At 47.0% G+C, this 251,582-nt stretch overlaps 2 protein-coding genes across 8 annotated transcripts; both read left to right on the top strand.

Annotated features, from left to right (window-relative positions):
• The first annotated feature begins 34,073 nt into the window (after nt 1-34,073).
• On the top strand, nt 34,074-159,549 carry SRGAP3 (SLIT-ROBO Rho GTPase activating protein 3). 4 transcript variants are annotated; one of them, XM_074836111.1, is made up of 22 exons: nt 34,081-34,301; nt 96,249-96,441; nt 100,653-100,815; nt 111,742-111,804; nt 117,470-117,655; nt 119,091-119,219; nt 130,114-130,335; nt 130,837-130,938; nt 131,194-131,391; nt 132,771-132,855; nt 135,257-135,284; nt 140,590-140,620; nt 141,293-141,353; nt 141,753-141,830; nt 142,918-143,052; nt 146,440-146,545; nt 146,828-147,055; nt 148,526-148,605; nt 151,263-151,443; nt 152,028-152,177; nt 152,546-152,873; nt 155,305-159,549. In XM_074836111.1, exons 1-22 carry the CDS (start codon nt 34,235-34,237, stop codon nt 155,719-155,721), a joined length of 3,231 nt encoding a protein of 1,076 aa, XP_074692212.1. In that variant the 5' UTR covers nt 34,081-34,234; the 3' UTR covers nt 155,722-159,549. The 4 variants fall into 4 exon arrangements, 3 of the variants coding, with proteins under 3 accessions (XP_074692212.1, XP_074692211.1, XP_074692213.1); XM_074836110.1 differs by lacking the exon at nt 140,590-140,620 and adding an exon at nt 138,502-138,604; XM_074836112.1 differs by lacking the exons at nt 140,590-140,620; nt 152,546-152,873 and adding an exon at nt 138,502-138,604 and having other exon boundaries at nt 155,305-155,478.
• A 30,491-nt stretch (nt 159,550-190,040) lies between these two features.
• Nucleotides 190,041-251,258, top strand: RAD18 (RAD18 E3 ubiquitin protein ligase). Of its 4 annotated transcripts, XM_074836191.1 has the most exons (14): nt 190,041-190,195; nt 190,301-190,382; nt 193,912-193,973; nt 195,418-195,488; nt 203,929-204,284; nt 206,408-206,507; nt 209,251-209,435; nt 213,337-213,413; nt 214,117-214,177; nt 221,207-221,341; nt 224,537-224,693; nt 237,265-237,327; nt 242,393-242,512; nt 250,724-251,258. In XM_074836191.1, the coding sequence occupies exons 1-14, from the start codon at nt 190,136-190,138 to the stop codon at nt 250,824-250,826; spliced, it is 1,632 nt and encodes a 543-aa protein (XP_074692292.1). In that variant the 5' UTR covers nt 190,041-190,135; the 3' UTR covers nt 250,827-251,258. The 4 variants fall into 4 exon arrangements, with proteins under 4 accessions (XP_074692292.1, XP_074692294.1, XP_074692295.1 ...); XM_074836193.1 differs by lacking the exon at nt 242,393-242,512; XM_074836194.1 differs by lacking the exons at nt 242,393-242,512; nt 250,724-251,258 and adding an exon at nt 241,257-241,553.
• The last annotated feature ends 324 nt before the right edge of the window (nt 251,259-251,582 follow it).

The raw sequence follows: 251,582 nt of genomic DNA, 5'->3' as shown, positions 1-251,582 counted from the left end.
CTGAAGAAGAACATTGCTGTCCATTTGTCTGGAAGGTTTTGAAGGCTGGGTGAGTTGGGTCTGTCCGTTTGGAAGGCATGCTTCAGATGGCAGGCTGTACCCCGGAGGGCACGGTGGTTTTCTTCACTCCTGCTCTTCAGGGTTAATCAATAGAATTGTGGAAACAGCGATCGTCCAACTTAAAAAAGTGTCCTAATGTTATCCTGGAGTAAATTATTTGTCTCATAATATTGGCACATAACTGAAGAACATTCACAATAAACCTAACTTACTAAACCCAATAACTTATCCTATAATTAGGACTATAGGATGAATATAAAAAAAGAACAATCTGGATTTTATGTCGTCATGTACCTCAGAATAGGCACATGACTGTGCACAGCAGCTGGACGGTTGGTTTGGCACTGACTTGCTGTGTGACTTTGGAAGAGTAACATAAGCATAATTTGCCAATTTGTTTTAAAAAAGCATGGTTCAGATCTCTGTATGATGAATTGGGGTTTTCTTTTAATTTTTATTACTAGCTTTCCACATGAGAAAATTCTGCGTTTCTGGCTTTTTTGGGTGTTTGAGTTTTTTTGAAGGTGACCTGCTAGACAACTGGATGGATTCTTTCAGTTCATACCTAGTAAGGCAACTTGAGTGACAAATCTTTCAGAAGTGTATGATTTTCCAAAAATGTTGTTTGACTACAGATAGTGAAGCAACCAACCAAACAAAAAGCCCAAGAGCCTCAAGCAACTCAGCCAAGTACTTTCCTTTCTCAGAAGTTTGGCTGCCACTTTCAGACTGCTTCTGTACCACCACTCCCCTATTTTGCAGGGATCAGAGTTTTCTCCGGAAAGTCTCTGGAGTCCTTTGGTGAACAGTTGTGAATTTCATAAGTAAAAATCAAGCAAATGAATCCCTGGTTGGCTCTAGGACAATGTGAGAAGGATGCGCTGTGTCGGGGACAAGATGCGAGTCAGATTTCAGCACAAAACGTGGGGCTGGAGGAGTTTTTAGCACGGAGTGTGACGGGTGGAGATGACTCTGTGTTTGCAAACCGCTGTCAGGCAGCTTGGGAGAGCGGCTTCCCCTATGTGCTGGTGGTGAGGGGCTGCCACGGCTCAGCTCACCCTTGGAGCAGCTCGAAACTGCAGTGCCAGCCTTCCAGCCCGCTCGCGGAGCGGGAGCGGCGGGCAGCGCGGTGGTGCGGGCTGTGGAGGCCTCGCAGCCTCCCTTCCTGTCGTGCCAGGCTGGCAGAGCACCGGGCCGGGAGGCAGGGCTGTAGGCCGTTCAGCAGCAGCACTCTTTGTGGAGTTACTTCACTTTTCTTGAGATTTACTATTTCCATCTGTGGGAGAGAATATTGTATAGTGTTTGGGAATCTCCAGCTGAAGTATAAAGTAACATTATTTTGAAACCCAGAGATCAGAAGAGGAGGGACTTGGCAACTCAATGGTTACTGGATGGGGGAGAATTTGTCAGTACTTACTGTAGGTGAGCCCTCAGCCTGAGTCAGAGGAGGTGTGAACTGAGGCTAGCAGGTGATAAGCCAAGGCAAACAGTTAACAACTTAGAGTGAGAAATTGTATCACAACCCCTTACTGCTGGAGGTATTCTGTTAACAAGGGGACCTCCTGCCTTTCCTGTCCCTCGTAGATTTTGCACATGAACAAATAAGCTGCAATTAGCAACTTCTGTAGGGGCAGCAGGAGTGGTGGCAGAGCTGCCTGCTCCGGAAAGTCAGATAAGTGATAAGACGATACAAGAATGAGAAGCTCACACTACAAAACAAAAGATGTGCTTAAAATATCAGACTGATGAAGCCGTTCAGTGCTGGGTCACGTACACCTCTGCCCAGAGAAACCAAGGTTTGTCCTCTGTACGGTTTGTTAATGAAAACTCTGCTGATGGAGCCTCATCTAGCAAGAAAATGCGCACGTAGAACTTCACACCACGGAGAGTTTCATGAAAGCAGTGAAAGGTGTCCAGAGATCTTGCTTACCTTGGATCAGAGGAACTGAAATTAACTTACTGCTAAGCCTGGAGTGCTGGCTGGGAAAAACAGGCATCCGTGGCTCCAGACATACTGTCCCTAACTTTGGTAGCAGAAGAACTAATATCTTCACGATTTTATTTGGGGTGTTTTGTGGAGACTTTATGAGTTAAACCTCAGGGCCAGCGGAGCTGAATACCTGAAACATCCTTGAATGGAAAGAAGCATTTCAAGCATCCTAGAAATGATTCTTTGGCAGAATGACTGAGGAGGAACCACAGTACCAAGGCCGATGAGACAGCGAGGAAGGAGAACATAAATGGATTAGGAGTACTGACATGGGGTAGGATCAGGGCTCCCCAAACAGTCAGCACTCTTGTCATTCTGGGAATTACCAGATAACTGCTGGTGAATTCTGCATCCTGCAGAAGCCGCATGCTAAGCAGCAGTGCTGGCGCTAGCACCACGCTGTGGCCTTTATTTGGTGCTATAGTGGAACCTGTGTAGATCTCACCCGGGTTCAGTACAAGTCTGTTTTGCGTGGGCTTTTGCCTCCAGCTCGGTGCTGCATGAGACCTTTTTTGTTTCTGGCAAGTCACAAATATATAACATTTTCCAGCTGTCTCTGTCCTTGTACTAGTGTGCCACACTGCAGGACAGGGCAGGATTATCTCTTGATTGTGGTGACAAAACATTTTAGATCCAAGTCTGTGAACAGGAGAAACACAGTTCCACACATTTTCTTGTGGAGATGAAGAAAAGCACACATTTATGTAAGAATGACTGGCTTTCTATATTCTGCTTATTTAACCATAGCTTCTTTTAAAATAGTAAGTGAATTAATTTCTGGGATAACCTCACTGGCTTCACTAGATACATTTGAGGCTCATCTCAAGGTAATCCTGGGTTCACCGTGATAATCAAAATCAGAAGAAACTCAAGAAATAGTAGTCTTTTAGTCTATTTCCATCTCTTCCTACATCCATAAAGCATCCTCCCTCTGATGAGCTATCTGAGATTCCCATATCACAGATCATATCAGCTTACTGCTAATGAAAGTTAGTGCCCTGCAGCCCACCAAGGAAGCCCTGTATTTGGGTCTTGCACATGGACAGGAAATTACTGCACTGTCTGCATGACTGTGAAGAGAAACGCCAACAAAATTGTATTCATATGATGCTGAATGTTACTAAAAATGGCTTCCCAAGGTATTCCAGACCTGTGCAGATTTTTATAGATCATGCTCCATTTGGCAGTTAGAGGGTAAAAAGGAGGGGTGGTTGGACAGCTGTAGTCACAGGTAGCTGAAGCCTGAAGCCTTATTTGAGTATGGATGAGCAGGATCCCATTATTGTTAAGTTTTCCTTTGATTTTGGAGGAATATATATTTTAGAAAATTAAATCCTTTGAAGAGCGCACTCAGGAAAAGAGTTGCTTGTTATTTCAGCTAATACAGAGCTGGATTGTATTTTTGCCTCTGGGAAATGGATTGGGCTGGTCTTTTGTTCAGAGAACAGGGCAGTGGTAACTCCCAGCTCCAGCCACCCAGTCTCCAATTCTTGAGGAACCATTTTCCTTCTCTGAGAATGTGTGCAAGTCAGTCTTTAGGCATCCCAATCCACTTGTCAGGTGCCTCCAGCAACTGAAAAGTCTTGTCTACTCTTGTAGGTACCTAAAAGCCGTGGATACCTAAATTTCTGTTAGCAGACATGAACATAACTGCTGAATTCCTGAAGCTGTTCATCAGCTTGTACCCAAAGCCTGGGAGGATTGTCAGACAAGACCTTCTCTTTCTCCAACTGGCCCATGGAAACTGATCCAGAGATATCAACCTCTTGCTTAAATCAAAGCGTGTCTCCCCTCCACCCCAACCCCTCCCAAAAGAAAGATGCTGAGACCTTTTAGCTTTATGGGCTGTCTTTCATCTTGTCAGTCAGGGGAGGAAGCAGGTCCATCAGAGCTCCTCTTCTGCATGACCTGGAGAAGAAGGCTTCTTCCAGGGTGTCCTGGCAGTTTGTTTCAGCCTGGGAGGGTTCAGTTTCTGCTGTTGCAGTTAGCTCTCCAGGCCTCAGCACTTACTGGACCATCAACTGTTCTGGGAGCTGAGGTGCTTCCCTGAGACAAAATGGACCTGCATTCCAGCTCCACCTCCAAACCTGGCAGGGCAAGTGGTGTAATCCAGCCTGTGGGGCGGGGGAAAAGCCATTTTTCTGAACAAAAAGATGATTTGTCTTACATGCCGCAGGCCAGGCAGGGAATTTTGAGTGAAAACTCAGAAGTGTCTAACTGCTCTGGGGCTTGAGCCATACCCCTCCTCTCTGTGTCTCCTGCCTAGCCTAGGTTTAGATGGCTTTCTGGATCCCTTGTTGACTATTTAACCATTCCCTTCTGTTGTGGCAGTGTGAAGAATCTGGCTGCACGCCCCTGTCTGAGCTGTGGATCCCCCTAGCAGCAGAGCATGCACACCTACACCATCCTGTCGTAAAGCAAGCTACCCAAAGCCCAAATTCCAGTGATTTTCAAAGAGTGGTGAGCTCCAGTGTGATCACGCACTGTAAATGGAGTCTAGCCTCTTACGTCATTTAGACATAGCTGAAAATATTACCCTCTCTGTCACAGTGCTCCACCTCTGAAACATCTCAAATAGCATTCCTCTACCTCAAGAGTTATGAGAAATTCAGGGAAACTATGAGGCATGCAAAAAGCTGTGGTAAATAAATAAATGCCCAATGAGAAAGAGCAAAAAGGTGTTTGAACTACACCAGCAACTTCTATGTGTTCGAACCCTGAGTAGCCCAGAGATGCCAGACACCCTGATAAAACCCGGCAAAGGGGCCGGTGGCCACCATGGCTGGCATTTGGGGCAAAGCAGCTGTGGGTCCCTCCTGGAAACCTGTGTGATTTCCACATGTCCTCCCTTTCTGTGCAGTCTGAAGCTAAAAGTGAATCACCGGCACTTTGCTGGACAGCACTTGGAGCGTTTAAGTGAGCTCGTGCTCTTGTAGAGCCTTATATTAAACACTGGTGCGACCTGCAGGAGAGGTGTGCCCTGGGGGGGACACTGCAGGGCCACCCCTGGGCCCCCACACTGGGCCAGCACCTCAGGAGGTGCTGGAGTCGGGAGGGACACCTACCCCTGGGATCTGCGCTGGAGCGGGGCGGTGGCACTGGCCTGTGCTGGTGAGCTGGCTCAGCGGTGACATTAACCTGACATCCCTCAGATGGTAACTGCTCCACTCATTCATCACTAAAGATCCGATGATTAACAGGTGAAGAGCCCACCAAGATGAATTCAGCTTTGACAGGAGGAAGGATACTTCCCACTTCCTTAGGGAGAATTAGACTAGCTGGTAAAAGGACTGGATTTAATTGGATCAGGCTTGGGTTTTGGGGCAATGGAAAGCAAAACAATACCAGTTAGGGAAGAAATTTCAGAAATGAAATGGGGTTCAAATATAATTTAGTAGATTTCTTTTCCTAAAAGTTAATGCCAAACATTGCATTCTGCTTCCTGGCAGTTTTTCCTTTCTTTCCACTGCAGGCAGCCTGCATGCTCTCTCACCATAAACCTGTGACCTGAGGAAGGATCTGAGCTGCTATGGCTGTTGGTTTATGGGCTCAGTCCTCAACAAGTACAAGAATTTAGAAGAACTTGGAGAAGGTGAATTTCATTTCCAGCACTACCAAATCCATCTCTGAGGTCTTGTGACCATTGGCCTCAGAGAGATAATTTTCAGAAATACAGAGTAGATCGTCTGTGGTTTCAAATTTCTTCTCCTGGAGCCATATGTGGTGTCTCAGAGGGCTGCCTCCTGCCTCCAGAGGGTGGTTTTTTAAAATATATTTATGTTTTAACAGCTTGAGGCTATTAAACAGGTAGTGTGAGCCGGACTTTTCATTGTTTCAAAGCAACACCTCCACTGGTCCTTGACTGACGTCAGAAGCTGGCACAGCATGTTCCTCATCAAACTGCCTAATTGGGGCTCTTGCTAGCTGCCTGGAAAGTAGGTTTTGGCTTAGTCAGCCTCATCCTGGAAGGACAATTCAAGGTGTGGCTGTAAGAGAATAGATGCCTCCAGTTTGATTTCTGACAGGATAGACCCCTTAGCTGGTTATTTTTATTGGGATCCTTAGTGACACAGAATGAGAACTGTGTGGGATCTTTTAGACAAAACCCGAGTTCCTTCACTACTGAGATGAGATGTTGATATATTCTACAGCTGTCTGGGTTTGGCATACTATGTTAAAAACAACGTAAAATTCTTTGAACTTTGGTTTTAAGGAACCACTTCTGTGACTTCTGGTCAGGTCTGTTACATGAAGCTCCACTCAATAACTCCTGCATCCAACCTCTATCTTCCGTTTGCCTATAGCATAGCTTTGAAAAAATGACCTTTATGTAAAACCATCAACTGGAAGAGAATCCTTCATGTGCAAGTTAAACTGCTCCCGTGATTAATTATTCTTACTGCTTTTTGACAAGGACCCAGTATTTTATAGGTCCGTTAAATACAGTGCACGCCTGATGTTACTTTCCAAGGCTTTGGAGCAGAGTGTGTTCTTGTATCTTGCTGGGCAGAGGCCAAGTTCTCTCCTTGAGGAGTGATTTTATATAGAAAGGAGAATGTTCCAGCCAGAAAAGCCACCCCCTGGATTAAGACTGCAGAATTCCTGATACTGGATCAGGTTATTGGCCCTGATAAGTCAGATCTTTTCTACAGAGGAACATCTGATACAGCAGAATGTTTGTTCTCATTCCCCGTATGAATATATTGCCAGGCCCCGACACGTGGCAGAGAGATTTCTTTCTTCCAGCTCCTGTAGCTGATCAGATTACAAGTTTAAACCTGAGGAAAAACACCATTATTGCTTCACATCCACAAATGTTTCTAGTCCTTGGGAACACTGCTAGGCCTGGTTTGGAGAAGGACATTCTGGATGTCACTGGACTGCAGTTCCTTGTCTTGCATGTGACCTGGCAGTGCTTTCTGTCCCTTCTCCATCTGGGGGGAGCCGTGCTGTTCATTCAGGCATTGCTGCCAGTAATTTTCATGTAGCTTCTTACTGGGAACAAGAAAGTTCTCTGCAACAACAGCAAGAGTAATAACCACGGTGAGACTGGGAGTGTGGAGGGGAAGTGTCAGTATGGAAGGGGACATTCTGCCCAGCGAGAAAGTCTGACACAGAAATCATAGTAATTAGGGTATGAGAGAGCAGAAGTAACAAATTGGCGGCAGAGGACTGCTGGCCCTCATGGAGGGCAAGGAACAAACTCTTCCTTTGAGTGATGTTTCATGTTGTTGTATGCCAAGAGGCGCCAGCACCGCCACACCGGTTTCGTGGAGGTGTGTGCAGGTTGCACCTGTAACACCGAGGGAATCAGAGAATTCTGGTCTTACGAGTGACCGCAGAGACTCACTGCCTGCTGATTCACTTAACTCCCCTTGTGTTCGTAAACGTGAGTGATTCATTAGACCAGAACTTAGGTTCGAGTAATGGATAGTAAAGAATGGCAGGTTTGGAAGATGAAATGGACGATGATAATACCTTCATTGCTGAACAGAAGAGGGGAGAGTAGCACAAAGCCCACAGCCATGCTCTGCTGGGACGAAGCTGAATTGTCCTGGTCTTCTTTTTGAAATAAGGTCTGTTTTTCTGCACAGGAAGACTGTGAAAGAAATCAGAAGCTAAACTTTACTTGCAGCTTCTTGCACAATAAGTTAGTAGCTAAATTAAAACCTGTCTTTATTGCTATGACGTTGATTTATTGATATATAAACCAAAACCATTATCTCCTCTTTCTTCCATTTCTTCATAGCTAAAATGTCTCCAGAAGGAGCAACCAAAGTCTCTGGGGTGTTCTAGGTCCCTTGTTAGAAACTGCCTGGCTGGTCTCTGCATGTTGATGGATCAGAGTTGATCCCAGGTGCTGGCCAAGGCTTGAGTGTTTCGAGACCTGCTGAAGATCATACAACATATCACAACAAGGCTCGGATTCCTCTGGAGTAATAGCAAACTTGCTGGCATCTGGTTTTGTATTTAAGTAGATGCATTGGGAAGTGAAATCAAAAGTTCGTTCTTCCAGTATAAAAATGTTCTGAACAGTATGAGCTTTTTAGTGAGAAATGCACATGAGGGTGTCAGGCTCTTTCCTGCTGTAACCTCTTTAAGAGAGTGCAGCTTTCAGGGGACTTTGGGCCATAGCAGCTTTACTGCTTCCTCTTCAAATATCACTCTTGCTGCGTGCTTGTTAGTACTGGTTCTTCCTCCCTCTTCGGTACTTCACTGCTACCTGGAAGGTTGCCATGGATTTACCACCAAGGTGTGGGTCAAGCACTGGGATTTGTTCAGATAACCTTTTAACCTACAAGCATCTACTTGGTAACTGACTGCCAAATTTACTTTGAGATAACTTCCTGAAGAGAAGATTCTTATGCACACATGAATGAAAAAGAAGGCAAAGATGAAGTAGTTTACAATTCAAAATTTTTCATGAGATTGTAACCTCAGATGGTGCTGGTGAGGCCTGAATGAAGCACAGGTAGATGGCCTGTGGTGTCAGCTGCAGACCAGCCAGCCAGGTCTAATCAGATCCAGAGCTTTGTGCTGTCTCAGTGGTCTGTGTGGGGAGGAGAAGGGGCTGCACAGTTCGGGAGCTCTCGCTCTGCCAGCCGGGGATACAACTTCAGGGTACTGAACCCCCTTTGACATCCAGAAAACGGGGATTTGTCAGAGTGCCTGCTGAGCTAGCACAGGCTTTAAAGACTGGAAAACTAGTAATCTCTGAACCAATTTCTAACAGCTCTGGAAGCAAAACCACCATGTGTTTCTAAGATTTTCTGTCTTTGTACCTGGCTCACTTTCCTTGGGGAAGGGAAGGGGGGAAGGAGTGGGATACATGCACATGTGTGTTTCTTGTGATAGGACACCCTGGGGTGGGATCTTTGAGTAAACAGGGTCATCCACACCCCACCTTTCGAAACCCAAGGCAGCTCTGCACACTGTTCAGTCCATCTTTTGTTGAAACTGCCTTCACTGGAGAGCAGCTGTGATGGCTTCCCTGCCTGTGACCGTGCTGAATGAAAGTCCCTCTGCATAAACTGCCACAAAACATACCCAGGCTTCACTGTTGTCAGTAGAGATCGTGGAATTACTGCAGGGGATCTGCCGTGCCACTGCCAAGACTTGCCTACATTTGTAATATGTTCTCCATTAATGACAGAAGTTTGTCTCCTTAAGAATTTTTAGTGGAAACAGCAAAACATCATCAGGTGGCTGCTAAGAGAAGCAGCTCCTCATTTCCTTGGGCTGTCACATCCTTCCATCATCAATCAGAACTTCCCCATACAACCAGCACACGTGGCTGGGAAAAAGCCAACGTTTGAGCTTGATGTGTTCCCGTAAATGGTGTTATGCAGCTGCAGCACTGTCCACAGCACTCAGAAGTTACTAAACACTCTGTGTACATGTGCTGATTCTTTCAGCATTCGTGGCCGTCTCCTGCTGGCACTGGGTTTGTGTACTGCTGGCCTTGCCGTGACGTCCTGGGTTTCTGCGCACGAGTGTGTGCAGGGTGGCAGCATGTCTCGGTGCGGAAGTGGAGGTGGAGGTGTTGGTACGAGGAGCACGTCCATGGGGCCGTGCTCGGAGCCTCAGCCCAGAGTGCTGGACTCGGTGGCTCAGTCCATGCTGACCATGGGCATGGGCATGTTCCACTTCTGTTTGACTGGACAGACCCGTTCCCCCCACAGCGCGGCCGGGGGGCTCTCAGCACACTGCCTCTGCTTCCACCAAAACACGATCTGGCCATTACCCGCTTGCCCACGTTCATTTTCATGTGTGGGAGTGTGTGTGTATAATAGAAAGTTGCTTTCTGCTGAGAGGCCTGAATCAGAAGGACTTTTCGGATCCTTCCTGTGGCTGGGGGTTTTTCATGTCTGTTTCGGCTTCAGTCAGCATTTCAGACTGAGCAGGCTGCATTCACGTGTTTTAAATAACGCAGCGTGATCAAGAAGACCACACACAAGAGAATGGCTGCAGGAAGAGGCTGTTGCCACCGGCCGATGGATAATTTAAAGGAAGCAAATCTTCTGCTTTCTCTCTGCCACTTTAAGAAAGTTGTTTAATTGAAAGGGAATTGTAATAATGAGAATCTAAAAGGGCTATCTGCTTGTCCCAGTTACCGCTGTTCAAATCGCAGCCTCCGGCTGCTCTAATGAATGCACCATCGCAGGCTATGGACATTGCTGAAGCCAAAGTCTGTTTGAAGGCAAAATATTATCAGTTGGTCTAATCACAGCTGTAGTGGGAGGAGAGGGGAATAAAGTCCATGGCAACTTTTTGTTTTGAATTTTACCCCCTGCCTCTTCTGCCCGCTAATAAAAGAAATTCTGCAAAACCTATTAAATCTTTAGAGCTCCATCTTTCCTCCAACTCCACCGCTAGCTCTTCTGCAGCCCCCTGCAGCTCTGGCACAGCTGTGGCATTTGGCTGTTTGAAGCTGCGGTTGCCGCAGGCGCCAAGGTGCTGTGCCAGCCGTGCTTGGGTGCAGGAGATGAGTGAGGAGCCCCATGACCCTCCTGAAGGTCCAGTCCCAGTACCTGGCCACCCCCCACCTTTGCCTACTCGGGGGAAAGAGCGGCACCGAAAGTTCTTCTGAATGACAAAGGACCTATTTGGCTCCCCAGGGCCCTGCTGGCGCAGCAAAGGCAGTGGAGCCGGCCTGCCAGGCTCTCTCAGAGGAGACTTAGGTATTTGTAGAAGAGAAATGAGCAGGTTTGGAAAAACCCCACCCAAACCCCAGTTCCCTGGACATGACAGTAAAGGTCCTTTCACTGACAGCAGCGGTTTGTCTCAGTGGGGGGTCGGGTGTGCCGGTTAGTCTTTCCCCACCCCGACTGGAACAGCCGTGCTGACCTCGCTCTGGTGCAGGCCAAGCCTGGAAGATTCCTCCTCACCAAAACACTCCGGCCCTACATGACATTTCAGAATCGTAAGTCACTGTAAACGTTTTCAGTGACCAGAACCAGACAATTTTCTAGCAGGCCAGGAAACCTCACGCTTTTTACTAATTAGGTTGATTTCAGCTGTGAAGCATGAAATTCAGTCTCTTTTTTAGTGTCCACTTTTATTTTTCTTTCTGCTCTTTTTATTCCAATAAATTATTTTGAGTTTTGCTGAGTTTTTTCTCTTCTAATGTTCTTTGACAATACTTTCCTCAGTCTGATTACATATTAAGGAGTTAGGGAGCACATTTTTTATTGACTGTTGAAATTTGCAACTGCTTTTTATTTATTTATTTCTTATTTATTTGTTGGTTTTGTTGCTGCCAGCATCATGAGCTTTCATTCTGCCCAACTTTGTCTCTGGAATGTTTTTTTTAAAATATATTTTTATACCTTAATATATACCTTTAATACCTTATATACCTTAATATATACCTTTTATACCTTTAATATACCTTCTTCTTTTGCTGCTGAGGCTAAACAGTCCCATTTTTCTCTATTCTTCTAATGTCTCCTTGTCTTTTTCTGAGTCCCTCTACCCTTACAACACTTCCAAGAAATAAGCTGCCCAGAGGGCGTGTGTTGCACCAGGTTTGTGTTCCTTCCCTGTGCCCCACGGGCACGATCTGAACTCCACAATACCTTATTTTGGCCTGAATTCTGCTCCTGGCTCTCCCATCCCAGGGTGATTCTGCTGCTCCGCGATCCTAGAGCGGGTGTCTGGCATTACGTGACAAGAAATGTGAGTGCTAATCGTGCAGCAGAGCGGCTTGTGTGGCAGAGGTGCGTAACCCCGGGACGAGGGCTCTGGCCTTGTCTGTCACACAGTAGACGTGTGAGAATTGCGTGGCAGGGGCTGGGTTGTGCTGTACGGGCACCAGCTCAAGGCTCCGTGACAAGGGTGGGGATGCACCTGTGAGGTCTCTCCGTCCGTCCAGCCCAGCGTAGTCCTCATTGTCCTCCATCCAGGCTGTGTGGCATCCCACAGTCACCCCCTCCTGCGTTGCTAGCTCTGTTCAGTATTTTCATTCATGGTTGGGATGATAGAGACAAGATTTTATTGGTTTTTCAGACGACGCTGAACTTGGGGGAACTCCAGGAGTGTTGGAGGAGAGGATCAGGATTTGACATGAGACCAGGGTGATGAGCGCGAGGGCTCTTCTCGGTGCAGTGGTGAGCCGGCGCTGCTGGGGAGGCTCTGCGGGAAGGAACCTGGGGATGGCAGCGGGTCACGAGCTGGGTGTGAGGGAAAATGGGCAATCCTGTTTTGGGGAGATGAAGAGGAGGGTGCGACCAGCAAGCAGACGATGCAGGCTGCCTGCTCGTACCGGCTCTAATGGGGCCTCGGCTCTTTCTAGATTTGCATGTTGCACTTCCCAAAAATGGAGAGTATTCAAAAGGTGAAAGGAGCATGGTCTAAAAAGCATGACTTCTAAGAGAATTTGACCAAACTGGAACTGTCTTTTCTTAAAAAAAAGAGGGGAGAAGGAAAGGGAGGAGGTGTGTGCAAAGATAACACAATTTAAAAATACTGTAAGGCTAAGAGCAAAAGAACAATCATTTGCCTTTGGGCATAGCACAAAGGTCAAAACATTATTTCCTTTAAAGTGCAGCTATAAATACTGAGATTAAGTGCCAGAAGTTAGTTCCCACTCTTCAGCCATGCTGAGGCTAAAGGTGCACGGGGCAGAGGAGACTTTCCTGACAGGCAGGTACCTAAACTCCTCTGCTGACACAGGACCTGTGGAGCAGGAGTTCCTACTAGTCCCATTCCTCTTTCTTAATCCAGAATTCTTAATTCTTAGTCGTAATTCAGAAGGGGGGGGATAATCTTGTTGTGGCCCTGCAATGGGCATCATTATGTTTTCTGTTACACTTGACGTGTCTGATTAGTTACTGAGTCCAAAAGGATGCTGATGCTACATGAATGTACAACTTCTGTGAGACACTGTGGATACTGATGAACATCTTCATAGTTTGCGTTTGTGTTTTACTAATACCTTCCATGTGAAGCTTTGTTTTCCCAACAGCTAATTTATTAGTGACTAAATTGAGACCTGCCAACTATCACTTAGGGGCCTGAATAGAGTAAAAAAGAATTATAAAGCCTCTCCCAGAAAAGCTATCTTATAAAGTCTTTTAAATTATTCTCTAGGATGGAATCTTACAGGTTCTATAAAGTATTGCAATATCAAAAGAGATCTATTAATTTACCTGCTGTTGAACTCTCTGTGACCCTGCTATGGGGATGCAAGGATGTGTAAGACTCTGAGCTGTTGTTCTAACGTCTGTCGTGTTAAACCATACGTTCAAAAGGTGTATTAGATGCGCAGTAATCCTGCCATCTCTGATATTTGGAGCTGAGAAAAATGGTTTCATCTTCTTTTCTATGGAACCAGGCTGTTGTATTCAGCGTGGTGGCATGTATGTGCTTTGACCTCTTTCTTTCTCTGAAGTCATTGTAATAAGCACCTGTCAGTAAAACTGTCCACACAAAAAAGCTGTTGTTTCAGACCTTCGCTTGTGGCTTGTCAATTGTTTCCAACTCATCGTTAGTCATTTCTGTGGTAGAAAAAGCAGAATTATTTTAGTGCATTTCAAATAGACTGCACTGATGTTTGAGGTGGTGTATGGATTGGGCATTAACAGCGGTGTGCGTGGCGCAGCGAGGCTCCACTGACTTTACTGGGAAATTACAACTTCTTAAACAGCAGAAGCTTGGCAAAAATTTGAGTGACCTTCGTGACAATGACTCTGCTGAGAATTATCTTGGCCTGCATATAACCTGTATGGGCACTGCAGCTGAACTCGACTGTGAACAGTTGGGCTTAATTGTAGTCTGAGTTCTTCAAATATGTCCTACATAAAAGATCTAAATTATGTTACCAAATGGAAATCCTTCTGTTAAGAATATTTGAAAGAAAATTGGCACACACTTACACACTTAAAAGACCTTTTGGGGAGCCTGGGGTTTGGGGTTTTATTTTTAAAAATCTGTTAAACTGATCTACTAGTAAAAATTCATTTCTATTTTAAACATAACTGCTTTTAAGTGGGAAGCCTGCGCTGTCTTTTAACATGTGAAACAAAGTTTGATCACCTACTTGAATTCTATTTTGCACAAAAATGTGCCTTTGCAATCATATCTCTGTGCTTTTGATTTCGTAGAGTAGACGAGCTGCTCAGAAGTGCCTGTAACCGGAGTTCGTGTTGACAGGAAGCTGGGCTTGCTCTGAGTCACTCTGAAAGGGGGTTTCCATGAATGAAATGACTGAATCTTATTTATTCTTTGTGAGCCTGTGTGACACACATAAAGAAACTAGATACAACGTTTTCAGTGCGAGAACTCTCCAGATTCATCTGTGTCTTTTAATGGGATATGGCCAGTACTTAATTTGCTCCAGTGAACTGTGTTCATTTGCTGGCAGAGTTATTTTCACCTCTTGGAGCACTAGCGTGTGCAAATCAGAAATCTCAAGTAGAAAAGCATGTTTCAAGAGAAAATATCATCTGGACAGTGAGAGGTCTGAACGCTGCAGATGTGGACATAACCAAGGTGAGAACAGCGTGCGATGGAAGGACTTGCATGGAAGTTGCATCACATTGGCATTAACTTGGTGTTCCTTTGTGCTTTGAGATTGCTGGATGCAAAAATCCACATCTTTACAAATAATTTTTCAGGGTATTTGTACATAAAGAAAGTGAAAGCAATATCATGATTCAGGTGATGCTTCCACCTGTGCTTCACTCCATTCTTAAAAAGAAATTATTATGTGGAGAGAATACTCGACTCCTGCACATGGAAAAACAATTGGAAGAGAGTAAGAAGTGGAAAACTGTCTGTGTGCTTCCACCTTGCTGGGCAACGTGGGGCGGAAGAAGAAAGGCTTGTGGGGTTCTGAGGATTCAAAATGGTGATACTACAAGAAATTGTGGTTCTGCATCTAGGTGTGATAAAAAGAGGAGCTGCTAAGAGATTTAGCTGGCGTTGTGGCTGCTGCCAGACTTCTGAACAATTCTGAAAACATTCTTGAAAAAAAGTGCAGTACCTTCACCCCCATTGTAAAGATAGAGAGTGGGGGAAATGACCATTTTAAACTGAAAGAAAAAAAAAAAAAGTTGTGATATCTTTCTCACTTTTTTTTAAAACCCACCACCTACACGTGAATGATTTTGGAGCCTGCCTGCGTTTGTTCTGAGTTTGAACATGTCTGCTGCAGTGGGATTCCTGTTCCCATTGTCTACAGCGGCACAAGGACTTTGCAACTGTGCTCTCTGCTTGCGTTTTAGATTAACAGCTTTGAATTACTGCTACGTGAATTCTGGCTTAAACCAATTAAAAAACCTGAAGAAAGTGTCCAGACCTTGGTTGTCTCCCCTTGAGCACTTGACAGAAAATGAGCAGACAGGGCATCCGAGAGCTGGACACCCTGGACAGTTGCTGCTTAACCTCCTCGGGGCAGCCGGGGTGGGGGGACACAGCCCCCACTGCAGCGCGGGCTCTGGATCTGCCTGCCAGATGGGAGCTGCCCGTGAGGCCCAGCTGGAAAGCTTTTGGAGCAGTTGAGGAAAATCTGTGACTGACTTTCCCCTCCCATTCCCTCTCCGCCGTGTTTATTCTACGTGCTGGCAGTTGCTGCTTCAAGCTGTGGCTTGAGTCGTTGCACGTGCCTTGCCCCGGGACCCTCCTCTCCCTCCCCGCGGGCTGAGCGACCTTTCCATCAGTCTTGTCTGTGTGTAATACTGGCATCGGGAAGGTGCCTGCCTGCAGTGCGGTGCCTGCTCTTCTGGGAGTGTGCGGGGGGCACCGTGATGAGAAACAGCAATGTGTAAACCCAGCGTTTTCTGCTGTCTGTTCTCCTGCCAAACTCAGCAGTTCCTTTGGTCCTTGGTCCCTGCACAGTTCACACCATGGCTGGTAGAGAGTCATACATGCTGCGTGTTACTGTGGGGGGACAGACCTTCCTCTTCCAGGAGAAGAAGTAATCCCAAATAACACGTATGCTTATGCTGCGCCTTCATCTGTAATCACTTTACAAAGGTGATGTAAGTAAGAAAGATGAAAACTCAGGTTTGATAATTAAGGTTCCATTCCCAACCTCCAGTCACCGTCAGGGTCTCATGAAGCACCACCAATCTGGATGAATTCTTCATACATTCACGTGCTCTTTTAGGCCGGAAACAAACCCCTTGCATGTTCTGGTGTGCATATGAACTTTCCGATATTATTGTGCTGTGATGAATGTTCTCTTTAAGCAGATACCTGACTGATTACTTCACAGATTCTGCATTTTTAAGAGGCTGAGGGGAGATGCCTTCTGAGTTAGATATCGTTGAACTCAACCTGTGAAATCAGCTGTGGGGAATCCAGGCTTCATTTGAGCCCCAGTTATCTGGCATCAAATTATGAAGGTATTTTAAAGTGAAAATGGGAAAGTTTCGCAACTCTACAGGGAGCAGGGTCTAAAACGAACTCCAGGTTTAAATTTTCTCACTGTTTTTCTGCAATTTAGTGATTTGTTTGTTCTATAACCATGACTACGTAGCTGTTAGAAGCAGACTTTTTTCATCAAATGTGGCTCATATGAAATACTTGCAGTCCTCACAGTAATTCCTGGCTCATTAGTCTCCCGGGCTGCGGACACCAATCCTCTGGCAAGGCCGCCTCGCTTTCTAATGCTGCCCCGCCAGTGCCGCGCCCTGTGCTGGAGGGAATCTCTTCAGTGCAGGACAGTGATTTGTCGTAGCTACAAAACAATGAAGAGAATCAAGACGCGTTATTTTGGAACGCTGAAACACGACGGATCATCCAGCTCGTTTCACAGGGCCAGAGGATGACCCCTCTGGAGTAGTGAATCCAATTTACTGCTGATACAGGTCATTCCCCCAAATTCCCATCTGTGGGTATAAAAAAAAACTTCCACAGAGTTACACCTGTTACTCATGTGTGTTCATTGCTTTTGCCACTTGTGTGTGGTGTGGTTTTTATTTAATGTACATGTGATACAGTTTCCAGGGACCAGTTTCCCTGCATTTTGGGGAAGGCTGCAGTGAAAAATGACCTGCAGTGTTATGCTACAGTATGTCAGATGTGGCTCCCAAATGGGAATGAAAAGTGGTGTTTAATCAGCTGTGCATTATTCTGTGGGGTAAATCAGTGGAAGTGAACTTTAGGAAGGTGCCAGTGGCTTTCCTTGCCTGTTGAAGTGCTTTCACATTGTGGGAGAGAATGGAGGGGTCAGTCACTATTTCTGCCGACCTGGTTCTTCTTTTTTAACCTGGATACTCCATGAACTGGAGCTGTTTTGGATGAGAAGTGACAGTCAAGGGCACAGGCAGCAACAACTCTCCCCCCATGTTCAAACCTGAACCGCACTCATAGCAAGCCTTTTGTGGATTAGTGATATTTAAGTTCGTGCAGAATGTGTTAGAGCCAAAATCTTGTTGTGTTGATGCAGAGTTTTTGTAGCATTTTTAAAACCTGTGCTGTTGAAGGGCTGCAGTGTTTCGCGTGCTGTTCTTCTGTGGCCTGGCTCAAGTTTGCTGGTTATGAAACGAGTGACAGTGCTGGGTGATTTTCTCAGGAAATCGGTCTCCCTCTGCTCTGGCCCGCTCTCTGCGCATGCAGCATATTCTCTATGAGGCTGCAGCAGGCTCTGGTGCGGGTGTCAGCTCCATTTCCTCCTCTTAGGTGTGTGCCAAGGGCTGGATGCCAGAAGCTGGCAGTGAAACAGCTCTGGGAAGAACCTCGCTCAGGAGACGAAAGGGGACATGGGAAGGATGCCAGGGCTTGCAGAAACAAGACACAGCAACTGTCAGGCTGGTGGCGGAGAAAGGACCGCATCTCCCGGCACTGTTTTCCTTTGTCCAGTAGAAGGGAAAGGAGCTGTTAATGCTGGAGACAACTTTTAGTCTTCTTCTGTAAATATTTCTGGGCTATCTGCATATCTGCCTGGGGAAAAAACTATCCCAAATCCCAGACAAAACCTCTATGCAAACACCCTGTTCCACAGATACTTCAGAGCGAAAAGAGAATGAGCAGCTATTAGATGAGAGGGGCGGTGGTGCTGTTTGGTGACTGGGGAAGGGGGCTGCTGCCGTGGTCACGAGGGTGCTGCAAGATCCCGCGCAGCTTGGGCTGTGTGCCCGGGAGCAGGAGGAGGCGGGAAACGCGTTTGTAAGGAAAGCAGGGGGGACTGAACAGGTCCTTCAGCCTGTGACATGAGAAGAGCTTTGTAAGTGGCTCTTTTTGGGTTATGGGAGAGGGAGGGAGGGAGGGAGGGAGGGAGGGAGGGAGGGAGTGTGAGAGAGGATGGTAAAAGTAATATCCCGAGTGCAGGTAAATCAGCATCTTGTGACAAGAATGAAGTGTGGGCTTGTATGTACGACTTGGTTGACATTTAATGTGTCATACAGAAAGTCAGACTGCAAGCATTAAAAAATCACGAGTTAGTTCTTGAAACCCATGATGCTTTCTTTAGAAAAATGAAATTACAATTAAAACAACAGCAGCTGAGGATATCGCTCGTCTTTGATATTTGAGCCTTTACTATGCTCTTGGATTATATTTTCCAGGATTTTTCTCTGCAGCTTTGAGGCAGGGAAACTTAACTAAAAACTGAAATGAAAGATCAATTTGTTATCACCGACCGCCAAGGCCTGCCTCAGCCTTGGTCCCGGGGCCACTGCTGGCCAGTCACCGTGTCTTGCTGCATCTCCTGGGCGGTGCAAGGTGCAACCCGCTCCTGGCCTGGCCGGTGCACCAAGCGGCTCTGCGTTAGGCCGCCGTGGGAGGCAGACCAGCATGGTCTTGAGCTCAGTGTGGATGAGCAGGCGTACATCCCTCAGCGAGTGCATGCCAAGTGCCATTGGCCCTGGGCAGCCTGAAGCGGGTGGTGTGGACCGAGGAGCAGCGGGTCTGGGACCAGTTTTGGGCTCTGCTGGCAACGTGCTGTGTGAGCTCTAGCGAGTTTTGTGTCTTTGTTTCCTCTCACCTCATCCTATCTGTTCTGAGTTTCATTTTGTCAGGACAGGAATATCAGGATTATCTCTTTCTCAAGAGCTAAGTGCCTCTCTGAAGTATTCTAAATTAAAAAAAAAAAAAGGAAGAGCTCTTCTCTCTTCACCCTAGCCTTTATTTTAAATTAAAATTCCCCCAAAACATTGCCTCTCATACAAATGAAAATACTGGCCTTGAATCCCTGTGAGCAAGCAGGCTGTAGTGTTGTTTGTGTTACTGTTGAGGTTGCCAGTTAGATCTGACAGCAACATTTTGCACTGATTCTGGGCACATGGACAGCTGGCAGAGCGCTGCTGGGTTCCTGTTTTACACGTGTGTTTTACTCCACTCCTCAAGTTTTGGAGCTGTTGCATCCAGAGCACATCCCTGCAATGCCAGGGCTTAGGCACAACTGCCCCACAACGCGGGGTTGGGTCCTCACCCAGGAGAGATGTGTTCTTACGGTGAGAGCCAGCTGGGCATCGCACCTCTGCAGCGCTGTGAGGTTCCAGGACAATAGTGCACAGATCCCTCTGAAGCCTGAGGCAGGTACTCAAGGTCGCTGCCGTGTTTTCTAGTAGTGAGATGAGTAAAAAAGCCCATCTGGCTGTTTGAGAAGCTGTGTCTCCACTTTGCCTTTGGAGATTGCTAACTCGAGTTTTTGCTCCTGATTTTCAGAGGTCATGCCTTGATTTCTGGGCTGTGTTTCTGGAGAGCCCTCAGTAAATGGAAGTTTTCCTTTTCAGAATAGTACAGTCCTGAGAGGTCTTCTGTGCCTTGGGAACACTGCCACTGGGGAACACTGCCGCTGGCCTACGGACCCCATTACTTCCCGTTTCAGAGAGTCTGTAACTTGGGTGAATTAAAAAATGGCAGCCCAGTTTTGGCAGGTTTAGTCCTCGGCTGGAGCAGTGCGGTGAGCCGGGCCACTGCGCTGCTGGAGGTGTCTGCTGAGGAAGAGGATGGTGAGGAGGGGTGAGGAGGCAGCAGGGCAGTGGCAGGGTGACGGCACGAGGCCACGCTGATGGTCTGCTGGCTCCACACGAGGCCTTGCTCGGGTGCATCTCTCGTTGAGGGGCAGCACATTTGCTTCGCCAGGGGAGTAGTTACGGATGGCCCCGTGCTCCTGCACCCCTTGATGGCGCAGGCCTGGCTCAGCTCTAGGACTGCCTCGCTGAGCAGTGTTTCGCTTGTTTGGGAGGGTGGTCTTTTTCCTTAAGACTGGAAAACACAGATATTAAAAGCTCACAGGAATTTACAATAAATTTTCTAGTATTGTTTAGCCAGTCTTTTATTATACCATGTACTTTTTATGTCTTGTGACAAAATATCTTTTGTCCTCTTTTCCTCCTCGAGGTGTTTGAATCCAAGTACATTTAAGCATCTATGAACCTGTATACATATAAAAAATAGCTAATGGATATGCCACTGTCACCATAAACCAGATTTTTCTTACTGCAGTGATTAGAGGGAGGGTAGGAAAAGGAAATATATCATAATGATTGGCACATGAGAAACTAGTGTCAAATCAGCGCCAACACAAATTAATGCAGCTTTCTCTGTGGGAAGTGGCCGTGGCCGTGCTTAGAACATGCCAGGGCATTCCTGATCTCGTCCAAGAGGAGGGATTCACATGCACCTCACCCCACGGGAGGCACCAGCCCTGCGGTGGGCACGGAGGGCGCTGCTCAGCTCTGACGGGCAAACCTACAGTGCTTCCAGAGGAACAGCCCGCTGGTGACAAACACGCCGTTTCTCTGCCCGCCTTCGTGTTCCACAGAGCTGCAGAAGCAGCGCAGTCAGTCAACACATGGCGAGTTTAAAAAAAGGGGAAGGAGAAACCAAACATCAGGGTGTAACTGAACAACAGCAGGGCTGCTATTTTTGTCAGGTCTCTTGGAGCCTTCCTGACACAGTCCCACGCAGTCGCTGCAGCTCTAGCGAACACAGCGCTTCATCTTTGCATAGCGTAGCTCTCCACGAGGAGAACCTGCTCCAATACAATTGATTTTACTGCTATTGTTGAAAATCCCTGCTCTCCTGGGTCCCCCTGTTGTGAAAGCTTCCCCAGCTTATAAATAGCGTCTCTATTATGTGACACTTGTCTTTACTCTGACGCTCTGGCAGCCACGGCTGGGCAGCCTCTCATCACACAGTAAATCTGCTTTTAACTTTGTCGGAACAAAAGCGTAATGTAGTGTGCAAAACAGAAAGAGGGAGACAAAAGTGATAAAAATCAAATTAGATTCACTATGCACACAAATTTTCAAACCCAAAGCACAGCGATGCTGGGAATTCAGGGAAGAAGCCGGAGCTTGACAAACAAGGCATCAAAGCAGGTTGCTATCCTCGCCTCCCTTCTGGAGTCGCGTTGCGTTCTGCGGGCAGGGCTCAGGCAGGCTCGCCCACAGGTAGTCACTGTGCTGGGTTGCAGGACTACTGCCTTTCCTCACCGGCTGGCCGGCCCCAGCCCCGTGGCAGCACGAGGGCTCCGTGAGGCCCCTCTCCATGCTGAGCCCAAGCTGCAGCCTGTGCTGAGGTGCCAGGACCTGCAGCAGGCTGGAGGGAGGATTGCTGCCCTCGCAGGCGAGGCGATGGACCCAGAGACCCTCGGCAGAGGGGGGACGCACAGGGCTGGGGCACGGGGACACCTCTTGCCGTGGGCGTTTGCCCAGGCCCTTCTGCAGACCCAGGAAGGGCGCTCGGCCAGTTCCAGGCATGCTGGAATGGTGTATAGGAGCAAAGTTCTTATGTGGCTTCAGCTGTTCCAGGAGAGTTTGATCGACGGGAAGGAGCCTTTCCTCCCAATGGGGAGGCACATCTCTATCAGCACAACTCTGTTGGGTTCAGGTGTCCCTTCTTTTCTGTTGTTCCCTCCAGCACGCAGGGGTGGAGTGAGCTGGCAGTGTCTTCACATGGTAAAAAAAGAGAACATGGGTAATTATTACTGTGATTATACAGTGAGATCCCAGAATTAACCCCATTGTGATGGATGGCTTAATGTGGATAAGAAAAAGATGGAGAGGAGAGGGGAGGAGAGGAGAGGAGAGGAGAGGAGAGGAGAGGAGAGGAGAGGAGAGGAGAGGAGAGGAGAGGAGAGGAGAGGAGAGGAGAGGAGAGGAGAGGAGAGGAGAGGAGAGGGGAGGGGAGGGGAGGGGAGGGGAGGGGAGGGGAGGGGAGGGGAGGGGAGGGAAGATGAGAGCAAGAAAGAAGAAGAAATGGGAGGCAGAGGTAAAACAGAAAGTACCTGGTTGCCTGCTCCAAGGCTGTGGGCAGACCTGGGAGATGACGTGCGGATGGGGCTGAGGTGGGGAAGAGGTGAGAGCCCCTGTTATGTGAACCTTGTGTGAGTGGGCCAGGGCAAGTGTGTTTACCCAACCCATCATGGTGTGTAGGTGGACAGTTACACTGAAATTTCTCATTTTGATCTCTTTGCTGCACTTCTCTTTCTCATGGTTTCCCCTTTATCAATGCTTTTCACTGTCCTAAGCAGCACTGAAGATGTAATAAGAACATGGTCTCCTCTGTTTTAAGAGATGAAATTATGGTAATAATAATTAAACAGGTGAGTCAGATCCTCTGTGATCATTCTTTCTCAAAACAAAAAAAAGCACGGACCACTCTGCTTCCCCTGCCTGTGCAGGTTTGGAGAGCTGTACGGCTGAGCTGTGGAGGAGAGGAAGGGCTTCCTCCTCAGGCGTGTGTTACTGAGAGGGGGTGCTTAAAAAAAAACCCAAAACTTTCCACTCTGCTTCAGGAAATGACACTGTCGTGCTGGAATTTACAATGAAGTTGTGAATGTGGCTGGAGCCCAGGGCTTCTCCACGAGAAGGCCCCTTGGCCAGCTGTATTCAGCTCTAATGAGAGGGCTCAGTTCTCCCTGAAAGGCGCGTTTTCCATTTGGCCCCTTTTCCTTCATCAATCGCTGTCACTTTAGACAGGAGGCCCGGCACGCTGCTTCCCTTGGGCCTGCGTGCCGCCCCAGGGCTGCGCTCCGCAGAGGACAGGCTGGCCTACTAAAATGCATCACTGAGCCCCCCGAACAATAGCGCTTTGTGTGAGCGGCACAGTGCAGTCTCAGTTTCCCAGGCTTTTCCTTTTCTCTGCTCCTCTCCTGGGCTGGAAGCCCCCGGCGGTGCGGGAGCGGGCAGAGGCTGCTGCCACACAAAGAGGTGAGGGTTGAGGGGGCTGCCAGGCAGTGCGGTGTCCCCTCCTCCCTAGCGCCTGGGCCCAGCTGCGGGTCCCTGCAGGTCACTCAAGTACAAAGACCTGAGTAATTTCAGCCAGAAATGTAACCCAGGGTGCAAACAGGGCTCTAACAACAGCTGGGCACAGGCAGCCCGGGGTCGTTTCGGTGAGGGCAGCGTGCAGTGGCGTGCCATGACCTGCTGCAGCGTGCCAGGTGCCCGGCTGCTCGCTGCGAGAGGCCTCCTGGTACTGGGACTCACTATTCTGCAGCGCTGTCCCAGACAGATGAAGATGCTGGAGTGAAGAGCAGCAGGGTGGAGTTTAAAAAAAAAACCCATAAAAATAGGCTGAATCTCCACAGCAAGTTGATGGTGCTCGTTAGCACAGACAGGACAGCAGCAATACCTGGCCCACACACAAGCTTTGCATCAACACACGAGACTACCCCCAGAGGAAAGCGGGAATGCCAGCTCCAGTCAGACCAGGAAACGGGGATGCGCAGGGCCTCAGTGTCCCAGATCAGACCCCATTTCTGTCCCGGTGGGCCCTGTGCCCACCCTCATGCTCCTGCTGCCTCGTGCCCCTCACTGCTGCCAAACGATGGGGGCTGTTGGGCACACCGGGCCCTGGTGAGGCACAGGCTGCCGAGCGGGGAGGCTTATCAATTCTTAGTTCTGTGTGTTGTTGGCAAATGAAATCAAGTGCCATGTGAGGATGTGCCGTGCTGTGACTCTGTTTTGTTGCAGGGACATTTGGGGAGTGCCACGCCCAGGCCGGGAGGGTGCTGGTCCCGTGGCAAAGGGGCTGCTTCAGAGGGGCACGCAGGGACATGCGCCCCATCCCTGGGCAAAGCTCTGGCGTGGCTGCACTCCAACTGTGACTGAAGCAGCTCCAGGCTTTGACCATCCTGCATGTGTGAGATCTGGATCCCAGAGTGCCTAAAAACACGATCAGGGGGTTTCATAGAGCAGATGGAGAAACGGAGATCGTGTGTGACCAAATTAATTGCGAACGATAAATAGCAGGTGACCCAGATGTCAGAAAGCAAGTCAGCGCCCGACAGCCACTGACAGGCTGGAGCGTTTCGGTGGCGTCAGCTGGACCCGAGGCACGTGGGACCCCAGCCCCAGAGCTGCTGCGGCCGATGCCCCAAGCCCTGTCCTCAGGCGCTCCTGTGCTGTCTGCGTTGGCTGGAAAGAAAGTGGTAGGAAAAGCTGCTTCTTATTTATAGGGTGCGTGGTCACAAGCAGTCCCGATCTGCAAGGCGCAGAGCCACTGGTGATGTAAAGGGATCGAGGAACGGTGACATCTCCCATCTGATAAAAATGGGCTCAATCCTACAAAAGAAAATTGCTGTGGTACAACCTACAGAGAGGAGCTGAAAACACAGGTCTTTGTGCACCGGGCTTACTATCTGCAGGATCCAGCGTTCGGCTGCAGTCACTGATACTGCTGGGTGCGACTGATTGTTCATAAACAGTAATTCAGGGATGATAAAAAGATGTTGTTAAAAGAGCAGCAAGCTCCTCCTCTAGTGCAAGTTCTTTTTTTGGTCTGTTGCTACAGCAACTCTCTACTAAGAACAAAGATGACAGCAAGATATTAAATTTTTCAGCAACTCAATTGACTCTTGATTTGCCTTCTTTTTTTGCCTTCAGTAACTGAATCCTACTCCACTAATTGTGTTAGTTCTCAGATAGAAATCATGCCTTCCTGCGACAAGAATTCCTGTGTTTTTTTTCTCCTTCCCCTTAGAAACCAATTAAATCAAATTAACTTATTTAAATCAGTGGGTGATTATAGACACTAGATTTCTTGGCTTTCTTTTGCATGTGGACATCATGTATTTTAAGCCACAACTCACATTCTGTACCAAAATCCTCAAAGCCTTAATATTCTTTAAGAAGAAACAAACAGTTCTTGGCAAGTTCAGTTTTGACAAAGTTCAATTTATGCCAATGGCGCAGATCAGAAATGTATAATCTAAATTACTGTAACAGAGGTCGTCTGAATTCATGAATGTTAAGATTGTTTTTCAAACACTACTGCATTTCAGTTCTTTTCCCCGACCCTGCGGTGTTTCTTTCTTATCGGGCAGACGATGAGGCGGCCGCGGGGTCTGTACCTCTGGGGGTTCACTTCTGCACATACAAGGACACCCCGCTGCAGGGGGACGGTTTGGCAAAGGACCCGCATGGCTGTTGGCGGGACCCACATCTCCAGAGCCCCAGCACTGGGCTGGCGGAGGTCAGGGGCTCCTGCGTGGAGACCGTTAGAGCTGAGCCTTCGGAGCGGCTGTTCTGCGGTGCTGTGTTGGACTGTGCCCACGTGTGCCACGTGTGCCGGGCGCTGCTCCGGGCAGGGCTAATTCTGCTCATCCTGGCGGGAGGTGGCTGCGAGTGGGGGAAAGGCCGGTGAAGTCTGTCTTGTTGACACAAAACGTGGGCTGCTACTAAAGCTGTGATGGACTCCTGGGAGCAGGTAACCAGGGGAGAACAGCAGCATCCCAGATGGGCAAAGCGCGGGTCACATCACATCCAAATTACAATTCCAGCTGCAAGGAGCTGAACAGGTCAGTAGCGAAGCCCTGATGTCCTTGGGGAGCCCGGCTGGAGAGGGCTTGGGAGGGGCTGGACAGCGGCAGGCACAGGGGGAAAGGGAAATGGGGAGGAACATCAGTGTGCAGGGAAAGGGGGGGGACTGTCCCCTGTGGAGTATGACATATTTAGCTTTAATTATAACTAGCAGTATAGCTCAGGCAGCTCCAGCTTCAGCATGGTGTGTACCGGAGGGACTGGCCCAAGCAGAAGGCTGGGCCACCACAGTTTTAGCACAAGATTAAACTAAGGAAGTAGAGCAACGGCGTGAACCAGAAACAAGGTTCCTGCTGCTTTTTCCCTGAAAGCTGTTGTGCAAGAGCACTTATCAATGGACTTAAGTAGTCCAGGGCAAAGGACTCCAACCTGTCCTGTGGATGGGACTTAAAGAGCTACCTGGATTGCCGATGCATACCCTGGGTATTAACATGCACATGGCAACGTTGTGCAGGGGATGTCCTTCCTGAAGAGCCTGGGACAACAGACCCCCCCAACCTGTCGCAGGGGCAGCTGTGGATATCCCAAGAGGAAGGATGTGGGTCAGTTTGGAGGCTCCAGCTCTGAAGACGGGTGTCTCCAAGCCCCTTCCACCACGGCTCGGGCCCCTGCACCCATCGGAACGGGCGCTGGGTGCCCCTTCCCTGCAGCAGCGGCTGCACAGGCACCAGCAGAACTTGCAGATCGCAGCAGAGAAACGAAAGCACAGCTTTGACTGCACGGTCTTGGTAATCTCCCCGAGGAAATCAGAGGTAGCAGATCTCTAGCAGGAAACTGTCAGCAAGAGACCTTTCACAACCGCTTGAGCAATGTGCAGTGCAACTTTGGCCTTGCGCAGTTACACCAAATTCTGAGTAGATCGTGACTCAAATGCCTTTTACAGGAGAATTATAGCTACTGGGAAGAATTGCTGTTGCCAAGTTGTTTATCATAATACCTCGCACTTCCAGTTACCAGCAAATATTCCCATTTCTTACAGTGACTTGAATTATTGACCAGCGTAACGCTAAATTCTACCATTACTACAAAGGCTTAAAAATGGTAACAGTAAAAAAGACAGGTATCCAGGTGGGCTCATATTTTTAGAGTGCTCTTCTTCTTCTCTGAATATTAATGTCTTCAGAGATACTACACTCATATTTTTTGAAGTTATCCTTCTACTTACAACTGAGATGTTGGAAACCCAAATAAAAATAAAAAGCAAACTTCTAGGATGCTTTACCTGAAAAGGAACATGCTTGCTCTCCAAATTACATCCTCCTACGCGAACTGTTTGTCAGGCAAAGAAGCCCTCTTTGCTAAGAGTTCTGAGTAAAAATAGGCTTGTTACCTGTGGACATTAGTGAAGGTAAACTGCAAATAACCTGGAGAATAGATGGTGGAAGTTGCTTACAGTAAATTTGCTGCACCCAGTCTTGTCTGGTGCTGTCCACAGCAGATCACTGTTCCAAAAGATTCCCAACACTGCTGCGTTGGCTCAGGGCTGTTGTTGCAGGACACAGGGCGAGCTCCAGCACAGATGAGCCCCTGGCCCTGCCACCAGCTTCAGCACCACAGCTCGTGCTGAGCGTCACTTCCAGGACTGCTAAGGAGGGAGTCCAGGTCAGCTCACCTTGTCCTTGTAGATCTGCACTGGAAAACCCACGTAGTGTAAGAAAGCCCGTAGATGGAAGTGACAGCAACTGCTTCTGGTTTCCTTTTGTTCCCCTCACAGTTGCAGCTTTTCTTTGTTCATGACCCCATGGACACCGCTCTCTCCCGTGCTGTTCGAGGTGTGCTCTGTCCCTCCAGGATTGCAGTGAAGCAGTTACAGGTTTGGGGCATTTCGGTGCATACTGTGGGGCTGCTGGGAAGGGCCATCTCCAGTCTCCTGGTGGGAGAGGGGAAGGGGAGGAATCTGCAGGATATGTCCGGGAGTCAGAGCTGTAGTTGGTGATGCAGAGTGCAGTAGGCAGGCTATCAAGATTCGTATGAAGCACGGGCAGAAAGGGGCTGCTGTTTCCTGGGTCTGCTCCCTAGTTTGTTCTTCCAGCTCTGTATCTGGCTAAGGAACCATAACAGTACCATCCTAGAGAAACGCAACACATTTTTCATCTGAGTATCTCAAATGGCTCTGGAATGTCTCAAGCCTTGCAGCCTCCCAGAGTTTTCATACGGAAAATCTAAGGCATATGGAAATCAGGATTTGTCTCTGGATGCAGTTATTTTGGGTGTGAAGGCAGGATCCATCGGTATAGGTATGTCAGTGCCGAGTTACAACGGCACTTCACTACGCACAGACAAAAAAGGGCACAGAGGGAGAACTAGTTCTCTTGTTAATATGACAAGATAACAGCACTTAGCTGGCAGGAAGGAGGATACAAAGTTCAAAAAAACAAAGGTGATGTAGCGCAGCACAAACATGTCTCCAACCCGTTTATTCTTACAGTGGGAAACATGTACGTGGAAGTCTTTCCAGCGGTCCAGCTATACTGATGCCCTGCGACATCCGCAGAGCAGACACACCATCAGGGCTGGATTCATGTTCCCTAGTTCATATTTTGTAGATTTCATTCCACAGCTGATCCCCCTGAAGCTGAGTGCTCTCTGTATGAGCAGTCTCCCTGAGGCTGGCTGCTCTCGGCCATTTGCTGCAGGTGACACAAGCCTGAGGAAGAGCCCACATCTCCTGGCGACTCCTGAGCCCAGCCCGGAGCAGTTGCTGTCATCAAGCAGGGGGCTGCGGCAGCTTCCCAGGTCGGTTGCCCAGGGTCCTGCGACAACCTAAGGTAAAGGTTGTCCCCCTTCCCCAACCCCTCACACCAAGGTATGGTAGAAACCTGCCTCTCGAAGATCTCAGGAAGGTAGAAAGATCAAGGAAGAGCTGGAGTCACGCAGCGTGAGCTGCCGTACTCTGGGATGGGTCACGGCGGCAGTGCCGCAGCTGTTCACACTTCACGCGCATGAAGTTGTGGAAGGTTTTAGCCCACAGCTCCATGTGGGTATCAGCTGGGGCTCAGCACGCCCACCCAGCCTGGCTCCAGCCTGCCCTTCCGAAGCCTCCCTGATGTGGGAGCTGGTACCGCCACAGGGGCTGCCCGACTTTTGGTAATACTGTGCCAGTACCTCTGGAAATGGTACCTGCATGTCCTTCTAGGGCAGCCGTGGATATGTTAAGCATATTGTGAAACACAGGCTGAAGCTGGAAACAAATAGTGCAAGGCAGCTTCTGCCTAAAGAATTTTCCTTAATTTAGGAATTGCTTTAAGCAAACATTACCTCTGCTTCCTGAGCACACACAAGGCTACTGCCCTGGAAATAACATGCATTAGCCTTACTGGAGTGACCACGTTGCCATAGTTACTGTTGGTTTCTCTATACCTCAAGCTTGAAGTATTTATTATGATTAAAGCCCATCCCATCCCATTCTTCATTTAAAAATTCTGTGTTGGAAGTGTCACAAAGTGAATTACAATGTAATCCTTCCTTTTAAAAAGCTGTTTTAAGTAGAAATTCCACAAATGATCTTAGACATTGATATTTATTAAAGATCATTAATTTGTGATTTGATTATTTTTCCTCAGATATCACTGCTTGTTTATTCTTAGTGATATCTGAATAGCAGAAAATCCTGATGCTATTATATAATTTCACGATTGCTTTTTTTTTTTCTTTTACCACTGTATTGCAGACCAAGATGTTTTACAGCCTCAGATATTCAACTTTTACCTCAGAGGCAGCCAATCTGGCAGGAAAATCAAAATCTGTCCTACGACACAGCTTGTTATTAGAAAATTTTGGTATTTGCTCTATACTTGTGAATGTTACAAGGAGAAGTAACTGCTGCTGGGATTAATCTGTTACAAAATGGCCTGTGCTTCTCTTTTTCTGTTTTTGTTGTTTTTTTTGTGCAGAGAGCAAGCTCTGAACTCTAAGGCCCCAACCATACTGGCCTTTGCTGCAGAGGCACACAGCATCTTTATCCCAGTGTGGTTTGTTACAAGCACGTAATTATTATGCAAGTGAGCTTCCCTTGCTCTGGGACATACATTGTGTAGGACAGATCCTGTCACGTCCCAAGGGCACCTTCTCCAGAGACCCAACACTCCTGGAGGTTCATTCTCTGACACCCCTCAGCTTTCCTTGGCTCCACTCCCCAGCCCCGCTCCCAGCACAGCCCCGGGCAGTCTTTTTGCCACAAGGCTGACCCCAAGCTTAGGCTGGGACTCATGCAGGGCGTCCAGCCCCTTCCCGATTCCCTGGCAGGGAACGCAACCGCATTTGTTGCTTGCAGACAGCTGGGTTTGTGCTTGCCCGTGGCTAGTGCCAGCGGCAGCCCTCTGCCCCAATGTGTGTGAGGCTGCGGGCGAGGGGTTTCCAGTGGCATCACAGTCAGACCCCCCAAGGCCGACAGCTGTGGGACTGTCACTTGGCTTCCAGAATGTTTGTTATTATTCTTCTTTCGCACTAGAGTGGTTCTGCCAAGAGCTGCGTTTTTATGTGGAGCAAGATTTACTACCGAACTCATGCTTTTGGAGCAGCGGGTAAACATTTAGTGTGAATAGTGAGCATTAGTGGTGAGGATTGTGTGGGTCCTCTGTAGCGGACTGAGGTTTATCTCCTGACCCTTTTGTTTGATAGGTGATTTATTATGGCCAGTAAAATGCCTGAGACACTCCCATTTTCTCCTTTCTTCAATTACAATGTCCTACTATTTTCTTGTTTTCATGCCTGCACCCAGACACCCTGGGATCAGCTCCTCGCCTGGCTCAACCCGTTCCTCTCTTACGGCCTGTTACATGTCTGATTTTCTGGACAGAATCCCTCTCAATGAAAAATCTCGCCATGTTCCCATCAGTACAAATTTGTGTTATTTTTCTATTTTCCATTATCACAGCTGCTAGGAGCTTAATAGATCTCTGATCTTTTTTTCCATTTCCCCATGTCAGCTGTTACATTGCTCACCACCAAAAACTCCTCACCCAACCTAAGTAGAATTTTGGAGATAAGTTTGTCTTCCAGCCACCTCCCTGCACACAGCATTTTGACTCGTTCTTGTCTGCCTTTTGCATCGTCCATTCTACTACACAATAGCGTGCCGTACTGCTGGCCGGCTCATTTGTCCCATCCCACCATTCTCAGCACTGTGAAACTCCTCAGACCGATCTAAATTGTATTTCAAAGATATTTTGACACAAAACGTTAAGGGTATTGGTGAGTGGTGCAAACAAAACTGGAGCGAGGGGCAGGGCCGGTGTGTTCCCTGCACTGCTGAGGGTTTACAGCTGGTGGACAGACACGGAGTGGGCACAGCATCCTGGTTTCCCCATCCCAAACTAACAGCTTCCCCTCCCTCACCTCTTTTCTTTATCTCAGTTCAGCAATTGATGTTTTTCCTTCCAGTGAAGGACAACTGAGGAGTTGACACTCCTCCGCTTATGTTTCCCTAATCCCGCCCCACCTTCCTGGCTGAGGACAGGGAAGCACCTGGGTCCCTCCTGCATCCTTTCAGCCCACCCCAGGATTCCTCACAGCCTCTTTCTTTCTCCACTTGTTTCCTCCTGCCCCTTTCGTGCTGGCTGCACCCAACCCTCCCCCCATTCCTACCCCTTCTCCCCACTTGGCTTCCTTGGTTCCTCTGTGCCCGGCTCAGGGATCGGGGGCTCACCAGCGGCACCACTGCCTCACCAGGGTGTGCCGGGGCTGCCCTGCGCCCCGCTCCCGCCCGGCAGAGACGCTCAGTCAGGGACTCCAGTGGCTCTGTGGGTCTGCACACTGGCACAAAGTGAATCCCAGAGAGCAGCTCCACCGAGTCGCTTGCTCGTGTCCCTGTCGCTTTGCGCCTTGATGGCTGCCGTCCCCACTTGCTCACCTCCTGGGGAGGTTTGCTCCTCCGAACCCCAGGCTGTTGGAGCAGAGCATCACCCCGCTTCATCCACACAGCAAACTGCTCCTAGAGACCCTCACCAGCTCGCGGGCTGCTTCTGCCCCGCCACTAAAGGCTGACTATGACCCATGCTCATAGCCGCTGTTCCAGTGCCCCCTCCTCCCCTGCGGTCCCTGTGCCCTCCCTGTGCCCAGCAGGAGTGTAAAGCAGGTTGCTGTCCTCCCTCTGCGAAAGGCTGGGAGCTCCTCAGCCCTCACGGCAGCCGGGAGCAATGGCTGCTCAGCCCCACAACCCCGAGCCTTGGCGTTCCGCAAAGGCCGCTGCTTCCCCCAGCCGCGCTTTCTTTGTCTCCCTCCCCTCCGGGTCTTTTTATGGCTGCTGGAAATGCAGAATGCTCTTCTGTGTTGCCTGCTAGGGCTAGGTAAATTATTTGTTTAATAGGCTTGGTTTATTTTTTGTAAGCTGGCAGAATAACTGTGAATCATCAAATCTCCCTGAATTCACTCCACACAAGATGCCAACAAAAGGATTCATTATGCAGAGCAGTAACCGGAGTGTAGCTGGGGTTGGACAGAGAAACCATACAGTGGGGCTGGCTCCCAAGGGCTGGATACGCAGGCGCTGCCGGCGCAAGGCCTAGTGTGTGCCGCTCTGAAAACTCATTCCCGACAACACTCTCTGTGTTTTATCATGACGCTGGGTGTCCCAACTACTCTTTCTTACTTGATCAGCAATGTCCTGAAAAAGAGCCTTCAATAGTATTGCTGCTTCTGTGAGAATGAACATTTTTTCCTTTTTTTCCCCAACTGTTAACAAAAAATGACAAATGTATTCAAGTGCAGCCCCTTTCTCAAAACAACTTCCGGGTGAAATTGGAGAACTCAGTGGGATCAGACCCTTAGTTTGCAAAGGGGATTCCTCTCCCGTCCACCCACTCCCTGGTCCCTCGTACGTCACACCCTGATCTTGCATGGGGCTCCGCAGTGAATGCGTGTGCTGCAGTCATGTGCAAGGCTCTATTTCTGCAGAAATGGTGCCCACAAAGAGGAGATTTTCCAACTTTTACATCCCTAATTTAGCTGTCTCGGCTGCAAGCTTTCAGCTCCCAGCCCGGAGGGAGGGGAGGCTGCTCCCACGGGTGCTGGGGACCCCTGAGCGAGCCAGTGCCTGCCCAGAGCGGGTGTTGCTGCCTGGCTCCCCCGGCCACGCAGCATCGTCCCTGCTCCCCTGCCCAGCCTCGCACATCATGTATTTCCAAACATGATTTGCCTAAAATACATGTATTTCAGTGATTGCCCAAGGAGCCAGGGCCAGGGTTAACGTAACGATGAATTAAGAGAAGGGAGAATGAACCTCTACCTCCACGAACCAGCCTGCAGATGCACCACAGGGCGATGCTCTGTCAGGATTACCCAAAGCAGGACTTTCTCTCCTCAAAATGGCCTTTTACGTGTGCACTGGGCCAGCTCCTGGGGCTGGAAAAGAAAAAGCACACTTGTTTGTTTCTCTGAACAACAGGGTTTGCCGTGTTTTGGGACCTGGAGCTTTCCCGATGCGGTTTTAAAAGACAGCGCCAGTCAGAAGATAGCGTGGCTTGTGCTGAACAGCCCTTGAATTAAATGTACACCATCAACCTCCCCCGTGCCGCTGCGCTCGTGCCCGTTTCGTGCTGGTAAATCCCTCGTGGCCGAGGTTTTGGCCTGTGGGCATGGATCCGGTGTGCCTTTGTGGAGGCGAGGGGCGGCTGCGTGGGGCGGCGAGGACAGGGGTGCCTTGGAGGTGGGGTACGCTGTGGCCCTGGAGGCACGGCCCAGCACCCCTCTGCTTCCCTGCGGGGCACGTCACCCGGGTGCCTCAGCCGCCAACTGTTTTATTGTTAATCTTGTAATAGCTGACACTTTTGCTTCAGAGGAACAACTTCTCTAATACGGAAAGCTTATCCGTGCTAAGCCAGCGCGGGCCTTCGGCCCTCGCAGCTGTGACGGCGCGCTTCCCGGGAGGCTGGAGCACCCGGTAACGGTGACGGACCCCAGGCGCGGTGCGCGGCTGACGGGGTGGAGCGTTCGGGGGGTGCAGTCACCGCGCCGGGAGAGCGCGCAGGGCCGCAGAGCACCCCGGCGGGGCCGAGGCAGCGGCCCGGGGGCGGCGGGGACCCCCCGCCCTCCCCGCGCTCCCTCAGCGGGGCCGCCCTCGCCCCACGGGCGTCCCCGGGGTCGCCCCCCCCAGCCCGCAAGGGCCGGACCCCGCCGGGGGCGTGGGGCGGTGGGAGGAGACAGGGCGCGAGGCCGCCCGCCCCGCCCCGCCCCTCGCGGCGGCCCCGCCCCGCCCCGCGCGCAACCTGAGCGCGGGAGCGGCGCCAGGGCCCCGCCTCGGCTGGGCTCGGCTTTGCTGGGCTGGGCTCAGCGCGGTGCGGTTGGGCTGGGCTCGGCGCGGCGCGGCGGGTCCCGCCGAGGTCCGGGCGGTGCGCGGCGCCGCCAATGAAGGCAGGCGCGGGCGGCGGCGGGGCCGCGAGCGGCTGAGGCGGCGGCGGCTGAGGCGGCGCGGTGCGGAGGGGCGCGGAGCGGAGCGGGTGTCCCGGCGGAGCCCGCGCCCTCCCGCAAGATGTCATCGCAGGGCAAGTTCAAGAAGGACAAAGAGATCATCGCTGACTACGAGGCGCAAGTCAAAGGTGCGGAGCGGGGCCGCTGCATTGCGGGGCAGGGCGGCGGGGCCCGCCTTTGTGTGCGGGGCGGGCCGGGCCGGGCCGGGCCTGGCTGCGGGGTTCGGCGTCGCCCTTTCCCGCGCCTCCTCCGCGGGCCGTGGCCGGGGCGGGCGGCGGCTCCGCGGAGGTACCGGCCGCGGGTGCCGGGGACGGGTGGGGGGAGCCCGGCGTCCGGGGCGGCTGCGGTCGTTAAATCATTAAACCCCGAACCCGGCCCGTTAAAGGTGACCGGCGCCCACCTGGGCGGCGTCCCCGCTCCGAGCAGCCGCCGGCCGGGGGGACGGCCCGCCCGCGCCCGAGGAGAGGAGCTGAGGCGGGGTAGGAACGGCTGTTGAAAGGAGAAACGTGGGTTTTCTCGGTGTTTTTGTGCAGCCCCGATGAAGGCCTCCCTGGCGGGGAGGCACATTGATCTTGCAGGTCTTATGTAAGGAACTTTGCCGTGCGGCAGGCCCAGCGATCTCGGTCGTTATTATGCAAGTGCCAGTATTGCAGGGTGAAGACCTTTGAAGCAGACCGCTTGATTTCTAAATATTGCAGAAGAGTATAATTAAAGGTTATGTCTGTTGAGACCACTAAGCATCAAATGCCAGGCTCCAAATTAATTTTTATTGCAGCTAGTCTTATTATAGAAAAGTTGGTACCCTCTGAAACATCACAGATGTCTGCAGTCTAGTGAAAGACTGACTGTGTTAGAGTAGCTGTAGTCAGAAAAAAATTAGTCTGTTAGCCACCTCTCCATTACAAAAATAGGATTTTTAGTATCGGTAGCAAACTGTATTAACTGATGTTTTTGAATAACTTCAGTTTGTAAATCTACTCCTTATTGTAACAATTTCTAATTGTGTTAGTTGATGACAATTCCTTTTCCCACTTTCAGCTGGAGGATACTTAATGCATACTTAATGCCTTTTCATTAAGTTGCCTCCTTCGAGACCCCCTACTATTATATAAAATTGTCTCCAGTCTTCCTTTGGCTGTTTGTTTTATATAGGTATGCGTTCACCATTCTGTTGTGTTTAAGACAGTTAATGAAAAATATAAAATAGCTTTTCTGCAGCTTAACCCCTGAATGTGCAAACTAAACAGCTTTCCTATTTTCTCTAGAGGTCACTTAGCGTGTCGTCTCCTGAGCTCAGCTGGGTGATGTCTTATCTGCACGTACCCTGCTTTGGAGAGTGGCTGCTTAAGTGCTGCAGTGCAATGCCAGATGGAGGGATTTTGGGGAAGGGGCTGTCTGTTGATTCGGTGCCATTGTTTACTTTCTTGCATTTCAGTCTTTTGTAGTTGGCTTTGAAGAGTGATGTAACAGTCACAACATGCTCTGCTCAGTGCCAATTACCTTTCTGCTTGTGTGTAATTTGGGCAAATTGATGTTATTGCACCCTGCAGTTAAGCAGATGAAATATTCTTTTAGCCTGTGGTATTGTTCTGTTTTACGGGAGGGGATTTGCATTTATTGGTAGAGCCTGTCCCATGTTTCCACGTTGCTCTTGAAGATGTGCTGGGCTGGGTGGTTCCTGCTTCTGGGATGCTGGGGGCTGCAGAGGGGTAGCTGGAAGCAGGACTGGGTCTGATCTGTTCCAAAAGCTTCACTGCAGACATCTCCAGTACTTTTCCTTGTTGTTGTTTGTAACTGGAATGCTCACTTGCCATGATCATTCTTGGCCCGACTTCTGTAGCCTCATGGTTTCCATATGTGAGGCAGTTAATGCTGGGGTTGTATATAAGGGTATTTTATTGCACCACAGCGATCACGTTTTGGGCTGCTTTTCTGGGCAGCTGTAATGCAGACAGTTTGCTGATGGCCTGGTAATAATTTCCTTGATACTATTCTGTGCCTAATTATACCTCCAGAAATGTCAATTTTCTGATTTAGGTTATTTGGTCCGTATTTTCATCTGAATAAAGGTTAATTCGGATGTGGTCAGGGCTTAACTGTGCCTGAAGCTGGGGTGAGGCAGGAAGAGTCAGACAACAGGGTCTGCGTGTGCTGCCTGCCTGCTGCCTTTGAGGTGGTGGCAGCTCTGTCCCTGAGATGCATCGCGTCTGTCACAGGCCCAGCGTGGTCTCAGGGTGACCTCGGTGAGGTGAAGGGGCTCCGGTGCTCACGGCTGGTCCTGGCAGCCACCACTCTCGCTGTCACCTCCCTGCAGGGCCCAGGGCGGCTCGGACCTTCCTGCCTTGCTACACTGTCAGAGGAGGATAACGTCCGACTCCAGAGGAATCGGTGCAGAGGTCTGTTGTAGCCTGTGATTCGTCGTTAAATAGGGGCAGGGGAAGAAAATGTAACTGGGCAGAAAGGTTTAGTAAGAAGTCAGTGGTTGTTGTGTGTTGGTAGGGACCTGAGGGGGGCCAGGTGCCGAGGATGCTCTGCGGAGGGAACGGGGCTTTTTCTTTGATTAGTTGCGTACCACACGTGCAAACACCACAGATCTGTGTGTCGTCGGTGTCAGCAAAACCTGACATGGGGGAGGGTTTGTCATCATCTGAACCTGCTCCTGAGGCTGTGATGGTGACCATAAACACCCACCTCTGCCTCTGCTCCCCTTCTGCGAGGCCTCCTCTCGCTTGGCTCAACCTAGGGGTTTCATGTAGGCTGCCTCGTTATCCCAGATACCCTGCTTGTTTCCTTCTGGATCTGGTCGTTATTCAATTTGTATCTGAATCCCTGCTACCCTGTTGAAGACAGGTATGCAGGTCTCCAGAGAAAGACTAAAATGGAGAAGTAATAGTGAGAAAGAAAGAAAAGGGGGAGCGGTGGTGAGGAAGACTAATGGAAAGAAAATGTTGGTGCAGAAGAGCTGAGATATGAGGATGATAAAAGATGAAAACTTGAGGAAGTGATGTCCTGTTATGGAGCATGGGGCTGAAATCTGAATGCATACAGTGGTGGTCCCCGTGGTATGGTCAAGAAAATAGCAGGGAGAAAGGTGGAAAACTCTGCACGTGAACTCCAGGGAATGCATTGGCATGGGTGCCAGTGAAAGTAACTCACAGCAGAGGTGTGTTTAAAATGCATTTAAAGGTGGATGGCAGAGGGGATGGGGAATGCTCAGGGTGTTGGCCAGCGCAGAGGCTCTCGCAAGGCAGTAACCATCTAGCAGTGCCTGAAGTGCATAAAAAACCTAGAGGTGCCCCAGTATTGCTAGAGGAGCCTGACAGGCAACTGGGGATAACAGGATGGAAAAAAAAAAAAAAAAGAGATGTTGCTTAGACTGATCTTTTAGGAAAGTTCTGCTGAAAGCCTTCTTGCTCGGGCTGTTGGGAGGTGGAGTAAAGGCCCAGAACTGTTCAGGGACAGTCTGTCAGTAACTGCAGTGTGGGAGTTGAGCCCTGCCCTGACATCCCACGCGCCGGGGTGCTGCGGCCCCAGTTAAAAAAATCAATGAGTCCACGCTTTGTGTGGGGAGCAGGACTGGTGTAAGCAGAGCTTAACTGGTGAATAATCTTCCTGCACAGGGGTGATTTATCAGCCATAACGAGTGTGTATCTCCTTTCCCTCCCTGGAGAATTGTGTCTGCTGTTCTCATGGTGGGAAGGAGTTGTCCTGAAAATGCTTTGAGAAGATAGAGGCTGTGTGCGGGGCGTGTGCCTGTGTGTGCCGCACAGGCTCCGGCTGGGGGGCTGGGGGGGCTGGTGGGCAGGGTGACAGGGCGCTGGCAGTGACGCGGAGTGCCCGAGGCTCTGGGTCAGTGCCGCTCCATTTTGAGGAGTGGAAGTGCTGAATCGTTGGTGCCCATGGGTGCTGCAGGCTGGCTGTCCTCACAGCAATCTGCAGTGTTTGCCATCTGCCCGTGCGTGGGGCCTGCTCTCCGTGAGCTCTCCTGGACATGCGCCTGCCCATGGCCTGGTGTCTCCTGTCGGCTGTCGTGCTGTTGGTCTGTCCATCCTGCTGCTGCTGACCCGCATCCTCAAGCTGTTGGGAGAGGAGAGGGCTGTCCCCTGGACTGGCAGCAGATGCTTTCTTGATGGTACCAGAAAGAAAATATTAAGGATACTTTTTAGGAGGCAGTTTCTTATTTGCCTTTCTTAGATTTGCAGAGAGGAATGGTTGGCTTAAAAATAAATGCCAGTAAAGATATGGCTGTGTGTTTACAACTGCCACATTAAAGCTACTTGCGGAATACAGAGCACAGTAGATCCTTAGATGCATAATTTAAAGAGAGTGTTTTCAGACGTACAATTTTAATTGGTCTGTCTGGCCAGAAAGATAAATAAATGACTTTTCCTCATTACTGTCGAATGCATGATTTGTTGCTTTAATGCAGCAAAACTAAACAGTTTTAATTATGTAGATGCAACTGTCTATGGCACAGCTTTGTAAATCTTGCAGAAAATTGGGCATTGTGTTGATTGGCTGTTTAATTTCAGATTGTTTCCTGAAGCTGTTCTTTAACCCTGGCAAAATTCAGGTCATTGTACAATGGATTTGGCTATTGTTGGCAGGAAGACTGCTGTGAGTCACTAGCAGCATCTTCTGCTGTGTGGCTGGCAGGTGAAAAGCATCCCTGGTGATCCGAAAGATGGTCGTCTTTAAATGGTGCAGCTGGCTGCACAGTGACAAGGGGATGATTTCTTGCACTTTTAGGACTCTTAGTTGCTGTGTAAATTGATAAAAGAACTAGAGTTTTGATGGATTTAGCATATAAAGACATTAAAAAGGCTTGCAAACCTGGGGCCAAAGAAAACTAATGTGTGTTCTTCCATTTTCCTAGGAGAACTGTAGCTTAGGTTAATTTACCATTGCTTGTTAGCTTTGTTTTACTTTTCTGTTGCAGTAGCTGCATCCCTTCTTTTATGTCTGTTCTCGTTTCCTACCTATTGCTCTCTTTCCACTTTGCTCAGAAAATTTGGGGAAAATTCCCATACCAAATTATGTTCTGGGATTATGGCTTGCTCAGGAGGTAAGCTTGGCTCCCAATTGAAGGAGGCATTGAGGCTTGAAACGTGACAGCCCATTTAATAAAATGCTTCTGTGCAAAAGATGAGAAAGTTCCACCCCTTTGGGTGGGCTGGTAGGAAACTGCTAAATATTAATCACAGAAACAGATACAAAATTTCCACTGGCTTAATTATCTTGCCTCACAAAATGAGGGGCCGTGTGACCCGAGGGCCAGCTGGCATGCCTTGGCACAGCTCCGTCAGCTTCGGGGGAGTTGTCTGCAGCAGATAGCAGATCCTGATGAATCAGATCTAGTTTCTACTGTGAGGCTTCAGAATAACCGCTCAGCACTGCTCCTTGTTCGGTTGATTCCCATACAGATTTATTTGTTGTTATCTTTTGCTTACCCTCTGTTTCCTCAGTGGGGTCTGACAGCGTGGCCTTGACAGATGGGTTTTACACGAGACCTCCGTGAGTGGGACTGGGAGGGCCGTGTGAAGGGAATAGTGGAGAAGTATGTATGTGATTCATAATAAAGATTAATTGGCAGTCTCTAATGGAAACAAATTGAATCTATTGGAGATGTTTCCTGCAACGCTAAGGTCCGGAGCACTTTGATGGAGGCTGGGATGGTTCAACCGAGTCAGCAGGTTCCTGCATGCGGCCAGCCAGCCATCAGCAGCTCTACAGAGTTGCTGGTGGGATGGACCTTCCTAAAATGCCTCAGATCTGAGCCCCTCTGCAGTCAGACAGAGGGGAGAAGGAGTTGCCAGCTCGCTGAAATGCTCTGCAGCATGTGTACATGTGTGCTTGGGCACCTTGCTCTGGGTCAGATGCAGCCGGTACGTGGCCCAACGTTCTCGCCGCCAGCTCTGCAGGTTTGGCACTGGGCGGTTGGCCTCATGGCAGACAGTGGAAGCAGAGTGTGCCAAGGCACTGGGGCTGCTATTTCTTGTCAAGACGTCGCTAAACCCAAAGATTCCCTAGGTGCATGGCTCTGTTTCAATGGGGAGCTGGGTGGAAAGCCTGTGTGCTGGCCTTCTAGCAGAATGTGGGGTGATATTTTGAGAAAAAGACAGGTGACATCACTGGAGTGTTTGTTTTTTTTTCCTGGTTAGACACAGCTCTTTGGCCCCAGCTGAAGCTGTTTAAGCAAACACAGCAGAGTGGAGGTGCCTCTGGCAGGATAAGCAGGAAAGCATTGCTTTACTTCTAAAGATGGAGAAGCCAGCAAAGAGAGTGATCAGGGGACAAGCCAGGAACCTTTTTCAGGACTTGCTTCTGCTGAGTCTAGGTCGCTGGCTTCTGCTGCCAGCCTGGGCCTTGTCTCCCAGCACCTCATGGTGTACCTACGTGACATGATGGTGGATGCGGGAGGCTGTGCTGCTCCTGCTGCGTGGTGAGTGAGTGGGGAGCTGAAGCTCTGGGTTAAAGCTCATTGGTGTGGCCAGACCCCCGGAATGGGGCAGAAGGTGCATTTAGCAGCCATGGTTCCTAAACCCTTGGATTCATGTGGAAGCATCCATGTAAAATGGAAGCCAACGGCTGTTCTTGCAGCCAACAGCACGAGGCAGAGCCCGCACTTCCCACAGGGAGGCTGAAGGCGCGGCCATCAGGCTTTGGTTCAGAATTTTTTTCATTAGGGTGACTTTCTTCTAATGCATGAAAAAAATGAAATCCAGCCGTGTTTGGAAGCACGTGGTGGCGAAGAGGCCTCCTTTGGGCTTTGCTCTGCTTTGGACGCCCACTTTGTGTCCCTGAAGCCCTGCCCTGGAATGGGGCCTCGCCTGGGGACCAGGAATGAGCGTGCCTGTGGGTGCACGTGGCCGCAGCGCACTGCCCTGAGTGGGTCCGTCCGTCCTCAGCAGCTCCTCGGCCTTGTGTGCGTGAGGAGCAGGAGGGGGGTCTCCAGCCTCTCCTTACCTCTGTGCCTGGGGGGTGTCCTGTGGTCAGAAGTGCCGGACAGTGAGTCCAGCCCAGAGGTGGTGGCTTGTCCTTGGGAATGGGTCTGGTGGCGTGCAGGAGCTGGTATCCTGCAGTGCTCGGATGCCTCTGCGGAGAGCTGATTTCAATAGAAAAGAAGGGTTTCTTGATCCTTGTGAACCTGGCTATTTTTTTTTTCTGGTGGCTGGCAGGTACCTGGGTGCAGCAGGGGCTGTTTGTCAATCTACCCTTCTTCCTGATAATGGTAAAAACCTCTTACAACACTTATTCATGGCCTGTAGCTAGTCCTGGTTCCAGGTGAAGAGTTTTAAGGGCCATAAGAGTGCAGCACCAAATGCGCTTCAGGTGCTTAACAGATATTTATAAGCCTCTGCAAGGTGTGATATTTTAAGTTCTGTGTGCACAGTTTCAGCACCTGTCAGGAGCAGGATTTACTCTCCCCTTCTGCTGGCCTGCTGAAGGTGGGGGGAAACCCTCCCCCTGGAGCTCTTAAATTTTCGCATGCCTCGCTTTGGCTTTGTTTCAGTAGCTGTTTGTCAAGCTACCACCCACGGCTGCAACAGCAATCACCTGCTGAAATGTATTTACTGACTTCAGAGGTATTTATGCTCCCGAGAGGTGGCCAGTGACCGAGTGGTTCAAGCAGGCAGTGCCCAACATCAGGCTTGGGGCTGGAGAGGGGTGCAGCGGCCTGCACAGTCACGTCCCTTGTGCTGATCTCCAGCAAATCGGGCATGAAGTAATCTCCCCTTTCTTACAGCCTGGGTGGCTGTTTAATCCCAGGAGGATTTTGCTGAGCTGCCAGAGAATCTTTCTCTTTGAAAAAGATTAATATTTCTTACTAACAGCTATGGTGTTGTGTGTGCCCCACCTCTGTGTATTTTATTGGTGTGTATCATAGCAGCAAGGGAGGACATAGAAACGAGTAAACAGCGTGAGCCCACGCAGTGACAGTGCTAATAATGGTTTGTACCTGTCACTGATGACCTCCTTAGGGCTTCCAGTCCTCACCAAGCACCCTGCTTTGTGTCTGCAGTTGTTGGATGCACTTCAAACTGTTCACATCTCCAAGAGCCTGATTTGTAAACTTTTCTCTGAAAAACTGACCTGAGATGACTTATTTTGGTGTCCCTTTGCTCACCTCTGGAAGGCAGCTGCAGTGGTTTGGGAAGACGCAGGTACTGAACAGTGTATTGCAACGCACAATTTTAGGAAAGGGAGTATTGAAATAAAATTACTGAAGGAGTCTACGTTGTTGTAGTATGACTCCCTGGGCTGGGACGGAGTTGGTGTGATGGGGGTGATGTGTTCTTCACTGTGCTGTGGGATTGTTTAATGGCTGTGAGCGGTCAGCAGCTTGGTTTTAGAGTTCATGTGAAAAATGGCACCATCAACAGCAGAGCAGCCCTTGCCTGCCAGGCTGGGGAATATACAGCCTTGTTCTTTATCCCAGTGTTGTCGTTACTCATCAGTGAGGAGGCAGCTGTTAGGATCCCATCCATGCGGGGAGGGAGAGGTTTTAAATCATCCTCTTTGTTTTAAATCATTCCCTTTGTGTTAAAACATCCTCTTTATTTTAAATCTCCCCTTTGTTTTGAAAACAAAGATATGTAAAAAGGTGTGGTGTTACAATTCCATGCTTCTGTCCTACCCCCTTTGAGAAGGTGGGTCCCCAGATTTAGCTCTGTGGGCGCAGCCTCGTCAGACCAGAGCAACAGCAGCGCCTCTTGGCTGGTGCTTGTGTGTGTTCGGATGTGGCTGTGGTGTCTGTCTGTCTGTACTGGCGTGAGTTCCCCAGTTTGGGAACTCCTGGCCTGGGAGCAATTTGTGGAACCAGAGAACTGGAAACAAGAGAAATCAATGGCTGTGAAATTCTCTTGCTTACACATCTTGTGCTTTGAGCTGCCTTAAAACAATGTGCCTCCCTGAATGACAAAACTGTTCCTGTTCACTTTACTGATGTCCTTTCCTGACTGCTGAAGCCACACTGACATTCAGGGGAGGTTCTCCAGGAAGGCGTTTGGTGCTGCAGGCTGTTAGTCTGGGCGCTGGAGAGTTTGGGAAAACTGCGCAGCCTCTCTGTGCCCTACGGCACCACAAGGGAATTTGCATTAGTGTCTGTCACTCTCCTTTCCTTTGGAGCTGAAGAATAGCTTTGAAGAGAGGAAAAAAAAAAGGTTTTACTTTCCTTTTTCACCTAGGCCTTTGTGAGGAACAGGCATGTATGTGGCAAGGGATTGCAGTTGCTCTAGTGCATCTTGCTTCTCAAAGTAGCTCTATAAAATATTGCTTCTTCTTGTAGCAGTGGCAGGTATGCAGGAAAGCTCAGTAATTTTCTGTTGGAACAACTGCAGAGTTAAACTGTCTACAGTTTCTTGCTTGTGTCTATATCAGAGAGATGAGAGGGGAGAGGAGGTCGTTCCTTAGTTGAGCATCCCTGATATTTTAGCTCTGTCCCTCCTGGCCTCTGAGCCTCAGTGGCCTGTCTGTAAAACAAATAGAGAAGAGGCAATGCAGCTGTTTGGGTGGCTGCGAATCCTGCTGCTGCTGGGAACGCTCCAGGCTGCAGCTCTAGGGCAAGGATTTAATCCATATGGCTCTTACTTTGGTTATTATCTAGATAGCAGAGCTAACTGTAGTGATTAGGTGAGACTCAATGTTGTTTTACTGTCTTGTATTGTAAGAGTAAATAGTTTAAAAAGAAAACAGGATACAAAACCATGTAAATGACCAGAGATCAGGGGACCAAGGTCTGGCTTTCATGATTCCCACTAAGGGAAAAGGGAGGCTGGTTTTCTGCTGCCTTTCTCAGTCTGTTGGACCAGCTTCACCTCTGAGATCTAGCTTTGTGGAACAGTACCATGCATTGGAGGACCACAGCAGAAGTCCCCGTCATGGACTTTGTGAAACTGCAGCTTCCCCTTCACCATGGAAGAGCCCCAAAGATTGGTTTTCTTTCAGATGTTGTAGCACTGATTAGCTTTGTTTGAAGAGTTATTTGTGGTCTTGAGGCTCTTCTGTGGCGTGGTTAGAGCCCAGGCTGATGTTCTGCTACTTGGAACAGCTCATTTAGAGAAGATGACAGCAAGAACAGATTTCTTAGCTCAAGATCACCAGTTAGATAATTTTAGGTTGCTGGCCTTGTGTGTGTCTATGTAAGCTTACAGTGGGTCAGCCCCTGAGATCCGAGGGAACTCATAGCAACGAGTTACTTTATATATTGATGGTGTTGTTTAAAGCTTCCGGCTCAGACAAGATCCTACTGCAGTAGGTAGGACTTGCTGTCCAGCGTTAGTGACCTAATGGCTTTAAATGAACTGTTTTTTGGGAAGAAGTCTGCATTTGAATTTTTCTCCACCCCTCTTTTCTTTTTTACTTCATGGAAATTTAATTCTGTGGTGAGGCTATAATTTAATCATTGAGATTACAGAAGAACTCTTACAGAAGAGTAAGAACTAGAGATCAAACTGGTGGTGTGGCTGTCTAAAGCTTTTGTGTTGGCAAAGGCTCTAGAGAAAATTCAAGATTTTTGTCTGTGTGAAAAAAGGTTAATTGATATTTGGGAAGAGCCTAAAAGATGTTTAATTCAAGACAGCTTGTTACTGTTTGAAATTTTAAAGATACAAACTTTTATCTGATATAGAGAGAAAAAAATCCAGCTATCACTTTACAGTATTGGCAGTGTAGCAGGATTAAAGCTGCACGAGAGCTTGAAGGTTGGAGTTGTGTTGCTAGACAGTGATGATCAGGAGGTGAAGCCTTGCGCAGAGTTCTGTTTGGGAATGTAGCCCTGTGGCGGGAATGCAGTGAAACAGTGGGCTGTAGCTCAGGCCAAGATGGAGACGGTGCTGCTGACCTTTTAGTAAACCACTTTGTGTCCTTAATGGGAAGTGATACACTAAACCTGTGTGAGAGTGTCGAAAGCCACTGTGTTCAGCTGGTCAGTTAGGAAGAAATACTGTCTGCAAGATTATCCTGCCAAGAACAGAGAGTAGGTTTAGCTTTTTCTTAAACTCCCCATCTTCTGTTGTTTGCCCTCAAGTGCTGATTAGTTACCCCAGATTTATGCTGGTGTGGCAGCAGGCGACCCACGGTTGTTGTGGAGTTGTGTTTCTGGACCTTGTAAGCTGGGTGGGACTGTGTGTTCAGTGGGGGCTCTGGAAGGGTGCTGGGGGCCACTTGTCAGCAGTGGCCTCCGCTGCGAGGAGATAAGTGTTAGTTCATGAAGAAGTATTGGGTCTTCTAAGAAAATGTTATAGTAGGCAGCTGGTTTCACCTCGCTGTTATTTGGGAGGATGTGCTAGCCCCTCTGGAGAGACAGCGTGCCCTGAATGACCATGAAGGGGTGGGAAGGTCCTGCTCTGGCCAAAAGATAGAGACTCGGCCACTGTCAAACATAGTGCTGTGGGTTTGAAGCGAGTCGTCTTGAATGAGTGGGACATCCCCCGTTGACTTTGGTGTGTGGTGCTTCATGCCCTTGAGATCATGTGCTGCAGTCCCTGCCTGCGTGAGGGATTGTGCAACGTACATTGAAGGTTAGAGAGAGTTGGGGTGAATCCTCCACCTTGCTTTCTTACTGCAGTGACTGAAGCCTGTCTGCACCCATCCCTCCAAACAGGCAGTGGTGGGAAGTCTGGCAAAGGCTGTGCCCTTGGTGTGTCTCTTCCTGCAGGTGAAAGACCTCATTGGTTGTCACACTGAGTACTGCAGCAGTAATGCGGTGTACAAGAGGGTGCTAATTGCTTACTCAGAAGTTACTTGCATGTTGCTGCTCAGTAGGGTTGCACTCTACCAAGTACAGGCTGGAGTATCGTGATGTGTTCTTATTTTGCAGTGTTGCCTAATGATTATTTCTTTCTGGAGCTGGGCATGTTTTCAAAAGGGCTGAGTACTTTTACAGTCAATATTATGTACAGTTAAGCATGCTGAGGTCAGCACAATTGAATATCATGCTTCAGGGTGGAATGTGATTGCTAGAGAGATCAGAAAACAGTTTCTATCCACATGTAGAGCATTACACAATTGGCTGGATACATTACAGTTTCCCCTGCAGCATCAAAGCAACACTCCAAGAGAGGCTCATGGATTAAGTAACATTGGCATTTCTGTAAATACCTGTGTAATAGTTTCAAAATGTTAAATAAGAGTATTGATGATTTTATTTTCCCAGTGCTTCCAAGAGGCAGGCAGGAGCGTTCTGCCTGTTTGGCTGACGGGGTGATGCATAGGCATGGAGACTTGGGCTCCTAGTTAAGAGGAGGAGCAGAAGTTGGGTCCTTGAACTCTGAATCTTACACGAGGGCCAGAAACTGCGTGTGCACCGGCCGTTTGCTTCGGTCAGATGTGTCTTCTGTGCTGCCGCAGCAGCTGGGTAGAGTGTGCGCCGTGTGATTCTCCTTTAACCATCTGTTGGAAGCTTGGAGGTTTTGTGAGGTCTAAAAACCCGGCTGATCTGCTGATCTGTGGCGATAAGTGACACCGAGGTCCCTCGCTGCCTCTTGCCTGTTTTCTCGACTCAACCGCCACTTCCTGTTTTCAAGTGAGATTGTTGGCTCCTTGGGGCAGGATGAAGTGTTCCTCTGTCTCTGGTGCAGAAATAGAGGGATCTTCACCACCATGGCACAAGTAACGTGTAACTTCCCGTCTTGGAGATGTACTGCAGCTCCAGGAGAGAGCAAGCTGCAATCTGAGATTACACCCATTGTGGTGTAATCATTCAGGTGTTGCACAGAAGTACTGATAATGGGACAGAGAGCCTCGTTCTGCAGTGGAAACCAGTTTCTGTCACACCTTGGGGGAACCGAACTGTGTGCTGAAGCTGGGGCTGGGTATGTGCGTCAGCCAGAGAGAGATGGAGAGGGACGGATTCATAGTACATGTCATTGTGCAGCAAACGGCTTGTAAGTGTGCTGTGAAGGGGTGAGGTCTGTGCATGTCCGGTGTGGCACCCAGAGGAAACTAAGCCTGAGAGCCCAGTTGGAGCTCTTTGAAATGACTCTAACAATCATATACAGAAACTCTGCAAGATTAACCTTTTATTTTGCCAGATTTTCCTTTAACCATTCTACATTTAGTTTTCCACTAAATACACTAAATGTTTTGTAGGGACTTTTGTATTGCTCTGTTCTTTTTTACCACTAAAGTGAATGGGACTTCGACTGTTGTAACAAATGAAACGAAATCAGGATCTCCACTGTAATTGTATTTTTCGGATAGTTCAGGAAGAACCCAAGGAGATGTGGCAAAACCTGAACAAAAATAAATAGCAGTGTTGAAACAGTTTTAACTTGAACTGTATCAAGTGAATTGAGAAGCAGGCTGTCAGCAGCAGGTTCTTCCAAAGCATTTTTTGTTTCTTTTAACATCCTTGCTTGATGGTGTTCTGAGTGATTCATGTTTTTAAAAGCAGTTTTTCCTGCGCAGTGCTTCTATGCTCTTGACCTACTCTTGCTAAAATCCCTAAAGAAACAATAAGCAAACAATACTGTAAGTGAAAATGTCATATTATAAACCCCTGCAAGTGAAACCATAACAAAAAGAGTACTCATGTAGTCATTGTTCTTGTGGGATGGCAGTTTGAGATACACTGTTGGAATAACAATAATCTGTTTCATGTAAGAGGTCAGCTCAAAACTAAGGGTGAGTGGGAAGAAAAGATAAGAGAAATGCACAGTGTTTGCCTCTCCTCCTAGTCATACAGCATGTTCTTGTACATCTCATGGACTGTGCTGCTGGTGTAGTTGGTTACTGCTTTACAAATGCTTTTCGAATGTGGTGAGAAGACATCCGTGTCAGATGGGAGAGGAACGTCTAGCAGATGGCATACCCCTCCTGAGGCACCGGGTGGAAGGAGATAATTTTGCAGGTCACAAAACCAGAGAGTAACTTCTTCAGAATTAAACTTTCATTGAGGATTTAAAAAAAATTCAGGAACCTTTCTTGGAAACCACTTTACACAGATAGATAGATATGAGTGTTTGTTTGCCGTTTTCCATTTTCAGACCCAAATGTGCTCCCAATCACCTCGGAAGATGTCAAGCCAGGCTTCTGACAGCTCGTGGCAAATGTCCTTTTTGACTCTAGAACCAATGTAAGGTGTCCAGCTAGCTGTGCATCGTAGTGCATCCAAACACATCGCACCTCTGCGTGCCATGGTACTGCAGAAATGAGGGGAGCAGTGGACGTGCTTGGGGTGTCTCCTTGATGGTGGAGAACACAACAGGGACCCAGCTCTGCACTCCCGGCTCCTGTGCCAGGTTTGGGAGCAGACTGGCACTGTGACTTTGAGTGGTGAGGCTTCTTCACACCAAAGCTTCTTCACCTGGACAATGGGGTTAGTGATGTCTCTCTTGCACTGGGTGACACCCAAGAGATTTCCTAAGGAGGGACAGTGTTTTGGGGGTTTAAAGCAGTGTATTAAAGATGAGGCACACCAGCAGAACTGGTTCTTTGGTTTGAACATGGTGACACAGGACCCTTGTTTATCAGCTGTAGCATGTTCTTGTTGTGGAGGTAATCCAGCTGCTCTGGCAGTTTGCACAGAACTGTGGTGATAAGCTCCATGAGGGAGCAGTGGTTGGTCATGGGAATAGTCACAGGCCTTCTCCATAGGGGAGTTCCACGGCTGCATCAGAGCCAGGTGCGAACCCCGGCTGCCCTGTTGGTTCCCAGTGTGTGTAGTCTTATCAGCCTGCCAAGAATTGATGTGGAGGCTGGTCACATTGTCCCTGGTGAGTGTTTGGTGCAGTGTCCTTGTCCATGGTGTACCTCACAATGACAATAAAAAAGACCACCAAAATAACTACTGAGCCTGCAGAAATTCATGGTGGCAATATGACTTTGAAAAAAAGAAAAAAAATCTTCAGTGACCTCTTCCTTAGCTTTTTCAGGGGTCTTTACCAGACTGCACATGTCCAGAGCTCGCTGGAAAGAGCTCCTTGTCCCCAATAGCATCTTCATGTGAAGACTCTCAAGTTTCCCAGTAGCTGAAGTGTTCCTCATAAGCCTGCCATCCCGATGACTTGCCAAGATGGAAGGACAGCTGATCTTTGCAGGTTCTGAATTACCAAGGTGTTTGCTGTGGCTCCACTTGCAGCTGGAATGGGCCCGAGACATGGAGGAGGTGGCAGAGGCTCTGTTTTCTTCTGGAATCACGCTGGCAGTGCTGCTGGGTTTTCCTGTTCTAGCTGGCATCACTAGGCCCATCTCAGGATGAAACTGTTTGTGTATCATTGGTAGCACTTTCATCGCTCTCCTCTGCTTTTGTCCCTCTCGTAAAACCCATTCAGTGTTGCACACTGTGGGAGCTCTGTGCTCTTTAATTGTTGTTTGTCATTGTGGGAATTGCTTGTTCTAAAACCAATTACAACCTGACAAAACTGATCTGCCTTATTTACAAATACATCCATCTGGTTGTGGACTGCCTGATACCACTGCCAGAATAACATGAGGCCTTTATTGCTGCTGCTGAGTTATTGAAGGGTTCCCGTGCTGGCATCATCTGGGGCTGAGTGATGGCTTACTGCACGTATGTTCTTTGTAGGACAAAGGGAATTAATGTTTAAAGTAACAAATCCTATGTAAACTGAATAGAATTAGTGCTGTTTCTCGGCATCAGCTGGCATGGAACCTCATGGCATGTTTGGAGTGTGCAAGGTGATGGAGGGTGCTCACGTGGTGGCTGCAGTGCCAGGACTGCTGGCCAGCCGGGGAGGAGCCTGGTTGATTCCTAATCTTCCAGAAACTTGTTCGATAATTGAGGTAGGACTAGATTTGTCCTTGAAAGCTGCTGTCTCCTGGTAGGTTTTGTGTAGAAAATAGGCAAGAGAAGTAGGCAGGCGTCTGGGGTGTGAGACTCCTATTTCTGTGTGTGTTTCCAGAACTCAATTTTGAAAAGGCTCAGAAAAGGAGAAAAATGGATGACTGGTGTCAGGACATTGGATCTTAAAAGCCATCACAACTGGTAGCCAAAACTGTTTCAGACTATTTTCATTTTTCTATGAATGTTCAGTTGTAGCTTAAAAAAGATCCAAGACATTATGAATCAGTACTGATTTCACCCTCAGGCCAGCAGTTCAAAGCTGAATATAGTGAATTTTAGAAGCACTCACTGAAAGCCTCTATTCTGTGTTTACTATGTGAGTTATCCACAAAGGGTAGAAAATGGAGACATACGTATGTAAACAAATTTAGCATGAGGGAAACAGGGAAGAGTTGCCCCCTAAATTAAGTAATTCAAATTAGTCTGACTCGGTTTTGACATAATGGGAGGTGAGTGAATTAGTCATTGTGAATAATATATATGATAAATTCAGACCTATTTTTGTTTGCAGCTTATCTAGGAATGAGCTTTAACTTTTATATTTATAAATAATCACTCAGTTTTTGCTGGCTGGCTGAATAACTGAAAATTCATAAATCAGTATGAACTGGAAGTACAGAATACTGCAATCTGCATATGAAAACCTGTGTTTACATGAATCTAAGTGGGTTTTTTTTTTGATTCCCTGTCACCATAGTAACTGAACATTTTCTATAATGGTGAACTAGTCTTGCAATGTGAGTGTGAGATAGGGACACTTTCATTTTACATCCGGGGGCTGAGATGGTGGACCAGATTCTTGGGGTGCCTGGTACCTGCTGGTCCCTTGACATGAGCTGTGAAAATTGGGTGTGTGGAGTCAAAGTGGGTATTTGGTAGTGCTGTGGTGAGTTGAACCCAAATCCTCCTCATCAAGGGTGGATGCCTGGGTCTGTCAGTGCCAGGAAATAATCTCCAGCTGTTTGGCCAATTAAAGGTCTGTTTGAGAAAATACATTCCTGCCATAATTTTTGTGGCAGAAATGCACTGTAATGTGGTCCGGGCAGTGGCTCAGCAGTTGCAGCCCCACGGTGCTGCTGACTTCTCTCCTGGCTTGGTGGTCCTGGCATGGTGCTCCTGGTCCCCTCCATGCTCCCCAGCTTTGCTTTTAAGTAGTGTGAAGTTGCTCCATGGGCTCTCGGTGGCTGTATATCCAAAATGATGGGAGACCTGCCCCAAGCTGTGAGCATCATGGTACTGGCCAGCAGCAGCCTGTGGCTCGAAGTGACCGGGTTGGCGGTTTTGGTGACAGATGTTCCCCAAATGGATCAAAGCCACTCATGCCCACGGCAGCTGCAGGAGCAGGATGGGAATGGCTGCTGTGCCCGCTCTTGTGCTGCGTTGCCTGTTTTAGCTCAGATCTTTAGTATCACATCAGCATGGGCTTTTGGTGTTGGGCTTTTTGAAATTGGTAACAGCTATTGTGCTGAAACTAGTGTTTATGTTATAACCCATGGTTTCCCTGTCATTCTTGAGCAGTGCCTGTTTCCTGTTGCTGGCAGGACTGTTAAGAGATTTTTAATACAAAATTTTCTGAAATTAGAGACAAATAACAGCCCTTTGATTTTCCCCCCCCCCCTTTTTTTTTTTTCACTCTGTTTAACAGGCTGTAGTTTATTGCTAAAAATTGCAGATACAATGCTCCATGGGGAAAAATATTTTTTTGACAAAATGATTAATGTAAATACACATAGTTTACAGTTCAGTGTGACAGTTTGCTGGTAATCTGTTGGCAGGGGTATGTTCTGCAGTCCCCCAGCCTCTCTTTTAGCCCTTTATAAATATCAGTCAAATAAGGATGTACCACTGAGTACAGTGGACAGCTGAAAGCAGGAGAAGGAAAGACAGAGAGAAAGCAGAATAGCGATACGAAAAGAGAACTTGCATCATCTCTTGTAACATGAGCTTTCAGTATGCATCAGGGCTAAGCTCTTATGGTCACTGCAGCTGTAAAATAATGCTGTATTTTCTCTTCCTTCTCTCTTAGGAGAATCAGTGTGCCGAACGCGGCTGTGTCCTGCAGGCAGGGTGCATAACGCTGTAAGGTGGTTATGCAGATCTTGGCTAATGTCCTGTTTCTCAGTAGCTGATCAGCCTGCGTTGGCTTCAGCTGGATCCCTGTGGCCCTGTGGCCCTGCCACTGAGTGTGTCTGCTTGGGGGTCTTCTGTTAAAGAAGCCAGAAATGTGGAGATTCTCAAAAGGAGACAGATTTTACATTGTTATTAGCATGGGGGATTGATTTTTGTTCACTAGTGTTAAAAACAAATAGAAAATCATACTTCCATGATGATGATCTTTTCCTTAAAACATAATTATAGCTTTGTGTTATACAGCTGTTCTTTATCCAGCAGTTAATAAAATATCCTAGCTGGAGGCAACTTACTGGACATAATTTATATGTAAAGGGGTCTTCTGACATTTTTTGGTGGGAGGGGGGGAAAGAAAATAATCCATTAACACAGTAAAATTATTAGGATAAACCCCATGTATTTTAAAAAAGTTCATTTGCTTATAATTATTAATGAAATCTGTGGCTAAATTTACTTCAGTATTTGCACGTTGCTTAGTCTGGACAATAAAACAGGACTGGACAACTTCCCTACCCTGTTTACTTCAGTTTCAATGTTGGTTTGAGTCAAAGGCTCCTAAATTAAAGGAAGATTTTTTTCACTGAATTCAAGAGTTTGGAATTAATCCCTAATAAGATATAGTCACTTAACAGATAGACTGACATTATTGCCGGGAAATACTAATATGTAGCCTTCCACCTTTTCACTGAAGTGATAGTATTTTTATTTATAATTTACATTTTAAAAACTTTCAATAAAAGTATAAATCTCAATTGTGATCTTAAAATTCCCAGTGTTGTTAGAAAAATAAGATTGTTTCAAAGTGCCTCAGATGTCTTCTTTCATGCACTCTGCCTCTCCTGGTTGATCTGTCCCTGCCTGCTGCCTTCCTCAGCTTCAGCATATTTTACTTAATTAGTTCCCTGAAGGCCATTATGTGTGATTTTTCCCAAACAGGGAACGAGCACAAGGCCATCAAAATGATAAAGGCCTTGAGAGCTCTGGCTGCTGCTTTGTATGCTCAGATGAATGAGACACCCCCCTGCCCCTCCTTCTGAGAGGCAGCATGCAGCTCTTGGGAGAAGTTTCTTGTTTATTTCACTAAAATATTATCAGCTGTACCCTTTTGTACTAATAACTTATTTTCCTGTGTTTGTAAGGGGAGGTTTGTGGCCTGCCAGAGCCCCAGGCAAGCTGAGTGCTCACTGCCGGCGCGTGCCCTCAGCGGGGCAGGCCGACCCAGGGAGCCCTGGCCTCCTTGGCAGGTCTGGCCACCCTGTGCTGGGGAGGATGGAGAGGTCTCGACTGCCCCTGGCTCTGTGGAAGAGGCTGCTTAGCCAAAAAGACTTCAACCCATTTCCCTTTAAACTAATATTTTATCTATTGGCTTATTAAACCATGTATTATTTTCCCCAAAAAAGCTGTCTCTGTATCTTTAGATCTTGCCGGCAGCATAGACATCTTCGGCAGATGCTCATCTAATCTGTTGATAAAAATCTGCAGTGATGGGAGATCCAGCATCCTCCTTGGTTAGTCTGTTAACAGTTTCTGATTAGACCACTTTTTTTTCCCCAGTATGTAAACGAAATATTATCTTGTGAAAAGAAGCTGACTTGTTCATGTGTTTCCCTTGGTGCTTATAAAGACCAGTTGATCAGCCACCCTTGCACAACAACGCCTCGTGTGGGGGAAGACTGTTACCATGTCTTCCTCCAGTTCTGTCTTTCTCAGGCTGAGCAAAACCTCCCTCTTGAAAGGAAGCCATGACACGGAGCTGTGTTTCCACTATACTTTACTTCTACCAGTTAAGTGCACAATGGATCAGACCTCAACCTGTTTTAACTCTCCTGCAAATCAGATTGACATCTGTACTGCCATGTGCTAAACCCAGTAGACATCCTTTGTAAAACCCAATAGTTACATGGGCTAAAGTGTTATTACTTTACTTAGCAAAGAATTTAGAAAGTAGCATAAATCTCCTTTTATATCCATTATTGCTCTGTGAATGAGAGAGGGAAATGTGAGTTGCTTTTTCTGGACCTGATGAGTAGGTTTCAGTGTGATGGATGATGGGTGACGCTTTCACAACCCATCATTCATGGAGGTGCACAAATGGAAAAGCAGCGGTGCCTTGGCTCATCAGCATACACGTTTATCATATTGTTTAAGGCAGCCTCATTAGCTGCATCGGCTGTTGTGCTCTGTGCGCTGGGGTGACTTGGTAATAAGTGATGTGTGGCCTGGACTCAGCAATGGGAAATGACATTATAAAGAAAAACTGTCAGCTCTTAGACTAAGCCTGAACTTGAATAGAAGGGGCAGCACAGGGAAGCACCAAGACTTTAAAGAGAAAATAGCTTCAGAGCAATCATAAAACTTTTCTTGGAGTCCAATTGTATCCTAGGTGAAAAAAGCAATCATTGCAGCAATCCTCCACCTGAAATACTTGACTGATGCTTTCAAGGAAGTTGCTGTGTGTTCTCAAGTGAGAGGGGTTGATAGACCAGATGCTTGTGCTGCCATTCAGAGGGGCCTCGAAAGGCTGGAGAGAAGGGCAACGGGAGTCTTGTGAAGTTCAGCAAAGGGAAGCACCAAGTCCTGCATGTGGGGAGAAACACTCCCAGGCGCCAGTGCAGGCAGGGGACCGACCAGCTGGCAAACAGCTCTGCAGAGAAGGACCTGGGAGGACAAGAGGTTGAACATGAGCCAGCAATGCACCCTTGCAACAGAGGCCAATGGCATCCTGACTGCATTAAGGTCTTGTCCAGCAGGTCGAGGGAGGTGATCATGAGCCTTCCCCTCTGCTCAGCCCTGATGAGATGCATCTGGAGGGCTGTGTCCATGCTGGGCTCCCCAGGACAGGAGACACATGGACACACCAGAGCAGGTACAACATGGAGCCATGAAGATGACCAAGGGACCGCAGCATCTGTCACATGAGGAGAGACTGGTGAAGAAAAGGCTTGGGGGATCTTATCCATGTACATAAATACCTGATGGGAGGGAGTGAAGATGACCAAGCCAGACTCACCAGTGGCATCCAATAAAAGAGCAAGAGGCAGTGGGCAGAAGTTGAAATACAAATTCTGATTAAACATACTGTAAAATGTGGCATTTTTTTGTGTGGGTTTTTTTTTGTGTGTTTAAATGATGATCTAACACTAGAGTGGGCTGCCCAGAGGGGTTGTGAAATCTCCATCCTTGGAGCTGCACAGCACCTGTCTGGTCACAGACTTGGGCAGCCTGCTCGAGCTGCCCTGGCCCCCAGTAGTGGGGCTGGGCTGGAGAAGGGTCTCCAGAAGTCCCTGCCAGCCTCAGCTGTTTGGTGCTTCTGGAGGTCCATGAGGTACTCCCAACAAGGACTTGTCAGTCTAAATGGTTACTTGATTTCCTCCTTCTGAAGATTCACAGTCGATTTCCCCCTGATCCCGTGGCTCCTCCGTCACTGTACTGCCTCCCCGACACCGAGCCCTGACAGCCCCTTCCCCATCTCGGTGCTGAGCCACAACTGGCTCTGCCAGAGCGGGTAAGAGCAGATGCCTTGGGTCATCTGCGCCCTTCTATTTGGACATTCTGCAATTTGTACAACAGCTTCAGCTCCCTCTGGGCAGCCCACCTGGGCATTTGATCATAGTTTGAAAACAACTGCCCACGAAGTTTCCTCGGAGAAGGAGCTGCGGTGTCCTGCTGGCTGCTCTGGTGCTCCCCCTAAGCAATGTACTAGCTTGGGCAGATACCGGCATCTTCTGGCGTGCTTCACTGCTCTAGGTGAGACAGGTCAAAATTATGCTAATAAGTAGCTGTGAAGTGCTTCAATCCACTAAGAATACCTTCTAACCTGATAAAACCAGAAACATTAAATATCTGAGTAAACATGCTTTAAGCTACAAAATTGGTTAAATATGCGTGTAGGACTATATAGGTGGATCTCCCCATGCAGCGGAAAGCTGTATTTATGCCCACCCCTGATCATCAGTTGTTCTTTCCTAAAGAAAATAACTACAGATTACAAATGTAAAACATACTGAAATTGATTTCCTGCTTGCAGGTTTAAAGTGTGATTTTGAAATGGTGAGTGCAAATCCGTCTGCTCAGATCCAGACTCTTAACTTGCACACTTGCAGTTTTGTAGCAGAGTGTGTTTTCAGGAGGTGATTTTGGAGCCCAACAGGTGAGTGGAAGCTCCAGACAGCTTCTGAGACCTCGATTTTAGAGAAGGGAAGTGCTGGCTCTTAGGTCTTAGGTGTGGGGAAAGCGTTTGGGGAGGGGGGAGTGCTTATATACATACCTGGGTCAGAGAGACAGAACAGGGAGTGCTATCTAAGAGTGTTTCAGCATCCAGTAATTTAGTAATTACTGTCTGATTACTATCCTGCTTCTTGCTAATTTGACTGCATCATGCTTATATACATAGGCAGTGCAGATATGAAGGTTGCGTGTGTGGCTTTGAATTTTTCTGTCTTCTTTTCAAAAGATGGGGAAATAGCCCTTTTTAGATTCATTATACTGTTACAGGTTAAACTTCCTAAAAAGTGCATTAATAAAATAATGGTGGGCTGGACTCCAACTGGATTTAAAATGTTTCATATAATTCACTAATGTCTTTCCCATCATGATGCCAGAATGTTTGTCGTGACTTTGAGGAGGTAGCAAAAGCAATTTGGGGAGAATTCGGAACTGTTATTTATTTTAAGCTGTATCTAACGTCTTACTTGTAGAGCTTCCTACCATTCCTAAGAAGGCACTTAAATGTTTCTTCTTGTTCTTGTGTGCCATTTAATCCAATTAGTGTGCTGGAGGTCCCCCTAAATAGCGCTGTGTGAAGTTATTCAGTTTAATAAAGTTTAATGGAAATTATAAATGTTAAATGCTTGCTTGGGGCAATGTGCGGCACTGACTGTGCTGTGCGGTGATGGAACGGTGTGCTGCAGCCTGCAGTGTCACATTTTGTGGCAGTGCCCGTGCTGATTCAAGCAGTTCCTGCTCCTGGCCACTTGCCCTGGCCCTGCAGGGACCTGGTGCTCACTGGTACTGAGCTCTGCATGGCCATCAGAGGAGCAGGACACTGAGAGTTAATGACAAATATCTGTATGAGTACGACCTTCTGTTTTCTTCCGCTTGTTGGCAATATCTTCTTTTTCTTGGTAGTATCTTTGTCTTCCTCTTCTTGGTAATATCTTCTTCCTCTTTTGTCCTCCCCTGTGAGGACAGGCTGAGAGAGTTGGGGGTGTTCAGCCTGGAGAAGAGAAGGCTCTGGGGAGACCTTAGAGCAGCCTCCCAGTACTTAAAGGGGCTACAGGAAAGGGGGGAGGGACTCTTTATCAGGGGGTGTAGGGGTAGGATGAGGGGTAATGGTTTTAAACTGGCAGAGGGGGATTTAGATTAGATATAAGGAAGAAGTTCTTCCCTGTGAGGGTGGTGAGACACTGGCACAGGTTGCCCAGAGAAGCTGTGGCTGCCCCCTCCCTGGAAGGGTTCAAGGCCAGGTTGGACGGGGCTTTGAGCAACCTGGGCTAGTGGAAGGTGTCCCTGCCTGTGGCAGGGGGTTGGGACTGGATGGGCTTTAAAGGTCCCTTCCAACCCAAATCATTCCATGATTTTTTTGTAGGATCATGGATCTTTAATAATATAGATTCCTATAGGATTTTGCTAAGAGAAAACCTTCTTTGGTAAAATCATGCTTTAGACAAAAAGCAGGAGCTATGCTTCTGTCACTCTTTGCCATACTGAGTAACTCCTCGCTCTTGCAGTAAGGACACAGCTACCCTCCCTGTTCCTTTGTCTGTGGTCAGGAGGTACCCTTTTACTGGAGTGGGCATCATGGGCAAGAACTGTCAGTGCTGGTAAAACTTAGTGTTTTGTCCTATTTTGCATTTATTAGCATGCACTAATTATTCATAGGAATAATTAACCTTTACCAGTTCACATTAAATTAGATCAGTTTTGAAAAGCAAGCAAGAGGAGCAGGGAATGATAATACGTCAAAGTGAATAAAGGTATGGCACAAAAGAAATGTGGTGCATTTTAATGGAAGAGATCATATCAAGTCACTGTCAGCTTTTTCCTTCAAATGGCAGTTATTTGAACTCAATTTGATTGTTGGTGCTAAAGGCAATCTGTTAAATGTGCTCCCCACCTCAAAAGTCCGTTCATGTTCTACATCTCACTTCTGTATGTCTTTGACAAGGAAAACCATCATCAAAGTATGAAAATGGACAAAAAGATGTGCTAGGCCATTCTGGCATTAGTAAGTTGCTTGCCTGTCCCTAAACAGGTAGGCTTGAAGTCTCAAGTGCTTTAATTATCGGGGAGCACATGAAGCTTAGGAATACAACAAATTCTTGGCTGCCTTTGGCCACAGGGATGGGCACTGAAGTCTCCCTCATTGCCACGGTGTGTTTCTTCTTCTGTAGGGGTGGAGGTTTTGCCAGTACAGTCAGATCTGGGTGTCTGTTTAGAGGGTCACATGTCTGCAGTGCTGTTAAATGTTACTGCCTCTAGATCATTGTTGGTCATTCCTGACTTTGAACTGGGCAGTGAAGATGAAAAACCTAGTATCACACGAAACACATGGCCTAAAAATACTTCCTAAGGTTTTTTGCTCTGGGATACAGTGAGCAGATGCTGCTCTGAAAGCCAAATGTGATGTGATGAAATGAGTGTCTTGGTAGACAGAGACACTGAGTGAGTAATCCTTAGAGAAGGACAAGAAAAGGCAAGATGAAGTTTAGCTTAGAGGACAGAATGAGCAGTGGAGTGTAGATGGAGGTTTCCGTGGTCATGCGCATGTTGGAAGAGAAGAGTAATGACCTTATATTGGTTTACTGCTCTCTATGCTTCAGAAGTTAGAATCTTGTTTTCTCAATTCAGTGAGAGAAATCTCTTCTGTTTTTCCAGTGAGCTTGAAACTGCTCCTATGCGTGATTGCTGCTGGTGTTTGATCAGCTGGTGCTGCTCGGCAGAAACAGTCCAGTAGCTTCCAGTGATACTGGTCAATATTGACTGTTCGTAGCCAGCACAAATCATCTTTTATTGTGAGCATCTGAGAAAAGAAACAGTTCTTGCACAAAAAACAAGTACCAGTGAGTTGTATCATATATAGTTCCTGGATTATTTTGCTGACTGACAAAATTTTAGTACCTAAGAAGAAATCTCCATTCAGGAGCATTTGTCAGGGTATTGGTTACACACTTCACGTGCAGGAAAGGGTGAGTGTCAGTTTGATTAGACTCAGATAACGTGGTGTGTCGGTAGAGACAGAGTTGGGATGCTGCTCAGGCTGGTTTTGTGTATTCTGCTACAAGTCATTAATACGCTGCAGCACATTCCACATTAATTACTGACGGCTAAATAAGTGAGTCCCCTACGTTTATTTGTTCACTGCTTCATCTTTGTGCTGTCAAATTCAAATAAGGATGCGCTCTGTGTGCTCTATCTGTGTTCCACCACAGAGGCTTGTGTTAAAGGAAAAACACAGTTATAGTCTGATTGTAGTATTGATGGCAGGATGTAATCATAAAATTCGGAATTCATATGAGAAACAGTCACAGAATGTTGCCACCTTCATTTGCTTAAAATTTTATATTTAAAAAAGCCTGTCTACAGCATAAGGATATAAGGAAAATACAGTTTTCTACCAAAAGTGCTTCAATATTTAATTTGATTTATAAATGATTCGGTAAGCATAGATGTGCAATAGCAAAGGATGAATTGAAATAAAAAGATTGTGAATGTTTTCGTTTACTTTGGGATCCAAACCCATGAGATTTGCTGTCTGGGGCCTCAGGAATTGCTCTGACTGTGCTGCGTTTCCCCCTTTCCAGCAGCAGGTGCAATTCCAGGGGGGATTTCCCTCCGTAAAGTGCTATCTGACATTGATGGTGAGCTGTTCACACTGGCAGGTTTTCTCTGGCACTGCCAATTGGGAGCTATAACTCTCTTTAAAATAAATCTTGCATCAGGCAAGGGAGGGCTTACCATCGTTGCTTTGTGTCTTTGGGTTTGGACCACCCTTCTCCCGCAGCAGTTGGAGTAAGCTGGGGCTCTTCAGGCTCCCACCCTCTCACGCCTAAAGCAGGAGGGAAGCGGTGTGCTCGCTGCAGCCAGGACCCATCTGGGAGGTGCTGCTGCTCAGGCTGTCTGCTGGCCGGCGGAGCCACGGGCAGGACCCTCCTCGCTCTCCCAGGCTGCCCTGAGCCTGGCTTTTGAGCCCTTCGCCAGACAGAAATCACTGTATTACCTTTAATCTCATTCAGGAGGCACTGGGTGATGAATGAGACGTGAACAAAACCCAGTCCTCCGAGGTGCCCACTCTGCTGGTGCTGGACAGACCACTGAAGAGGCTGCTGGTAGCAGGGGCAGGAGGATGGACGGTCCCTTCAGGAGATGGTGGAGCGCAGCTTGGGGGGATGGGGGGCATATGACACAGAGCTGGGGCTGGAGGAGGGGGAACTCAAAACGATGAAAAGTCATTTTTAATGCTTTGCTGTTGCTGTCAGGTGCGGGTGTTGGATCCTGAGATGTCTCTTTGCTTGATGGAGACTGATGGCCCACGGTGCAGCGTGCCCGTCTTGGGCTGACGGTGGCTGGCAGCACCGAGGGGTTGCTCCGGCCTTGCTCTCCCTGGTGCTGGGAAGGGATCGCTGCCTTGCCGAGGGTGCTGTATCACTCGTGTTTCTGACTCTCTTGACAGTTGGTTTATAGTATGCTGCTCAGCTGGGAGAAACCTCAGATTAACAAAAATGGATACAAAGTAATTGGGTTTATAAGGACAGGTGGCTGCTGCTGGTATGGAGGAAAACTCCCAGATCATAATTTTGACGTTTGATCCTGATCCTGAAGTCTGTGGTGCCTTTATAGTAACGCGGTATTACCTTACAGCCTTGGGGTGGTGGTTTGAAATAAAGGTTTTTTTCTTTAGTATCCTTAGGATCCCATGACACTTGGAGATAAGAATATGCAGGGCTGAATTCTAAAGCCAGTACTGATTAGGGATTTATTATTTTTGATTTAGCATTACCGTGTCAATGGCAGTTGTAGGATGAGTTGTGGTTGGACTGATGGATCTTGCACCCTGAGACTTTCAGATGCCTGCTCTTCCCTGATGCTGGTCTGACAGGTACCCAAAAGCTCAGAGGCATGCCCTTCCTGCTCCTGTGTGGTGTCTTGTCCATCTTGTGTCTCAGTAATACTGAAAATACCCGTGATCTGTCAGTGGTGACTGGGGTGGGAAGAGTTCTGCCCAAGGGGGTGGGGAAGCTGCGGGGGAATGCTGACCCACACAGAACCCTGAAAGCAGAGGGCTGGGTAAGTGGGGTTTTGTCATGTGTTTATTAAAAGATGGTTCAAACCACAAAAATAGTGCAGTGGAGAAGGGAGAATGTGCTCCCTGTGTTGGGAGCTCTGGGTTTATGCCGAGACGGAGAAGAGACTGTTTAGGGACAGGGAGGAAGCATGTGTCCTGTGTGTGCTGAAATACAGTGCTGCAGGTGGGGAGTCTGATCTGAATCCCAAACCCACTGGTGCCGTGTGAGAGGCTGCTCTGGGGCTGACTCCTGCCCCTGTGCACAATGAGGAGACAGACCCACATACACCTTCCATGCTGCCTTTTGTCCTCCTCCCAGACACCTGGTTTGCTTGTTTTGCTCGAGAGACAATTGGAGGAGGCATTTTATACAATAATTACACGTTGAGTGGGGAGATGATGACATTTAGGCTTTAGTTTAGGTCTTAGCTGTTGAGTGAAGAGATGGTGCTAAACAAATTTCAGAATCACGTAAATTTGGGCAAGTTGATGTATGGGAGAGAATCACATATGGAGCAAAGCAAGGAAAGGATGGCCTTACAAGGAGCCTGGAGGATACCCATTTCTCGAGAGTTAATCCAGGCGAGTGGTGATTGGTATCTGAAGGGCAGAGGTTAAAGGTGCTACTGAATGAGCTGATGCACTTGCCGTGAGAACTGGGACAACGTCCTTTGTAATGCTGTTCACCAGAATAAATGATGACGACGTGATGCACAAAGGGAGCTCGGCTCCAGGAAAGAGGAGAGATGCAAGCTGGGACGCGATGGCGGGCAGCTGCTTGCTGGCCAGGGAGGAGCACTCACAAAGAAGCTCTGGTGCTGAATTCTGCTGTTTTAAGATGAGTAAAATTGTGGCTGATGCCCTCAAAACAAAGAGACCGGTTAGAGCAGAAAAGATAACATGTTTGGAATGCTACCAACGTACAATATATTCTTCTACATGTATAGGCTCAGGGAATTATGCTTAAAATAGCTGAGCCTACAGGCTACTTGGACAAGGCAAATATTAGTAACATTAAGTTGTCGTCTTGCTAAGCTTGACTTGCTGTTGTTATCAAGGTCATTTCATTGCGTGCTTTGATAATCATGAGGTACTTGTCTAACAACTTTGTACTTCAAAAAAATTTTTTACTTTAGAATGAAAACATTTTGCCAGATTTCTGTCAAGCTGTCAGTGGGGTTTCATACATGCAGGAACAATGAATAAACACTTTCAAAGTCATTTTACTACTTTTTTGCTCTTAGGCTGACAAATCAGGAGAATAAGCTTTTTTCCCATCACATAGATCAGGCAGAGGAAGAGAATAATTTTCAGAGGGACTACAAATGTGCTGCGCTGTTAAAGGAGGCGAGAGCCTCTGATCAGTCACTGCTGGGAGTGGACAGGGGAGGGTCAGTTCCCTGTGTTTTTAGAAGGCTGTTCCAGAGTCAAACCCAATCCTAAAAATGCGCTAGAGATTGTCCGAGGATTTTGACCCCTAGAGATGATCCTGGGACCAAGGGAAGCTCAAGATACCTGCCCAGAGAAGCTCAGTATTTCAAAAGGGGGTTCTGGGAGAGCTTGGAAAAAAATTTTCCATGTGGAATACAGACTCATACAATAATGCATTAAAAGATGATGATGCATGTAAGGCAGTGCTGCTACCTAAAACCTGTATGTTTTAACTAAGTATTAATACATTAATTCCTAGCAATTTCTTAATAGGTGCTAGCCTGTTAGGCAGAGGCCTTCTCAAAGGTTTGGGGACTGTGCTCCAGAAAAGGAGGTTGGGTGTTTCAGTATGAAGAAGGCTTGACTGTTGAAGAAACATCATTTCTGAACAGATACTTTTTTGTTATCATGATTACATGGAAAGTATAAATATAGATATAGGTTAAAAAAAATAGTGTTTGTCAATCAGTTCTAATTGGCCAACCTGTGGAAAATCCCTCATCTCTTTGTAACACGTTTCCAGTTCTTACTGCTTTCTTTAGTCTCTTTCCAATTAGCCTAAGTTAGTGTTGGAGATACCAGTGTAGCGTGAATAAGCAGCCTAAGACCAAATGAAAAGATATACAGGGGAGAGGATTGAAAAGAAGCAGTCTGTTAGCTCAAAATAGACAACAGCAGCTCGGTGCTTTCTGCATCTCTGCCTATAAATGCCCCCTGCGTCAAACCAGGCATGTGCGGAGTTGGCAGCCCTATGTGATCTCTCATCTCTTGCCAAACTGTACTATTTCTAACAGGTTTAGCCAGGTTCTGTTCCTTTGAAGTTCTGAAGGGGGTAGGACGAAAGAAAGCGCACCACAAGGAAACACCTGATACCCCCCACCCATCTGCACAGAAAGAGGCCAAGGGTGTCTCTTCTGTATCAGTTTTGGAAGGGTGAAGTGTCAGAATTACATGTTTGAGTGATAAATATGATATTGTCAAAAGCAAATTTAGTTAAAGCAGCTTCTAAATAAGCAAGGAACGATAGTGAATTGTCAGAGAGAGGGGATATAAATCTGTAGCTGATGCAGCAGCTGCAGCTGGGATGGCAGTTAGGGGAGAAGTGAGCCGGGAGGCTCTGGGGTGTACTGAGAGATCCGCAGGATATTTTGAGAAGCTGTCAGATAGAAGAGAGCCAGAACTAGTAATTACAAGGTGCTCTCAAGATGCATCGTACAGAGTTAAATGGTTGATTTCGTTTAAGTCCTCTGTTGGATTAATGAAAAAACTGAAATGGTGACTCAGACTTGTACTTCAGTTCTGCAGGTGGTGGAAGGGAGCTCACTCAGATTCCCGTGCCCTTCCCATGCACTACTGCAATGATGCTGTTGCTTTGCATCTGTATTTCCAGCACTCTGGAGGCAGAGTTCACAGCAGCAATTAAGCCCTTAATTTAACAGAGTCTTGAAAGAGAAAATCTACAGTGACTAGCTATGTGTGCTGTTTTTGAGAGGTGCAGAGTTTTGGGCCTGACTGCCTTCAGGAGGATGCACTCGGCTGCACCCGCACTCACCCAGAGCCAGAGGGCTGATGCCTAACGAGCAGGGCAGCAGAGGTCCAGCCGCTGTGGGATTGAAGAGGTGCCTAGGGCTGATCCCTGCTGCAAGTCTAACCTGAGTAAATAAAATGGGATGTGGAATCTTTTAACTATTCCTGGCAAACAGATGAGAGTGAATGGGAGAGATGTCAGAGAAGACCCCGCTGGGTTCCAGCGAATGTTGTCCGCTCTGCAGGATGCGTGCCAGGGCAGCAGCGCTGGCAGCAGAGGAGCTGGGCATGGGGAAATGGAGGAGAGGGCAGGAGGGAACGCCAGACAGGGACAGGGAGGAGAGAGCAGAGAGGGCTGAACTCCAGTCTCAGCTGAAAGGGGAGGGATGGATGGGTTAAAGGCTTCATTCCTCAATGTTGCCGTGCACAGTGAGCACTGACAAGGATGCTGGTGTCAATAAAGGTGGCAGGATCGAGAATTACCTGCTGCAAGGTTCTCGTGGAGAGCTGCATTTCAGCACTCACTCGTGGGCCCTGGCGTGTCAGCTCTGTGGTGTGCTGTAACTGGGGCAGTGGTGATGGGAAACGTGCGCATGGAGAGCAAGCAGAAACCTTAAAAAATAGGAATTCTTAAGTAGGGGAGAGGATTGGGAGGTTCACGAAGGCAATCTTCCCAGTAAAACACAGAGCAAAACAAGGAAGCATACAGAACATGAGATAAATTGGAATATTTTTGGCTAATCCTTAAGGCTTGGAATTTGTGTTTGCAGCTAGAAGGAGCGGGGGAGAAAGAAAGGGAGCTGTCTGATCTCCTGGAAAAATGAATTGGGGGAAGCTGGAGGCCAGGGATGAGGCATGGTAGTGCTGGGATGTGTCCTGCAGTGGCGTTCTCAGAGGCTGGACCCTGTCCTCAGGGACAGCTCGGATTTCTGCTGTAGCAGGCTGGGGAGGCGTAGGAATGCTGAAATGCGTTGGGGTTTTCTGTTTGTTTGTTTTTTGGAAGCATTGCGTGGTCTTAAACAGTAATGCATAGTGTCCAGACGGCAATAGCCTTCCTAATAGTTGCCAGGATTAGGGCAGTAGTGGTTTTAATGTCAGTTGTTCTTCCAGGGAGATCTGTGCTGGGGGAAGTCAGTGATGTAAAGAGTGCCGCTAATGCAGAGGCAGATAGCATTTTTCTCCCTTGTGTACTGAATGGTTTAATTTCTAAGAACTTGTCTGGAGGAAACATTTGCTTTTCTGTTACCCCTGCTTTGCTGTAGGGCTTTTCTTTATGGTGAAAGCATCTGCGCTGTTTATTCTTTTGTTGTTGTTTTTTCACCAGGTTAAATAGTTAAGAGTTGAAAGTAAGAACAGTTGTCCTTCTCCATGGGTAGGCAGAGAGATAATTCACCCAGGCAGTGACCCAGGGCAGGGTGAGCACCGCTGGCCTTGCAGGTAACGCACAACAGTCCTGCCCTGCCATGCCACTGCCCCTTTGCTGTGGAGGTGGCCCAAGTTTGACATGAATATTTGTCAGCTTTTTCCATTTGTGTGAGATGGTGTGTATGCCCACCTGCGTGCCAGTTTACGCGTGCACCGTGTGTATTTGCCATGACCGTGCAGCAACTGGAATAGGGAAGTGTGGACCTGATTTATGTATGGAGTCGCTTGGTACTCACCGAAGGCCCTCTGTGTGGATACAACTGTGCATGCTTTTTATGTGGCAGATAATTTGGAAATAAAGGGCTTACAGGCTTCATGTGTGAGTTTCCCCTACCTTGATGTGGTGGTGAGTCTCTGGTCCATGGGAGCATCACAGAGTTTAATGAGTGTGAAACATTTTGATCCTCCTGCGGAGTGGCAGATGGAGGAATTGGTGGTGGGATTGTGTTTGAAAGCAGAGGCAGAGCAGTGCTGGCTGGCGGAGGTTTTGGAGCAGCGTGCCTTAGTGCTAAATGGTGGGGATGCCTTGAAGGTGTCACAGTCACAGCTGAGGATTCAGAAAGATTAAAGGGAAAGTAATGTTTTGATGTGCTCTTGCTATTGAAGATTATTTGGTGACAAAGTCATGAAATGTGTTATGAGATGTTTATTTACAGAGAGATTTGTTTACATAATTGCTTCCTTTCGCCCCTTGGAGTGGACATCTGCAGTCATATCTTTTTTTAAACGAATGGTAGAAACCAGGGCTGACAGTTTAATTCATCCCCCATTTCCCCCACTACCAGGGGCTTGTGCCCACCAGCATGCTCCCTGTGTTTTCCCCACTCTGGCTCCAGTGATGCAGTGATGTGGTTTCTCACACTTCCTTTTAGTCTTCATTTTCAGTGCTCCAGGTAAAAATCTGTTGCTTTATTTGGAACCATCCCTGCGTGTCCCCCGCTTGCACCCAGAGCGCCGCTGCTGCGGGGTGGGCTCTGGGGCTGCCCCTGGCCGCGGGACCAAGCCCGGGCCCAGCGGCCACAGGGAATGGGCTCTGCCACCACGGCTTCTGCCAGCTAGGCAGGAGGAGAACGGTGGGCAGCTGCCTGGGTGCTCCGGCACCCTCCAGGCACACGCAGGCTCTGACACAAATAGCAAGTTCTGCTGATGTGCAGAAATCTGTGAATTTTGACCTCGGTTTGGTGTTCCTCCCTTTGCTCCACGTTGTGTTGTTGGGTCCCTGACATCCCTCTGAATCTCTAAATTGTGGGATTGCATCTTCGGAGCGTGGGGTGTCCGCACGGGGTGGCGGTGGCACAATGAGGGTTGCTAGTGGCCGATTTCACGCCTTCTGTCTCCTCTGTGTTTTGCTAAAGTCTGAATTTCAGGTGGGCGGGCAATTCATTAGTCTCTGCCACATCTATGCAGATTGCAGTCTAAGCTTATTTTAGAAGAGCAAAAATCAGGAGCAATTAGCAATCTGCTTCAGGAGGAACCTATTAAAAAAGCAGACACCAGCTCTGTCGCGTGCAAAGGACTGGACTCTTGGTTAACTTCAGGCAGCATATCCCCACGGCAGCCTGTGGGGCAGTGGATGTACATCAGTCTGACATTTACCTGCAAGTGTCTCTGCTGGCAGCCAGCAGTTGAAATAAAGCAGTTGCAAATAATTAATATGGGAGTTCCTGGACTTGCTTTTTTTTCCTGATGTATTTTAGATGTAAGGTGCAGTCTCGCAGTCTCACAGTCTCAGATAAAAGAAGGGAAATGTGACAGCAGGGCTATATGGAAGAGGCAGATGTGTCCACAGCCTGAGGTTCAAACAAGGCTATGAAACCCCCCGAAGGGCACAGGCTGCTGGAGGACGTCCCGTGGTGCCGTGTTGCCGTGTTGCCCAAGCTGCCAGTGGAAAGCCGAGGTGGGGATGCTGGGTCAGGCAGTGGCATGTGCCAGCTGACACTATGCAGGAGTTCAGAACAAAGGTTGGATCTGCTTCTAGGTAGGTAGCAGTTCAAATAAATAAAAAAATAAAAATAATTGCTTTACTCTGCTAGGATGACATGTTACTTTTTTTTTTTTTTTAAACTAAGTCATTATCTGATTGGTACTTCAGTCAACCTGAAAGCCCCATATTTTTACCTTGTTATGACCAGGTATGAATGCAAAGAATTGGAGAATTCTGCACATCTGAATGTGAGCAGAAAAGGAAGGTATTTTCTTTATTAAACAGTGCCTTAACAGAAGGAATGCTTACCTCCAGATCTTGCCTTTCTTGCATGGATGATAAAAGGCAAGCATGGCAGGAGAGTTCTCCAGAGAGACATGGCAGAAATTCTGGCTATGTGCATACCAAGGGAATAAAGTAAAATACTTGAGGGATTATTTTCTAGAAGTGACGGACACCTGCAGAGACAGCTGATTTGAGCCGGAGCTGTAGCTGTGGGGAGCACTTTCTGTTCAGATGGTACTTCAGGAGAAAGCCACATACATTGGTGCCCATCAGTTGCCTTTGCCTGCTGACTCGCTGCCTCTCGTGAGCTGCCGGAGTACCATTGTAGCGCCAGTGCCTTTTCTGATGTTGTGGGTGGAAATTTAACACCCTTGTACTACAACAGGCTATTTTTGTGTTTCATTTGTATTGTTTATCTATAACCATCTGGTTCTGCGTGCACTAATAATAAAGCCTGGAATGGTGGGGAAAATGGTGAGAGGAGACAATGTGCTTTACACTGATTTTCCCTCCTTTAGAAGGGAGTAATGTGATCACTTCATACCAGAGGATGTGATGACTCTCACAGAAATGAAGCAAGCGAAGGCGATTATCTCAACTTTGTGGGTGGCAGCTGCACAATCCAGTGATCCCAACACGATGCATATTATTAGCCTCAAGTTGAGCTGTCTGCAGCCTGAAACACGCTCCAGGTCTGTAGCAGATAATGAATTATGATGAAGTTGTGAATTATTTGGCTGGATCCTGTCTGGTAGGGAAGGCCCTTTGGACACGGTCTCCCCACAGCTGTTGGCTTCTCTGTTGTGTGTTCTTCACCTTCTGAATATCCATGCGGTCCTTCTGCTGTGCAGTGGTAAGGTACAGCAGGTCTTTTTTCACCCTAAAATGGAATTCAATTAAAAATAGACCTGTGTATGAGAATGGGCACCCAACCCAGCCCAATTTTGAGAGTAAAACAGTCTCATTGAATATTAAACTCCTGCAGAGTGCAGCACTGCAGTCTGTGCTGACTGTCCATCCTGGAGGAAGTTTTCCCCTTTGTTTAAAGGGTCTGCTGGTTTGGATCAAGAAAACCCATCAGTCATTTTTTTTAACTGCATCTCTGTGATAAGGACCGTGCTCGGAGGCCTGCGGGCCGTATCTGGTGTGCGAGGTGTCCTTTGGCTGCCCCTGACATCAGCGGCTGCCCAGAGCTGCAGCTGGGGACATGAGGGGTCTCTGTTCTTGCGTGGCAGTCGAGGGCTGGCCCCCACTCAGGCAGCACTGCTGTCCCCGCTGCCCGTGTGATGTCTGTACCCCTGGGATGAGCATTGGTTAGGGCCCCAATCAAAACCGTATTTCATTTGGTTTTACAAAGCCTAAAGCAGGTCTCTCCCCTCCCTCTCTCTCCCGTGCCGGAGCTGCATATGCTGGCGCAGTCTGAGGCTGGGTTCGCAGACATCGGGGAGGGCTGTGCTGGTTCTCGCCTCTCAGAGGCACCGAAAGGTGAAATTCCTTCTTATCTTTATGGTTTCTCTCTGCAGTTTCCAAGCTGGCTGGATCCAAGGACAATGTACTTTCAGTGGTCATGGCATAGTTCTCCCTTGCTATTTCAATATTATGCTTTTTCTGGGAATGGAGGAGGAGTGAAGAGGAGCGTCAGCCTTGGGCTGACGTTTGGCTGGTTTCTTCTGAGGCTTCGGAGGAAGCAGCACCGTTGACCCCTGGCAGCAGCTGAGGCTTTCCCATCCTGTGCTGATGAAGGCAGCAGGCACAGCACCCTGTGCTTGTCTTCAGCCCCTCTCTTCTGAGCTGGAATTGTGAAGGCACAGTGGGGATCATTAACTGGGAGGACATGGAAGAGCAGTGTTTCTAGGTGATCAGGACATGCTTCAAGTGAAGCACAGTCAGCCCCTGGAAATGCACAGGATGTTTTTGTCTGGAGGCATAATTTTCTTAAACGTGTCCCTTGGTACCATCCCATCCCAGGCTTTCCCTCTGTGCTCAGCCGTTATACTTCCAGGTGATTTGGTTTAACCCTTCTCCTGAAAGATACACCCATTACCTTCCTGTCTAAGGAGTCTGTGCTACAAAGCTGCTGATTCAGGCATTTCAGTGGGAGGTTTCACTTTAATTGAGATTCAAAGTGACTGCTCTTACCACTACTTTTCTTCCAGACTTACAGCACAGTGCCATAGCTGGAGAGCCTCGGGGTGATCTGGGGAGCTGCTGAGGAGGGGCTGGTCCCATCCTTGGCATTGCTCCTGCTGGTCTCTCCTCCTTGGTGCACAGAGGCGGAGTCCCCACCGGGCTCAGGACATGAACTCAGCTGATCCCACGCGTGGCCTTCAGCCCTTCACGGGTCATGGGATGTTGAAACTCTGAATGGGGAAACACTTTGGTGCCCTGAGGAAAAGTTGTTGCAGTCCTTGGGATCTGGATGAGCTGTGAGTTAATGCACGAGGTATCTATGCTTGCCACAGACTTGAAAACAACTGGGGTCTTGTGCAATTTGATTGGTATTTACAGGCAGCGTGTATATGGGGTGTTCGTAGGTAGTCTCATTCATTCTTTCACTTATAATGGGAAGTGTTGGGCAGCCTTAAGTATGTGTGGTGCTCCACCCACTGAGAATGAGGGATTGTATGGAGAGGCAAGTATATAAGATCTATAAGTTACCTTCCAAAGAATTCCTCATACCAGGAATCTGGAGTGCTCTGGTGGTTGGTTACACAGTCTGACAGTTAACCTTCTCCTGGGCAGTCCTTCTCAGGCTTCTCTACACTTCAGGGCTGCTTAAACCTCCCCTCTAACATGGTTTGCATGTTGACTTTCCCTGCGTTTTATCTTCCTCTTCTGTAGTGCTCTGTACTGGGCTCAGCCTCTGCAATGGGACCCTCGGATCCACCCAGAGCAGTAGGACTGGAGCACCGCTTTGTTACGCTGCGGCACGCTCTCCTCCTCATGCACAGCTTTGAGGCTATTGCCTGTGATTGTTTTTCTTTAAAAGTAATAAGCCTCTGCCCTAGAGAGTAAAGGCAGCTGATGCCCTGCCAAACTGCCTGGCCCCTGAACAAATGGTGCGTGGGCTGCTCGGTAGCCTGGGGATGCCTTCGGAGGAGCTGGTGTGTGCTCCGGCAGCCTTGCCTGTGCCCCTCCTGTGCCTGCAGCAGCTGACTCCACTGACCCTCCGGGGTGTAAATTTATTCTGCAGTCCGAGGAGCTGTGCTGGTCTATGAGCTGAGGATCCCAGCAGCAGAGACCAGCTCGCTGGCTGCAGTGGGTGTTAGCTGGGACGCACTCACCTGGAGCACATCCAATCTTGGCCTTGAACTCAGGAAACCTCACGAGCCTTTCTTAGCTAGGGTTGTCCTCAGCTAGGGTTGTCCTCTTCCTGACTCGATCGTGCTCTGGCGGGGGCAGCAGGAGAGGTGAGGCAGGCAGGCATCAGAGCTTGATAGGGGTGGAGGTCTCCCTCCACGGCCTAGGAAGGGATGTGACACCCAACGCGGTGGCACCGAGGTGGTGGCACTGGGGAGTGCTGGGCACGTCCGTGCTGGGTGCAGACTTTAGGGAATCTGTTGCCCGTGATATTTTTAGGAACATTAAATCAAGCAAATACAAGAAATTGGGCAACTGTTGTTGTCAGACATGCCGATTTCTACACACTCCCAAATTTGAGTCTACTGTTTTGCAATTCGTTTTTATTTGCCATTTTTTGTGTCCTTCTCAGATTGTAAGAGTGAAGTTCAAGCTCGTTTCCACTGCAGAATGGCATGGTGAGGGACAGAGCAGTGGCAGAGAAGTCCGAGGAAAGACTTTTTTTAACCTATCCATAAAATTAGTGTGGCTATCCTTCCCTCCTTCTCAGAGATTTTGAGGCTTATATGATTACAATTTATAGGATGCTTTGAGATATTAAATGAAAAGTTCTTTAAGGAATTATTATATATTTTTAATGCATGTAGAGGTGTAAAGCATTAGCCTGGAAGAGAATTGCTTCAGTGGATCCATGAATGCACAGATTTTTTCAGGCCAGAAGGTGCTGCTGAATAATCTGGTCTGATTTCTGTGTATAATATTTTATCCTGTCACTGCTGTATAAGAAGTTCGGTAGCTCCTGCGGATACCCAAGGCTAACTCTAGTAACTGACTGTAAAGCTCCGCTCTCTTAATGATCTGTGAAATCTTTCCATGTCTGGATTAAGGAATGTGAGGTGCTGGAGTGAACCATTTAATGATCTTCTCCTTTATTCCGTTTCAATGACTCAGGGCGTGATTCACATTCTTGTACAGCTCTCTTTCTTTCTCTGAGTTTGAATGCATTCTCCTTTGCATCTCAATAGCCCCAAAACACAGAGCTCCGGGTTACGTCATTTAGGGGCATTCAGTGTAGAAAAGACTTTCTCCATCCGATCCCACAGAGACAAAGCCCGCTCTGAATGCGCTGGGGTTTTCATGCTGGAGAGGGGCAGATAAAGCCTCTGGAGCTGATGGAGCCTGGGGCGGGAGGGCGGCCGGAATATCTGTTTTCTCTGGAGGAAAAACACACCATCTGTTTTAGTGAAACTTCCTTTTGTTCTTCTTAAATCTTGACCAAACACAACAACAGATCTGCTTGGCTCTTTTTAATGCTTTAACCGGTTCTTACTGATTTCTTGCATCTTCCTTGTATTCCTAACAGAAAATAGAGGAGGAACGAACCCAGGGAAGCCAGCTGTTTCTCTTTCCCGCCTGCTTAGGCAGCAGCTGGGGACAGGGCTCACTTGGGCAAGCCCCTGGCTGGTGGCACACAAGGTGAAGGCGGAGGCCAGATCCCCCCAGAGACCCGGGCAGCAGAGAATTGCCAGGAGCGTCTGGATGCTGGAGGCTTGGAACGGACCTCTTTGAAGTTTGGCTTGTTTAAAACCAACACAAACCAAAAAACACCAAACCCCAGACCACACCAAAGTCTTGTGTTGCTGAGTATTTCCTTGGGCTCACTCCACCTCAGTCCTATAAATTATCCCTCCCAGTGTATCAGTGTAATCAATACAGGGCTGTGTAGCCCAAACAACAGGGTATATCGGGCAGTAAATGAAATTTACTTCCTCGGTGTGGTTCATGGTCAGACAAAAGTGGAGACAGATGTGGCCAGTTCAGCCTGTGTGTAACTTTGCTGTAATTCCCAGAGGATGCTTGGGCTGCTGGTACGTGAATGCACACTGTGCGTTGTCAGGTTTTTATGCAGAACATCCCTTGGTGGCAGAGAATGCTCATTCTCCTTCATGCAGGAAGAACAGTTCCTTTTGCTGTGGTTTATGTGGATTTCTCCTTAGAGCTGGGTGCCCAACCCTCACAAAATCTAGAAAGAGGAGGACTAAAGGGAAGAAAATATGGAGAAATCAAGCAATTAGAGGGATCGGTTAATTAAATAAAGGAAAGAGTATAAAAGTCAAGTAGAGGTGCCAAGACAGTGACGTGCAGAAAACAGACTCTACAACTCCAATAGAGTTATAAAGCAGGTATGTTTACTAGGTGTGATTGGAATGGGTCATTAGCGATCTCTAGAGGACAGCAGTAGGGGGTTTGCTTACTGTTCTGGCTTTGTTCAAAATTTAACTAATTCATTGTGGTAGGCCGTATTCTTGTCAGTTGCACTTCGTCTTTATTTTGTTGTCTGTGCTTACAGGGTACCTATGGCGCAGCTCTGCTGACCTTAAGAGGTGTGCTGGGGGGTGCCCGGTGCTGTCCTGTACTGGTGTAAGGCCCTGTGGTTCATGGTCAGGTTGGTGCGGGCTTCTCTCCATGTCCCTGATCGCCAGGCACAGGACAGCCAGCCCTAACTGGGCACGGACACCTGTGCCCACGAGCAGGTTTGCAGAGACTTCAGAATGATCTAGGATTGGAGTCTGCTGCTGCCTTGGGGTGAGTGGCTGCTCTTCCTCGTGAGGGAAGTCCTATTGTGTGTGGGCTTTGACTTGAGGCTTCATTTTGAGAGCAGCTGACTCGGCTTCCTCTTACGAGACTCTCACTGAACAATTTCTTCTATGCAATTGCACCATTTTAACCTTCCTTTTTGCAGTAACTGCCCATTGCAAAAACCGGTGATATCGGAGTTTTGTGATGAGCATGACCTTCCTTTAGGCTGCCAGAGACTGCTGCTTCTCCAAAGAGTTTCCCTATTTTGTGTTCAGATAGGAATTTGGGGTTGAAAATGGAAGAAGCAGGGCAAGAGAGTTTTTTGCTTATGTCCATGTTATACCATTTTGAGTATCTCTTTTTGGGCGTTGTGGCCTGTGATGCTGTTGGAGCCTGTGATGGTTACATGTCAAGGGGTGGGAGCACAAGTGTGGATGCAACTGATGGGAAGAAGTCAGGGACAGTTTAAATCACTGGTGATGTGCAAAGATTGTTATGAATAGTGAGGGCAGATAATACTTTTTGTTTTTACGTGAACTTGGTCATCGTCTGCTCTCAGAAGACTCTCCACAAGAAAGAATTATCTGTTAAGAGTGGGTCTGTATGTTCATGGAGAGATTATAAAGTACATCCTAAGTATCCATGCTTGCCTAATTTTTTTTAGCTTTGCAACAGCAGACCTGCTTCTTAAATACTGCTTATCCCTAAATTCAGGGGACATTGTATGTATGTTCTTGCTCCTGCTTTCTTTAAAAGAAAAAAAACCCAACACAAAAATCTGAAAGTCCTGTTCTGAGCTCCCACCTCATCTCTTAGATTTGGTGTCAGGGGTTGAGGGCCTTGTGTCCATTTTTACATATGGCAATGAATTTCGTGCAAACTGTGGCCATGTTTTTTGATGAAAAGAGCCTGAGTTTTCATTTAATTGCTTTCTGACTTCCATGCAGATACCTCCATTTGAGATATGGCTTTTTGAGGTTTACTGACAGTGATATTATACCGAGCTTTATGTGGCCCTTTTAAAGTTGTTAATGTGGAATGGAGACTCTTTAGAAATCAAAGACATAGCGGAATAGAATGAAAACTATATTTTTATCTTTTTAAAAAGATGGAAAAATACCGTACTGAGTGGAGAGACCAGTCAAATTTAGCAATCTGACAAACATTTCATATCCCATTTATTTTTCCAACGGGCTGCAGCCTGTCTGGGTGTGTGCATCCAATTCTGGTCTTCCAAGGAGGGGTCCCAGTCTGGCTGGAGATCTGGGAGGTGCCATGCCTGGTGGCCTTGCCTTAGGGAGTGTTTTCATCTTGTTTTACTCTGAATGCCAGGGTAGAACAGAGCAGGACGCAGTGAAAGCTTTCATGTTTACTCTTCCTCTGGCATGCCTGGCCCTGCTGGTTTTCCCATTTACCTACTGGTTTTTCATTTTATGCTTTCTTAAAAGATCCTATGAAAGACTCCATGAAGAGAAGATGTATTCTTTTTAATTGTAGAGGGAAAACTGCAACTATAAATAACTTTAAGAAAAAGAATGATGCTAGATTTTCAGATTAATGATGCCAACTTTTGTTTCAGTTTTAATCAGAGATGTCTACATACTGTTAGCATAGAAGAAACAGCAGTTTGATAGCAGCTTTTTGTACAGACAGGAGCGGCCGAAGGGAAAGTCAACAGCAAATGCACTGTGGTTACATTTTCTGTGCCCATTCCCCCATTACAGTGCTTCTGGCGATGCCAATGGGGTTTTTGTGATCCATTGTCCACGCTCCAGCATTGCTTCTTTAGCTCGCTCACTCATTTATTGCAGCTTTCCAGGCTGTTGTGTCTGGCCCTGCTGCCCAGTCGCAGGCAGTGCTCTCGCCAGGAGGACGTGGAGGGTGTGTGACCGCGGTGCTCCCACTGTGTGTCTTGGGGAGTTATTCTCTGTCTCCTCTTTTGTATAGAGCTTGGAGATGGAAGACACCGCAGTGTTTGGCAGGCATGGGGCTCTAACTCGACCAAGAGCTGCGCTGCTCCTTCCCTATGCACTCCAGGGTGGTAGCGATAAAGGCTAACTTTGTTCAGTGTGCAGTGTCTGGCTAATGTATCTGCTGACATGGCAAAAACCACATGTGACCAAATAGCTTTTGCAGTTTTCTCCTCCTGGAGTCTTTCAGCACTTACCTCCACTATGGAGAAAGGCAGAAAAAGGCTGGAAGTCTGTCAGCACAGCCTGTGTTTTTTGGGTGCCGTTCCAAGGAGACTGGATACCTTGGCATGTGGGGTGCACTTTGGGCTGATTTCCTGATGTGCATCCTTGGTTGAGGGACCCACACAGCTTGGGGCCTCTGCAAGGCTCAGTTTATTCCCCGACCTGCCCTTGGCAGGCAGCCGCCGGAGAGATGGGGGCTGAGGCACTGTGAGTGCAGCCGTGTCTGGTGATAACCTGCTTTGCTGCTGCTCTCCGAGGAACCCTAATCCTGCTTCTGGCTGGTCTCCTTGCAAAGCTGGAGAAAACATAAAAATATGCATTTCTGCTGCCTAAATTTAGCCCCCAGAGCTTGTTTGGTCCCAGCGGCAACTTGTGGTAAACCACAGCTTGAAAGTGAGGGTCAGCCACATCTCCAACATCTCCCTGACAAGGACCTGGGTAAATACCTGCTGCGTGGACTCTGGCTGTGCACACACTTCTCTTCCTGGAGAGAGGAAGGGAAGAGAGCCAGTTTGGGTTAATTTGTTTAGTTTCTGTGGTACAGAGTGAAATAAAACAGACCCTGTGCTGAGTGCCAGGCAGCGCCGGGAGTTACCCCAGTCTGGGTCTGAGAAAGCTAGCTCAGATACCACGGCTAAATAGCCTGAAAAGTGCAAAGCTCTGCTGAAATTCCACTCTGTGGAAACAGGTTCTCCTCTGTTGCTGCAGATATTTTTTTTGGCTGGAGCAGGCTCCCCAGACCTGGTCCCCCCTGCGAACCGGGGCTGGCCGGGTGCCTCCTGGCCACGCAGCCCCTGAGCTGGCCAGGGCATCGTTTCCAGCAGAGCTGCCATCCGCACAGAGCCCCTGGGTTTGTTCCAGCTCTTGCATGCCAGGGCTGATTTCACTTCTCACTTGGTTCCTCCTTGCCTTTGCTTGTTTCCGTTTAACCAGTCGCGTCTCCACTAACTTATGTTCTGTACTGCTCAGAGGTGGCTGTAAAAAGGTGTATTTTAGGGGACTAGTTAAATGTGTTCTTGCTGCAGTTCCTTAGGGCTGGATTCTGCCTTCAGCAGCACTGGAGCGATCCTGGTGGTGGTTTAAGGTGGACTGTATCACATTTTTCCTGACTCTTAATGGTAGACCCTAGCTAGTTGCAGTGGTGAGTAAGGGACTCAGGGTATTGCATTACTTACTTATATTGTGATTTTTACCATAATTTCTATTTTTAATGCTTTCTGCCAAAACTAGTATTGACAGCGGCTGTCGAGTTTGTTACCTGGGTCCCATGTTTTCCTTGCTTCAACTGTGTATCTATGGCTGCTTCATCCACCGCCATCGCTGCTGTCCCCAGCACTGCTGTGAATCTCGTATATCTGAGACAGACAGACAGTGGAGGTCTGTCAGCCTCTGGAGGAGGGAGCTCTGGGGCAGCGGGCCCTTCACAGGGGCAGCCTGAACCATGTGCCCCACAGTGTGCTCCTGCGGGCCATCACCTACGGCCATTCTGCAGTGTTGCAAGCACTGTCCTTTCTCATTACAGTGGATGCCCTTCCTGGACAGATCTGCCAATCCACTGCCTATGCTTACACTGTAAATCTGGTCCATGTGCTCTGTCAGATGTTCTGCCTCCTTCTGCACATCCCAGGAAGAAGGGACACTCGCACACTCACTGGCACTCTCTTGTTCCTGCTTGCTATGTTGCAGTCTGGTTTTGAGACGTACTTTCTGTGCCAGAGTTTTGTTGCAAAATCCTGAGTCATTTCTGGCTAACTGATATGGCAATTTTTGTTAAGGAAGAAGGAAAATTATTCTCCAAACAGAATTATTTACTCTGAAAAGCCAAAATGTTCTACTTGGATAATTCAGTGTCCTGACCTGTTTTTTTAAGTTATTATGTGGTTGGCTTTCCTATACTGTTCACAAAACCTTTGGCCAAAACTTGTTAGAGACGGAAATTGAAGAGGAGACCTTATGGTGAAGGTAAAACTCATGTTACCATGCAGAATTCAACTGCTCAGTTGCTGAAAATTGCTCTTTGAAGACTGGATCTGCAGGTGGACCAGGAAGCAGAAGTTCTGTCCATCAGCCCTGGTCTGTAGGCGAGACTAAGCAAGGTGGGACCTATGTCTAAAGCTGGGCTCTGTGCTGAAGTCAATGTCTGTCCCCGCTTACACTCCTGTGGCTCTGACAGAGATCTGCTTGGAGGAGACGTGCTGCAAGACGACCGATCATTGCCTGCCAGCTCTGTTCTTGAGCGACCAGCAAAAACTGCAGGATCCTGCGTGTGTGTCAGAACAACTCTAACTCCCAGACGGTTCCAGTGGGAAGTTCAGATTCAGATGTGTGGATTTGGCCATCTTTTCCGTCAGTCCTTCCTGTGTCATCATCTTGCCTCTGGCGGAAGTGTCCGTAGTTACCCTGATGGGACTGGGATGTTTCTTCAGTTATTGGAAGACTAAATGACTAAATTCTGCTTTTTTTCCCTCTCCTCTCTAATAATGCTGAACATCTTGCCAAATTCTTTAGAAAACAGTGTAGTCATCAGCGCATTGAATTCATTAGGGGTTGATGTTTAGACAGTGTGTGAGAGCAACCGACGCCCCATGGAAAAATTTGCAGTACATGCACTTGAGGACCAGTTTTGCTTATGGATTTATCTGGGTGTTTTCTGTCCACACTTGAATTTGTTTGTCTTACTAGGAAAAGAGATTTTGAGTCTGGAGTTCAGCTTTTAAAGTTATTTTTTACCAAATAATTTCCCTTTGCTAATTTTTATAGGCAATATCAAAAGAGCTTTTTGTCTATGATAAAGCATAGCAGCCAGGTAGCATGAGCCATCCTGCTCCTGGCACGTCTCCTGTTTCCCAGCCTGCTTCGATGGCATGGCAGCCTTTCCTCCTCGAGTGAGGCTTTCTCCTGGGAGTGGGTTTGCCTTTTCCTTGGTCCCAGAAAGGACAGACCACGTTCTCCCCTGACAACACCCTGCTCCACACCAAGGGCCTCAGGGGAGGTGGCCGCTCTGCTGCGGTCGGTGTTCCCAAGGCTGGGGAAGCTGCAGCCAAGGGCAGAAGTGCCCGTGGGTGTCTGGTCTGGGTGCTCCCACCGCCGGTTCTCCTGGACGTTAGACTTACGCTTCCCATCTGGTGCGTGCGTGTGGTTTGAAGGCCTGTTTCTGTTTTTAAATGTAGCATAATTGCAACATACCATTATATTTGTCAGACAGTCTTTATCCGTGGAAAGTTTTGGTCCTGAAGCTCTAAAGTTAAGAATAAACACTGGTTTGTGTTGGTTTTTCTCCCTTTCCTGTCCATGGAGGGCATTGTTGTCGAGCTTGGCAATGATGTCTGCAAATGGAAGAAAACTGGGTGCTTTGCTTCACCCAAACACTTACTCTTCCTTGCTGCTGGGTAGTGCCTCTTCATGAGCCAGGCTGGCTACTTACAGATGTGCTTCCAGAGTTAGGCTGTAAGGGGAATGCGCTGTCAGTAACTTCTGTAGGTTTAGAATACAGAAGTTTGTGATGAATGCCATCACCTTGCCAGCTGAAGTGGCCGCCATCCTGTGCGTGGGTCAGGAGGAGAGAAAACGGGAGTGCATTAAGAGCAACATGTGAGATCTGCTGCCACAGTGGCCTTTGGTGGGAGAGCTTTGGCTCCTTGTTCTTAAGTGCTTGCCCAGCTTATTTTTAATTATTTCAAGACTTCATTGTCACCACCTCAGTTCTGATCTTTGTTTCAGGCATAGAGAAACTGCCCTCATCTTCCTTTGCTCTCTATGTAAAACGAGGGGCTGCTCAGTGGCTCGTGTGAGGAGGATCTCTCCAGGTAAAGGTGGGCTGAGCATCTCCAGGGTGTTTCAGACAGACCTAAAAAGAAGCAACAGTCTTGCTGCTGCTACTGGTAGAGTGCTGTCATGATGGAGAGGAGAGGCTGATGGAAATAATTGTGTTGGTTTTGAATGCTTCTTTCATCCTATGAGCTGGAGTGTGAGAGAGACTGGGCAGACCACCTCCAGGGACTCAGGGGGGTCTAGTGATAGTGTCTGGTGCACACTCAGGAAAACAGTTCAACCTTGGCCCTGCTGCGGCTCAGTCCCAGCATGTTGTTTTGAGCGAAACCTTGTTTTTTCAGGAGTCTTTGTACTTCCAAAGAGATAATGTTCTGGGTAGATGAACTGGGCCAGTTTTGCCATCAGTTGTTACTCTGTCTGGTGAGAGGGCTTGCGGCCGGCAGGATTGTGGGCGAGATCCTGGTTGAAGCTGTCCTGTTGCAGCAGTCAGGGCAGGCCATGTGGGACCCCCCATGCTCTGTCCAGCCGAGCTGGGATCACGGTGTGGCCGCCGGGAGTGGGGCTCAGCCTGGTGCTGTGCACGGGGTGAGGAGGTGAGGGATGGGCAGTGTGGCAGGGAGCCCCTCCCCAGCCTGGCTGCCTCGTGGATGCTTTGTGATGTTCCCCAGGCTTATTTACAGCACCTTTTGGCCACGGGGAGTGGACGTTACCTACATCTTAAGCCAAACTCGGTGCTCTTGTATGCTTGGTGTCTGCTTAAACCAGGGCTAACTTGATTTGAGAGGTTTCTTGGGGAAAAGGTTGACGCCATGACGTTTTCAGTGTATAGGTCAGAGAAAAGTTATCACTGCATCTGTGTCATGGTTTTTTTTCCCCTTTTGTTCCTGGCACCACTGACTAATTTAAAAGCCACTGATGATTTTGATTATAGGTCCTGCACAGCAGCAAATACCTGGGTGGGAAACCTTGTGCATGTGCAGTCCCCTACAGTGGGAGCCTGTGCTGTCTTAGCAGTTGCATTTTGTCTTTAATGATTTTGTAGCAGTAGGCTTGTTTGTCATCTAGGAAGATGTTTTATGACCTAGAAAGATACGTGAATTCTGGCATCTCGTTTCTAGTGGAATGGAATTCCCCTCTCTGAAGTTCTGATGAACAGTAAAACGGAAATAGCTGTGTTAGCTGTAACCAGAGTATCGGAAGTTCATAACCTACTTCTCATCAGGCTTGTTCTACTCCTAAATCCGCTTTTCTCATGAAGAATGCCTTACTAACTTATTTTCTTAAAGTATAAAAGCAAAAAAATTATTCACTTGGGTTGTTTTTGAAATTTTATGACTTTTTCATTTGCATTTTGAATAGCAATATGGAAAGGAAAAAAAAAAGAGACCAGTGTTTTCCTGAGCCTGGCCTAACCTGTTGCCCTTGCTACAGTGGTGTCCTGGGAAATGCTGGATGCTGTAGGGTGACTGTCTGTGCTTCGTTTGAAAAGAAGAAAGGGATAAGGGGGAAGAGTTTCTCTTGTATTTGATGTGGAGCTGGGCGAGGCTGCAGCATTGCCTTCAGAGCAGAGCAGCCACGTGGGTGCTGTGAGCCGGGAGGGCCCCCTTTGGAATGAGGCTTTGCTCTAAGCTTCGGGATCAGGTGTTCTGACCCCCTGGGGTTCACGCACACCTCCAGGTAAGGTTTCTTCTCTCTTGGGTCCCACTGATGTGCTGTGTTATGGCCTTGAGTAGCTGTATGTTGTGTTGTATGGCTTGAATCCTCCTTGCAGGGGGGTTGTATGTTGCGCTGGTGGAGGAGAGGAGGTGGGACAACTTCTGCTCTGGCATCCACCGCCCCATCTCTTCTCTTACCTCATGGTTGCTTTCTAGCAGGAGCCCCAGCACAGACCCTGTGGCCTGGAGAGGAGGAGTGAGGTGACCACAAGCAATGCCTGGTGCTTCAATCCAGCTCTTGATGTTTCTCCAGACCACTGTGCTGGTATTGGCTCTGGTCAATCCAGGTTCTTGCTCTGGTTTCTGCAGGCTGCTAGGCAGGGCTGCAGGAAGAAGAGACTGACTTGTCTGGCAGCTTTTTTCCGCTGGTGACATTTCATGTTAGGGTGCAACTGCTTGGGAGAGCTGGAGCAGTGTCAGAGCAGTGGACCCTTTGGCTCACGTTGCTTTGCAGAAAGCTGCTGCCTGTTGTCCCTGTGCAAAGGCATTGGCTGCCCCGGCAGGGAAAGTGTGAGCACCTCGCTGGACCCTGCTGATCAGGCCTTACTCGGGGTGGCCTCAGGCTTGTTTGTACTAGGACACAGGAGCTGGCAGGTTTCATGGAAAGGGCAACACTTGCTGCCCTTGGCTCAGCTTCGTGTGCTTGCCCGAATTCCCATGGGGTCAGGAGGCCCCTGGTCTGCTGGGATTGCAGCAGGACACTGTTTCGGGAGTGCAGGGCAGTAGATGGGGTTTATGCTCAATGCAGACAGCTAGACAGCCATTATAAACCCATTTTTACCCACACTCCACTGGGCCCTCTCAAAGGGGATGCATGCAGAGATAATTCTCATAGCCATTGATGTGAGGGGCTGACCACAGTATTAAAATGTTAATGGAAAAAACCTAATGAAGGACAGTAAAACACTAAAGAGTGCCCCCTGGTACGCACCCGTTCGCCCTACAGTCTGTGTTACCTGTCTTGGCCAGGGCTGCTGCGCCCAGGAAACAGGGCCAGCAGAAAACAGCCCAACCAAGTTATTTACCTGTTCATTTTTCTGTGGGTGAGTTGGGTTTCAGGGGAGTCTTGGTCAAAACAAAATTTGTAGGTAACTGGAGAGAGCAGGTAGGAGAAAAATAAACTGCGAGCAGTCGTTAGTGTGTTCCAGTTGTGTTGCTGCCAAAGTCAGCAGGGGAGGGCAGTGACCTCCTGCCTGGCTGCTGTGTTGCTGGGAGGAGAAGCTGCCGGGGTGTCACCTTCCCCTCCCCAGGCGGTGCTGGCACGGCCGCTCCTGTGACAGAGCGTGTTGAGGTATTATAACACGGCCCCGACGGCTTTGGGCACCCACCCTCCAGTATAACCATGCCCCGCTCTCGAGGGTACCAGCACAGCCTGTTCCCTTCTGTCGTGTTGGTTTGGTTGGGGTTAGTTTGATGGGAAGGATGCCTTGTTTAAAACTCCTTATGCAAATATCCCTATAGAAATGGAATTTTTCTTTGTGGCTTGGCTGCTTTTTCCTGCAGGTGTGGTAGAGAGCCCGCTGGTCTTGCAGAAAACCCCAGAACCTGGCCGTGCCCCCTCCAAGGACCAACTGGCGAGTGAGCAGGGGCTGGGGCAGGATCCAGAAACCGGCTTGGTTAGCAACAAAACCAAGGTGGTGTTTTCCTGACCCCGGCTGCTCTGAGCTGCCAGTCAGGGCTTCCAAACCCCGTGACCCCACATCTCCTCCCCCCAGACACTGCCCCCAGGCCCTCCCCCCCCCCCCCCCCCCCCCCCCCCCCCCGTGCCCTGCCCCAGGCTCCCTCCAGGTCAGGGACTGTCCTGGGGGAAGAAGTCACTCAGGTCAAGATCTAATTTCTTCCGCTTTCACTTCCTTTTTCAGTAGTTACAAATAAGAGGTTGCCTTACAGCCTAGCAAGTAACGGTGTAAGGGCTCAGCGTGGTAGAAGGCAAAACCAGGGCCGTTCAGTGGAAGTGCCTCTGGTCTGGTGCTGCGGCCGGGAGCAGGCTGGCTCCTGATGCACTCCCTTAGGCTGAGCATTATAAAAAAAATTTCGTGAAGTAGAAAAATGCCAATGCCACATGGCTTGTTTTCAGATTTGAGAGAAGTGTTTTCTTCTCTCTGTTTTTTTTTTTTTTAAAATCCAAAACTTCTAGTTTCAGATAAAAGGCTTGTCTCATTCTTTGTCTTACTAAGAGCCCAATCTCTTGGCTTTTTCTAGACAGGGTTGTTAATAATGACATGTAAGGGAAGGAGGGACGCTTGTCTGCTTGCTTTGGGCTGTTTGCTTTCACACTCGTTCGCCGCCACTGAGGGCACGGTGCCAGGGAGTGGGTGCATCCCGTGAGCATGTCGTGTCGCCTGGGCTCTCGGGGCGCTGGCCTGCCTGTCGTCCTACGCTCGTAACTGTCCGTGGGGCCGAGCATTGCGCCGTGGGGGTGCTGGCCGCTGCCTGGCCGGGGGCACATGGGTTTGGTTGGTGTAACAACCCCTTGGCATTTTAATAATTAATTCAGGCGAGTGTGGCACTAGATGGGGGTGAGGGTGGGTGTGTGTGAGGGCTCCCCCAAGGGAAACGGTGCACTCTCTTGGAAAACAGGATGATAAAGCACTGAAAATATACAAGAGGTAATTCTGTGGTGAAGAGGGCTGGGCTTTTAGTGAAGACAGCACATGGGTCGTCTGAAGAGGAAAATAAAATAAATTGGGAGTCAGATGGCCTTCTTATTGTATTCCATGTTTGTAGAACTGGATTCTCCTCTGAGTCCAACTTGCCATTCTATATTTGCAATAAACTATTGGGTCTAATCCCAGTTGTGAGGAAAATAATGGCTTTTGTTGCCAAACATATTTTCTCACTTGTCACAAATCAGTGGGGTGAAACATATGTTAGAGGAGTGGTTGTCCTAGGCTGCCCGCTTGGAAGATCAGCCAGCGATGCTGTTCTCGTGGACAGATAATCCAGCATCCTCAGCACAGCCAGGGCTGGTGGGTGGGCTGCACCCCAAGCCCCAGTCCGGAGGCTGGCAGCAGCAGGGCTTGCTCCTGCCCTGTGGAGCATGGTCCTGCCCGGTGAGGAGGAGGAGGTCTCTGAAAGCTTTCATCCCAGGCTGTTGCTAGAGAAACCTCGGCTTTTGTCTGTCCCTGTCTGAGCAGCTGGAGCCTGGCACTGGCCCGGCAGGGGGCTGGGGAGGGGGTGGCATGCCAGGACTGATGTCCCCCTGAGGAGGGAGGGCTTGCTTGTGGGGACCCTGCCACAGGCTGCAGCTGGTGGGGCCGGGGGCTCTGCCGGCTGGAGCATCACTGCTTCCCTCCTTGGCTCCCGTGGTCTCTTGCATTTCAATTTGGGCTACACACCTTCCTGAGTCTTAACTACCCAGGTTTTCCCACCACCTGTTTTTCACCTGGTTTTGCCCATGTAGAATTGGGTTTATTTAATAAGCCCATCCTAAACTTGTCACGCGTTGCCCATATGTGAACTTTGCAACAGGTCCAGGTGCTGGTCCTGGCTTCTGCACGTGATCTCACCTCTTCTGGCAACAGGCTCTGCCGGGACCCAGCTGAGTTTCCGCTACTGGAGTAAGCGTGTGGGTGGTTCTAAAGCCGCGGTGTTGGGCTGCGAGTGTCACGTTGAAGGTACAGCAGCAAAAACTGCCACTGTTCATCTCGTGGTGTTTTGACCTAAGATGGGACAAGTAAGAGTAAACGTAGCTGTGAACCATCATACCTTCTGCTGCTTAGCTTGTGGTTGCTTCAATGAAACTTACTTTGATTTTTGTTTAAGATGTTTTACTGTTTATGAAGACAGTAATTTCTAGAGTAGCAGTATGCTACGAATCACTTCTGGTGTTGGTTTCCACTGTGGTTGATGCCAGTTAAGGAGCTTGGCCCTTATCAGCATTTGAGGTAAGAAGTATTGGAGCCAGGGGTTACTGTGAGAGGGGGAGGCTTGCAAAATAACCGCTGGAGAACACAATTATCTCTCTTGCTCCATTTACTGCCAAAGGATGAACTCCCAGCTCCACTGAAGCTGTTGGGAGTTTTGCCAGTCTCAGCTGAGGCTGGGATTTCAACATGGTGTTTGTAAATGCCTGAAATTCAGATTCTGCTGCCCAGGAGAATGTGTGAACTGTATGAAGACATGAGGAGTAAGTGAATAATAATTAATAATAATGAATACCACTGGTAAAAGTTGTGTTGAGCCAGTGGCATTCATCTAGAGTTTAATTGTTATATTTAAAAAATGAGACCGTATGGAAAATATCCTTCAGCAAGCTGAGGGTGGGACAGGCTCTGTCTTCATCTTGACCTCTTGACATAAGCATGTTACTTCTGAGTGCTCAAATTGGCCACGGTTTGTCCCAAATAATTTTGTTCTTCGTAAAACACTGCATCATCTGTGTTGTCAGAGGTATGCTATTTGGATATGTGTAATCGTTCTCGGGCTCAGTGCATGGCTGCCAGCATTGTCCTCACTGGAGAATGGATGAGGTGGACAGCCTAGGAGAGGAAAAGCTGAGACTTACCCGAGATGTCAGCATCAGCTCAAACAGCACTTTTCTGAAGTCTTGAGAAGGTTTGGGAAGTTGTCTTCACTTTACTCTTTCACTGGCACTCCAGTGAGTATCAGTTTCCAGCCCAAATGCAGAGGTCCCTCAAGGCACGAGAGCTGGTCTTGCCATGGTGGCGATCATGTGAACCCCAGCATTTTTGAAGGTCCCTGTTCCCAGAAGTTCCGCAGAAGTGGCCTGGAGCGTCAGCTTGTCTCGGGCCGCCATGGAAGATGATGGTGATGTGCTGCGTGCTGTAAGCCTGGGGTGCTCATCATCCTGCTGTGGCCCCTGTGCGCGATGGGGAAGGGGGCTCAGCCGCAGCTGGTGGGCACACGGGGCTGGGCTCGGTGTTGCCATCTCCCACTGGCACAGGTTGCTGCAGGTGTCCAGGGCCAGTGATGATCAGACCGTGGTGGAGACAAGTCTTATATTAAGAAAGCAGCCAAAAAATACCTTTCCCTGGAGATCTTTCTGTCACTTTGCTCAACAGACTTCTCTGTTGATATCGAGCACTGCCTTCATGCGCTGACACTGCAGAGGCTGATGCCCGGCAGAAAACACTGTCTGAGCAACTGTAAACCTTGCATTGGAGGAGGAACAGCACCCGCATGGCAAGGATTGCTTCCTCTGTGCGGCTCTTTGCAGTTTGCTGCAGAAGCATGCTGTTTTGCTGCAAACCATACACAGAACTTCAGCCAGACTCAGCATCGTAGTGGCCATAATGTCCAAACGTGCTGCCTCTGAGCCCCTGCCCAGCCGTAGGCTCATATGGGTGGCAAGGACTGGCTACCCGGTCATCCCACCCACCCTTGCTCACAAGCAGCACCATGTTACCGTGTTCACGGCATTACTGACTGCTACTGCCAGAGTAGCTACACCTTCTCCCATGCCTCCAGTTGGCTGATCCAAAAGCTTACTGATTTTACCAATTTCTCACCTAATTTCCTTCATGGCGAGTTTACATCTATTTATCTTACGCTAATACACTTTCATCAGTTTTAAATTGCTCCTTTCTTGGGTCTGCTTCCCCAGAGGCAGCAATTATATATGCACTAGGCTGTTGTTTTCCTGAGCTGGCTTTTGAATAGCTCTGTCAAGTTTTTGGGTAGGTTTTTTGGGGAGTTTTTTGGCATTTTTTTGATGTTGCTATTCATTTACAAACTTGCCAAAGGCTGAATATGAAACATTTTTCTCATCTCTATGCTGTCTGTAACACTCGCGTGCCGCTTGGCTGTTGGTGGTGGGAGGCTGTTTGCAGTGGCTTTATCCCCGCTCAGGCACATCAGCCTGTGCACGGCGCTCTGTCGCAGGGCTGGCTGTGGTGGTCACGCACGTGTTCCTTCTGTGTACCCCCTCAGAAGCCTTTCTCCGGCTTTCAGAGGGGAGTGAGCGTTATTGGGGGTCTTTGACTCACCAGGGACTTCTGCTGTATTTGAGATCTCATTAGTCCGGTTTGACAGTGGGGCCCATTGCTGGGGCTCTGCAGAGCCACACTCCCCTGCGTTGGGCTATGTCGGATGTGGTCGTGGTGGCCGTGGTGGTGGCTGTGGTGGTGGTGATCGTTCTCCCACCTGCCATCCCGGGGAGGCTGCTGGGTCCCAGGGCTGCAGCACGTCTCCTCGGGAAATCTGATTGCTGCTGACATCTCCTGTGGTTACGTGCGTGGTGTAAGAATGATGAGTGGTGTCGGCTACGATAGAGGCTAATTGATTTGAAAATATTTACCAAAACCAAATCCCCAGATCTTCTGATTGCAGATGTTCCCTCTCTCGGCTGGATTAGCAGTCCCGCAGCCTGTCTTGAGCATTGCTGCTCTCCTTGGTTTGCCAAGGAATTTTGTTTTCTCCAACATCACTGCCGCTGTGTTTCAGAAGAGCTGAGGAAATCATGTTTCTTGCATTTTCTACCTCTGATCCTGCATTTTAAATAACAGGACTGCTCACAGTGGAAACTCCTTTCTTCTGAACAGAACGAAACAAACTGGGAGGAAAAAAGCAGCAAATCTTGAAAGCCAGCTGTCCTGCAGAGTTCAAGGGGACTCGGAGTTTTTTAGCACCCTTGTTTGTCGAATGGCTCACTCTGTTCTCCTTTGGCACTGTTGGTGATTTCATATATTGCAAAATAAATTATGGAACCGTTTCAGACAAACTATTGTTGGAAACGTGACCAGCTACACAATTTTATTTGATGTTTTGCTTTCTGCTTTTTGGCAGATGCTTTCAGCTCCTCCTAAAGCAGTTTGGTAGGTTTTTGTTTATTGATTTCTACTAAAAGTTCCTATAAATTCCAAGTTCAGAAACAGAAATTGCGAGGTGGCGGTTTTTCTCCTGCAGACCTGCAGCATTTCTGTTCACATCCTGATGGTGCTGGGCAGAAAAGCCAGAGTTGTAGAGTTTTCCTAGGGAGGTTTGCTCTCCATGGCAAGGAGCTTGTTTTTAATCTAGCAAGGAAAGCTCTGAACACAGGATATTAAAAAAATCATGTACTACTTGAACCAAGAAAGAGTCTGAGCCCAGTTCGGGTCATTTCTTTGAGACATTTAGCTTTCTTTCACAGAATAACTTGTTAGTGATGCTTGCTGAGGCATCCTATTTCCTTTTTGTTTGACAGATTATTTTTATTCAGTGTAAATAAGGACCTGCCGCCATTATGTAAATTACAGGAGCTACCAATCTGCTACTGTGTGACAGTGTCTCCTGTACACGTTTCTTCAACTGCGAGTAGAAGCACTTCTCCTATTGCTGCAACTTCTTAGTAACCGTTATGCAAACATGTGCAACTGGGGAGGTTGGGCTGACTGAAAATGGTGTCTCGTTAGGTTATAATGGCTCCTTCCAAAGCTTTGGGGAAGAGGAGTGCAACTGAGAGCGTTGGCAGTCCAAACCTGGGCCTGCCATTTCCATTAACAGCCAAAGCAACCACTCCATCCTTTTGGAGATGCTGCGCTGCTCCGTCAGCCTCTGATGACTGACTCTTGGATCACTTGGGATCAGACGCTGAGCCAAGGGTTTCTCATTTCCAGTTGTTTGAGAGACAAAGAGGCTGTTTGGCCAGGTAACAGTGGTGCAGAGGCAGGGCCATGTCCAGCTTCCCTGGGACTGCGGGCAGACACAGGATCGCTCCTGGCCATGGCCCATGGGGGGCTGTCAGTGTCCTGGCTTGGGGCACCAGCGGTGTAGGCAGTCCTGCCTGAAACCTTTAGCTGAGAGGACGCCTGCTGCCGGAGACCAGGAATAAAGGGGTTAATCCTTGAGTGGTAGTGGACTTTTTAACAGTTTAGCTCTTTCTGTGTAGACTTTACCATAGCCCAAGAAAACATGAACTCTTCTGTTCCCAGCTGCCTGTGCTTTGGGCTTGTCTAACTCCAGTCGTTTCTAACAGCCAGTTCTCGGCGAGGCAGGTCAGTCGAGTGCCTGGAGATGACTCCCCTCTCTCCAATTACAGAAGCACAGTTAGTGATCTCTTCCCGTGAGTGTCCTCTGCTTTCTAGCTCTTGTCTTCCAGAGTGTAAGCTTTTGGGGTCAGGCACTGAAGAGATACTTGTCTAACATGGAAAACATAATTGGCACTCGATTGAAGGTTATAATTAAAGGCCTGTTAATCCTCCCATGATGGACAGGACTGATGCAGCTCATGCAGATGCTGCTGGCTAGAAAATTGGTTGCAAACAGTGCTGGTAAGGACAGTGCAGGTTTTGGTCTGGATTGTCAGCTGGTGCCTATCAAGGTGTCACCCTGGACATTAGTAGAGACCTGTTGGGTTTGGGTTGAGCTGGGGGTCCACTCTCTCTGTCTCTGGTGTGTGAGCAGAGGGGGAGGCTGGATGGTATCAGGATCAAACAGCAAATGGTGGCTGCTCCGTCGGTGGGGCTGGTCTCCAGCTCCACGGTGCAGGCAGGAGAAAATGGATGTCCTCCAAGTGTTCCTGCCTGTTCCCTAGGCAGCAGGCATGAAGGGTAGAAAAAGGCTTTTCTGCCTGCCTGTATTTTTTCATGATTATCTGAAAAGGCTACTTAAGAGCAAGTTCATTTTAATTGAAAGGAGGGTGCCTCTTAAATGCAGCAGCAAAGTAATGATGGAAGCAGGGGAGCGACAATGCTGGCGCTGTCGGGGGCTGTGTTTGTGAGTGGCTGACTCAGAGACCTCCGGAGCACCGAAGAATGTCGTTTTCGCTGTTATTGCTTCTGTCTTTGCATTAATGATGCTGGCAGCCCTTAATTTTGTTTTTTACCACAAACCTTTTCCGTTTAACATGCAGCAACAGCTCCTGGGGTCAGTGGCCATCTCCATTTGTTTGTGTGACTGCTCGTAGCTGAGTAGCTTCAGGGCCAGGCCTAGCGGGCTCTCCATGTCTGGCGAGGCTGCCCTTGGCCTCCGCGCCCTTAGACGGTACTGGCTGGCTGAACTTCTGCAAGGGAGCTTGAAAGTGTCAGAGCAACGCCTTACAGGAGTGGGAAAAACAAAGAAATTCTGTTGACAAAGGTCAAAATGCACCTTGCTGATGCCTGGGTACCCAAGAGCGTCCTCGCTCGCCAGTGGGACTGACGTGCCACTGCTGAGTCCTCCCCGGTACCGGGGCTCCGGGGCGAGCCAGCGCCCAAGGGATGATGGCAGGGAGGGAGCTGGGTCCTGCCGGGCTGGCTGGGGCTGGTGCTGGGCTCGCAAGTGCCTGGCCAGTGGTCCAGAGGCGGTGACCCTTGCTGAGCTCGCATGGTGGTGGCTGGCTGCGGGTCCCACGGGCACATACTGCAAATTCCCGTTTCTCGGAGCAGGGGGTGGTGAAAGCTGCAGGAGTTTCGGTGAGTCTCTACGTTTGCTGCTGCTGTCTGAACTGCCTTGAATGATCCCTGCAAGAGTCGGGGAGAAATCTTTGTGCCAGATATAAAGATCAGACGAGCAGCGGTTGCTCAGATCTGGAAAAAAATAGGAAGAGGTAAGAAATTGAAAAGATTGGAGAAGCATTATTGATATTCCTTGTATTTCTGTGCATTGTCAGGGTTATTAAGAGCTGTTCTGGAGACCACCTCGGGTTGTAATCCACTATGAAAAGAGAACTAGAGATCAAATCTGTGTTTTTAAATAAAAATCTCTATCAAACTTGTGCAGGAAGGCAGAGCTCTGTAAAGCAAGTCCTGTGTTGGCACCAGCAGGAGTGGGAACGTAAGATCCATATGGGATGTAATGAAATTTCCACTGACCTTGCGTGGGAAGGAAACTCTTGTCGACAGGGGAACGTGAAGGTTTTAAAAATGTTTTGTAATGAAACTGGTACCTTTGTATCCTGTAGGAACGCAGCAGTGGGTTTCTAAGAGGCTTAATTCAAAGGCGGTTACTCTTTGCCACCCTCAGCTCCAGTGAATGTCGTCGTTAACCCCAGACGTTGTGTAATGGGGAGACTGCTTGCCTGCAAAAGGGGGTGCGCGTGAGGCAGCGCTGTGAGGCAGCAGGCGTGCCGTACCCCGGGAAGCCGCTCTGCTGAGCTCGGGGAGTGACAGCACCAGCCTGCTGTCGCCCATCCCGGCTCTGCTCGGGCGGGAAGCCGGGGAGCTGTCGGGAGCCATGGCTGCGTAGGTGGTCGTCTGCTGCTGATCCCAGAAGGCATCGCAGCCCTTGCATGGCACAGAGCCCCTGAAGAGCTGTCTTCCTGATGAAATCAGAGCCGCAGTGCTGCGTACACGTGATCTTTCTGTAAAGCCTAGGCTATTTTTCAGCAAATGGTGGAGTCCCAGCTACCAAGGACTGGACCAGCTTTCAGGTGTGATGAAGCTTTCTGGAAGTTCACTCAGCTTCTCCAGGCATTCCCGCACATCTCTATAGCAAAACCAGGCTAAATATTGCTGTGTGGCATTAAAGCATACTTCCTCTCTCCCCAGAGAAGGTGTTGTTGCAAGGGGAGCAAATCTATTTTCTGTGTACGAGTGCAGATGTGAAGAGGGAGGGGATGGAGGAGCAGCATTGTTTGCGAGGTGTGCAGCTCTGTTTTGGCACAGTGCTGGATACTGTAGGAATAGGATACGGCTTATTTTGATGCAAGAGTAAAGACCAAGACACTCTGACATCAGTCATTTTGAGACCTCATTTGCAATGAGAACTCAATTTCTTTTTCTCCATTCTTTTAGCAGCCATATATATTTTTTTAAAAAGGGTATTTCTAGCATTGCTTATCTAGTGGAATTGTCTTTCATTTCAGGGTGCTCTGCAGCTCAGCTGTGAATGAGGGCTGATGTTTGTGTGCAGCAGATGCCCAGTCACAGGGGAGCCCTGACCGTGCAGCACTGCCTGGGTACAGGCAGCAGCTGTGCTGAGCATCCCTGTCACTCTTTCTCCTCTGCCTGGGGCCTTGGCCCTTCTGGCTCCCGTGTCCAGCGTCCTCGTGTCCGCAGATGGGATGAATGTGAGTCAGAAATGAGTTGGAGCGCATTGGCTACACAGGGACACTCACAGGCAGACATCAGGAGTGGCGTTGCTAGTGGCCAAGTGCAGTGTGCTGAATCCCTTGCCAAGACAGTGCATGAACCTCAGATGCATTTTATGAATAACTGTGCTATCCTCTCATAAAGTGTCAAGAACACAAAGGAAGTACTGTAAAAGCAGTGCCCATGGAGGATCCCACATAAGGTGACTGATTAACTTCGGAGCTTTCAGCGTTCGTTACTTCCAAGGAGCTTTTGGTTTTTAGGTGACCTTCACGCAGCCTGCAGCCTCCAGTCCCATTACTGCCATCGTTAAATTACCCAGTAATGAGATTGCTGCAGGTGTCCTTGTTCCTGCAGCTCTGAGTTCACCTGTCAGGCTGCGAGTAGCTCCGTCTCGCACGATAGTTGTTATACAAAGAAACGTTGAAAAATAACAGATTGCCAGATTCTTATAATGACAGTTTTAATCTCCTCCACTTGGGATCCTCACAAATTTAAAGAGCTTGAAATTGTCCATAAATCTTTTGTGATTTCAGTCAGTGCTTTGCGTCATCATTACTTCATAATTAATTAATTCAGCATCCAGTATGAAGTAATGATTATCTGGATAGGACCTTGCTGTAGCTATGAAGTTGTGGGACAGCCTGATGCTGGCAGTGGACTGGTAGGGCTAGCCTGCCTTATGTGCATATATATATATACACATATGCATACTGAAGATTGTTTCACACATTGAAATGACACCACTGTATTGTCTTGGTTTAGGTCATTTTGCTTCCCAGTTATGATGCAGTGATTTCAAGCGCGCATGCTCAGGCAGTACAGGTATTTTTAGTTTGCTGAGGCTCTTGAGGGTAAGTTACCATCTGTCGTCTTACCATGTTGAAGTTGCAGAAGGAACCAAGGGTGAGGTCTAGCCCTCTTGTCAAAGGGCTTTACTAGTTTTAGGACTTCCTCCTTAGCACAGGCTGAGTCCTCCCATCACATAGGCAGCGACAGTTCAACGTGCTGCAGCCTTGCACCAGAAGGTGCCCAGGGGCCGGCAGTGCCCACGGGCTCCCACTAGCATCGCTGGTGGAGTCCCTGGGAGCTGCTTCCTCTGCCGGGCCAGCGTCCTGTGGCATGGCAAGATCCCCGAGCTGCATGGAGAAGCGTTTGAACTAAACAAGCACCCACAAATACCTGTCATCTTCCTCCTGTCATGTCCGTGGGCCGCTTGGCTGATAATCAAGCCTGAGACGTGCTGGGGAAAGAGAACTTGGGGCTGCCCAGTTCAGCGAGCCCTGATGCCCGCCATAAGCATGAGTTGTGTTTCTCCTGTGTGAGTGTACATGGTGGTGTGCACGTTTGTCATCTTGTTTGGTGGTGCACTGAGTTTGGGAGCTAACTGTTAGTGCGTTGTAAGCTCACAAGGTGATGGAGGGAAAGCTGTGAGCTGTAGCCTGGATGCTGCCTGTGCTGGGATGTGATGCTCATTGAAATGGTAAGCTTTGGTGCCACCAAAATCATGTTCTTTCCCCTCTTGCTCTCGAGTCCTCTGTTGCCCCCCCCCCGCCATCACCTCCCAAAAAGGGCCAGAAGTTTGGGTGTTTATAAATCAGCTAAACTTGATGTTTCAAGAGCTTCCTGTAGCTGAGATCAGGTGTGGGTCTGGTCCGTCACGTTAAAAAAGAGATGTCTCACTGAGCAGCGAGGCACGGTGCGAGTGTGCGGGTGCACTTGGGGAGCAGCCGGCCGGCCCCAGGCTTCGATGGCCAAGCACAGGATTTACCCTCTGGGTTGCACAGATCCGCAAGACCATGTAAGGAGGCTGTAGGATACTTGGACAAAGAGCAGGTGGAGGTGGGGCCTCACCCTCTTGTTTGCTGGGCTGCAGGGCTCGATGGGGTCCAGGCGCTAATTGGGAAAGGAAGAAATAATGTTAGTGCAGGAAAGAGGGAGTTGAGTTGTTGGCGGTGCTGTTACCGCTACCGTTAGGCCAGCAGTGAGCTGGTACATCTGTGGGAGCCAGGGAGGGGACGAGGTGGGACGGAGACTCTCCGAGGCATCTCTGTGTGCTGCCCTGCCCTGTTCTGGCCCTGTTGAGCCCCGAGGGTGCACACACAGGCAAAGGGGGCTGGCATGGGGCTGAGCTCCTCCGATGGCTTTTGCTAGGGACACTTCACGTTGGGGTCCATCAGCTACGGGTGACCAAAGTGAGAAAAATATACTTAATCACAAACCTTAGGAAAAGATAAAGAATACGTTGTTTGTTACAGATTGCTTATAAAAATGTTTATAGCACTAAAGAGGCTATTTCTGTGGATGGACTGAAATGGCTGCAGGTGCCTTGTCTGTTGAGCAGAGTGCATTTCTGTGCACCATTCTCACCGCTGGGGAGAAAGCCAGGTTCCTCAAGGTGAGCACGTGCAGTAACACGCTGTTGCTGGAGCTGGCCTGCTCAGCTGGGGTGTCCGACTGCCTTCTGTGGTGGGGAGGGCCGGGGGGCTGCTCTCCTCTCTGCCCCTGGGGTCTGGGAACAGGCAGTCGTTGCATGGACCCGTTTCATCATCCAACCTTGGTGATTCTGGCTTGTCTGATCTTCCGCTGCGCAGCTGTCCCCTCTGGAAGCCTGCTCAGCCTGATTGTTCTCACTCTGAATATATTTTTTTTCTACTGTCTAGTCTCATTTTTCCCTCCTGTTTCCAGCTCTGCACGCCGCCTCCCCGCAGGGCTCCCCTTCCCACTGGGCAGAGCCCAGCTGCAGCTCCTGCGAGAGAGCTGCTCCCTGTGCAGGCTTCCAAGAGCTGCTAAAAACCTTCCCTGCAGTTGGGAAGCCGTTTGGAAGGTGTATGTCCATCCCACCCCATGCCACGGGCTCTGCACTGCTCCTCTTGCAGAGAGGGTGAAGGGTCTGGCTGCAATTTGTGAGCAGTGTTTCCTTCTCTGGTGCTTGCCTGTCTTCCCAGGATGAGCCCTGTGTTGGGGATTTGCAGCTGAGAAGGGGGAACTGGAAAAAGCACAATTGGTCTTTTACTGTGGGAGAGAAGTAGCCTCAAAATGAGTGTGCCCAGGCTTCCCTGCCCTCTCCCACTGCCCCACAGGTGCTGCAGAGCCTCTTCGGCGAGGGCTGCCGGGCTTGTGGGGTTCTGGCACAGTGTCTGAAGGTCCGTATGAGGAAGCAGAAAAACCTGGGACAGATAAAGTCTGTGTTATATGAACTGGAGTTTGGAGGGTCTGAAAGACTTTTTAAGCCTTTGAGCCAAAGACGAGTGTGATTTGCCTGTTAACCTGGCAGAGCTGGGGGGATGGATGCGGGTGAGAGGAGTGTGCGTGTACAGTGCCAGCCTCCTTCGGGTCACTGTCAGACGTTCTGTAGGCATTCAAAAGATCGTTTATCAAGAAATAATGCATTAGTTTATATGCAAAGAGTGCAGGATTTCAGGTAGTACTAGATAAATTGAAGTATCATTTTCTAGTTTCCAAAAAGGCAATTGACAAGCTCTGAGGGTTGGTCTCTGTATACTTACACAGCTGTTTATTTTGACAAAGAATAAGGTTTTAATGTGAGACCGGTGAATGAAATTCTTCAGCTCTCCCTTGAAAAAAAAATCTGTTGGCTTTAGCAAGCCTTGAATTAAACCTGAGGCTTGTGAGGGAGCCTGCTCTAGCAGAGCCTATGCGATTTGCTCTGATTCAAGGAACGACAGCCCCTGGCCAGTGGTTGTTGCTGACGTTGTGTTTTCTTCTTCTCCTCTCTTGTGTGCATGCAGAAATCCGAACTCAGCTGGTCGAGCAGTTCAAATGCCTGGAGCAGCAGTCGGAGTCGCGCCTGCAGCTGCTGCAGGACCTGCAGGAGTTCTTCCGCAGGAAGGCTGAGATCGAGCTGGAGTACTCCAGGAGCCTGGAGAAACTGGCTGAACGATTCTCCTCCAAGATACGCAGCTCCAGAGAGCACCAGTTCAAGTAAGGAGGCGTTCTCAGGGGCAAAATGATGGGGCTGAGACTGCCTCAAACACTAGATATTTGTAGCTGCACAGTCCAAAAGTGGAGTAAACTAAATAGCATCAGTAGTGACCTTGTCTGTCTTATCACAGTGCAGGGTCCACAAAAAGGCAAAAAGTTTTTTTTTCAGGACTTTCACTAAAGTGGTACTGACCCGTGCTGCCTGAATTACACTTACTATGCACTTCTTTGAGCAGTACAATAAAAATATGGATCAGAGACTCAGAAGGAGTCAAGCCCCTTGTTTTTTTTTTAAGAGGCTTGAATTCAGCCACTGGTTTGATTGTGCGAATAAGGGTAGGCCCTTTCTGTAAACCCTGGTTTCGTATGTGGTCCAGTCCTTAGATGTCAGAGTGCTTCACGCTGCACACAGATCTGCTTACAGGCTCAGGCTTGGAAGCAGTTTCTGGAAATGTGATTTATTGCAGTTTTTTAAAATGAAGTATGTATGTTTTCTGTGTACACACTTGTACAGTGTTGAAGCTAGGCAAATCCATAGTGGAAATATTTTGAAACAAAGCTTTGAAATAGGAGGTATGAACTGGATGCTGGAATTGTGTGAAACTCAAACTGATGGTGGAAATTGTAAAATCCGTGAATGTGTGAATATGTGCAAGTTTTCAAAAGCAGACTCTTTTCAGTTTCACCACACTCCCAAGCTTGGCTAAAACAAAAAGGATCTGAAAAACTTAAAAAAAAAAAAAAAAACCCCAACAAAAAACCCCAAAACAAACTAGAGGCAGAATTTAAATCTGGAGGTAACTGTTTTGTGGTGAGGATATGCAGCTTGTGCTGTTACGCTGGCTCGCTGGTGGCCATGACTTCAAGGCTCCTGGGACCACCACGGTCCCGTTGCTGCTGGAGCAGCGGGTCCCTGCTCTCCAGGTGTACCCAAGCGTGCCCACTCAGAGCTGCGGGGCTGGGCTCTGTGAGACGGTGCTCAGTGTTGGCACGTGTGTGTTGGTAGCTATCAGGGTTTTCCTCTTCCCACAATGGGCTCTTCCTGGCATTTCTTGGGGTGCAGGTCTTGCTGGGCAGCAGCAAGACAGATGCTCGTCCTGGCTGCTTCCTGTGCAGTGTGGCAGCTGAAGGTCCCCACCTTTGCCTCCCCTGGCCGTAGCATTTGTCTCTGTCTCTTCTTCTGACAGCGACGTCCATGAAATAGTCTTTCAACTGGGATTATGCCCTTTGCTCAAGATGAAACTAGTGTCATTCATTTCAGTGCCCAAAGATGACAGCCACTGTTTAGCTCCTTTCCCAGAAAATTGAGGGTTTTGCCTGTCTGCTGCATTTAGCCTTCCTAGCCCCTGGCTCATTATAGTATTTTTCTTTCTCTAACCTCTTGTGATTTTTGTTTTTTCCTGTTTCAGCTGCAAGAGCAGTGATTTCTGCTGTTACATTACTAAATCCTATTTATTCCATATTACTAAATCCCATTTAATCTGTTTTACTTGGTCTCTCTAGTGAGCAAGGCTTTACTGTTGTCTTATGCAAAATTCTGCTGAAGACAAATTGCCATTCAGATGCTGCCTGGTCTTTTTGCATCTGGCTGTTGCTCATCAGTTGTGCGGTGCTGGGCTGGCGCTGCCGTATCCTGCGTTGGGGATGTCTGTCCAGGGGAAGGAATTGGCTGGTGTGGGCTCGGGAAGGTGCTCTTGTTCCCAGATGGGGAGCCCACGAGGGCTCGGGGGGGGGTGTGTGTGCCTCTCCCATCAGCTGAGAGCAGCGTTATGGCACTGCCATCGCTTACTGTGCTTTCGCTATTGGAAGGATGCTGTTGTGTGGTGTCTATGGGTAACAATGATTCTCCACCTTTATAAAACACCTGGGCACAAGTGCCTGGTGGTTTGCGATGGTGTTGGCAGTGTTAACAGGGTCTGCTTGGTTTCAGAGCGCGCTTCTGCTGAGTCCTCCCTGTCTTGTTCCCTGTTGAGAGACTCCCTTAATATATTTTTCTTCCAGACTGCTTTGTACCTGCTCTTCATCATGTTCATCTGCACTGCTTCCCCAGCTTCCTCATGAATGTCATTATTCTGATGAGGCTTTTGACAGTGAAGAAATAGGGTATCTCCAGCTCTTTGTCCCTGGGTAGCCATGTGCAGCAGGCTGTGGCCCAGCCCTTAAGAGCAGTGATTGCCGTGGTGCTGCTGCTGGGCTGTTGGTGGTGATCCCGGGCCGATGGACTCATTCACGCTTTTATAAGCAGTTGTGTTGTCTGTACGTGCACGCAGAGATGTTCTGGAGTCACTGTGCCTTCCTCTCCACACGTTGGGTGGTGAGGTGGGCTGCACCAGCCCCGCTACCACAGGTGAGAACAACTTGGGTGAGGAGGAGTACATGTGCGAAGGCTTCGGCTGCACAGTGTTGCGGTAGCAAGCGTGGGCTGGTGTTCTGGTTGCAGGGCTTTTGGGAAGGACCCTTGCCAAGCCCAGGTGCACAGCAGACCTGGTCCCTTGTGGGCGAAGCAGGGGGTGCTCCCCGGGCAGCTTGCACGTGTCTTTGGATGCTGGGGAGGGAGAAGCCTCTGGGGCCTGGACATGTCCATCAGGCACAGCTGTCGGCACATGGGGGGACATGCCCGGGCAGGGGGTGGCAGGGGAGGTCTCCACTGAAGGGGGCTGCTTCTCTGGAACCAGCACATCTTGTAGGAAAGCATTGGCCTGACCAGAGGAAGTGGTGTGGGTGAAACGTTTGGAACAAATCACTTGGCTGCCTCATTTAGAGGATTTGTCTCAAAGTGTCTCAGCTGGACAGTGTGAAATGTTTTGTTTCAGTTCTGTCATTTCTGGAAATTTTGATTCACTTTTGATTAATTTGCCTTCAGTACTAAAAGCAGTACATTTAGGTTTCTCTGTGTTGAGATGGAACATGTCAAAATTAGTTAAGCTCTAATCAAGTGTGAAATGTTTGCTGAAATTTCCCTCAAAAGAGAGTTTTTCTGACCAGCCCTGGCTTCTGGGCGGGTCAGGGTCTCAGGATGCCCCTCAGCAGGGTCTCGCCCGGTGGAGCGGGGTGGGGCTGAGCTGGCTCCATGGATGCTGTGTGGCTCCCGGGGACTCCTCAGGTCACCCACCTCAACGCCTGCTCCCGCTCATGGCAATCTCTTTATTGTCTCCAGCACGAGTTGGATGAAGACCGTTGTAATTATTCAGCATACATGAATGTATTCACGTTGTGCAGACACTTTGTGTTAAGTTGAATGCAAAACATTTTCTCCAGCACTGTTTAGTGGACTAAATGTGGTACAGCAGATTGTGTGGCAAATGGACTCCTTCTGAAATGGAAGTGACAGCTGTATTAATAGCGCAAAGTGGAAAAAAGCAGCAAAACTCTCCTTTGCAAAGCACTGAAGGGATTGCCAGGGACGTCTCTTCTCCTCTACCATCTTCCAGAGCACCCAGTTTGGGAAGGGACTGGTTGGGGCTCTGATTTGGTACTTGTGCTTGTGTGCTGCTGGACATCCCTGCGGGCAAGTGCTTGAACAGCTGAAAGAAATTCAGGTTCCTGGAAACTGGAGCAGGGCCACAGAGGGGTTCCCAGCCCAGCTGGGGCAGAGGACCAGCTCTTGCGATGTCTCTGTCTGCCTCGCGCATTTTCAGGTCCTTCAGAGCTGTGGACCAGAGTATCTGCACTGTGTTACTGCAATAACTGACCTGTTGCAGAGCACGCCTTTTTAAAGCATAGGTATGGAGCAGCGGAGCAGAAAGTGCACTGGGTGCTCCAAGGGGTTGATGTAGGGCAGAAAAACCAAGGTGTGCAGGGCAGAATGTATGCTAAGATCCATATATATGGGTGTTGAGTGAAGCACAGGGCTGTGCCCAGGGTCAGCATTAGAGCATCTATCTCCCCTGCACAGAAAAGCCTCTGTCCCATCTCCGGCAGTGGTGGGAGGCTGGTAAATAAGGAGGAAGCTGCAGGAGAGAGCAGCTTGGGGCAAAGAACGGGAATTCCTTGTCTTGATTGAAACCCTTGTGTATAATATTTAGACCGTGAGCTTCTGTGCTGGCAGAGATCTTGAAGCACCATCTCTCTGATGGGTCACACAGCCCAGTTGGGGCAGCAGCTCAGGGTCACCACCCAGCCCCGCACTGGTGACCCTGTGGTGTCTGGCTAAGGGACATGACTCTTGTTTTTTTTTTTTTTATTTTTTTTTTTTCTTCCCAATTCCCTAGGAAAGATCAGCACCTACTTTCCCCTGTGAACTGCTGGTACCTGGTTCTGACGCAGACCCGGCGAGAGAGCAGAGATCACGCCACCCTGAATGACATCTTCATGAACAATGTCATCGTTCGGCTGTCACAGATCAGTGAGGATGTCATCAGGCTCTTCAAAAAGGTAACCAAAGCAGTGATGGAGAGTTCTGCTCAGTGAGGATCCATCCTTGCTAAAATATAAGTTTATTGTGGAGTTCCACACAACTGTGCCCTCCCAAAAGTCTAATGAGGTACAAAAGAGCCAACATTGTTAAAAAGCAGAGAAAGGTAACAGGAATTTCTACATAGTACACATCACCTCTTAATGAGAAAATGAGAGAAGAGTTTAAACTCTGGGCAGTGAAAATGTAAAACCACAGTAAGGCAGGCCAAGTAAAATTCTCAGAGACAACTTGCTAAAGACGTAAAGCTAACAAAAACTTCTCCAAAATCACAAGAAAGAAACCTGCTGCAGGATGTGAAGGGGAATAGATGGGTGAGGTGCAAAAATGCTACGAGGTAACAGCCAAAGGTCAGCTGGCTTTTTTAGCTTGGTACTTGTTATGGAAAAGCTTAGACTGGACATTTTCTTGGTGGGATGGTGGTGTTACCAACCTGAGGAACCTTATGCAGCTGAATTGTCATTATATGTTGCAGAGCAAATCTTTACAAGGGTCTATCACTTGTAAGCCTTTCCAGATAATATTTGTCCAAGAATTTTAAAGAAACTGGGATATAAAACTGTCAAATGACTAGCAGTGAGGTGTGACCTGATGCTTAAACTGGTGTCAGTGCCAGAGAAATGAAAGGTGGAAAACGTGATGACTTTTTTAAAGACTCCTAGAGGGCTTCAGAGAACAGCTCAGCCATCTGACTTTGAAAGCAGACTTGTTGGGTGAAACTTTACTAAGGAGAAGAATGACAAGCATGTAGGCAGATACAAGAGTCAGCGTGGCTTTCTGAAAAGAGGAGTCGTGCCTCAGAAATCTAGTGGAGGTATTTCCAGGAGCTGGTGGTCATGTGAATAAGTTGGCACAGTACCTTCAGTGTCTTACTGGCTTTGGAAAAGGTCCCTTGCTGAAGTTCTTGAAGTAGAGAAGCCGTTGAAGAATGAGGAGTGGTTGTTTTCTGGGTTAATGATTGGTTAAAAGACAGGGAACAAAAGGAAGGAGAATTTCAGTGGAGTTCCTAATAAATTATTTGGAAAAAGGATGACTAGTAAGATAATAAAGTCTCCTGATGATACAGAATTATTAATGATAGCCAAACTAAAAATGAGCATCAAAGACTTGCAGGAATCTCGCAGTCAGGTGGACCAGGACTCCAGCTGAAAAGGAGGGGAGGAGTGTGTAATGTGTTAAGAGCATGAGGAGTCACAGCAGTTCGTGGGCACGAGGACCTCGCTGTGCCTGCTAATGTAAGCCCTGGGCACTCAGCAGGCGCCAGGCAGAAAGAGAAGGTAAAAAGGAAGGGCTTCTTAACATCACTTTACTATAGATATTTTATTACATTTGCAGTATTATGGGTCATGGTACATGTTTGTTGGCTCATACCATGTTTTTGAAATCCAGACGTGTAACCTGAATCCTCGGGTAGTTGGAAGGATGTGGAAGAGCGTTCCCTGTTGGCAGCTGCCTGGCCCCGCTGCCGGCACAACTCTGGGCTCGGGAATCGGCCTGAAATAGGCCTGAAATCACACCCTGAACGTGCTTGGTGGCATCACTGGCCCTTTTCATTCACTCCTGGGCGTTTGCTAATGGCTGCCTTCAGGGATACCGTGGTGGGCTGGATGGACCTTTTGCCTGGCTATGTGACTCTTGTTTATCTTTGTTTTTGTTGCTTGTTTTCAGCAGGGGTAGCTGGAGAACTGCAGTTAGTGAGCAGAGTGAGCCCACGGGGATGCCTCTCCGAACAGAAGGGCTCTCAAATCAGTGGTTATCCTGAAATTTTAGCCCAGCTGAAGAGTAAATTTAGTGTGGTATTTTTATGGCCGGTTTCCTCTAGTTTATAGATCTGACCTAGAAATTAAACTGCAAGGTCAGGTTTGGATTTGCTGATCTGATATGGGACATCATCCCTTTTTCCGTCCTCCTGGCCTCCAGAAACTGGGCAGATTTGGGATATATCTGTTAGCTCAGTTCTCAGTCTTTCTCAGAATCTCCCTCCCATTTGCATTTTACTCTGAACCTGTTTTTGAGATGTATATTAAGACTATACTTCTGCTTGACCCTTCCTAGGTCTGTGAATGGTATAGCTCAATTTGAACCATAGGACAAATCCAGTCAACATTAAAACAAGGACATAAATAGAATGTTTGAAGTGTTTTCTTGTAGTAGGTCAATCCTCAGCCAGGACAAGATGATAAAGTATTTCATCCATTCAGCAGAATTATTGTTGTGCTTGCTTTTCCTCAGTCTCTCCCTCCCTCCTCCTCTTTGAATTTAAATTTCAACTTTTAAGGCACAGCACTTATATTCTATAGAAATTGTTGCTCCTTGTTTCTCCCTCCCCCATCTTCTGCCAGGAGAGGTGAAGTAGCGCTGACTCCATCTGCAGCCTGCCAAAGCCAGCACCTGCTCTTAATCTGAGTGAGGCTTTACAATGGAGTTGGGGGGATCTGTGATTTCACTCTCATTTGTCCCTTGAGGTTTAAATTGTAGCAGGACTCACCTGTCCCTGGAAATAATGCTCAGCTAGATCACAGAAAAGGGTTATCTTGTGTCATCATTTGCCCTTAATGTGGATAGGGAGGCTGCCACTTTTGGGGATATTCACGTTATTTATTTTTCTTAACCTATTGCACGCTGTGCCCAAAAGGGATCTGGGGCTGCGCTTCCCACTTTGCAGCAGTGTCTGGTGAGGGGCCTTAGGCACGTGCGTGGGAATATGAGCACCCTGGTAAAAGGCTTCTCAAGCCATCCAGTCCAGCCTTGCAGCTGGTATGAGATTGCTCAGAGGAGCTATCTTTCACTGTTTTATCCAGTCTGGGTTTGAGTATGATGAGTATAAAGTGCCTGAAGCACTGGGGAGACAGTACCATACAGGACTATTGGGCAAATAAACCGTCTCCGGAAGGGTTAAAGGCATCCACAGTTGTGGTTCAGCTGTTGGGTTTTGTTGTAGATTGCTCTTTGATGGTAAATTAGGGTAACATTTTTTTCCAGAGATGTCACTTTTAATTCCTCCCATCTAGATTTTATTAATGGGTTGTGACACGCTGCGGGTACACAGAGGAACTGGAAGGTTTTGTGCTTTGTGCTTTCATTATGTAAATGTAAACAATCTCAGCAAGGAAGCGGGGCCCTAAAATCTGGGGTACGAGGACGCGCATAACTAAGAAGCAATTGGTCAGCGTGGTGGTAATCTGCCAAGGAAGATGCCAGGTGCTGAGCTGCTTCTCCCCTCGGCTTCCCTGGCTGCGCTTGGCAGCAGTAGGGGTCGTTTGTCAGTAAATGGGGGCAAGGGCTGGCGTCTTGGGACAGTGGTGGTAGTATTTGGGGATTTGATGAGGTGTGGTGGGGTGGAGAGATTTTCTGCAGCCAGGATTTGAAGCTCCTTTTTCCTGACAATTTTAATACAGAATCAAAGAGAATTTTTAAAACCAGATGTTATGCTGGTAAATCAATGTACATCACTGCAATCCGTGGATCCACTTCAGTTGTCCATGGGCACTGCGGGCAACATACAGCCAGTGTCTGAGCTGAGTGTTTGGCTCAGCATACCCAAAAAGGAGAAACTCCGGTTTTAGGGAAATACCATCAGTTATTTATGAAACATTATTTAGCCAAAGTATGTATGCTTTTAGTGGGGAGGGGAAGAGTTGTTAGTAAGGTGGTCCTGATACACAGAAATTGTTTGGAACTCCAGGAGACCAGAAAACTAGAATAAGTTGAAAAAAACCACTTCAAAAATTTTAAAATAAAAAGTGAAATTGTAGGTCCTAAGTCGTAGTTAGAAAAACCTCACAAAGCCAAGAAAAAAAATGGGTAAAGCTTATAATGAAAATATGAAAAAGAGATGGGGATTGAATTCATGAAGTTGGCAGACAGTGGAATTAAATACAGAAGCAACAACTTTTAAATAAGTGTGTGTTTGCATAAAATATATGCAACTGGCCTTCATGCACACATACATATATGTATGTGCATATTGAGTGTCTTTGTGTGCCTATGCACTACTAAGTAATTTAGTAATGAAGTGGTACATAAAATCACTCGCAGACAAATGTCAAGTGATGCACATAAGGAAAAGCAGCTTTCCAGCTTGGATGCATAAGGCTGGGCTCTGCACTAAATTTGGGCTGAGACGTGGAGTTAAAGCATCAGGCTCGGAGCATGCCAGCTCAGCGCTTGCTAGCAGTCAGAAAAGAAATCAAAAGTTAGGAATTGCGGGGAACAGAGCAGAAAACATCGTTAATCCCCTGCAAATCCATGGCACGCTCACATCTCAAATCCTGTTTTGCTCCTTTCCCCCCAACACATACATGCTGTCACCGTGCTCGGTGGCATCAGGTGACAGAGCAGCTCTGTGTTGTGACACTTGCACCAGTGCTCCCCGAGGCACGCTCGGCTGGGGCAGTCTTGGCAGCAGCGATGGGTTTGGGGTGTGAGGGTGAAGGACTGCAGCCCAACGCGGTGGGTAATGCGAGGGGTGGCCTGGCAGGACCCAGCCTCTCTGGGGACAGGAGCTGATGGTCTCCGTGATGGTGCCACGTCCCCCAGGACTGTCATGGGTCACATGAATTTGAGAGTAGAGCCTTGGAGAGCTCTGAAGAGAAGAAACCTGTCTGTCTGTGGGAGGGTCTGTAGACGCTCTTGGCATCGCTGGCGTTCAGGCAGGGTGATAGATGTCAGTTAAGCAATCCACAGCCCTTTTTTTGGCCTTTCAGGCATTTTTGAATTGCGTCCAAAGGAATCCCAGTTATAACTGCAGAAACTTGTCTCTTTCTCGAATACCTGCAGAAAAAATACACAGAACAGTGGGATTCATTCAAAGGTGGTCTTAAGGCAGAGCACGGAGATGCTTGTAACGGATATTGGTAAAGGCAGGACCATTTACAAAATGTGAGTGGAATCTGGACTTGGACTTTGATAGTTCTTTTGTTACAAAATGGGCAGTTGTTCCCATCCAGTGATTTGTTGTCTTTCTTCCCCTTCCTTTTCTGCCCTTCCCAGGTGTGGACTAGAGGAATTCCTGTCTCTGGTGATCTGGCTCCATGTGGGTGTGATTTGGCTTGCCCTCTGAACTCAAGTTGTTCAGCTGAAGCCCTGTGCACTGAAGTCATGTAATTTTACACAGCTATAATCCACCCCACCTACTTGTATTTTATCCCAACAGTTAAACAGTGCATCTTTCTTCTCTTGGCAATGCTTCAGAATCCAGTATTTAACATATTGCTATAATCGAGGGCTCCAACTGCTTCCCGTTGGTGTGGATGTTGTGAGGGCAGGAATAGCAGTGTAGATTGGGTGTTTTCCTGACACCTGGCCCTGCTGCTGTGACCCTCTAATCTGAAGCTACAAGATATATATAGATACATATATATGGCATTTTTCATAGTGGGAGTTTGCTGGAGCCTAGAGACCCAAGGCCAATGTGTCTCATTAGCTGTGCTGCTGATGGCTGTTACAGTGAAGGAGGAGCCCACAGGGATATTAAATGTGTCCCAGCATTTTTATAGAAAGACCCAGTAATGATATCATTTACTTGTTGCACCCACTGGTTATAGTTGCAGTGACAAAGGACAATTGTCCTCCGGTGGGTATGGCTTCTTGCTGCACAAAAACTACCATTCTCCAAAGCGGGACAATAAATTTCTGCAGTGAGGTTTTTCAGGTCAGGCCCGTTGTCGTCTGGAGACCAGGAGCTGTGTATCCAGGCTGAGAGAGAAACACTGATCTTTGCCACAGGAAAACCACAGTGTCGCTGGTTAGATAGCTGTGGGTGCCTTTGGGGTGCATGGGCAGCATGATTAAAAATGGACCAAGAAATCCTCGTGTCTCCTGCTCTGAATCTCTTGGTACAAGACATGAAAGGTGGGGTGCAGCTTCTTCACCTTCAGACTTCTGCCATGTATTTGAGTTGGTTCTCTGGACTCATGTGGAGAGATGGGTGTGTCTGAAATGCCCCCCGGTCTGTGCCAATGCCTGCCTTGGGATGGGGTGAGTGTTGTGGCTTTTCGCAGCATGCATGGGTGGCTCAGTGGCAGCTGTGACATTGCAGACACCAGACCGGGGCCAGTGAAGGCCATGAAAACCTCTGCAGTTTCTCTCATTTTGTTTACCTTGGCATCCTGTGTCTCACAGCTGATGCCCAAGATGTTTTCCATCAGAAGAACATCCACAAGTGCCGGGAGCGGTCAGAGGAGGCTTCCTGAGCTGAGGCTGCTGTGAAGAGCCCAGCGGCTGAATGCAGTTCAGGGCAGCTCTGGGTGCCTTCGTGTCGGTGGTGGCTCGCCCCGCAGCTCCTCGCAGTCTGCCCCGGTGTCACACGTGGCTTGAAAGGCGAGTGGTTTGGGTAGGGAGTACAGAGCTGCAGGAGCTCGAGTGGAAATGGGCTTTAATTCTCCAGCTCTTCCTGGTTCTCCAGCACGGCTGCTGCCAGGACTGACTCTGGAGGTGGGCTGGGGTTTGAGGGATGTCCCCCTGCTTGCTGCCAGCCGTGACAGTGACCTTGAGATGGATGTGGTAAGGTGAGCTTGGCTTGCACATGCGAAACACAGGGAGTGTGTGGCCTCTCTGGTAATGTCTTCTCTTTCTCAGCAGAAGCTTTCCTGGGAAATGTAGGACCTGGAGATGGAGTGCTGCTCACCTGGGTGAGGAATGGTGTCCTGTCAGTGAGTGCTGCAGAGCTGCACAGATATTTAAGGGTATCGGGGTGCTGTGGGGGGACCCGCAGGTAGGTTGGGGAGCTCCATGGGCAGTCTGGGGGACCATCGGCCTCTTGAGCATCCCTGGCCTGCAGCTCAGCTTGCACCATCGAAACAGCTGGGCGGCTGGCCTGCCTGCCCCAGCAGACAGGCAAGCCCTGTGAATGAGGAAAGCAGGGGAAGAAACCTCAATTGGGCAAATTTCCCTGGAGCTTCCAGTGTGAGTCATGTTCTGGCTCAGGAGGAGATTATCAAGGCAGGTGTGTTAATGTTGCTGATCGGCAGGCAATAAGCAGAGATGCGGAGATGTCACTGTAGAGATCTGACTTGGTCTGTTGTAGAATGAGTCCCCATCACCTCAAGATCTCTCAGCACATCCTGGCAGAGACAAACCCCGGGTGAGGGATGTGCCGCTGGCCCCCTCAGCCAGGCAGGTGTTGTCTCCCCTTTTACCTCCTGCGGTGGCAAAAGGAAAGAAGTTTGCTGCTGCTTCCAAGTATGGAATACAGGAAATTATACGTTTGAGACCAGAGCATTGCTATGTCCGAAATAACCGTGCTGCGTTATTCCCCAGTGTGAGATTTAATTACGTTCCATGACAGTGAATTTAATTATGCCCCATACTGCAGTGTCCTGGATGGAGATTTAATGACGAAGTGGTGTCTGTCTGGAAGGGAGTTCTTTTCTTTGTCTTGAAAATAAGCATTCTTCCTTGCCAGGAGTCCGTGTCGCTTCTTCCCCTTACTTTGTCTGCAGTGGCAGGAATTTTAATAAACCTGCTAAAACTGAAGCCATTGCTATCCCAGCAAGCAACTCTGCTTTTTAGTAGGACTGGAAGGCATAAAGCAAGTGGCTAAATCAGAGTTTGGGTTTTGCGGATGGTACCAGGGAATTGGAATGACATTTTGGTGTTGTCTCCCATAAACACACAAATGTAACTGCTCTGTTATAAAAAGGGCAGGCAGCAAACTCGGAGGAGAGGCGAGTCCTTCAGCCTCCCGCCTTCCCGCCTTTGGAAGAGGCTCTGGCATTGTGGGGTTGGATGCTGCCCTCAGGGATGCTGGGAGACTTGATGACACCAGAGACCACTTTGGTCTCCAGCAACAGGATGTCGGGCGTTTGGTCTATAGTGTCTGTAAGCAAGTGGGTCTTTAAATGTAGTACCCACCTGTGGTCCCCCCATGTCACTGTCACTCGTGGGAACAACACGCTGCTGACAACTGAGCCATTTTTTTTTTTGTTGCTCTATTTAGGAGTCTAAAATTAGGTTTGAAAATTATGGCTCTGTGGCCTTGCCCTCCACCGCACAGGAAATCTGGGGCAGAGACGAGAGCTGCAGCTGCCTTTGGGCCATTGCTCCTACCACGAGCCCGTCCTCCTCCTTTGGCTTTGGGGGGGCTCGGCTCAGGGCCACTGGGGTCTGAGACCCCCCTTTATAGACCCTGACTTAAATAATTCCTATTTGGGATGTATCTGGGAGGGATGTGTGCTTTTAATAGCTCTGTTGCTTATTAACAAGCTGCAAGTGAGATTTTCGAGACCAGCTAATGACTGCCGGTGTCGGCGGGGAGGGGAGGGGGACTGGGGTTCCCAGCAGAGGAGGTTTCCAGATGGCCGGGGGTACTTAGCACCTTCTGGTAATTGGCATCTTCTTGGCACCTCGCGCACGTAGGAATGGGAGCAGCGTGCCTCAGTCGCGCTTCTGAAGATGGGACTCTTCCAAATACCCTGATGCGAAATCACAGATAAACTGTAATTACTGGATATTCACTGAATGCAGAGTGCTTCTACTCTTTAGATTCCTTGCTTCACTCTTTGCATTCAGTTCCAACTTTCAGTAATCTAAGGTTAAACTTTTCAAGTATGTAGGTTGCCCGCTTAGCTTTAATTAGAAGACCTCTCTGTGTCCTGGGCTCCTTTAGCCACTCAGCCAAGAAGCTGATGGGGTGTTGTTTTCCCTGACTGTGTGCACAAAAATGCGTAGAGTTATTTGAGGAAATCTGAAAGAAACTGCTCGTTGTTTTGGTTTGAGGTTTTTCTTGGGGGGGAGGGGGGTGTGACTGTACTTAGTTTAAACACATCTTCAAGCTGTAATAAATGTTTCCTAGCCAAGAAGATTCCACAGAGAGATTTGGGGTGTAATTACAAGGGAGGCAGGAAAGCAGTGCATGCACATCTCCAGTAGCATCCAACCACTGGACTTCTGACTTGGAGTTGACTTGATCCACAGCCAAGCTTAAATGTTCAGCAGCTCCCCAAGTTGTGGCCTCTCCTGTGAAATGCCATGTTGATGCTGTAGGAGGGAGGCAACTGGATCTGCTTCATCCTGCCTGGCAGGAAGAGTGAAAATACAAAATGATAATAGGATTTCAGCAGACAGGGGGTGGAGGGAGGAAGGTGCTGTGAGTTTTTCACTCACAGTGAGCTTTCTCCCAAACTTGCTGAACTTTGACTGTTGCAGTTGTGAAATTGGACACTTTATTATATAACTGTGGTGTAGCTATTTTGTAATAAAATGTCCTTTTTGAGAGATACTTTGGTTCACTCAGGTCAGAATAATGAAAATGAGCTACTGAAGACAAATTGGGAAGGGTGGGTTATGGCAAGGAAAATCTAAAATGAGCATTTCAGGAAGCCCTGATAATCTTCGTTCTGAAATATCAAAGTGGATTGGAAATTGCCAGTCCAGGTGCAGGTGTCTTTAATGAATCTTATCAAATCAAGATGGGTTGGCAGGTGATATGGTATGACTGGAGAATGCAAATCTAAGCGATTTGTGTACCCACAAATGTTTACTGTATAATATAAGTTGTACAGGGGAGTTAATGTAGCACTAACACACAGCCAGCTCAGTGCAGAGAGTGTGATAGCTGCTCACTCACATCCAATAATGCAGGTTTTGTTGAAAAATAGGCAAAGTCAAGCTATAAACCACTTCTGGCTACAGAGCTTGTGTGCACTCTGCCAGTCTTAATGTGAAACAAGTCTCCAGAATGGGGGAGGGTGTTAGGTGTTAGATCCACACAGTGAGCTGTGGGCTGGTGATAAATACTGCCAGTGGAAGGGCAAAGCAATATTGTCTGTAATTCTAGTTTCATCCCTGTGTGTTCGCAGGATAAATAAATTAAATGGTGTGATGTTCCTCATCATGGTCTATGAAACCCAGGTTGGGTGATCCATGGACAAACATTGACCTCAAATGAAAATGCAGCTGTTCTGAAATAGCATGAGGATTTGGTGTACTGTATGTGTTCGTGTTTATAATAATGCATTTTATTTTGTTAAGGATTTGTAGAAAATTAAAGGAAATCAAAATGCCAGTTTACTTTTAAACTTCACTGTCACAGGCAGATTTGGAAGAGGAGGCCATCTGTATTTTGGTTTTAATGTTTAGAAATGGAAAAAATGGAGCCCAGATGTGGATTGGCAGCCCTGTTGATGCTGTCTCTTCAGCTCCCAGAGCAGGAAGGACATTAGACAGGATTTCTGAAGTGCTGTAAATAAGGCCCCTAGGGCATTTCTCATGCTGCGGGGCCGTTTTGTTTATTAAAATAATACCTAGAATTAAAATGTACATGGTTTTGTTAACACCACTGCAAAGCAAAGAATGGCAAGTCTTGTGTTGGGCAGGGGAGTGAGGAGAGGGCAGGTTTCTGAGGGGGCAGACAGTCTTGAAGATGGGCATTACCTGCAGCTGGTTGTGCTGCCAAGGTCCACCTCTCCCTTGTCAGCTGAGAGGAGAGAAGACAAATGCTCCAGACACGAGAGGTGGCTGTGGCTTTGTCCTCTGTGGGGTGGCTGTGAAAGCCTTTGCTGGGGATTAGCAGGATCCACTGGGGTACAGGGGTGGATGGGCTCCAACAAGTACTTCTGGCTTCGTCAGGATCAGCTTGGGCACTTGGCTTAAGAGAAGAGAAGAACAACTCACTGCTTCCCTGTCCTGCCACCTCACCAGTGTCCCCAAACTCTGTTCCTTCTGCTGGTGCCACAGTGTCCCATACCAGTACTCTGGCAGCACTGGAGATCTTCCACATGTCTTTGGTCAGCTAGTCAGGAAAAAAACCTGTCACCTCATTTCTTCTTCCTGTAGCATTTGGAAGTCATACAGTTTTACTTTTCCCTCCAAAATGTATTTTCCTTTCAGAAATGCATGTTGTGAGCGTAACAGAGTCTCCACTCTTTCTTCTTTTTGTCTTCCAGAGTAAGGAGATTGGCCTACAGATGCATGAAGAACTCCTGAAAGTCACCAACGAGCTGTACACGGTGAGTAATGATCTGATCCTGCCCGTGCCTCGCCTGTGCAGTGAGGGGAACGTAGGCAGTGTCATTTGTTAGAACAAAATGTCCGTTCAGTGTTTCAGTGACTTGGAGGCTGGCTCTCCCTCCTGCCATCCTGTGTACAGCCTCTCGCATGTGCTAGAAGCGTTTCACCCTTCACCGGGTTTGACGGCAGCAGAGGGGGATTTCCCAGCGGTCCTGCCATGAAGGGCTTCTGCGGCTGCATCAGGCAGCAGATCATGCCACATAACTGTGTCACTTAAGCCTAAGTGGAGATGTTTTGGGCATGATCCGGTGTGATCCCCGGTGTCTGTAATGCTGTCACCTGCTGGGCCTTCTACACCGTGTTGCCTTTAGGCCCATTTCAGTTTTCCCTTGGTTGGTGATTTCTGCTAGGTGCTAATGGCTCAGAAGTTGTGCTCTGAGCTGGCAGAGCTGATTTGTGGCTGAAACCTGACCTGCTCATGTGAGTCTGGTGGCCTGTGGATGATGGCTGAACACAACCTTCTGCTGGGGAATGCATAAAGCTTCTAGCTCATGTGTGCTCAGCTTCATCTCCCTGCTCCAAGCAGCGGTTTGGTTGCGGAGCTGTCTCTGTGCCTCCAGGTGAAATCATCCGCTGTTATTCAGGACATTGCACTTCAAGCAGGTTTTCATAGTAGGGCAGTAAAAGTCTTTATGTTGCTTCTGTCTCTTGCCCTGCAGCAATTGTTTTCTTCACTTTATTTGTGGTTTAGGATCAACAAAGCAATATAAAGTCTGTCTTGTGTTAGAAAATTGAGACGATATATTTGCTTTCTTTGGTTGTCTCTGTTACTGGTACATAAATAACACTGCAGTAGGTTTATTCCTAAACAATCATTTTATTCCATCTCTTGAAAAATAGGCCTAAACAACAGAGCATGAATGATATTATTTGAAATTTCTGCCATAAATCTTCTCTTAACAGGTTTGTTTCTGCATTGGTTGTTGAAGGATTCAGTTTTTGTGAGACCTGCAGTGTGGGTGGACAGCCAGGTTGGATTAAAAAGCCTGTGTGAGATTTGGGTGTGTGTTGTTGATGGTTGAATGTCACAAGCTGTGTTAGTGGTGGTGACTAATTAAGATTAATTACAACAGCAGCATGACAGATGCAAAACAAGGAAAGACTAACAAGGGCTGGGCTGACCTTAATACCTGTGGACCAGTGTACTCAGAACCCAAACCCAGGACAGGAGCATCACCTGAGGGACGTGGTTAGGTCAGTCTGAGGATCAGAAGTGTACTGAGGTCTGAAGTGCCTGCAGTTGGCCAAGGAAGAGCATAGAGATTAATTACGCTCCTGATGAGTCTGCGGCAAAGCTCGTCTTCCCTGGAGCTGAGATTTCCCCCCATTCACTGCTTTGCTCTGCATGCTGAGCAGAACGTGTTTGGATGGTGAAGCAGACTGGAACGGCTGGAAGAGCTTTGTGTTTGCTTTGAACTGACCTTGTTGCTAAGATAACAAACCAACGGTGTCATCTGGCTGGGAGGGAGCAGGGAAGAGACGCTCATTTCAGTAAGGATGATGAAACATGACGAAAAAGCAGGCCCAGTGGAGCCAACGGGATCATCTTAAATCTGTTCAGGGCAAACCAGCTCCCCTCCAGTCAGTAGCTTTCTGTCCTTCAGACGTCAGGTAGGACAGGCTTCACTGCACACTGGGCTTGGATGCTGAGCCACTGTGCTGGTGGTGTTTCGGGACATCTTCAGGACTGAGCTGGCGCTGGCGTGTCCATTGCCATGTGTTGGGTACCCAAGAGCAGCACATTCAATAACCGTGGCTGCTGACAAAATCAGATACGGAAGAAGGATGCCTGGCTCAAAAGACGCCAGGCTGCAGCTTGTAAAATATCATTTCTCTGCTGCCAATGCAAGGAAGTCGTTTATCTTGCCTGTGGCCAAGCCTTGGATCCATAGTACGTCTGTGCCCTGGCTAGGCTGCTTTTTAAGCCTTTCAGAGGGGAATTCTGTGCACGGTGTGGAAACTATATAATTTTTTACAGGCTTCTCAGGCATTCACTGTCTCAAACTTAAGCCAAAATAACTAAATTGATTTTAATTCAGCCTTGTTGCTGTTCTGATGCAAGTCATCCTGTGGACTCTGTGTGGAAAGAACTAAACCCCCAAACCACGCTGATTTCAATCAAAAAGGAAGTAGATGGCTTTTGTTCTGAAGGAGGGGTTGCTTGTGAACAGTTTTGCACAGAAATAATTTAGCTGTGCATTAAAGCCAGCTTCATTCTTTTGATTCCTGCTTAGACTCCAGCAGGCAGATACCGAGTTGGAGTCTGTGAAGTTTGGAGGTTCTTTGTTCCTCTGCTCACAGGTCCCTTGCTGTGTTGTATGCATTCCTATCTGAAGAAGTCAGGCCTAAATATTAGGGTGAGAAAAACAGTAACCCCAGAGCACTGTTCTGGTGGTGTTTTCTGTAAGCCCTGGCAATGATGTGCAGTTTGGTGTATGGCACTAACAGTGGGCTCTTTGTATGGGCTTTGCTTGCCATAATGGAGGGCTACGGCTGCAGCGGAAGGCAGTGCCTGGAAGTCCATAGAAGTACGGTGATGTGAACCAGTGCAATGCTTTGTCACAAGGTATTATGGAAGAGGATTAACAACTGTGAAATGAATTGTATTAATTAGAATGATAGCTATAGATACGTTACCCAGGTTAAAAATAATAATAATGGTCACCATTCACTGTGTAGCAGGATGTGAATTGGCTGGAGGAAGTTTTCCCTTTCCATCAGGAGTGCTGCAATGGGGGAGGCCCTACCTCTGCGGTTAGTGGGTGTTTTCCACAAGTGTCATGCTGTAGAAATCGTTGACTGTATGTTGGTACGTTGCTCTGTATCATGCTGTAGAAATGCTCTGGAAAGATGTTTACTTTCATGCTTTCTTAAAAGAGCAGGGAGGTGGAGGTCAGCGTCTGTCAGCCTGATGGATTTGCCCCTTTCTCAGACCTTATGCTACGGGTGTCCCTTAGGCTCCATCCAAAGAGGAGCGGGCTGGGATCTTCGATAGGCTTTTGCCCATGGCCATGCTCATCTGTGTTTCACCCCATGTGCTGGGCTTCTCTTTGGGTCTCCTCAGCTTCGGGAGGGCCTGAGCCAGTGCTTAACACGGGTCACCCGGTTTCTGATCCGCCTCCTCTTCTGGGTCAGAACCGTAATGATGAGCTGTTTGGAAATGTAAAGGACTTTAGCTGAAGACAGCAAACAGTGCCATTGATGGCTGGTATTTTGGCAATGGCCTTTATCCAGAATGTGTTATTAATATTGGAAAACACAACTCGTGTTGTTAAATAACTAATGAACATTGGAACATATTTTTCTCCCTCCACTGCAGCTAATTAACTTATTTGCAGAAAAGATCCCAGGGACGCAGCTGTGGCAGTTTTTCTTTCTGACACAATAGTATAAGACAGGGACAGTGTGACTTGACTGCAAGTGCTGAGAAGACACAAGGGAATTGTGGCTCAAAGGGCTGATTGCTGCAGTGCAGGTAGTCCCCATTCAAAATTAAGGCAGATATTAAAACAAACAGAAATATCCCCCAAATTTCCAAGCGTGAGCTGTGTGGTGTGGCAGCTGATGAGGAACGCAGTCGGCACAGCGAGCTGTTTAAGGCATCTGTTTCAACAACGTGGATGCTGAAGTCTGGGGAAAATATTTTAATGGATATTAGGTCCTTTGCATTTTGTTAAAGAGACTGTCAGAGGACTTTTAAACCTGGTTCCTATGTTACCTTTTCAGGTTCAATCAGGGGGAAAATATGGAGGAGGGAAAAGGGCCTTCGTTAAGGAAAGTTTCTCCAGTCATTAGCAGATAAGTCAGTAAGAGCCTGTGCAAAGGCACTGGATCGCAGTGGGGCTCAGACCCCCTTGCAGCACTCTGTGTGGTGGGGTCCTGCCTTGCGCTCCAGTGCCGATGTTCCCCTCGGAGCCGCGGGAGCCGTCGGAGTCAGTGGGAAGAGGGGTTACAGCAGCATGTCCCCAGGCCTGCGGCAGAGCTGCGTAGCCATGGGTGAACAGAGACAAGCGATGAGTTGTGCTGGTGTTTTTCTGGCTAGGTAACCATCTTGTAACCTTTAGATTTCACAAAAATCATGCAATTTGGACCACTGTTTAATTGCTGGGCTTTTCTGCTGCATTGCCTTAGGGCCTCTCCAGGTGCTGGAGAAACCTCTCTTATTACTACCCGACAGCACTGAAGTGCAGGACTTTTCTTTTTCACTTTCCTCTTGAGTTTTTCACAAAAAGATGGAGACAGTGAAGATGAGGAGGGCTCAGCGAAGCCTCTAGTCTTTCTCCTTAGGAAAAACCCCAGAATTGTCTGTTTTGTGTGTGTCCTGTGATGTTCACTAGAGAAAATGCAGTTTGAAATGTGTGGTTTGAACCTGTGTTAGAATTTGCAGGATTTTGAAATAAAGCAGCTCAGAGACAAGGCACAAGCCTTTGCTTACTAGTCCTTGCAGTTGCCTAAAATTGTAACTCCCAGCAATGGCACATTTGCACAGGCTTCGATGCAGCATTTGGAGCTCATTTGCAGCTGACGTTTGTGCTTGGCAAGAGGAGAGATCATATGTTTCAGCCTAACCTTGTCCAAGTTAAACACTCTTGGTTCCTGCTGACAACCGCAGCTGAGGAAAACTCTGTATTTTCTTCATTAAAGCTTGTGTAAAGTTACTCTGCTTTTGTGGGTTCCTGTTCCTTTTTAACTGGAGGCAAGCCTGTCCCAGCGCCGTCGCCGGTGGTGCCCAGGCACTTTGTGTGAGACTGATCTTCAGTGAGAAGTCAGGCATCCTGAGCCTTGTCAAGGCAATGTGAAATAAAGCATCCAAATCCTGAAGGGAGATGATAAAAGGGGACAACATGACTAAAGGCATAAAGAGAGAAGAGCAGATGTGTTCCACTTGCCAGCCCCATTAAAATGATCACAATGTGCCCTTAGGGCTTTTGTATCTGAAAGGAGAGGCCGTGGTAGTTTTGCCTGCAGGACTTTTCCTGACAGTAGATCAGCATGGTCTGTCCAGAGTCACTGATGGCGGTCCTGAATTTAAAGGACTGGGTGTTGTTGCAGTCCACCCTGGCACTGACTGTGCTTACCAGCAGCAGCAAGAGGAGAATTAAGTCGTGATAGGAGACAAAGACGGGATTTACTGTCAGGATGGTGATGCGGGGGTTATGGTGATGAGTTGGTTTAGCAAGGTCAGGTGCAGGAACAGAGGATTGGGTCAAAAGTGACTGGGTTGACTTGGGCCACCTCACAGTCTCGTGTCACGGAGACCCCATCCCAGCCTCAGAGCACTGGAAGTTATTTCTCATTTCCTTGTAGGAAGATCCAGAGTGCTCCTTGAATGCAGGTGTGTGCTGGAGGCACATCTCAGCCCGTCCCTGCAGCAGGGTCTGAGCGGGGATAATGGTGCTTGCACCAGCTCTGTGCCATTTTGAAATAGAGCTAGTGATGGGGTTAACTTTATGGGCTTTTCCGTCCCACCTTGTTGTTCCTTAATGCCATAGTGGCCTCAAACAACCCTGGCACAGCTGAGACTGCTCTGCGCTGCCCACGGTTGTTGCCTTCTCCTGTGCTGATGCTGCCTGGGGCAAGCAACTCAAACTTGTGTCTCCTCAGGTGATGAAGACCTACCACATGTATCACGCTGAGAGCATCAGCGCTGAGAGCAAGCTGAAGGAGGCAGAGAAGCAGGAGGAAAAGCAGTTCAATAAGTCGGGGGACATCAGTGTGAACCTGCTACGGCATGAGGACAGGCCTCAGCGGCGGAGCTCTGTCAAGAAGATTGAGAAGATGAAGGAGAAGGTGGGTGAGAGGGAAGGAGGGGGCAGCCAGGCTGGGATCGGGGCTCCCTGGGCAGGTGGGTTTGCCTCTGGCCCTGCCTGTTTCCATGCAGCCATTCCTGTGTCCCTGGGAAGGGGTTAGGGGGGTTGGTGACTGGTGTGTGTGTTTTGCTGAAGGGAAGTCTGAGAAGGCCATAGTGAATCTCTTTACTGCTTCCTGGCTGTGGAGAAGTGCCAAAACCAGCGGGTAGCAAGGATTTGACCCAAAGTTGGGCTGACACTGCTCAGCACTAAATGGGGATGGGGGTCACCGGGCAGCGCAGCCTTGGAGGGGGTGGTGGACCCACACGGGAGCCATGTGGCCTCCTGCGACACCTTCCAGGCTGATTAAATCTGGAGAAAAGGGCTGAGAAGGGTGGCTGGGGCAGCCTCAGAGGCTGACAGCTCCGAGAGCACATGGCAGAGATGCTGTGGGCTGGACCATGCCCTGGCTGGAACCCAAGGGCTCTGACCACACCAGTGTGTCTGCCTTGGCACAGCCATGCTTTCTGATCCAGACACGGGACCCTGCTACGGGGGGCTGTGGTTTGTTCGTGACTTATTTTTTTTTTAAAAAAGCGCTTTTAACAATGAGCAACAGCTGTCCTGGGGTTCCTTCAGTCAGAGACTTGTGTCAGGCAACAAAAAGGGTAGGATGTATAAAATAACAGTGTTTCTTCCTCTGCAGACTGGGAGTTAAAGTGCAGCATTTAGTTGGCTTTGCTAGTCAAAACACTTAACTCCATTCTGGCTTCAGCAAATCCCCCCAGATCCCAGGATGTCCAAAACTCTCATTTTTCTGTTAATTTCAGAGAAAAAGCAATAGCTTCCCCAGCTGGGAAGTGTTTGCTTGCGTGTTGACCCACCACTGGGATACTGTCTAGCAATATGCTTCTTTGAAGGGTTAATCTTTTGTGCTAAACCTTTAGACTAGTGATCTGTCTGAGCAAATGCCCCAGATCTGAGCACATCTGCTTTCCTACAGAGTTTTGAATTCTGGGTGCTGTTCTGAATTTTGTAGCTTGGGCCTCTGGGCCAGATTCCACTTTGATACAGCTGCGTAAATCTGGAGTGAGTCCAAATGTATGTCAGTGTTTCTGGGAGGAAGATTTGGCCCTCTAATTTTGATTGATGCCAAAACCTCCATGAAAGCACAGATGAAGGAAGAGCAGCTGTGCTCGGGATGCACTGGGTACATCTGAGCAGAATGCACTCATCGTGCGCTGGCTGTCGGCACCAGGGATGTCCAGATGCAATCTCCTCCGTCCTGGCAAGGGTGCCTGTTTTCATACCTGATAGCAAATTTTATTAATTAGCACATCCCACCCTGGCTGCAGGGTGCTGTGTGGCCCTGCAGCAAGAGAAGCTGTGAAAGTACCATCCCATTTGTGATTTGACATTCCATTTTGCTTTTTCAGAGACAAGCCAAATATTCTGAAAACAAGCTGAAGTGTACAAAAGCCAGGAACGACTACCTGCTGAACCTGGCAGCCACCAACGCGGCTGTCAGTAAATACTACATCCACGATGTCTCTGACCTCATCGATGTAAGTGCTTCCTCTCCCTGCGTGCATCCGGCCCCTTTTCTACTGATAAGCGCACAGCTAAATCTTAAGCATGGTTTGCACAATGCAGAATTCCTTACTGCTACAGTTGCTTCAATGACCACATAAATAACTGACCTATAAGTACCAAGTTAGTCTTCTGGCTTCATCATTACCTAAATCTATGATCTAAAAATGTGCTGGAGTGTTTATCTCCTTTACAAACACACTAACATATACTTATTCTTCTAAGCATTAATTAAAGTAAGTCTGATGCAAAACCTCTGATGATTTCAAGATTTTGAGGTATGAGAAAATGTCGTTAGCATGTCCTTTTTGTTCTCTTTATTATTTAAGATGTATTTAGCCATATTAAAAAACTAATAATGTGATCATGGAGACATGTGAACATCAAGATATGATAACACCTTGATTTGTTCTGAGGTTTCTGCTTTTGTTGTATATATTCTCTCATTTATTTTTCAAGCAAGAATGACTTATTTTCATGGAGTTTGGGGGACTTTGATTTTCTGGAGAGTTGCCGAGTTCTGGCTGTTTATATTATTCCTCCCAACTTTATTTCCTTGCTGACACTTCCACTGGAGTCAGCAGATGGCTTTTCTTCTGCACTCCAGGAATCCCTTCAGGGGACTTTAACTAGAGCATCTTCAACTCTGTGCAGCTAAATTCCCCTAATTATATATTCTGTTCACCAAAGAAAACAAAATATCGGATGTGTGAGCTGCACACGGTGTCCCAATTTTAAATCCCCAAAGGAAGAGCAGTTCATTTGAACAGACTTTTGCACAAATTCAATATATTTTGCAAGAGCGTGGCAAGAAGTGTTTTGGCATGTTCCAGAGGAAGGAGATCCCATTCACTGTGTCCCACTAGTTCTGGAAGTGGTTAAAGACAAGACGGCCATCAGAGCCAGCAGCACTAGCCTTTCTGTAGGTGTGTAAGCCGCATACAGGAAATGAAGAAAACAGATATTTTTAGATGTAGTTTTAAAGTTAGTGTTTTAATCTTAGTACATTTAACAGCCTTTCGCTCTCAGGAACGATGGTGCTGTTGGCAGGCACTGGGTCAGTACTGTGGCAGCCCACAGGATGTGGGTCCTCTGCCCCATGGGGTGTTCGTGGGATGCAGCAGCGGGGCTCTGAGCAGAGAAGGGGAATTTTGCCTTTGGTTGAGCGCTAGCAGAGCTCGTGGTGCAGCAGCGTGAGGGCGGTGCAGGGCCCCGGGCTTCTGTGTGGGGGAGCAGGTCTGCAGGGAGAGTGAGTGCAAAGGGGCTTCGTGGTAGGAACAGAGTTTTGGTTTCACTCAGAACCTGGCTGTCCATGCTCTAATGGGATCCTGGCAGTGTCCCTATATTGCAGTGATGCAGATTTTCCTGGCTCTTCCCCCCGGCATCACCAAGGGGGATGATTAACGATGTACCAGGCTGTCTTTCTGGGCCATGGGAGGGGTGATGGGGGCTCTCGCACACCCTTCCTATCAAACACAAATTGCCATGTGCAGTTTTTTGATTTGTACGCAAATCTGAACTGTCAGGACACTGGAGCAGCTAATTTAGCAGCGTTTCCCCCAAATCCCAGATGGCTCAGTGTCATCTATTAGGCACAGCCTTGACATTTCTTGTGCCCTCGGCGTCACCGCAGAGTAGTGACTTTTATAACAAAGCCATTCTGCTAATCTCCCGCTCTGGCGAGAAAGAAGGTCCCAGCTGCTCTGGGAGAGGGTGGAGAGTCCTCCCAGGGCTGGCGTTTTAATGAGAAATGTAAAACTCGATCAGAGGCGCTGTGAAGTGGCACAGAGCGCGTCTATCCCTCCCTCTGTCTCCAGTGGCCTTTTTGTTTTGTCCTTTAGAAAGGAAGGGAAGAATATAGAGACAGATCAAATTACCCTTGGACTTAAAGTACACTGTTGTGCCTCCCTTGAAAGAGGCATGTGTTTATATTAAAACGCCCAGGCTCCTCTCTCATTTCTGTCATTAACTATGTGACCAAGTTAATCTCTTTGGCCACATATGTGAAGTGGAGATAAAGCTGCTTATCCATCCCTCTGGAGTTCTGTGTGAAATGGCTGCAAAATATTTTGAAGTGGTCACATGAAAGATATCGCTAGATTTAGCAGAGTAAAATGTAGCAGTCGGTGTCGATACGTACTGATCCACCGGTACTTGTGCAGCCTCCTGTAAATCCTTTTGAAACAGCAGTTTGCTTCTCTGTGGATTAGTGTGTTTGCCGTATCTGGGACAAACAAGCAAGTAAAGGAGGGGAATTCTGAGGCATTTAATATGGCACATTACTGCCAAATTGTTCAGCCCCTAGAAAACTTAGCTGATGGCATTGTCATTTTTCACACGGTCAAGTGATGCTGAGTCAAGTTAGGAAACAGAAGCAGCAGTCAAAATTGTTATGCCAAAAATCTTCAGTTGGTTTTGCTTACCTCACAGTAAAGCTCTAGGTTTTGCAGCAATGTCAAGAGGGTAGAGGCCAGAAAGTATAATCTACGTGTGAATGCATGTTATATCTTTAAAGAAAGAGTGAAGAAAAAATTAGAGGGGAAAGGGAAGGGAGCAGAGCAAATATGGAGAACTGTTGTTTTCCAGCTAGCGCTGTGGAGGACTAGGAGTTAGGCTGCTGTTACCTGGTAAGTGAAGTGATGGATGCAGACGAACTGGGACGCTTGGGTTTTGCTCCAGGATTTGCCACTTGCCCAGGTGACGCACGCAGTGAGCACCGTGCTGACAGCCTTGGCGGTGGGACTGGCTGCGCTGGGCGGTTGGGCACCGTGGCTGCGTTCCATGTGCCGTGTTCAGCCTCCCTAATAAGAGGGAGACTCTAGAGTGCTGAAGCCACAGACCACTTTATTAGGATCTATTTTCAGGCATCTCCTGCAGCTCGTGTCGTCGTCATTTCCATCAGTGGCTAATTGCCTGGGCATGTCTGTGCCTGCAGAGCCAGCACCGGCAGCAGCTCCGCTTTGTGCAGCACTTTCCCTGTGTGATTGCACGGGGACGTTCCCCCGGCCTGGGCAGCTCTGCGTGACGCCACTGGCTTTAATGAAGAGTTGCTGATTTATACAAGCAGAGGGTCTCTTCTGGGGAGGTTTGCTCTGTTGTTTGAAGCCATTTTTTCAGCACAAAGAGCCTTTCAGTTCCACAGAGGCACAGAGGTTCCTCCCACACTGTCCTTTGAGTGGGCTTTCTGCCAGATACCAGGCTTCTGCCAGCCCTAAGAGCCAGGTATGTTTTATCATGGAAACCCCATGCAAGCCATCACCATCACCACACTGTCATGCGGAGCCACATCTGTAACTCAGAGCTCGCACTCTTCCAGGGAGCAGTGCCTATACGGCAGCTTCCATGCTGTGTGGCTGCAGCTAGGAGATCTGGCTTCGGGGTATTTTAAATAAAGTCAACAGTGCAGCAATAAAAAGAATAAACAGCTTTCATCAGGAGGAATTAGGCTGTCTCAGGAGGCTCAGGGCACTTTACTGCACGGCTGCTGTGTCCCTGCTACCCGATTTCCCGCAGAGACGGCAGTTTGGGAACGCCACCAGCAGCCCGCGGCACCTGAGCTGGTCAGCTCTACCGGGGAGGGACCTCTGGGAAATAGCAAATACGTGTTTTCAGGAGGTGCTGTCATTACCTTTGCAGAGAGCTGTGAGATGAGGAACTAGAGGTGCCACACAGCCACCTGAGTGCGAGTTGCTTTGCAGTGGGAGGCTGCAGTGGATGCTGGTGAGCGTCCCTGACGTACGCTGGGTATGCATGCAGGGGATGGGGGGCTTGCTGCTGTGCCCTGAGTCAGTGAAAAACAAAAACCTCAGCTGCTGTGGTTGCAGAGTTCACCCTTGAGCTTTAATGGTGGGTGCAACAAAACGTGCCTGAGCTTGCAGAGAGCCCCAGGCATAGTCCTGGTGTGTGAATTGTCCAGGCAAGGCAGAGGTTGTCAGTGGTAGTGGGCAATACACCCAGAGATGTCCATATGCCATTGAAAGTTTCATGCATTTTAAGAGCATAAATGGAAGAAAAAGGATTAGATTTGTATGATCTTTTTCAACACAGAACTTCTGTGAATGAAGAGAGGAGGGGAAAGAGGTGCATTTGCTTGATCTCCTTTCAGGAATTTGACATAATTTTTTTCATATACCAGTACCCTGGTTTAGTAAACTTATTACTCTTCTATATGCAGGTTAATAATAATAGCTACCTGTTTGTAAGCAGGACCTGTAAATCATCAGACTCTAATAACTCAGCTGTTCTTAGAGTACTATATTAAACTGAAAGAAACCAACCAATACGTATTTCTTAAATTTTGCTGGTCCTGGCTTTAATAATATGATAAAACTACATTTTTTGCCAAAATTTGCACATAGTAAACAATTTATTCCTCATGTGGATTCCACATACGTTAGAACTGGCTTGCTAAATTAAGTACATGTGCTGATTGTTTTATGATTTAGAAGTGTCATGCAGTCTGTAGGTTTTACTGCCTGAAGACTGTGATCAGTCTTTGTCTGATAGACCTTGTTAGCTTGGTACAAAAAAGCAACAGTACTTTCCTTCAGAGAAAAGAATTTCTTGACACTTTGGGTTGCTTTTCTCAGTAGCTTGAAAGAATAGGCTGAAGGTCTTATTGTCCTTTAAAAGATTAACTTACCAATGCATTCATCTCAAAACCAAAACACCAACACCACCCCCCAAACAAACAAAACCCCTGACCCTCAAAAACCCAAACCACCAAACAACTGAAAAACCCATTAAAACCCTAAGAAAATGCACATGGGAGAGGGAGTCACTATAGAGAGAATAAAGAGCAAAATAAAATGTAGGTTAAAAATCCTCCAGAAAGAAACCTACTCCGGGGACCATAGAGTTAATTAACTATAGCTAAATTCAAAAAGGACTACATAATATTTGACTCTGTAATACTCATAGTTAAGGGACCTTTGATTAGAAATAATCAAATCTCATGCTTCAGGGCGTGAGTTGATTACTGCAAGGGTCAGGGAGGATCCTGTCCTTCCCCTGCCGTATCCACACAGCATTCCCTGTTTGGCTAAAAATAAATCAGTTGTTCAGGAGTTTTTATGTCTTTGTTGCTGCCTCAGGCAAAACACCGAACTTGATGGACCAAGACTGTTCCGTTGGAAAAGATTGATGGTAGCTGTTGAGCACTGCAGGCCAGGCCGGGGCGTGCACGAGGGACCCTTCACTCAGTTCAGGAAAGACTTTAAAAACATGTACGTGTCTGTGGGTGTAGGAGAAAGCCAGCCTGGTAGCGGACATAACATCCACCTGGTGCTACAGCATGGGCTTCCCGATTCCTGCCTCAGAGTCCCCCGTTTAATGTGTTATGACAGTTTACATACTCTATAACAACAGCATGGTTTTGCTGTAAATCAGAAATACGGGAACTTGTGGGTTGGCCGCGTGCTGTCAGACGTGCGGGTCGCACCCGCACCCTGCACAGCCATTCACTCACAGTGCCAACGCTTGGAGCTGCAGCTGGGCCCCCCTCAGTGTGCTCGGTGTCCCGGGGAGAGATGCCAGTGTTGGCATTTTGGGGGCAGAGGAAGGATTTTGCCAGGCAGTGCTGGGCTGCAGCGCACCCCTGCGCGGCGAGGGGACCTGTGTTCGGGTTGGTTTCAGGCTCCCTCTGCACCCTCTGCGTTTGGCAGAGGAGCTGCTCGATAGGGTTGGGCAGGCCTCAAAATGCTGAAGCTTAAAAGATGGGGTCAGTCTGGGGGATAGTGCCTTTATATTTAAAATAGTGCACTTTCTGGGCTGCACCCACTTTATGGTGGTGAACAGTTCAGAGACCCTCAGCCCCACCCTGGGCACGATGTGGTGAGTGCCTCCATCGCTGCATCTCAGCATCCCCAGTAGCCAGCTCCCACCCAGCATCAAACTTGCTGGGGAGTATTAGGGGTAATATTCATCAAAGGGAGACAGTCCTCACATTTATTTGCTTCTTCCCATCTTTTCTGAGCAATTATTTGTGGTTGCTGATGCATCTCAGCCCTTTCTGCCTTCTCTTGGTGTGGTTTAATTTCCTTTGCTTCTCAGATCCATCTTACAGCGTGCAGAGCCTGTTTGTTGTGGTGGAGTGTTGCTTTTCTACGAGCATTTATCATACCTTGGCTGGAATACCTCTTGTAGCAGGGTTTGTTTCAACACTGTTTTGCTTTGAGGGAAGTGCAGTGACTGCAGGCTGCAGAGGTGTGACCATTTTGTTTTCTGCATGTTTAATACTTAGCAAATAAATATTCTCCATAAACCCAAATGAGAACAGAAGCAGTTTGTATTCTCTTTGAACATTTCTCCTAAGATCTGAAGATACTTTCAGGTGTGAGTTAGGCTCTCACACAATACCCAAGCACTGTCACAGCCAAACACCATCCTGGTTATTTCATGCCTTGCAACAGACACGTAAAGTATCTTTTAACTGTTTAACCAGTGAGGAAGTGAGACAGATGCATCAGTAGCTGGGAAAGCGTTCCATTCCCTCTGGAACCCAGTACTGTTGCAGCCTCGGCCATGTAAAAACCCTCAGCACTTCTGCAGAGCTTCATCGTTTGTACTAAACCTCATCAGGTTCCTCGGGACCCGCCAGCCTCTGTCCTCGCTGCCGTCACCTCTCTTGTGGAGGTGGTGTCTAATTCGTGGGGCTTGGAGTGGCTGGCCTGGTGCATCGGGGGATCTGCCATCAACCTGCCTGAATACGTGAGGAGGGCGAACGGAGCAGCAGGGCTGTGCCGGGATGTCTGCCTGTCCTGCAGGGACGGGGCAGCGCTCTGCCAGCATGGAGGAATGACTGAAGGTCACTGCTGGAGTGCGGAGTGGTTCGGGCTCCCATATTTTCCACCCGCTGGATGTTGCTTTGTTAAAGTGTGGCCTGTTTTCCTGTGCTGGGGCAGGCTGGTGCCTCGGCTCTGATCGGTGGCACAGCTTACCGCCTCAACTGTTTAGACCATCCCAGGTCTGATTTTCCCAAAAGATCACCCTCAGCACGCAGCATGACCAAGTCCTGGGAAAGAGCTGGCTCTCCCTTGGCCAACTGATTGTGGCTGCCCAAGGGAAGACGTTGAGATGCTTGTACTGGGACAGAGACTTTCCTCCCAGATTTGGGAGAACCTTTTACAGAATCACAGAATCGTCTAGGTTGGAAAAGACCTTGAAGATCATCCAGTCCAACCATCAACCCAACATTAACAGTTCCCAACTACACCAGATCCCTCAGCGCTATGTCAACGTGCCTCTTGAACACCTCCAGGGATGGGGACTCCACCACTGCCCTGGGCAGCCCATTCCAACACCTAACAACCCGTTCTGTAAAGAAATGCTTCCTAATATCGAGTCTAAACCTTCCCTGGCACAACTTGAGGCAATTCCCTCTTGTCCTATCACTTATTACTTGGTGAAAGAGACTCATCCCCAGCTCTCTGCACCCTCCTTTCAGGGAGTTGTAGAGGGCGATGAGGTCTCCCCTCAGCCTCCTCTTCTCCAGACTAAACACCCCCAGTTCCCTCAGCCGCTCCTCATACGACCTGTGCTCCAGACCCTTCACCAGCTTCATTACCCTTCTTTGGACACGCTCGAGTAATTCAATGTCCTTTAATATCTGTATATCTAATATACCTTTTAATATCTGTTTCCACTCCTGTGTCTAAAATGGGGTTACTGGCACTGGCGTTACTGGCTAGCGGTGGTCTTCTGCAGCCCCTGGCCCCTCCTCCGGTGCATCTCTGCGGTGGGAGACACACACACACATTTGGCTGCTTCCACAGTGTTTTGGCCAAAACCAGCTTGCTTGAGCTCCAGGGTGTCAGTTTGTTTCTCAAGTTGAACACTGTAATATTTCCACCCCTTGCAGGGGTGTTACCAGACTTAATGAATTAATATATGGGGAGCTTTGAGGTCTCCAGATGAAAGGCACTGCAGAAGGGCTAAGGATCATTATTTGTGGTTCTAATTTATTTTCCATCAAAGGGATGAGGGGGGTGAGAAAATGCCATTTGTTCTGGAGCTGGGAACAGGAGTTTGAAGTCTTTCTTTTCTTTCTTTTTCTTTTCCCCTCCCCTTTGTGTGTTTCTCTGGGAATTTCGTGGAAGTCCCTGCTCTGTCTTTTCTTCTCTGGGCACCAGTGTGTGAAGCAGCCAGCACGGTGCTAATCACCAGAGACTTCAAGGGCCGAAGCATGTCAGGAAAATGCCTGCCCTGGTTTTCAGTAGCAACTGATTTCTGGGTACTGCAAATAACTGCTAGCTTCAACATGAGTTTGGTATCAAAGTAAAGGGAAGATTTCACACAGAATTTTTTCTTAAAACAGTCTGGCAATACCCTGAGCCCTGTCTCCTCGGATTCTGTGGCATTCAGTGGTTTTCCTTTGTAATAGCTCAGTTTTGTATGCTTTGGGAATTCCCACCCTTGAACAGTGGCAGATATTTCTCCTGGTATTATTTTTTGTAGTCAAGTAGCAGTAATTTCTAAGGGGGTGGGAGAATGACAGCAAGGGGGTGAGAGGTGCACTAGGAAACGTGTGCAATACTGTTATTGGGGCGCAGAACTGCAGTCAGCTGGCCGCGGTGGTAGCAAAGCAGGTCCTCCTCCAGCGTCGGTGTGGGGGTCTCAGCCCTGAACCCCCCTTGGTGATGGGTTGTGGCAGCCCCCTCGGCCATGGCTTGCTGATGGTTGAGGGGACCAGGTCCACGCTCGTGGTCCGAGCGCAGAGCTTGCCTCTCGTTGCCTGTGGCTGTGAGCTGCCCAGGCACTGCTGCTCCCCCGGCCGGGGCTGCTCGGGGTGCTCCCAGGCATGGCTGAGGGGAGCAGGGCAGCTGTGGTGCTGCATTGCCTCGGCGCATCTGTTTCTGTGAGCAGCCCGGGAGCAGTCGTACAGGCGGTCATGCTAAAATTGTCTCGTGGGAGAGACTCGCAGTGCTAGAATGAGGCTTCGCCCCAAGTGGCAAATAGAAATTCACCCTGATTCCTCGATTTTTGTGTTGCTTGCTGATTTATGAAGGCAGAGCTATACCAGTCCTTAACTGCCCATGTTTTCAACTAATAAGATTAGAAGCTAAATAGAAGCAGGATAAATGGTGGATTATGACCATTCGATAGTTCCTGCAAAAATCCTCATTATTGTACGTGTGGTTTAACTGCTTTAAAAGACAAGATAGGGATAGGCAGACTGTGCTCATATATCTGTGAGCAGGAATCGGCCTGTTATGGTTTTACTGCTGCTTTTAGCACAGACTAAACCAAATACAACTCTGTGTGTGACTTGATCTGAGCTGAGGTCTGTCTCTTCAGATTGGCAGAAAGTGTGAGATGACTTCTTTGGTTGGAGCTGCTTGTGGCACCAGCTGAGTTTTCATATTTCACTTCGAGTTTATGAATACTGAAAAAGAATCACTTTTTGTGCCTTTCTGCACTGGTTCAGTAATGCCTGTGGGTGCCGTAGAGCTGGAGAAGGTGCCTCTGAAATGCCAGCTCCCAGCAGGGAGTTCTGCCGCTGTGGAAAAGTTGGTCTCATTTGGGGTTGTTGAGATTACACTAGCAATCTTTCTTATCTTTTCTGTAGCTTTTTGTGCCGTGCTGGTCCTCTTGGCGGTGGTTTTGGTGGGACTATGCTGGAGTTGAAGCTAGTTCACCACATGCCTGCCTGTGCTGTGCCGGGCTGGTTTTGGTTACAGCTCAGACAGTGAGGACTTCCTACCTCTCATGTCCCAGAGACAGTTGCGCTTCAGTTTTGCACTGCAGCCCTTATGTTTTGCCGCGCTCTCCTCGCAGCCCCATGAGCGTGGCTCAGGCTGATGAGCCTCCTGCTTCCAGCATCCTCTCTCTTGCCTTTCCCCGCAGAACAGTATCTGTTGACCTCCAAATTTTGGGTGCTCCTTTGGTGTCTGTCCTTGCTGCCCCAGTCCCAGGGCCGCCCGCTCACAGCAGAGCCAGCCGGTCGGCGTGGAGCCCTGTTTGGGTGGTGCCAGGGCTCCCGTCAGGGACTGGGAGGAGAGTTGCTAAGAGTTGCTTTTTGCTCAGCTGTGATTAAGTGTTCATAGCAGCAAATCCCTGTGCTGTAGCTATACTTAACATGCCAAACTCAATTATATTGAGAAGAGAGTTTAAAAACAGGCTTTTGTCTAATGTACAGTATTTTGGCAGCAATTAGCTCTGAGTTTTATCATCTTCCCCAAGGTGAACATGAGAATGATCAGTTATGCATGAGAAGCTGCTCTGTCGTGAGAGAGGAAGGCAGCTTCCTAGTGAGGATAAAAGGGTTTGCACGTACCACAGGACACGTTTTTCAGTGCCACCTTGCTTGAACATCCGTCTGTATTTGGTAACTTTGGGAAATGGTTTCTTTGTGTAAAAAGCACTTGCAGGGCAGTTCACAGGGTGAGAAGGAAAGCTCTGGGGACAAGCAGTGGCACAGGCCTTCTGGCCATTTCTTTCCTGGGGGCCTCTGCCGGGCACAGGTTTTGCCTGTGGGGCCCCTGTGGTCACACTAGCCCTGGGGCTGAGCAGGTAGCCAGGGAAAACTGTGCTTTTGGATGATTTTTTTTTCCTCTGTCCTGTCTGAGAAGATCCTGTTCCCTTCCCAATAAAATGAAGGGTATTAACCCCTGGTGTCATGGTGAGGGTCCAGCGCAGGGTCACTGTACTGTCGGGCTGTTTGTTCCCTGGTACCTCTTCTCCTGCAGTCCTCTTTCCTTCTTGCCTTTTCAAATGGTGTTGCAGTGTGCTGTTAAATGTACCCCAGTATGACAGGGCTGGTGTTCCTCTGGTCCATGCAGTGTTCTTTTGGGCATTTTAACATACACATGACCCTCCAGAACAAGGGGTGGGAGTGTTTGTTTGACCAGACCCTTCTTCGGTGTTTCTCAGTGCTGTGATCTGGGATTCCACGCCAGCCTTGCTCGGACCTTCAGGACATATCTGTCTGCTGAGTACAACCTGGAAACCTCCCGCCACGAGGGCCTGGACATCATCGAGAACGCTGTGGACAACCTGGATGCACGGAGTGACAAGCACACCATCATGGACATGTGCAACCAGGTCTTCTGCCCTCCACTGAAGTTCGAGTTCCAGCCTCACATGGGGGACGAGGTAGCGTACTCACCCGAGGGGCTGCAGAGGTGCCTTGCAGCCTGGCCTGCGCTGGCTTCCTCCTCTTAACCACCACCATTAAATTATTTCTGACTCCTTATCCCTCTGTGCTGTCCTCACATGCTGCTATTCATGTTTCCTTTCTTAATGAGAAGCTTGGCTCATTAGGGCTCCTCCTTTCGGCCTGCCTCTTGCTCCATATCTCTCCCAATTAGGAAGCCTGTGGTGTGATTCTCAGCTGAACTGCCCAACAGATTTGTAAAGTGGAGCTTTGATTTATCTGCTGTAATTGGAAGACTTCAGAGTGCAGCTTCCAAATGCCGGGTAGAAAATGCTTTGTGCTGGCCCAGGTCCAGAGCACTGCTGGTTAGAAACTGGGCAATACAGCCTTCCTGGAGGCCGTGAGGAGCTTGCAGGTGCTGGAGAGAATAATTTAGGTATTTAAATGTGTATGTCTGGTCAACGCACAACCCACTGAATGCTCTGTCCTCTCTGTTTCAGGTGTGTCAGGTCAGTGCCCAGCAGCCTGTGCAGACCGAGTTGCTGATGCGGTACCACCAGCTGCAGTCACGACTCGCCACCCTCAAGATAGAGAATGAAGAGGTAAGAAGTCACTCTGGGTCTCGTGTTTGGCCTTGTAGGCAGCATTGCTCAGCCTTTTGCTCATCATGCAGCAGGTTTCCTGGTGTGCTCAGGTGTGGAGCCCTTCCAGCGGCAGTGCTGAGAGCTCCCACTGACTGCAGCTAGCGCAGGAGCAGGTCCAGGGCTTAGGAGCCGGCTGGTGGCTGGTTGTTTTGGCAAAAGATGTGTCACTTTCCCAGTCTGCTTCAAAACCACACTGTCTTCTGTTTCTGATAGGTGCGAAAAACTCTGGATGCCACAATGCAGACGTTGCAGGACATGCTGACGGTAGAAGATTTTGATGTTTCAGACGCCTTCCAGCATAGTCGCTCCACTGAGTCGGTTAAATCAGCTGCATCAGAGACCTACATGAGTAAAATAAACATTGCCAAGAGGAGAGCCAACCAGCAGGAAACTGAAATGTTCTATTTTACAGTGAGTCTCATCTTGGGTGATACAGGACAGAAAGCATTAATTGCTAGGGCTGAGTCCCATTTTAAGTGCTCATTAGTGAAGGGCAAGAACCAATTCAGCCTCTAAGTATTTGTTTTCTCTTTGATTTGGGGTTGGAATGCATTTCTCGGTGGCAGGGCAGTGCATAGGGACTGACAGTCCAGTGTCTGCCTTTGAAGGAACAGCTGGAGCAACTAGTTGTGACCAAAACCGAACACGGTTCAGGAGAGTGGCTCAGAGCAGGGCAGCAGACTCCAGCCAACCCCGCAGTGTGTTGCCATTCAGGGTCTGTTCTGGAGGCCTTTACAGTACTGAGCCACCAGCCAAGCCTTCCTTTTCTGGCTTACACAGCTAAAATCTGCCCTTGGCCCATGGATGAACTAGACGGTGACTTGCAGCTCACACAGGGCATTGGAGGAGGCTGTGACAGCCTGGCGTTGCCATGCCTCGCTGTCATCTGTGTGCTGAGCAGAGGCAGCCGTGCTGTGTCTCCTTGCAGCCTTGGTTTGGTAGCTCACTTCCAGGCAGATCTAAGGTTCTCTGTTATAGCACTTGTAACTTAAGTAATGAGCCATCAGTGCAGCAGAAGTAGCCCTCATTTAAGCATGGTTAGTAGGCTAAAGTTAATAGTATCTTGTGAGATATTACAGATGTGTAGAAAAGCTTCAACTTTCTCTTAATCGTAGTATTATTCCAATCCAGGGGGAAAAAGGTTGCAGTTTTTGTTTTGAGTTGTGCTTGTTTTTTTTAAAATGCTTTTTGCAAGAATTTGATCTTTCCCATTCTCTGTCTTTTGTTTTCCCTCTCTGTCTCCCTCACTCCTCTTATCTGTAAGACTGCTTGCTCTCCGGTGCTACTGGGCGTCAGAGGGTCTCACAATGAAACGAGAAGTTGTGCTGTGCCGTTAGTGTCGCCTGGTGTTAGTGTCGCCTGGTGCATAAAGCGTCCGATGGTCCCTGACCTGGGATGGTCTCATGCACTGGGAGTTCTCGCTCTGCATCGCTTGTTTGCACAAAGGCAAAGTGCCTGTCAGTGGAGGGGAAGCCTCTTTGGTTTTCCAGGCCGTTCCCAGCAGCCTGACAAAAGAAGGCTTGCTTTGAACTCTTTTCTTTGGACCTCCTTGCGTTCCCAGGCAGGAGGTGCAGCACCAAGGAGACCGGGCTAATAAGATCATCAGGACTGTGGCTGGAGCAGTGATTAGACTGTGCTCAGCCCTGCGGCGCGTCTGACGTCTGGTTTGTTAGAGCCTGTCAGCCGTGCCGAGTCCCCTCCAGCAGCCCCCGGGCAAAAGCCTACATCAATGATGGACTATTTTTGCCAAGAGTCTTAACCCACCTTGTTTGTTTTATTTTTAATTCCAGAAATTTAAAGAGTATTTGAATGGCAGTAACCTTATCACGAAGCTCCAGGCTAAACATGACTTGCTGAAGCAGACTCTCGGAGAAGGTGAGTCGTGGGTTTAGGTCCAGGGAGGAACCTCCCATCACATGAGACGACTTTAAACCAGGCATCATCTTTCAATCTTACCGGTTGTCTGCGTTTTCCTGAGTGACTGATGGCTTCTGTGGTTGGCTGTTACTACTAAGTTTAACCAGTGACATGCAAAATCATTATTTCCCTGGAATGTTACTCTTTTCCCACCTTTCTTTGGACGTGCACATGGAGAAATTTGTTTGAATCCTATACTGTGTGCCGAAGTGCTGTGTTACTTCTCCAGTGGCAAAGAGATTCCCACCCACTCCAACCCTCTGCCTTTTTCCTTTCTCTCCCCCTTCTTCCCCAATTAGTGCAGCCCTGAACACACGTATTTTCTTGCCCTTGACACCGTGCTTCTGTGTTACAGGTTTGCCAGCAGCCTTGCTGATGTAATAGGCCCCTTGCCCCCCAGCCATAGGTTTCTGGCTTGCTCTAAACCAGAACTGCAAAATCATCCTTGGTTTTAAAACTAACTTTTCCATAGCAGGCTTTTATTACTCCAGATAATTTTACAAGTTCGGTTTAGAGCACATACACCCAAACAGGCTTCATACAACAGGGGCAGTAACTCCTGAGGGAGGTAGGAGTGAGTGGCTCCAGGTGGGATCTGCCACTGCTGGGGTAGCGCTGTGCAGCCATGTCCCCCGGAGAAGATGTTAGCTCCCTTAAAGGCTTTTTAAAAATAGCATTATTTCCAGTGTAAAGAAGATGGAGATGAGTTAGTGTCCTGATTTTCCAACAGGAGAGAATATATTTAAATTAAAATACACAAATGGTCTATGGTCGTGTTTCAACAATAAAAATATTGGACTCCTCATCTCAGAGTAAAAAAAAAATTTAAAAATACAGCTTTTTGTTGGCTATTTTGCCAAACATATTTTTTCTGCCAAATTTATTTAGCCTTAAAATCCACCTTCTAGTTAGATCCTGTGCTGTGTTCCACTCGGTGAACACTGAGCCAAGTCAAGGCACAAAATGTTAGCACAGGGAAGGTTGCAAGGGTAGGCACATGAGGCTCCATTAACATATTTCTTTTCCCAGGAGTTTCAGTACTCCCCGTAGCCTTAACCCCTTCTCACCCTGCCCAGTAGGGCAGTGGCAGCCCTGGAGCACCCTCGCCAGGGCAGCCCTGTTCCACTGCAGCGTGGTGGGGGTTGTGCACGGCTGGGTGGGTTTCTTCGTGCTGCCGGCTCTGAATTCAGGCTCTGACAGGCGGGGGGATGGAGCGCGCGCTTTGAGAAATTGGGCCTGTCAAAGCTCTTCCCTAAGATCACAGATCTTAATACAGAAGAGAGCTCTGTTTGTTGGATATAGTCCTAAGACTCTTATGGATTGGTGCAAGAAGTGATGAATCTGTTGAAGATTAATTTGATTGCCACCCTGGTCTGTCACACAAGAGCTGTACCGGTACCATATTTAGGAGGAAGAATGCAGGGTCAGGCTTTTTAATTCTCTAGAGTTGTGCAAAAACAGCCGTGGAAGATTTTCACATGAAAACTTTCTGAATTTCTCCCAGGCCATGGGATCATCCTGCTATGTAGGCGTTCAGCAAATATTGAGCCCAGAAATGCCAAATGCTGTGTTTCAGCATGAGCTGATTCTCATTAGGAAGAAGTCTGGATTTGCGAAACACTCGTGTGGAATTCTTTTATTTTTCAGTGAGGAATTGGCTGCAAGCTTGCTTTCCGCAGGTGCCAAGGGAGAGCAGGAAGGAGACATGTGCAGCCAAATGCTTCCTTTCATGTGCCTTAGAAAAAGGAAGAATAAATCAGCTTTCCTGGCCTTGGGAGAAAGGCACAAACAGCATGTGAAATTAGTTTAGTTTTTTTCAGTGGATTGACAAATACTTTAAAAAATGAGATCTTATCAGTGGTGATATGCTGCCGTTTATATGAAATCCAAGCGCTGAAAATACATGAAGGGAAGGAGAATATTGACAGCCAGACTAGAGTCTGCCTGACCATGATTAGATGGGTTGTTATCTCGCAGGACTGACTGCCCCTTTCCTGCGTGGGTTTGGCCGAGCCCCAGCTGGGGTAAAGGAGCCCTTATTGCAGAGGACCTGCAGCGCATCTGGGCTTTGGATTGCAAAGAAACCTTTAATATCAGTGGGGATTGAAGATGCTTTCCCTCTCTTGTGGCTGAGTCTTGGACTTCTAATGTCTTTTAGTGGTGGGGGCTTGTATAGCAACCAGCTGGGCATCTCCCCACCCTGCGGGGCCCTCGGGCACGTTCAGCTGCTTTTTACCAGAAGCCGTTACCTCGGGGCATACAGAACCAGCAGCAAGTGTGTGAGTGCACGAATGTGTTTTAACGGTCCTTTGGTGGTGACTAATGCGGAGAGATGATGGAAGCTTCTGTTTCTTCCTAGGTGAAAGAGCTGAATGCGGAACAACCAGGTGAGCTGTTTCTTCCACTTCCTCTGCTCCTGGGAAGGGCTTGCTCTGGCAGGCGGGCGGCCGTGGGAAGGGTGCTTTGCTCTGCTACTGATATGGCTTGGCAGGGTTTGGATTGAACCATCTTCCAGCTGCCCTGTGCTGGCAGGCTGGAGGGCTCCCCACATCACTGCCCTGCTTCTCAGCTGCATTGCCTGAAGTGGATTAATTAGGTGATGACAAACAGGCCCTTGGTTTTGCTGCAGTGTAATTTCTAGCTGGCTGGCTGTGAAGTGCCTGGCAGTGCTGTGTCAGCACGGTGCGGTGCCTTGTAGCGCAGCTGAGGTTGGGTTGTGTTCAGATGGTGCAACACGAGGGTGCCCACCCTCTCCCTACCATCCCTGTTCATCTGGGGACTTTGATATGTCCCTGAAAGCCTCTCCCAGCTCTGGCTTCTCTGCTGAGGCATGCAGAGCGTGCCTGTGCTCACAGACTTTCATTACTCTGCAGCCAGAGATGGTGCTGGGGGTGAATGTGACAAGGAGGAGGCTTTGATCTGTGTCCAGTCCACAGAGCATCTCCACAGAGCGCTGGTGGCTTGCTCGGAGTGTGCTGGTTTTCTGACAGTAAGACGTGGGCTGGCAAAGCCTCTGAACATCTCCCCAGAACATGTACAACCTCTGTCACCTTTTAGAACCCTGTTTTGGTGTTTAATAAAATTAAAAATACCATCAAAAAAAAAAAAAAGCTCATTCCATGTTAGAAATGCTGAAGCAGATGGCGAAGCCTGGACTGCCTTTCCCGGCAGGAAGGGGCTGCCTCAGCCAGGGTGGCGGGGAGCCTCACTCTCTGCTGTGGAGGGGACTCTGCTGCCGGTGCCAGCCCCAGGGGTGTCAGGGCTGGCACCCACGGGGGCTGCAGGGCAGGGCACCCACGCAGCCAGGTAAAATCATAGGAGGTAAAATCATCTGGAGGATGTTTGTCAGGAGTGGGTGCCCATGGGGTGCTGGTGTTGCAAGCCAAAACAAAGGAATGAGTAACAGCCTCCTCCAGGAGGGATGATGGCACAACTCCCCGCTGCTTCTGTTTGCTTTTGTTTCAGCAGTTGCTTTTACTTCACAAAGGAAAACAAACAAGAGACAATCTCCTCCTTGTGTGAGGCAGAGAGTGTAGGCAGAGCAACCTTCCCACCAGATACAGCCGGTGACCAGGGCATCCCCAGGGAGGAGATTGCGCGGCAGCAAACAGCACTGGGTCTGCAGCTGACAGGCGGGCGCTTGAATGGGCAGCAGCCTTTTCTGCTCCTCAGTTACCAGCTGAAGGAGAGGTTAGAAGCTATAGGAGTGTAGAGCCAAACTGCTTATTTAAAGGCATCTGATTAAGCAACCAGCAGACCACAACTGTCACCTTTGCATCGTAGCTCTGTGTAAATTGTGCATGTCCATTTGACTCTGCTCTGTGAGAACTTTTCCATGAAGGCTCCTAGCACTCGTTTTTGTTTGCAGTCATGATCTCTCCTCTGCAGGCATCAATATAGCCTGGGGGTGGAGCACAGATCAGAAAGCCGTTAGAGCTTTTATGCTATTTTTCTCCCTTTTCTAGATCTAGGCACTTCAGTCTTAATGTCCTTCATTAGCTGCAGAAGAAATCCAAATGTGAATAGCGTTAATGAAAGCAGCCCTCCAAAGCCCCGATCACTGCACTGAGACAAGTCACGTTGCCGTGGCCTCATTTCCAGAAGCAGTAGCTGTCTGTTACCCTTGCTGAAGGCAACAGAGTCTTCGAGGTCTGGTCCCCGTGACTGATGAGGATCCTCAGTCAGTAGCTAGTAGGGGTGGGGGCATGCCACCCCCTAGTGCCATGCCTGCTATTTCTGTTCTCACAGAGTGCTGCTGGGTGTGCTCATCTCTGTTGACTGGGCTCACCTTTTGGTTTGGTGCTTTTGAGTCTTTGGAATGCCTGCCAGGAAGATGCAAGACCGTTCCCATCCCTGTGAACATCTCTCAGACAGAAGTTAGCTACAGGGAGGTGAAGGTGTTCCCACTCTCCCCTTTCTGGCCATCTCTGAGAAGAATGAGATCTGTTTAGGAATAAACAGGAATACCCCAATGTTTTTCAGGGGTAGCTGTGGTTTATTTTGGATCTGTCAAGGAATCAGTTGAACTCTTCAGCTGCTGTTGGTGCTTTTTCAGGCTGTCAGAGTGCTGAACCGGTGGAGGTAGGAGGCAGATGTTAAAAATCCTGCTGAGCACCAGTACCTTTGTTTTACTTCCAAAATGTCATCCCTGGTACTATCACAAACACTGAGCAGCAGTTTTGATATTTGGCATCTCAGAGAGGGAGAATTATATCTGCAGGTTGTGTGTGCCACAGACAGTTGTGACCAGCTGTGTTTAGCAGCTTTATTACTCTCTGGGTTGAGTGAAGCAAGTGCTGCGTGAAGAGCATTCCCGATCACCCATTGTTCATTCAAGCTGTGGTGGTTGGTATAGTTACTGCTCTGTCACTGTCTGATTTCCAGAGATGACTCTTTTTTACAGGAGGAACTAGGACTCTTCAGGAGGCTCGTAGCAACAGCTAGGTAGATTGCTGTACGTGACTGCTGAGGCTAGAGTCTGTCTGAAAGGGAAACACTGGAAGATTATGGGGATGGAAAGTAACGGCTAGGTTGGCTTATTGCTGTTAAGTGTTTCTATTATAAAGATCAATTTGAATTTATTACTTAAATAAAGGTCGCAGGCTTGACCTTGACTTGAAATTATGTCTGCAGCTCATAGCGAACAGCTCTGATTTAGCTCTGGGCTGCTCACAGGTTGGCTCTGCTGCCCATTCAGAGGCTGGCCAGTGGCACCCGGGCTCAGCCCAGCCTATGGGACCTGCCATTGTGGCACTGGCCCCAAAATGAGATAGCCACGTTAGCGGGAAGATAACCCGCCCCTGACTGCTGGACAGGGCTTTGGCGTAAGCAGAGGCCACGACCCTGGGAGCTGTGGGCGCTGCGTGTGATGTGGAGGTGTAGACCCGAGCTCCTTGCAGGTCCCTCGGCCCCCAGGGGAGCAGCAGCGGGGGGACATCAAAACGTGAGTGGCTGCAGAGTGCATGGAGCTGTATGTCGAGTCCTCACAGAGGGATCTTTTTGTTTGATTTATTTCTTATTCTTGGTCATAACCTTTGAGATCTCACCCTGTCATTGCATTTATGTTGGTGTTTTGTTGATTTATTTTGTTCCATTTTCTCCCAGGCCCCCATGTCTTCCCCCTAAGCCACAGAAAATGAGGAGACCTAGGCCTCTCTCAGTCTATAATCATAAACTCTTTAACGGCAATATGGAAACGTTCATTAAGGTACTCGCTGGCTGACAGTAAGAGTTTATGAACGCTGTGAATGTAATGGTGGCTTTCCTGTCCTAACTGCTGGCTGCTTTCCTTCCTTGGCGGGGTCTCTCCAGTCTGCCCTGCACCCAGTTGATGTGGCTAGTGCGCGCTTTGCCTCGGTGACGATTTCTCTCCGTAGCTCTCCTCGCCCCTTGCGCGTTCCTTGCGTTGCCCGTCCCATCCCCGCCTGTGTGCCCTGGGGTGAGGGTGGTGGTGAGGACCCTCGTGGCTGGTGGCCTTTGGCCATGCTGGCTGGCTGTGTGGTGCTCAGCTATCTTGGACGAATGTCCCTGTCGCTGCTTCCACCCATCCTGGGGGGGAAGATTGGCCAGCAAGGACAACCCAGCCCAGCACCCTCAAAGGATCAACAGATTCACCCACCTTCCCTTTTTCTGCACATTTTTGGTGGTCGTCCTCTCCTATGGCTGAGGAGGAAGATAAAATGCCTCATGAGCTCCCAGAAGGAGCCTCCCAGTTGTAAGGACTGGCAGCCTTGTATTGAAATACCATCCACGTGGGTGGCTGCGGGGGAGGGCAGACGTGCTATCCTCATCCTTAAACAAAATATATTAATAATAACTGGCCTGGCTGGCTCATCTTGGTGCCAACTGCCGAGAGGTGGCTGAGGCCCCCTCATACAGCTCGGAGCTCACCGGGGCTCTGATGGCCCCTTCCCACAGCCTGAAGAGGAGAGTTAACCTGCAGGGAGGACGGGTGGGAGCCTCTCCCATGTAGGCCATTACCTCTGACTGTGCCAGGGGAGGAGATGTGGCAGCTTGCACACTGGCTGCGACCCACCCAGCGCTGGGCCCGGGCCCCAGGTCTGGCTTCCAGCCTTGGAGCAAAGTGATTCCTAAATGGCTGCCGAGTGGTCTCCAAACCATTGCTGGTAACGTGTGGCGTGCGGCCTTCATAACTGTGGACCAAAGTATTTTCTTCATTTAAGCTGGGGTGAGCTCAGATGAACTCCATTAATACTAGTGCGGTCCCAATGGAAGGGGGCATTTGGCCCTGCTCATCCCGGGAAATTACCCAGAAGGAGAGATTTGAAGAGAAAAATGAAGAGATGTGGACGTGGGATTCATCCCAAAGGGTATCTCCAGCTGCTGATCTTCTAAAATCCATCACTTTGCTATTGCCTGGCTGCTGGAAGGCTTTCCAAAGGAATCAATGCCATTCCTGTTGCTCAAAGTGTTTAATCCTGTGCTGAAGAAACCTTTAGTGAAAATACTGTAGGAAGCAGTAATGACAAACTGTTGGATTAGGTAAACTAGTAGGCATTGTCCAGCTCTGATTTATTCTCTCAGGCTCCTTTAGTACAACCATAAGCCTAAGGGCAGTGTTTATAAAAAGTGCACTGTCACAACTAATATATGGGCCTGACTGACAAAGCCGGTAATCTCTTTAATACTTGTAATTATTCCTTACTTAAACTGATTTTTAAAAAAATAATGCTCATTAAAGTCCAGTCTGTTCAGCAGCGTGGAGGAGGAATTATCGGCAGTGGAAACCCATCCGAGCGGACAGGTGTCCTGTGCCAGCGGAGGCTCCTTGGGGGACAGTGCTGTGCTGCCGGGGGTGTCCTCGAGGCTGGGGGCCGCACGGTGCCAGGGCTGCAGGTGGCTGCCCAGTCCCCCATGCTGGGATGGCTTTTCCTGAAGCCTTGCCTGTGCCTGGGCAGGGGCTGGCCTTGTCCTCGGGCTCCGAGTGCCACAGATTCAGGGAGGGAAGAAATCCGAGAGGCTCTTTGTGCCGGTCACCGAGGCTCGGGTGCAGCGTGCCAGACGGGGTTTGGGTGGGAGGGTGGACAGCCTGAAGGCCTGGGTTGGACCTTGCTAAGCTGCCATTGCATTTGAGCGTTCATGGCCTCCGAAAGAGATGCTTACCTCTAACTGAACTTATCCTTGCTTAATCTTTTCTTTTTTTCCCGCTCTGCTGCTTTTTTGTGTTCTCAGAGGAAGGAGGAATGCGCGAACAAGAAACCAGGTATTTACTGGAGGCCCGTCTATGAGACGGAGTAAATTAACCAGAGAGATGCAACTGTACTCTACTGGAAAAAACAGCCTGACAAAGGCCCTGAGGAAAATAACTGTCTGCTTAGGCAGTCAGGCACAGCTCATGTTTCCCCTTGAGCTCCTTCTATGAGGGACCTGGAGAGAAGCAGCTTTGAAACAAAAGCCAAAACTCATCGCAGGTTCAGATACAGGCAGTTCATTTCACACACTGTGGTGTTTTGGGGTTTTTTTTTAGCATCTGCTGACAATGGCTCTTTCTTCAGGTGGAAATACTGTTGTAAGCTCTGTTACTGGAAGCTTACTTCATCAGACAGGTATAGCACAAGTTTTATTTTGGCTCAGCATTACACCTTTGAAATGGAATAGCTGTGATCCAGTTGCATCAATCCCCTGTCTCAAGCAGATAGTGAGCAGCTGTCTTTCACATGCTTTAGTGAAAGCTTGTTTTGTGCAAAATTGACTGCACATAGTATATTCAGCACTTTTTTATGACTTGACGTGTGTAATGCCTCCTTTTCTTGCCTGTCCTCTCACTAAACTCAATAGCACTGATCTTCAAATCTCTGTTTTTGCAATCTTTAATGCATTTCCCGTGCTTTGTTATCAATAAACCAGTAATATTTTACTCTTTCCTTTCATGAAGGATTCAGGACAGGCTATTCCACTTGTAGTAGAAAGCTGCATTCGTTACATCAATTTGTACGGTAAGTTGATTCAGTAATATCAACAACAACTTTCTGCCAAGGAAATTAAGTACTTGTAGTTAGCAGTGAAATATAGTAAAGATTCCCACAGCCCTCGCTACATGGGCTCAGGTAATAATTACAATGGTGTTGACTGTGATGTAGCATTGGATGACTGACTTGTTAGCACTTACTCAGGTTAGATTGTTCGCTCAGGCCCCGGGCCAACGGGAGCCCTTTCAACCCTTTGATCTGGGGGGCCTTGATTGGAGAATACGAGCAGAAGTGAATCGTAGCAGGCTGTCTGCTTCTTGCTCTGAGCCTTTCTGGGTGCATTGACTCCTAGTTTCTGCTGTTCTTTACCAGAAAGTACCACGTAACAGTTACAGCAATCTTTTCTAAAACGTTGTTCTTTTCCAGGCCTTCAGCAGCAGGGCATTTTCAGAGTCCCTGGCTCCCAGGTGGAAGTCAACGACATCAAGAATTCATTTGAGAGAGGTGTGTTGCCCGGGTGTGCAGCTGGGACGCCGTGTCCTGGCAGAGATCATTGGCGGGAGTGTCAGTGTGTGCTGGGTGCGTTAGATATTGTGTAAAGCTGGTGCTAAAGGCCTCTCTGCTATGAGACTCGAGGAGGTTTTCTCCCCTTCTCAGTATTGTATCTCCAGCAATAGTGAAAAGTTGCTTAGGGAAAGAGTGTGAGAAGCAAGGGTAGGTGCAGAGACCTCTTCCACAGTCCTTAATTAAGAGCATGAAAGCCTCAGGTGAGAGCCATAAAATAGTTTATTGGGGATCCATTTTCCTCCTTCCTGCAGCAGTTTGTCAAGGGAGGAGCAGCATTGCCACATGTGCCTGGTGGCAGTGTTGGTTGTGGAGCTGGCAGTGATTCTCTTGAGAAAATCATGTTGAAGGTTGGTGAGACATGGGCGGAGCAATCCTGCAGCACCGATGAAGGTGAAGCTGTGAAAGGGACAGTCTGGGGGGGGGGTCGTGGCCTCCCTGGCATTGATCTTTGAGCAGCATCGGAAGGATCAGGGTGAAGGTCGCTAGGCCAGTGAATAAGGCAGTGATGGGATTGTCAAAGGCTGGCAGATTTGCACATCCAATTTAAGAGGAATCAGTATCCAAATCCCTTAGGTTTTGAAAGCCCTTTATAGATTTACAGTGTTATCCAGAACCTTTCATTCTATTCCAGAGGCGTAATTGCATCCTTCAGCCTGTCTTATAAGGCTTTTACCCACCATCGTTTAGATCTGCTCAGCTCTCTGAGCTGTTGCCGTAAGTGCAGAAATGCACTGGGCTGGAAACTCTGAAGGAGAACCGATTAGTAACATCTTCAGGAAAGGTTTAAAATCTCCACAATAAACTGGGGTTTTGTAGGTAGGGCTATAGTATATCTCAGCACAATGCTGTATAATCTTATTAAACTCTCCTCTGGCTGGCAAAATGCTTAGCATTACTGTTGCGCGCACCGGAGGGTTTTCTGAGCTGGGGAAAATTTTAGGTTTCCACCGAGTTAGGAAAAAAGACTTGCTGTGTTAGTCCAACTTGACAGTAATGCTGGAAATAAAAACTCTTGTCTGGGCAGGTGAAGATCCCCTTGCTGATGATCAAAATGAACGTGACATTAATTCGGTGGCTGGAGTCTTGAAGCTGTATTTCCGAGGACTGGAAAACCCCCTCTTTCCTAAGGAAAGGTTTCAAGATTTGATATCTACTATAAGTAAGTACATGGGGCAGCTCTTCTCCAAGAATAGGGTGGGACAAGAGAAGCAATAGACAGGGAGGAAGTACACCTGAGTTTTGCAAATAGCAGCTTATGCCGTAAGAAGGGCTGTAGGTCTGCGATGGAAGTTATTAGGAAAGGGCATCAGGAGTGTGCACTGACAGCACTGGAGGTGAGGGAGAAGTAAAACATCTTACCATGGCTCTTCTAAAATCTTCCTAGCATCATGAGGATCACCAGAAAGGCCTCTCCAAGCTTAGGCCAGTGGGCTGCTCATGCAGCAAGCCCGTATACACATTTGCAGGTTGCATGAGGGGTCGTTAGTTGCTGGAGCAGCGTCGGCTGCTGTCCTGCCTGCTCAGATCTTGGTGGGTAATTGCGGTTCCTGTGCCTGCCTGCCATGTGTCGTGCAGCCGTGGCTCCTGGGATCCAGAGGGGTTTTGCTGCTTTAGCTCAGCATCTTCTACTAAATAGAGCAAAGGTCAGTAACTCTTGGTGACTCGGAAAGCTTCTCCGACTCTTGAGCCTGCAGACTTGGTTTCAACCCCACTTGATCAGCTGTTTTCCACGTGTTTGCTATGTGCGTTTTTTGTCCCAAAGAAAACCAGAAAGTGCATTGGGATATGAGCAGAGGCAGAAGCTGAGGGCTTTTAATCATGAAGGTCTGGGATTGATGTCAGGGAGAGCCTGGTTGCTTCTTGTTCTGTCCTGAATTCTCCCAACTCCACTTGTTCCTCTGCAACTGAAGAAACAGATATCCCAGCTGGGGTTTATTTCACTCAGTACCTTGTAGCGATGACATTTATTTATTGGCAAGTCATGGAAATTACTCCTCTGGGAGAAAGGAAGAAGAGAGAATGAATTTGATGTTTCAGAGATGATGGAGGAGCATGTTGCGCACTTTGGCTACAGGATGACTTTATTTTACAGGAAAGGCATTGAGGTGGTTTGGGGATTCAAGTGTCTCAGTATGTGGGTAGCTTCGGGGGGAGTGACTGGTGAACATGTGCTGAAGCCCTTCGATTGGCTTTCACTGCTCGTGGCTCCTTCCCTGCTTCTTAATGTGTCCAACTGCAAGAGATTTAGTGATGTCAAGAAAGATGATATCTAGAGGGGAGTGATGCAGGGGTGGGCTTGTTCCAGAAGGAGAAGAATGTGCTCTTATTTTTCAAGAACAGTTGTTTTCTATAGTAGCTTTAGGAAATTCACTGTTGCCTTTCAGTTTCAATGTGTAAAACAGCACAGGACACCTGTAACACGGCAAATGAAGCTGTTTCAGCACCAGTTTTGTGCCCCGGACAGGGATTTCTAGCCTGGCTTGCCCCTCTGAGTGGCTTGCAGCAGGCAGAGCGGGGAGCCCAAGAGGGCACACCCCGCTGAGGAGGGGACGGGTGCCCTTCGGTGCCAGGAAATGTCCTCAGTGATGTGGCTTGTGCTTTGAAACCATCCCTAATTAATGCCAATTTGCACAATTTATTAAGCTTTTGGGAGCTTTTAATTGCAAACATCATCTGTTAATTTTCTGGATAGTCTCTTCTCTCTTTATTCTTTTCTCATATTAAAAAGAATCATCTTCCTTGTCATCATCTTTCCTTTCTTTTCCTGCTGCTGTTGCTACCTGTTGATTAAGGGTAGATATTAAATGAATTAAAGTACCTTGCTCCCATTAAAAATCTGACCTTAAGTGCATCTGACTTTCTGCCACACAAACGCAGGCTGTGTAGTAGGTGTTCCAACCTAAACAGATTGAAGAAACCTTTCTTTGAGAGCCACTGCTCAGTAACATGCCATCCTTGGTGTAAAATGTTCTGTCTCATTTTGTAATTATGGCAGAAAGGTTAAAGGCAGCCGAGCGGTTTGGGCTCTCCACCGCAGCGCATCACAAAGCCGCCTCGATTTCCCTTGGCTCCCGGTAAGGTATTCTCAGTGAGTTTTTGGCAGCAGGAGCTGCTGTGCCTGTCACAAGGCCACCAAGTGCCCCTGGAAGCTGCAGAGCCACATTGTTCCTTGCTGCAGGGATGGGGAAGCCGGGCTGGCTGGTGGCAGGAGGGAGACCGGCTTTTCCTTTTGCCTGTGAGAGTTTACATGGAAGCGTTTCTCAAATGCACATGAGAAATGGATGGATAGAAAAGGCACTTTATTTGCCGAGGTTCATTCAGGGGTGTGCCTATATTGTAGAGTGATCGATGATTGCTCCATTAATTCCTCTGAATTACAGCCAGTTTAAACATTTTGCTAAGTGAAAAAATGCAAGTGCTTCGAGACAATTTGTTCCTCTGGGTTTCAGAACAGATATCTATTGTTGTAGGTTTTTATCCATTTTTTATTTATTTGATTTTTTTTAAAATAAATGTCCTCTTAAGTAAAACCAAACTGAAGAAGTACAGAACCCATTAAGCAATGACAGGGGATAAATACATTCCTCAAAAGGAAAAATTTCCAAAATGAACTATTATAAAGATTTCCATCTTTGTACTGAAGCCAAATTTTGCTCAGAATTTTGAACAAATGGCAGCCCAGCTACATGTTGTCAGTGAATTTTATTATGGTTAGCAAGTGCCAAAGTTTGAGCCAGCATAGTAGAGTAAGCATCTCCTCCGTGCGTCTGGGGCTGCCTGCTCTCAGGAGAGCTTTGGTACTCTTTGCCTGCTTCCTGTAAAATAAAAGCCACAATATTAACTATCTACATAATATATTGAGCAGATACTGGCTGAATATGGTGCTGAGCCCCTCAGCAGGTCAGTGCTGGAGCGGGGCTCTTGCAGCTCTGCGGACGAAGGAGGCGGCTGCTCTCTAAGATGGCTTGAAGTCACCCTCCTGCCTGCAGAGAGAAGCTGGTTTCTGGGAGCAGCTCTGGGCTTTGTGACTGCTGTGGGGAGAAGAAGGGAATCTTAAAGTCCTGACTGGAATCGGTGCAGATTAAATTCCTGTTAAGACCAGTGGGAGACTGGAGCAGAAGTGCTCACAAGGACCTGATAGTTAACCCAGAAGAGTAACGTGAATAAAAACTTCATTAAAAATCTGCACTAGAAAACTGAGCAGTGCTCCATTTTCCAGTGCCATATTGACTTGAGCTTTTGAGAAATAGAATAGTTGTTGAGGAATGAACTAAATAACACCTAAACAGTTATTTTAAAAATAAAACCATGGAAATGTCTTTGTTTGCTGTTTACACCGAATCTGAGCGTACGTTTGAGTTCACCCATGGAAGAGCACTATGACCAACTCTCTGCTTGCACCTTAGTGCCCAGTAGTTTCCAATCTGGAAACGGGCTACTGTTTTCCTTGCATAGTGGGCTACTAGATCTGGAACAAGTCCCTCTGGTGCCATGTTGTCTGGTCCTGAGAAGGTTTAAAGATGTGCTTTCTATCCATGTGTTGCAGAAATCGAGAACCCCACCGAGAGAGTGCACCAGATCCAGCAAATCCTCATCACTCTGCCTCGGGCTGTCATCGTTGTCATGAGATATCTTTTTGCTTTCCTTAACCAGTGAGTTGTTGGGTTTTTTTTTTCCTCTTTTACTGAGTTTCTCCTTGCCCTTCTTTTTTTCAGGGCTTCCCTGTCTTTGTTGCACGAGTCCTTTTTGGTATTGCCATGGAGAGTTGTATTTTGCTTCTTCCTCAGCCTTGCCCATCCGTGGCTGTGTGTCTGGGGAGGATGTACAGCTCAGTGATGATTGCTTTCTTGGGTGGTGGGGGTTTGTTGGTGGGAGATTTTTCTAAGTGAACGGAGAAAGTCAGCACTGCACCTCCCCTATGCTTGTGCTTGCAGCTTGTCACAGTACAGCGATGAGAACATGATGGATCCCTACAACCTGGCCATCTGCTTCGGGCCCACTCTGATGCACATTCCAGATGGGCAGGATCCGGTGTCCTGCCAAGCCCATGTCAATGAGGTCATCAAAACCATCATCATTAACCACGAGGGCATCTTCCCCAGCCACAGAGAGCTGGAAGGACCTGTCTATGAGAAGTGCATGACTGGCGGGGAGGAATACTGGTAAGGAGCAGCAACAGGACTTCACTATTTGCAGAACTTCAAGCCAGGTCCCCTTGCTGGGGTTCTCTTCTCTTCATACGTTAAGACTGAACCTGTGACACAGTGCAGAGCTTTGACTTGATTCCTGGCAGACAGGGTTGACCCCAGCTCGCATGAGCATAGGGGAAGAGATCTCAGGAACAGATCCCCCAGAGGATGGGGTGTGAGGAGAGCTGTGGGGAAGTCCAGACTTAATATTCAGGGCAGCCGTGCACAGCACTGGGCTGAATTTGCTCCTCTGCAGGGAAGGGGCATGCCTGTTTGCATTTATTCCTCTTAAATGTTATCAATTAGGTGTGCAAGAGATTTATACTTGATATGCTTGTGTTGTTTAACACTGGTTAAGAATCTTACACCATATCAGGCTGTCTGCGTAGTTCTTAGTTATGATACCTTCATAAAACTAAGAGGACTTTGCACACCTAACCAATTAGTCTCTATTTACTTACATCAGTTTTACTTTTGATTTTAGCCTTGCCAGTTAAAACAGAGTAGGCAGTTCCACTGAGTATTTCTTTCTCATGCTGACTTAGCATTATAAACCTTAGTAAAAACTTCAGGAGAAACTTTTTTCTGGTATGAATATTAATATTTATGAAGATTCTTTCAGCTGCAGATTCACAGAATTGTGTTCAGAGCAAAACAGAATTTTAGGTCAATTCTAATCAAATTCCTCCTAGGCTGGAATTTTTCAGTAAAGTCCCATAGTTCCATCATGATTTGCTAGTTGGATAAAATCCCTTAGCCCAAAGTGAACCTGAACCTTCCAGTTTGTTCTGTTTTGTCAGTGTTAGGAGACGGATGAGTTTGCGTTCGCCGCGGGTGGGATCAGCCGTGTGTGACTGCAGTACATCCTGTCTTTCTGGTGTGCAATCCGCCCTACTTGGTGTACCCGGGGTAGGAAAACTCCATAAACAAACCCCACGTTAGAAGTGTCAGTGATATTACACACTTGTCTGGAGGATGCTGGAATTCTAAACTGGCATTCAGATCTGAGTTTTAACAAACCAGACTTGAACTGATTTGTGTGCAAGTTTCATGCACGTTTCTGAGACCTAATCTTCCCTGACGCTGATCACCTGCCACCATCCTTACTGAAGCAAGCAGAGGATGAAATGCTAAAACTCACTGTGAATGACTCAGTGGAATGTTTTAACTTGGTATCACTTTATATTTGTTTTGCCAAATACGAGTAAGACGCATGAGCAACAGAATAGATGTTCTGGGCCTGAAGATCGTGAGCGTCTGCTGCTCTCAAAGCAAGTTCAGAGATCTGCTGTGATTTAAAATGACCATCTCAGTCCTATGAACATTAAAAACATAACTCTTCCAAGTATCACTGGAGCCAGTATTTCCCTCAACAACTATTGCTGAGTGCCTTAGGGACAGAGTCTCATTCGTTCTTTGAGACCATGGTGTATTTTATTTCAGCGACAGCCCGCACAGTGAGCCAGGCACCATCGATGAAGTTGACCATGACAACGGCACGGAACCACACACCAGCGATGACGGTGAGTGCAGATGTGAGCAGCAGAAAATTGAGTGTGTGTTGGAAGATCTATGTGTGCAGGAATGCAGCGTGCACTTCACTCCTGATCAGAATAGAGGCTGGACTAGTGCCTGGCACTTCAGTGGGGGACAGTGGTTTTCTGTGCTTAATAATGCACATGCATATTAATAAATGTTGCATATAGATTTTCACCATAGGATGTACGTGGACCTTTGCAGCGGTCTGCTTCTGTGGCAGCATACAGGGCTTGGTTTTTTGGAGCTGTTCTGTGAGATTCCATTAATCCCATATATGACTTTTTTTTCCTTTTCCTGGTCATCTGCGCTTACATGCAGCCACGCGACGGTGAGGATGCACTGTGTGAAATGGCTCAGGAGAACATGAGGGGAGGCAGGAGGCTGGCGGGGGGGGACCCACTCTGTTTGCTCCGGGCCCTCGGGTGCTCTGTGAGGAAAGCGGTGCAGGTCAGTGGCCCCGTTGGGGGTGATTTCATGGTGCTGTGGATCATCCCCTATTGAGCAGTCGGCTCCTTGGCAGAAGCGAAGTGCCCCTGTATTCAAGCGAGCTGCAGCCTGGTTTTCCCTGCAGTCAGTTCGGTTTCCTTTGGGGATGAAGCACCCGCCTGCTCGTTTTCGCTGGTGTCGGGCCCCTGGAGCTGCCCAACCCTGGAGGGCGAAGCAGGACGTGCTGTGAGCCAGGACCGTGCGGATGGGTGCAGCCGGGCGTGAATCCCTTCCAACTGGGTGCATCATCCGTGTTTCGTAACACGCTGGAGGAGGCTCAGGTCCAGCGCTTTGTAAGCTCCTGCCTGCCTGCACATCTGTGTAAACCAACTCAGAGCTTTGCATATGGGCGCTCAGTAAAAGCTGTGAAGCTCACGGTGATCATGGGCAGGCATGGAAATGGGGGTGCTGGCAGAGCTGGGCAAGAAGTGTGTTCGCTCCAGGACGAGACACCAAGGCGGGAGGAAGCACTTGTACTTCCTGCACCCCGGAGCCACCAGCACCTCAGCCACGGGGCAAGGCCAGGAGGCCCCATGTCCCCGTTTAATGGCAGGACTTTGCTGTGTGGAAGGGCCCTGGGCAGCTGATGCCTATCCTGCTTTTCTGCTGTTCCTGATGGCTGCTGTTTCCTTCGATGAGTCCTGCCCCACCTTGGGGAGCAGGGGAAGGGTGCAGCTGGGCCGGACGGCTGAGGACCTGCTTTCAGCTACAGACAGGAGCCGACAGGACTAGAAGATGAAGGAGAGCAAGCTGCCATTTAGCCAATTTTATGCTTGTGTGGTCACATTAATGGCTCTGATTGGAGTTTCTGGGTGATTAACTGTGATGCAAGTGTAGAGAAGAGGATTAGCTTTATTTTGTGAATTTACATATTCCTTCTTCCCTGCACCCTCCCTGCTGGGAAACTCAATATTTTATCAGGGCTGTGAAAGCCCTCCTGGTAGCCTCCCCCACTACATTTCATCTGTGTGGATTTTGTCACTGAGCAGAGCAATGGGTCACATCCTGATTGCTGCTGATGCCAAGGCTGTGGTTAGCAATGAGCCAGACGGAGCAGAGCAAGTTTCCATTTTTTAATGAGAACGTGACAGATCTGGAGGAACTGGGTGCATTTGCCCTGTTTAGCTTTGTCATTGCCTGTCTCCCAGTCTCCAGGTGGGGTTTAAAATGATCGGATGTCTCACATAATCAAGGTACATTAACTGCTTGCTGGCTGGCTCCGATAGTGGCCAGAGGCAGCCTGTTTTTTCACCCATCTCTGAGTGAAGTGAGGCGGGGTGCAGTCTGCTCCTGCCAGTGCAGAGAGAAACGCTGTTGCTGCCTTGCAGTCGCTGCAGCGGTTTCTCTGGGATTCAGTGCTCCCAGCTGGAAGCAGATTTGCAGAAGAGCTGGGCTCCTCCACAGGCTCCTCAATGCCTCTTTGGGTGCACCAGCAGCTCCTGCTGTGATGCCCTTGGTCAGTGGCTCAAAGGCTGCTGGTATACTCGTGACGTCCCAAAGTGAAGTCCTGCCTCAGTCCTTTTGAATTTCAGGCCCTGAGCTCCTGATTTGTGAATCCCTGGTGTTTGGTAGAACTTAGAAAAAGCGGTGAGGTAGAGTGCTGGAAGGTCTGCAGATGTGGGGGTGTGGTGCGGAGCAGCTGCCCAACCAGAGCCGCTATCATGGTTTCTATGGGGATCCCCAAAGGGGGATTCATTACTCATCAATAATTCAGGCCAAACTGTCTCCAGGATAAGGAAAGGAAGAGAAGGTAAGCAGGGCTTTGATCACAGCATCTGACACAGCTTAACAAGATCCCAGTCTGGAGGATAATGGGGTTCTGTAACCAAAGAAATCACTTTATAGGTAGAAAATGGGAGTGTGAGTGATGATGCCATATGCACACAGGGAAATTTCAACTACTGCCCATCTGGTTTGTAGCTTTTTGTAATTGATGGTAGTTTGTGAGTCTGTGAGAAATTCCAGGAAGGCTGGAAGAACAAAAAGAATTGATCAGTCTAAAAATAAGATGGTTTGTACTGAGTGTAAGGTGTTCTCGGGAAGCTAGGGCAGCAGTATTACTGCTGCTCTGGTGAGATGTCTACTTCTAGGATTTATTGCGCCTTTGTGATTGTTGAACTAAGCTTTTCTCTATTGGTGCTTCTCCCCTTTGAAGAAGTGGAGCAGATTGAAGCCATAGCGAAGTTTGACTACACTGGACGATCTCCACGAGAGCTCTCCTTTAAGAAAGGGGCCTCGCTCCTCCTGTACCATCGCGCATCAGAAGACTGGTGGGAAGGGAGACACAACGGTGTGGATGGCCTCATACCCCACCAGTACATCGTGGTGCAAGACATGTGAGTAAAGTGGTGTGTGTTGATCCAGGATGTTAAAATCACATAATTATCTGAGCTCCATCTTTTGCCACCTGAAGTACGTGGTCAGGTTTTCCCAGGTTTAATGACTTTGGTGAGAAATCTGGACCTGTTCACATCTGCCTCTCCATGTACTGGCTCAGGTTGTTTCTTGTTCAAGCTGGTAAAGCCAAGCACTAAATACTGTACTTCAGTGTGCTGAACCCCAGCTATCATTGACTTCTCAAGACAGCATGAGCCAGGCTTAATATTGGCCCTGACTGCTCTGTACATTGCTCTGGCGTTGCTGAGTGCCCGCCTGGCTGTAGGCAGATCCCAGGGTCCTTCGCAGATGCTACTTCTCTTACAAGTGCTGTACCTGGGTTCACTGAAGTGGCAGCTGCAGCGCAGGGGGATATGGACACGTGATGTTCCCTCTTTCCAAACTCCAGGTACTGTCTGAAGTGGTGGCCTTGGTCCTGCCCTTTGTTAACGAAGTCTGGGGCTGCTCAGATCCAGGTTGTGGCTGGGCTCTAGCCAATCTGCTGGGGCAGAGCCCTGTTACTGGTGGGGTTTCCTTTCCCTAGGGATGATGCGTTCTCTGACAGCCTCAGCCAGAAGGCGGACAGCGAGGCAAGCAGCGGACCGCTGCTGGACGATAAAGCCTCCTCCAAGAACGACATCCAGTCTCCGACAGATCATATTGTGGACTATGGCTTTGGTGGAGTGATGGGCCGGTAAGGAAACTCCTGTTTTCCCGTGAACACGGAGGTGGTCACTGTCACACACGGGGAGAGTCGGTGTGTGGTGTAGGGCAAGACAGAAGGGAAGGCTCCAGTAAGCACTGCAGAATAATATAAGCATGGAGGGGGTTTTCACGTGCATTTCTAATGTAGATCTTAACAAACAAAGAAGGCGCAATGCTGTCCCTTTCTCGGCACTGGCTAAAATGTCTGTCTGCCTTCTTGCCTTAGTCTTCTGAAGCTGAAAGGCTCGAGTTTGGTTTGATCTGAACTCTCAGAGCTGAGCAATTGTCTTACAGCATGCAACCAGACGCTTTTGACCTGATGGACGGTGACCTAGTCTTGTGATGGATTCTTTGCAGAGTGAGATTGAGGTCTGACGGTGCAGCTATCCCTCGCCGTCGAAGCGGGGGGGACACCCACAGCCCGCCCCGAGGGATGGGTCCTGGCATAGACACTCCTCCTCGAGCAGCGGCCTGCCCTAGCAGCCCCCACAAAATACCTCTTAACAGGGGCAGGATTGAGAGTCCTGAAAAGCGCAGAATGGCGACATTCGGCAGCGCAGGCAGCATCAATTTCCCAGACAGGAAGGCCTTGTCTGATGGCCACCCGCTGAGATCGACCTGTGGATCGACTAGACACAGTAGTCTCGGAGATCAGAAATCTCTAGAAGCAGAAGCGCTTGCCGAGGTAAGAGGGTTGTGAAGTGGCTCTCAGTGCCCAGGGATCGAGAGGCTAAAATAAAAACCCCTTGGGTAGCCCCGCAGAGCCCCTTCCATCTCAGTGTACTTTAGAACTGCAGTGCTGTTGTAGCTGCGATGGTTTAAAGATGAAAATGAGCAGCCAACAGTTTGCCTGCTTTTCCAACTGTATCGGTTGGTCTAATGAAAGATACTGCCTCCTTCCACAAACCTTGTTTCTTCCAAACAATAGACAGAAATGTTCGATCCACCACCAAAATGCACTGGCAGCTCTTCCCTCCCCGCAGGCAGGGAAGAGCATTATCTTCATCTGTTGCTCCATAAGGAGCTTAGATGGAGAAAACTGGATTTGCCAAATCAGAATTTGATGCTCAGTGTTTGGAGAAAAGGCTTCAGGATTTTGTGACTGGCTGTCTGTAGCTGGGCCGTTGGATCATTAGTGTAATCCCCATATGACACCTCCAGCCACACATCGGCATCACGCCAGCCCGTTGGTTCCACGGTGTTCCCTCCCACGCAGCCTGTGAGTCTCCTCTCCCTGCCACTGGCAGGAGCCCCCGGCTGCGTATCCATCAGGTTCTACCAAACCCATTAACATCTTGGAGAGTGGTCCCTTCATGGGGCGGGCTGCAGAATTCTCCAGCCTCTCAGCGTCCGTGTGGTTCAGGCACGGTCCCCGCCAACACGTCCCAGCGCCCGTGGGTTGGCCTGGGAGCGTTGTGGACAGGCTGCTGGGCGTGCCCCCTGCTCAGCAGTTTCCCTGCGGTTTGCTTCAGGCCATGCTCTAGCGGGAGCAGCAGCTGTGGGACAGAGGGGGCAGCTGATGGGGAGTCTGTTGCCCACTGCCCCACAGCGGCTCCTCTGCCGCAGGCTTTGGCAGGCCTGTTTGTGTAGAATCGTCTGCTTTCCGTGGGATAATTAATGACTGCGGAAAGGAAGAACTCTCACTGTCCTGTTTGCTTTTCCACCAGCCACGCTCCTTGTTCTCTTGCTCTGCAGCACGCTACCCGGCTTCTCTGTCCATCAAGAGCTTGCCTTTGGTGTGATCACTGTACAAAGCTACAGTCACAGCATGTGCCCAGAGCGGTGGCTTGAGCTGGGCACCACGTCCCCCTTGGGACAGGATAAGAGCCTGCATGATGTCCCCGGGCTGGGCGGCTGGGCAGCAGCCTGGCACCCCGCAGGGTACCCGGGAACGCGGGGCAGCACAGGGCTGAGGGGACTGGGAGCCTCCAGAGGGATGGGTGAACACTGAGGGTGGAGCATGACATGCACAATTCTCTTGGGTTTTGGGTTGTTTTCTTAAACCTTGAAAAAGATTCTCGCTCAGCTGATGTAAATAAATACTTACCTTGAAGTCTGTAGGACTGCTGGACTTAGTAGACCTGAGGCTTAGCTCTGGGAGAATATTTTCACTCATTATCTGAACAGCTTAATAGAATTAATTGGAGCTAACTTGAGAATTATTTCCCTTCTGCTGATCCTCTGAATATTATCTGAGGCTCACTGGGTGTTTTGTATGCATTATAAAATTAAGGACTTGTCTACACAAGGACAGGGAGGAGAGTTAACTAGAGCTACTTTTTAAACAGTGGATTTGGTTGCCTTAAATCACTTTTCAGATGGTCTCTTTCTGAGTTAGTAGCCTTAATTCAGTTAAGGTGGGTTTAAGTGAACAAGCCAGGGCCTCTCTGTTTCTGAGTGAGACTATCAGTGCTACAGTTGTAGGCAATTTAGCTAATTTCCTTTAAATGGGCACTTCTAGTTGAACCTGGTTCAGGTTCTGGAGGATCTCCACGGCCGGAGCCATGCAGGCCATGCCTAGGAGACACAACCCGAGGCGGGTGGGTGGTGAGGGGCTGGGGCCGGTCTCACCTCGGCCGCCTCCCCATGTGCAGGGAGAGGCCTCGTTGCTGCCTCTCTCCTGCTTACGGCGAGCTGCCATGGTGCTGCTTGCTCCACGTGCGTCCCTGCGCGTTTCTGCCCCAGACGTGCATCGCCCTGTAGCATGGGGACAGCAGAGGTCCTGAACATCTGACAGAGGCAGCAGGGCCTCCTTTTTTTGGGGGAAAACCAGCCTCAGTGCTTGGGGGGGAGTGTGGAGATGCCCCGTCTCATTGGAGATGTGGACAGGCTGGTGTTCACCCCATCAGTCATGGTGCTTGGGGTTTGCTCCCTTTGGAGCTGGCAACCAAACTCCTGCTGACGTGGGAGACAGGGAGCATGTTTGTGCAGCCAGAGTTTGGGCTTTACATCTTCTCCCAAAGCTCCTGCTTTGCCTGGAGGCTTTCTCTTAGGTCAGACCCCTGCCATGCAGACACACATGCCAGGACGGGGGAGCATCTCCACGGGGTAGGGTGCAGGAGAGGGGGTGATGCTGCGGCACAGTGCTGACATCCCTTTGTTGGTGGCATTCGCAGGACATCGAGAAGACCATGAGCACGGCGCTGAACGAGCTGCGGGAGCTGGAGAGGCAGAACACGGCGAAGCAGGCCCCCGACGTGGTCCTGGACACGCTGGAGCCCATGAAGAACCCCCCAATGGGCGCCACCAACTCAGAACCCGCCAGCCCCCTCCACACCATCCTGATCCGGGACCCCGATGCTGCCATGAGGCGCAGCAGCAGCTCCACCACGGAGATGATGACCACCTTCAAGCCAGCCCTGTCAGCTCGGCTGGCCGGGGCTCAGCTGCGGCCGCCGCCGATGCGGCCAGTGCGGCCGGTGGTGCAGCACCGCTCCAGCAGCAGCAGCAGCTCGGGGGTGGGCAGCCCCGCCGTCACCCCCACCGAGAAGCTCTTCCCCAGCAGCTCGGCGGATAAATCAGGCACCATGTAGGCTGGGGCGTGGGGACTGCGGCGGGGAGAGCCAGCGCCCGGATGGTGGGAGCGGGACCGGTGGCTCGGCCAAGCGGGAGGTCAGAACCGTGCTTGAGAGGAACCTCTCCAAAAGGGGAACAAGTGCGTCGCCCAGGCTCGATGGTTGATTGTACATACGTGTGTGTGTGTGTATTATGTACATACGTGTGCACACACACCCCCATCCCTGCAGAAACTCTTCCCAAGCTTGCAGTCCTACGGCAGGAGGAGATGGCGAGTCTACGTGTTGGCACTGGAGAATACATGCTATATGTAGAAGTATATATTAAAAAAAAAAGCGTACAGAATTCGGTGACTTTTTTAAAAAAAGTAGATTTACCTCAGAAACTGGCTCTGAAATGTCCTCTCTAGAGATGTTGGGTTGATTTGGGGTTTTTTCCAGGCTATTTGTGTGCGTGTTGTGCGTGGAAGTACGTAGCAGCTGTGCGTTGAGCAATACAAGGCCAATCCTGGAATTTATTTTCTGCACCTCTTGGCATTTAAAAAAAAAAGGGGGTGGGGGGGAGATACAGAGGGTTTTGTTCGGTGCTGGCCTGTGGAAAAGAGCTGGAAATTCACGAATGCCGGGGTATGCCAGGCCGGCTGGAGTGTATTTTCAAGCCAAATCCCAAGACGCCTTGGCCTGCGCCATGATGCCCCAGCCGGCGGCACCCGGCAGGAGCGGGGACAGAGAGCCAGGGGTGCCCCGTCGGCTTCGCATGGGGAGGAGGATGCTGCTGCTGCACGGGCACGGCACTGCCTGGCCTGCACTGCCGGGGCCACAGAACTCGGATTTTCTTCAAGATTTCAGAATGAACAAGGACTAGTGACAAACCTGTGGTAAAGCATAAATAGAGTAACTTACAGTTTTGAGATGCTTCATTTCCCTTTCCCCACACACTTCTTTTTATTTTATTTTTTTTTTTAAAAACTAATGGTATCTCGACAGATGGGACTGAACAGACGAGGAGGCTTTGGTACAACAACATTCCTTTATTTGAAGTTGCACAGCAGTACATGAGAGTCTTGATTCAGACTGCGTCTTCTTGCATGAAAAGCATGAGCCATATTTGACCATATCAGATGCGGAACCGATCTGATGGGGTGATATTTTGCACTTTCTGTACTGTACTATATAATACAACAGTTTGAGTTTATGCAAAAGAATCTACATTTTGTTTTCCCTCTGAACATTTAGCCCAGAGAAAAAATATGCAGAAAGAGCTGGGGATTGCATGGTACTTCAATAATCAAGTCTCTTCTGTCAGCGCTGAATTCAAGACACTCTGTGCTTCTCCTGCAGTTTTTTTCTTCTTGCGCAGATTTCCATGCACTGACCCGTGGTTTTATTTGGTCCCTTCCACATGATCACGTAGAACCCTGGCGTGAAACGGGCTGTTGTCAGTCTCTCAGCTGCACAGCAAAGCCGCGCTCGTGGCTCCTTAATGTTCACCCTTTCACCCGCGCTCCCCGATTTCTGCTGTTCTCTCTGTCCTTGGACAAAGCAGCCCGCCAGCCCTCCTGCCTCATCCAGCAGCCACCTGCCCCTGCTCACAGCTTTTGTTTTGTTCTCCCCTTCATCCCCCTCTTCCCTCCAGCCCCGCTGCAGCCCCCAGCTCGCCGGTGGCCGGCGGGGCAGCCCTGCTTCCAGAAGGCAGCGGACAGCTGAGCCTGGGGTGCTGCCGCAGCTCCCCCCTGGGCTGGGGAGCTCGCCCCAGTGCCTGCCAACCACCCTGGGCATCGCCGCAGCCCCGGCCGTCACGCCCGTGCCCCCTGCACAAGCATGTGTGTCCCTCCCACACCCCGCTCCTGCCCCTGCCGGGCTCTGTACATAGCGCTGTACTCGCTGGAACGCTGGAAAGTAACTGTTAACATGTAAACTGTACAAAAAATAGGCTAAGATTAGATGAAAGCCAATGCCACTCACCAAATCTTTGCACTTAGTAGGTAGCTCAATGTAAAAATGAAACCCAATAATAATAATAAAAAAAATAAAAAAACAAAGCCGCAAAGCTAACCTTTCAGTGTACAGTGGGAGAGAAGTACTGTATGTAGTGATTCTGTCGTTGTTCCTCCGTATAATGCTGTAAGGGGAAATGGTATTTATGTACTTTGTCTCTTAACATTGTTGACATTTGTAATTACCACAATTGGTTCATATTGTTGTTTATTTTTCTTCATAATTTTTCCCCCCTTTCCTAGCTTAGGCTAACCCTGAGGTCAATGCCTCTGTCGTTACGGGCAGCAGATGTTCAAACAGTCTGTCAGTCTGGTCTAGTAATGAACCAGCAAATGGGCTTTTAGGGGGAGGGAGGAAACTCATTTGGCACGAGCGCTGTGTATTCGTTGCCAGTAATTATTGTTATTTTTTCCATTTAGTTCCTGGAGAACATTCACTTTGCCAGTCTTCTGTTTTTTTTATATACTTTCAAAGATGACTTGATAGCAAAACCATGTTTATTAGGGTTATTTTTTTTTCCCTCCCTTCTTACTTTTGAAGATACGGTACAAGTTCCAGTGTCTTTCTGTTAAATTATTGCCTTTTGTTTTCCTTTGTTTTGTTTTGTTGTGGGTTTTTAATACAATTGTTTTCTTATCTTTAAGTGCCTTTTTGAGCACCAGAACAAATGCTTGGAGTTAGTGTCCTAGGAGCTGTACACATCATGATTTCCTTTGTACAGTTGCGTTGTGCTGGGGGTGATTGCTTTTAAAGTCCTTTTTAATTTTTTTTTTTAAAGGAAAGAAAACCAAGACGTTTTGTTGAAGAATAAACTACCCCTTTTTAATATGGTATTCAAATTGTAGTTTTAACTACTGTAAATTTAAGGGAAGAAATGTATTTTTCTGTAAGCTAACTTGGCACAAAATTGAAACACGTACGTTGTAGGAGTATCATAACTGGAACCTGCTCATGTTTTATGAGTAACTTTACCCTGATCCTCGATACCTCTCTAAAGGCGCAAAGACTGTAGGCTTCAGAGAGTTCACAGAGCTTTCACTGTGACGACTTCTGGCCGAGTAGCTGACGTGAGCGGGAGGTGGGAGCACCCTCCCGAGGGGCCCCGCTCCTGCCTCCCCCTGCCCCGCCGGGCCCAAGGGACCAGCACAGCCCCAACTCGGGGACGTGCCAGCCAAGGGGGCCTCTTCACGGAGCAGTCATTTCTCTGCTGTGCAGAGCGAGTGCCGACCTCCGGCTTGGCTCCTGCAGACCCTGCCGGGTAGCCGTGGGCCTGCCCCATCCTGTCCCGCAGGGCCATGGCCACCCTGGGGAGGGGCAGCTTGGTGCTTGCCCACCCTCCCCGGGGCTCGGCATCGCCTTCAATGGTGCAGACTCAAAAGCAACGGCACCCACGGCGGGCTCTTCTCTGTACAGACTTCAGCAACGCGCGCAAGTGTGTCGGTCCCCGGGGTGGTGATGACAGTGCACTTTCTTCCTTAGGCTGAAGTACTCCTGGTAGGTCATTTTTGTAAACCCTGGACTGTGTTATTTAACTAGCAGTGTTGTGGTTTTCACGGTGCGGCAGTAGATGTCCTGAGTCTGATCTGCTTCCGAGGGGCTGGGCTGCGTAGGCTGGTGGGGATGGGTTTGGTTACGCCGGGAAGCCGTAGGAAACCGCTGGCTGGCTGCCCTCTGTAACGGTCGTCCTCCTCCTCCGGTGTTGTCTCTGTAACGTATGGTGAGATGCCGTTCAGCTAGAGTGTCTGAGTGGGTCCTCTGTCATGTGTGCTGATGATGCCATGTAGATGAAGCCACTGGTTGGGTGTGGACTCATCCCGTTGAATAAAACTGCTTAACTTTTCTCAAAAACACCGGCTGGAGTTTGAGAATATTTGCTGCCTCCGGGAGCCGCGTGGGCCAGCACTCCTGCCTGCACCCCTGCCTGCACTTGTGCCTACACCCGTGCTTGCAGATTCCCCTCCTTGTGCCCCGTGTCCCCGGTTAGAGGCGGTGGCCAGGGTCCCCCATGCAGCAGCCCTGCGGCACCATCCCTGTGCTGGCAGGCGGCCGTGGTGCCGTTGGCTGCGTCTCCTGGCCACTGCTCCCCTGTAGCTGCGAGCCAGGCCCGCAGTTGCTCGCCGTGGCTGACATTGTTCGCTGTGTTTGTTTAGATGAACTGCTGAGAGCACAGATGGGCTCTTTCCTCTCAGCCCTGGGCATATGGTGAAAATACGCAGGGAAGAGAGATGTAGGCCAATAAAAAAAAAAACCAACAACAACCACCGCCTCCAAGAGGGTGCAAATTTGCCCATTTCCACTGGTGTGGGAGGACCTGTGCTGAACTACACCAGCCAAGATGTACCCCACGTTTCAGAGGTGTCGTTTCTTCTTCTAAATGTTAGTTGAAATGCATTTAGGTAAAAAAAGGGAGTGTTCTTCCCTTTTATTTTGAACAAACCTTTGCCTTGAAGCTCACTGCCCTGAAACCGCAGTAGTTAAAGGCTGAGGAAGGGGCTGTGCGGATGTGTTGGTTCCTCGGGGGGCGAGGGCTGGTGGGGAAGGGCTGCTCTGTGCTCCCCCAGCCCCTGGTGCAGGAACCACCTCCAGCCCTTGGTGCCTGCACCCATCTTCAGGCGATTCAATCCCTTTGCAGACCTGTGCAGGAGTGTTAGGTCAGCGTTGCTCTCAGAACAGAGGGCTGCTTTGGCAGTGAAGCACTGAAGGAGTACGCTTGCTTTTATTTTTGAAGTCTGATTACACAGACGTTAGTTATCCCAGAAGGGGCAAACGGGGGTTGCAAACAGGACAAGAGGGATTATCTCCTTCCAAAGGGAAGGCTCCAGGGGACTCAGGGGGCTGCGCAAGCTGAGGAGATGAACAAAGGTCCTCCTGCGGCAGCAGCAGATCCCCGTCCGGCACCACGGCCTTCGGGACTGGCCTGGTACTGGCTTTTAAAGGATTAACTTGAGCCAACTAAGTGGATATGAAAAGCATGGCGAGCACAGGAGGACATCGTCCATCGCAGCCCGTTGCACACCCGGCATGGCACGGCTGGCATCCACCTGGGTCATCCAGCACCGGTCACCACCTCGCCAGTGGTCCCCAGCCACGCTGTGTCACTCCTGCCCCAGGGCTCTGCGCTTCAGGGCAGCACCTCGTGGCACGGGGGCTTTAACCCATGGGATTTGTTACCAGATAAAGTAAAGCAACATAATTAAACAGTTTTCCTAACGCACAGGTGCTGCTGGTGTCATCGGCAGGTTTGTCCCGTGCCCAAATTATCCTTTTGCTGGGTTCTCTCTGGGTTGAGAAGGTCCCCACAGTAACGCTGGTACTTAATGAGCCAAATGACACCTTTGTTGGAGACTAAATATCAACATTATCAGTAAATTAATAATTGATTTCCAGTCAAAAGTCCCACCACTCCTAATTAATACAGGCACATGATAAGCTATTTATCCCCTCTTTTCCTGACAACAAATCTTTTAGTGCCATAACTGCAATATTAAATGGGCAGTGGGACCTGTGTCCTTTGTCACTTGACCCTGTGTCAGGAGGTGACCTCTGAGGATAGAGACGTGCTGCCACCTCGGCACCAAACAGCATGTTCCATGCTGGGAAACTGTATTTGTAATGAAAAATAAAGGGTAACAGCCCTAAAGCTAGCTCAGGAGAGAATCCATGTGGTAGGATATAGCTCTGCCTCATTACCCCTAGGGTGGCCATCTCAACCCGATTCTGGCTAAACTTTGAATAGAAAAGGTTATAAATTTGACAGGAGGGAGAGGGAAAGGCAACACCCCGCGCTGGCAGCAGCAGGACATTGCTTCTCCAGCCTGGAAGAAGCTTCAGAGCTTGTTTTATTTATCTGCTTGGAAACCTGCGGAATCCAGACTAAATACCTGGAAGAAGATGACTTTGCAGAGGGCATCTGCTTACAGCTGGAATGACAAGAACACACAGAAGGAAAAAACTCCACACAAAACAGCAGCTGCAGAGGCTTCTTGTTTGCAGTGACAGGGCTGGGGGTGAGGCTGGTCTGGCCGAGCCCTGCAGGGTGAGCTGGCTGTCATGTGCGTGCTTCTGGGGAGGAGGGGAGAGGACACCTTAAAGCGCTGGGCATGATGCTTTGGAAGAGGGAAATGAGGCACTTTCTGAACAACACGGGTTGTACCAGTCCTGGGGCATTGCCCAGTTGTCACGCCCAGCTGTTTCTGCTGCCACCGCTGCGCAGTGGCATGGCAAACCCGCACCATTTGCCTTTTCAGAGCTATTCTGAGTTCTTGCTCATCGCTGCCATTTGTGTTGCCTGATGCTATGGCTCCAAGGTCTTCAGTTCCTGGACCAAGGGTATAGGCAGCTTTATAAACTTACTTTTGATACGGCTGCGTTGGAGTAACAAACCTGCTGCAGCGGTGGGGCTCACCGCCTTACCCAGAGCTGCGGGTGCAGCGCTGGCAGCTGGGCTCGCTTCTGGGGCTGACCCTGCTGCAGTTACTGCTCGAGCAGCCACCGGCCCGGCCGCAATCCCTCGGCCACTGCAGCACCGTGAGGAGCACCTGGCTGCCTCGGCGTTACACCGCCATCAGGGGAGCCGTGAGTCATTTATTTATTTAGCCTGTGGATTTCCTTGCACGTATGTCTTGTAGGGCTTCACTCAAGCGTGCTGCCAGGGAGACATGAGCTCGGGTGATGAGTGGCTATGAATATTTAACGTCATCCCATCCGTGTACATTCTTAATTCAGTCCTTGTTACCACTCTTCCTGATTGATTGCCACTTTGCTGACCTCTGCATCGCGTGCTGCTGCAGACACGTTTCAGCCTTCATCAGCTGAGACCATCTCCACTGCGGCTCAGGGAGCAGCAGGGTGGGGGAGAGTCACCCCAAAGCTGGCAATGCTGCAGCCTGGGGAGATGGGGGGCCCTGCCACCGGTCCCTACCCCCTCCCCACAGCCCCTCCTGCACTCCCGGCGCAGACCATCAAGGTGCAAAGCACTCCTGCAGGGCCAGAGCCCCGTGCAACAACAAACGCCGTCTCCTGCCCCGGGAGAGCCAGGGCTCTGTGAGGTATTTCTAGCTGCTGGGTGGATAAAAAGCTCCACATCTAAACAAACAGCCCCAGTAAAGTCAGAGTGCACTTCACACCCGGGCTGACGAGAGGCTGCGGCCGGCAGTTTATTCAGAGGCTGTATTAAGTTTCTTTCCACTGTTTTTTCAGCCACTGGTTCATGACTCTGCTTTCCTCCCCATCCCAGCAGTGCAGAGGAGCAGAGACCTCCCAGATTTCTTCAACCCATCCCTGGTGTGTGGGAGAGGGTTGGCTCAGCCGCAGGTGGGGCTGGACCTGAGTCCCCAGGGGACAGTGGCCCAGCCCTCCTGGCTCAGAGTTAATTAGCCCAGTTCAGCCCAGTCTGGGGGAGTGAGCTCAGGACTGGTTCTGGGTTGCTGGTCCAGTCTGGATTCTTTGCGTGCTGTGCGAGGTGCTGGTCAATACCCTGAGTCGAGGTATTTGTCTTTTATTGCTCTTCTGCAGAATAGGGTGCCAGGCATCGAGCACAGGCAGCATGCCCCTGGCGTGCAACTGGCGGCTTTTCTATAAAATGGCATCCACGGAAAAGTTACAGGTAAATACATGTTTGGTTACTGGTGCTTATTTCTCCAATGCATGCACAAACATTCATCCATCTCGTGATGCTAAGGTGGTCCTCTATTTACATGTAAGGTCCGCTCCTAGAGGTGTGTTTTTAGCATTATGTTTATCTAAGGTAATTAGAGGTTGTACCTTCATCGTACCTGCTACCACTAAGTTACTGCTTAATCTTGCCTCCTGTTGCAGTCCCCACTTGAATAGCTAGCTTTAAGGAATGTACTTGCAGAAATTAATTTTGAGAACTTTTTGCCACAATTTCAGGACTATCTATTCTCGGTTGTCCAATTTTGTGAATTTTTAACTTCTTGACATCAGTATGGCCCTGGTCCGTAGCTCCTCGCCCACCCTCTCCCACACAGCGGGAGCAACTGTGGCAGCCGGGGCCGGCACTGGCACTGTCAGGGCTCACCCGAGGGGGTCCCTGTGCCGGGGGGGCGCTCCTGGGGGGAAAAAAGCCACCGAGGGCTTCGGGGGGGCTCCGGGCTGCGTGTGTGGGACGGGGCCGCGGCTGCGCCCTCGCGCAGGGCGGGTGTGGGGAGGTGAGGTGGGCACCGGGGCGGGTCCGCCGCTGCCGTGGGCCGGGGCGCGGGGGGGGGTGAAGGCCCCACTCGAGGGGGGCCCGCGGGTGCGGGGTGTCCCTGCTGCCAGCAGGGGGCGACAGAGGCCGCGGCAGCGCCGGCGGCCCAGCGCCCGGGGCGGGGCGATGGCGGCCCCGGGTGGCCTCGCCTCAAGGCCTCGGGCCTCGGCTCTGCCTTCCCGCCCCCCGCCCGCGGGAGGAACAGGGCCGCGCTCAGCTCACCGCCCCCCTGGCCTGGGAGAAGGTGCTGGGGAGGTGTCGGGCACCGACGGGCGCGGAGGGCCCGAAACCTCCGAAATACCCCAAGATGCGGTGGCTGGACGGTGCCCCTGAGCGAGGCGGATCGCGCTCTCGGCCGTGCACGTTATAGCACGTTGTCACCGGGACTGGGAGCTCAGGGAGTTATAAAGGATCTGTGGTCCCCTTGGGTTAAATTAAGGTGAAACGACCCCAGATGACCCTTTAAAATGTTTTACTTGTGGTAGAAACAGCTTAAACTTGGAAAAGGGTACTAAGCGATGTGGTCTCGTAGAAATCTATAAGAGAGAAAAGAAAAGAAAGAGAAAGGAGAGAAAGAAAGTCAAGGAAATACCATCACCATGTTACCATAAAGTCGGTCACAAAGGAACCCTCTAAGATTCGGTAACAACCACCCCAGGTTCCAGCGTTGTCTCAGGTCTGGTAATCTTGGGTGGTTGGTGCACACAGGGCAAAGTTTTCTGTCACCTTTAAGTTCATCTTATCAGCTGCTTAGCATGCTCGACAAAGAGAGGCAGGGATTCCGTGAATTCATTTCCATGAGAGCTGAGGAAAAGGTGGAGCGTGGGTTCTGTGCACACGTTGAGGGGAATGGGGTGCACCAAACACCTCGTCCAGTTGACTTGGTGGTCGTGCTCACTCTGCTGCCTTTACTTCACCCCAGTTCCCACAGATTTTTGCTGACTTTGTGCTTTTTGAGCAATCATCCAGCTTCTGGGGCAGGATGCTCCCCTCTTATCAGTCCTTATCACCTCTTCAATGGTGAAGTTGTGAGCAAGGCCTGGATCCTCTCAAGCTGACACAATGGTGCCGGGCATGAGTGGTCCTTGGGCTTGATGAAAAACATTTGTACAGGCTACAATTCCCCCCCTTTGAGACTCATCTAAGGAGTTTGTCAATACAACTGCAAGGGAGTGGGGACGTGCACCCTTGGATACACTTCGTGCTTCTCTGCGCAGCATTCCTGAGACTAATCACAAAGGCCACAGCTTGTCCTTGAGGTTTTCTGTGTTGATGAATGTTTGAGGCATTACTTCCTTCAGTTCCCTACACACGTGTGTGATGCTCAGTGTCCTCGGGCAGTGCGCTCTGGGCTGAGCACGAGCCCCGTCTCTGGCTGGACGATGTGCGGGTGTCGTGTTTGGGGCTGCAGCATGCGGCCCTGGAGCCAGGGGAGCGTCTGCCTGCAATGGCTTTGCAGGAGGGACAATGCCAGGGCTGTCGGAGGACACCTGTGCCTTCCGTGCCCACGGCAGAGCCCTGCGCATGTGTCTGGGACTGGTGGGTTAATCCCTGCTTGCTTGGGCCCCTCAGGCACCTGCCCTGTGTTTAAGCATCAGATGTCTGTCTGAAATGCCAAATGGCCCCATCTGAGCACATTCTGCTTAGCTGAGAATTAAGATCTGAGTCATTTCTCTCGCAACAGGTCGAGTTACCTGGATGAAGTGATAATAATTAACTTTCAGTATAAACAATAAATTGAGTGTATTAATTTCTATGGGGGAAAAATGCAGCATTTGCATTTAAATTAACTTTCCACACTGCTGCACACTTACATATGTGTTGATTTCCCTCTAAAGTTAAAAATATGTGTAAATACTTCCCAGTCTGGTGTATCAGAGAAGTTACGGCACAGCGCTGCTGCGTTTCTTGCCCCATGGGAGCGTACCAGCTCTGGGACGGTGCAGCCCATCAGAACAACGTGGGGTTCAGGAGCAGGAGGACCCTACGGCTTGGAGGTGCCTGTGGTGCCCCAGGAGTGGACTCGGGCGCTGGACCTGGTCGGGGTGTGCTGAGTTGCTCTGTTCCAGCCTGGCGCTTTGCTGCTCACTGCGACATGCAGGGCATGGAGTGGGGGGGCTGCATGTAGCCCAGCTACCCCTCTTGAACCAGGAGCTGAGCCGCAGCTCTCCCCAGAGCTCCTGGAGCTTGGACACAGTGGTGGTGTCTGAGGTGGCTGCCTGGTGGGTCTTGCTGATGCCTCTTGCTGGAGGATGTCACAGGGCTTTGGAGACAAGCCACATGATAAAAAAGGAGGTGGAAGTAAAATCGCATATCTGTGGTTTTCTTTCTTGGCATTCAGGTAAAAAAAGGTTTCTGACAAACCTGTGCTGAGTCTGGTTTTGCATGACGCCGTCCTGTGAGGCTGTGGCACGAGGGCCATGTCGTGATGGCTGTGTCGTGACCTGGCCCGAGCTCATCCTGCCTGTGTCTGCAGGGTTTGCTGATGGCTGGCGAGCAAGACAAGGTGAGCCCCAGAGCACAGTCATTGCTGTGGGCATGCTGGGGGTGAGCTCCATTTCTTGTTTTCTTTTTTTTTGTCCAACACTTTACAGAACAGAAGGGTCCTCTGGCCCCTGTGAAGGGCATTTGTGCGTGTGGGAGTTTATCCCTTGGAAATTGCATTATTTTCAGATGGTATTTCCAAATTTAAAGTCAGCTGAATCACCAGGGACCTTTAAGGAAGAATTCACTGTATTTTTGGGAACACATCCTTCAATCTTTCTCTGGACTGAAGCTGGTGACACTTTTATCTGAGAAAGGCAAGGCTTGAGATAAAGGTTTCAAAGCACTTTACAAATGAGCTAAAGCTGGGTTTTGAAAGGTGGATACTTTTGTCTGCACTATATTGTAGAACCATTCAGAGGTTCCCATTAGTGAGATCTGTACAAAAGTGCTATAAAAGATTTTTCTCCACCAAGATTTCTGCCAGAAAAGAAAAGGGGGGGAGGAAAGTGGAGGCAAACTCACCATTTGGGTGTTAAATACCACTTGACTCTTGGCATTTAGAGTCCCATTGTGCCTTTAGCTTGGTTTACTACCTCACTAGTTACCAAAAAGGACATTAAAATGTATATTTATGGTCTGTGCATTGCACTGTAATTATCTGCCAGGTCCACTTGAGCACTGCCTCGTGAATCTAACAGCATATGCAAATGAAATGAGAGCTGATTTGCATGATGATTTGCATGTGCGTGCACAGTTCCATTTCTGGATGCAAACTGCTTGACACAGAGGTGGCTGCGATCCACGTAGCCCGCACTGTGCCCCGGCTGCTGGGGGTAAAGGAGCAGACGTGGCCCTTTGCTGCACTGCCCCAGTGTCCTTCAGGGGAGTCCCTGGGCCCTGCTGGGGTGGGGGGCTCAGCTGCAACCCCAGGATGGTGGACACATGGGGACAAGTATCTCCTCGGAGACCACTGTGCAGATCCAGCGCTCCCCACGTCGCACGTGAGCTTCATGAGCAGCTTCACGAGCAGGCAGCCACGTTTTGGTCCGGGTCTGGAGGGGTCGGGGATGTGTGTGGGTGTCTCGCAGCTCCGGGGCGTGCTGGGGGGCCTCTGTTGCCATCACCCTGCAGCAGGGCGATGCCTTGTTGGTGCACCTGCCTGAGACTTTGCATACAAAATAATTGTGTTTTAAAAAACATCTAGTTTGGCTATTTCTGAGTATTTTGCAGTGTGTTTTTGTCCCGATGCCAGGGTCAGTTATTGCATTGCACAAGAACCGAGCTTTCTCCAGAATTCTTTTCTCAGCACTTCTTAATATTGAGATTTGGGTATTTTATTAGAAGGGAAAACCAGCAAAGATGATACGAAGAGCATGATAGCAAACAAATGATTTCTAAATTTTTCCTCAAGCTTGATCTAAATCTTATCCAAGACAGTTATTACAGCTGAAATTTGCTGACTTTGTGCCCAAGATCAGAGATTTGATGCATTTTCAGAGGAACTAGTCAAACAATGGTGACAATGGAGGAATGAAGCTGATCTGTAATCTAGGGCCCTCAACATCAGAAGGACACGGACCTGCTCGAGCAAGTCCAGAGGAGGTGACAAAGATGATGGGGAGGCTGGAGCACCTCCCCTGTGAGGACAGGCTGAGAGAGTTGGGGGTCTTCAGCCTGGAGAAGAGAAGGCTCCGGGGAGACCTTATAGTGGCCTCCCAGTACTTAAAGGGCCTACAGGAAAGGGAGGAGGGACTCTTTATCAGGGGTGTAGGGATAGGATGAGGGGTAACCGTTTTAAACTGACAGAGGGGGATTTAGATTAGATATAAGGAAGAAATTCTTCCCTGTGAGGGTGGTGAGACACTGGCACAGGTTGCCCAGAGAAGCTGTGGCTGCCCCCTCCCTGGAAGGGTTCAAGGCCAGGTTGGACGGGGCTTTGGGCAACCTGGGCTAGTGGAAGGTGTCCCTGCCTGTGGCAGGGGGGTGGGACTGGATGGGCTTTAAGGTCCCTTCCAACTCAAACCAGTCTATGATTTTTGTAGTATCATGTATCTTTAATAAGATAGATAATGTAGACATATATAGATAGATCTAGATATCCAGATAGATAGATAGTACAGAATTGGTGTCCTCTCTGCAATTTAGAGTCTTCAGCCGGGGTGGGCTGTGACTTCCGGCAACCCTCTGGGGTTGCTTTCTGCCATTATTTCTGAGCCAATATTTTCTTTGGGAAAACCAAGATTAAAAAAGCTCTTTTTCACCTTCTGAAACTGTTTTTGGCTTGGCCTCGCACCATGGGGGATGCTGGTGCGATGCACGAGGCAGAGATCCTGGCGACATCACAGCCACGTCTTGGACGCAGTGGTGAACAGGCTCCTTCATTTCCTAGCCCTGCTTTTTAATGGGCTGAGGGCAGATAATTTTTTCTAATGAAAAATTAAGTGCAAACCCAAAGAAGACAAAGAGAGGGCTGGGTGGAAAACACTGAACTAACTGGCCCTGGTCTTCCCTGGTGAAGAGAAATAGCACAGCACTTATTTTTAACTTTGCAAATGCTTCTGGTGCTGGGAGCGTGGCAGTGCCCCGAGGACCTGACAGTTTAACATGCGACCGCTCTGAAGTGCTGAAACGAAACCTTGGCCTCCTCCAGTCGTCTTTCCGGTAATTAATTGTCAAATGCTCAGGGGGTAATTTGCTTTTTATTAAGGTGGATCCAATAATTCAATGCTTAGATGGATCCAACAACCATTCACTGTATGTGCTGTAAAGATGCACCTAAGGGCAGTCTGTCATTTGTCGTGCTTATAGCTAATGAATAAAAAAATGTCATAGAAATGAAATGTAAAGGAAACGGTGGCAGAATTTAGAGTGATTAATGCTTTGAACCCAGACTTGAAGTGCAGCAAGTGCTTTCAGTCTTGCTGACTGAATTAAATAATCCAAATTAGTAATGCATTTTAATATTTCTTTTTTCCTGTGTAAAGACATTAAAGTGCTTTTAGCAAATGAGGTAAAGATTTTCCATCCATGTTTGAAACAAAAATGGAGCACTGTGCCATGGCGTGCCCAAAGCCTGCAGCAAGCTCGTGGCGTGGGCCGTGCGTGGCCGTCCTGGCAGTCTCTCCCGTACTGCCCGTGGGTCTGACTGCCCTGAAAATGGCTCTGGGTGCTCCCGGTGACAGCGGCCATCCACACGCACCCATGAGTCGTGCTGTGGAGCCAGTGTTGAACCTGGGGTCATTGTCTGTCCCTTGGAGAGAGGAGCATCCCTTCCCGCTGAGGGCCAGGGCTCCGTGGGGTGGTCTGGGAGTTTTCCCTCCCTGACGCCCTCAGCTCTGGCCTCTGCGGGGCTTGCTGCTGCCAAGGGAGCAAACACGGCCCACGTCCTGAGCGGAGGTTTTCCTGAGTGGGTGCGCATGTGTTTTGGGGACATTCCCTGCAAGCATGCGTTTAATTTCCTCTGGAGAAGGGAAAGGATTTGCCAGATGAGATTCTTGAAACTGGCAAAGCGTTTTTTGAGAAGTAAATTCCCCCGATCTGCCTGGCGTCAGCTAGTCAGCGAGGCGGGGGGAACTGGGACCAGTTAGTGCCGCTGTGGTACATGCTGGGTTTCAGGCCATGAAATCCTCCTCTATTGGGATGTCTGCGAGGCAGGAGGGGTTTTTGCAGAGCCACCCCCAGTGCAGGATGCCTACAGGACAGGTTTCAGTGCTGGAGGGCAGAAACCCTTGCAGCCTGAGCCTGCTCCACTGGGGAAGCTGTACTGTGTCCTGTGCCTAAGCAAACCTCTGTAGCAGAGGGAAAAATAAGAGTATTTCTCCAACTTTTGTTAGGTTTTTTTTTTTTACCCCTTAATATACACCTACAGGCTCACTCTCTATGGAAACATTGGAAGCTAGATTTTAGCAGGCCTTAGGGACTGCAGCATTATCCATCTTCTGTAAATACTGTAGAGCTGTGTGGAGTTGGAAACTCTTTTATGATTGCAGCTCGGCTGAACAACAGTGCTGCCTTCCTGGTGTGCTTCAGGATCACTTCACTTGTCAGCCGGGTGGAAGGCAACAGCTGTTGGAGCATTTTGAGAACAAAATGCAGGAAATGGAATGTACTGGATTTTAAATACATCTCATGCATCGAGATCAGAGTGAGTGTTGCAGGGAAACTAGTATTGCTCCATACCACAGGGATGCTTCTTCCCTCCCCAGAGATCTTTTAGAGACTTAGGCTTGGAGTACTTGATGCTACAGAATTAATGTAAGTCTGTGTCTTGGAAATGAAGCTCCAGCAGTCGAGCAAAACTTACCCCAGCCCTTTAAATCTGATAATGCCGGTTGTCAGCATCCAAAGGCCAGACACTCTCTTGACAGCGCCTAATTCCACCCGAGTGGCCATCAGTATGAATAAGACACGTCTCTGTGGACATGCAAATGTGTTCGGTCCTATTTAATGAAGATAAATGTCTTAATTAAGATAACCAACTGCCTGGGGGATTTTGAAAATTAGATGAGCGTGGGCTCCGCAGTGAGAGCTTGGCGCAGATGCTTTGGCTGCTCTTCCAGAGAACCGCAGTCTCTGACGGGATGCAGCTCTGCAGCTCTTGCCGGGGCCCTCTGCTACATGGGGTGCTCCCCATGGGGAAGGATGGTGCTGGCGCTGGCCACCAACCCAAGCCTTTGTACCCTGGTTTAAAACAAACGTGCTCATTTCCCACCCTGATCTGTCTCAGCCAGCGAGCCGTAAGTGTTCTTGACAGAGCAGCTTAACCGTCCCTATGTGCTGCCGGTAGAGACTGACGAAACTTTGATGAGTTTCTGTCTTCAAACTGTCATTGCATCCATTTTTTCATTCCCTTCATAAAAGCCTTTTTAAAAATCATATTTTTAATAAAGACTAGGCAAGTGCTGAGGCCTGTCGGAGCTGTGGTGTGGAGCTGGGGAGGTGCTGGGCTCGCCGGGAGCCATGGCTGAGTGCCTCAGAGGCAGGAGCCAGACCCTGGAGACAACGAGCCCCTCTGAGGTGGGCCAGCATCTGAGCCTGTACAGAGCCCAGCCTGGTGAGCAGCACCGCTGCAGGGCAGGAGGGACACACAAATGAAAGAAAATGACTGCAGAGCCATAATAATGGGATTATTAGCATCCTGTGGTTTATTACTTGGCTTTTGGGTGCTCTGTGGGGCTTGTAGAGAAGAGTGCCTCGGGCTCTTGGGCCAGCAGCAGCCTGTCCCAGCGGCAGACTTTGTGTCTCAGCATTTCTCTGCAGCGTTTTTGCACGGGAGATGTGAGCTGGCTTTGGGCTGTGAGCTGAGGAGGTGTGCTTTGGCAGCAGCTGCCTGTGGGCACAGTGGGCAGAGCCCTCCGGCCTGTCCTTCCCGGGGAGGTGATGGCTGTGGACTTTCTGGATGCTCCCTGATGCTGGAGGAGCTGAAGGAAGGAGAAGGAGAGGGAGTGTAGGCTGTTGCTCAGCGTGTTTCAGCACACACTGTTGGGACTGAGGAATGGTGAGCAGGGCTGGGGCGCAGTGCTAAAGGCAGGGGATGCCAAGGCGGGATGGCTGTTTCACATTGGAGTGATGGAATGGGAAGGCACGTGAAGATGTGTCTGTGTCTCTGCGTGGTTGAGAGAGAGACACCGACGTGTGCCGAGGTGGAAGCCATCTCCTTTTTGCTCCCCTCACCATGCTGAAACGTGAACGCGTTTCGTGCAGCGTAGCTGGTGCACAGTTGCAGGGTGCGCTGTGCCTCTGAACATGGCCCTCGCCTCCTGAGCCCGAACAGCAGCAGAAGGCATGGCTCCTCGGGGAGACACTCACCTGGGTCCCTGGCGCCAAGTGTGCTCAGCCACTGAGACAGGGACTGGCGTTCTTGGCCGTGGTTTAGAAAGCTCTGCACCTTCCCGCCGCAGCAGCTCACTCTGCTACTTGGCAAAAGAGACTCAACTGATCCTTGTGGGAGCAGAGCCCCAGTTTAGCAGCTCTTTCTGCAGTCCCGAGACCTCCGAACTGCCCCACCACTGAAATGACCGAGGGTGAGGGGGCTCTCAAGAAGCCTCCAGGCTGAGATGCAGCCTTTTTTTTCAAAAGAAACGAAAAAAAGAAGTCTTACATAAGTCAAAACATCTGCTAGTGCATGACTAATGCCTTCCCTTCTCCCCCCTCCCCTGGCCTGGTAACAGAAGTTCACAGGAATTATATAAATGATTGTTTCCTGTAAAATGTTATACATTGTTCATAGGTCTTTTGGGGACAAACCTCGCATTCTGCAGTCCATTACCCTGCCCTGTTTACTAATAGCTTTGGATCCAGCTGACGAACTTGCTCTGCTGCCCCGCTGCATTTCTGAAATGAGCCGGTAACAACAGAAGTCCAAACCTATTGTTCGTGGCCCGGCTGGTGCAGGGTGGCTTTAGTCCTGCCAAAGTCAACTTAATGGGGACAATTATCTACGTTTTAAAGCAGAGGTTATTGATGTACAGCGCTGACAGCTGAATGCTGGTGCTGGGGTGCGGCAGTCTCGGACAGCACTGGCTGTGCCCCCCCAGACCCCCTGCCCCACGGTGGGGGTGTCCGTGCCTCCCCTGGGGACGTGCATGCCGGCAGCAAGAGTAGTGACAGCACCGAGGATTTGCAGCTTTTTGGTTTAAGGACGTGTATTGGCGAGCTCCTGGAAAATTATGTTATGGTTGGTTTGTCTTATGAAAAGCGCAAGGAAATGTTTTAAAGACCTGACAGTGAAACCAGCCTTGAGACATTATTTCATTCAAGCCATACTTCCCCATTCTGGCAGTGCTTCTCTGCAATAGCCTTCTAACTTCTTTGCTCACTTGTTCACCTCTGGCTGCTTTAAAGCCTTGGTGGGTCCTGTGCAGTGGACCAGCACGGGAGGGCAGCGGCCAGGGGGAGGATGAGGCGCTCCCTGCCCATCGTGCGGTGCTGGCAGCAGCCCCAGCACCCGGCTCCACAGCAGGGGACCAGCAAACCCAGGTGCGGGCAGCTGCCCTCTGCCCAGCTGAAGGCCGCCGGCCTCCCCTCCTGCAGCCCTGCAGGAGCAGTGCTGCTGCCAGTCTGCCCAGTACCACCCAGCAGGGAATGGGGCTGAATCACTTCTATGCTGAATTTTTAATGATATGTCTTGCGTGACTTTGGTTCTTGTTTGCCTGCATGGATCTCTCAGTTCTGGACATTTTGGGACTGTGTCTCTGTTTAGACTTGTGTCGTTTCACATGTCCGCAGCAGAAAGGCTCTGGGTGCCAGCGGGGGTTCCTCAGCCTGAGGATTTCAGGATCTTTTTTGAAAACGAGCTTCTCTACACAAGAATCTGAAGAAAGAGGGGTGCGTATATACTGACCGCTGCCGTTTTTTCAGACAGTGATTTCACAAATCTGCATGATGTGGCAGCACATTCAGGTGAGACCCTCTGGCCCCAGCCCGATGCACAGCAGTGCTGTGGCCTCCAGCTGCCCTGTGCTGCTGGCCACGGGGCTGGCACCGCTGCCAGGGCCGGCAGAGCTGAGCGCTCCAGGCAGAAGGAGCCGGGGCCTGAGTGCCCACAGCTCCCCAGGTCCCAGGGGGACTGGAACGGAGACCCCGCTGCCGCTGCGGCCGGGCTCGGGCAGCACTGGGGAGACAGGGTTGGTTTGTTTCTTGTGGCCGATGACTTTCCCCTGAGCACTTGTCTTCCCTCAGCTGTGGCTGAAGCAGCTGGATGGGCGCAGCGTGTCTCTCGGGTTTCCAAATACTGTACCGCCGCAGGACCTGCTATGGGTTTCTGCTTTTCTGTGGTCTGAGAGGTAAACTGCTGCTGGTGTTACTAATGGACTTCTGCTTTTAGCCCGAGTGCTGCAGGCTTCTGTGCCAAGGTAGAAGCCATGGAGTCGATTAAGCAATTACCTGGTGTTTCAGTTGTCAACAGATGAGACTTTCTGGTTTTTACTGTTGGCGTCAAACCCTACATGCATCTCACCCCAGACTCATCAGCGATAATTTGTCCAAACTGCTCTGCCCTGCAGGTCGGGGGTGGGTGCATGAGGTGATGCGAGGGAGCTGGGGCACCCTCCCACCCTTCGGGGCTCGCCCTGCTCCTGTACCCGGGCTTCGGAGGTGGCACGGGGCACCGTGCCGGCCCCTGACCGCTGCCTGGTGCGACGCGGCACAGCTGGGGCCGTGCTCACTGCTGGTGCGGAGTGTCATCCTTTGGACAGCAGGGCTCCAGCTCCTGTCTCCAGCAATGATCCGTGCCTGCGGTGGGGAGTCAGAAGTTATTTTGGGGAGGGGAATAGCTTTTGTGCTGTGGCTGCTGGAAAATTGCGCTGCGTTTGGTTTGCACGGGCTGTGGCATGAGACCCTGGAGAAATAAGTCCCTTCTGCTGAGTAAGATGTATCGTAAATGAATAAATGTCATACTGTCCTGCTCCAGATTTCTCTGTTCCTTATTGGAATGGGCTCTTGAGATGCATCTCTGCAAGCTGACTCGTGCTGGATCTGAGTAAAATGTCTCCTTTCGGCTTGCACCCCTGTGCAAACCAGGAGGCAAACAAATGGCTTGCAGACAGCGGAGCAGACATGGTCAGCCTGTGCACAGCTGATGTAGTTCTCAGAGCCTTCCCTGTCAGAAAAGGGGCCACGGGACATATCTGACCATCCAGCAGCGTAAATCTGTCTGTGTGGAAGGGATTTTATCTTCCCCCAACCTCCTCAATGCTAACTTCAGTGTGTCTCTTTCCATTTTTCAGCGGCTGCTGCCTGACACCCCTCTGCCCTTATCCCATCAGATGTTTCCCAGAGAACTGTGATGTACTCCAAATGAAATTTTAGTAGTAAAAAGAATAGAGTCACTCTAATTTGTTTTTTCCTTTGAAAGCGGGATAGTGAGCAATATTGTTTACCAGGCTGCAGTTAATTTGGCTTTTAGTCTATTTTGCAGTTATTCACCTGCATTTCTTAACTGTGCTGTTCACTGCAGACATGGATAATGGAAGAAATCATAAATCTTGCTGCACACTATTAAGCTAAGGAAAACCCTGTGAATCAGCAGCATTGGCTGGGATGCTCTGAAGAGCCCTCTTCTGCACCCCCTCAGCACGGGCTGGTCTTTGCGTGAGTGCTACTGCCGAGCCGAGGGGTTTAAATCCAAGTAGTGTAGTGTGGGCTGAAAACCCTCGTGTGGGGAGTGGGGTGGGAAAGGGACTTTCAGCTTTTTCGGGAACAGCTTAAAGAGCTGAGGTTTCCACAAAATCAGTCAAATGCGCTATTTCTTCCTTGAAGTTAGATGGAAAAAGAAAATATCAGTAAGCATTGCTAAGGAGGAGGAACCTGCTTTCCCATTTTTTTTTTTTTTGTCTCGATACCTCACTTCTCCAGAAGAGACTTTCAGTATAGTAACGAAGTGTTTTATAGCAGAGAACATTTTCCGACTACTACCAGTGAGCAGATGTATAAGAAAAGAAGCGGCAGTAGTGAGGCTGATTAGCCACAATAAATTATGCAATCTAGAAAACATGTCAGCCACTGAGTGTGCAGGATGTCTGATGGGCAGAAAATCTCATTACTGAGCCGGGGAGAGCGGCCAGGCGCCGTTTTATTCAAAATACAAATGTGCAGATTAGCCACGATGAAAGGCCAAGCTGTCGGAAACACTAGCTGTTTACATCTCGTTGCAAATATGAAAGTAGAGCCCATTTCATTATAAAAGATGTCACAGGCTGGGATTTGTACTTGAAGACAGTCTTACTTTCCCTATGGGAAATTCAGGTTTGTGGCCGTGACATCCGACAGTGCAGGGCCTGGATCTGAATCCCTGCAAGCGCGGCCAGCCCTCTGCAGAGCCAGGCTGAGGGGAGCCACAGGGGCCAACAGCAGAAATGGTTTTGCTGCAAAAGATGATGGAGAAATTTTCCATATTGTGATGGTAATTCCTCTCCTCTAGAGCTGGGGCTAACGGACTGGTGGTAACCACCAGTTTTGTCCTTATTTCTATGGATTCTGGCATCTGCAGTGACCCTGGTACAATTTACAGCCAGTTTCAAGTACTTCATAGAATCCTATCACAGAATGATTTGGGTTGGAAGGGACCTTCAAAGCCCATCCAGTCCCAACCCCTGCCCTGGGCAGGGACACCTTCCACTAGCCCAGGTTGCCCAAAGCCCCGTCCAACCTGGCCTTGAACCCTTCCAGGGAGGGGGCAGCCACAGCTTCTCTGGGCAACCTGTGCCAGTGTCTCACCACCCTCACAGGGAAGAATTTCTTCCTTCCATCTAATCTAAATCTGCCCTCTGTCAGTTTAAACCTGTTACCCCTCATCCTATCCCTACACCCCTGATAAAGAGTCCCTCCCCCCTTTCCTGTAGCCCCTTTAAGTACTGGGAGGCTACTCTAAGGTCTCCCTGGAGCCTTTTCTTCTCCAGGCTGAACACCCCCAACTCTCTCAGCCTGTCCTCACAGGGGAGGTGCTCCAGCCCCCCCATCATCTTCGTGGCCTTCTCTGGTCCCACTCGAGCATGTCCGTGTCCTTCCGATGTTGGTGCCCCCAGAGCTGGACACAGCACTGCAGGGGGGGTCTCACGAGAGCAGAGCAGAGGGGGAGAATCCCCTCCCTCGACCTGCTGGCCACACTTCTCTTGATGCAGCCCAGGGTACAGCTGGCTTTCTGGGCTGCGAGTGCACATTGCTGGGTCATGTTGAGTTTATTGTCAACCAACTTACTGAAGAAGTGTTATAAAAAACCACATGTGGGTTTTCAGGGCTTGGGTCTCTTTAGCAAATAATAACTTCACCCAGAATCGGTTTTTATCAGCCTCAAATTAGTTGTGAATTCATTTCAAATGACCCAGACAGCATTGGTTGGGAAAAAAAATTATGAAACTGTCTGTGGGGATGGTCTCTGCTGATTCAGCATTTCAGAGGCTTTACACAGAGCACTGAACACCGTGCTTGGCTCCCTGCCCTGCCCCGGGGCTGCCGGGTCCTCTTGATCTTCCTCCTCCTCCTCTCCAGGCCATGCTGGGGGCACTTGCTGCTCCACAGCACTCCTCGGGCCACACAGCCTTCACCCACCCAGCGCATGCCCAGTTGGTTTGTGCACTGCGAAGCAAATCCCCCAACCCTTCTTCTACTCCTGGTTTAAGCCAGATTCATGCCTCTTGTTCCGTGTTGCGTGCGGTTGGTTGGCCGTTGACCAGAGAAGAGCTTTGTGAATCCCAGTCACCGCCACTTTTCCATTCATCCCAAGCTATTAAATACTTGCACACTGGTTTTAAGCAGTTACTCTATTTCTCCCCCGAGACAGCTGAATTTCAGAGCTGGGAGAAGGATGACTCCTATATAAAGTTTCCATATTCAGTTAAATTCAGCAAGGAAGCCTCTATATAAATGTAAATGAGATCCAGCAGTAACGCAGGAGTTTGTGCCTTCAGGTCTGCTCTACAGGAAGGAACCGAATGGTTTCTTGGAGGCTGGAACAGTTGTCTGTTGAGGAGCAGCCACAGGAATAGATTTTCCTTTTAGTGAGAAGCTCTGAGCAATATGGAGAAAACTGGCCTAAGTAAAAATGCAATTTTTCTTACCCTATATTCATGCAGAGAAGGAAAGACAGTTTAGCAGGTGCAAATTTATGGTGAAATTATTTACAGAACAAGAAAACTTGGGCATGACCTCTGTGACCATCTGCCGCACTGAACTTCCACTGATTTATGCTTCCAGTGGATTTTGAATTAATACCATTATTTTCTTTCTTTTTTCTTCAGCAATTACAAGCAGAGCATCAGCTGACAGTGAGTTCTGCAGAGTGCCATGACTGCGGGAGGAGCTGCACTGCCCAGCGAGTACAGCTCTGCGTGGGGAACAAACGCGCACGTTAGGGTTTTTGGATGAGAAAGGTAAACGTGCAGAAAGAAATCATGCAGAAAGGTAACAATGAGAAAGAAGTAATGCAAGAGCTAGCTGTGCTTGATGGCTGGCAATGATGACAACAAGCCCTTTTTGCCTGTTAAATGGTTTCTGGGAGTACCAGACCACATGAGAGTGGAGGAGAAAACACTTGATTCTGGGACTGTATTGGAATTTGTACTGGGAAATTAATTTAAAATGATCTGGAGAGGGTTTTGATGGGAAAAGTGGTGAGAAAGGCTCTTGCTCATCTGGTTGCCCAGAAGATGCACAAATAAGCCTCTTTATGGTGCCATTAAAAAGTTTATGGTCTCTTTGCCAAAGCCTCTGAGGGACGATGCAACTCCCTTCACTTGTGCCTCCGACAGACTGGCATCACGCAGAGACGCTGGGCCGGGAATTGGGTCTCAAGGTGCAGCTTCCAAGGAAAAGGACATTTTGACCGCAGCTCTCTTGCTGCTCTTGGCATTGGCGTGGGGAGCCCTGTTCCAGCCGAAGGGAGCAGATCCCCCCGGCCCGCGAGATGGAGAGGGGGAGCGGTGCAACCCCAGCACTGCCAAGGCTGAGGGCCGCTTAGTGTTCAGGAACAGGGGAAGGCACCAATGAAGTGATAAATACAGCAGCAGAATAAACTAAATGTGATCTTTAGCAAAAAAAAAGTCCTGGGGATGAGTGTTTCAGTGGCAAATCAGAAGCTGTCTGGCACAAGAGGCTCAGAACAATTTGTATCTGAACTCTGCTCCCAAGTCCTTTGGCTGAAAAAGGCTAAATCTGTGCAGGAGAGCTGAAATACCACCTGAGAATGTCAATTAATGTATTGACATTTTTGCCTTCGTATTTCACCTATTTTACCCATTTTTCCTCTGCATGGGAATGCAAAATGTTGTTTCCTATTTGATAGCTACTGTCTGCTACCTTAATTGCAGCTCTCACTGGGGGTGAATACAGAGCACTGAATGTCCTGCACACCCAGAGACATGGAATAACTGCATAGGAAATTAATAAAAGAAATTTAGCACTGAAAAGTAAAGTAATCTCATGCTGAGAAACAAAGGGTCTTGGCGCTGCCTTTCCTGGTGCTTGTATGCTAATTATGGGGTCTTTTTGCTTGTGCTATTTCTCAAAAGCACGCAGCATCCTTGCTTTTCTATAAGTAGCTGAATTAATTTTGTTCAGATTTGAGGGGAAAAAAAAAAGGAATTGCACCCAGGCTGAGAATGAAGCAGCCAAACAGAGAGTCTCAAAAAGCTGGCAAAAGAATAAGCTGTTGGAGATGATCAAATAGAATGGAAAATATTACAGACCTGCCAGTGCATCTAACTGTGCACAGCTTATCAGTACGGTAGTTTTTATATTGGCATAACTCAGAGCTAGTGAGATTACTCATGGTTTTCATAACACTTATTGGATCAGCATCAGTGTCCAAATGGGAGGTATCTCCATGTGCTAGAACAACGGCTCTCTAACGTCAACAAGCATCTGCTGTGGCAGAAGACCAAAATCAGCAAAGGCTAATTCATCGATGGCTTATTATTTGAATTTGTGTCCCTGTCTCGAGTCAGGGCTGCAACGGGTTTGTCTGCTGCCTCCTCCTCCTGAGCTGCCTGTCAAGCAGTTGCTGGCATTTCATGCTGCCCTTAGGTCAGGTCCAACTCGATCAGCATCGGTTTATTAAGAAATGCCCAGAGTGATTTTACTCATCGTGTCTGTCTCAAAACAGTTCAAGACAAAGTTCAAATATTATTTCTGGCTCCTTCAGCCACTAACTCCAACAGTTTTTTCATGGAAGTTTCCATGCTTCTCTGTAAAACTGTAAGATTTTTTTCCACTGATTTACATTGGCCTAAAAACATTGAAGTAGCTGAAAAAAAAAAAAGAAAGGATTTTGTTTGTGCTTTCAAGGTATTTCTGTGTGAAACGACAAGCTACTCACAGACATGTGGCACAGATAAATAGTGGCAGAAGGGAGCTGACTGCAGTTCGTGTGGTGTTACCTGTCAGTATAACCTCCGCCGGGGGTGATAAATACATTTCAGCACACAGGCTGTGAACATTTTGACTAATGAAAGGTTATTAGCGTTTCCCTGTTGTCTTTTGTGCTTGGAAGGCACCGACCGAAGCTCTCGGTATCACTGGCTGTGCTTTGCTCGTCAAGAAAATGGTTGTGGGGTGGTGGGACCATCATTACACTGGAGGCTTTTAGCCAACAACTAGTGACACGAAGGAAAACATAGCACCTCTGAATTGGCCTCTGCTGTCCATGGGCTTTGAATCTCACAGTGATTTATACATGTTTGAAAACACAATGGACACTGCAGGGTGACCCTGGAAGGGAGCTCAGGCCTTGGGTTCCCTCCCAGCAATGTCCCATTCACGTGACGGGGCTGGAGTCGAGCCTGCACGGCCTCGCCGCCTCCCGGAGCGGGGTGCTCTGCTGTGCCCCCCACGCCGCCCCGCTGCTGGGCCAGCACCTGCAGCATCCCTGATGGCACAATTAGTCTAATTGCAGAGAATGTTTAAGACATAAAAGTTAAGGCCAGGCTTTGAGTGGAAGGTACTCTTTGTCTTGTGAAAGCTTATTTCATGGCTGCTGAGGTCTGTTTTTGTAATGTCTCTTCAAATAGTTCCTGGTTTCTCTGTTCAGCAGATGCAGGCTTCCCTGTTCCATCAAAGAAAAGTTAAAAGTGGGTTTCAAACACCAGAACCCAATTAACAGTGCTTTTAAATCCCATTTGGTAATGGCTGCCTGACCTGATGAGGCTCGGGGAGGTCTGATGCTGTGCTGAGGTGAGCAGGATGCACTCACCTGGTTCGAGGAAGAGGAGGGAGAGCCACGGGTGGAAACACGGATGATCAGCAGACGTGGCTGCTGTCATCTGTGCTGGCAGAGCCATGGCAGGAGAGAGCAGGACAGCGGCTTTGCTGAGGGCAGAGGCGATGGCAGTCCAGTGGGACACGACGCCAGGAGAGGGTGATGTCCTTCAACTGCAGCGTGGGGCAAGCCCAGGCTGCCAATGGCACAGCTGTCCTGCCTTCAGCTCGCTCCTTCAATTACACCTAAACCAATGCAAGGTGTGCGAGGGACGTTCTCACCAGCACGTTTACTCAAGGAAGGATCCTGTTGGTACTTAGAGCCACCAAGGAACCTGCCTGAGCTCTGCTGCAGGCAGACCTGCTCCCCACAGCAGCTAAGGGGAAACCTGCCCAGCGAGGCATGGGAATTGCTGCAGATCCTGCCTGGCGAGGCGCAGGGATTGCTGCAGATCCTGACCTTTTCAAAGCCATGTCGCAGATGGATGCTATCCTCCTAAGGTGGCACAGTGAGGTCAGCTGGAACACGCTGCCCGCTCCTGCTCAGCGTGGGCTGGAAAAGAGAGCATTTATCATCACGTGATGATTTGTCTGTCCTGCAACGAGAAGGTGAGGTATAATTAAAAAGAACTTCCCTAGATTTGGGGCCTTTGTGTCCTACGCAGAGAAGGGACTCTGTGTGAGTGGACTATGATATGGATCATAATCCAAATATACAATTTGCTCTGCATCTCAACTTTGAAGATCATATTTTTGACGTCTCAAAGAGATGCTACAGCATTACCACAAATTTTATTCCTTTTGAAAACAAAAAATACACATCAGGAGAACTTTTCACGAGAGGGCAATGTATGAAATGTATAACGCAATGGTTTTGTTTTGGTTGTATGTTCAGGCATGGCAAAAGTGGCAATATAAATTGTAGACGCTAAAGCAGTCATCCACATTCACAGCTTTACAGCCATCATGTGAAGCCCCTGATCAGCCTGACAGCTTAGGAAAGCGAGGCGCAGGGGTGGTCCTTGTCTGAAGTTGAACGAGTGGGTTTTAAAGCTGGGAATAGGCCTGAACTCTCCAGAGAGCCAACACTGAGCAGAGCCAGCACTGTTACCTGCCAGGGAACAAGGAGCCGAGGAACAAACACCAGCAGTGGTGCTTCGGCAGCAGCTGGTGTGGTGGGTGCTTCAGGTGGAGCGTCGAGTGCACTGGAACCGTGTTGGGAAGCAGAAGGTCCTGGCATTGGGCTGGTGCATGTGCAGGGTGCCTGGCGGTGCCAACCACCAGAGAGGCTGAGGATGCTGATGGCGTCCACAGCTCGGGCACCAGAGCAGGGTCATCACTGTGCAGAAATCCCGAGGAAGGGAAAGAGGCTGTAAAGTGCACGAGTGTCTTTCAGGACCCCAGTGTCAGCTGGAAATGCCGATCATCGATTTGGAAACTGCCACTAAAGATGAACTGCAGTTTAATTTGATTTTGTAAAAGCAGCCATAAAACATCTTGCCGCGCAATGCCATCTCCTTTATAAAGTGGCTTATTGTGCAAAATACCCTCGATACCGTGTGCTTCAAAGTGGTGTGGATCGTTACTATCTGGTGATTCTGTTTGCTTGCAGTGCTCTAACTTGCCGAGTTCAGGGCTCTCTGAGGAAAGGATGGGAACGCAGAATCAAAAGCCTTGGTGCCAGCAGCGCCCGGGCTCCACTTGTGCGTTCCTCTGAGAGTGAAGCACAGAGAACGCAGTGATTTTTGGTCAGGTTAGTATACTGAACCAAACAGCATCAAAGACATAGGACAGAAGTGTTTCCTGATAGTCACTGCAAGGAAACAAATAAGTAGCATTCACAAAGTTTAACTTTCCATTCTGCTTCCAAGCTCAGTTACACCACTCAGGACATCAGGTCAATGGTAGGAGCAGACGGCAGCATTGCTTACCCAGCAGAACAGCCCCTTCTCTGTTTCTGCCACGCTAAATAGCTTTTTGGTCAAGCTCTTTGCCAAGCGGGTGGTATAGGGAGAACTAAAGTATTTAATGAACAGTTAGAGGCTGTGAACATTTAGTGGAAAGGCTTGTAATTTTTGCTCTAATGTATTATCTCATTACAAGTCATCTATTAATTTCAGGAAGCATTTCATATACTGCTTGTTTAAAAAACAGGAGGTCCGTATTAGAGAAATGCCTGCGGAGCTGAAGGCCTGTCTGTGTTTCGTGTGTTTCATTCCTTTGCCCTTTGCTGGGCTGCCAGAAACGCTGTTAATGGAAAATGTTCCTGGCTCTCTCCTCTCCAGCACAACTGACTCCTCTGAGATGAACTTCCAGCACCACAGGTCTGATTCCCACCCGCCACTCAGCCCCTCCTGCATTTTGTTGCTTGTGCTACAAACCGGTGCTCTTTCCCAGGTGAAAAGCACCCCATGAGCTCATTTTATTTTCGCTAAGGACAAAGCACCTCAAATTCACAGTAATGTACACCAACCTCCGGATTTGCTATTTATGTATTTCTTATGGGGTTTTTTTGCCTTTTCTTTCTTTAAATTAAAAAGATTGAGCAGGTCTTTTATACCCATGTAGGCACATTTTATTCCATGCTGTTCTTCACTACCTGCTGTTCTCAGCTAAAACACTCAACAATTAAACGGCACGCACAGACGGGACAGTGGGTCCTTTTCTTACAGTGCTGGTGAGCCAAGTGCTGCGCGGTGCCCGCTCGCCCAAGCTGACCTGTTCCATGCGTGTTCTGCTCACTGGTCCCACGAGCTGCTAACGGCCGGGCGGTGCTGGGCATCCCTGCTGGGCTGACAGGGTCTGGTCCCAGTACTAAAACTGCATCATCTCCCTGCCATGAAAAATCCTTGAAGCAGAAATGTTAAATTTCTTCAGTGCCTCCTGTCTCTGAAAAGGATATGACAGAAAAAAAATCTGCATAATCTTGTTAGAGTAATGCTATTATTTTTAATGAACTGTTTCAGATTGTGCCTTGAAGAAAGAAGGGGAAAAAGCATAAAATTTCCTGTTTCTGATGGTTCTTTTTGTCTCAGAAAAGAGAACTTTGGCACAAGCACTAGACATTTGCTAGGAATTGGATGCTGACACTGAGCATTGGAATGTCCCGGTTTTCCTGCCTGTGAAAACAGAAAATGCCATCTCTGATGCAAGAATATTAAGAGGATAAATGCATTGAAATTAACACAGTACTTCAAATATTTATGTCCTGGTCTTGCAAGGTGTTAATGCGCTGGTGGTCTGCACCAGATCCTGGGAAGGTGACAGAAGAGTGTTTGTCCCCTCGGGGATGTGTGAAGGAAGAACCAAGTATTGCCGCGCTGGCGGGAGTTTCATTCTTACCCTGTCCCAGGCCAGTCCTAACGCTGAGCACCCTACTGCAGTATGTGAAAGAAGAAAGATTTAGCTTTGTAAAATAGTGCCATACTTCCAGAGTGAACTTTTCAGTGAAGTAATTTATGTCTCATTTAAACTCTTCTCTTCAGCTTCATGCCTGAGAAGTCTGTCTGCATTTTTTTCTAATAGTCAATAGGAGTTCTTAAATGACAATCTGGGTAATAGTGGCTATTATTAGAAGATTAAGGCAGCCAAATTGAGTACACTCTAGAGGGACTTTTGATCCCAGCTTTACGCACTTCTTTCCACATAAAACACCAGGAGCAGACCTTTCAAGCACTGGTGGTGTGCTTCGAAAGGGAGGGCTGAAATACCACTGCAGCTCCCAGCCAGAGTTTCTCTGCTAACTCCTTCCAACTTTGACAGGTTCTCCCCAGATATCATCAAAAATAAGAAGATGAGCAGCGAGTCACTCTCGTGCGTGGTTCACCCTGAGCTTGCTCCTGGGAGTTTTCCTGTGGCTCCTGGGCCTGCGCCTGCCCCAGGGCGAGGAACCCTGCTCCCCCCCGAACCCCCCCAGACAGGCGCTCTCCTTTCTTCAAAAGGCTGCACGAAGCATTGATGGAGGAGGGGGGAACGATGTGATTTCTTCTGCTTCTGTTGCCCTGAAAGGTCTGATTTAGAGGGAAACAGACTGCAAACAGATTCCTGAAGAAAAAAAAAAGTGCTTAGTGCTACCAGTTACTAATGCAATATCACAGCTGGATACTTGAAGCATAAAGCTAGGGTAGAAACATCTTACTGGACATGACCATATACACCCCTCTGCCACTGCAATGACTCTGTTTAAGCCCCTGTGTTTGAACCCTCATGACTTGCTAAATGACAAAGGTTGTATGTATTGATTAAAATATGTATATATTTATAGCTCATAATCTCGACTGCTTACAAACCTTTGGAAGTAGAAACAAGACAAAATATAAATGACCAGTATGTTCAGGTGGTATTGTTTTTTAGCTAAAACTATTTATTACAAAAAGATGATGCCTGTTGATGTGCCAGCTATCATGTAAGTAACCTTGGACACTAAACTGTAAGGTCACGCTGTGGTGCTAGGCCTTCTCGCACACCCATGACTTACCCAACGGCTGTCACACGCTACGTCTTTGCTGTGTTGCCGCAGGCTTTTGGCCAGTGCTCTGCCTTCAGTTCAATCCAGGGAAGAATGAGTAAAGCTCTTGGACAAGTGTTGGGTCTTGGCTGTATTTCTGGGCCAAACCTTGTCTTGGTTAACTTGCGTTGGTGTGATGGGCTGTTCAGGCTATCTGCACTGGCAGATGTTAGATCTGAAATGCCGTTATTTGGGTTGGCATGGTGAATATTTAATTCAGATTGCTCTTGAGAGGATTGCTTTGACAGGGACTTTGTATAGTCCCATTTCAAGAGTTAGTACTTCATGGTGGGATTTTTTTGTTCTAAAATTCTCAACATCAGACTAAATTTAGTCATGTAGAAATCAATAAATTACTGCCAACTTTAACATAAGGGCAGAGTTCAATGTTAAATGTTTTTGAACAATCTTACTCATGGTATTTAGGCTCTTCTCCTCTTTAGTTGGGAATGACATGACGAGAAACTTTCCACTGCTTTAAATGTTAAGGAATCTCTGAAAATATTTAGAAACAATCAATTCAAAATGTTCTATGGTTTGGGTTTTGATTTTTTTTGAAGTACAGTATGTTCTTCTGCAGATTTTCATCCAAGCTACATGTTCATGTCCCAGAGGCTTGTTTCCATGGTGCATTTGTATTTCTATCACAGAGTATGTCCAGTGACACAAACATATGAGAGGCAGATCTTGGTGGAGTATTTAGTTTTAAGAGCAATCTACTAAGGGCAGCTGAAGACGAGCCCTTTGTCTGTCAGAGCATGGAGAAAAAAAACAGTTCTGTAAGCAGCACTGGAGCTGGAGCACCGTTTGGGAACAAGCACTTTTCACATTATTAAGTTGTGCGCAACCAGTTGGGAACTCTGTAAAACTCCACTTAAATATTTCCTTTGTCTTAACAGTACATATGAAAATAAGTACCTTTTGGAGATTTGTTTCGTGTCAGGCTATTCCACCTCCTACTAAGCTTTTCCATACATTTTTCTCTGCTAACAGAACAGGGCAATAAGCTTACAGAAGCGCAGGCTGGTACCTACTGCTATTTTAATTTAAATGAATATTTCAGGGGGTTGGGAGGAGGGTATATGTTCTCTGTTTTGATGTTCTGTGTATAATAACAAGTTGTAACTTGGTAGTTCAGCAAAATAAACCAGTTCAGTACTGCTACACCAAAGTCCAAAGTGCCAATAAAACAGCGGGAAGCATTCTTACAGAGGAGGATAACTGTCCTCACGCTGCAGGAGTCCTTGGGTTTAAATCTGCTCCTGGGGACCCGCCATGCTCAAGCAGGCTCCAACTGAGCAGGCGGGAGCATTCTGCCTGACTGAATTCTCCCAGCGGCCCAGTATGGCTGGAGGGGGGCGAGAGGTTCCTGGTGCTGCTCCCCACGGTGGGAGAGCTGCTGTGGGACAGCCCGTGGGTCTGTGCCCCGTGGAGAAAATGCTCGCAAAATCCGTGCTCCTTTAGCTGCCAAGGCTGGGAGAGACATCCATGGCTCCGCCGGACAGAGCTCCGACTGAAATGTTCTTTGCTGCCTCTACAGAGCGACTGCCCCTCCGTGGCATGAGAGCCTGGGCGAGACGGCCCCTGCTCCATCCCTGCCACCCCACCATGTCTTGCCAGATACCCCGATACTGGCCACTGCAAACCAGAGGCACGGCGGCTCTGCTAAACGCTGCCCGTGGGACAGAGCGAGCCCCAGCCCTGAGCTCAGCCCTTGATGCAGGCTATGAGGAGCATTTGGCCACACTGCCTAGGAAGGTGGATGCTCTCTGACTTCTGAGTCATACAGGTTTTTTTGGTATAATGGAGAAGGATTCAGGTGAAAGCACAGGTTTTCCAGTTTTTTTGATATGGTGCTTTTACCTGGAAATCATTTAAGTTCCTTTTTATTCAGTAGCAGCCTGTGTGGATGGTGCTCGGCTATAAACTCATTGCCCTTTGCTGTTCATCAGTCTACCAAAATAAAAAACAAACATGTTGCTGTAGTTATTAAACCCTTGTGTCCGTTCCTAGGGAGGATGAGTTAATTGCCAACCAATAAGCTCATGTCAGAAAGTGTGTGCACCTGGAATGAGATCTGCAGAGTGTGGGAGGGAAGAGAAAGAACAGAAAATTGAAAAAGAACCATAAGGGATTGATACATTAATTTTTCACAGCTCGCAGAGAAAGCAGAAGAAATGGATACCTTAAGGTGAAAAGAATGGGCACTTAAATGGCAATGAAATTATTCTGTAAATGCTAGCACTTTTGGCAAGTACCAGACAGTAATCAGATACATTCAAATATATAAATTCAGAGATTAATAACGTGTAAGGCCAGCAGAGACCATGATAAGTTCTTCTGACCTTCTCCCTCATGTGGGTCATGGATTACCTTTTTTATATATAAATGTAAGAATTATCGAGTGTCTGTTCATGGAGCTTGACTTTAGTTTATCTGATTTAAAAATCAGACTAGCACAAATCAGGAGTAAGACCGTGGAAATTACACTGCTACAAAACCCCATCTTACAGGAAAAATCAGGCATGCCTTGGTAAATGGCTAGCTTCTGACATTTGGATTGCACTGAGACAGTGCATATCCTGTGTGACTCTGTCAATGTGCTAAATTCCCCCAGACTCCCAGGCAATTATTGAACCTTCTGAAACCTCACCGGCAGTACTCAGCCATGACCATTGCTACCTGCCATTTTTTTGTTTTTCATCCATAAGGCCATGTATTTTTAACCTGGATTTTGCACTGTCCCCTCTGTGCAAATCAAAGAGCCAGATCTCTGCCCAGGACAGAGGTGATGGTGATGATGCCCGTTTCCATGGCAACCCAGCACAGCCCTGTGCACGCCTGTGCAGAAGTTCGTTCCCATAGCAAAGGGCTGACGTACACCTGTACGTAATTGGAAACCAGGACTGATTGTGCGGTGGTAGAGTCGGTTGATGGCAGAAGAGAAGTCACGTAGTGGGCCGTTTTTCCAAATCTCATTGACACGGGGCCTTAGACGTTTCTTAAATGAACACCTCCTGGAAGATACGGCTGAAGACTCTCTCATCTCACTTACGGGATCACTCAATGACACATCTCATTTGTCACCTGAGTAAACAACTTATCACAGTGGTTGAGACTTGTATTGCCTCCATAAGCTGTCCATGGGAGTTCAGTGAACACGACAAACACGTAGAAATCAGTGCCATTATTTCAGCTGCTTTGGGGATGTCCAAGTTACGAGGTAACTTCTGCAGGTGTGTGAAAAAAGGGGAGAGGAAGGTATTGAAAATGCCTGGTAGGTGATGGATGTGGTGCTGAAAAACTACATCTGTTAATACTCATTCATAGTGTTGAAGAAAGATGCTCTTTGTCTATGTTAAAGCCAAAGGCATCCCTCATCAGCAGAACAAGTAGATAGCCTTCTTAGAGCAAGGGCATCCCGGAGCTGTTAGACCTTGAAGAGGTACACTACCACCTTGGCAAGCAAACTCAAGGTTCATGTATCCTTTAGCTGAACTACCCTCAATAGGATACTAAAAATCTCGCCTGTCTGTCAAGAAGACCCTTGCCCAGGTGAAGACCCTTCCCCTGAGCATGTGTAGAAGTATTATCAGCTGTATTATAATCGTAACCAATCATCGTAGAGAGGATGGACTTGGAAAATTACTAACTCTGCAAGTTTTGTGTAGAAATACAGTGTGGAAAGTCCTGTTGGTGTGCGTGATTTGTGGGAAACCACCGAGCACCAAGGCTTGCACAACCCTGAAATAAATAAGCAATGTCTCTCCTGAGTGTGTGATTATTGACCTATTGTCGGACAACAATAGGATTTTAAAATTTCCCAAGTAGGTGTTTCGTTAAACATCATCAAAAAATGAGAAGTAACCATGTTCTGTCTGTGACACGAGGGTTTACAGTTCGAAAGGCCTCTCCGGCGCTGCGCAGGGAGCTGGGCCGTGCCGGGGCCGCACTGGGCACCCGCGGACAGTCGTCCCTGGCCCGCGTTTCGTGGTGACAACTTCGCTCCCCGCCGCTCTTTGGGGGCTCGGAGCCGCGGCCGAGCGGGCCCGGGGCTCGGCCTCAACCCGTGAGGGGAGCGGGTAACGGTTACTATGGAGCACGGCCTGCGTGCCCGTTGGAAAGCGACGGGCACCGGGGCGGGGAGTCGGAGCTGAGGCGCCGGCGGGCTCCGCCGCGGCCCGGGGAAGGCGGCCTGGCCTTGGCGCCTTGCCGGGCGGGGTGGCCCGGCCTCGGCCTCGGCCCCAGCCGGGAGGCCCCGGGCCAGCCCCGGCCTCGGCCTCAGCCCCGGCGGGAAGGCCCCGGCCCAACCCCGACCTCGGCCTCGGCCTCGGCCCCGGCCCCGGCCGGGAGGCCCCGGGCCAGCCCCGGCCTCGGCCCCGCGCGCCGGACTACAGCTCCCGGCTGCCGCGGCGCGGCCGGAAGCGCGGCCCGTTGGCGGCGCGCAGAGCTCAGCGCGGGGGATTTGGACCCGTTACCGGCGGGGCCGGGCCGGGCCGGGCCGGGCCGGGCCGGGGAGGGTGTGAGGGGAGCGCCGGGCCGCCATGGCCCTGGCGCTGCCGGTGCCCGAGCCGCCGTGGCCGCAGAGCCTGTCCCCGCTGAAGGTGCGTGAGGCGCGGCGGGGCCTGCGGGAGGGCGGCTGGGGGATCCCGGTCCGCGGGTGCGGGGCCCCGCCGGCAGCGGTGGGTGAGCTGGGCTTTCCCTTGCAGGCGGTGGATGACCTGCTGCGGTGCGGGATATGCTTCGATTACTTCAGCATCGCGATGATCATTCCACAGTGTTCGCATAACTGTGAGTACGGCCGCGCGTAAATATCTTGTTCATCCCATCCTCCCCTCTCGTGTACCGAGTTCATCAGTACCAACTGCGTTCGTAGAAGTCGACACAAAACTGTTACTTCCTTTTCATTGTAAATGTGGGCCTCCTCTCCTGTGAGTAATGTATTTTACAGAGGGTCAGTTAATATCTCACTATTGGCTTGCTGGTTGCAGCATAAATTTACTTGAGTTTCAATAAAAAGTGCACAGAAACAGCAGTTTAAAGAAAAATTGCTTGAGTAGGAGCAAAGGTAAGTGGGGCATTTGTGGTAAATCAATATATAGGTGGTGAGGTTGCTCCTCCCTCAATCCTGTGACTTTGTGGAATTTAGATTTAATGTATTTCACGTAAATGCCCCTTGCCATACATTCCAGGGAGTACTGGGGTGGCAGTGATGGGAGTGTGTCTTGGCCCTGTGGCTCCCCTTAAGCCTGACTTGTTGTTCAATTGGCAGGTTAAGGCAGACAGGTAGGGTTGAAGAAGGTGTACTCAGAGAAATTAGGAGTGAATGGTTTGGTCTTCATACATCTTGCCCAGGAAACACAAGACTGGAGAACGACCTTATGGGCCCTATGGGCTGGCAAAATCCTTTTGCACCTGAGCTGAGTGAAAAACTATTGAAAAATGTTCTCAGAAAAGAGTTTTCTCCTTTAGAGTTTCAGAGACAAGTCATCATTTGACCATTTATTATTTACTGGCATGTAGAGCAGAGGTTACCAATCTTTTACTTCCTTTATAAAATACATAGCTCTTCTACTTGCAGCTTAGCCAGCAAGGACAAATGCCTCTGAGGAGCTCTTTTGGATAAAAGCTGTGAAGCAGCCAGCAACCCTTCCTCATGGTTATGGTTGCAACCTTCTGACAGCACAAACACATGTTGTCTGGATTAATGCACTTAAACACCCCCTATTCCTACAATTCTTCATTTAGTATCTTTCATAACATCTTGAGGATGGAACAAAATGTAAAGCCGTATGGCAGAGAGCAGTAAGTGTTACGAGCTAAAATTTTCCATGCTGCTCTGTCTGCCTCAGGCTGGTATCTGCTGGAATGTGGTAGCGAAGCAGTTTACTGAAAGTTAGATTAGGGGGAAGTACGTTGCCTTTTCTCATGTTAAAATAAATTCTTAATGATTGTTTTGTTCAGAAACTACAGCACTTCCTCTTCCTTACACGAAGGAGGACATTGTAGTTTGGCAATGAAATTTAGTTTAGCTTGGCAAAACTATCACTATTGAAAACAGCATATTTATGATGGGGAACACTGGAAGTTCTCTACAGTAGCTGGTGTTACAGCCTGCCTGTGACACAGCTGGGCTCAGAGGCCCTGAACTTTGAAAAGAATCTGTCTACCTTTTTTTTTTAACAGATTACATGTCTAATTTCCCCCTGCAAATTTCAGAAAGACTAAGTTTTTTTACAATAAATCAAGATTTCTTGAAGTATTTTCTACTCAGCTGTCTCTGTGTAATCTCTTCAGACCACTGGGATTGTACAATTGAAGGAAAAAGCCCTCTGCCATTAATGAGTAATTATTTGTGAATAGATGAAAATGAAACACATTTGCTTGCAAAATTTTCTTCTGTTTCTCCTTTTCTTAATGATCTATTACAGGGCTTCTAAACATGCCTATAATGTTTGCACCTACAGCCACTTAAAAATTCCTTCTCTGCTCATTCTTGGGTGGCTGGTAGCATTCAGTAGCTCTCTTGACAGTAGTTAACTTTCACAGTGCTTTGGGTTGTATCAATGTATCTGTGGCTGTAGCTGTTGGAGGGAGCTCTTTTGCTCATCCAGGATTTTCCTTTCTTTAAATCTCTGAAGTTACTACTATGCTTCCAGCTAAGCAGGTTTCAGAATTACTTGCTCATTTAAAAAAAACACCTATGGTCTTCGATGTGTGGTGTGTAAATTGTGGCGCTACTGACTTTTCTTGTGCCAAGCTTGTTTTATTCCTCTTTCTTATAACCTTGCTACTTCCAGGTTAAACTCAGTAGAGATTGTTATTTGCTGGCAGTGACTTGTATGCTTTCATTCTGTCATTGTCATTAAGCGTCCATGATGGTTGTCGGCTTAAATTCATACTTTGGGATTCTCTTCTGTATACTGAAATACAGGGCTGCGGCTGAGTCTTATAATTAGTTTGGTAGATGTGGTTTTACAGGTGGGTTTGGTCTGTTGGTGCAGGTGGAAGTCAACTTTGTGGCACCATTCAACTCTTTGTATATGCTGTCTACAGTAGACAGAGACCTGTTTTGTTACCCCGGGAATGGTGTTTTGTTACCCCAGGAATGGCAGGCTGAGACCTGAGCCGTGGCAGGGCTATTTCTGCCACAGGAAGAGGAGGCAAGGGGGAGAGAAGGGACTGGGGACAGAGAATTTTAAGGCAGTTGTCTTCTCTGCACGGGCCCAGAGCCAGCCCTAGGCACAGCCATTAATGCTAAGAGCTTGTGAATTATTATCCTTCAGCTACCCTGGCTGTGAGCAGCGATGGCTGTAAACGTAGGTCAGCCCCATTGCCTACTGAACGTGGCGGGGTGTCGGATGCTGGTTCAGTTGATTCACATTCATACAGTCAAAGTCTATTTCGTTTATCTTTTTATGAATTTCTCCCCCCATATCACATTTTACTATATAATGTAATCTTTGAATATTTAGATGGATTTGCGGTTTTAAGTGTTGAATTAGTGCATTAATGCTCCTGCTGCTTTTCAGACTCCACAGAGAGTTTGAAATACATCTGCTTGGGTAGCTGTGGCTAAATGCGTTAAGTGCTGAGACTCTGACCAGTAATGATCTAGTAAGTGAATGTCTGTGTTGCTGGAGAGTGATGAAACCTTTTATATCTTGAAGTGGTTATGAAAGCTCATAGATAAGTAGAGAAAGTAGAATAACTGCAGGAATTTACTGTGACAAAATGAAGTTTATGGCATATTTCACCAGAGTCTACTGAAGCATCCCGTGCTGATGATACGACTTGCTTTTCCTGAGAAACATATAAGTCGTTTCTCAGTGCTCCAGTGCTGTTTTCCCTCCTTTTTAGCCTTTTCCCTCAACAACAGGTTGGTATTGTTTTGGAAAGGGGAAGAAACACCTGGGAAAAAAAGGGGATAGAGAGTTTGTCTGGGGCTATGCAGGAAGATGGAAGTGATCCAGCATCAGTCATGTCAAAAGAAAGTAGTGGTGGGGGAGTGAGCAGTGCAAACACACTGCTTTTATGGTGGAGGCAGACTAAGGTTTTCTTGTCTTGTGTTAAAGAAACAAAAGTAAACACCTGCTTTTGACAGAGAGACTGAGCTTAAATCTTGAAAGATGCTTGCATAAAATATGGATTTTTTTGCTACAATGGTAATCTTAATTCCGTGGAAAAATGGTGTATTTTCAATATTGGGGTATTGTGGAATAATTTGCATATATTGTACAAAAATAAGATATACTAGTAAAGATGTTGAACTGCATTTGGAAGAATGCCTGTTTAAAAATTATGTATTTCCTTTTTCCAGATTGTTCCCTTTGTATACGCAAGTTTTTGTCCTACAAAACTCAGTGTCCAACATGCTGTGTGGTAAGTGTTTTACTTTCTGTCAGCTTGTTTTTTTGTTTATTTTTTGGCAAATCTTAGGAGCTTTCCCTTTGGACTATGCTAAATAATTAATTCTCGTCATATATTACCACCTTTCCTTCTGGTGAGCAGAAGGACACCAGAGCATTTGGACAAAGTGTGCTCTGACAACTGGAATTCTCCAGTTTCAGAGCTACTCTTCTGTCAGCACAGGCAGAAGCAGATGGAGCATCAAACCTGGGTTTTGGCTCAGAGCTGTGTATACAACCTGTCATGAAACATTTAACATTGCCTCCTAATTTGTTAAAATACACCATCATTTAAAACATGAGCGCTGAAATCTAAGCGCTTAAATTTTCTGTGATTGAGTGGCCTCACTTCATCTTTCAAGGGGTCTTCAGAAGTGTCCACAGACCACCTAGTCCCTAAAGTCACCAACTGCACTGTGTAGCCTGTTTGGGGATGAGAGGACTATGTTACGCACCAGGGAGGGGAGGCGTTTGCCACGAGAATTAGGTTAAATATGAAAAGCACCAGAGGCAGGTTCGGCCTGCTCTGCAGGTGGGTGATTATTACGATCTGACTTGAAGGCCTTTTTTGATTAAAGAACACAGAATGCAATTTATTCTAGGCCTTAATCTGACTTTTCATCTTAAGCCAATTGGGCTTTATTGAACTCCTAAAAATGGTAAGCTGACTAAAAACAATGAAAGGCGCTTCAGGAATATTGGCAAAATAGAAGTAATTTTCTACTGTGTTTTTAAAGCATGAACCAGACTAGACTTTTCAAGACTGGAAAACAGATCTATTTGTAGCTTTGCCAGTTTTTAAACGCTCAAACAGGCGCAGACTGCTTCATGGAGTACGTTTTACTACCGCATTCTTAAAAATCACAGGTATTGATGTGAGCAAGACTAATAAAAGCTTTGTAAAAATGAATAGCAGAGAGAAACAGCCAGAGAGATAAAAATCAGAAATTATTTAAAAAGCATGAATTGAATGCGCAGAGCTGTCTCATAATTAATATTTTCATTCCATAATCAGAAGATTAACATTTTCCTTCATCAGTTTTCATGCCTTGTTGCTTAAGGTTCTTATCACTTTCATGGGATCCTTGGTTTGGTTTTCAAAATAATTTGAACCGGGCTACAATAAAGCATCGTTGGAGACTGGGTGCACTGGGTTTTGTTGCTTTAGCTTTACGCTTCATTTTTATGTATTACCTATCATTTTGCAGACTTACAGTTCTCAGGCAGTTATTTTAGTTTGAGATATTTTTCAGGAAAAAATGCATCTTCATTCACATAGCAATTTAGTGGGGGGTAGTTGAGGCATTGATCCAAGAAACAAATTATTGATCACCTGAACATTTTCTGGGTACTTGTTTTCGCTGCATTTGAATGTTTGTTTGTTTTTTTTCCCTTTTCTTTCTTTCTTTTTTTAATAGGCAGCCTCGGAATCTGACCTGAAAAATAACCGGATGTTAGATGAACTAGTAAAGAGCTTTAATTCTGCAAGGTATAGTGTAATTTTATGAATGCTCTCTCTGGTTTGGCAGCTGGAAAGGCAGATGTGGTTACTTCGTGTGACCAGGCTAGAAGTCCTTGTAGAGAAGCAGAGTGAGGAGCAGTGTGAGGACTGAGGGGAAAAAAACTGCGGTGTCACAGAAATGTTGTCACAGACGAATGTTTATGCTTTTGGAAAAATCCTGCAGTTTTCTGGCTGAAGGTTGTGTAAGCTTGTTTTGGTTTTGTTTCTGGTTAGCTGCTGTGTAAGTTACAGTCTGTTCTAACATGTAGGAAGTCAAGCAGATGTGTCAGGATTCTACAGGGAAAATAATAAAGGTTTTCTTCTAACAGCCTTCCTATATGTGCTGGGGAAATTCTAAACAGAAAGATTTTTTCCAGTGGTAATAGTCTGCTTGCAAGAGAAGTCTCTTTCTGAAGTCATTGGATAGGAAAAATTTAAGTATTGAGGGACCACAAATGTGAGTTTTCCTGGGTAAGAGAAGTAATGGAGTATTGTGCTTTCACCTGGATTTCTTACCTACTTTTCACTTCATTTTTTGTTCTCCTCATCCCTTTGAAAGACAGGAACAACAGAATAAGCAAGTAAATGTGTACCACAGTAGATATATGAGATTTCTTGTATTATCTCTCTGTTTTCTTTTGATTAGAAGCAGCTCGGTGATTTGCTAGGTATTCTGTGGGTATTCCCGTGTCTATGGGAGACAAATACACTGTCATCTTTTTCTCTGAAATGAACTTGGAGCTTGAAGTCAATGAGATTCTTGGTTTCATAAGTGATAGCAATATAGTTCAGTTTATGGCTTTGTTTCTTGAGAGAGTTTCTCTGTGATGAAGATCTAATCTTCTGTATGACCACTATTAGATTGAATTGATTTTATTTGAAGAATTGAAATTCTACACTTCCATTATTTTAGCTTGAACTCTGGTGTTTCCTAGTGATAAATGGATTACTATTTTTTTTTTTTTTTTGGTAATGTCCAATTTTGCAGGGAACAAGTAGTGCTGACTTGGATCCATTATGATATTGAATCTTAAATGTTAATTTTTTTTGGCTGCTTTAATGGATTGGTATAAATCTTACCAGTCAGAGTAGTTTAATCTTTCCTTTTGTGACTTGGAGTTCAGTCAATTTCTCAACATAAAGTTAGATCAGTCAGACAAAAACTGTTGTATTGTGTTGTGCACCGGGTGGGGGGTGAGGTGGGGGAGATCCCGTGCAGGGTTCTTTCTGGATCTCAGTAAGAAAGGCCCAACAACAAATGGCTTACTAACAGAACTGCTTTAATAAGACAGACCCATAAGTGGAATATAGATAGTGAGTAAATCTCACGTCACTTCGGATGCTGGGCACCCCACATTCGTGCCTCTCAGCCTGGGATTGCGTTTACTCTGCTGATGGCCCTGAGTGCGAGGGGAACACCGCTTGCCTGGGGAGGGTTATATGATATCAGTATCATTAAATCATAAGAGCACTGTTGATTTCTGCCCTGGCGATGTTGGTACAGGACAAATCTTCTGTCTCCCCCCACTCCTTCCCCACCTACTTTGTTTCCTTTTGGCTTTCCCCAAAACAAATCCAAAGTCCAGGGGTTGATTTTTGGAATGTGCTAAACTCTTTGAGACCATCCTGACTTGACTTTGAGCCTCAGGTAGTTTAGCATTTATGGGAATTAGGCCTTAAATCTTTTCAGTAGTTCACAAAATGCAAACACATTTCTTAAGCCTGTAGGGAAAGAATATGTTAATGTTAGTAGCACTTAGCAAAGCGAGCTGTGCTCCAAGGTCAGTGTGTGCGTGGAATGGAAATCAGTCTAAATAGACCTGAGTGCTGATCCCATTTATACTTCTGCTCAACATTCAGCTTGTGCACAAGTGTTTGCAGAATTGGAGCCTTCACGATCATTTGTGCTAAGGGAGTGTTGCCTTGGGAGTCCTGCTTCCTCCCTGTAGAAGTGGTGGACTCTGATGTTTCCCAATAAAAGTGAAGATGTTTCGTTATTCATTATGGCCCATTAATGTTCTGTTCTGTGTGAAAAGATAGAGGAGCAGTTTTGAATAGGTCTGGATTCTCATTGCCCTGCCCTTGTGCTCAGGTACAGGCCAAGATCCTGAGCAGTGAAGGAGAGAAGGGAGCGTGTTGCTCTGACCCATCACGCCCATGGGCTACTGTGAGGGGAGAGCAGCCTTTGCTCAGCTCTCTGCTGCCGGTGCCGTGCCGCGCAGGCAGAGTTCATATCTGCTCAGGCCAGGAGAGCAAGGTGGGCACTGCTATTTGTGCCATCTTTCCTTTATGAAGAGTATTTGTATCAGCTGCAATGAGGCCAGTGTCTTCACAAATAACAAGTTTTGGGGTTGTTTTGAAATTAATTTCATTGTCCTCTAATAAAGAGATTATTTTGATACAAATTGTCAGTTTCTGCATCACCCAGTTAGAAAATTAAGCAATAGAAATTAGAGCTACACTTGCATAAGTAGAGAACTAGTCCTTGCTGAAAATGATCTGTGCTTTTTTTCATACACAGGGAAGAAAAATATGTTTTTACTTTCAAGCTTATATCTTAGTTTCCTAGTCAGGGTTACTTGACAGCCAGTGAGTCAGAGGAATACACACATCCACACATCTGAGTGCTCAAGAAAGCAGGTACTGCCATTTCTAATACACTGATTAAACTTCCCAGTGGAGTGCAGAAGGAATTTCAAGGAGACAAATTGTCCTTTAGCACAGTCAGGACTGGTCTGTGTGAGCTGTTCATGGGAAGATTCACAACCTCATCTCTTCCCTGGAATTTATTTATGTGGAAGCACTAGATTCCCACCTGCTTTCCCTGCTTCATAGCTGCTTTGGCAAGAGAGAAGTAAATGGACCATAAAATGGGAACCAGGATCTCGATGAAGGAGGACACAGAGATTTTTTTTTTTGTGGGTCTTGCAGATCTGAAGAGAAAAAAATTTCGCAAGATGTTTATACTGTTACTAAAGCATGCCTGGCAGGGAGAGGGTCCTGTACACAGCATGTTAAAATGACTGTCCATTTTTAGTTAAACTAAAAGAAGCGTAACTCTCTGTCCTAACCCAAGCCAGTGATTAAAGAGGATGGGGCTCAGAGGAGGGTTTGGGTATTGGTTGTAACAGTGCACGTTAGGACTCACTAACATCTTGTTGATTCATCTTTCAGCTTTTAAAGGGTGCTGCTTGTGCTCTTAAACCTAGGTCTGTCAGCTCTGATGCCTTTACTGCTTTTGTGCCAGGAAGGGGAAATTGTATCTGCTAAAACCTTTCAGAACTGAAGGTAGTTTGTGTTAAATTCTTACGAGTGTAATAGATAATGTTGAAAACTGCATGCAGAACCCAGAGCTTTTTGAAAATTGTGTGGCCCTGAGGTTTACCAGTAGAATTGGTTTCTAGGGGAGCTGGACAGTCTGGTGGTGGTAGGGGTTGGACCTCTCTGTCGGCTGCATGCTTTATCTTGGCTCTGCTGTCTGCCTCTGAATTGACCGAATCACTCCCATAACAACTATCAGAATTTCTGTGAATAATGAGAAATTTGAGTAATTCTCTCTGGCGTTGAGGGAGGGGAGTGGCAGTTGGTGACGGTACCATGGGAGAGCCCAGGGCTGTGTGAGGAGTGCCCGTGGTGCTCTGGCTCTTCCATCCCGGGGGGCTCTGGGTTTGGGGGACCAGTTGGTGGGGTGCAGGTCTGGTGGGGCCACTAGATGTCATCACACAGCCAGTGAAGCTGCTCAGCAGGCCCAAATTACCACATTCTGGGAAAAAACAGGCTGGGACTTTTCTCTTTTGAATTTAGTACTAGCATCTTCTGTATTTTCCCACCAAAAAAAAAAAAAAAAAGGACATACCGAGATTTCATGTGTGTTTTGGCAAACAAGTTTTCATATTCTCGTCCTAGTGTTCTTTCCATTGATTCTGTGCCAAGATCAGATCCCTTCGGAAAGTCTGTTCATAAGTCTTTATCCTTCAATATGAGGAAAAACTCTGTATGATTATTTGCAGACCAGTGGTATAATTAAAGCTACCTTTATTATCAAATTATTGTTAGGATAGATTTTGGTTTTTGTAGTTTTTCCAATTTCTCTCTCTCTGTTTTATACCAGATCATATTTTATTGAGACAACTGTTATTACAGAATCTGAAACTTCTGTTCAGATGATTTCTCCATTCTGGCTGCCTTCATGCAAGTATTAACAACTTGCACTTGAAGTGAGATGGCCTTCTGTTTGGGTAGTCCGTCCTGGCAGCTCTGGAGCAGCTTTCCCAAGTTCAGAAGTCTACCCTTTCGTACAGGACACATGGCAGAAGTGCTGAGCTTTGCGCTCTGAGCCTTTGGCTGTGTGTCTGCTGCTGGCTTTTGCTGCCCACGGGGCTGCCTCTCTCCCTCCAGCCTTTATCGGAATTGCTCAGCTGCCCTATGCGTGAGCTGGCAGCTGTGTGGATCCAGGCCCACCCCCAAACGGGTGTTTTGGCCGGGTAGCCTTCCCGAGGGACAGATCAGACTGCTAAAGCCTCTGCTTCGGAGAATTCGAGGCACTGTAAGCTGTGCTATTGTGATACTTCCTGAGAAGGAAATGCTGAGAAAAAGATACACGAATCCATCTTAAGTCTGGTGAAAAGATAAACTGATGTGAAGTTTGAATTCTAGAAGTATTGTCAGCTAGTGTGAACACACTGGGAAATACGTTTTAGCCAGTGAATGCACGTTGTGGAAAAATAAACAGACATAATTGGTGGCTGCAAATAGTAGAATGTGTTACCTTGACAGGACCTCTCAAAAGCAATAGAAAATACACTGAAAAGATGAGGGAGATCAGTTGTGCTCTCTCAATGAAGATGAATATAGGTAACTGGCTAATTGTTCTGATATTTTTGCCTTTTGGGGCTGCATCCTTCTTTATTTTATGGGAAAACTAAACTGATACAGGAAATAAACTGATATGATGCCAAATGCATTTATGGATCTGGTTTATGTTATCTGAGCCGTGCAGAATGCTCCTGTGCTATAGCATAGGATGCTGGGCTTTTGTGTAAAATTGGTTGTTTAACAGCCAAAAGAATAATATGATAGGACTATGTCTTAACTTTGATTAGCTAGTTTAATAGTAGGCTGCCTGTATGAGAATCTGGGGGAGTCTGAAGAAATAGACTTTTTTACATAACCAAAAGATAAATTCCATGTTCAAAGAGGGGAAAAAACATTTTTAAAAAAAGTACATCTTTGGTAGAACACCCAGCTGCATCCTTTTGAGGATTAAGCTTTGCCTAAGTGTATTAAGAATAAAAGGTAACTAATTTGTTTGCTTTTGAACCTGATTGTAGAATAGAACCATCTGTGATGTGACAAGTCTTCTGAGGCTGTAGTTTGTTACCTTTAAGTTGAAGAATACTGTGCGCTTATTTGCAGTAAAATGAAATACTTTGCCAATTATTGCTGCTCATGGCCATGTTGAGCAGTGATGTGCTGTCAGACCTTTCCGATACTTCTGGATGAAATAAACCCCGCGTAAACAGCAAATGTGAAGGAGGAGTGGGGCAGGGCTATTTATGTTCCCATTAACAAGCCCCTGCGTTCTCGTGAAGTTGATGCTATGCCAACAGTAGCTAGACCACTCTGTGTCTGTGTCAGCCAGGGAATTAACCTCCTTAAAAACTTCCAGTCCATATCTAGGCATGAGCAGACAGAAAAACATAGCTTTGCTGCCCCATTTAAGTGCATTTGTGTGCACTGCAGAAAGTTAAGAGTCCTGGGACGGATGTGAATTTACACTGACAGTGGTCATTTCATCCAGTAATCCAGGCAGTTTAAACTCCAAATCAGGCTTCCAAATCTGGCTGGAATATAACTGCTGCAGAGTGTTCGGCGTGCTGAGCTGGCTGCTAGGGTTGTTCACCAGGAATGTATCTTAAACTGGTGTAATTGTGGGGCTGCTTGGTGACTTATATGAACTTGTTCTTAAAAGATGTATGTACAGACAGTTCTTAATTAGTTGTTCTTCTTAGACATGAAAAATCTTTACCTTAAAAGACTGAAAGTTTTTTAAGTAGTTACCCAATACTGAAATGTCTTCAACTACAAAACCTGAGAGCATAGCTGCATTTCAGACTTCTTATGGGCCTTGTGTCTTCATGAAAGTGCTGTAAGAAATAATTTTATGGCAGTACACATTCTGTAGGTACATCACCCAGTGTCCCACCCCCCCTTTTTTTTTTTAACAGAAAAGAAATAGTAATACAAATTAGTTCAGCTGTTATTTATTCTTCTTGAGTTAAAAACTTTGCAAGTTGAGAACCCACAGCTGTTTTACTTTCACAGGCTTTGTCACCTCAGGTGCAGTGACTTGTGTTACAATCAAAGCGTAAAGCTGTGGCATTTAAATAAAGAGCGTGTACTTGCTGAGCAATGGCAGGAGTGAATTGCTGAGCAATGGCAGGAGTGAAAATCGTAGTGCTTGAAAAAGTTAATGTGTAACAGCTGGGAAGGAGGAGGACTCTTTGGTGGTGTTTGTGGTCTTTGGGGGCTATGCATTCTCATCTGAGGGATACTAAGTGTCTTGGGCAGTTGTAACTTGTCTCCTGGTAGAAGTTAACATCACCCTGTGCCCTGAAGGCAGAGCTCTGGGCCCGCAGCTCTGCAGCAGCTACAGCAACAGTGAACGCTGCGGTGTGGATTGGAGAGCTGGAGGCACAGGAGTGCAGCAAGGCTCTTAGACTCCTTGGCATCCTCAAAAGCTATCCCTGTTCCTCTCCCTCCCTCTGTTACCCTGCTATAAAGAGAAGTGAAGGGAAGATCCCCCTACCCCACTTAGCAAGTGGGGACAGAGTACCCCTTAGAGATGAACCTGTCTCCTCCATTCATTGTTAGAGACATGCTGCCTTTCCTTTAAGATCTTCCATTTTTTGTAAGCTGCCCCAGTTTGTCAGAGCTTGTAAATGATAAATTTTTTTTTTTTTTGCAATTGCCTTTTTTTTTTTTTGGGTAGTACCACTGACGATGCAGCAGGCTGGGGCTTGGCAGGTGGTGGTTGTGAGGGTGGTAGCAAGTCAGGGAGGAAGTTCGGGAGCACTGGGCAGCTGTGCAGGGTTTGTGCTCCTGGGGAGCTCGATGAGTCACTGGTGTGCAGGTTGCTGAGGGATGATGGAGCGGTGAGTTAAAGGTTAATGACTGCACGTGCACTTCTGCTGGCTATTCTTGGCTGGATGACAGATACTTCACTGTGACTCTCAGGATCTGGAGGACTCTTGTCAAAGTAGTAGTGGGTAAGAGCGAGACATGGTTTGTCCATCGTTGATGTTAGTTGGAAAGCTGTCCCTCTGCCTGTGGTGATACAGGAGTGGGAGTGAACCACAAGTATGTGGGCAGGCTGTGCCATCTCCCTGCCAAGGATGCCGTCTCTGGCTTAACTTATTTTAGATCAAGCTGTATAAAATACATGGTAAAATAAACAGGATTCTGCAAAAGCCCCTGGGGCAGAGGTAGGAATAAAACATATCTTTAAGAACTTATGTAACTGCCTGAGTAGGACAACTGTGACTTTGTAATTCTTTGTATTACCTCAAAGCTGAAAGTACTAATGAGGGACGGGAGAATGAGCCTTCTGCTGCTACTGTGTTCCTACCAGTAAAATACAAGTTTATTTATTGGAAAAGAGACTTTTGTTTAACTTGCATCTTGACATTTGCTAGCCCTGAGGAGGGTGGGGGGTAGAGCACATGTAGATGGGTGGTAAGCATTCTGGTGGAGACTGAAGTGGGCTGTGCTTGAGAGCAGTGATGTTTCCCCCTTATTTTATATGAGAAAAGAATGGCGGGTTTGTGCTCTTTGGCTGATCATTGATGAAATGTGAATGAAATCCAGGTTACCTGACACTAAATCTCAAGACCTTACAAGCACGCAGCTCTCTCTTGGTGGGGTTCTGCTTGGCTGGGTGGGCAGGGAGCAGCCATGTTAGGGAGACCTACAGTAAGGAGGGGTAGAAGGAATATGGCAGCGCTTTCTGCTAAGCTGTTTGGTTTCAGGAGCCTCTGTCACAGCTATGTGACACAGTGCTTGAAGTACTCTGGCTTGAAAATGGTCATCTACCATCTTCAAATAAGGGGGAAGATTTCTTGTTCTTTACTGCATTCTGTCTGATGTTTTGAGAGTCATTTTATTACATTTGCAAAAGGTAATTTATTTTGTTTGAAAAATCAGGAAGATAATTCCTAGGTTCCTTCGAGTGTGGTGAGGCTCAGCTGGTGTGCTCCTGCTCCTGGTTTGTGTGGGCTAGCCAATTCCCGAGTGCTGCGTGCGAGCAAGGGGGAGAGGGAGGAAGGAATGGAGGAAAAGCTCCATCTGTTTTCATTCTGGTTTCTTCTGAAAGAAAAAGCTAATACTGTCCAATGTAGCTAACTGCATGTTGTCTCCTGGATGCTTCTAGACAACAGCTGTTCCAGCTGGTCTTGGATACTCCACTGATTTCATCTCCATTGGCCTGTAGCAGGCTTTCGGCTGGCAAAAGCCACGTTAGGAGTCCTGTTTCTTGGCCTGTTGTAAAAGAAGAGGTGCCAGAGATTGACAGTTTCTTGAGCGAGGAAAAAGTTTGCACCTTGACAAAGGCAGACGGCCTGGCAGGAACAGATCAGAAGATTTTCAAAACTGAGGAACACCATAACCTTTACAGCAGTTTTGCAGAGGTTGGTGGTAAAGATAATGAAGTGGGATCACAGGAGAGTCCTGAGTGCACCAAAAGTCATGAAAAGCCTTCTACATCTGTGGCAAAAGTAGTCAAGAAAGGTGAGATGCTTAATTTTTGTTTTTGTGCTGCTCTCTTCCCCACGTCTGTGGTTGTGGTTGGCTGTATGCATTAGAGTACCTTCAGTACACAGCACTCCTCTCATTTCTCTGCACTGCTCTGATCTGCACTGGCATGTTCAGATGCTTCCCGTTTAACGGACTGTGCTTCATTCAGATTAGTGCTTGTGTGGAACAGCTCTGTTACAGGCATATTCTTGATGAGGAAGCTTGAGCTGATGCCAAGTAATTAGAGTTCAGCGCCTACAGATTCCTTTGCTTTGAGTAACAACTCTGAAAAACAATAGTTGCACAACAGACTGACTCAGTAAAAAATGAAGTCATTTTCTCTTCTCCTTCCCCTTAGTGGCTAGACATACAACATGGACATTCATTCTGCTCTCGTATCCTTAAGTGAGCAGAAGCAAGATATTTTATGTTTGTTATTTGAGGGGTGCACCCACAATCAAAATGATCATGGCCTCAGTTTTGTTAATATTCCTATTCCTACACTCTCCAGAAGAAAGTAATCTGCTTTATTCTTCTGTAATTCTACAGTGATAATATTAATTTATTTTGAAGCATGAAAATGCCCATTTATACTAATCAACTACAATGAAATGACAGTCCTCTTAGTTATGACATGATGCAGCCATCCTATTGACCCAATTAAAAACCTAAATTAAAAAAAACTATGTAGGAGTACAGCACTGATTCTCACTAGTTTGTATTTATCTGTTCTTTTGTTTAACAATTTATTCAGCTGGAACTCTGAAGTTTATATTATTCATTAGCTGGGTAAATACTGCTTAAAGATGTAATACAGCCAGAAAAGTAGCCATCTGAAAATTACATCAACTTAGCCAGAAGTTACACTTCCTATTTTTATGCATCAGATTTGCTTGCATTAGTAATTTGAAACTCATATGAAATTTTACTGCTCATTTATTCTTGAGCAATTGAAATTTTCACTTGCTTACCATTTTATGACCTTATTAAATTGTCAGGCATGCATTACATTGAAATTATTTCCACAAATGCAAAGTAGTTGGTCAAACAATATAAATGAAAGACTTGAAATGAGGCAGTGCTCAAGTGGTTTTAGTAAGTATTATTTGTTCCCGTGTTAAGAATTGAAATGTTAACTTCAAATACATAATAGACTGCTCAGAACTATTGTGTTGTGTTACTCTCTCAACTCTTTTTTTTTTAAAAACCTTTGACTAGAATATGATGTCATGGGAGTCAGGAATTGCAAAGCAGTGTTACCAGATAACTCTCTCAATTCCCACAACATTTTACAGCGTTTTTCATAGGTTGTTTTTTGTTTTGTCTTTTAAATCAAAACTGACTTCCTTCATACTAATGCAGAGGATGTCAGCTGAAGTCTTTCTCACACTGTTCATTTAAAGTTAGCCTTTTGTTTTTGACCTAACGTGATTGCTAAAGACGAATATTTTAAGTCTGTAGTTTTTGACTGTTTTACAGGTAATGTTTATAGGTGGTTCTTGAAAATGTGATGCAAGAAGAATTCTGAGTTGGGTGGGACCGTGCTGTAGGGCGTTTGTGAGCCTCTGAGCCCAAGTCGCAGAATCTAGTTATCCGTCCTAAGAAATGAGTGTGAGGCATGGTTGGGTCTCAGGATTCCTGTGAGGCTGAGTTAACTCATCCATTGACAGTCCTGTTGAGAGCCAGAGATTGGGATCATTATGTTAATGTGAATAAAGTTTGTGCTATACCGTTTTATGAAAATGAAGCAGCTTCCTTTAGTTAGGAGTGAAATACTGCAAAAGTGAAAAACATTAGCATGGCAATACGCTTATGTTTATATTAGCCCCTAGGTTTCTGTGTAGTATGTATGTTATTCTAGATTTTTATTAGAGATTCCATTCCATCTGACTGCAGGGGAGATGTGAGCTGTTCTGATGTTACGTAGAGAGGGAAGTAAGTGTTCTGGAATGAAAATGAGCTAAAAATGAAGAGTCTGGATAGACATGCCAGATCTTTTAAAAAAAGAAACCTGGAATTCTGGATTTTCATTTTCTTCAGTTAACCATTAGTTTTTCAGGTGGAAACATCTTTGCTGTAATATGCGTGCTAGTAACTGCCTTCTCCCTTGCCTTCAGTGGAATGTCCTGTTTGTGAGGTTGCTATTCCAGAGCACTACATAAACAAACATCTGGATAGCTGCTTGACAAGAGAAGAGAAGAAGGACAGCCTCAGAAGGTAAGAAACAACTTTAAGAACTTTTATACGCATGTAGCCATTTTTCTGCACTCTGAAATAAGAAATACTGGTTGATGGGTTATAATACAGTGGGTTGTGTTTGTTTCTTGGTTATCTGCTGTATAGATCACTTTAAAATCACTGTATAAACATGATAGTGCTGATTTTCCCCTCTCAAGGAAGTATGTGGTTTGCCAGCAGCACTACTTTTTGGCTTTTAGTGGCAAGAAAACACTGAGCAATGTTTTAAAGAGTTTAACACAGGCAGTAAAACTTAGTCCGTACATTATTCTTATCACGTTTCTGTTCACTAGCATTAGAATTCCATTCAGATAATACTTATTCCCATTTTTTCACTTGGTGAATGAATTGCTTCCCTCAATTCAGGTGGGCCAAAAGACAATTGCTTCACTAGCTGTCAAGATAAAAAATAAAATGCACCTTACTCTGCTCACTGTGGTTCTTTTCAAGTTGCCCCAGTCAAGGTTGTTTCTTTAAGATCTCAATTCCCATAGATCAATGTGTGCCTTTGACTTTATGCCTCCGCCTTAGAATTTGTCGCGGTTGCCACATTCACATCAGAAGTGTGGATTTCAGTTTGTTTTACTTACTAGCATAAATTTAGGCCATTATTATTTCTAACTGATCAGCCTTAAGAACTGTGAGGGACTTTTACTGCATGCGGTTTTACTGCATGCTTGTATTTCCAATTCCTCTGAACCTTGTATTAGAAAGTAATTTCATGTTAAAGTTCTTATTTTGCCCAGTCGTGCTTAGAATGCAGTCTGTAAGCTAAAGGACTTTGAAGGTGAATAAATGGTAAATTAATATTGAAATCTGATGTTACAATTTAATTTTCATTTGGGATGTTTTTAGTGTTTTCTCTGTTCTTGATGAATGGAAATAAAAGCCAGATCTTTATTTGGTGTCAAGCCCACATCCCTAACAGAATTTAAAATTTTGCTTATTTTATCTAGACTGCTTGGATCTTAAGAAAGTATCATGCAAGATATTTCCCTGGGACTGGCTATGGTGTGTTAAATGCTGGCTTTTTGGCAATGTGCTTGTTTTATGGCAGTGTTGGTCAGGTTTCAGTAACAGCACCCCTCTAGTTCATCTTGGAGGAATTTTAGCTCTGTTTATTCTCAAATTAGGAGCACATGGCATGCTATGTTAACAGTTGAGCAGTATTTCAGCGGAACTGATAAGTTAATCCCTCAAACCTGCACAGAAGTAATGACAACAGGTAAGTGTGGTTTCAAAGAACACTGCATTTCTCAAGGATGGGAAAAAAACCCCACAAACATTAAGATTCTAAACTGTTGTGAACTGTTTTCATATCTGTCTGCTCGCAAAACTGTCATCACTCTTCTAGGTCATGCTGCTGGTGAATTATAATACATACAAAGCTTTTTTAGGACTTATAAAGGTTTAATTATTCAATGAAATTTTTTATATTACCCAAAAGAATCCAAAAAAAGTCTTTTCCTGAAAAGTGTATTGTTGTAATACGTCTTTTTTTGCCAGCTATGCTACAGGGCCTATATAAGAGTAAAATAATTAACAACAATTTTTGTGTAAGCCTTTTTTTTTTTTTTTTTAAAACTTTGATATTTATTTTCAATGTGATAAGTTGAAAGTGCTGAATACAGTTTTCAAATGTTTCTTGCTTTCACAGTGGAAAGCTGTTAACTTCTATGTAATTCAGATCAGTGTAGCTGAATTTTATTTTGCTGCAGGAAGAAGAGTGTCTAACTAAATGCTGTTCTTCTGTAACTAATAGACTAAGTTGACGAAGATGAGCGAGGCAGTAGATGGATTTCGGTACCTTTGCTGGCTAGCTTGTATTTCACCGGGAGGTGTAGGGAAGACTGAGCTCATTTGTGCAGAAGGAAACTGTTCTGCTAATTTTAGATGACAAAAGTTGTAGTAGGGCTTGAATTTTCTATGGCAGTTTCCTGTAATTAATATGTTTTCCCTAACTATGCCAGGAACGTTGAGTTCTTCTAACATAAGGCAGTATGAAGGAGTAAGTTTTGGGTTTAGATGTTATTTGAGAGCACTATTAATTCTGTTTAATGCCACTTTCTCTATTACCAAACTACCCTTCTGTTAGATGGGAACTACAGATTGGCTTTCAGGTACATGACTATCTTTCTTGAAGTCATATTCCCAGAAAGCTGAAAAATCTCCTAATTCAAGTTTTGGCTTGCAGTTTTAATGCTTTTAAAACTTCACCAACTGATTCAGGTAAGACATGGCCAGTATTTGGGTGGAAAACCTGTGTTTCCACAGTCTGAATGCAGTACACTTCCTTTTGAATTCAGGGCAAATGTAAGACTTGATCCTAATGAAGATGAACAATACTGTGTTTGCTGATGTGGTTCTGAAGCCTTTGCTGTACATACTAAAAACTGAGCTGCAGTACTTGTTACATGAGTAGTGTTTGCATCATTGCCTAAAGAAAATCAGACTAGACCTATTGCTTCCTGCACGTTTGAAATTTTCTTTGTGGTAGATGGAAAAAGTGTTCTGGCTTCCTAGAGCTGTTCCAGCTGTGATACATGGTGTAATTGGTTGTGTGTTTGTCATGGCTGAAATGATTCTTTCAGGTATTTCTTAGCAAGAGTGGGTGAAATACCCTGTAAAAATGTGAGTCAGTATTTTGGTTTTCGTAGGAGTATATTTCGTAGAAGTATATTTCATAGGAATAAAGAAAGTTTGTCTCCTTTTCCTCTTGCAGTTCTGCTCACAAAAGGAAGCCTATGTCTAAAGTTGTTTACAACTTGCTCTCTGATCGTGATTTGAAGAAGAGACTAAAGGAACATGGTCTATCTACCCACGGGACCCGACAACAACTTATTAAAAGACACCAAGAGTTTGTGCACATGTATAATGCTCAGTGTGATTCTCTAAATCCCAAATCAGGTAAGTTAGAAATTCTAGGAAAGTTGTTACTATTGCAAACTATTTGTATGCATTTCTCCTTCTCTTAGTTCTCAGGGTAGGGATAACACTGGTTTGATTATTTGGGAAAACTGGAGCTGGAAGAATTTATTTTATAGAAATCAAGATTAATGCAAAAAATGGAAATTTAATGAAAAACAGAAATGTGTTGTGATACTCTGGAAGTATCCAGCAAGGATGTACATTTGTGTTGAAATTCTTTGATACTTCCTGGTTTACTAACCCTGTTCTGAAAAATGTTCTGTGTTTTTAGTGACTTTGCATTTTAACGAGCGCCTCCAAATTAGACTCTGAGGCTTTAGTAAAAAAACCTGGAAATACCTGAGGTTCTTCGTAAGTGAATGGATTATTAATTTATCTTCTGTTCTGAATTTGTTCTCTTCCTCCTATATACTGAGACTTTTATATTCTTACTGGATTTCATTTCAGAATTAGATTTCTTTTTGGAGATGATAGGTAAGGGTAGAGTGAATTTATAAGAACACGTTAATGTTTTGCTGGAGTTTATATCAATTTAGGTGTTTGGCAGCAATTTTATACAATTAAACTCAGACTATATACAGCATGAAATGGCTGTATGGGATAAGGAGAATGTGTTTTAGCCTCTAATGTGAGTGCAGTATAAACTGCCTTAAATAGTAGTCTATTGTTTGCATGTGCTCAGGCTTAATGCTTGGGAAATGCCCGGGCTGGAACACAGAGGATGAGATGTGAGTCAGGTATTTGTGCTGCCTGGCTTTGTAGGTAGTGTGACCATTTTAAAAATTTTGAATAGCATGTATGAGATAGAGGGAGAATTGTCCCAGCTCATCTTGTTATATTCTGTTTTATACAAGATGACAACATGCATCTTTAAAAAAGATGTGTCATTTGTCACCTCTCAATTCAGTTTGCAAGTGGAACAAGTAACAGCACAAATACACTGGCATGCGTGGGTGAGAGACACACATCAGATTTATAGCTATATTATTTTTTATTTGATTAGAAGCTTATGGCAAACAGTCCTTTTAAAGGAATTTTTAACAGGATCATGTTCTGATATTACTCTCCTGGGAGCTGCACAGCCGTTAAGTGTCCTGGGAATTCTCCTGTAGTGGGTATTGCATGCTCTGCACTGGTTTCAGGATGCAGCTTGCCGTCTACTAGGTCTGTAGCATAGGTCAGTCCTGCTGCTGACAAGAGCTGGTGTCAGTTACCTCAAAGGTAGAGAGGTGAGAAATACTGTTCCTCACCCTCAGTGTGATCTCTTTAATTTCCATGTTATTAGAGAGACTCAAGTCCTGAAGCACAAGTTCACGGTTTCTTCCAGGAGTTGTAAACAATTCTGAATGTCTTTGTGTGTGTTGAAGGGCTCAGAAACTCTTTGGACCAGATAAATTTTTGATCTCGCTGGCAGTGGGACTATTGGGTGCTGAGTGAGTGGGCAGGGCAGTGAGCTGGCAGCTGAGGAGCCGGTCGTGCACAGCTGGGCTCAGCATCTCTGTGGGTCAGACAGCACCGCTAGAGGTGCACAGCTAAACCTTACCTTTGCTATTTGTTGCTTGTCTGTAACAGGAATAATCTGGGGCCGGGGTGAGAAGTACCCTTCAAGAAGGCTGCCAAACTTAAACACTGTAAAAAAACCACTTAATTAGTCAGTTATCATTTCACAAATTTGACAGTATAGGGGAGTGTTTATTTCAAGTGAATGTTAAAAGCTCATATGTTGACTCCATGCATGTGTGGTTTTATATGTGATCAAAGTGTTGGAAATGCTGAATATCCACAACTTCTACTGTGGCATTTCAAAAATAAAGTATGTTTTTGGTGTTCAACTCTGTTATTAAACAGGCAGAACCACCAGATGCGGTGCTTTTTGAAAAATGACGTCAGTCACTGAGGAGTATAAATATGAATCTAGCAGCCAAACGTTAGGCTTCTGCTTTTTGAAATCTTGATTTCACTTGCCAGCTCTTGGCCTGGATTGTGGGAGCAGGTGTGTGAGAAAAGCGAGTTTGCAACCAACACTACTTATGTTTCCATTTTGCTCCTTTAACCATTTTAAGAACTTGACTAAGAAGGTTGAGTGCCGAAGTGATTTAGGTGCCAAGTGTCACTGCTTAGTTTGTGCCTAAGCACTTCCAAAAATAAACATAAACGCTTTCAAAAATTGTCTTCTAGGACTTCAGAAAGTCTCTGGGATGAGAACCAGCTCATCTGTGCTCATCAAACTGTGTTTGACTTGAGCAACACGAGAAGTTTAGGACGTTTGTTGTTTAAGTCTGTGAGAACAGCACTTCTATCAGAATTTCAATTGCATTATGATTTGTGTTAATTGTGAAAATGTAATGAATCACTCTCAGAGTCCCCCTCCGAGCTCCCCGGCAGCAGGAGTAGATGTAAGGCTGCTGTAGGTGGTGGGGGTATGCTGTGTCCGGTGGCTGAACAGGAGCAGAGCAGTTCTGAAGCAAAGTGAGGAGTGGACTGGCTGGGAGCTGCGGCAGGTCCGGGTGAGGGAGAGGAGGGGTCGCGGGGCTGGGGCTGCACCGCTGCCGTTACGACAGCGCGGTTGGTGTGGAAAGTGGGTGCTGGTTCGACTGGAGCCTTGGGTCTGTGCGAGGCGTGCTAGAATGGACGCAGCACAGAACGGACGCTCTGTTAGTCCTTGGACATGCTGGTGGTACTCGGCTCTTGGGGCTGTTCTTTGCTCGATGCTGGTGATGAAGTAGCACCAAGTCCCAGTCTATGCTGTTCATCAAGCCAGCTAAATGAAGAGCTTCACAGGGTGTTACAGTCTGCTTTAGTTACTCTGCCCTAAATAGCGCAAAACTTTGAGTTCTGGCTCAATACTTATTTATAAAGGGTAAATTATTAAACTCGCACTTAAGATGCAGACATGCATTTTCAGTGGTAGCAGTGAACCTAAGGTCACTATATAATATGAATAGCCAAGCTTCTGAGGAAGCATAGGTGCCAAATTCCTGATTTTGCTTAAACCAGTTTTGAACAGGTTTTATTCCTTCACAGCTTAATAAGCTTTTGTTCTCAGGCTACTTTACTGTGTTTGTTTTAATAAATACCCATAGCTACGTAGTAGCTCTGTGAAAATGAGTAAGTGTAGAAACAGGTTTGTAAAAGTCAATGTCAGAATAAACTGTGCAGGGTCCTGCATAGCTGTAGTTGTAGTTGAAATGTTTACACACACAGTGATGTCTGTTTCTATGCTTTTGAGGTGTCCAACTTAATCATTAGAGTAGGTTGTAATGCACCTTTGGACTATGGGTTTTGGACATAAGCCTGCAGAGTTTCCTGTTGCCTTGGAAGGTAGTCCTTGGAGGTGAAAGTAAGATAAACAGTAGATGACATTATTTTATTTTCCATTGAAAGATACATTAGAAAATGGAAACACTTTATATAAAAGAAGGGCCTGTGCACCACAGAAACACTACAGTGTGCTAGACTAAGATTCAAATATGGTTTGAAAAGACTGCATTTTCCCATGAATTTAATACAAAGGAGATGACAGTAATGGCCCGGGAGGTGGCTGAGAGCCTGCTGCTGGCAAACGCTGCGGGGCTTCCTGCAAGGCTCCTTGGCCCACAGCTCCTGACCTTGCCCTCAGTCCCGAGTCTCAGGCACTGCCTGTGCTGCTGAGCCGCCGTGGATGAGAGCTGTTCCTCTGTGTGAGCAGACACCTGCCGAACAGTGGTGTAAAACCATCCCCTTTGGATGTGCTTGTGATCGGGGTCCGAGTTTTCACTGTTGGAGAGCTAATGCCGGTTTGTGTCTTGGTGATTGAAATTCATGGTAGTTTCATTCAGTGCTGTTACATCGTTTCATTTAACAGCTGTTTTAGTGATCCCTTCTTTGTATTTTCAAACAGTTGCAGAAGTTGTTAAACAGCTGGAAAAGAATGAGAAGATTCGGGTTCAGCTTGAATGTAATAAACCAAGTGAAAATGTAAGCAAATTGTCTTTGTTCTCAAAGAGGGGGGGTGGCTAGGAGAAATTGCAGAGTGGGCACTGAACATGTTTGCCTATCGCTTTATTATGAGAATTCCCAGGTTGCATGTTGGAATTTGCATATACCGTCTTATAATCAACATGATTTTCTCATGCCACTCATTTGTTGTGGGCAATTCTTTGTGTACCGCTGATGTTTCTATGCCCAAACCATTTAAGTGGGAACGTTTTTTTGATTGCAGTAAAAATTCTTGAGAAATATTCCCCTTGGTCATATTGGAGGATTTTGACCCTCCATGGCAGCGTGGGGAGTATTTTGCTTCCTAGAATTCTCTAGGATTTAGCTAGCAAATTCCTTGCTTCCATATCAGCAATAGCGCCTGTTCTTTTCCCATGACATATGATACTTTTGTGACTTTTGGAGCATTTGTTGCACAGTATTAGGAAATACTTTATGGTCCACACATGCTGGGTGTTATATGGGGTGGCCTGGCTTAGTCCTGTTGACTTTGTGAAAGCAAAGCAAGATAGCGTGTATACGTACTTTAAATATACATCACTGTCTGTGGATGAGGTGGTAAGAGCAGGTGTGGGAAAAACAGATAGCTGATCCTTCTTCTGGTTTTAAGTCTCTAGTTTTAAAGTATGTGGCTTTATCATCTTTCTGTTTCTGTGAATAAACATTTGTGTGATTTCTGTAGAGCTTGACCTTCACAAAGGACCAGACAGAGGAAGAAATAGATGAGATCCACACTGATTATCGTAAGTAATATGCAAGTTTCACTTTATTTTGCTTTTAAATTCACCTTATTTTCCTTTGTACTAAAATGTGCACACAGAAGTTATGCTTTCCATGTGTGTGTGCTTCCCCTGCCCCCCATTTAATAAATCAAAGCTGGAAGTTCTCTGTTTGGGCTGAAACTTCCTCTTTGAAACTCAGTCTGTATTAAGTACTGCTGTTTGACAAAGCTCACTGCCTGGGCTGGGTAAGATTGAGATGGAAGCTGATTGCCTCCTTAGCACATCTCCACTTACTTTCTACTTACCTTCTTCGTGGTCCTCCTGTGTGTGTTGGACATAAAGAACAGCAAAGTGGAGTTTTTCTGTCTCCTGCACTGGATGTGCGATGTGTAGTTGTACAGCTTCCCTGGGAACCCTCAGGGAGAAATTAAAACCAGAACTTCTCCAAAGGGACTCCCTGGGACCCCGGCAGTGCTGGACATGCGTGCCGGCCGTGTCCTGTCGAGTGGCCGGGTGCTGGCTGTCACGTGGAGGGTGAGCCCTGTTTCAGTGTCCTGTGCTGCCTGAGACTCTCCCTGCAATTCTTACGATGCTGGCTTTGAAGAACAGAAGAGCAGTTGTGACTGCAGTGAAGGCTGATCGTGCTTTGCTTGTGAGACTTCATCCTTCCTTGCCCCAGGTTTTTTGGCATGTTCTCTGAGAACAATCTGAATTATTCAGAGGTTCATGTAAATTGGTTAATTAGTTTGTCAGTTCTATACTTCACTAAAACTTGGGCTTGCAGCATATGAATCTGTGTGTATCAAGTCACTCACTGGTTGTTAAAAAAAAAAAAAAAGCAGCAGCTTATTACCCCCTGTTGTGCCCCTGTGAACAATGGCATGCACTCCTGAGTGGTTTTAGATGTACAGAATTTTCTCAGCCTCAGGTTTGATACTGCTTTCTCCCTTTTTTTGAGTTCTGGGCACTGTATGGCTGCTGCTCTGCGGGCAGTTCTGCCTGCACCAGCCTGGCCTGGGCATAGCTGGGCTACCACAGAGGGAGGCATCTCTGCCAACAAGGAGCCTGCAGAACTGGCAAGATGGGGTGAATGCTGGCTGTCTTGGGCCTGTGCTCACCAGTATACCCAGTAACACAGATACTGGGTTTTCCTGTTACTCAGGATATTCCCTCCTCCCCTACACATTTAATGATTGGACATTGGCTTTATTTAAAATGCACCTGTATCCTGGGTGGTGGTTGGTCTTCCCAAGTCCTCTAACTCATTCTGTAGCAGATAAGTTTGCATGAATTTACTCTTTCTATACCTTGTTTTTTAGGTTTGTTGTCCAGTGCAGAGTGACATTAACTGACAGGCAATGTAGCCACAGTAGTTTATATTTAATACAGCATTTCTGAAATACTTTCTGGCTGCATGTTTCCTCAACCATGTGTTTTTTACACTTCTGCAGTTGTCAAAGTGGCCCTTACTGCTAAAAAGTATGTTTCAACTGAGCCAAAAATGCTTTTTTCCATATTTTATTTCTATGCTATGATTCTCAAATCATCTAGGGTTTCACAGTGCTACTCACATTCACTCCCTTCCTTCATACCCCTCTCCACAAGCACTCAGATGTTTGCGTCTCCTTCCTGCGTCCTGTTCTACTTTCCACCCCCGTCCAGCTCTGTGATTCTGAAGCAATCTCTTAGAAAGAATACTCTGCTCATTTGGTTGACGTCTTCCCCTCCATCCTGTACAGGCAACTGGGATTCAGTACAAACTGGGTGATTTTTTTTCTGGTTTTGTTGTTGCTGTTTGTTTAATTTTTATTTACACCACGTTCCCTCTGTTTCTGCAAGAGACCAGTGCCTGTGTTGGTTGTTAAACCTGCTTTTGCCCTGACCAAGTAACACCAGTTGTTTCAGGAAGTGTAATTGGAATAAATATTTAAGGAAAAGATGAGAAGAGACAAAAAATAAGAAAAATATCACAGGGAGAGCTATAGGTCAATGATACAATTTTGTTTGGGTTTTTTTTGTGTGGGTTCGGGTTTGTTTTGGTTTTGTGTTTGGTGTTTGTTGTTGGCTGGGTTTTTTTTGGGTTTTTTTATGTTTTTTTGTTTGGTTTTGTTTTTTTTTTTTCACCAGAGAACTGATTCCTGCTTAACTTGAGCCTTGGGAAAACAGTATTTTAAACTGTGTTTTTCCTTATTGTGTGGTCAAACTTGAGAATAGTGTTTTCTCTCTCCGTGAAACCATCTAACCATCTTTATGGTTAGTTCAGAAGCAAATATTCTCATGAGAGTTAAAGATTACAGGACTTGCATCCTGTTGTAGTACTTTAGTAAAGAAATGGCTAATGATTTTTTTTGTAGGTGATTTTTACAGATTTCTTTTTTTACAGATGATTTTCTGACCCTTCTTTGTGTGTTTGTACATCAGGTTTGAAATAACATTACTTTGTACTTAGTTCCCTAGTGGTGTTTTATTATTCACAATTTCTTGCCTGTTGTTTACCACTTATTTTGCTTCACCTGTGCTCTGCTTGCACCCTCAGACATAGTAGTTGGCCATGTAATATGAAAACAATATTCAATGAACATTAAACTTCTCTGCTTTCAGCCACAGAAGAGCAAAGCAATGAAGGGACAACTTGTTCTGATTATACTTAAGGGTGTATTTAAATCTGCAATATGGTTATATTTCCTGTGTTTCCTTGCGTTGCTTCAGGCGTATAAATTACTCCATAATGCAGCTAGATTTAGCCTTGTTGATTTTAGCTGGGTTTCTGTGAAGGCTAAATAAGGGCCTAAATCTTCAGTAAATTTTTCCCTTGCTTTTTGTTGTTGTTCCTGAGAATATATATATTTTAAGTATACATGCAGTGTTTGTGGTTTTTAACCTTAAGCATTCTCCTCTAATTCTGAGTAACTGGTTAATAATTATTCTCTTGCCATGCAGAAATCTCTAACAATAAAAATAAAAAAACCCCAGCAAACCAAACAGAAAGATACTTTAAAAAGTATTAATTCCAAATTGGATCTTTTTCCCCATGAGGCCTTAGTAGCTCTGTAATGAACAAATCCAAAGTTTAGTGAGTGCGGGAGGCCCCCAGAGCAGCGCACGCGCCTTGTCACCAGCCGTTAGTGCTCTGCTCCTTGGTGTTCTGCTCATCGTGGAAGGTGAGTCTGACCCAAAGCCCTCTGAGAAAGGCACCTGAATTTGGTCAGCTGGGAGCAGGTTGCCCCGATTCCTCTCCCTGCAGGCGGGGAGCACCTGGGGGTGGAAGGGCTGGTGTGGAGTAACCCCGGAGCGAAGGAGCTGCCGAGGGGATGTGCCGCTTTGTAGGGCAGTGCTGTTGCCAGAGAGCTGATCCTATGCCAGAGAGCTGATCCTATGCAAGAAACCCACTTAACTCACTTTCTAATAATTTTGGATGTGCACAAATCCCTTGCAGAGCTGGATCCCTGCTCGTGTTCACTTTGTAACCTCACAACCGGTTGTGCTGTGTGACTGGGGAGGGTGTGGAAACAGCAGCCCCTGGGCCAGGTCTGCTCCAGGCTGCTCGGCGCTGCAGGCAGTGGTTGCTGGGGACTGGCATTGCCCGTCCTTCCTTTTATTTTCTTGAGCTGTTGTAAGCATTTTAGAACAAGAAGATACTAAGTGCTGTCTTAATTTTCTAGAAACAGGTATTTATCCAGGATAGGGTTTCAAAATTGTCAGGATCTTCAAGTGAATAAATGAGCCTCAGGCAGCTTAATTGAACATTTAAAGGTCTTTAAAAGAAAAAAATAAAGACAGGAAAAAAGACAAGGTAGAAAAATATTTTAATGGGATCATATGGTTTTAAAATTAATAAAAAGTGATGACCAAAGAGGTAAATGTTAACTAGTGTCAGCAAATTACTTCTCAAAAGCAATAGGGAAGAAATTCTAAGCATGAAAAAAGAATTGTATATTAAAATTAGAGGACAGAGATTAAAAAAACTTTTATCAAATGCCATTTTTTCACTGTAGCACAGGCGGACTTTAAAAAGCTTTGTTATACAATGAAGGGGCTTTTTTTCCCTTTCAATTTACGACATTTGCACCCTAGGTCCCTAATTCACGGCTGAATTAATGTATTAATTAACTCTGGCATAAGTTCTGAATAAAAAACCCCAACCATATACTTTTTGTTCTGTATGAACACATTTCCATATGAAACACACTGGAGCTGTGTAACAGCCTTGTTGAAAAGGAAGATAAAACAGCTGTGATAAAACTTTTTTTCTTCTTTACAATTTCCCAGGCTCTTGGCAAATTGCAAATTATACTGTTGGTATTTTTTTTTTTTTTGGCCTTTTTTTTGTGTGTGAAGTGTATTTGAAATGCCAGTTAATATTTTTGGCTTGATGAACTTGAGGATGGTTTATATGCTGGCTGGAAGCTCTGCTTGAGCAACTGCCTGAGTCTGTGCCTGGAAGGTACAATTAAATGCACTGTGCCCTGCGGTAGCTTCCTTCTGCTCCTCGAGAGCTCAGCGACACCCTCAACGTGGTGTCATCCTCATTGTACTTTATTCATGGTCAGGCCTCTATTTAAGTTAAAAAATCTACAGGAAAAGAAATACATTTGTTAAAAAAATATATTCTGTTGCCTTTTCTGCTTATAAATCTTTTAATTTGCAATGTTATTCAGAGACTTACTGATTTATGTCTTGTGTTTTAAATATTTGTAATTACATGTGTGGTTGTTTTATTATTGAAATGCCTGTAGTTTTATGAAAAGTGTGTGGTATGTCATTTCAGCACAGTGGTGATTTACAGTGTATCTGAATAGTGCCTTGTTTTGCCAGGACATTTATTTTTCACTTGCAAAGCTTTGTAGTTACACCATAAAACAAAACAACAAAAAATAATAATACTGGAAAAACTGAAGCGCCAGAGGGATGATGTAATGAATGTGCAGCGATTCAAACACAAGCATCTGGGACAAGAACTTTCTTTTTATTAAAGGAGTTGTTGACCTTATGTGGCGTTTTCAGCTACGCAGGGAGAGGGAGTTGGTTTTAAATCTGTTTCCTTCTGTGGGGCAAAACTTGTTAGGGTTTTATCTTGGCTTTTTCCCGCTCCTGTCACTGCAGTAGGACATAAAAGTGGGTTAGATGCAGTGATTATTTGCACGTTGGTGCTCGGCGAGGGGTGTCCACTCCTTGGGGCGCTGGCTGTGCTGAGGCTGAGTGGTGCTGTGAGAAGATGTGTAATGGTCGGGGTGTTCGTGGGGGAAGCCAGACCCCATCACCGAGCCGGGATCGGGAGGGATGGGAGAGTGTGGGGAGCAGGAAGGGAAGGAGGTGGAGAACTGCTGGACACACACTCGTGGTTTGGAAACCTGGGGAGTGCCCATGCTGCAGCTGCAGGGAAGGTTGGCGTTGTTCCTGCCTCTCCCCACCCTGCAGAGGAAGAAGAAGGTAGTTCAGAGGCTGATTCGAAAAAAGAAAACAAAAGCAAACAAGTTATGAGGGAGTTCTTTGTTTCAGCTGGGCTCAGAGTTGGTTTTGAAGTACCCCGGTTCACCAGGACATGGCTTTGCTGCCATCGGTTCGAGGTGGCTCTCGGTGCTTGTGGGGTGGTGTGAGCCTGTGTGTGCACCCCCGGTGCGGGGGGTGCCCGCTGGGCTGGCTGGGCCAGGGCTGCAGTGCCAGTGGGCTGGAAGGAAGGTGGCCCTCTTCGCCTGTCGCTAGCCCTCGGCTCTCATCTGTCCTGAGGATTCCCACTTGCTTTTCTGCCCATTCTCTGTGCTGGGGTTTGTCTTAGTCCTCCCTGCAAGTGAAACTGGGCAAAGGACTCAGAAAGGGCTTGGGCTGGCAGCCGAGATTTCATCGTGTCTTGGGTCTCTGAAGGTGTCTGGACACTGCTGGGAGAGGCAGTACGGAGCCCAGAGCAAGGGTTGCGTGTGCTTCACCTTCTCGTGTGGTTACAAACAGCTGCTCTGCCCCAAGGACGTTTCGGATCTGCATCGGCCCTTCCTGCCTCTGACATGGAAAACGTTTTGAATGCTTTTTCCGTAGACAAAAAATTAGGCTAAAGTTTTTAGCTGAAGTACTTTATTTGTCTCAGAAGGACAAACCCGTTTCTCAGAGTGACTTTTTGTTGGAAGTCCTTCCAAATAAAGGAAACTAATTTGTTGCCTTTGCTGTAACATATCAATATAAAGCCACGCATGTGGGCTGATGGACTTCCATGATGTATTAGCTGTGGGTAGCTACAGTCAAATACACAGTTTCAGTAGAAGTTGGTGCATTCTGTAGGGAAAACAGTGTGTTCCCTTCATACCCAGTGAGGGCTAGGTAATCCGCATCATCTATCTGAGGAGACTGGGTATTTTCCCAGCCTCTGAGTAAAGAATTTGAAGTATCTAGATTAAAAAACAACATTGCTTTGACTGAATACCAGAGGATTGCTTAAAACGTACTAAGGGATTGAAAGTGCAGAGTATGCCAACGAACAATTAAGTGTGATTTAGAGGATCTGAATCAAACCAGTATAATAAGCTTGACACAAAAGCTTTCAACATTGCTTTACTGCAGGAACAGGGGGGAAAACCCAAAGCAACTTCAAAGCAATTTGCATGGTCCTGAGATTTTACTCTCTCTCTGGCAGAGTGCTCCTTGCAGGATTACCTAGAACTAGACCATATGACTAAGAGCATCGTCCAGACGCTCCTTGAGCTCTGACAGGCTTGGTGCTGTGACTACAATATTAAATCTTGTCACAATGGTAATTGCAATACTTAACAAGTTTAAGGAGGAAAAAAAAAAGAAAGAAAAAAGAAACATGGTTCTGTGCAAAAATTAAGTTTTCATCTGTGCAAGTGTTTTTGATGACTGGGTAACTGTAAAAGCATAGACATGGATTTATATCATTAATAGAATATGGAACATTGCAGTGATGAGTTGGTTTTCATTTGCTGTAACAAAAATGTTTTTAATTCAGTGTTTTCTGTTTATTTCTGTTCACATTCTTTTCACCTTTTATGGTGTACCTAAGAGTCCTGTGGCAATGCTCAGTAACACACTGTTACATTTCAGGAAACAAACACAGAAGTGAATTTCAGTTTTTGGTGGATCAAGTAAATAGTCGGTGGAAGAAAAGTGGTAAGAGGAAAACAGAAAATGCTCAAAACAAAGAAGTCATCACTGTCAAAGAATTGCCAGCGGCCACAGGTTAGTAATGTTGTTTAATTTCCCCTTCTTTGATCCACACTAACAAGTGGGGGGTTTCCCAGAGAAATGTTCTTTCCTCCCATTGTTCTTCAGCCCTTAAGGGGGGAAAAAAAAAGCATAAAAATCAAACAGACCCTAGAAGGACTGACTGCCATTGATTTTAGTGTGATACGTAAGCACAACCCATAATAAATATATATTTGTTTGATTTTAGTGGGATTGTGTATAGATGTGCTTTATATAGGTACATATTTTAATGAGCTGCTTGAAATGGGATCTTAGGTTCCAATCCAAATCTACTGAAGCTGCTGAGAGTGGGCATGTGATGATCCATATCTTTGAAGTGAAGGTGATCGTGGGTATTGCTGGCTAGATTTCAGCTTTTCTGTATTGTTAGCATGATAGGGAGCCAGTAATTGGGAACTGCGAAGATATTTGTGTGGATTGGAACAAGTATTTGTCCCGAGGTTGAAGCAATAAAATACTTCAGCATCTTTTACACTGTTCATACAGTACGTTGCCTCTTTTTTTTAACTCTCTTCATTTTCAGTTTATATACTTCAACACAGTGAAAAGTGGGAATGCACAACTGCAGTTGCTCAGTTCTTTATGAGTTAGGATCAACATCTAGCATGTGTTTGTTTTCCTTGCTACCCACAACATCAAAGAAGTACCCACATGTGCTTTAACTTGTTCCCTGTAGGCTTGTGCAGTCTCATTTGGTTTATGTTACTGGTCGCTTTGGCAGCGTGCATGTGTCTTTGAATGTGTGATTTAGAAGAGCATTCCTCACCTAATATAACTTCTGGAGTTATAATTTAGTCAAGATACTGAATTTTGGAGAGAATTCCATTGGCCAGAATTGGATGCGCTGTTGTCTGTATTCTTGGGAAAATATGGCAGTTTAGTTTGCATCAGCTCTCACAAATCCCTGCGCTCTTCAGTTGAGCTGAACTCATCTTTGGCAGTCTCCTGTGCTGCCCCCTCTTGCAGAGCTCTCAAGAATAAAAATAAATGAAAATACCAATATAATAGTATGAATTTTATCCTTATAATTTCATGCCAGACCTTTGATGCAATTCATAATCCTTTTCATGTGAAGGGTAAAAAAAATTAAGGAATCTGAAGGTAAAGTTGATCTTGTTTGACGTAATTTACAGTGATGTTCCTCTTCCACAGCAGTGGCAGAAGCAATGTGTTACTAGATAATGGGATCATAGACTTTGAAAGACTAATTTCCAGCTATGCTCTGTGGAGAGATTGGCTACTATGAATTACGGGGTTTTTGTCTTCCGTGTAAGCTTTTTCTTTGTGTGCCGAACTGCAGACTTTGCGAAGCTGAGGTAAAGCTATATAGGTTTTCTAAAAGAGTGCTCAGGTAGAAAATAACTTATAGCAGGTGTATCATCCTGTATTGTGTTGACTTAAGGACATGATACCACCCTGTCTGGTTCTGACAAACCTGAAAAATTTTCATTACACTTTTCGTGGGCTGAGCTTTCAATAATATTTGAAATTTCAGTTTCTAGTTTTATGCCAAACATCTGCATCTGGTTGGCTGTAAACTACTTGAAAAACAAAACAAAAAGATGATTTATGGGTGAAGGAACAGATGCCTAAAGCCTGTTTCCTCAGTGTTTCTTATTAACAGCAATTACCTTTTTATTAAACTGGAAATTATAATACGTGAAAGGAAGAAAACCAGCAGTGATCTGATGACTTGCCATTTGAAAGCATAACTGCTGAGAAGAGCAAAGGCTTTGTCTGCATTCCTCACCTGCTTTATTCGCATTCTCATGAAAGTAGTGGAATTGTACACAATTAAACACACCTTTTTTTTTTTTTTAAACCCTTCTTATCTCCCATTGCCCTCTATTGTAGTATTGGTTGATGTAACTTAAACCTCGCTGAAAATCTCGCTCTGTTTTTGGTGATGTTTTAATCATCAGTTCCTGATTTATATCGTCTTGTTTTGCATCTTTAAACTTCAAATGTCTTTATATTTTGTAATTTTTAAACATAGGGTTTTGCTTTGCCCTAAGAGGAAGCACCATAAGAATTTGATAAATATTTGTGATACACCTCTTCTGGGTCTCATTATTTCATAGGGCCTTTGCTATTTTTAACCTGTTAATTTCAGAGTAATGTTTCATTAGTTGAACCACTGCCTTGCTGTAATCTGCCGGTTGTTTTCAACAGACAAAAATGTGCTCCTGATAATTTAATTAGGCATTTTAGTGGAAGGGAAAGGGCACGCTGTAGCTGAATTCAAAGACGGTATAGCTCCTCCATGCTTTTAATTACACTTCTGTTTGCCATTTCTGGAGGGGTAAAAAGTCAAAGTGGTTGGAGTGGGAATGCTTCTGTGAATGGCCTTAATAAGGATTATTATTGAGATGAGTCTCAGTATGGTTTTAATGTCCCGTGCAGCTTTCTAGGTAAATAACTCATTTGAAAATATTTGTGGGTAGTAGTTTATCTTTACATACCATACTTTCTAGTCTATATTTGTTTTCCCTTTGGAGAGGTAGAAGGTATATTTTCAGAGAACTGTTCATCTTTTTATAGATAAAAACACTTAACATAAAAATAATGGAATGGTTTTACAATTTGTGTCTGATACGTGTTGTCTAGAAAATATGTTTCCTATTAAAAGATGGGAATGTCAGTTATCTAAATTGATAGTGTCTTTCTTAGATGCATAAGGAAATAAATTGTAATGATTCTCTTATTGAAAACAGGCCTATTAATTTGACCTGTAAAACTTTAAAGCTGTTAAGCTGTCTCATGCAGTGGGTGAAGTGAATTGGTGGCAACAAGCAGCAACCAGTGCTGTCTCATTAAGGGTTTGCTAATTTCTGAACTAACGTTTCATCTTATGAAAAGTGATAAATAGCCTTACCCTTTGTTCCTTTCTCTGTTTGTGTTTGAAACTCATAACAAGGAAACATTTCTGTTTCAGTCTTTGGTTCTTAGAGGGTGGGTTGTTTGTTTTGGTTTTTTTACTATGCAGGAAAAGAAATTAAACCTTTGAAACTGAGAGAGTTTTGGGAAGCATCTAAGTGGGAATGAGGTGTTGGTGTTTAAATATTTGTAACTTCATTTTTTCTTAAAAGCTATTTACAGGCTGCAAAAATTTAAATAATAGTATTTTGCTTTGTCATTCTTGCTAATCTCTGCCTTTCTTCTTGGTAGAACATAAGGAAGAGCGTCACACAGCTATTGTCCTTGGAAAAGCCCAGATAGTCAAATCAGAAACTCCTGATGGCAAAAGAAGTGAATCTCAGTCTTTGGAGGAAGGCCAGAGATCAGTCTCTCCTGCATTCTCACTGTCGTCTGGATCAACAAGCAGGTTGGTGAAGAAGAGTCCATTCTCCCTGGTTTGTACCAGATTAGACCAAACGTGGGAAAACTTTGCCAGTAACCTCAAGCAATATATATATCCGCCTTCATAGGATGGGTTCCTAAACTGGTTACTGAGTCATTCTCCTCCATGTTTCTGGCTGTATCAGTTGCTTGAGAGATGGGGCTGAAATACATTCAGAATTCACTTAACGGTTCTGTAATGACTTGATAGAGGGGTGATAGTGTAAGTGTTCCTTTTGAGTCAGAAACAGTGACTGGAATGTCTGTGGAACCAGAAGGTTTGGTGTTTCTCTTCCATTGCGTCATCTTCCCTTCTGTTTGAAGTTTTATTTAGAGAGTTCCAAAAATTGATATAGCCTAAGTCTTTTAATAGCTCTTTTAAGTTGAGTATTGCTGTAAGAAACAGAGTTTAAGTGATCTATATTGCAGTGGTAGTATGCCAGTGAACCTTGAAGTCCTGACAGGCATTCACTTTTCTTTCTTCATGCATTTAGCTTTGCTTCCTGAAATTGCCTTATTTGGTTTCAGAAAATGAAGGATGCAGGAAGGCTTTATAAATAATGTAAGATTTGATGCTTTTGATAGTTCAATGATAATCTTATTGGAAGGAGACTCAGCTGTTAATGCTGATAAGATCTATCTAGTTTTTGAAGGTAGTGTTTGTATCCAAGATCTTTACTTCATGAATCATAATTTGCTATCTACTGCTGATCAGTTGTCAAAGGTGACAACGATGAATACTTGGATAAGCCTCCTACTGCAATGCTGGTTGCTGTGGCCCCAGTTTATGGAGGAAAAGTGAAAAAGTCATTGAAAACAAATACCAAATAACCGTTTTTTGATATGTGACTAAAAGCAAGAGAGCTAGTCTTGAAAATAATCTTGCTATCTTGTTGACGACAGAAGTGAGAGGAGAAGGCACCCTTTGTGGGTCTGCATTACTAGGAAGAAAAAAGTTTCCTATGTTTAGAAGTGGGAGATAATCAGAGGAAGTAGGTGAAGGTCGACAGCTGAGCTAGGAGAGACATTTCTTAATTTCCCACCCATTACACCCATAGTATGTGCTTCTTCCTCCTTGTTCTGCAAATATTGAGAATAATATACTGCTTGGCTTCATCATCGTTTATTAAAAGAACAATTTAGTTGTTGAAAAGTTTAACAGAAACAAGTTTTTCCAAATTCATTTTGGCTCACAAAGAGGTTTTAAAAGTCAACATGGGGGTTAAAGATGTAGCCTTTCACAAAGGTAAATATTAAACAGTGAATGAAAGCCTAGGAAGACCTAGGAAAGAGGAGATCAACTCGGGGGATTAGAGAGCATCAAATGTTAAATGTCTTTGTTTTATATGATCAGGCTTTGCTGCCTGTTTCCATTTACTTGAGCTAAATGGGAGCATATAGTAAATATTTGTCTGTAAACAGCAATATGCTGGCTGGGCAGATCACTTATGTGGAGGCAGAAAGGGTCTTTGTTGCTGTTTAAAAATATCACTACATTTTTGTTTGGCTTCAAGCCTGTGTTATATACCAGTAAAATCGTTTCCCTCCTGGTGGCCTTTCCCCTCTTTGCTGTACGTGTCTTTCTGCCTGAATTGTTACTGTAAAATCAATAAATACAGCATTTCATTGTATTTGCTGTTTAATGTGTAACAAACCTATTAAGATTACTGAGGTACTAGTTTTATCTAAGTTTCTCAGGATGTCATGCAAATGATGATAGCTTTTCCTTCCCTGTGATGCTGGTAACTGTTATCTCAGTAATTTCTGTACTTTTAAGTAAAGAAATTTCTTTATCTTTTAAGATAGGGTTCAGTGTGCTGGACTGATGAAGAGACTTGCACGTTGTAATACCCGATATTTGAATATCTTATTTTCAAGTCTGTGGTCTTCAGAGCAGAATCCACAGGTCTCAGCAGGACACACTGAATCACAGAGGCTGGGTGACCCTCTCTGGAGCAGGCTGCTCAGGACTGTGTCCAGGCTGGTTTTAGTATCTCCAGGGATGGAGAGTCCGTACCCTCCCTGGGCAACCTACTGTGGCGTTTGACCATCCCCACAGTACAAAGGCTTTTTCTTATATTTTGTGGGAATTCCTGTGTTTCAGTCTGTGCCCGTTGTCTCTTGTTCGGTCACTGGACACCACTGAGAATAGACTGTTGTCTTTGCTCCCTCCCATCAGGTATTGCTGCACATTGGTAAATCGCCTTGAGCCTTCTCTGCAGAAGGCTAAACAGTCCCAGCTCTCTCAGCCTCTCCTCTTAAATCTTAAGAATTAAGGGTGTCAGAATTGGCTTTGCATGAAGCAGCATGCCGAGCGGCGAGTTCTAAGGACTTAGCAGCGGACACCACAGACCAGAGTGTCTGAATCCTGCCCTTGGCAGCGTGCAGGCGCCTGGCTTAGCAGTGCTGCCTTGTGATTCACAGCCAGAGCCCTCCTGATTTTAAGCACTGAAGCCCTTTTAGAAATGGACCAAGAACTAAGCCCTAAACTGGAGATTCACCTCCTAAAAGGCTCTTGCAGGTTGCATGGCTCTGGGTTGTGACCGTCTCTGTTTGAAGCTGCTCGGCTCAGGATCTGTACTGAAAGATGAAATGGGCCAGGGAAAACAACTCTTCAGTGCTCACTTAGACGGGAAGAAACTGGCCCTGTGGCTTTGTTCTGGAGACTGGTTTTGTGTGCCTGAAGCCTCAGCTTTCCAGTTTGCAGCTTGGGCCGTGGCTGCTCTGCCGCTGACGGGCAGTTCTGGGGAAGCGCCTGGATCCTGACGTTTGGTTTGGATAGTGTTGGCGGGCAGGAACCCAGGCAGAAGCTTTCCCCCAGGGCGACTGCAAGGCCAACTCTTGCAGATCTGTGCAAGCTCGCACGTGTGCCAGGCGCACAGATGATAGATGGACCTGCTTCATCCTCATGGTGCCTGCTGCTGCGGTTGCCCTCAAGCTCCGATTGTTATTTTGGCTCCACAAAATAAATGCCTTCAGCTTAGGTCTTCATCCAGAGTTTAAACGAGGTGTTCCTGTTCTTCCCTATTTTACTTAATTTTTTTTTTTTGATTGAAAATTAACCTTTTGGCATTAAGGACCTTGGAAACTTGGAATTTTAATCTTACAGAGTAAGTTCTTGGGAGGTAGAAAGGGCTTGATTTAGCTCATCTAAAGTATCATTAAATCTCTGTTTCACTGCCAATTTTATGTGTGAATGACGTTATGAATGATTCTCCCCATGGCCTTTGACATAAAAATTAAACTTTTATTCTTTACCTTTTTCTGTCTACAGGCTTGTGTATATCACCTTAAAGTCTGGATGAAAGTGTGTCTAAGAGACTGTAAGAAAGTTTGCTGAAGGATATTAGCACAGGGCAGTTACTAATGATCTGAATGTGCTTTCATGAACCAAGTTGCCAGATTTTGTTGGAAAGTGTGCATTTGTTTGCATTATGTCTGGCTCAAAGCAGAGTTGTTTATTCTTTTTATGCATTTGCTCTCCAAATGAAATATTTCCATAGACTTCTTGAATCAAACACAGAATCTCTCACTTGTACAGACCAGTGGGTATGTATCGCAGATATTTGGACCTTCTTCTAAAAAAAACATACTTAATAGCTCCCTGTGGTTTACTCTTAAATTCAGCTCCTGTGGAACAGGAACAGAATTACTAGAGTCTGCACAGAATTGTTTTTTCAGAATCTCTCTGGGATTTTCTCTTCACTTTCCTACTTTGTGCATATCCCCTGGTTTGTATGTGTGGTATGGTTTCTGTTTATTTTTCTTTAAATATAGGGCAGTTTGCTTAACCTTGGAAGCTAGCTACTGCACTGGTCAAGAAGTTCAACAAAGTGGTGGGGCTTTTGGGGGGTTTTTTGAGTGTTTTTTTGGGGGTGCTTTTTTTTTTTCGTCACCCCTTCCCCCCTATTGTGTATTAGACTCAGCTGATGGGCAGTTGGGCTCTGGGGCGTGCCTTAGGGCATTACACGCTGTAGATTCTCATCCTTTACATCCAAACCCCTGGTTTTATACTCTGCTCAGAGAGGTAAAAACAGCGATAATAATACAGTGAAAGCTTAGCTGAAGTGACAGGAGATCCCTTGTGATGCATGGACAGCCCCTCTCGTTTGACCACAGTGTTCTCTGTGCCAACCTGTACCTTTCTGAAGAACAATTCAGTGTGTTTTCTAGGAAACAAACAGAGGTTACAGGGATCACCCCTCCCCAAAGACTGATGTGGAGGAACGCTTATAAAAAAGAATTAAATGTGTTTTTCATCTTTACTGTTTCTGTTCCTGATAGCTGCTCTGAAAAAACAGCAGCTCTGAGGTGGCGGTGCAATACCCAGGTCTTTGGCCCTTTGAGACCTGTCAGGTTCTGCCGTGTCCATGGACTGGCTTCAGGCTGCAGAGCTCTGGGTGTTCAGCTGCGGCTCACGCACCCAGTATGCTGCTCACACATTTCTGGTATAATCAGAATGGACCTGGATTGTGGCAAGATCTGCAGGGATTGTAAAAAGTAGATGTAGTCAGATAAACTGAATGAGAGATGTGTTTTGCCACTCTGTGGTTGCCATAGGGTTAATGTTTTGTTAATTGTAGTGAAATAAATATAGCACGAATCAAAAAAGAATGATTTAGATTTTGAGAGTTTAAGTAGCATTGTGCTATTGTACCAAGTAATGATTTTCTGAAGGCTTGTATTTTATTTCTGATAATAAGAGGATATCCTTTGACAAGGGTAAATGTTTTTCACATTGAAATGTCAAAACTTGAAATATATTTGGAAATCCAAATCTGCGTGCTGTGTTTTTATGAAGAGAGCACTTCTAAATGGAGGGCTGATGTTATGATGGATTGAAAGAAAATTAGGATTTTTGAGCAGCATATAGAATATAACAAAACAATCTTGAAGTTGGATAGTTGAAATGGTTGCTCTGTAAAAAGATGATGCCAGTAAATTAACGATTCTTATGTTTTCTCCTTCATAAGACCTTCTGTTTTTTGTCGATCTCATATCAATATTTGCTAAGGGAGCATTTGGTCAATATTAGAAATTCATACCTTATACAATAATCACTGAGGTACTGATATTATTCAAAAGTTGATACTTTAATTGATAAAATTCAAATTTTACGCCTGCTGGGAAAAAGGTACAGGCCATGCATGGAGGCTGTGCCGTTGACCCAAACATGTTTGGTCTCTTCATAAATTGATGATCCCACCAAGAGAGCAAAATGTGTATAACAGATAAATACTGAAACAAAGCCATGGCTTTTAGAGGATAGTTTTTTGAAGCTATGAAGTCATACATAAAGCTTTCATAGAGCTTTAGTGCTCCAGATAAATAGTCCCGTTGCGTTTTTACTTTCTGGGACTGAAGCCAAATTTTGTGCAACTACTTAAACAATAGGAAAATTAGAAAAGAAACTAGGTGGGACAATGATAAGCCAGTTAATGAACTATGCAGAGGAAATATTCTATTAAAAGGATTTTATATAATGGGGATAATCAGTTTTTAAACCAAATTATTTTTCTTTAAAACTTTGTGTTAGAAAAAAATGTCAGTTCTTGATGACTAGAGTGGAAGACTTGCAACAGTAGATGGTATATATTGTTGCCTTTGTCTGAGGTATTAAGGTGTACGCTGAAACACGGTGACTTAATTTTGAAATCCGGGTGGCAAAGTGCTATATCTGCAGCTCGTATCAATCTCTCTTGTTGGAAAACTCAGAGCAACTGCAGTGTCTGCCTGCTGAGATTCATGCCCAAGTAAGGGACCTTATTTGCAATAAGTGGGGCTTTTTGGCTCTTGATCGGGATCTAAGATCTGGATTTAGCTGGTCACTTATTCTTGGATTTATGTGCATTGCAGAATTTGGGCTTTCGTTCATCAGCAGAAGAAGAGGTAGAAATAGGGAGTTGTGCTTCAGTTAGTCTGGAGTTCACTGGATGGCAGCAATCCTCTGAAAACCTCTCAGTAGGCATCAATTTGTCAAAGACACCGTTGACAGGACAGAGCGGTTGAAAAAGCTGTGTAAGCTCTTCCCTGGCAGTTGCTTCAGTCTGAGTTTAAAGAAAGCATTGTCCTGATCCCGAGGCTGGCCATCACTGTGAAATGAGAGAAGTATATGAAAATGCGTTGATCACGGGAATAACTGCTTTTTTCAGTTCTTTAGTACATTTTCAAGTTAATAAATCTTGAACTCCTTTGACTCAGAGATGATATATATTACAATGTTAGGAGTGTTTTATCTTTGATTTTTGGCCTCAAATACGGGTTCATTGTGGAAGGATGATGACACTTCTCTGCTATGCTGCCGATTGATACCTTTCTTCCAAAAACTGTGAGCCACAACAAATAGCCAAGAACTGTGAGGCATGGTGGAGACAGTCCGGAGAAGTTATTTCAAACGGTAACAGCTGATGACCTCAGATATGAAAAGTGATGATATACGACATGTATCTGGGAGGACATCAGTCCCTAGTCTAGAGCCATGGGGTCTGCATGTCTTTGAGCCCTGAAAACAGAAGTGATGGTACACCAGTGCTCTCTAGTGCGTTAGCCTGGATGGCCCAACTGTCGGCACACTCCTAAGGAAAGCAGGTAAGGTAGATCCAGCAGGTCTTTTCCTTTTCTAAAGGCAGAGCCTTAATGACATGCTCTGGAGCTGCAGGGAAGGCCGCAGAAAGTCTGGAAAGAGTCAAGAAAAACAGTAGAACCTGTGTAAGGTTTAGTATAGATGAGAGCTTTCTGGGGGAGTCCTGGGGAAGGTCTAAGACCAGCAAACCTGCTGTCCTCTAAAGACAGGAAGGTGAAGCCATGCTCGGGGTGCCAGGGGTGCATGGTTTGGGAAGGTACTGGGAAGCCAGGAAGACTTTATGGTAAAGGGTTGTTACACAGGACTTGCAGCCACCTCAGCACCAAGATCATACTATTTATCACAGGCAAGTCAAAGTGGAAGCAGGATTGCAAGGTGGAGAAAACCATTTTCCTTCACTCTTTGCAACTGGGCATTCACCTTCAAATGACATTGGTAAAACGAGACAGGCTGCAGCTTGTTTCTGATGGCAGCATTGAGGAAAAAAATGCAGAATGCATGTGCCAAAGCTAAGTACATCATGCACAGCAAGATGGCCTGATTAAAGGACCCTGGCTGTTCACCGTGAAGCCAAGAAGGAACTTAATCTGCCTTAAAATAAACAAATTCAAAGAGACATTTGCTCCCTTCATTTTTAGAACAAGATGTGTTCTTCACACTTACGTCAGCTTTTTTCTCTCTATTTTAAGGTGGTGTGTTTATCTTAACAACAAAAAAAAGGCGGGGGGGAAGTGGGTGGAAGTCAAATCCAAATGATGGTCAAGAAAGGAATAGTTTACTCTTGGTTGGTTGTCTATAAGTGCTCAGAAGAAACTAGTCCTGTGGAAGAGTGAGGCAGAGTTGGGGAATTGCCCGAGTCACTGGAGCTGCACTTTTCTTACTGTGGAGACACAAAGAAGTGCAGGAAATGAAAGCTCTTCACACCCTGTCACCTTGTCTGTCAGCCTGTGGCATCTTGAGCAGTTATGTTTCATAACTTTTAATGGTTTTGCCATACAGATTTACTCATCTGGAACGGATATGTAAAATCTTAAGATAGAATAATGACCTTTATTACAGAAAAGGACAGAAAACCTCTTGTGGGAAATTGTGTTGGATTTGGAGTCTGAATAAAAGTCTGAAGATGTGTTTTGCTTTGTCTGGCTTCAGTGTAGGTAGATATCTATGGGGCATCAAAAAGACAGAAAATACTGAAGAAATTAACAAAACTATTTGAAATTCTGTGATGTCTTTGGGTCCCCTAGACAAAAATTTATAGAAACAACATAATGAGGTAGCTGTTTCTTTTTATTTAATTAATTTTCTTCAGTTTAAGGGCTAATCATTCAATGATAAGAAGAGCTTAGGAGTTTTCTTCAGGGGGAAAAAAGATTTATTTTAAAATATGAATTCAGTTGGTGGTCAGAATTTCTTTTGCTTAGTTAAAAATGTTTTTTGATAATTGTTTTTCAACTGCCATATTTAAGGGTTTTTTTTAATTTTCAAACAATTCTTTTCCCCTGCATGTGAAACAAAGGTATATAATTACTTCAACTCAAAATTGAGCAATTGCTTGGTCTTTGTAAAAGAAATTGATATTTAACAGAGACTAGATGCAGAGAACTGTTTTGTTGAGTGACTGGTTTGGAACAAGGGATTATTTGAAGAAATTCAGAAACAAGGGGCTTTTTAGCTACAGTTGAAAAATTCATAACCCTGCAGCTTGGTTTTGTACAGTTATGTCACGTATATCCTCAGTCTCTGAATGCAAGTAGAGCCTAAGAGCTGATTTGGTTCGCTGGGGGACTTGGGTTACTCTTGAGTTGATAGCCTACTCACATCTACACGTATAGGCTAAGGTGGGAACTCACTGTGGTACATTTTGTGCTCGGTTTTAAAATCATTTGGTAGTCACAGACTGAATTACACATGCAAGTTATGAACTTGCATTATTGTTCTGAGTGTTAGCCAGATTTTTTCACTTTTATTGTTTGCTTGTGACAAACAGTGATAAATGATAATAATGCTACATTTTTCAAGGCAAGGAAGTACATCATGTTCAGGCATCAAACCTGTTCTCTTTCTATTTTAGGAGACTAAAAGCACACAAATAGCCCCTTGTCCTCCTCCCCCTCTTTTTTTAAATGTAACTGGAACATCGGAGTAGGATTTAGAAGTATGATAATAACTCATTCCTTGGGCATCCAGTTTGCGTGCTGAAAATGAGTTTTTGATGGCCTTATGGTTTTGATAGTCAAAAAAAAATGCTGGACTTCAAAACTTTCCCCATCCACCATTGTTTTATAGCATGTTTTACCATGTTTTTCATTTGAACATTTTGTATTTGATTTGGTGCTGAAATAAAAAATTTAAACGGTTGCCTGAGCCCAGGCCATGGGAAGAGGCAAGCTCGGTAACGGGTCCAGCAGACAGCTGCCTTGCCAAGACGTAGCCCTGTTTAGCTCATGCTTTAAGGAAGCCACGGTGACCCTTGTGCTGCCATTGACCGTGTCCTGGGGCTTCCTCGCCTCCACCCCAGCACTCACGCGTGGCGCTGGGGCTTGGGCTGTGCTGGCTTCTCTTCCAGTTACTGTAAGCAGAGGTATTGCTGGTCGGTGTAGGGATAAAACATTTTTCCCTATAAACACAGTCACTGCTTTTAATTTCAGGTGTCTTTGTTTCCATATTAAAATTATTTTGTTGGGTAATGTTGTAATTTATCAACAGTTCATGAAAGTTCTTGGGGAATCATTGAAGAGTTTCTAAAATTGCACACAAAACTTTTAAATCCATTTTGTTTCAAAATAATTTTCTCCATATGGCACTAGTGCTTTGTGTATATTTCTGGTATCTTTTTCCTTTTTATCGTTATGACTAAATGTACATATGTTAAAGGTTTCTCTAATCCAATCTGGTGGTGTTTTTCCCCCTTGAAATCCTGTTGATGATTCTGTACTCATCACTGCAGAAACATCTGGTGAATCTCACTGCAGAGAGGGGAACAGGAAACAGGAGGAGACAAAATGGTAACGGATGAAAAAAATCCTGCCACCTTATACAAGTTGCATGCCATTTATTAATTTATTTAAGAAAAGCTTTTTTTTTTTTAAAAAAAGGGGCTGTGTTTGCATGTGATTTCCAGTGTGTGCTAGGAGCTGGTGTTTTCTGGTGTGTTACACTGAGGGTGTGGAGATCTCTGCGGCTCAGCCCTGGCTCCACGTCGGGCACATTCCGATGGTGGAAGTGCTGCTCCATTCCCAGTACAAGGACACGCTGGCTGGTGTCTCCTTCTCCCGTTTGAATTATTATCTTCTCTGTAATTATGCCATATGTTATGACTATTAAGTGTTTGGTGAACTTCTGACTCCTGTTCTCAAAAATCTGTGAACGAGGTAATGAGTCAAGATGTTAGACTTCTGTCCTGCACCTGGGACGTGGAAGTTGTGTGCAAAGCGGTTCTTGCTTTTTAATTTGTGACTCTCCAACAGAGATGGTGCACAGTCAGTCACCTGCAGTTCGTGGTAAGGAGCGCTGTTCACCGTGTGTTTGCACAGAGTGGTCTCCAGCCAGCACAAACAGTGCTGGGATGGCAAAAGCGGGCAGCGGCCGTGGTACCCGCACAGCGAGCAGCTCTCGCCTTCCCCTGTCCCGGGGACTGGCAATGTGGCTCTGCCTTTGAAAACTGCCCAGTAAAATCACTACGTGGGTCTTCTAGACAAAGACAGCCTCTCTAGTATGAGACATGTTGTTTGTTAAAACTGTTTTTTTCTGGCAGAAATACCATTTGTAAACTTCAGCAGCAGTCTGTATTATCAGGACTCTGCTTTGCCATGCTGGAATCTGTCCTGTGAGAATGAGTATTTTTGGGCTGTTTTCCTTAATATGTGTTTTGAACAAACATGTAAATACACTGATATCTGTGTATAAAGTTCTGGCTTGAGGGATGTATCTTTACAATTTATGTCTGCTCTCCTCTAACAAACAGGGGATTAATTTTATTGTGAAACCTTTAAAGTAAATCCAAGAGAACTGGTATCCAACTGCTGTCCCATAGTTTACACTAAAATCTCCCAGATGTTTGTGTAACATAGTTTGTTATGTAAATTCTGCAATAACATAGAGACTGTTGGAGCTGACGGGCATCTTTTTGAAAGATAGTTTTTAGAAAACATTTTCTGACTTTTTAGTTGACTTCTGTAACCCTGCAATTTGGCATATACTTGAGAACTTTGCAATAGTTTATATCACAGAGTCTACAATGAAAGTTGTCAATAATTGACCAGCGTATTGTGTTCATTTAATTCAGATTTTATTGAAATTTGACAAAATTTTCTTATCATTTAAAATACAGGCTGAAGTAATCTGTGTATTTTTTTTTTTTTTTTACTTTGAGCATGTGAAGAGATCTGACTGACGGCACAGCTCATACTTGTAGTTGATTAAATACGTGTGTATGTGCACGCGTGCATATGTCTACGCACACATGGATTCTTCCGAAGTTGATGCAATAGTGATAGCTGAATTTAACAACGCCCTGATTTAAGTAGCCTCTGTGACTACTGTAAAATACATACAGATGTAGCAAGCCAAATTCTGCTCCATTATTGCTGAGGGCACAGCTGGTAAGCACCCATGTCACATTAGTGCCTCGAGGAGGCACATGAGACAGGTTCCTTTAGGAGCTGTTGTGAACCCTGATTTTGTGATGGAGCTGTTTCTCAGCTTTGCAGCTGGGTGCTTAGCCCCTAGTCCAGTGAGCATCAAACAACTCTTCGCTACAAGAAAGCTTAAAAGATATGTTTAAATTTTATATAGGCCTAAGTGTTTAAAAGAAACAGAATAAACATAAAGATTTTGTGGAGTTGCTCAATTCCATTGTTAGCCAGGTTGGTAGTTTATTGCCATAACACTCATGATGTAGGGTGGTTCTTATTAATTAATTTATTTATTTTGAGCTACCATCCTAAATCCTTTATATTGAAGCTTCTCACCTGCCCAGCACTGGTACTGAGTTTGACCTATTGTGTTCCGTACTGTAAGTATATAAATACTGGCTTAGAAAATAAATATTTTCCTTGTCATGTTAGAATGTCGAATTGTGTGAAGATGAAAAACTAAATAATCTTTTCAAGTAAGTTTTTTTTAAAAAAGTTTTTTCCCTTTTCTAAGAAAAGCATCCATTACAGTTTTAAATTAATTATTTTAATTAAGAAATAAGTAGCTTTATAAAATACATCTTTCAATGGTCAGTTGTATTCTTTTCAGAATACGTGATCAAGCCACAGAACAAAACCATTTTACTTCAGGGGTAGATAGAAGCTGAAGATTGTTATGACCCTGTGCAGTGTATGCTTTCATCTCTTTTCTAGTTGTGCCTTTTCCTCAGAAGGTTTGACAAGGCAAACTTGCTTCAAGCAGCTCGGCATGAGCCACCTCCGTTCGTGTGATGAGTTACTGTGGTGGCTGGCAAAGTTTCACTTGGCTTTTATCTGGATGCGCCGACAGTCTTGGCAGTTTGGATTTTTGTCACTAACAATTTCCATGTGAAGGTTTTTTCTTTGATGTTGATTTGCGTTTTTTTGTCAAAATGTGAGCTCACACTTAAGCCTTGAGTTTTGAGGTTGAAAGTGCTTTACTCTTTGAAATGTTGTATTTGTACTTTACCCACTGAAGTATCTTGCACATCCTCTCTGGCAAAATTGTCTGGTGCCTGTGAATATAAAGCTATTGTAGCTACCAACAAGCAGACATGAACAGAGAGAATTGTCATGTGTGTTAAATAATGAAAATGAGACCCAGTAATAACTCTGAAAATGATGTGATGCAGAGACAAAGCTTTCTGGACTGTGCTGTTGATTGAAGTGATTTCTCATTGCCAGTGCTGTGTGGAGGGTTCAGTCTACTCTATGGATTGTACTGCCTTTGCGAAGTAGAGCTCTACTTTGCTGCAGGTGTTGCTAAAGTAACTTACAACTGGTTTTATTTTCCCCTTCAGCTCCTGTTCAGACATTTTGAGAGATCTGCAAGGGCCTGAAGCATGTTCAGCATCCTCTGACAAGTAAGCAGAATATATGAGTGGTAAAGTCATTGCGACTGATTTAGGTCAGTAATTTCCAGTTTGTGGAATCCTGCGTGTTTTCTGCAAATGCCTCTGAAAAGTCAGGTTCTTGAAGAATCTCCACAGTTGTGGGAGACAAATTTGGTCAGTGTTTTTGGATCCTTGGAAAATAATGCCTGGGTGCTCCAAGGATCCACAGATGACTAGTTGAAAATCATTGTTCTAAGGTATATTTGATTATGAATATTTATTTTTAAAAAAGGAAAAAAATGAGGGAACTGATTTTTGTGAAAAATTAAAAGAATCTGATCGTGTGTTGTATTTAAAGTTATATTGTTGTCAGTTTCTCCTACGTCTCTGTCAAGTGAACAATTTCAGCATCTGTTTTGATTTACTTCTCCTCAAAGTAGACAAGAAGAGAGAAGAGTACTTTCCTGTTTTTGAAATCTTAACATCTTATTTCTTAAAACCAGAAATCGCCTTCTATTGTGTAGTGGCAATATTTAGAATTTGGGTCTAGCTGTGCAAGGTGGTGTACAAAGAAGTACTAAGAAACCGTCCAAGGACTCCTGAACCAAATGAAATACATGAAGATGGAGAGGAAATATGGGGATCTATGCGGGTGCTGGAGGTGGGCAGTTATAGTGAAATTTGGAATAGCTTAGTGTTAGATCGGCTGAAAAGCTCTGTAGTTATAGAAAGAAACGGAAATAAAGACTGGTGGAGTCTGCAAAAGTAGTACAGTTTACCCTTGCAGCTGAAACCGGCTTGATCTGGGATCTGTCTTCAGATACCATGTCCAATTTGGTAGTTGATCTCAGGGGCGTGATGAGAACCATACTGCATTTAATTCTCATAGTCTGCTTTTTGAAGAGTATTTATGACCGAATGTTCTCTATTATCCATTACATACATATGTGGTCAATAGATTGTGACAGCTCTTAAAATTCATGATTAATGACAGAAGTAACATTTGAAACTCTTAAAATGTGTGTTTAGGTAACCTAATGGATTTTAAGGAGCTTTAATGGAAGCACTGATAAGGCCTTGATTACAGTGGTGTCAGAGGTCAGTGGTGGAGTGCGCCACTGGAAAACCAGAAAGTAGTCAGAAAGGCTTTGTTGTAGAGGGAGGCCTCACTTTGGGAAGGTGAGCAGTGTTTGCTGGAAAGACGCTCACAAGTGCGCTTTATTTTTAGTACCTGCAAGTGACTCCTTGAGATGGGCAGTAAAGTAAAAAATACTTGGTTGTACGTATCGCAGGTACTGGTCTCTGCTCCACGGGTGATGATCTTCTGGTGCTGCTGCCATGTATCAAAGACTAAGCAGCCACAGCTACCCTATACAGATACTTTTAGATCCGTTACAAGATTTATGCATGACCCTGATAAACAGGGGTCAGGGATCATGAGATCAGGGATCATCTAAAGTCCTTGGTAACCACCTCATTGCGTAATTATCAATTACTTCTGAAGTATTATATCTCAGCTGGCTATTTCTCAGTGAGTTGGATTGCTAGGAATTGGGCTCCTGAATAAAAGCCAATCCATAAGGATTTGTGGCTCTGAATTGTGATCAAAACAGGAAAGGTGGAGCTCTGGCTACCAGAGCTGGAGAACTCGTGAGCGAGGGAGCCAGCAACTTGCAGCTCCCTGTCTTGTCTTGACTACATGCTTGGGGTGTGAAAATGCACAGCAGGACATGGAAAAAATGGGTGTCTGTCCCATTGAGTGTGTCCTCTTCTGTTTGGAGAGGGGTGAAAGTCATGAGTGGAGAGGCCAAGACAACCGAGAGCTGCCCCTGGCAGCTGCAGGAGAGAGTTGTAATGTATGTGCCTCTGTCTGTGGCTGTGGGCACGTGGTGAGGCTGCTGCTGGTGCTACCACAGCTGCCTCTGGCTGACTTGGTGGGAACTGGGGTAGGAGGGACAGTAGCTGGACAGCAGTCAGGAAGTGAGGATGGCGACAGAAGGTTAAAAGAAGTTTCTTGATTTCCTCTTGCTCGCAGCTGGGAGTTTATTGAATTTAGGGAGCTTGGTAATGTCTGTTGTTATCAGTTGCTGCAAATGCTTCTGAGCTCGTTCTCTCTCGCAGTCTATGAACACTTTGAGGTGATGTCTAGATTGCAGGACAGGTACTTTTGGCCATGTTTCCTGTGCTCCTGGTTCCCTGCTCATTGTGTCTGTGCTAACTCCTGCTGAGGGGGATTGTGCTGCAGCTCTGTGATAGCCTGGCCAGGGCTGGTCGCAGCAGGATGTGCTCCAGGGGCGAGCAGTGTGGCTCCTTCATGGGGCTGGCAGATGTTCACCTGGCAGGGAATGGGTAGCATTGCTGTTCCTGGCTATCCAACAGAATATTTTTCATATTTTTTAATTGTTTTTAATAAGTGCTTTACCTTCATTGTACTTCTGTACCTGCCCTGAGTTAGAATATTAAATGTGTATATTCTTCTAAAATTGCAATTCAGTCTGTACTGTTTGTCTGCTTTGCTACTTGTTTGAATGGGAAAAATTCACCTGGTCAGGTCTTAAGATGTTTTGTTAAAATCAGTCTGGATTGAAAAAGTGGAAGAAACAGGGCTATGGAAAGTTTCTGAGCTGTAAATTTTAGGCCCCCAAGCAAAGAAACTAGAACTGCAGCTGTAACGAAATTCGGATCACTGGTCTAAGAAGGCTATTGAGTAACACAGGGTTTTGTTAGATGATTTGGGACTAAATGCCACATCAGTATTGTAGAATTAATACACCTGGTTAATTTTTGGAGGAGCTTAGATTTAGGAAGAACACTAGTCAACTCAAACTGTAACAGAAATTACAGGTGCTCCCTTTGTCAGGACTGGGGTGTTTACCTGGGAGGGCTGGAAACCCCAAGTGTAGAGGAGGCGGCTTTCAGAAGGTCTGTTGAAGGACTTGATTCCTGCTTGTGCTTGCAGGTGAAGGTCAGGAACACATTTTTCTGGTTATGTGGAAGAATGGCATGTGGCGTATGCTGCCAGAAGCAGTTTTGTTGGCCAGCCTTAAGAGGAGGAAGGAGAACTTGTCTGTCCCACAGTGGTGCGCTGCGTGGAGTGGTGGTTCACGAGGCTGACAGCAGATCACCACGTGAATGTCTGTTCTCGTGGCTGACATAGCAAGCATCCTGCTTTATCCGTGGCACACCGGGACTTCATAGCAACCTAAAAACATCTGGTTGAAACCACTTCCAGTTTTTCAAACTGTACCTGTTAAAATTATTTCACCTGATGAGCGTGAAGATGTGAGGGTGTCCAGTGCTGGTTGGTGTGATCAGCTTGTGTGCTTTTGCTTTTAAAGCCAGTGATGGGCTTTACTGGGATGCAAACATTGGCATGAAGGTGTACCCAGTCAGTTCAGCTTCAGAGTATGTGGAGTGACTGCGGCTGGAAGTTGTGCCCTGTGGGTGTTGTGGGGCTCTGCTGATTTGTGCAAGGGCTTGGAAGCAGTCACAGAATCACAGAATCATCAAGGTTGGAAAAGACCTTGAAGATAATCTAGTCCAACCATTAACCTAACACTGACCATTCCCAACTACACCATATCCCTCAGCGCTATGTCAACACCTCCAGGGATGGGGACTCCACCACTGCCCTGGGCAGCCCATTCCAATGCCCAACAACCCCTTCTGGGAAGAAATGCTTCCTAATATCCAGTCTAAACCTTCCCTGGTGCAACTTGAGGCCATTCCCTCTTGTCCTGTCGCTTGTTACTTCATTAAAGAGACTCATCCCCATCTCTCTGCAACCTCCTTTCAGCTAGTTGTAGAGGGCGATGAGGTCTCCCCTCAGCCTCCTCTTCTCCAGACTAAACACCCCCAGTTCCCTCAGCCGCTCCTCGTACGACATGTGCTCCAGACCCTGCACCAGCTTTGTTGCCCTTCTCTGGACATACTCGAGTAATTCAATGTCCTTTTTGTAGTGAGGGGCCCAAAACTGAACACAGTCATCGAGGTGCGGCCTCACCAGTGCCAAGTACAGGCACCAACTGGACTTAACTCCGCTCACCACAACTCTTTGGGCCCGGCCATCCAGCCAGTATTTTACCCAACAAAGCATGTGCCCATCCAAGCCACGAGCAGTCAGTTTCACCAGGAGAATGCTGTGGGAAATGGTGTCAAAGGCTTTCCTAAAGTCAAGGTAAACAACATCCACAGCCTTTCCCTCATCCAATAAGCAGGTCACCCTGTCGTAGAAGGAGATCAGGTTTGTCAAGCAGGACCTGCCTTTCATAAACCCATGCTGACGGACTGATCATCTGGTTGTCCTGCATGTGTTGTGTGATGGTACTCAGGATGAGCTGCTCCGTCAGCTTCCCGGGCACCGACGTCCAGCTGACAGGCCTGTAATTTCCCAGATCATCCTTCCAACCCTTCTTATATATGGGCATCACACTGGCTGATTTCCAATCTCCCCGGTCAGCCAGGACTGCTGGTAAATGATGGAGAGTGGCTTGGCGAGCACCCCAGCCAGCTCCTTCAGCACCCTCGGGTGTATCCCATCCGGACCCATAGACTTGTGTGTGTCTGTGATGCAGCAGGTCACTGACTATCTCCTCCTAGATTGCAGGGGGGGTCGTTCTCCCAGTCTCTGTCTTCTGGCTGAGGAGGCTGGATTCCCTCAGTACAACTAGTCTTGTTATTAAAGACTGAGGCAAAGAAGGCATTAAGCACCTCAGCCTTTTCCTCATCACTTGTTACCATGTTTCCTCCTGTGTCTAGCAGGGGATGGAGGCTCTCCCTGGTCTTTCTTTTGCTGTTGGCATACTTATAGAAACATTTCTTGTTATCCTTGATTGCTGAAGCCCTTCTGCCACGCCGTGCCCTGTTTGCCCGTCCTGTTGCCGCACTCCTGGTCGCTCGTGCTCCCCGGAGGCTGCTCTTGTACGTGAGGGCTGTTGGGTGTCGTCACTCCAGGCTCTGCCCACTCTGAGTCCCCGCTGCCCTGTTCCCAGCTCACTCTTCCCGCTCAGGGGGAGGCGGCTTGAGGCTCTCCCTCTTCCCTGGGCTTCTGCCTTCTCCGCTGGCGGTTTTGTCGCGAGTTTTTTGATGTTTTCAGAAGGGTTCCCCACCGCTATCCTTCTCTTCAGAGCCCCTCTCCTCAGCAACTCTCCGGGAGATCACAGCCATGGAGTGAGTTGTTCTGCAACAGCACCAGCATGAATAATGGTAGCAAGAGGTATATATTTTTAAAACAAGCTTGCACTTAATGGTAGAACTGTAATTAATTACCACGGGGAACTGTATACTTCCTCATTATTTTCTATAAGAATTAATTGCAGCCTCTTTTATTGAGGGAAAACTTAGGTTTTGATGATTCTGTGCTTCCTGTAGGAGGATAATTAACATACTTTTGATGAGATTTTAATTATCCATGTAGTGCCTGGAATATATGACTTATCTATATATTACATCTAGTTTTAAATTTGTAGGTAGTAGCTAGTCTACCATACATGTTAAAAACATCCAGTTTAAAAGTATTTTTGAGAAATTTTGTAAAAGTGAATGGCAAGGCTAACAGTCTTCACCTTCCCAGTCATATTTTCCATATCTTTGGAGACTGTCAGCTCCAAACTTGCAGATGGTGCACTATAGTTTTTTTATCAGCAGAGAGTGATTTGCAATTAATTTTGGTGATGGTACAATCAGATTATTGTCTATTCTTTTTTCGTACTCCCTGAGCTCCATTCTGGAGATGCCAATTGGCAGAATTTTCTCTGCAGTACAGGAGATAATATGCTATGGCTTAAGGGTTTGGCATCGGTGCCTTCTTGCATGAGTTGGAAAAACATGTTCTTTAGTGGAAAAAGAAATGGGAATGTCAATAATGAAAACAGTACTAGAGTTCGTTAATGGAGCGTTTCTGCCTAGCAGTAATGGATGTTAACGTTAGTTATGATATGTATCCATAGCAAAATCATTTGTACCTGTGATAATTTCCTTCACCCAGGAAACTTCTCAGTCATTCAGTGGGTTTGTTTATGTTGAGTGGTAATAAACCTTGGCCAGGTTGATAAGTGCAGGAGAATGTTAAGAAAAGCAGAGCTGCACTTTCACGGAAGTTCCTCTTTCAGTTTGTTGCAGAGCGGTGTCCTGCGGGATGCTGAGGGGCACGGCAGGTCAGACAAGGGCTCTGCTTTGGCAAACGTGCCATGGGGAGGCCCAGACCAGCGTACCAAAGAACAGACAGATGGTATCTTTCATAACCAGCTCAGGTTTTATAAAAGCTGGGTTATGCCAGAAGGATATAATCTCTCTTACTTTAATTTTATGAGTTAATAACCAGATATTTGCAAAACAAGAGAACCAAGTGATATAGAAGCTCCAGTTTTTGGCTTTGTGTTTTAATACACTTTTGAACATAAGGTAATTACCATTCTGCTCTGGAAAAATGCAGGCATCAAAGCCAGAGATGGGCAGAATACAAAACAGTAAAGCTAGCCTTAAACTAAATGAGATTTTTGCTTCGTTCTGTGTCCTAAATAATTTATTCTTGCAAGGGTAGTTGTATTTTGCAAATTCTCAAAAACAAACAAAAAACCAAAAATGGAGGGGAAGGTGCAGCTGCTGGTGAATGCTCTTTGTGAAGTGACACATTAGCAAAATTGGTAGTTTGAATGTTGTTTATCTTTGCAGTATGTTGTGTTCTAGTTTAGCCTTCCAGATACTTAAACTATCAGCTTTGAGTTATATTGCTGCCTTGCCTCTGGAGTACATTAAACGTTTGCCAGTGGTTGAGTATTATCAGAAGTAGGTTTTTCCATGTAGCACGAAAGCCTGTAGCTAACAGCCAACTTGAATTCCTGGGCTAGATATGCCTTTTCATTAGCTGTTTGAAGTTTCTTGCTGAAACTTGAAACATGTAGTGATGGTCCGTGTGTAGCTTAGGCTCAAGTGCACATTTTGTACTGATGAGAATACTTTTAAATAGTCCATATTCAGACTTTTATGTATTTTAGTGTCTGGAAATCCCAAATGGCATTATGTGATATTGGAGCGCGAGGGCTGAACATTTCAAAGCGTTACTGTGTGCTGCCCTACAGAATCTCACTTTTGAGGTACGTAGGTGCCCTCTCTGGTGATGGGTCTAGTGATGGAACTGGCTGAGGCTCCCTGCAGAGCAAGACCAAGGGAAAGGGTCTTCATTTAGATACAGGTGTGATCATGGAGAAAATACGTCTTTATACTTTCCTTGTATTTTAGATGCGAATCCTTATTATTGCTCTTAGTTTTACATACTAAAGGACAAGCCAATATTGTTCCAGAGTGTGATCCTTCAAAGCAGGATTGTTTTGTTAGCTGACACTTTATCTAAGTGACTCATTTTTGTCAAATATGATTTTCAGTCCTTCTAAAAAATACCTACCTTTTGTGCTTTTCCACAGTTTGGATTTGGGGTTTCTTGTGTCTCTGGAAGGGCTAAATTCAAACTAAAGCTTCAGTGGAAGGAATAAGAACAGTCTGCTCTTTGCTCAGGAGTGAAAGTGTGGCTCAATAATTTCGATTTCCTTCGTTCAGGGAGTGCATTCCTGGGAGAGGGAATGATCACTGCTTTTTAACTCCCCTCCTCCCTCCCTCCCCGGGGGGAGCAGTGAGCATCCTCTGGGGTGTGCCCAGCCGGTGTGGGGGTGCCCAGCACGTGGTTGGGCCAGAGGGAACACTCCGTTCAGTGTTCCTGCCTGGAACCCGGGGTGGTCTCTGTGGTGCTATTGGGAGACATGAGCAGGGCTGGGTTTTTCCACTGCCCATTTTGTGAGCTTTTTGTTTTTGCCAGTGTTCTTAGCGGGAGAGTTGCAGGTTTTGTACAGTTGCGGACTGAAGGTCTCTGAAAGAGAATTAGATCTGTAAAACAAGCTTAAAACTCATGCTGACCCTTTATGTGCCCTGAACAGATGAAAAAATGTCAAAAGTGAGATGGAACGGCTGGGTCTCGATTGAAATCTGTAGCTTCGATTTCTGGGAGCAGCCTTCTCGTCTGTTCGGGTGTTAAGCTGAAGTGGGTCTGACCGTACCAGCTTCTCTAGGTGCAGTTGTGTCCTAGGAGACAGCGAGAGACTCGTGAACAGAGGAAGTCCTGAACCAGGCTATTATGCCTTTTTCAGTGGAATGGTGTTTTGTTGAGCATTTTCATTGACCTGACAGATCTAATAAAGAAGCACTAAACATTCATATTCTGCATTTAGAATAAATAGTATTTTTTAAGATTTTAATGAAAATTGAGACATTATATAAACTCCCTAGAGTCTTTTTTCATTTCTACTAATTGTCTCATTTTGACACAGATTAGAAGATAATACTCAAAAATAAACCCAGGTATTTGTATATGACATCTTTGCTATCTGTTTGCAGAAGTGCACAAATGGAGCAGTGTAGGGATATTTTAGTGGCAATTTGGAGTTCATTTTTAGGAAGACGTCTTTCCTTTCCTGAAACTTACTTAAGCACAATTTCAGTGTTCTCTGAGCTTTCAAAAGCATTTATTGTCTTGTTTTTTCTTACCTGTTAAGTAACAAAACCAGTGACTGTGGAATAATATAGTTGGGATGGCATAAGTTTGTATCACTCTGTATCTGATGAAATTGAGGCAGCCCTTCAGACTCTCAGTAACCACTTGGTGAGCACTTATGAAAGGTGTCACGGTTCTCTGATGCAGATGTCAAAAGGTGATTGATGATGCCAACTTAACTGCAGGTTTTGGTCAGTTCCTTGGGCAGTATCAGATCTGAATGCCTAAAAATTAATGTGGGGTTTGATGAAAGGCTGTTATAGTGACTTTGCCGTTCACTCATGGCTCAGTTTAACTCCTAAATATAGTTGCAGATTTTCTGTAGAGCGTTTAATGAAATTCTGAAAATGATACCTGGTGGATATATTTCCTATATGACTCTGTTGTGTGGAGAAAATGAATGTAAAAAAAAAAGGGACAAAAAGGACAATCAGTCCTGAATTGTGCACTGTTGCAATTCAAGATCCCTGCCTACTTGAAAGTGTACTTTGGTGTTGTGAGAAACAACTTCATCCCTAAGGTAAGGCAGGGTGCTAGAAATGTCATTGCAACTTCTCTGTACCTGACTTGACCCAAGGTGGGGATAAGTGACTGTGTAGAGTGTAGTCAGGATCTTCTTGTCCCTGGGCAAGCAAACCTCATTGTTACAAAATGCACCATAAGATGTGGGAAGGGATCTGATTTACCAAAGTACTAACATTTGCACGTTTCTGTAGAAGGTCAAGTACATTTACTTTGTGTTTTTAATATTGGTGGCACTATGCCACGCGACCAGTGGATCAAAGTCTAGGAGTACAGAAATGTTCTTACCCTAATTAAAATGAACCTAACACAAAGTTGAGTCTATTTTAAAACCCCTGAAGTAATCAGTCTTGTGTCCTTATTGCTCAAGGAGATGTGTGAGGAGGGGCTGTGGGGCTCCCAGGAGCTTCCCGAGGCGCAGGACACGCTGCGGCGTGGGCTCCTTGCCACGCTGTGCCACAACTGGTCCCTTCTGCTTGCCACGGGTGTCCCAGTCGGGTTTGGGCACTGGCTGTGCCGTGCCAGAGTCTCTGCAGCATGGACACAGTGCCACTGAGTACCTTCCTCTGCCTGTGATGCTCAGACCTTCTGAAATGCCTAACAATGCTGTGCAGAGCTCGGAAGGCTTCTGAATACTGCCTTCATTCTTAAAAAGAAAGCTCCTGGGTACAGAAAGCATTCCCAAGATCAGAACACACTCATTTTTGTCCTAGTTCAGTGTGTCTTTTCAGCCATGCAGTGGAGAGATGCTTTTTCCATATGCTTTTAAAGTATTCTGCTGTAAGACAGTTTGGAGTTAAATGCTCCTTTGCTCTTCTGTAGTTAGTTATTGAAGTAGTTGACTTCCTTCTTCTTTGGGTGAAGAACATCCCTAACTCAATCAAAATGACCTTTAACTCTTAACTTTCTGGAGACTATTTAAGCAGCAGTCCCACATTAGCAAGATACTGTGTATTAATTAACCAGATTCATTTGTCACTTGATCCCTGAGTGTTGACTTGCTGCTTGCAGAAGAGCGCATTTACTTCAGCCCTGTCTGGCTCCACAAACCAAGTCCTTCAGCCATTTCAACCAGGTCTTTTTTTCTATGGTTTCTGCCTCCCATTCCTTGAGTTGAATAGGTATACCCGAATCGTTGCCTGTTTTTCCCCATGAACCATACTTATTAGTCTGTGCTGTTGGTGACTTAATTTTTATTGGCAGACAAGTGGCTTTAAATTCCAGTTCAGAAACAGAGTAAGGTTTTAATCCATCAGATATAACTTACGTTCCTGATCCTGAGCAAGCATCTTTGTGCAGGTAAGTGTTAATAGGTAAGGCATAAAAATGTGAATCATAAGTGACCTGCTCCTGGCAACAGCTATATATCTGCATAGCTTTCTTGACTCCAGTATGTGACTGACATACCGGATTATATGCATGCCTAAGACTTTGCAGGTTCATGACTTGATGAGCATTTAGTATTACACTGACAAGGACCCTCCGTTCAGAAATTGCCTTATTAAACAAAACCTCCAGGCAACAATTGCTTGTTTAACCCATTTTTGTGTCTGCAGATGACAGTATCAGTCTGCTTAGTGATGGTTTGGGAAGAAGTGCAAATCTCTGAATCATATTTTTGTGAATGACTACATATTTTGTAATCAAAAGATTTGTTTGTTTGTTTTTGTTTTTAATCTTGTACCCTTTGCACTTCAGGAGAGTAAGTCAAGTCACTAGGTTCAAAAAAAAGTGCTGCTCTGTAGGAAGGGCCCTCTGCTCCAGATGGAGCAGTGGAGGAGGCTGCCTACCAAAGAAGGGAGCTGGGCCAACGAGATGAGCATGTGTCTGCAGTGTGCAACCACTGATGGAGTGGAAAACTTATAGAGAAAACGATCTGGAGATTGATTTTAGAAGACAAAGATAAAATTAATTTTCTGTGTCATTTTGGGGTCTATATTACACTTTCTAGAGTAGTTGGGATTGGCAATACTCCTTGTTTTTCCCCAGACCTTGAGGATATGTGTGTTCTTGTCTGAAGGTGTTAGCTGACATGTGGCATGCTTAAGTTCAGGTCAAGACAAACCCACAGAGGTGTCGGATGAATAAGAAAATATTTTTCTGTCTAAAGCTTTGCAGGTGCAGTCATTTGTATTCCTTGTAACTATAGTAAAAATAATATCAGATGGAGTTTGGGAACTCTTAATAAATCTTCATAAATCCTGTACATGCAATGGTGGGAGAGGGGCTGCTGGGCCTTTATTTAATGGGTTGATGTAGATGCTCGGTGGTGAGGATTCCACAGTCTCCTAGTGTTAATTTGCTTTGCTATTGCTGTCATTAAAAGGACGGTTAAGATTAATTTACTGTGGCGGTTGGGAGCAGTACACCTGGGGAGGTGTCTTGTTGGGGGGAAACTCCATGTCAAGGCCATGGCCGCTGGGTACCAAGTGGTTGCAGCTGAAGGGCTCCAGCTGGTTTGGAGGATGTAATGAGCCAGCAGAGCCCTGGGGTGGGAAGAGCAAAGGGGATTAAGAGGTGATTGTTGATTCTTAATGAGGTTGTCCACCCAGCTTGGGATCCTTCATTCACCAGTGGCCAAAGCCACGTGCTCTGGAGGAGGGTTAGTGTGTCGCTTCCATGTCTTACTCTGTCCCAAAGGAGCATGCTGCTCCAGTGTCATTCACCAGTGGCTGATAACGACCTAACTGTCGAGGTTAATTATCCTTTGCTGTCATACAACTGCAGAGCCGGATGGAGATGGGCAAATTCTCCTTGACCTAGAATGGAAGATACAGCCCATGTACAAGAGCTGGGTACAGTGGATACAAAGCACAACAGATCCCTTGGGTTTGGTTGAAAATGGCTGCTTTAGAGCTTAATTTAAATGAAAAAAAAATATTTGTATCATGGCACTCGTAAAACATCTGTGTAGCTGTTTATGAATCCTTTCATCAGTTAGCCTGTGCGTTTTGGTTCGGCGTGGGACTGCCTTTGGCGGTGTGTTACTGTAATCGGAGATTTCACAAAACTCAGCCTCAGCATTTGCCTTGAATTTAAATAATGCAAAATTGTGAACAGCAGAGAAAAAGGTGACACATAGAAAGAGGTTCTGTTAATATCTGGTTTCATTAACTTTTAAAACCTTAGCTGCTTCTAGGTTAAAATGAGTGATCCTCTCCACTGGTGGGTGCAGGGGATGGAAACCGGGGAGCGGAGGGTGCAGCTGGGAGGGGAAGGCCTTGGCCTTCGGCCGTCATGCATTATGGAAATCACACGTGTAAGGTTTGTAGCGCTGAGGACCAGGGCGGGTTGGATAGGGTGATGCATATGCATCATCTCTTCCTCCTGTGCTCTGCAGGTACGTGTGTTTAATCACACCGCTGTCTCCGGCAGGACAGACTAAACCTGATGGTGTTGGGATTTGTGCTGACCTTCCTGGACGTGGTTAATGGTCTCAGAGGCAGGAGCTCTGTTTCCAGTGTGGTGCTGAACTGAGCTCTGAAATACAAGTCGTTCCTGTTAGTCTCTTTTAGTATCTGTCTTGTGGCAGTCAACAGAGACATGGACTTTGGCATTTGAGAGTTTTCCATTGTTGTTTTCAGTTGTGAATTCCCAGTTTAAGCCAAATGAATAGTCCCTGCAGGATGGTTTCATCCTAGCAAATGGTAAAAAAAAAAAAGAGTGCAATTATAAGGAATGCTTAATTAGTAATAGCTATTGATGGATGAGCAATATCTTTCATGTCAACACTACATGGAATTTAAAGTTTCAAGGCTGGGTGATGGAAATGAGCTGCTTAATTTAAATATGGCTGGTTTAACAATTTTTTTTTCTTTAAAATTAACTCTATGACTAAAAAGAAAACACTTCTTTGAGTTTCCAGTGGAAAATTCTTTGTCCATAAACGAGAAGAGCCTCTGGCAAAGAGAGCCTGTTTCCTTCTTGGGTAACCGTGACCAAAACCACTTGTCCTTTTCCTCGGTGGCTGTGCTGCTGAGGATGACTCTGTTTCAAGTCAACCTTTTCTGATAGAACGTAATCATGGTTTCATCAGCACCAGAGGCTCTTCTCATTTATGGACAAGGAATTTGAAAGGTTGCTGCCGCCCCTTAACTGCTCCAAAGCAGTCCCTGGTGACGGGAGGAGAGGCACTGCCACTCCCCTGTCCCTGCAGGCTCAGGGTGAGCGGGATGGCTCTTGGGTGCTGTCATCTTCTTTGAACAAGAAGACAGAGCAGTATTTCTCTTCACCATCACCAGTAACACACATATCTGTGTGCCCACGTACTGCTTACAGCGCTTTAATACACCCTTCAGAATTTGCTGTGTTTAGAGCATCTTCAAAACCCAATTTTCCATTTTTTTTTTTTTTTTTTTCCAGTGGCAGTCTTCTGGATCTGAGAGTTAACAAAAGAAAGTTGCATCTGCCTGGAATGCCAGAAATCAATCAACTGCTTCCCAAGAGCAAGAGGAAGAAGAGCTAACGCTGCAGCAGTGTGAAGCTTAAAACCATGCAAAAGGCTTAGCACTGAGAAATACTTAGTTTTTCCCAGTTTTCAATGTATCTGGGTACTTAATAAAATGCTGAATTTTTGCATAGCTGTCATTCAGACTGCCTTAAAATAACCAGATTGGTGTGCTGATGTATTTTGTTTACAGCACTGTGGGCCGTCTAGCTCTGGGATGGGGCATGAAGTGCCGGAGTCCTGCTGGAGCTCCGGGTGGGCTCCCGTGCCGCGGCAGGGCGTGGGTCTGTGTGGAACCGCGCTCTGGGAGCAGTCGCAGGACGACGTTTTGCTTGGGGTTGGGCAGATGCTGATGCTCTGGTTCCTAGCTCAGCTCCAGGGGAGGCGTGGGGTGGACTTCTGTTCTACAGAAATTTGCTTTTTTAAAAAAAATATATCCATGTAAACTTACTCATTAGTATGTGTCATTATTTCAGTTTAAAGTAATGAAATTTGAAAGAAATTGGAAGGTCGATGGACATTAAGTATTCTAGCTTTAAAATAAATATTAGCATGAAAAAATCTTGTCTGTCTTAGAAGATGATGGAGTTTTATAATGAAATACAGCAATGCAATAAAATTAAAGTAAAACTGAACAACAGGGTAGGTTTTTAAAAATACAGCTTGTAAGCAAAATACTCAAAGATGTTCTTACCGAGCCCTGCAGCTTTGGTCATAGCCTTTCATTGGGAACGCCACAAAGAAAGCACAAAATCTTTTAAAGATTGAAGGTTG

This window comes from Strix aluco, chromosome 11 (genome assembly GCF_031877795.1).
Source record: "Strix aluco isolate bStrAlu1 chromosome 11, bStrAlu1.hap1, whole genome shotgun sequence".
Lineage (NCBI taxonomy): Eukaryota > Metazoa > Chordata > Aves > Strigiformes > Strigidae > Strix > Strix aluco.
This window is presented reverse-complemented; position numbering and strand designations above follow the sequence as displayed.

Coding starts and splice junctions, on each gene's coding strand:
- SRGAP3 (XM_074836110.1), top strand. CDS start 34,235: ATGTCATCGCAGGGCAAGTTCAAGAAGGACAAAGAGATCATCGCTGAC. Junction 131,392..132,770: donor CTGAAATGTTCTATTTTACA/GTGAGTCTCATC, acceptor TTTTAATTCCAG/AAATTTAAAGAGTATTTGAA. Junction 152,874..155,304: donor AAGCAGAAGCGCTTGCCGAG/GTAAGAGGGTTG, acceptor TGGCATTCGCAG/GACATCGAGAAGACCATGAG.
- RAD18 (XM_074836191.1), top strand. CDS start 190,136: ATGGCCCTGGCGCTGCCGGTGCCCGAGCCGCCGTGGCCGCAGAGCCTG. Junction 190,383..193,911: donor TCCACAGTGTTCGCATAACT/GTGAGTACGGCC, acceptor TCCTTTTTCCAG/ATTGTTCCCTTTGTATACGC. Junction 193,974..195,417: donor AGTGTCCAACATGCTGTGTG/GTAAGTGTTTTA, acceptor TTTTTTTAATAG/GCAGCCTCGGAATCTGACCT.